Source organism: Pristis pectinata, chromosome 7, assembly GCF_009764475.1.
Source record: "Pristis pectinata isolate sPriPec2 chromosome 7, sPriPec2.1.pri, whole genome shotgun sequence".
NCBI classification, from domain to species: Eukaryota; Metazoa; Chordata; class Chondrichthyes; order Rhinopristiformes; family Pristidae; genus Pristis; species Pristis pectinata.
Genome location: NC_067411.1, coordinates 78,767,564 through 79,055,921, shown reverse-complemented (window position 1 = coordinate 79,055,921; position 288,358 = coordinate 78,767,564). Strand labels below are relative to the sequence as shown.

Below are 288,358 nucleotides of genomic sequence, written 5' to 3'. Positions count from 1 at the left end.
GTAGCAGCCAGCATAATCAAAGACCCCACCCACCCGGGACATTATCTCTTCTCTACTCTTCCATCGGGTAGAAGATACAGGAGCCTGAGGGCACGTACCACCAGACTTAAGGACAGCTTCTACCCCACAATGATAAGACTATTGAAGAGTTCCCTTATACAATGAGATGGACTATAACCTATGACCTCACGATCTACCTTGTTGTGGGCTTTAACCTTATTGCACTGCACTTTCTCTGTAGCTGTGACACTTTACTCTCTACTGTTATTGTCTTTACCTGTACTACATCAATGCACTCTGTACTAACCCAATATAACTGCACTGTGTAATGAATTGACCTGTAAGATCGGTTTGTAAGACAAGTTTTTCACTGTACCTCGGTACAAGTGACAATAATAAACCAATACCAATACCATTCTCACTACCTTTACTTCTGAGAGTCCAGCACTGATAGTGTGTGTGTTCCTGATGATCTCCCTCCAGCAGCTGTCTCCTATCTTCACACTCCCCTCACCCGACCTTTGTCCATCTGTTTTTTTTTCCTTTTTCCTCTCTCTCTGTCTTCCTCCATCAACCGTTCACCTGCTATTGTCATAAAACTCCACCCCCACTCATCTCCCCTACCTGGCACTACCTGTTTGTCATCTTACACCCCTCCTCAGTCCACCAATCACCTTGGAAGCCTTTCTCACCACTTCCCATCTCCTCTTTATACTGAGCATCTTTTCTCTCCACTTTCAGTCCTGGTGCAGGGTTTCGACCCGAAACGTTAACAATTCCTTTCCTCCCACAGATGCTGCCTGACCCGCTGTGTTCTTCCGGCAGATTGTTTGTTACCCTTGCCCCTTCCCTTTCCTATAACACTCCTCATCCACCATCGCACTCACACTCCAGTTTCCACTTCCTGAGCCCAGCCGCACAACCAGCCCCCACCCCCAGCACTGGTGCACAACCAGCCTGTCCCTGACCGCTCTTTGGCTGCACATCCAAGCCAGGTTTCTGTCCCCGAACTCCAGCCAAAAACCTACCCACAGAAGATGCTATCAAACATGATATCATTACATATCATCATGGAGCATCATTACTTCATCAGACTGAGGTTGTCATGTCAGATATTGGCAGCCTCTGAGAAGTCTTAAGTTACCAGCAGTTGTGAAAGTTTCAGCTCTCCCCAATGTTTCTATCTCCAGTTCTTCTCAAGGCACCATCAGGGTCACAATGAGCATTTCACACTTCAAATGGAAGTTCAAACTTCACACTTCAAAGAAATGGATTGTTACCGAGCTGGTAGATAAATTTACCGTATGACCACAAGAGCCAACCTGAATGTGTTCAAGGACAGATGTAATTATTTGCTCACAAATAACAATCCAGACACAACTACAATAATCAGGCATTTTCTTATTAACAGCAAGGGACATTTTTCCATCAATGCCCAGCTGGTAATGAACACCAAATAAGTGTTTGTATAGGTTTGCACTGATCCCCAGGAAGCTGTCATGATGCTTTCATGACACTGTTGTCTGATATTCTAGACTTTTCATTCCAGGAAGCAGATTTGAGGGCTGGCTTTAGAAACCATAGATTTATCCCTTCAAACTTAGCTCATGACACCTATAAGAAACCCCACCAATGAGAAGCAAGGGTGTTACAAAGACAACTGAAGGTGTCTCAGTCAGAAAGTTTGTTAAATATGTTTCAAGTGTCTGGGTAAGTGTGGAGGCATGTCTCAGTATTCTCTGACAAAGCCTCATCTTTACTTTCTTTCGCAGAGATACCCCAATGTGAATGAATTGTGCCTCCTGTGTTGACTGATCAGCCAGGACTCCCATCTGTGGCTTCTCCTCCTTTTCTTCCTCCCATAAAAATAAGATCCATAGATATTACCAATGCAAAATTGTGGCCTCTTTACAACGTGGAGCAGATTGTGGATAGATAATCCCACAGAAGAAGGCACAGAGGTGAAATATTAATGAAGAAGAATTAACATAAATAAACTCAGAAATAAACATTTGATGATAATATTTAGATTAACCTTGAAAAAGCACTGTATTTGACAAACATGATATATAATTATCTTCAACAAAGGTGACAAAGATAAAAACTGAGACACGTGATGTCCTCTTTTCATAAGGAACTCATTCCAGTATGGGTCAGGCACAAAGCTATGAAATTCAGCTGCTGCAAAACCAGGTTTAGATCTTACTAAATGGATCCTCAGTCAAGTAACAAATAATGGAAGTTTCTGAACTAAAGAATGAATGAAAGAATCACTGTCTTTTCTAACATTTTACAGCAGGAAGCAGCAAACATACATAGCCATTCTAATTAGTGAATATTTGCTGCCAGAAAGCAACCATATTTAAATTTTAATCAAGAGAATGCTGCAGCATAATGAGATGTATCAAAGGTCAAATGTGTTGTCTACTGCACTGTTAGTTGACTAGAAGAGCTGAGAGCCCATTTGCAGAATAATTGACTGTCACTTCATTGTACTATCTGTTATTATGTTGATATTAATTCCAGCTTTCCTACGACCTTATAAAACCACAGGTAATGATCGATGTCCCCGGTAATTTTGTGATTTATTGATTTCGGGACAATTGGACTATCTTTGCAGCCACCAATAAGCTTTGGTATAAAATTTGTTGAAAGCTACCACAATAGGCCATGTAATAAACATTAGTGTGAGAAAAGCCACCTGATTCTATTAGATCCACTTGTCCTGTCAATGACTTCTGTCCTGCACCGTGAATTGATCTTTGGGATCAAATCCTGGAATCTCTATGAGCCTGATTTCCAAGTGTACCCTCAGCTGACATTACTGGTAAGTGCAGAAGAACACAAGAAAATAGGAGCAGGAGGAAGCTACCTAACCCTCAAGCCGGTTGCCCCATTCAATATGACCTTGGCTGATCTACCCAAGGCTTCAACTCCTCCCCTGTGCCAGATTCCCATGGCCCGATCTTTCAAAACTTCATCTATCTCCACTTTAAATACTTCCAAGGAGCTAGACTCTACAGGTCTTTGCAGAAAATTCCAGAGATTCACTACCCATTGCGAGAAGGTTTTTCTATGTACCTTGGATTTAAATGTTCAGCCCTTTATCTTGAAACTATGTCCCCTTATTCAAGACTGTCCCCCTAGTAAAAACATATCAACATCTACCCTGTCATGCCCTTTTAGGATCTTATATGTTTCAATAATATCATCCCTCAAGGAAGTGAGGTAGATCATATTGTTGCTATGGTTTTTATGCTGAAATAAAGAGAAATTTCACTACCAAAAAGTAAGGGATGCATAATTTCCTTCCTTGTCCTCACCTGAAAAATACGTCAAGCAATCCTATTAAAAAACTCTGCAGCGTTTAAGGTTTTAAAGACCATGAAATAGATATTTTAGTTAAATAGAGCAAGTTTTCCCCACAGCCTGCTAAGCAAGAAAATTCTTTTCTTGAGAATAACAGCTTTGTAGATAACCAACATTATATTCAGTGACAAATAGGGCTGTATACTGGTGAATATTCCAACATATTTCCAGCTTTTTCAGTTATTTACCCAATTATTTCTCCAGAAATTCCCAGCACTAATTTTGGACTCTTGGACTCTGCTGAGAGTGTAATGGAAACAGCAAAAGTGCAATTAGACTCTGTACCACACATTTTTTTGGATAGGTGAGGACGCCTTGACATCTGAACTGGTGTCTGCTGTGTGCATGTATAGATTTAGTGCAAGTTGCCCTCTCCCCAAAGCCCTGAAAGTTCCTTCCTTTTGTATATGTGTCCACTTCCAAACAGAACACTATAATTGAATTTATTTTTGCTATTACCCTTAGCAGGTCATTTCAAATCCTGACGACTTTAAGCATAAAAAAAACTTCTGCACATATCACTTTTGATTTTTTTAGTCAATTACTTCCATTCTTTATCCCCTGGTTCTTCAAACTATTGGGAACAGTTCTCTCTACCTATTGTCTAAACACTTCGTGATTTTAAATACCTCTCACAACCTCCCCTGTTCCAAACTTTCAGTAGGAGATGTAAAAGCCTGAGAACAAGTAGCACCAGGCTCAAGGACAGCTTCTATCCCACTGTTATCAGACTCTTGAACAGACCTCTTGTACGATAAAGGTCAACTCTTGATCTCTCAATCTTTCATCATGGCCCTTGCACCTTAATTATCTAACTGCACTGCACTTTCTCTGTAATTGTAACATCATATCCTCCATCCTGTTATCGTTTTTCCTTTTGTACTACCTCTATGTACCTATGTATGGAATGATCCGTTTGGATGGCATGCAAACAAAGCTTTTCGTTGTATCTCAGTACATGTTGCAAAATTAAACCAATTACCAGTAACCAACCCTAGCATCTCCAGTCTATGCACATGTCCAAAGTCCCTCATCCCTGAAATCCTTTTAGTAACTGTACCTTTTCTGAAGCCTTTACATCTCACCTAAAGTCTGGGATCCACAGCTGGACACTTTACTCCTACAATGGCCACACCAATATTTTATACACGTTATATTGGCGCCAGAAGTGTGGCGACACTTGCGGGCTACCCCAGAACACTCTACGCAAAAGGTGCATTTTACTGTGTGTTTCAATGTACATGTGACTAATAAATACATCTTGTCTTATCATGATTTCCTCATTCTTGCACGTTGTGCCTTTGTTAATAAAAGTCCAGTATGCTAGATGCTTTTAACCACTTTCTCAACCTGTCCTTTCACATTGAATGACCTGTGCATTAGATCTGTTTGATCCTGTAACCTTATTAGAATTGCACTGCCCACTTTACATTACCTCTTCTCATTCTTTCTACCAAATGTAACACTTTACATTAGTCAATGATAAATTTCACCTGCCACTGAGCCACCCATTCTATCAGCCTGTCTATATCTCCTTGAAGTCAATTACTATCCACCACACAGTTCACCCTGCTTCCAAGTTTTGTGTCATCTGAAAATGTGGAAATTTTATTCTGTATCTTGAAGTCCAAATCATTCCGACTTATTAAGTCTCACTATACACTTCTAAACAACCACTCTTTTACTACCACTCTCCATTTCCAGTTATTTACCCAATTTTCTATCCATGCTATTAAAGAGCCTTTTATTCCATGGGCTTTAATGTTGATGACAGGCTTTTTAACTATAACTTCATCAAATTCCATACATACCACATCAACGACATTTTCCTCATTACTCTCTATGTTAGCTCATCAAAAATTCTATCAAATTAGTTAGATATGATTTAGCTTTAACAATTCCATGATGGGGTTTTCAATCCACGCTCATTCAAGTGACTGTTAAATCTGTCCCTGATTATTGTTTCTGGAACCTTCCTAACTACTAAGGTTAAACTGACTAGATAGGTACTGGGTTACTGAGTTTCTCCCTATACCCTCTCTTAAACAAGCATATAACATTTGCAATTTTCCAGACCTTACACACCACCTCTGAATCTATCAATCTTTGGAAAATAATGGCCAAGGTTTCTGCAATTATTTCCCTTGACAACCTAGGATGTATCCCATCTGGACTAGTGATTTATTCACTGTAAGCACAGCTAGTTATACTAGTACTTACTCTATCAATTTTTAGCTTATCCAGAATCTAAACCATATCTTCCTTTGCTGACACCCAGCAGCCTGTTTCTCTTTGGTGAAGAATGATGTAAAGGAGTCACTGAGTACCGCAGCCTTGCCTCTGCATTCGTGAGTAGATATTCCTACTTTTTCTGATCACCAACAAGCCGAACCCTCCCTCCCACCCCTACCATATCCCCTCTCATGACTTCCTCCCTAACCACAAGCCTACAGTATAGTTTGGATTCACTCTTTGCTGCCAATATTTTGTAAGCAGCCTGGTTCCCACATGTTTTGACAACTTGGCCTCTGTCAAGCGATCTTTTTTTCTGCTCTGTTTTATTCTCTTTCTCCTTGGTCATCCAGGGAGCTCTGACTTTAATTTCCCTATCCCTCTCCCCTCCTTCTTCAGTGGAATACTGTACATATAAACTGCTGCTGAAAAATCTCCAATTTATAGGTCTTTCATTTTTCAATTACTTTTACCTGCCAAGCTTTCATTCCAGGCCAGATCTGTCATTGTCCCATTGAATATGTCCTTTCTCCAATTGACTAGCTTTACCCTGGAGTGGTCTGTATTCTTTTCCATAACTATTCTAAACCATATGATATTACTATCACTGTTTTCTATATTTTCTGTTTATTTGAAAATTTAAAAAATACAGATAATAGAAATCTGAAAGTACAAAATGCTGGATAAACTCTCTGGTCATGCAGCACTTGTGTGGAAATGAAAACAGAATTAACATTTCAGGCTGAAGACCCTTCCTAAGAGCTTGTTTCACTTGGCCTGGCTCATTTCCCAGAAATGAGTCCAGTAATGCCTCTTTCTTTATTGAGCCAGATATATACTGATGAAGGATAAGATCAGATAAGACGAGATAAGACAAATATCTTTATTAGTCACATGCACATCGAAACACACAGTGAAATGCATCTTTTGCGTACAGTGTTCAGGGGGCAGCCTGCAAGTGTCGCCTCGCTTCCGGCGCCAACATAGCATGCTCATAACTTCCTAACCCGTACGTCTTTGGAATGTGGGAGGAAACCGGAGCACCCAGAGGAAACCCACACAGACATGGGGAGAATGTACAAACTCCTTACAGACAATGGCCAGAATTGAATCCAGGTCGCTGGCACTGTAATAGCATTATGCTAACCGCTACACTACTGTGCCTGCCAGAAGTGTTACCAGAAAACACTTCAGAACCTCCTTTGCCTCTTTCACCCTTATGTTATTGCAATGCCAATCTATATTTGGCTAGTTAGACACCAATATCAAAACTCTATGGTTTTTGTATATCTCTACAATTTGCCTGCAAATTTTCTCCTTTGTCCAGATATATCCTCTTTAATCAATAGTGCCAGTACCCCATCAATCAGCTTGCCCTACTGATTTGATGCCAGCATTGATATTTTGGAAATGACACCTACTCTTAAACACATGGCAAAAGAGCTGATGGGGAAATCCTCCTTAAAAGATTTTAAAGTGATCATCAACATCTTCCAGGTTGGACATTGATTGATCTTGTTTTGCTGTTGCTACAAATGTATAGATTCCCAGCACTTTCTAGAGCTGCTTCAAATAGCAGAAAGGCTTTCTCTTAACTTCAAGGCTCCTGTGCAAATCCCTGACTGGGAGAATGAACAGGAACATATGGTACAAGACAAGCTATGAGAAGAGAGAAGACAATGATGGTTCTCAGCATCATGACATATCATACCAAGAGAAAATAAGTGGATAGGGTTCAGACAATTTGAGTATGGGTCAACAAAGTAAACAGCTTCTTTTGATGCACAGTATCCTTGAACAAAGTATAAAGATGATCAGAATGGAAATTTGCTGCAAAGAAATCTCTAATATCTGTTATGCTTCATAAAAAATATGATAACAAGTATTTATGTACCTAACATTTTGTCTGGTGCTTTAGGGCAATTTAGAGTGTTTAACTCAAAGAAAAGTTACTTTCTAATTCATTCAGACAAATGTATACACTGAAGAGATCAGATAGCACCTTTTGTAAGCAGGACTGAGAGACCAACCTGCCAGCTTGTCACCTTGAGGTATATTAGAAGGATATTGAAGAGGGTCAAGGAGGACCCAACTACTCTGGTCCATGTTGAGACCAACAACATAGAAAGCAAAGGCAACAGGTTCCATTTGAAGAGTTGTAAGTCCTAGGAGCCAAATTAATGAAGAGCAGTTATTATTTCTGGATCGTTACCAAAAAATATATGCAAATGGGACAAATGGGAGTAGGGCGAAACAGATTAGAGAGGTGAACACATAGATGAAACAGTGGTATGAGAGAGAGAGAGAGAGAGAGAGAGAGAGAGAGAGTGAGAGTATTTTATGGGAGAGTGACACCAGTTCTATACACATAAAAACAGATAGTATCTGTACAATTAAAGAGGGCTCCAACAGAAAAGATAAACAAGTGGTTGCAGAGATGTTATTTAGTTAATTGAGAGATAATAGTGATGGTGCTGGAGAAAGTGGACCCAGAGAGGAAGGGCAGCATTTGTGATTCCGAAACACATGAAAAGGAAGACAAATAAAAATAATGCTCTCACAATTACAGACCAGGAAAATCTAAAATAATTAATTATCTCAAGGTGGCAAGCTGGCAGGTAGGTCTCTCAGTCTTGATTACTTAAGGATGCTATCTGATCTCCTCAGTATAAGGAGGAATAAAATAAATGTTTGTGCAGAACATTAGAGTAGAAGAACAGGCTAGAAATCTAGATAAAAGTAGTAAAAACAGAAAATGGTGGAAATACTCACCCAGTCAAACAACATCTGTGCAGAGAGAAGCAGAGTTCAACTTTTATGTTGTTGACCTTTCTTTAGAATTTTCTGTTTCTATTTCAGATTTCCAGCTTTCGCAATGTCTTTTTGCTTCTCAATTTCTGGCATCTGAGAGTTCTTTATACAAATGTATGGAATATAAGCAACAAATTGAATGAATTATGGGCTCACATTCAGCCTGAAGGATATGATGCAGCAGCCTTTATTGAGAAGTGATTGCTGAACATTGATTAATGGGAACAAAATATCTATGGCTATGTGGTCTGCATGAAATCTAGGTGAAATAGTTAAGGAAGCTGAGTAGACTTCATGATTAAAGATCAGCCATTCCAGTCAGATTTTAAGTATTCAGCTTTGTTTCCATTTCAGGTTTCATTTGCCTCCTCCTATTTCTATAACCTTTCGTCAAGCCTTCACCACCCCCTTGCAGTTAGAACCAGCACTACCTTGGTCATTCAGTCTTTCTTCATCTCCACTTCACTTCTCTTTTGTCCTCTCTGACACTCTCTCATTTCTCTGCAGCTTTAAACTTGTTTAATTTCTAACTTTACCCAGTTCTGATGAAAAGTCATCAACCTGAAATGTTAACTCTCTGTTTTTCTCTCCACAGTCACTATTCTGACCTACCGAGGACTTCCAGTATTTTCTATTTTTATTCTCCCTCATAACCATTGATTTCCCCCATAGCCCAGAAATCTACATTTCTCAATCTTGAACATACGTATTGATTCAGTGCCCATATATCCCCAGCATAAAGAATTCCAAAGAATTGTAATATGCTAGGGTGTTCCTCATTATCAGTTTTAAATGAGTATCTCCTGTATCCTGAGACCATGTCTCATAATTTGAGACTCCTAGTTTTAGGGAAATATCCTTTTAAAATCTACCTTATCAAGGCCCTTCATATTCCTACTTGTTTCTATAAAATCACTGCTCATTCTTCTCAACTCCAATGAGTAAACAGCTAATCTACTCAGTCTCTACTTACAAAGCAATCCCTTGATTCCAAGGATCAATCCAAGACAAATATATCCTCCCGTACAAGTCTGACTATCTATCCTACCTATGCATCTCATCATTTTAGGTACCTCTATGAGCTTGTCCCTCAGCCTCTGATGCTCTAGAGAAAACAATCCAAGTTTGTTTAGCCCTACAGCTAATACTATCTAATCCAGGCAACATCCCTGTAAACCTATTTTTCATTTTCCTCAAAGCCTCCTCATTCTTTCTGTAAGGCAGTGACCAGAACTGCACACAATACTGCAAATGTGGTCTAACCAAAGTTTTATACAGCTGCAACCTGACTTCCCTACTCATATACTCAACACCCCAACCAATGCAGAAAAGCCTACCTATATGTCTTCTTTACCACCCTAGCTACTTGCTTTGCCACTTTCAGGGAGCTATGGATTTATAGCCCAAGATCTCTGTGCATCAGTCATTTACAGCGTACTTTCCTCTTACATTCTACAATTCGTCTCCAATGGAACAACATCAGGGTTCATTCTTCTTCCTACCAAACTGGATAATCTCACACTTCTCTTCAGTATACTCCATAGGCCCCCAATTTATTCTTTTGTTTAACCAATCATTTCTTCACAATTTTTTTGCAAACTTGGATACAATACTTATATTCCATTCATCCAAGTCATTCCTGTAAACCATAAATACCTGATGCCCTCCCACTGATTCTTTACACACCACACAACTTACAGCTTGCCAATCTGAAAATGACCCAAGGTAGTGAGAGAAACAAAAAGTGACAAAACAGAGAGTGGGGTAAAATAGAGTATGAAAAAGAAATTTGCAGGGTTATCAAAACCAGAACAATATTCCAATATGTAGGAAAAAAGGGTATTCAAAGGTAACATGGGCCTCTTAAGAATGGTTAACCATCATAAGAAAATAACAGACATGATGAAACATAGAAACATAGAAAACCTACAGCACATACAGGTCCTTCGGCCCACAAAGTTGTGCCGAACATGTCCCTACCTTAGAAATTAGTAGGCTTACCCATAGCTCTCTATTTTTCAAAGATCCATGTACCTATCCAGAAGTCTCTTAAAAGATCCTATCGTATCCACCTCCACCACCATTGCCAGCAGCCCATTCCATGCACTCACCACTCTCTGAGTAAAAAACGTACCCCTGACATCTCCTCTGTACCTACTCCCCAGCACCTTTATGTCAGCAAAACCTTATGTCAGCATTTACATTGGAGGAAGAGGATAACATCCACAGAAAACCAACTAAATCAGAGGCAGGAACTTGCAAAGCTAATGTAAACAAAACAAGTGATAAAATATAATAGCTCTAAAGAGTAACACATCTCCAGGAATGAAGGTTCAATGCTAGGGTTTTAAAGGAATTTGGTGAAGACATATGAACATTGCGGGTTCCTCACTATAATCTTCCAAAACTTTCCTGTGTTTTCAGATTGAAAATTGTGCAAACCATTCTACCATTGAAGATGGTTACAAGAGGTAAACCAATCAGTCAATGGGATATTGTGGGAATTTACTGGAATCATAAAGGATACAATGACTGAATACTTTAATAATATTGCACAGTCTTACTGTCTTTAAGGTACTGTCCTTGTCACTAGCTGTAGAATGAGAATCTAAGGAGCAAGAACTGAAGTAGGAGTAATAATAGAAAATGCTTTGAGGGTCTCCAACCCGCAATGTTAAACCTATTCCTCTTTTGACAGATGTTGCCTGACTTGCTGTATACTTCCAGTATTTTCTTTTTTATATTTCAGATTTCTGGCATCAATATTCACATTGCACTTTCTCTTTAAGAGGAACAGGCTAGCTTTGATTGGTGCTAAGCTTTAATGATATTGGTCTGCTGCTGAAACATCCAGCCAAGAAAGAGTATAATTAGTGTTAGCTAAATACTACAGTCATTAACAGAATATTTGGGGCAGTGTTGGAAGAGGTAATTACTTTGGGAGGAAGTTCTCATGAAGTACAAACAGTATCATGGACCATTTTGAAAGGAATAACCTTTCTCAAAGCTTGGGCTGATAGTGGTGGAGGTCTGTTTATTTACGAAGGATGGCTTCCGATGTGTGAAATGTAAACCTTCCTGCTTGTATCTCTGAAGGACTGGTCACTTTAAGTATATGAGTTGGGTGGTTCTTTGGGCTATCATCTAATAGTTCCTGAAGATAAGTCACAGAGGAGAACAAGCTGGGTAATTATCCTTTATTCTAAAGGGACCAATTCATAAGGGAGGTGATTATCGTTTATTCATAAGGGAGTATAGTAACAGAGCCATTACAAATACAGGAGTGAAGAATTGTCAGCTCATACTCAGCAACCACATCCCAGTTCAGCAGAAGAGAACACCAAGGACTCAGAATATTGATAGTGAGTTGGCTTCAGCTAACTATGCAAACCATTATAATGACTTGAATCACAGAACAAAAATTTGAAATGCAAATCGATATGGCCCAAGCGGAAGCCTTACTTATTAGTAGACTGTTGTACAGCAGTACTTGGGTTAAGTCACGAGCCTTGGCTGTTGGTTTTGAGAGAAGTTCAAATTGTAATGTAGCAAGAGGGGAATTTAAGTTCAAGTAGTTGTCATTAAAAACCAAATCTGATCCACTAATGTCCTTAGGAGGGAAATCAACCATCCTTAACAGTTTGGCCTGGTAGTGACTTCAGACACACACAATGGTGTGGTTGGCTTCTTAACTGTTCAGTTAGTGGCCTAGGGGACAATCAAGAATGATAATAAATACTAGCAATATAAACATTCCTTTGTATGAATAAACAAAACACTTGTCTGCTGCTTCTTACAAAGCAAGATTGTTTGAATCTTCTCAGTGCTAGACTTGTAAAGTTAATGTTAATGGAGCAAGTTAACATCTCGTTATTGTTTGAGAACTGCCTTCCTCAAAAACCAAGCCTTTTTGAAGATTTTTAACCTGATGGCTGTGTTCAACCGAGATAAAATTCAAACAGGTATATTTCTAAATATTTTATGAGTACAACTAGTGACCCTTGAGAAAAATGAAATGTTGATATACCTTTCATGGAAAATAATTTAATCACGTTGCAGTAATAATTATCAGCAACAGCCTTTCTGTACTCTCATTTTTGGCCCAACGTTTCAAACTTATGAAACTTAATTCAGTTGTAACCAAGATGGAAGCAGAGGCTAGTGCTGATTCATATTATAAAAAGTTTTTATTTAAGTGACATTTTAGCATTTCAAGAATTACTTTCATTTCATTATTGTAGTTAATACAATACATAAGTACAGCCAAATGGATACGTGTATCACCATGGAAGCACATGACCTGAATAAGAAAATCCTTCTTTGGCATGTTTGAGCACAGGTGAAACTAACTGATCAGTAATGGTTAAAAAATACTGGGAATAAGCTATTTAACAAGTTGGGCATTAACATCAGCTACAAAGCAAAGAATCACCATTAATAAATGAAAAACTGTCATTTTAGATACAGATTTGTATACAAAGATATGGTATTGGATTAAAATGAATAATGTACCTTTCCCAAGTTTAAAATTGAAGACCAAAAATAATCTGTCAAAGAATATAATAGATATCATTTTAAGCATTAGTCAATTAATTGAAATAAGTTTGATAATTTTGACATGGAAGAGAAACTCTCTTTACATTATATTCTTTCTCATTTTCATTGTGTCATAAGAAAGAACTCCATTTAACAAAAAAAAAGAGACAAGGCAATCCATCTATCTTATGGGAGCTGGGCTAAAAAAATCTTTGGCATGATTGTATCAGTGCAGAAAACTGTCTTCTGTAAGAGGAAAAGATGATAGGAGCAGTCTGACACCAGTGAGTACGGTGTATGTACAATAACCTAGTCCTGTGCTTAGTTCTTTAACTTCTTTGCCTCTAACCAGCAAAAAACAATCAATAAATATCGTATTAACATGTAAAATTCTGGGCCTGGGTGTTATGATCCTACTATTGAATTGAAATTGTGTGTGATGCAAACTCTGAATAAATTTGAGTGTGTAATAATACTGTTATGGTTTTATTTAGATCACTAGTTACAGTGAATCTAGGAAAAAGATATCTGTGTAAATAGAATTAAAGTTACTTGTATCTTTTAACATGAGTTCAGGCAACTCACCAAATAATGCAAAGCTCACTTTTTTCCAGCGGAAACTCTATTATTAGTAGTAGTAGTAGTAGTTGTAGTAGTAGTAGTATTAGTTAAGGGCAAAAGTTAATGCATGTCACTTTGAATTACATCAGGCTAGATATTTTATTCTGGAATTTAAAAGATTCCTGAAGAATGAAAAACAGGCAATCAGAGGTGCCTGGAATGCCAAATGCATTCAACCTTCTGAAAAGAATTGTGGCCAAAGGAAAGAAAAATCCTGAAATTATAACCGCTGTGAAGTTATATCACAGCCATCACAATCAATTTAGATTCTGGAGACAAACTGGGCAGTGTGCCATACATACCACAGGTATATCTGCTCCATTAAAACTGCACAATTTGTCCTTTAGTTGTCTTTGAAATGAACTATCATGAAAAAGCTGGCCCACAAGCTTATGTTTTGCTGTCTCTGTGCATATTAATATTTCAGAGAACGAGACTAAGAGCTTTGTGCAGAGATGGCTTCCATCTGTTACTGGCACAGGAGAAAGAATTTTTTTTTCGGTGTCACTAACAATATAAATAAAATTATGCCCCTTAGTTTGTAAATAGAATTTGCAAGTGCAATACTGAGTACAACAATGATTTTGAATGCTCCATATCTGTAGGTCAATAATTTAGATAATGGCTTGAGTATTTTTGATATTTTCAGTGTAAGCATAATAGTGCTTCTGTATTAATATTGATGTTGTACATGTGGACATATTTGCATCTCAGGGTAATATAAATAATGGAATTACCCCCCCTAAGTATTAAAATTCCCCACAAAACATACTCATTTTTATACAGTAAATAGGACCTTTTATGCAAGTTAGGTAAAGATGTAGGCTTATCCATAGTATATTTCTCAGTTTGTAGAAATTAGGATAATGTGTAATCTAATTCAATTTCATGTTTTGGCTGAAAAATACAAATTAAAGTATTCAAGGTTCAGAAGACATAGCAAAACAAATTACATTTAACAACATTGTGACTTGTATATTGATTACTTCTAAATACCGAAAAATACATGTTTCAATCACTTTAATTTGGCCAAATATCGACAGAGATCATCTTGAAAGCTCTCAGATACATCAGGAAACATTCCAAATAAAGCAGGAATAGCTGATGATTTATTCAGAAACAAATATACAAATCACAGAATTATTACTTAGGTTCTTCCATTAATAATTCTTTATTAATATGTTGTTTTTATAGATAGTAAGACTTACTTTCATGTGACAATAAAAAACTGATTGCAGATATTTATTAATATTGATTTTTAAAAATTGTTTTAAAACATATGATAACCTTTGACTGCAAGACTATAAATGCAATGAATTACTAAACACAATCCTTTATAAATAGAAGAGTACTTAATTAATTAGCTAAATAATTAGGCAAAGAAAGAACTGAAAGGCATTCTGATGTATATATTGTTATCCAGTCTTTCACTGTATCAGTGGTTTAACTACCATAATTTGACAAAGTGCAATGGACCATGAATGGAACTGATATGAAATATTTCCTGGGATTATTTGATACGTCAATTTAAATTGAATAAAAGGGAAGACTTTGATGTAATCATGTAAATAAACCCTTGAAGTATAGAAGTTAAAGAAATTCTACAGCCGGATGGTTTAAGGGAAGTACTCCCAAGGTATTGGTAAGCAAAGATATTTTGTTTGACAAATAGGATTTCTCCAATATTAAATCATGCCATTAACTCAGTCAGAAGGAAGTGATATTCTGCAAAGTCACCTATTGTCTACAGCAGTGTCTAATATATAATATAGGTGCTTGCAGATGCTGTCACTGTTTATAATATATGCAGATGAAAATGGTAATATCTAATATTCATTATGGAGCAGAAGCATTTGTAAATTGTCTTATACTGTCAAAGAAGGTTCTTTCTTTTCTGTAAAATCTCTGGTGAAAGCCAGAGGAGTCTATCTTTTTCTAATAAGATGTCATCCTGGATATTTTGGTCAGGGCAATGTTATTTTGCAAGTTATTCTCTTCCATTTTCAAAAATATGTTGGTCAGTCTCTCAAGACTGCCTTTAGGAACACTTTCCTATTTCCATGCTTGCAATGAGATCATGGTATAAATAGTTTTTAAAGAGCATAAGAGATCAATCTTATTTTAAAGCAGATTGGACACACAGGAGACTGCAGATGCTGGAATCTGGAGCAAAAAAAAACAAATTGCTGGAGGAACTCGGTGGGTTGGGCACCATCTGTAGAGGCAAAGGGATAGTAAATGTTTCAGGGCAAGACCCTACATCAGAACTGAGGGTGGAGAAGGAATATAGAAGTGAGAGGGAGAGATAAGATAGGATTGTGTAGACAAGAAAGTTATTTCAGATGCTTATAGCTGCCAGTCAAAATACAGTGTACCCTAAATGTTTTCACATTAAGTATATTTCTAGGCCACTTTAGACAGAGTAACCTTCCTATGAATCAATATAGGCAGCATTAAAACTGAACATTTATAATTCAGTAGGCAAATTTATTTTAAAATATTATTTCTATTGCCATTCTTGAATCTTCAAACTTCAAGGTAGCATTTCTTTAGTTGGTTAAATTTTTTTTTACTTAAAAAATATTGTCCATAATGGTGAAATAGTCAATGACAGTTCTGTGCTGCCTAGCTAACTAAATATTTCAACATCTCCCTTGGCAGTCACTGAACAGTCACAGTTAGACATTCCCTGTGTCTAAGAGTCTAGACAGAACAGCACTGAACTGGCCTGCTGACCTACATCTAATGATGTTGTTGTGCAGTGCTGCTATATCACTCTTGTTATGAGAGACCACAGAATACATTAAGCTCTTCATTAGGCAAGGTTCCACACTAGAAGGAATCGAGTAATGTTGACTGCAAGTGATGCCAACAAGTCATCCGTAGATTAAATACAAACACGTTTTTGGCATTACACCAGAGGCTATATGCCAAGCCTTTAACATCTTGTAGGGTTAAACATGAATATGATTGTTATATACATTGTATCAAATGACCCCTTTTAATACAATAAAGAATCTAAGGAAACGATGACTTTACACAACCGGGCATGGTTTGGGAAAACTTTTCATCTAATGTATATTCCAAGAGATTTATTTTACAGAATTCAAAGAAGTAATGTATTGTTTGGCACACTAGTGGATTTTCCTGAAGTGAAAATGAAAAGAATTTAATATGTCCCTGTTGATATGTTTTAACAGGATAGGAAAGAGAAGGCATCTCTTGAGTGTCCTTAGGACCTCCTAAGTCCATCTTGTTTGTTATGGAAGAGCTTGCTTTTCTTTCAAGAATGCTGACACAGAATGTAATCTAACTGAAAAATGCACTGTTTTATTAAGGCAGTATTTTTAACTTATATTATCCTGTTGTGATCCGCAGCAATAATATGTCACCAAATTGGGAACGGTGTGTAATAGCTTCAAAAGGTTTTGCTTTTCCAACTGTGAGAAATGTGAATAAGAGAGTGGGACTAAACTTTATCAAGAAATGGTTGTGAGGCACATTAGTGAAGTCTTCACAGCCACAGAAATTAAACTTATAATTTCCACACCAAAAGGAGAAATTGACGCACTTATAAAAAATGATTAAAACATAATTACCATATTCCAAAGAAGTGAAACATTATTTGGCAACTAAAATTAGATATTCAAACATGCGGGGGGGCTTTGTTGTTAATGAATACTTTTCTCTTTGCTTTGGTAATTTGGTCTCCTTCAGTCTGTTTCTTTTTTCGTTGGAGGCGAAGAATTATCAGTGAAGATGAAGTAAAAATACATAGTCTAGAGTGTGGGAGAACAAGATTAAGTCCACCAGGGGTCCAAACACCCCAGACCATTACTACACAACCATCAAAAATGCCTACCGAGCTACCCAACCACCCACACCGCCCCCTGCTCACACTTTGGTAGATCAGACCACCAGGCTGTGCTCTTTCAACCTGCATACAAACAGAAGCTGAAATATGAGGATCCAGTACAGAAAGTCATACAGTGCTGGTCTGAGGAAATAGATGAGTTTCTATGCAACTGCTTTGAATCGGTAGACTGGTCCATGTTCAAAGACTCAGCTGCCATCCTAGATGAGTATGTCACCACCATTACGGACTTTATCAGTTAGTGTGTTGAGGACTGTGTACCCAAGAGGACAATCTGGGTGTTCCCAATCCAGAAACCATGGAATAAACCGGGAGTTCTACTCCCTACTGAAGTCCAGGACTGTGGCGTTAAAATCATGTGACTGTGACCCTTGCAAGAAATTGAGATACAACCTCCATAAAGTTATCAGGGTTGCCGAGAGACAATATCTGTCCAAAATTGAGTCCCAGTCCAGCCGTCAGTTGTGGCAGGGCTTACATCCTATAATGGGCTACTAAATGAAGTCGGGCAGCATCACCAACAACAGCACATCACTTCCCGATGAGTTTAACGCATTCTATGCACGTCTGGAACAGAAGAGAATTGGTATGTCACCATCTGCCCCAACAGCTTCTAATGCACCTGAACCCACAGTCACATTGTGGAAGTAAGATCAGTCTTCTGGAGAGTGATCCCATGGAAAGCATTTGGCCTGGATGGTGTTCCTGGCTGTGTCCTTAGATCCTGTGCAGATCAGCTGGCGGGAGAATATTTTTAACCTCTCCCTGCTTCAATCTGAGATTCCCACCTGCTTTAAGAAGACCACTATCATCCTGGTACCTAAGGAAAACAAGGTAGCGTTCCTTAATGACTACCGCCTGGTCGCTCTGACATCCACCATCATGAAGTGCTTTGAGAGGCTGGTCATGGCACGCATTAACTTCAGCCTCCCAGATAATCTCGACCCACTGCTATTCAGCTACCACTGAAACTGGTCTATGGCAGATGCCATCTCCCTGGCCCAACACTCACCTCTGGAGCATCTGTACAGTAAAGACACCTACATTAGACTATTGTTTATTGATTACAGCTCTGCCTCCAGTACTATAATTCCAAACAAACTTATCTCCAAGCTCCTAGACCTGGGACTCAACAGCTCCCTTTGCAACTGAATCCCTGACTTTCTGACCATCAGACTGCAATCAGTAAGGATAGGCGGCAACACGTCCAGAATGATTATTCTCAGCACTGGTGCTCCACAAAGCTGCATTCTCAGCCCCCTACTCTACTCCCTATACACTCACGACTGTGTGGCCAGATTCTGCTCCAACTCCATCTACAAGTTTGCAGATGATACCACCATAATGGGCCTTATCTCAAATAATGATGAGTCGGAATACAGGAAGGAGATAGAGAGCTTAGTGACATGGTGTCATGACAACAACCTTTTCCTCAATGTCAGCAGAACAAAAGAGCTGATCATTAACTTCAGGAAGGGGGGTGGTGCACATACTCCTGATTACATCAACGGTGCTGAGGTCAAGAGGGTTGAGAGCTTCAAGTTCCTAGGAATGAACATCACCAATAGCCTGTCCTGGTCCAACCATGTAGACACCACGGCCAAGAAAGCTCACCAGCACCTGTACTTCCTCAGGAGGTTAAAGAAATTTGGCATGTCCCCTTTGACCCTCACCAGTTTTTATCGATGCACCATAGAAAGCTTCCGATCTGGATGCATCATGACTTGGTACAGCAACTGCTCTGCCCGTGACCGCAAGAAAGTGCAGGGAGTTGTGGACACAGCTCAACACATCATGGAATCTAGCTTCCCCTCCGTGGACTCTGTCTACACTTCTTGCTGCCTCAGTAAAGCAGCCAGCATAAAGGACCCACCCAACCCGCACATTCTCGCTTCTCCCCTCTCCCATCGGGCAGAAGATACAAAAGCCTGAAAGCATGTTCAGGCTCAAGCAAAGCTTCTATCCCGCTGTTATAAGACTATTGAACCATTCCCTAGTACTATAAGATGGACTGTTGACTTCACAATCTACTTCGTTTTGATGTTGCTCCTTATTGTCTACCTGCACTGCAGTCTCTCTCTGTAGCTGTAACACTTCATTCTGCATTCTGTTATTGTTTTACCTCGTACTACTTCAATGCACTGTTCTAATGAATTGATCTGCATGAATGGTATGTAAGACAAGTTTTTCACTGTACCTTAGTACATGTGACAATATTAAACGAATTTACCAATTTACCAAGCTGTAAATACACACACAAACAGCAACAGCTGGTGGAGGAAGAACTGAAAAGGAACACTGGAATGGATGGTCTTGTTTCATTTGTATCAATTAGGCATATTCCTTTCAGGGGAACTGAATACATGATCTGATGAAGCGCAAATTTATCAGTAAAAGTCTAGATGTTGGTACAATGGATGACATACCAGTCTTTCATCTCTAGGATTTAGGCTCAAATCCATTTGAAATTGACTGGTAAAATGTGCTCCCTAATTAAAAGTCTATTTGAAGTGAGTTTGGGAATGTAGTGATCCAGTCCTAATTCAGCAAATCAGTGGTAATTTGCCAGCCTTAGTTGGGAAAGCAATAAAATGGTTCATCTAAGACGAAAGATCGCACTCTGATAACAACCTCGTAGATTGCCAGATTACTGAAACAAAGTTGAGAGTGTAAACGTTCATTTAACAGTATTGTTTTACATCTAAAAATGGTTGACAATGGATAACCAAATGTAAAAGCATTTTTAAATAATATTGCTATTGCACTCTGCTCACATGTCAAGAATACATAGTGCGAGTTTATACATCCCTGGAACATGATCTTCTATCTATTAAGATTAATGAACAAAAAACATGGTTTGGCAGCAAATGTTTCACAATGAATGACCTGGAATGCAAAGGGAGTGCTGAAAGAGTGTCCTAGACACTTTACAGAAAAAAATGGCAGTCATCCTGATGAACACAGAGCTCCTGCATCTGTAGCACATTCCTCAATAACACCTCTACTACTTAGTCTTTTAAGTATGTCTGCAGTGCAAAATGTTTATAATTTTCAACATTTTGGAGTAGGGTCCTTGGGCTTTTGGTATTTTGGGGCAAACGCTTCCAAATCTATGAAAAGGTGGTTAGGAAGATGAAGCATTATTTGTCGCTACATTTCCTTGCCAAAGACAAAGCCCACTGCTGGCATTTGAAAAGATTTTGAATGGATATGGTTATTAAATGTTTCTTAAGAAGTGGTGGCAGGAAATGTATTTTTCTCTGAGAAGAAGAATGTTATTCCTCCAGTGTTCATGATTTCTTCCATCAGGCTAATTAGACACTGTAGGTTTCAACAAAAACATTCACTCCCTGTTCTGCTGGCATCTTGTGGTACAATGCATACCACCTGCAGAATTCACTGCACAAAATCACCAAGGCTTCTTCCACAGCATGACTAAACCCTCCTGTCCTTGACATGTTCTACCTACCAGATCATGACAGTATCGTCCTGAGAACACCATCATCTCCCCTCCAAGCCTCAAGCTTGACAATATATCACCTTTCTTTCATTGTTGCTGGGTCTAAACTCCCAGAATGCTTGTCAGCAAGCACACAAACACTGGAGGTACCTCACAATGGACTGAAGTGATCCATCGGTAGCACCTTCAGTAGCTGAGCAGCACCTCACAAACTCTTTCTCATGGGACATTCAGGGTGGATGACAATGTGTGCTGAACCTTCTATAGATGCCCACATCTTTTGAATGAATTAACACCACCACCCGACCACCACCACCACCACCAGCCCCCCCCCCCCCCCCCCACCGTTGCGCTCAGTCCCTGAGCAAAACATCCACACAATTGACTTCAGTGGCATTTCTTTATCAAATAACAAATCTGAACAGGGCAGAAAAAATACTTCCTCTTCCCTGGTTGATTATTTCATTCCATGATAACTCACCTGAGAATAGAAAACACTACAGGGTAGATTTTCTTCTTTAGTGTCCAGATGTAAAATGTGTTCCAGCAGAATTGCTTATTTTCCATTTTGGTCCCTACTACCTCACTGAACTAATATTGCAGGACCCAAGAGAGGAAAACCTATCCCTAAATCTTTGGAGGAATACTGAGTATAAATCCTCGATGCAATTCCAGTTTAAACTTAGGTCACTGGGTTGAGAATTCATATTATCTGTTACTCCACCATTAAGTGTAGTATAAACTATTTTCCTCTTTATTAGTAAATATATGGTGTTAGAATTGTCACGATTCAAATTTGAAGAAGCACTTCATATGTTGCATGTTGTCATGATATTGAAAAATCTCAAAGCACATCCCATTATTAGATTCGGTCCCCGATATCTATTAAGACATATGCTGGGAGTAAAGGATTCAATAACACATGGGGAGCATGGACAAAAGACAAGCATACTTTTGACTTGACTCTGTAGAGGTAGGACTAGTAAGTTTGCAGGTGACATGAAGATCTATGGTGTTGTTGATAGTGAGAGCTACAGGATACCATTGATCAGTGGGTAAAATGGACAGAGTAATGGCCGATGGAACTTAATCCTGATAACTGTGAGGTGATGTACTATGGAAGGACTAATAAGGCTAGGATACAGACAATGCTAGGGCTGTAGAGAGTACTGAGCAAGAGTGAGACTTCAATGTGCAAGTCTAAGGATCCCTGACAGAGTTAGCCCCAGTAGATAAGGTAGTGAAGAAGACTTATGGGATACACGCCTTCATTAACAAGTGCATAAAAAATAAGAGCAGGGAGGCTATGGTATAAATGTATAAAATGTTGATTAGACCACAGCTGGAGTACTGTGTACAGTTCTGGTCACTACACTATGGGAAGGACATGATTACACTAGAGAGGGTATAGAGGGGATTCACCAGGAAGTTGCCTGGAATGAATCATTTCAGTTATGATGCTGGGCTTGTTATCCTTGGAGCAGAAGAGACTAAGGAGGAGCCTGTTAAAAGGGATGCAAAATTATGAGGGACATCTGTGGAGCAGATGGTAGGAAACTTTTCCTATAACAGAGGTACCTACAACTAAAGGGCATAGGTTTAAGATAAGGGATAAGAGGTTTAGAGAGGATCTGAGGAAAAACATTTTCACCCAGAGGATGCAATGCACACAAGCTGCTGGAGGAACTCTGGTGACAGGTTTAATGCAAGAAGCATTTCAATGATGTCAAAGAGAAGTTTGATGTATCTGTGTGCATTGTTTTACCTTTTCTACTCCCCACACCTACTAATTAACACTTGCACCCATCCTTTATCTACATACATCCCCACCTCACTACCATCTATCTTCTTAAATGTGGGTGAGTTGATGTGGACAAATAGTTGGATTTTTCCTTGGTTGCTCACTCTCCACCATTGATCGAGAACCGACAATGATGGGATGTCATGAGGCACAGTACTCCCTATAACCTGGAGACACAAGGCACTGCAGATGCTGGAATCTGGAGCAACAAACAATCTGCTGGAGGAACTCAGTGGGTCGAGCAGCATCTGTGGGAGGAAAGGAAATGTCGACATTTCGGGTCGAAACCCTGCATCAGGACAGCTTCCTATGATCTGCTCTGCTGAACACAGGAGCTGCGTGCCAAAGTCATCGATGTTAAGAAAAATCATTGAGAAACATCAAGCAATGCAGTGGCGGGCCTTCCTGGAACACAGACCAGGATGGCAGAGAGAATGGAAGAGTGAATTATGCCGGAACATGAAAAGATGATGATACTGGTTCAAGGCGACAGAGACTCCAATCCAAGTGGATTCACCTATTTGATGAGAGATCATCAACCTGAAGCATTAACCCTGATTCTCTCTCCACAGATGCTGTCCTGACCTGTTGAGAAGTTCCAATAATTTTTGCTTCCATTCCACCTCTCTCTCATTTGCCCTACTCACTTCCCCATACCCTCAGCCTGTTAAATTATTCTCCAGGATATAAATGGTTAAACAGAGAAATAAAACTCTCCTGGGAAAAGTACAGCTGTGGAAACTTAACAAGTAATAATGTGGATCAATGTTGCAGCAGGAACTGGGTACTAGCTTGTGAAAGACAATGTATACTGCTAAACTGCCTCGTAGAAGCATCAAAGGCAAAGCTCTTCATAGGGAATTACAACCCAGGCCTACATGATGAGGTAACAATGAAGACACAAAGTACAGATGGCACATTCTATAATCAGAGTAGCAGCAAATCAGGCTTCAGTGGCAGATCATACATTTAGAACAGTGGGCAATGAGGATAAAGATAAGGAAGAATGAACAATCAAAGCAGGGAACAAGTTGATCTATACAGTCAATTCATGAAGGTACATTCAGACCAAACTGTCAATCAGGTGAATGCTTATACACAGCAACTATCAGCTAAATTGGTAGTTTAAATGATTTGTGATAAAACAGTGAATGTTATATTAAAGCAGCTTAAGTGAATTAAAATATTGATAATAGTGATAGTATCTGTAGAAGGTATAGCACATAATACTTTAAAGGTAATCATCTGTCTTGTTATTAAACACAAAATTGAACTTAGGGACACAAGGGTATGGTAAAGTTCAGTTCATACAAACCTCAGTCAGTACTTCACATGCTGCTTCATGTCCTGGTGGCCATCTTCCCTTGCACGGGTGCAGGTACTGCCTTCTATGGCAGGGTCTTCACAGTTTCAAACCCAGAAGGTATCATCCAAGGCCATCTTACAGTCAGAGCAGGGAACTGAGCAGCTTGGCTCCATGCCTGTTGAAGCCACATGGATTGAGCAACATAACTGTTGTAGGAAAAGGAGTAAACCTTTGGAACTGCATAAGGATATGCACATAATTGTCTGATAAAGTTATTCTGAAGTTTCCATTCTTTAATGAAAGCACATCATTATTATTCATTTGCTTTATTTTCCTGTCTTTACCATTCTTGGTCATTTGGTAGAAAATCTGCTTTCAATGTGCTTAGCAATGAATGGCAATTATGAATCAAGGAACAGACAAGGACTAGTTGCTTTTGGCAGGAGAATCTTGTGTCAGCAGCATTGTGAGTGTGGGGATAACAATAAGAACGGCAGTAACATAGACTTATGGTATAGGTCTACTGGCATAGCCTAAGTAAGCCTTGCTTTAATTGACATCAGGATCCCAGCTAGCATTGTCCTATTCCCCTTCACAATATCAACATATTTACAACTTATTCAATCATATATTTTATGATTGTCTTTGTAGAAGTGTTGGGCTTCATTGTTTGGATTGTTGATTGGTGTCATCAGCTATTTTAAAATTAGCAACCTTTGAGACTTGATGGCCACTTCTTACCTGCTTGCAGATCTGAAAGCAGCAATGAGCTTGGACAAAAGCACTATGGCAACTCATCAGAAAACTGGCACGCATTTGTAGCAACATATCTTATGGTCAGACATCAACTGCACATTGATGGAGCAGAAGCCCATGGGGGTCAAAGAATATTCCTGTTTGAGCTGAGAATGCCTCATTTGTCAGGTATGTCCTGCGCATTATGGGCCAGAGCTGCAAACCCAAATTCATGCTCTGCCTGACTGCTGTCACCATAGAAGTTGACATAATTGCCACTTTTCACAGACAAGCTAACAGTCACCCCTCTTACTGAACATTTGCAGGAGACTAGGACATACTGCAAATGGAAGGAGCATTTTGCTGCCACCAATGTCTGTGGCCACTAGAAAGCAGATCTAAACTTTCCTTCTGTGCTTGGAAGAAAATCTCCAATTCTTCCAGCCCATACCTTACTCATTTTATCTGGCAGGGCACCCACTGTGGTTCACTGGGTAGGCAACCAAGTTAGAGATGTATCTGGATTCAATCTCATCATTTGAGGCCCAATATGCATAACTGAACAAATGACTACAAATTCTGAGGGATGGAGTGTCCATACCTTGATCTTACTTTAGTAGATTAAAATCAGAACTCACATTGCCCGGAACAGTAAAGTATGATTACCAAATTTTAATTATCCACTCGGTCAGTTCCTACCATTTGCATTGGGATAAAGTCTCGTCAAGATAGTCAGATAAGATCTTTAGTGGCATTTGTTGGGATAGGAACATTGGAGAGAATGCCCTCCTTCAAGTGTCCATTCTCAGGTTGGTGTGAAGGACACTATGATGCTATTTTGAAGAAGGGAGTAACTCTTACTAGTAATTTTATCCCTCAGTTTACTTTACAAAATCAGATTACCTGTGCACAAATAGACTGCCATGTTTTCTACGTTACAATGGTAACCACATTACACTGGTTATAAAGGCATTAAGTAAATGTAGGTATAGGGTGCCAAAATCAGATTTTTAATCCTTTTGAATCGAAAAGTAGAGTTAAGTTTTAATAAGTTGACTGAATGAGAATTTAAGTTATATATATAATCTTACTTTGTATTACTACAGTTACTACTTGTTCAATTTTAGTGTAGACTCCAACACCCAATCATAGCTGCGTTTTGAATACACCGAAGCTTGTTTTTAATGAATTCCTATATCAGACATTTTTTTAAAATCTAATCATGAAGTGATGAAAGAGATGTATTATGCATGCATGTGACTCTGTAGGTGTGTATTAACAACTTTTCAAACATTTAAATTCTATGCTGTTGAAACTCATTCTGATTACTGAAATGTAATGATTGGACTGCACAATAAATATTTCTTTTAATTATTATCAAATTTTGGCATTCCTTTTGATTTCTACAGGCTGCCAGAACTCTGCATTTACGCATGATGACCAATTATGCTCTACTATGATTGCCAAATGGTATTTCAAGTATGCAAAGCAAATAATATGATGAGTGGACAATACAGATAAGAACTAGCAAATTTGAATTATGCACACACATTACTCTTAAAAGTGACAGGTCTGTCTGACTTGAAGTAAGCCAGCTATGAGTTTCCCTGTTTTTATTTCAATTTGGCACAATTCTCAAAACATTTTACCACATAAATAGTTTTGAAAGCTTTTTTTTTGGTAGAATTCTATTTTAAGTCGTAAAATTACACTGATTCCAGTGATTCACAAGAAGTTTTGATGTGCCTAAAAGCAACCCCTTTTGAATAGCAATGATTGACAGCAAGCCTTGGGTATATGAATTTAATGATCTTTTCTATACATCTTCAGGATGGGGATATTGCTGGAAAAATCAGAATGTATTAACCATCCCTAGTTGTTGTAGATATAATTTAATACAATTGAGTGACTTACAGGGCCAATCCAGTGGGCAGTTAAGGGTCAACCATATTAATGTGTTGGACCAGGGCCATATAAACACTGATGAAGTAGGACAGTAGGTCTCCCTATCCCTGAGGGATTTTGTAAATGGCAATCCATCAGCTCAGGAGCACAGAATTATAGAATGATGCATCACAAAAGAAGTTATTCTTACAGGCTGTCCCCAGGTTACAAACACCCAACATATGGACATCCCTATATACAAACAAGCTCCCATAACATTATTAAATTAAATCATCTGGTGTAAATACATGTTTATTTCTATGAGTAGCAGAACTAGTTTCCTCTCTCTCTCCACTTTTAGTAATTGTTCTTTCTTATCAGTGTTTCGTGATTTTGATGCCATTCATTGCAATACTGTGGAGGGATGGTTACCATATAGAGTGACTTCTGTGTATTTTCCAACTTAAGTCAAGTTTATTGTTACATGCACAAGTATGGTGAGGTACAGGTACAATGAAAAACTTGCTTGCAGCAGCATCACAGGCACATAGATTCAGATTCAGACTTACAGACAAAATCAACTTATGGACGTCTGCTAAAACAGAACCTGTTTGTTACCCAAGAACGGTTTGTATTGTGCTTATGCTGGCTCTTTGGCAGGGCTACCCAACTTGTCTCACTTTGCTGCTCTCTTCCTGCAGTCTCACAGATCTTTTCCATTTTATTATTTATCTAATTCCCTTCTGAAAATAACTATTAGATTTGCTGTCACCACTGTTTTAGGCAGCACATTAGGGTTCAGAGAAAGTAACTTAGAAAATATGTCTCAGCTTGCTGCATTTGTTTATTTTGCCGATTACTTTAAATCTGTGCCCTCCAGTTACCAATTTATTTTCCTCTGGATGCAATTTCTGCTAACTTAGTCTTTCAAATCCATTCAAGATTTTGAATACTATCGGACGTGTACTATTGGTTGTAAGCAACAATTGTTGGTTTAAGGTGTTACTTCACTCAGAGGGTAGTCAATCTTTGGAATTCTCTGCCTCAGAGAGAGTTGGAGGCTCGTTCACTGAGTTCATTCACATCAGAGATCTAAGTATTTCTGGATATTTAGGGAATCATGGGACGCAGAGATGATGCAAAAAGTCAGGCTCCAGTCAATTCCATTCATTCCAGATGATTACAAAGGTGGCAAGGGATCAAAGGACATCTCAGCTGTCGTACTGGAGACCTGCATTCGAGAACTAGCTGCACCTCTAGCTAAGGTATTCCAGTACAGTTACAACACTGGCATTTCACGGACAATGTGGAAAATTTTCCAAGTATATCCCATTCACAATAGGCAGGACAAATCCAGTCCAACTAATTACCGCAACATCAATCTGCTCTCAGTCATTGACAAAATAATAGAAGTAATCATCCATAGTGCTATCAAGTGGCACCTACTCAACAATAACCTACTCACTGATGCACAGTTTAAATTTTGCCAGGATCACTCAGACCAGACTTTGACGCATTGTTCTTCCTAACAACCAAGGAGCTGAATTCTAGGGGGTGGAGGTGGCATCAAGGCACTGTGGTAAAATTGAAGTCAGCAGGCATCAAAGAAAAAAAACACTTCAATGGGTGAAGTCATACTTTGCACAAAGGATTTGGTTGTCAGAAGTTAATCCACATCAATGCAGGTGTTCCTCAGGGTAGTGTTTTAGGTCCAAACAACTTCAGTGGCTTCATCAATTATCTTCCTTCTAACATAAGGCCAGAAGTGGGGGTGCTCAATGAAGATTATGCAATGTTCAGTTCCATTCTCAACTCCTCAGTAAATAAAGCAGTCCATGCAGCAAGATTCAGGCTTGGGCTAATAAGTGGCAAGTAACATTTGTCCCACAGAAATGTCAAGCAATGACTATCTCCAACAAGGAAGAATCTAATTCAATATTATTACCAAAATTGAGTCCCCCACCAATAATACCCTTTAACAAAACCATTTCAGAGACTGGGTATCCTGAGGCAAATAACTTGCCTCCTGACACTTCAAGACCTTTCCACCATCTACAAGCACAAGCACAAATCTGAATGCAATGAATTACTCTTCATTTGCCTGAGTGAGTGCAGTGCCAGCAACTCTCAAGAGACTCAGCATCACCCTCGGGAAAGAAACCTGCTTTGATTGGCACCCCATCAACCATCCTGAATATTTATTCCCTCCACCACCGAAGTACAGTGGCTGCAGTGTGCTTAATCTAAAACATTCCCTTCAGTTACTTGACCAGACTGCACCAACAGCAACTCCCAAACTCACCAACAAAACCACAAAGAAGGACAAGGCGGGCAGCACCACAGGAGTACAACCACCTGCAAGTTCCTAAAAACACCCAGATTCTGTAATTGCATATAAACATAAAAGCATGGAGGAAGATGATAGAGTGGACCCAATACCACTCTTAATTCTTATGTTCTTATCTACTTCTTTAATGATTGGATCATGTGACTAATGACTTTCTGGGCTGCAACAATGTTTATAGAAAGTTCCAGAGAAATAGTATGTGAGTATCCCTTGAATAAAAAGGAACTGATGTTTTGAGCTCCTTATCTGTATATTTTTCTGCCCACTCTGCAAATGGATTCAGTTGGATCTTATGAATCCACAGAAAACACATATCCCAAATGCACCCTTATCAAATCTACAGAGACCACCTCTAGCTTCTCAGATATCCCCATATATCTGAAATCTCTCTTCCTTGGAATCGTTCTAGTAAATCTGTACTGTACCATTTCCAAGGCGTTGGCTTCCTGCCCAAAATGTGATGCCCAGAACTGACTACAACAGCAGAGGCCCAGCTACTATTTAGGATAGCGTCCTTGTTTTTAATTTTGCCATGATTAATAAAACTAATCATCCCATTACTTTTTTTAACAGCTGTTGTCCTGGTACCTTCTTGGTCCCTGCCCCTCCTTTAAAATGGTATCTTTTAGTTTATAATTCCTCTCCAATCAAAATATATCACTTCTTTTCCATGCATTAAATGTCATCTGCTATGTGTCTGGATGTTTCCCCACAAGTTTATTATCTTCTTCCTCATGTCTTAACACATTTCTAAGTTTTGGGTCATCTGGAAACAGTGAAATTTCACAGATTTTTTCAAATAAATTCATTTGGCTGTGGTGGAATTTGATCTCATGCCCAATTGGATTATTAATCCAGTCATTTGGATTACTTGTCCATTAATTTAAAAACTCTGTTCTTCTGATCTATTGCCACAAAATGACTTAGTCTCAGTTGATAAACTCAATTCATTTTGCATCACATAAATTTTCTGAAGTAGACAAAAACAGTTATAGTTGAAAATGTATTGCACAACCATGTCACATGAATTTAAGAGAAAAGTTTTTACAGAAGAACAACATTTGATTGGGGAAAGTGAAGTACAGTGGGAGAATATTGGTTCTGGAGCATAAACATTGACATGGATCTGTTGGGCTGAATGGCTTAATTTAGTTCTATCAGTTAGTAAATCCTGTTACAGAACAACATGAATTGTTAAGTGACAAAATGGTAGCGATGACTTTTTCTGATAGGATTGAGGTTGTGCTGGATATTGGACTTACAAGTTCCCATCATGCTTAGCACTCACCCTGATAACATTTTAATGGTATCTGTTATTGATGTCAATCTGTTTTACAACACTTTAAATTCCAAGCAGGAGATATTGAAACTGATTGTTCCTGCCTTCTTTGCATTGAAGGTCATTCATCACTCCCACCAAGACAGTGCTTCATTTGCAATGTTTTCTCTACAACATTGTAATTCACTCACAACTTCTGCAGGCTGCTGCTTCACATTCTGGAGGCACAGTTCTTGACCTCAAGGCATCCCCCAATCGTGCGTGATCATGTCTGTCACGACAGGTATCTGCTGGAACAGGCAATACTCAACTTTTGGGAGCTTGATGACTCTGCCCTTACACAAGGCAGATACTTTCTTTCTTCAGTTGCTTTGACTAGGAGTTCTACATCTCTCACTGAGGACCCTGGGAAATAATCCCTGTTGTCAGTCTCCTCTCCATGTTGCATTGTCAAACAGGTATCAGTAGGAGCCGTGAAAATCACAAAGAAAACTCTTGATGCCAGAAATCTGAAATAAAGACAGATAATGGTCAAAACTCTCTGCAGGTCTGGCAGCACCTGTGGAAAGAGAAATGGAGCTAACGTTTCAGGTCAAAGACCCTTCAGAACTGTGGAAAGATAGAAAGCAAGTCTGTTTTAAGTTGCAGAGAGGGTGGGGGGAGGGAGGTGGGAGATGGATAGCACAAAGGGAATACCTGTGTTAAGGTGAGACTAATGTTACTATGAAGATAAGTTGTAAAGGTCATCCTGTGAGGGAAGATCTTGCCTCACAAGCCTGATAGGGTTCTTTGAGGAGGTGACCAGCAAGATTGATGAGGGTAGTGTAGTAGATGTGGTCTACATGGATTTTAGTAAGGCATTTGACAAGGTTCCACATGGTAGGCTTATTCAGAAGGTCGGAGGGCAAGGGATCCAGGGAGGCTTGGCCATGTAGATTCAGAATTGGCTTTCCTGTAGAAAGCAGAAGGTTGTGGTGGAGGGAGTGCATTCAGATTGGAGGGCTGTGACTAGCGGTGTCCCACAAAGATCGGTTCTGGGACCTCTACTTCTTGTGATATTTATTAATGACTTAGATGAGGGGGTGGAAGGGTGGGTTAGCAAGTTTGCAGACGACACAAAGGTTGGTGGTGTTGTGGATAGTGTAGAGGGCTGTTGAAGCTTACAGAGGGATATTGATAGGATGCAGAGCTGGGCTGACAAGTGGCAGATGGAGTTCAATCCAGAGAAGTGTGAGGTGGTACACTTTGGAAGGACAAACTCCAAGGCAGAGTACAAGGTTAATGGCAGGATTCTGGGTAGTGTGGAGGAGCAGAGGGATCTGGGGGTTCATATCCACAGATCACTGAAAGTTGCCTCACAGGTGGATAGGGTAGTTAAGAAAGCTTATGGGATATTAGCTTTCATAAGTCGTGGGATCAGGTTTAAGAGCCGCGAAGTAATGATGCAGCTCTACAAAACTCTGGTTAGACCACACTTGGTGTACTGTGTCCAGTTCTGGTTGCTCATTATAGGAAGGATGTGGAAGCGTTGGAAAGGGTGCAGAGGAGATTTACCAGGATGCTGCCTGGATTGGAGAGTATGGATTATGAGGAGAGACGAAGGGAGGTAGGGCTTTACTCATTGGAGAGAAGGAGGATGAGAGGAGACATGACAGAGGTATACAAAATATTAAGAGGAATAGATAGAGTAGACAGCCAGCACCTCTTTCCCAGGGCACCAATGCTCAATACAAGAGGGCATGGCTTTAAGGTAATGGGTGGGAAGTTCAAGGGAGATTTCAGAGGGAGGTTTTTCACCCAGAGAGTGGTTGGTGCATGGAGTGCGCTGCCTGGGGTGGCGGTGGAGGCTGATATGTTGGTCAAGTTCAAGAGATTGTTAGATAAGCATATGAAGGAATTTAAAATAGGGGGATATGTGAGAGGAAGGGGTTAGTTAGTCTTAGGCGTGGTTTAAAGGTTGCACAACATAGTGGGCTGAAGGGCGTGTATTGTGCTGTATTGTTCTAGGTTCTATCGTTCTATCAATGGGATAATGGGAGCAGTTACAGAGAGAGAAAACTGCACATAAGTTATGAGGTGAGGACAGGTAGAAAGTGAAAATATGATAAAAAGAAGATGAAAGTCACCAAATGCAGGTCAGGAAATGCTAATGGGGAGGAAAAATGGAGTCAGTATCTCTCTGCAACTTAAAATGTTCTTCCACGGTTCTAAAGAAGGGACATCAACCTAAAACATTATCTATGTTTATAGAGTCATAGACTAATACATCATGGATTCAGGCCTTTCGGCCCAACCAGTCCATGCCGACCACACTGCCCACCCAGCTAGTCCTGCATTCAGCCCATATCCCTCTAAGCTATTCCCCTCCATGTACCTATCCAAGTGCTTCTTGAATGAGACTATTGTACCTGCGTCAACCACTTCCTCTGGCAGCTCATTCCATATTCTCACCACCCTCTGTGTGAAAAAGTTGCCCCTCAGGCCACTTTTAAACCTTTTCCCTCTCACCCTAACCCTATGCCCCCTAGATTTGGACTCCCCTACCGTGGGGAAAAGACTGTTACCATCCACATTATTTATGCCTCTCATAATGTTAAACACTTCTATAAGGTCGGCCCTCATTTCAAGGAATAAAAACCTAGCCTGGCCAACCTCTCACCATAACTCAGGGGCTCTAGTCCTGGCAACATCCTCGTAAATATTTTCTGCATTCTTTCCAGTTTAACCACGTCTTTCCTATAACAGGGTGACCAAAACTCTACACAGTATTCCAAGTGTGGCTTCACCAATGAATTATACAACTGTAACATAATGTTCCAACTCCTATATTCAATGCCCAAGTCTCTCTTTCCACAGATACTGCCCAAGCTGCTCAGTATTTTTAATTCCTTAAGGGCCGTAACCTGTGCTGTTTGGCTGCTGGACGAACAAACACCAGTGTCTGAAATTGGAATGGTGATCTAGGTTCATAGCTCCCTTTCCCAGTTAAGGCAATGCTTGGGATTTCAAACTCATCATTGTGATTCTTAAATATCATAATAGAAATGGTTCCTCCTTAATTGGAATATGTTAAACCTGCTGCCATATTTTAGCAATTTTTTTTTGTCTGTATTAATTATGTATGCCAATGTTCTTCTAATTGATATGAAATAGTGATATTTTTGAGGATTCAATCTCCCCAGGCAAATAATTAAGACTAAGTGACCAGGACACTTAAGGATGCTGTCTCTTACTGTCCTGATCAAGTTTGGTCTTTCATCAGTGCTTGCCAGAAGTTATACAATAGAATTCAATAAAACTGGCTGGATGTTGTTGTTCAGTGCTACGAGCCTAGATGAAGAGTAAAGCCATCAGGTTGCATTCTCTGCTGTGCCAAGGATTGACTGTTGCAGTCTTTCTCCTTGGTAAGATGGGTGGCAGGATGCAGAGACCAAGGGTAGAGGGTATTGGCAGACATTATCTTGCTTCTCTGGTGCAAAGAATAAGTTAAATAATATTAAAGATAACAAAGAAAATGCCCTGCTATTATACCCTCCTTTTAAAAAATACTACAAAGGAAGCACATCATCTTACACCAATGAACTGTATTGGCATTTCTTCCAAATTATAAATATGTTTGTATGTGAATGCTAACAGAGGTGTCATGTGATCGATATTATTCCTTCCGATCAAAATGGTGATTGATTTATGTATGATCAAGCTTTTAAAATATCACAACTGTTATTGGAAGGAATGAGTTGCATAATTATACTGAATAAACAATTAATCCTTTAAGGTCTGTAAAGTGCTTTCAGTTTCAAACAAATCAATATTTTACACTACAAATATTTATCTTTGGTCTCCAGTGTGAAATGGGCTTTGTATTCATGCTTGCCTTCCCATGTTGAGTTCTTCTGAGCTCAAAGAAACCAAATAATGTAAAATAATTTAAATAGGCAGCCCAACCTATAGCATTTCATTGATGGTGCAGACCAGAAACGAATTTCAACACCTGTAACTCTTCAAGGAGAAGAACATACGCAGTCTTTTACCTGTTGTGGCAGATTAAAACAAAAAAAAATAATAATCTTGTATTTCTTAAGTGAATAGTAGACTCAAAACCAAAACATAAAATTAAACTCTTTTCCCTTTCAACCTTTGTTCAAAGAAATAGACCATGACGGTATGGAAAAATATACTAAAGTATTTAAAAACGATATATAATTTTTAAAGAATGGGAATGAACAAGAAGCGGACTGCACTCTAACCTAAACCAGCGTCTCCTAGCTTAAGATGCAAGAAGCATTGGAATCCGCTCAAAGATTGATGCCCGTCATTCTGCATGATTCTTCCATGTGGTTCTGTTTAAACCCATGAGCATAGGAAGCAAAATGTAAAAAAATACTCTGACCCAAAAACCCATGGGCTAAGCATCCTGAATTATCTCCCACAATAAAGAAATATGAAAAATGTTGCTAAAATTGCATGAATACCCAGATGAGTTAGATTGCAAAGCTGCTGATGCTTTGAACTATGGCAGTCATTGTGAAGTTGCTGATCTTCCAATGGTGCTGAATGGAGAATTCTAATACCCCAGCCAAGATAAAAAGGATGAAATAACAGTAGATTTTCGAGTGAAGATGGTAGTGACTTGATGATGAATTTGTACAGTTTTGCTCTTCTGGATATAAGCTTGGTGAATAGCATCTGGTAAATTGTGCTCTATTGTTCCAAGACAGAAACCAATCAAATTACCTGCTTTGCCCTTGATGGAGTTAAACTTCTGCATTTTTGTGGCTTCAGTCATCCTTTCACAAATGACGGGATTTTAATCTACCTCCACCTTCAGCTTTGTAGTTTTTACAGAATCTTTGAGTAGTTTGGAAGTGAAGTGTGCGTCATGGAGTATCCAATCATATCTTGCTGTTGAAGCCATACCATCAATATGGATTTTCCAGTCAGGTGGTTGTGATATATGATTCTGATGGCTACGCTTTACCTTATCTGAAGTGATTGTTATTCGTCACTTATATGATGTAAATGTTACCATTTCCCAGCTCATGTTTTGGTTATTCACATTTACTGTCGGCTATATTAGGTTGCTTCATTATCAATGGAGTTGACATTATGGTACAGCCAGGTCCTAATCTCATAATGAAAGATCTTTTTCTTACTGGGCAGTACCTTAGGTTTAAGCATGACTTGCTTCCACTATGATTCTATGGGTTCTAAAGTAGCTGAAGAGGTCTATGTGGGATCTGTTAACTCTGCCTCAGGTGGGTAGGTGTGCCTGATGAGGCAGGTTGTAGGTCTGTTTGAGATATTTTGTGATCCTTCCACCATTTGAACTTGGGTGCTTTGGAGACTTGCACAACTGACAGAAAACATCTCAACGCACTATAGAAGTATGATCAACACAAGCTCTGTAAAGTCCTCCAAGGCGCTTAGTAGGGTAAGTGAGCCAATATCAACTTCTTTTCCCAAAGCAACATTGTCAGCATGAAGTCTCTGATCACACTTAATCAGCTCCATGGTGTGGTCTGCATGGTCTGCAGTATGCCTCACATCAGACTCCTGAAACAAGACTTCTACTCAGAGTTCCAGCACAGCAAGTGATTTCGAGGAGTAGAGAGAAAACACTTCAAAAATGTTCTCAAAACCTCTTTGAAAAATGTACAGGAATTATTGCCCCATAATAGATCAAAATGGAGAAGGAGAATCAAGGAAGACACTGAGAACTTCAATTGTTCGTAACAGAAGCTTGCAAAGGTCAAGTAACGGAGAATACATATATATGTGTTAGCACAGTGATGAGGTTACTAGAGAATCGATTCAGCTATCTTAAGACAAATCCCAAGTCAAATCCCAAGAACTGTGGAAATGACATCTGTGACTGTCAGGGAGACAACTGTCTAATACCCAGTTGTGGAGTCATGGTCCAGAGGGAGGTATATATCTGAGAACTGACACTTGCACTCTGCAAGATAGAGATCAGTTCACCAGACCATAACAGCACTATCTTTGTTGCCATGTTTAATGCTGACATAAGGTTTGGTTCTCATTGACTGGCATGCTGCAAGTTCAAAAGCTGATAGGTCAGAGTGCATGAGGGGACTCCCCTCTTCTATCCCCACCAACAACTCCACTTCTTATGGCATTTTCTCATGCAACCACTGGAGAGATGCGACCCCTGTCCTTTTGCTCTTCCTCATCTAGGGACACAAACTATTCTTTCGGGTAATGCAGAAATACACTTGCATTTCTTCCAATCTAGTATTCTGCATTCAGTGTTCACAATGTGGTCTCCTTTACACTGGAGAAACCAAATGCAGATTGAGTATATGTTTTGCAGAACACCTGCATTAAGTCCGCATGGATGACTCTGAGCTTCCAGTGCTGCCACTTTAATTCTCCATCCCATTCCAATTCTGATCCATCTGTCTCCTGCATTGTTATAACAAAGCCCAAGATAAGCTTGAGGAACAACACCACATCTTCCCTCTGGGCACTTTGCAACCTTCCAGATTCAATATTGAATAGAGTCATAGAGCAATACAGCACAGATACAGGCCCTTAGGCCCAACCAGTCCATGCCAACCACAGCGCCCATCCATATGGTCCCAATTTCTGCTTTTGGCCCATATCCCTACAAGCCTCTCCCCTCCATGTACCTATCCAAGTGCTTCTTAAATGGTGCTATTGTACCTGTCTCAACAACTTCAGTGAATGCTGCAATGTCAGGTCCTTCGCTTTCTCTCTCTGTATCAGAACTGACTAATTCCACTGCAAGTCATTCATCTCTCCTATTGGCTCAGTTTTTCTCTCTCCATTGGAACAGCCCTGTATTTTTCAACATTTTACAGGTCCTCCCCAGCTTAGGAACATCTGACTTATGTACAGCGCGTACATACGAATCACTGTTTGGGAGACTGGGGGGATGGATCTGTGGCTTCCGTGGGGCTGCAGGTTGGTGAATGGGTTGGTGAAGGTTTTTATTTAAATATATTGCCAGGCAGCTGCATTCCTGACTTGCAAACTATTCGGGCTACGAACGATTCTCAGGAACGGAACATTATCATAGCCTGGAGAGGACCTGGTCACTTCTTTTTTGTATTATCCCCCTGCAACTGCCCATTAACCCATTGAGCAGAAGGTATCTATGAATGAAAAACACTGTGATGCTGGAGGAACTCAGCAGGCCAGGCAGCATCCGTGGAGAAAAGCAGGCGGACTCCACAGATGCTGCCTAGCTTGCTGAGCCCTTCAACATCATAGTGTTTTTCATCTAGGTTCCAGCATCTGCAGTCTTTTGTTTCTCAGGTCTCTATGACTTATCCCTCCAGCAATCCTAACCTCACTCTGTCACAGCTATTCCCTTTGTCCTAGTCATCCCTTCACCAGCCTCCTCAGCAACTTGAAACTAACTTGTTTTTCTCTCTTTCCCAGTCCTGACAAAGGATCTTTGACCTGAAACAACTCTGTTTCTCCTTCCATGGATGCTGCTTTATCTGCTGAGTGGTTCCAGCATTTTCTGTTTTTATATAATGTCATGGTTCTTGCAAAGGAAAATATGCTAGATAACTGTGTAGGTTAATCTGATTCCCTGCTGAAATCTGAGTGGAAGGTTTGTCGTAATGTTAAGGAGATGGTGTAATTTTTTCACAATGTGTGTCAGTTGCATAATAAAACATCAAGTAGCTACAACAAAATTCCATTCCAATTGCATCCATACTGCTTTGTGACTCTACCAAAATGTTAAACGGCTAAAACTAAAGAGTCCGGACTGTTTAAACATCATGATCATCAGCAACAAAATAATTGTATGCACCTAAAATCTGTAACCTCAGATCCAGAATATACTTTTCCCTGAAGGTATTGGACAACAGGAGAGAGAGGTACATAAACATGGATTCCAGTGGGAGTTCAAACATCTTCAATAAATCTTTTGAGGGGCAATCCTACTTAAGCTCCTCCCAAATCCCCACTGTTATGTATTAAGTATCAGCCAAATTGTTTCACCACATGACATTAAAGAGTGGCTGAGTATATTGGACATAATTGAACATTTTCAGAGCCAACAATCCTGTGTTTATATATTAAACTTAGGAAAATGATTATAGCTGTCAGAGATCAATCATCGTAACTCCAGAATATTGCATGTTTATTAGTCATACAGTCACAGAGTCAGAGAGAGAGATACACCATGGAAGCAGGCCCTTCGGCCCATCAAGTTTGCAACTACTATCAACCACCCATTTTACAAAAATTCTACATTGATCCCATTTTTATTTTCCCATGTTACCTTCTATCCCCACCTCCATCCCACCCAAATTGTACAACTTACCTACATACCAGAGGAGATTTACAGTGCCCAATTAACCTACTGACCTGCACACTTCTGGCATGTGGGAGGAAACCTGAGCATCTGGAGGAAACCCGCATGGTCACAGGGAGAACATGCAAACGCCACACAGACAGTGCCTGAGGTCAGGATTGAACCCAGGTCTCTGGTCTGTGAGGCAACGGTTCTACTAGCTGCGCCACTGTGCTGTATGACTTTGGGATGTGGGAGGAAACTCGAGTATCCAGAGGAAACACATGCATTCCGAGGTAGAATGTGAAAACTCTACACAGACAGTACCCAATTTAAGGATTTAGAGCTGTGATGCAGCAGTAACTGCTGAGCCACTATGCCACCACCATTTGTTTTTATAGCTTTTTGACTTATTTTTGTCATATTTTAAAAAATAAAATGATTATTGACCAGCCTTTAGATGTTCCTAATACAGTTGCATGTTGGGGAAATGTACAATCTATTTTTACTTAATGTGCTTTCCAAGACTTTTTGGACTTTGTGTTTATGAAAATAAATTGTAGCTAAGGGAGTCTTTATGCTGATTGAATTGCTTGATGAGAATGATCAATTAGTTTCTGAGTAAATAGTTATCTTTGCATTTCATATTGCTTATTCATTTCCTGTTCATTATCTTAAGTTAAGATTTCTTTATTAGTCACATGTACATTGAAACACACAATGAAATGGGTCTTTGTGTAGAGTGTTCTGGAGGCAGCCTGCAAGTGTCGTCACGCTTCCGGTGCCAACATAGCATGCCCACAACTTCCTAACCTCTACGTCTTTGGAATGTGGGAAGAAACCGGAGCACCCGGAGGAAACCCACACAGACACGGGGAGAACGTACAGAATCCTTACAGACAGCGGCCGGAATTGAACCCGGGTCACTGGTGCTGTAGAGCATTACACTAAGCACTACCCTACCGTAAATCCTCAATTGACATTCAAGACCAAGCATCACTCTGTTGCTGGAGCGAAAAAAACTTGAATAAACTTAATGAAACACCACAGTCAAATTTACTCTCGCATCAGCAACAAAATGTTTTAATGTGTAAGAAATTGTGGAAGGTTGGCGCAATTACATCATTTCACAACTATTTTAAATACCAGTTATTTACTGTTTAACTGATTGAAAATACAATTTTGAAGAATTTTTAGCTGCAACGAATAGAAATTCTCCAACCATCAAAACAGTTAAGTGGGAATACATATGTTAAAGATTAAACTTAAAGATTTGTGTGGGGGGGGGGTTGGAAGCTACTAGAATTAGTAAAAGAATAATTACAAGTTCAATTTCAAAGGGATAGAATAAAAAAGGAAAAATGGGAAAAGAGAGTTCCATGATAAACCATATCTAGTTCTCTGGTTTTCTTTTGGAATCATGAGTTAAACAGATAAAGATGTGAATCCTAACATTTTAATGGACTGGTGATACGGACTATAAAATTCCAGCTGAAGATATCCTCAAATTACTGTGCAGGACTAAAGGTACACACTGGAAGAGGAAGAGGTGTACTCTCTAGTTGCTGAGATGCTAGCTCATGAAGGCTAATTTAAGTATGCATCCTGCACAGTTTGAATCTTATGTATGCAGCTTGGAGAAGGAGAGTTTCCAGAAATACCAGGTAGGGTACCCATTAAAGGGGAGCTTCTGCAACTTAAACAAAGAGAGGTCTGTAATTAAAAAAAGGTTTTACTGCTGTATGAACTTTCCTAAAGACTCAGCAAATAATTGTAAAACCTTTCCAGCCTTTCTAGCAGCTGTGGAGCGAGGGAAGAAATAATAAGCAAGGTCAAAAGGATGGTCAACTGAAAATGGAGGTGAATCAAATTCTGTGAGCAAATCGCAAAGGAGAACTGCTGCAAAAGGCCTGTGCAATGGCAAATTAATGGAACATAGCGGTGTATAAATTGACTGTGAGTAGGATTATCTTTCCACAAACACAAAAGCCCCAAACACTGGTCTTTTGAAGGCATTCACTAGGTCCTTCAAGTCTTGTTGAGATTTCTTTCAGTTCATTTTCTATTATACTTAACCCTTAAGTATTCTTTGCTGCATTGCAATAAGCAACTGATAGATCAACACAATCCAGCTTTGTTCTACTAACCTAAAAAGTCAGCTGAAATGAAAAAGTACTCATTTCTGAAGAAAACATTTAATAAGCACAAGTAGAAAGTGAAATTTCTACCTCTAGGCTACAATTGTCTTCACACACCAATGACTTCTGGAGAAGTCAACCAGAACTTCCCAGTATTTGAGGGTTTTCTTATTCATCCCAACTGAATTGAAGCATTGAATTAATTTTCCCCCATCACAACTATTGGTGCATCAAAGGAGGGTCCACGCTAAAAAGACAATGGCTGAAATTCAGTAGAATTGGAGTATGGAGCAGAAGCATTCATGCATGTAATTGGTTTTACTGATAGATTTTGTATTACAAAGAAAAATTGTCCCTCAGGATACAACACCATTTCCAAGATTACAAAATGCCTGCACAATGTACCCTTCTAATCATGTTACCTGAGCTAGCAATTCTGATCAATAACCTCCAGCCCCACAAGAGCTCAAAACACCAGAATAGTTATCCATCAGGTATCTTCATTCATGACTTTTGTTGGTAGCTTCTGCTTTTCTGCATAATCAGTCAGAGGAATGAATAACTATTAATGATATTTAAAATGTAATGATTGGGGAGAACTATTATTTTAGATGGATTTTGCTCTACCATTTAAAGAATTCTGGCATGTTTAGATTTCCATTTTCCATCTATATATCAACATTAATTGAGAAAACACTAATATCAAATACAAGCAAAATTAATTTCAGATCTCAGATGTGGCAGTGTAAATACAACAGTGTGGAATTTATGCTTGAAACAATGCAGAGGGCCGGCCTTATCAAAAGTCACAGGATCAGATCATCTCAACAATGTTGCTGGAAAGAGATGAGAGCAGAGCCCAGGAGCAAGAAAACCACCACCATATTTGTAGGTTACCATTTATCAAAGGGCTGAGTAGAGTTTTTGTAGAAGTCATGCAACATGGAGGTAAACGTGCTTTGCCTCAGTGTTCTTTAGTGAATGTAAGAATAATGAAGTTCTCCCTGCAGAGCTCCTGGGATACAATCTCCTGCTCTTTCAGCCTTCTTCATTGTTCTTGCTTACCCTCAGTCCTAAATTCAAACATCACTCCCAAATGAAGTAAAAACAATCTTTCGAAAAAAGTCCAATAATAGCAAAGTCTTGACAATAGCAAAGCTTTCAGAATTCCATTGGAGAACACAGCAGATAAGAAAAATTTTGCCCCACATATAAAACAGTGGTTTAACAGGTGAAGCCAGCAATTATTGTTGCTTTGTCAGTGGATTTGCAGAGCAAATGTGTCGTACCTGGGCAGCCCAATTGCACAGAAAGATACTAAAGCAAGCATGCATTCCTTTGTAAAATATTATTATAGCTGATTATAATCTTTCTATGGCATATACTGGACCCTGATCAAGGAGAATTGCCTAAAGCATCCAGGCTGAATTACACGTGCGTGCACATTGCCTCCACATTGGTTGCTTAGGTGTTTGTGTTATTCCTACAGCATGGGTGTGGTAATATTGAATTCCTAAAGTATTTAAAGTTTTAGATGCACTTCAGCTGCTATTTTTAAATTCAATTGTACTAAATATACTGGAGAACTTGTTATGTGTGTGTTCCTGAGGTATCCAGAAGTTGTTCAAACCGTCTCAGAACTCTAGAGTCAGCAATTGCATTATTTCAGGCTGAATTATAATTACTTAAGTTTTAAATATGCAATTTTCTCAAATTATGATGCAACTGCAGAATAGTTCTCCTGTCATTTGGCATTGTTTTGCTTGCTAAAAATGCATTTTTTCCATGTGCCGTGAGCATTTTGCAAAGGTATTTAAATCAATGCAATCACTCAAAAATAATTGTGGAAAATAATGGAGCAAATGGCAACATAAAAATTGCTTAATTACTTTAAATATTATTATCCCATAAAATGTCCTCATGTTACGTGACAAGGAAGAGTATGCTGTAAAATCTGTGAAAAACTATTTAAACATATATGAACCATAAAAAAGAAAATAATCCAACAAGACAGTGACAGCAGTTTTTGTTGTTAGCCAGGAGCAGTGGTCACCAGTTGGAGTAGGTTTTAACGATATGCAATGACATAAAATCATTTTACACCTCTTTTGATTTTTATTTTCATTGACTTCAATTCAGAAGAGATATGAAATAGGTGGCTGATTCACTATCACCAATTTAATGCTATCAGACAAAGCCAAAATCTACCCTGCTGTAACTGCTTGTTACAATTACTAAATAGCATTACTGTCAGTTGCTACCTTCTCTCATTTCCATGTGCCAGTGGTAGTGACTCAGACAGTTTACAGTTTGGTCTCTAAGAGGGAAAGGTGGTACTAATAATGATAGGGAGGTCCAATTTTTCATAATAGTGCTGCTAATACAAATCAAGCCAAAAGCAGTTTAAAGGACATTGTCTCAAACTGCACTGAATGCAGGGAACAGACCTTTTTATGCACACATGTTACTTTTGATTTGCTGAATCTCAACTGATTACGACGTCTGTTTCTCAGAGGCCGTGATTAATAATTAAAATCTTCAGCGTTGCAAATCTAACTGTCATAATGCAGTGACAGCACTACGTATATTAGTAGTGCAGCCGCTTCAATTTTAGCTAACCCATCATTTACATTTTAGGTCTTGAAAACATCACTTTAAGTTTTAATAAATGCAAAATATTCCAATGTTGTAAAGAGCAGAAAAGCAGGAGTCATTCTAAAACAATTTGCTAATTGTTTGCTGTCTATTGTATTAGAATTATGTATCCTCCAGAGCTATCTTTGCATATTATGATTTCTAACAGTACATAAATACTCTCCCTCTTAGCAGACCTTACCAGCTCTATTGGTATGGTTGAGCAGCTGTGTTAACAAGGATCTATAACTGTTTAAGTGGAATTGTGTTAATCAATTTATCCAATGGTTGATGGGAGAACAATTCTTGACAAATTTCCCAAAAGGACAAAAGAAAAGGCCAAACTATGACTGATTCTCACTTACTGGAACATTAACTAAAAAGGTGGAGAAAGAGCAAACTACTCTCTTTATGGTCTCCTCAGATCACCTTCCATAATCCTCTTCTCAAATCCCCCTCCAAGCTTACACCCTGCTTCTATATCTCATCCTACAATAGCCACTCCCACTTTGCCATACTTCTCTTGCTGAACCACACTTCCTATACTGTTCTGTAATCCTGCACTCATCTTCTGGATTGCTCTCTCCTCCCGTACACCCTACCTTTACTTCCATCCCTACCTCTAGATCCATAAAACTTTCAATGCAATGTTTTCATCATTAAATAGCAATAAATGCAATATCATTTATAGATTATGTATTAGAGTAAGCCAGATATCTTATGCAAATAAAATAGTATTGCATGTTATATCTTAACGTACAAATAGGTAGAGGATGAGTTTTATCCCTTAGGAAGTTTTCTTCAGCCTGCTGAGTGCATATGTCTGCAAACACAGCCCTCACAGAGATCAACCAAAAATCTGCCAACGATCAAAACACTAACACAAGGAAAACACCTACTGGCTTGTAGGAGAACAACAGTCAATTATATACATCCAATTACTACATAACAGATATATATAAGGTAAGATGTCATTATTAGTCACATGTACATCAAAACACACAGTGAAATACATCTTTTTGCATAGTGTTCTGGGGGCAGCCCGCAAGTGTCGTCACGCTTCCGGCACCAACATAACATGCCCACAACTTCCTAACCCGTACGTCTTTGGAATGTGGGTGGAAACCAGAGCACCCGGAGGAAACCCACGGAGACACGGGGAGAATGTACAAACTCCTTACAGACAGTAGCCGGATTTGAACCCAGGTCGCTGGCACTGTAAAGCGTTATGCTAACCACTACACTACCGTGTTACTGTCTTTCCCTCCCATCAAGCTAATTCAACACTTTTTAACACATTTTTTTCAAATATGCTCATCTCCCTGGTAGAGCACCTGATGCCACATGAGGCAGTACAGCATCTTCTGCTGTCCACTTTGCACAATTTACACCGAACTCATAGGCAAAGTGTCCAGACGACCCAATATCAGCACTTGGTCCTGTGTTCTTTCATCAGCAGTCATCACTGGCACCAGAAAATGACTGGGACCTACTGCATTTCCATGATGTTTCTGAGCTATGAAAACAAAGATCCAAAATCAAAGTCCAACTTTGACCTCATGGGTAAACAATAGAAGCTTTGGCTTTTATTTCACGGAACAAGGAATTAGGGATTTGTGATCTGTGTAAATGGTGAAGTGACATCATGCATGTACTGAAGTAACCACCATACTCCAAACATTGTGCCTAAACCTTCTTTATCCAACTGAAAGTACTTCTTAAATGCTGCTGGAACCAAACCCTATTGGCTTTTCAGAACCATCCTACATCTGATGGGACAATGCAGCACCTATACCATATGAAGAGGTGTCACAAAATAAAATTAACTATCTGTATGTTGAGAGGTGGATGAGCTCAGCAGCAGACTGCAGCAATTCTTTAGATTACACAAAATCCTCTTCTTAAGCTTTAATCCATCTGTTCTTCACATCCCTTTGTAGCAATTGGTGCAAAGCAACTAAGGGCGTTGCCAAATTTGGCAAGAATTTACTAAAATATTTCAACATTTCCAGATATGCCTTCAGCTCAGATACTTTAGTTGGGAGAAGAGCTTTGATAATGGCTTTTGTCTTCTCTTGAACTGGGTATAATCCTGTAGCATCTATGTGGCGTTCAAAGTATTGTATGTCATTCGCCAAGAAAGTACACTTGCTTCTATTTGAATATAGCCTTGTCTTTACCAGTCTGCTCAATACCTCTTCCTCATTCTCCAAGTGTTTGTCTGTCAAGGCTCCTTTAACCAGGATATCATCCAGGTATTCAGCAACACTGGGAATGTCCTGCAGAGACCTCTCGCTGGTTCTCTGTAAAACAGCAGGTATCGGAAGGATAGTCAATTGTATGTGAACAAACCCTTGTTTACATTGGCAGACACAAAATTAGACTGAACTTCTAATACTATCTAACACTAATACTTCTAATACATATATGAAGATTAAAAATCTGCAGATGCTGCAAATCGGTCATAAAAACTGAAAATGCTGAAACACTCAGCAGGTCAGGCAGTATCTGTGGAAAGAGAAACAGAATTACTGACTTAGTGAACTGCTTCAAATAGATCTTCTGTTCTAGGAACGGGATATTGGTCCAAGGACAAAATTTGATTAACAGTCAGATCCTGGTATACCCATCATACTTCAATGCCGGCACAATGGGTGCTGCTCATTTTGGCTACTTAACAGGTTTAATTATTTTCTCTCTGAGAAGGCTGTCAATTTCTGCCTCCAACTTTGGTTTCATTGCAGAAGGCACTGACCTTGGCTTGAAGAATTATAGTGGAGCTTTGAGATCAGTGTGAATGTTGGCTTGCATGTCCTCGGACATGCCCAGGCCATCTCCATAAACTCTTCAAGTCTCCTGGGCAACTCCTGCAATGTTTCAGCCTTATCTATCCTAACATGAAGAATGTTCCTCCAACACAGGGGCAGCCTGTCCCCAACTGGTCTGGAGCCTGCAACACCTGTTAGTCATAATGTTTTAATCAGTCTTTTGGTATTTCACTGTCACGTCAGCAATTCCAACTACTTCAATGCTTTTACCTGTACAAGTTTTCAGAGTTAACAAAACCTTCTTAAGTTCAAGTTCACTGTTTTCCAGTTCAGTCTGGTTCATCAGTGCAATGCTGCACCCAGTGTCAAACTCAAATATCACATCTCTGTCATTCACTTTCAAAACAACCATCAATGGTTCTGCTTTTGTTAAGTCAGCTTCGTTTTCATTAAACATTCTCTGTGTTAAAGTCTTCATTTGTTTCTTTTATATGGCAAGAATGGCAGAGACGACAGAATTTTTGAGAAGTGTTCTTTAATTTCTTACTTTTATTTTGTTTTTTCATCTTTATGTTTATTCCTGCAAGCTCCAGTGATGTGGTCTTTTAAATGTATTTCTGACACTTTTCCTGCCTGAACCAGCTTTTAGACAGCATATGTTTCCTTCCACAGCCCTTGTTTACCTTTTCAAATTCATATTCAGTCTGCCTCAGAAAAGTGCCTTACCACCTGTCCTGTGTACATGCTATTACATGGAATAGCCAATCCCGCCGGAGCGTGGCGACTCGTTGCAAGCTGTTCTCTACAGATCTACTCATTACCCTTACTATAATCTTTCTACACTTTTAAATTTAAATTCTATGTCACTAACTATCACTAATAATGTTCTTTTAACTCTTCTTACAGGGCTGGCGCACCTTATTGCACTGCAGTTTCTCTGAAGCTGTGACACTTTACTCTGTACTGTTATTATTTTTACCTGTACTACATCAATGCACTCTGTACTAATCCAATGTAACTGCACTGTGTAATGAATTGACCTGTACGATCAGTATGCAAGACAAGTTTTACACTGTACCTCGGTACAAGTGACAATAATAAACCAATACCAATATACTTGATAAATATTCAATAAACTCTCAAAGCTCAGATTCATTCTGACAACAACTGCTCTGAAACTGAGCATCACTGATTCTGCACATTAACCTGACCCTTAGTATATTTTAGACTGTGTTGCCATAACTATAGACTTGTGATGACCTCTTCAATTCAGTTACAAATTCAGCCACTGTATTATTAGAAACAAGAACAGAAAATGCTAGAAAAAAAAAATCAACAGATCTCTAATCTGAAATGTTAACTCTGCTTCCCTTTCCACAGACGCTGCCTGACCTGCTGATTATTTCCAGCATTTGATGGTTTCCAGATATTCAGCATCAGTATTTTTCTTTAAATTTTCATTCACTGTTTCATTAGGTTTTATTAACTGTGAATCCTGTGAGTTAACCCTTTGCAAGATCTCACTTCACTTTGGGCTAAAGGGATTCTTCAACAAATCCATCAATTCTTTAATCTTATTTTATTACTGGCTCTCTACTGGTTCAAATATATATGGGCTCTCACCAAACTACTCAGGATAAAGCTCTGTTTATCTTCAGCATTGATATCTATTAATATCTTTGTAGAAAAGGAACGTGACATTTTCTCACAATATTCCTCCCATATCTGGGTTGAGAGCCAGATGTTGCTCTTGAAACTATCTTTGTGACCATTTTCCTTGCCTTATTTATTTTATTAGAGCAGGTGATTGTTATTCTTTCCCTCTCTCCTCCTAGAATTTTTTTGAGAAATAGAGTTTCTCTTCAGTCCTGCAGACACAAGAGACTGCAGATGCTGGAATAAGGAGCAACAAGCAATCTGCTGCTCAACCCGCTGAGTTCCTCCAGTAGATTGTTGCTTCTCTTCAATCTTACCTGACTTCAAGGAAATTTTTCTTTGTCACCAGTATTTTACTTCTGAACATATAAAAAAGTGGGAGGCTAAGTTTCATCTTTTAGGGTGTTTATTTATTTTCTTCAAGCCCACTGAGGGCACATGTCTGCAAACAAAATCCTTATAGAGATCAACCAAAACAGCATCTGTTGAAGATCACAAGATCACAAGACAAAGGAGCAAAAGTAGGCCATTCTGCCCATTGAGTCTGCTCCATGAGCTAAACTAAACTATTCCTATCTAGCCCCAATTTCTGGCCTTTTCCCCATGATACCTTGACTAATTAGATACCTATCAATCTCCTCCCTAAACACCCCCAGTGATCGGGCCTCCACAGCTGTATGTGGCAAAGAATTCCATAAATCCACGACCCTTTGGCTAAAGAAATTTCTCCTCATTTCTGTTCTAAATGAGTACCCTCTAATTCTAAGACTGTGCCCTCTAGTCCTGGACTCACCCACCAAGGGAAACAGCTTAGCCACTTCTACTCTGTCCAGTCTTTTCAACATTCGAAATGTTTCTATGAAGTCCCCTCTCATTCTTTTATACTCCAGTGACTGCAGTCCAAGAGCCGACAAACGCTCATCGTATGTAAGCCCTTTCATTCTGGGAATCATCCTCGTAAATCTTCTCTGAACTCTCTCCAACATCAGTACATCCTTTCTAAGATAAGGGGCCCAAAACTGCACAATTCATTCCGGGAATCATCCTCGTAAATCTTCTCTGAACCCTCTCCAACATCAGTACATCCTTTCTAAGATAAGGGGCCCAAAACTGCACACAGTATTCCAAATTAGGTCTCACTAGTGCCCCATACAGCCTCATCAACACTTCCTTACTTTTATACGTTATACCTCTAGAAATGAATGCCAACATAGCATTCGCTTGTTTTACCGCCGATCCAACCTGGTGGTTAACCTTTAAGATATCCTGTACGAGGACTCCCAAGTCCCTTTTCACTTCTGTACTTTGAATTTTCTCCTCGTCTAGATAATAATCTGCCCGTTTATTTCTTCTACCAAAGTGTACAACCACACATTTCTCAACTTTGAATCTCATCTGCCATTTCTTTGCCTATGCTCCTAAACTATCTAAGCCTCTCTGCAACCTTCCTGTTTCTTCAATACTCCCTACTCCTCCACCTATCTTGGTGTCATCTGCAAACTTAGCCACAGAACCATTTACTCCATAATCTAAATCATCGATGTACAATGTAAAAAGAAGCGGCCCCAACACCGAACCTTGCGAAACACCACTGGTAACCAGCAGCCAACCAGAACAGGATTCCTTTATTCCCATCCTTTGCTTTCTGCCTATCAGTCAATGCTCCACCCATTATAATATCCTTCCTGTAATTCCATGAGCTCTCATCTTATTAATCAGGCTCTTGTGCGGCACCTTGTCGAAGGCCTTTTGAAAATCTAAATACACAACATCCACAGCCTCTCTCTTATCCACCCTACCTGAGATTTCCTCAAAAAACTCCAAAAGGTTGGTCAGGCAGGATCCTCCCTTCATGAAACCATGCTGGCTTGGACCTATCTTGTCTTGTACCTCTAGGTATTCCATAACCACATCCTTGAGGATCGATTCCAATAATTTTCCAACCACCTATGTCAGACTAATAGGTCTGTAATTTCCTTTATGCTGCCTCCCACCTTTCTTATACAGCAGATCTATATCTGCAAACTTCCAGTCCTCCGGAACTATGCCAGAGTCTATTGATACCTGGAAAATTATCACCAATGCCTCCACAATCTCTAAAGCCACCTCCTTCAGAACCCAAGGGTGCACTTCAAAAGAGTGACACAAAAAAAAGCTGCAAAAGCATTATGACCTGAGCTGGCTTAGAGAAGAATGACTATCAGCTATTCTATTATATATAGCACACAGATTATATACATAAGTATACTGCAAAACACTGATCAATTTATTGTTTTAATAGAATCTGAGACTGAAATCTTTAATCCCTTTTGACCAAAAATTGAATAGTCAAATTGCAGAATGTGTTCAGTGGCAGTTTAGAGCAGCATAAGGTTAAGAAGAGCTATTCCAGTGCTAATGTTTCTTGAGTTTTGCTTACGAACTGTTTCTTCGTGGTTGTGGCATAAACCATTGGAGGGAAGCCAGGGATATCTACATTATAAAACTGAAATGTATTATTTAACTTCTTTCATATGTTTCTTATTTAACATCATTTATTTTGATGATATATTGCCATTACATCAGGACTTGATAACCCAAATTAGCCACAGAATGCAGACAGAAAAAGAGATTGAAAATTAGATGCTGTTATGATATAATATTTTACATAGTCTACTCAAGCAGTTTCATCTCAGCAAGTTGCAAATGTGCATCAAATGCATCCAGGTCTCAAAATAATAGGAATCCAGCCTCAAAGAAATGATGTGCTATCATACAGGGACTGACTCCAAGAAACTTTGACCTTTTCGCAAAGTATATGGTAGTGAATGGACTCCTTATCAAACCTCCTGTACCATCCTTTACTCAGAAGCCTCCAGAGAAAATCTGAAAGCATCCCAAATCTTGCTATCCAATTAAACCTCAGTCTGAAGGATGACTTGCCCCTCCTTAAAGATCCTTAAAAGTTTGTCATAACGTCATAGAGTCGTAGAATCATACAGCATGGAAACAGGCCCTTCAGACCAACTCGTCCATGCCAACCAAGATGCCTTCCTGAGCTAGTCTCATTTGCATGCATTTGGCTCATATCCCTCTAAACCTTTCCTATCCATGAACCCATGCAAATGTCTTTAAAAACATTGTAATTATACCCACCTCTACTTCCCCTGGAAGCTCGTTCCATATATCAATCACCTTCTCAGGCCCTCTCATTTCTCCTTTAAATCTTTCTGCTCTCGCCTTAAACCTATGCCCTTTAGTTTTAGACTTCCCGACCTGTATATCCATAGCATAATCAGTACACAAAAGGAGCTGACGGGGAAAGGATTACTTAAAGATAAAAGACAACTCAACAGGGCTTTGCAACTTAACACTGTTTAACAAGTTTGACAAAATTGAGTGCATATTAATATTTATTAATAGCATCCATGTTTAATGCGATTAAATTGCATCAAACATTACAGTATTACTTCAATGGTAATGTAGCGGTTAGCATAACACTTTACAGCGCCACCAACCCGGGTTCGATTCCGGCTACTGTCTGTAAAGAGTTTGTACGTTCTCCCCGTGTCTGCGTGGGTTTCCTCCGGGTGCTCCGGTTTCCTCCCACATTCTAAAGACGTAGGGGTTAGGAAGTTGTGGGCATGCTATGTTGGCACTGGGAGCGTGGCAACACTTGTGGGCTGCCCCCAGAACACTCTACACAAAAGATGCATTTCACTGTGTGTTTCAATGTACATGTGACTAATAAAGACATCTTATCTATCTTATCTCATCTTATCTTATCAATGTTTGATGCAAGTTGATCACATAAAACACTGATACTGTTACTGAGTGTGAATATAACTGAACTTAATGATGTAGGATATTCCTCCATGCCCATTAGGAAAGCCTGGAATATCTCTATATTCTTCCTCAAATCTAAAAAATAATTTTGAGCCATCTGTTTTATTTCAGGCAATTATATTTCATAAGATTAGAACAACTTTAATTGATAGCTTTGTTGAGTGGCAACATGTGTTCTCACCAGCCTCCTATCTCTATGAACTGTTACTTGTCACTGCAATTAATCTTCAATGAACCTCAGTTTTCTTCCATGACCACAAGTATGTCAATGACCCAGACCCAAGCATGCACTCTTCCTACATCCAACATCAAGTTGCACTCAGTTTTCCTGTAGGTTTTAATAGAATGTTCCTAAATTATCCTGGAGTAAAATAACACTAACAACTGAGGGCTTATGAAAGTGTTGATCTCAAGCTACATCTTTATTCTTTAAGTATGAAAACTGCAATTTTAACTTACTTATCCATTATTAGGATCAGGAACCAGAAACCACACTTAAGAAAGCTTTTCAATTTTTTTTATGATTCATAATGATACCATTAAAATCAAAAACAGAATGCAGGTTTCACTAAAGATGAACAAAAGAATTTTAAGTGACTGATGCTTACAGATGCATTGAAAGCTATTAGATATCAACAGGCATGTTTGAGCGCCTCTGTTCCAAAGCAGTATATGTATGGTGGACTCAAAAACAATATCCCCCATATGACAGAACTTCAGTGCCAATGTTTAATGACCCAGACCCAAGCATGCACTCTTCCTACATCCAATATCAAGTTGCACTCAGTTTTCCTGTGGGTTTTAATAGAATGTTCCCAAATTATCCTGGAGTAAAATAACAATAACAACTGAGGGCTTAAGAAAATGTTTACCTTCTGAACAAATCTGGCAGACAACAAATACTATTACTGCTTTTCCCTTGCACTAGCTCGATGAACTGATGTGATGAAGTGATCTGTATGGATGGCATGCAAAGTTTTCATTGTACCGCGGTACGTGTAACAATAATAAATCAATTTACCCAGTTATTGTGCCAAAGTTTTATTTATATGCTGATGTTATTATATCCTATTAGACCTGCAATGGTGTTAACCAATCTAGTGTAAAGCTTCAGTCAGTTCAGGTTCATATTCCAATTTAGCTAAATGGCTGGAACTTTCTTTTTGAAAAAGAAATCCAGGCATTTAAATATATATTCTTAAAGCCGAAGATAAACATGATGATATGATAGAAATAAGAGTTATAATTTCCCATAATTAGACTTCTGAATTGAGAGCATGTCAGAGCTAACATTTTAAGTAAATTAGTGGGAATTGACTGCAATATTTATAATATTTTTAAATGAATCAATAGGATCTCCAGAATTAAAAAGCTTTTATTATTCAGACCTGATACAGAGAAATGAAATGAGCCTAACCAACTAAGAAAAGAAATTATTCTTGCATGTTGCCATGTTGCTTAGACGATTATTTCTTTCCTGCTGATTAAAAATCGAAGCTGTGAATTTAAACTGATTAGTGTTTAGAACACTATTTTTAAAATTCATGGACTTTTCTTATATAAGATGTTTCTCCATCCATGTAGGCTGCATTTTTCTTTTTACCTCTTTTAGGTTGACATGGATCTTAAGAATCTTTCTGGAGATGCTGTCGCCACTCACTGCTTTATTCCAGCCCAATTACAGACAAACATTTTTAACTGTGTTTCAAAAATATTTCATTGTACAGTTCTGTTACTTTATTTGATATAACCTTGTTCTTAAACATTGCAGTATCAGAGAAAAAAAGAAAACTGAGGAGATCCCGTTATATAACATAAGCAGACATTAAATCATTTCTTCAAATGTCTATTTGCCTGAACAAATTTACACACTTTTTTATTTACACACAAGGTAGAAGATTATGAATGAGAACTGTACACTGACCCAAGTATGATTTTAATGTCATAAAAGAGTTAGAGCTGTGAAATTACTGATGTACAAAAGTAGATGCTTTTTATTTTAGTAAGATACACTTGCAGTGGTTTCTATTATAACGTTCAATGCGATAAAATGCAGTGAAAACGCTTGCTATATTTTAACAGATAAGTAACTGAAATGGATTGGGCTGATTAACATCAACAGTGATAAGTAAATAATTGATCTGATTGATTCACAACAAATTATAAATCTGAAACTTTCAGCTCATAATTGTCTCTGAAGTTTCCCTATGTATAAATTACAAATGCTTTGATATCTTTAAAGTAATAAAGATAAATTACACAACATATTTAATTCTAAATTACACTGGAAACTTGAGAAGGACTTGTGGCAGAATTTAAGTATAATGTTTACTGTACATACAAGCACAGAAGATTTTTAATATGTTTTACAAAAGCTAAATAACAATGAAAGAATTGTGCAATATACATGAGTGGAAAATTTATTAGGACATGGACAAAGAGTTCTCAAGTTCTGGACTGTGATTACAGGGTGTACTTGCCACTAAAATGTGACCACCACTGTTAACAATGAGTTTTAAAAGCTCTTAGCATTCTGTATCCTGGGAAGGGATATTGAAGAATAAGAATAACTATGTGGTACAAATCAAGGTAAAAATAGACATCACCCTAATTATAATGCAGCTTTGGGAGCAGAACAATTTCCATGTTATATAAATGCCTGTTATAGTGAATATCCCATTGCATGTTACAAAAGATCTGAGGCAGAAATCTGTGAAAGTCTTAGACACTGGCATTGGAACAGCTGCAATAAGTCTCTGAGAGGTAATACATTTACTTCAGAAGGACAGATCTGTGCCATCAGTCCATCACAACTATAAGCAGATTCTCGACACAGGTGTCATACATTTGTTTACATGTATATTTTGTTTAGGTCATGTTATAGCACATTACTTTTCACAATGTGATGTGCCACTGAGAGCACAGTTATGGATTGTTCTGTCTTCCGCTCTGGTCAGGTATTAATTCAGCGCTGTTCTTCAGTCTAAGAGTGATTAATGAGTTGAGAGAATAAAATACTCCACCTGCTACAACAAGTACAAAAACTGAATTAATGAGAAATATGAAAATGAACTTTATCTCACAATCTAGAACGTTTATTTACCTCAGCTTGTAATGATGTTGTTAGCAGACAAGTATCCTGAATTATGAACATGCATAGAATTAATTGAATGATCCATGTGCCTGGCATAAGTTAGCATAGATAATTGCTGTGAACTATACGATATGTGAATATTCTCATCTTACTTAAAGGTCTGAATGGCATAGCCATGGAATGTCAAATTCTCCTAAGCATAAGTAGTACAAATTGTCATTAACACAATGATTTAAGATACATGCAAACTGACAAGTTTATCAGCCTCCTAATGCTTCAAGTATTTCTTTTGTTTTTCTCTAAACATCTCACTGGAATGTGTTGGTGAGATTATACATGTAAACATATTATAAAGTTGAACACATTACTAAACCTTCAAATTCTTTGGCTTTTTGCCATCAGTGGTTTTACAGGCCATGAGCAACCTGTTGCCAAATGCTTTATTCACATCTCACCTCAAAGGGTCATTTCTCTATACAATTTTACAGTTACAAAAGTGAGCAATAAATCTTTTCATTTTGAGCTGCTCACAGCAATGCCTCATTTTCTGCTCACAAGATAAGGATTGCAACTAATGTGAAGTAATGTAATTCAGGCAGACAAGCCATTAGCATGTATTCCATTTGGGCTTCAATTCCCTTGGGTCCAAGAGCCATCCAAAAGATTTTTCAACTGGGCACATCAAACACCTGAAAAAAGTGAAAGTTCTTTAGGTTGAAGTTGAAACTCAATGGTCCATGTGATCTCTCTAATTTTCTCACTCTTATGATTGACAGTGTGAATAATCAGCTATGTGCAGTAACAAGGAGCCAGTAACATTTCTAACTTTAATTAGCCAAGTAAATTGGAATGGGACTACCTGTAAGAAAACACTATAGGGACAAACATTAAAAGTGAATGAGCATTAAGCAGTTGGATTGCTGCTTCAGATCTGGTATGATATGTTTATGTCACATAGAAGGAAATAAATCAGATTATCATCCCCTAATAAAAGATTCACCAAAATCTACAACCAACAACATAGATCAGAAACAAACTCAATTAAAAGTCTGCATTTTACCATAACATTACCACAATTAATTAATACACAATGATCCAAATTCAATTCAAAATGGTGAGGATGCAGAAAGGAAGATGTGTCTGCAGAAAAGTATAGTTAGGAGGAATAAAAGTATAAAGTTCAGGAAAGCAAATCCACAGCAATGAAGAATTGAAGGATACAGTCATATACCAGATGGATTACAAGAATTCACTGGACTCTTTGAGGAAATTTATTCCCATTGCTAATGCACAGTGTCTCAACTGCCAGAAAATGAAAAGAGAGTGCATATGGGCACTTGTAAAACTAGAAGAGCCCTGAAGGAATTAACAAGTAATTAACAAGCCATTCTCAACACACTTGTGTTGCTTACTCTGATTTACCACCCTATCGCAGATGTTCTCTTTATTCGTCCTACCTCTTAGATTCTGCAACTTACAACATGCTTGTTTCCCAACTTTACATACTTCTAATGACAGGTCATCATATCTGAATTAAATTGAAGCATGAACTTTGCTTCTCTCTCCACAGATACTGTCTGAAAGAAGACTTGATTGAAGCATGTAAGATCCCGAAGGTTCTTGACAGGGAGGCTGTGGAGAGGATATATTCTGTTGTGGGAGAATTTAGAACTAGGGGTCACTGTTTTAAAAATAAGGGATCACCACTGAATACAGAACGGAGCTGATTTTTTTTTTCCCAGAGGGTTCTGTTCCTCAAAGAGTGGTGGAAGGAGAGATTTTAAATATTTTTAAGACAGGTACAAAAGGTCTTGCAAAGCAAGGGGATAAAAGATTACCAGGGAGAGGTGGAAGTGCAGAGTTGAGGTTACAGATGGTTTAGCTACAATACTGAATGGCAAAACTGGCTCTAGAGGCCAAATGGACTACTCCTGCTCCTAACCTGTATGTTCTCATTGTATGCTTCCATTAAACACTGTGATAATAAGACAAGTGTTTGCTCTTCAAAATTACTGTAGTTTAATGCATCATTGAATTGAAGATGTTAGTTTTAAAATCCACGGGTTTCATACCCTTCTGCAAGGAATCAGCTCAGTCTCAAATGTGACCTATTTACATGCAGAACCCTCACAATATGCAGCCCAGGGAGTTTAAGACCAGCAGAATCCCAACAGGCTGCCAGTGAAACTCTACAGTGAAACAGCACAATCCTTTTCAATTCAAAGAGGAACAAAGAGACTCTGCAGTTCAGTTACACAATTATTTGAAGTGTGGCAAAGAGGCATTTGATAAGTAATGAAAAGAAATGATGTAGTTTAAGAAAGATAATGAAACTAAAAATGATAATTCCACATCTACATAGTTAGTGTTATTGGAATGGAAATTGGCTTGCACTTATCCACAAGTATTCCATGCGCCAAAAGTAGCCTGCTCTCAATTGCAGTTGTCCAGCATGCTACAGATACCTGCAAAGAGCATTTCCAATGTGGTGGCATGATGGTGCAACAGTTACTGTTGTTGCCTCATAGTTCCAGGTACCTAGCCTCAATCCTGGCCTCAGGTTCAGTTTGTGTGGATGTTGCACATTAACCTTGTGACCATGTGAATTTTTGACAGGTGTTCCACTTTCCGTCAACATCCCAATGATGTGCTGATAAAATAATTGGCTTCTGTAAATTTAATGTGGATAAGTGGCAGAAGAACCAAAAGGAATTTGATGGGTTGATGTGTTGAGAGAAAATACGGTGCAGGGGAGAAGGGAAGGGGAATAAGCCGAATGGAATTGCTCTGCTGGGACCCAACATGGTCCCCATGGGCTGAGTGCTCTTCTTCTGTACCATAATGAGTAAATAATTATTACAGTCCTAACTTTGCAGGAGATGGCTGTTGGATGTTACTGGATCAACAGTGAAAGAAGGTTGGTCTAGAGAAGGTTGAGGTAGCAGTTGGAGGAAGTGAGTGAAGAGTGTGTGGTGGTTGGCAGTTCATTCAATCTTAGTTTCACTATGTTGGTTCTTGATGTGCCAATTTGGATTCGGCTTAGATCCTTTCAGGTAACTATTCTCTGCACTGTCTCTGCAGGAACCCAGTCAATCTACCCTGTATCGCATTGCTCCCAGTGCCAAAATCTTCACATCAGGCCAGACATATTTCCTTGGCAATGACCACAGATGTGGGGTTCACTGACTCTCTTGTGAGCAAACTCTTAGGTAACTTCAAGCATTAAACTGACCTGATGTGACTCTGTGGAGAGTGTTTTGTGGCCCCTCGCTGAGACTTCCTGTCTGCTTGGCTGATCACAACTCTCCAGATGTTTGGTCATGTTATTCCAACAAGGATATCCAAGCTGATGATGTTGATTGATTAAAGGCATCCTCTGAGGATTCAACAGCATTAGACTGATTTTGTTGATATGGATAGAGTTATCCAATACCAAGCTAGTATATTCAGCATTGGAATAGCTTAAGGCAAGAGGCCTTAAGTCGAGAAGAGTACTTTCATGTTTCTGCATTTGAGTAAGTATTTTCTGATGAAAAACTGTATCAATCGTTTTGAGGATTTTTGCTTCAGCCACTTGCAAATCAGTTTCTCTGAACCCAGCTAAGCAAGCTGTCCAAAATTGTGTGAAGTTAACGGGCCATTTTTATCCTTCCATTTTAATTTTGATATTTGGGAAAAATGTCTTAAACTATCTTATCCTTTTGCCAACACTAACAGATTAGAAAGATTTATAGGTTCTTGACCTTAGTCAGTTTATTGCTTCCAAGTTGGCAGCCCTACAGCTTTTTGGCAAGATAGTTCACAATTATAATTGAAATAAGAAAATCAAGAAAGTGTATCAACATATTCTGAGCACATCTATTATTATATAATATATGTCATCTTGCGAAATACTGCAGCAAACTAATTACTGATATTTGATAGAAGTTAATGGAATATTCTCAAATTGGAATGACAAAATCCCCGGCAATAGTCTGAAGAAAAATAGTTACATTTATATAGAGCTAATCACAGATTCTGGGCTTTTCTAAGTGCTTTTAGAGATGAATACAAAGCATTTTCTATTTTCATTTTTTAAATATGAAGTAGTAACTCTTTTAACAAAATTCATCATGAAGCGAAGATGCCAAATTCATTGCAGTAGCAAACATTTAGAACTCTGTTTTGTATAGATTTATACAATCTTACCAGATTTAATACAGAGTTTTAGAAAGATGTTTCACATGTTTAAAGGGCAGGTAAAATGTATTTACCAGTTTTGTGAGTTGGAAATTTATGAACCACTTGTACTGAAAGCTGATGGAAACTAGAGACGCAAGGGACTGCAGATGCTGGAATCAGGAGCAACAAACAATCTGCTGGAGGAATTCATTGGATCAAGCAGCAACTGTGTGGGGGAAGGAATTGTTGATGTTTCAGGTTGAAACCCTGCATCAAGACTGGGAGTAAAAGGGGAGATAGTCAGTATAAAGAGGAGAGGGAGAGTGACGATGAAGACTAGAACCCTTCAAGAAGAAGGTCCTATGAGCTTTAGTGAATTCTAGTGAGACCATACACCTCCTGTCACTTTAAAGAAGAATTCAACTAAACTTCCACTAAATTTCATAGGGTATTCTGGGAAAAGTAATCAATAGATGAATAAGACCACCAACTGTATCAATAACTGGCACCGGAAGCATGGCAACACTTGCGGGCTGCCCCCAGCACATTCTGAGTAACACAAAAGGATGCATTTTGCTGTGTATTTCGATGTACATGTGACTAATATATAAATATCTTGTCTTATCTTATCTTAACTGTTCTATTTTGACCTATGTAGTTTGAAGCAATATTTTTGAAATGTAGTTAATTTCATTATGAAGGCAGACTTTGAGGTTTCACAAACTATAGTGAGAAAAATGACCACACAATGCATTACTTCAGGGATAAATACTACTGATGACGTCAGAACTCACCATGGACTGGTACCATGAGATCTTTCAAGTCCACCTGAAAAGGCAGACAGTTACATCTCAGCTGAAGAACAGCACCTCCATTGGTGTACCAGCAAAATAAAATTGTAAAAATGTGTGCATCAGTATCTCATTGCACTCTTTTTTTCTTCTTGTGTGTTGTGTATATTGACTAAAGTGTTGCCAAAGGCCAACTGGCTCACTTTCAGTGTTAAACTGTTTCAATTTCCATGATTTCTCCTCACATTGACCTGGGTCATTGAAATTACTACAGTCATTTGTGAAACATGAAACTGCATGTTGCCACATGAGCAATAAATAGGCAGCTTGATTTATTGCTGAACAGTCCTTAAGGCTTACTCAGTGTAATATCCAACCTCCAACTCTGAAGTTACAGATTACTACAAATTTAATGACTAAATTTAAAAACCATGATCAATTTTTATTTTAAAATTTATTGACAATGAACCTGAAAGTTTCTGCACATTAAAGTGTACCTGGTTCAAAACATTTTTTGGCAAGTGAAACTCTAACAAACCAAACACTATTATAGTGAAAAATTGTTGTATTGCTATCAAATGCAAATGATTGCAGGTGCAACTTGAAAATATTGGCAATATTCTGCAAGCAAATTAACATGTGAAGACATTGCAGTGAAAACTATTCAATATTCAAACAATCTAGAGGAAGATAAGAACAAAATTGATTCCTTTCCTTCCTCTTTTGTAATTATAGCATGACCAATCTCAAAGGTATAAAATAGATTTGAAAGTAATTTGTCAAATGATTCTGACATTAACAGAAAGTGATTTCAAACTTATGCAAAACAATCTTAAAAATAATTGTTCTTGTTCTTAAATTTAAATTATGGACAAGCATGAGAAACTTGAATTTAAGTTGGAATCTTCAACCCACTCACTGTATATGTTTGGTAAATCTATAGCCAAAACTTTTATTCAGATAAGGCATGCATCTTTGATCTTATTCTCACTTTAATTTCATTCCCATTTTGATTCCAATTTGGTCTTCCCAACTGGTAGTATTATTCCTATTAATTTTAATCTCTTTGTTAGTCATGGGGTTTTATTTTATAGAACTACATGATCTTTAGAGGATGTGCCACTATCAGTTTTGTGTGACAAAAAAACAAGTCTTCTTATTAACTAAAAGAAAACTTCCGCTGAACAATTTAGAGAAATAAAAGGCAATAAAATTAAAGTCTGCTACTGATTCAGCACTCAGTTTAAATAAATAACATTCATACATTTGGCAAAAGCACATCGGTGATTTGAATTGTGCGGATGCAAAAATTATTGCAATGAACAAATAGTGACTACACTTCAAAATGTCTCAAAAACACTATGTAATGATCTCAGAAGGTGAAAGATGCTACGTAAATACAATTCTTTCTTTCTATGATATTGTATATATGTAGCACATTTGAAATAACTCAAGTGATTCATATTAGGAGTTTCTTTTGAAGGAAGTTGACCATTGTAACATGGGTAAATAACTGCACAAAACAACCTGTAAAACAGACAAACAACAACACCTTTTCTCAATTCTGATGAAAGATCATCATCATGAAATTTATATCTATTTCCCCCTCCACTGATGTTTCTAACCTGTTGAGTATTTCCAACATTTTCTGTTTCAATTGCTTTTATTTTTATCTCTTTCTTGGAACTAGGTAACAACAAATTTCCACATATCCACATGCCCAGAGGGACGGAAGATTCAACAATGTGATGCCTCCCAGAATTACTTCAGGCAGAACCAGGTGGGAATGGTACTTTTGCTCATGGTTGGGGTGGTGGGGGTGGGAGAGAGGATGGTGGGAGGAGGTGGCATTATGAAGCAATTGAATTTTTATAATATTCAACAGCTTTGGAAGTCAGTTCCACAATCTGCCAAGTTGGAATTTGAACACCTCAGCCTAGACATTATTTAATGATCATTATGCAGTATGCCAATGACCATTTTACTTATGAGTCTAGCACTGCAAACATTAGTGGGGGAGGTTGGTCCATCTTATATCAGGAAGGACCATTGTTGATCATTCCTGGAATAACCATGTTTTCACAGCATATGTCTGACTGACATCCCATTTGAGATTGTCTCCTACTTTTGAGGGTACCATCTTGCTACCTACCCCCAACCCACACCTGCTTTGATATCTACTCACCCTAATCACTCAATCCCTAGGTCCCCTATGGTTCCAATCACCTGACTGTCGAACTCTCTGATCCCCTAACCTTCAGTGCCTTGAAGCCCCAATATTTTCATGGTGAGACACAAGTCACTTCACCCCTGATCTTCTGGTTACGCTGTCTGCAACTCCAATCCAAAACTAGCAAAAATAGCAACAACAGTTCTTAATGTACATCTCATTAGACACACACAGGACTTATACTAGGTAAGTCTTAGTTGGACTTTCAGAGTGAAGCAAAATTACCTGGACATTACCGTTTTGCACTCCAGCCAAAGTGCATTTTCCATCATGAATCTCTGAAATAAGTTGAATTTCTAGGCCATGATCTTTTATCAGTTACCAGAACCTATAACCTACTGTATTTGTGCAGGTTAATGCATGACACATGGGACTGTTAGCAATAAAAAGCTCTGAAATTCTTGACCAAGCAATTAATATTGTATTGTATTGAATGTTTCATCACATAAGATGTATTTTAATCTCTTGCTGGATATATTTATAAAAGCAGTTGATCTTTTACAAATAAAGTACAATTTTCTAGTCCTTTTATAGAAAATCTTTCTGTTTTTCTTCATCACCTAGCCAGTTTCTAAGTTAAGGGGAGGTTTACAAGCTGTAGGTGGTTTTGAGATTTCTAAGTAAAAATTTATGAGCTGTACTTGAATCATGTGCATGTAAATTCATTCACTCCTCCAAATGGACTGAATCACAGAATCCTAAGAAGGTTATAGCATTAAAGGAGACCTTTCAGCCTCTTGAGTTCATGCTGTTGCAATGCCAAGCCAATCCTGCTGGTCCCCCCAGCTCTCCCAATAACTCTGATTTTTTTGTTCCTTCGGTGGATTTATCCAGTTCTCTCGTAAATGCCATAATTGATTCTGCCCCCACTGATTGCCTGGTAGTGTAGTCCAAATTCCAACTACTCACTGGGTGAGAAAGATTTCCGTCATGTCAAACACCATTTCCTTTAATCAGTCCCCTTTACTCTCTGTCCCCTGGTTCTCAACCCTGTGGTCAATGAGAACAGATTTTCTTTCTCTCTGCTCTGAGGGAGACCTAAGACTTCACCCTCTTGTTTGTTTTTACTGTCCACAAAGCTAAAATATTTGCAATATTATCACGAAATATGCTCCAAATAGTAAAAATAGGAGCCGGAAATATTGATAAAACTTTCAGAAAAGCCTAAACAGAGACACAACTTACTGCAGATGCTGGAATCTGGAGCAAAAAACAAGCTGCTGAAGGAACTCAGCAGGTCACGCAGCATCTGTGGGGGTAAGCAACTTGCTGATGTTTTGGTTGAGACCTTTTGCTAGGACTGAGAGTGGAGAGGGAAGACAGCCAGTATAGAGTGAAGAAGGGGAGGGGTGATACAGGAGCAGTAGGTGATAGGTGGACTGAGGAGGGCGAAGGATGATGGGCCAGGTGGTGGAGTGGGAAGGGTGGAGTTGGGGGAGAGAGGCAGGTGGGTGATAGGTGGAAGCAGACAAGGATAAAGAGAGCACTTCTGTTATACAGTCAACTAACTGCTACACTGAGGTTGTGCGTGTGAACAGGAAGAAGAAGTTGAGATTTTTTTATTCCTCCACCTGTACTGTATCCCATTGTAGATTTGTAATTCTGTTGAAACTATGTTCCCACTTAAAGCTTTACTTTACTGAAGTATAACAAATTATAACTATTGAAATCGTGTTTGATCTCCTAGAATGTAATTCAGAAATTTTAGCCTTGTGACATAAAAATTATATCCAACACTTGATGCGGATATCAGACAGGATAAGGGAAGAAAGCCAAAGCCTCATTGCTCAGGCAAGATGAGAAAGGGTAGTGAGAAACTTAGATTAAATCAAAGGCAAAAATGTATTATAATTCCTTACGTTAAGTGGTATTTTACCTTAAAAGCAAGGACATTCAGCCACCAAAGTATCTGGCCAATCATCAGCATATGTCAGTGGATGGACCACTAAGGCAAGAACACAGGAAAATAGGAGGAGTAGACCACTCAGCCCCTTGCTTTCCACTCCATTCAACATGACTATGGCTGATCTATGCTGGCCTCAGCTTCCCTTCTGTACTAGTTCCCATAGCCCCTAATCCCTTGATCTTTCAAATATTTATCTTTCTCTACCTTAAATACACCTGTTTTTGGTTGTTTTGTTATAATTGTGTTCTTTCTTGTGAAAATTGTGTATAATTTATGTTTATGTTTTTTTCTTGTGAATGCTACTTATGTGATGCTATGTGCCTGTGATGCTGCTGCAAGTGAACTTTTCATTGCACCTGTGTGTACATGTACTTATGCATATGACAATAAACTTGACTTTGACTTTAATCTGGCTTCTATCACCTTCATAGGCAAAGGATTCCAGAGATTCACTATCCTCTGTGAGAAGCAGTTTCTGCACACCTCAGTTTTAAAAGTTCAGCCCCCTATTTGTAGCAACGTCCCCTTGTTCATGACTCTCCCACAAGTGGAAACATTTCAGCTCCTACCTTGTCAAGCCCCCTTAGGAGCACGCCTCACTCATCAAACTCCAAGGAATACAGACTCAAACTGTGAACCTCTCTTAACAGGACAACTCTCTCATCCCACGAGTTAGTCTAGTGGATCTTCTTTGGAATGCCTCCATTGCTACAATATCTTTTATTAGGTAAGGGGACCAAAACTATGCACAGTACTCCAGGTGTAGCCTCACTAACAACCTGTACAACTGTTACAAAACCTTCCGATTCTTAGCTACCAAGCCCTTTGTTGTGAAGGCCACGTGCCGTTGTCTTCTCAATTATTTGCTGGGTCTGCCTGCTAATTTTTTATGATTTGTGCACTAAATCCCTCTGAACTTTATTCATTTGCAGTCCCTCTCCATTTAGATAATAATTCACTTTTTGATTCCTCTTACCAATATGTATGACCTCATATTTCCCAATATTGAACTGTATTTGCCAGGTTTTTGCCCAGTCATATCTATGTCCCATAGCAGAATCGTAATGTCCCTATTACAACATATCCTACCATCCATTTTCGTATCATTGGCAAACTTGGAAACCTTGCATTTTGTTCTTTCCTCCAGGTCATCAGCATAAAAAGTGAACAATTGAGGGCCAAAATCCAATCCCAGTCTGAAGAAGACCCATTTATTCCAACTCTGTTTTCAATGTGACAGCTAGTTTTCAATCCATGCTAACACACTTCCTCCAATACCTTTGGCTGTTAATTTATGCACCAGCCTCTTATGTGGTACCTTGTCAAATGCTTTTTGGGAATCTAAATACACTACATCAACAGGTTCCCTTCTATCAACTCTCCCTGTCACATCCTCAAAGATTTTAAACAAATTTGTCAAACATGATTTACTTCTCATAAAGCCATGTTGACTAGTTTGGGTTATATTCAGCTTTCCTAAATGATTAGTTATTTCTTCTTCTGTTATTGACTGCAGCATCTTGCCAACAATACATGTTAAATTAAATGGCTTATTGTTCCCCACCTTCCGTCTCCCTCTCTTTTGGAACAAGGGTGTCACATTGGCCGTTTTCCAATTTTCCTGTACCCTCCCGGAACTTAGCAAGTTCTGAAAATTTTCATCCAATAGGTTCATTATCTCTACAGCCACTTCCTTTAGATCCCTTGGGTGCAAGCTGTCAAGTCCCAGCAATTTGTCTTTAGCCCCATGAGTCTCTCTAATATTTGATCCATTGTGATTTGGCTTTTTACAAATTCCTCTATGTCCATCTGTTACCTTGGGGATATTTGCACTGTCCTCCTTGGTGAAGACTAATGCAAAGAAATAATTTAACCTATCTGCCATTTCTTTGTTTCCTGTTATTAATTCAACTGTCTCATTTCCAAGACATCCCATGCCAGCCTTAGCTGCCTTCTTCCTATTTACATATCCATAGAAACTCTTACTGCTTATTTAGATATCATACGCAAGTTTTCTCTCAAAACCAATCTTCACCCTCCTTATGAACTCTGAAGGCCTTTACTGCTGGATCCTAAAAAATGTCCTGTCCTCCAGCCTTTCATGAGCTATAGGCACTTTAACATTATCCTAGACATCCTTTGTTAACCACAGGAGCTGCAATGGGGAAGGATGCCTTTATCAGTCACACTGAAACAGACAATCAAATGATTGATCCCTAGGTCATTTATGAAACAGCACAGGATTCAAATCATAGCATAAATGAGCAGAGAGATAAAGGAAATGTACCTTTATGTCAGTTGCTAATCAAGGTTACTGTAATCACTACCTTAAGTAAAGACATTTCACCACAGAATAAGAAATTCTGATCTTCTGTCATTTATCAGAAAAGCCTGGTCAGAACTTCAGCACAACTGGAAGCTATTCAGATAATGGCCCATTGTAAACAGAGGGATACAGGAGTTGACACAAATTCTATGCTTCCTTGTTCTTTATTCTATGCTCCACACATAATACTTTTATCTAATACATTATATAACTGTTTTCTCCACCTGTTCTCTCACTTTTGATTATTAACACATATCTCCAGAACCCCCTACTCCTTGAGTAGCTGTCATCCTTTAGTTTATACTGACTCTCCTCACTCTTCCCACTATGATGTAACACTGAAATATCTGGATTAAATTTCATTTGTCACATGTCTGCCCATTTTACCAACCTCGCCAAGTTCCCACATAGTCTATAATTGCCTTCATGTTCTGTATCATCTGCCATTTTAGAAATCATGTCCTGTAAACTCAAGTCCATGTCATTAATATAAATAATAATGTACAGAGAAAACCAAAGGCCTTAGAATAAATCTCCAGGGAAACCAAATGCATGCATCTCTCCTGTTCAATAAACAATTACTCTATGCTTCTTGACAGGTCCCTTTTATTCCATAAGCTTCAATCTTGATAACAAGCTTACCAGGCAAAACATTATTAAATCCTTTTTGAAAGCTCATGTGCACCATATCAACAGCATTTCCCTTATCATCCCTCTCTGTTACTTCATCAAAAAACTCTGTCCAGTTACTCAATCATTATTTCCCCAATCAGTCCACACTTCCTAAATGACTGCTAATTTTGACCCAAATTATTATTTCTAAAATCTTCCTGCCACCAAAATTAGGCAAGCTGACCTGGCTTTATCCTAACAGGTTCTTTTGAACAACAGTGTAACATTTGCATTTCTCCATTTTACAGATAGTTGGAAAATTGTGACCAACACCTCCACAATTTCCATCCCAACTTTACTCTGTTACCGTTCATCCATTTGGACCAGGTAATATATCTCAAAGTGCATCTAGCCTTTCTAGTACTCTTTTTCTAACTCATCTAGTATCTCACCTACTTCTTCATTTAGTGAGGCTCAAGCTGCACCTTCTTCCTTGATCAAGACTGATGTACCCATTTAGTCCTGCACCCATGTCCTCTGCTTCCATGAGTAGAGCTCCTTTTTGGCATCTGATCAGCCCCCAACTCTCATCATAATACCTGTTTATTATTAAGAAGCACGTAAAAGATTTGTGAGCTGCCTTTTCTATTTGGCAATAGCCTTTTTCTCAAATACTCATTCTGTCCCTTTAATTTAACTTTTTACTTCCACTCTGAACTTTCTGTAATCAACTTGGTTCTCACTTGCATTTTCAATCTGACATTTGCCAAACACCCTTTTCTCTACTTCATTTTGCACTCTCTCTCTTTGATCATCCAGGGAGCCTTGGCTTTAATTGCCCTGCTTTTCTCCCATGTGGGAAGATACCAGGCTGCAAAAGAAACTCGAGAATGATTATTTGTCAAAGTGGTGAAACAGAATTGTGCGCAGTACTGTGCTTCTGCCCAATCCCAAATAAGAATGCTCCTATTCTTACATTCTTAACAAAAAATAATGAGGAAATCACTTTGCAGCTTTAAGATTTTGCTAGTATCGATTGCCATTGTGGTGCCATTAGATGGGGCTTTTGAAGTTCTCTGTCTGTAGAAATCACATCTGCTGCTGATGTTTCAAGGTGACACAGTACCCCCCTTTAGGGCTTTTTGTCAGTTCTTTCAGATTGCGTTTATTCGAAAGTAATTTTTGTGATGAAATTGGCTGTGTCACAGATGGCATATTTTTGTAACAGTCCCTTGTGAGTCTTGTTCTGCCACAGGGATCTCACTGACACCTTGGCAACGTCTTTGAAATTCCAGGTAAGGAGAAGAAAAAAAAAATCAATCCAAAAGTTTATTCATTCTTTTTAAATCTTAAACCCATTTCCATTCCACGAGTTTTCCACATTAATTTTTCTGATATCTTCACTGACATATTTATAATGCTTTTCAATCAATTTACAGAGAATTTAACTTCTGCTTATCTCAGGTTCTATGCAAATCTGGCCATTATCTAGGGATCAAGAGGGACTGATGTGTATCACAGTAAATCAGTGCAACATCATGAAATCTTTAAGAATCTATCTCACCTCTCACCTGAAAAAAAATGGCTCTACAAACACATCTCATCCTCATTATTTCAAGGTCCTCAAAGGCAAGCCTTTCATTTTGTAGTTAGGGAGTGGATGAAAATAAAAATGCCAAAAAAGTGCACTGAGCGAAATCAACAAAAAAGGAACTTTACTCAATAGAAGTTAAAAATCGAGTCTCAATTATATAAATGCAAGTCCAGTCCCATAGTAGCATTCATATGAAAACTCTCCGCAAATACTTTTATGCTAGTCTATATTTCCCAGGCTGACAAATAGATTTCTATACCTTGATATAAAAACAGAAAATGCTGGAAATATTCAGAAGGTCAGGCAGTGGCTGTGGAGAGAGGAGTTTGGGTCAATGACCCCTCATTAGTCATAGAATCATGGAGAGATACAGCCATTTATACTGATCCTACATTCATCCAATTTCTTATTCTCCTCACATTCTCATCAAACCCCCTCCCACCCCCAACACAGATTCTACCACATACTAAGGTGATTTATGTGGCTAATTAACCTACCAACCTGCATGTCTTTGGGATGTGGGAGAAAGCGGAACACCCACGGGAAACCCATGCTGTCACAGGGGGAACATGCAAACTCCATGCAGAGAGCATCCAAAGTCAAGACCGAACCCAAGGCTTTGATGTAGTGAGGCAGTGGCTCTATAAGTTCTACCACTGTGCTAAATGGGAAAAGAAGCTTTCTTTTTAGAATGTTCTGGTGAACCCTTCCACCTCCAACAATCAGCCCCCTTCTTACAGAACCTTCCTGTCTAACTGCAGGAGGTACAACATCCATCCTTTTACCTCCTTCTTTCTTGCTGTCCACAAACCAAATACTCCTTCCAGTCAAAGAAATGATTCGCTTGTACTTCTTCCAATCTAGGGTACTGCATTCGATGCTTATCATGTGGTCTCCTCTGCAATGAGGAAACAAAACACAGATTGGGTAACCACTTTTCAGACACCTCTGTGTAATCCACCAGGGCGACCCGAGATTCTGGTTGCCTGATACTTTAATTCTCCATTTCCGCTCCCACTGCCCCACTCCAATCTCCCTGTCTTTGGTCTCCTGCACTTTTTCAACAAACTCAAAGTAAGCCTGAGGAACACCACTGTATCCTCTGGCTAGACACTATACAGTCTCCTGGATTTGATAACCTGCCATTCTAATCTTCTGTTTCAAATCTTCAGCACTCAGAATTATTTTCTCTCTGTCCTCCTCTTGTTTATTAATGCCCTTCAAGGAGGGAAAATGGCCATTCTTATCCAATCATGTGCTGTTGCCTTCAAAAAGTGACCATGATCCTGTCCTTGTGGAGACAAAGTCCCATCTTCAGATTGAGACTCCTTCCATCATGTTGTATGGCACTACAACTGTATTAAATGGCATTGACTGAGAACAAGTTTGGCAACTCAAAACTGGCTACCCATGATACTCTGTGGATCATCAGCAGCAGCAGAAATGTATTCCACCACAACCTGTGACATCATGACCCAACGCATCTCTCATTCCACCATTACTATCAACTCTGATTCAATAAGAAGCACGGAATCCTACAATGACAGCAGCAACTAGATATACCTAACAATAAGGCATCAACCTGATGAAGCTTCAACACAGGACTACATGTCTGGTCCATGAGATCGGATCAAAGCTTTGTAATCCCATTTCATCTAGTCCTGACTGATGGTGGACAATTAAACAGCTAACAAGAGGAGGAGACATCTAGAAACCCTTCAATATTGGTGAGATCCAGCAGCTAAGCCTGAAGCATTCCAGTACAGTTATGTATTTACAAGACAATGTAGAAAGTTGTCTCTGTAAGTACTGTTCACAAAAAGTAGATCAAACCAAATCTGACTAACTACTGTTCAATCAGTCAACTCTCAATTATCAGCAAAGTGTCATCATTGACAGTGCTTTCAAACAGCACTTCCTCAACAATAACCCACTCACTGATGTCCAGTTTACCTTTCACCAGGATCTTATCACAACCTTAGTCTAAATGTGGACCAAACAACTCAATACGAGAGGTAAGCTGAAAACGACTGTCCTTGGCATCAAGGCAGAATTTGACTGAGTGTGGCATCAAGAAGCTCTGGTAAAATTGAAGTCAATAAGCTTCAAAGGGAAAACACTCTAATGGCTGGATTCATCCCTCACACAAAAATAAAAAGGTTGGAGTTCTTGGATGTTAGTCATCCCAGGACATCATACCTCCCTCTGCAACTGGTTACTCGATTTCCTCATCCGCAGACCTCAGTCAGTGAGGACTGGTAACAACATCTCCTCCTCGCTGATCATCAACACAGGTGCATCTCAAGGCTGTGTATTTAGCCCCCTGCTCGACTCTCTATACACACACATGACTGTGTTGCTAAGCATAGCTCCAATGCCATCTTCAAATTCGCTGACGACATCACTGTTGTTGGACAAATCTAAGGTGGTGATGAATCAGCTTCCCAGAATGAGATAGGACACCTGGTTGAGTGGTATCTCAACAACAAGCTCTCACTCAACATTAGCAAAACTGAAGAGTTCATTGTTGACTTCAGGAAGGGGAAGGGGAACGAACATGCACCAGTCTATTTTGGGGGATTGGCAGTGGAGAGAATCAGCAGCTTTAAATTCCTGGGTGTTAACATATAGAATGACCTGTCCTCGACCCAGCACGTGGATGCAATGATAAGGAAAGGGCACCAGTGTCTTTACTTTCTTAGGAGGTTGAGGAGGTTCGGCTTGTCACCGAACACTCTGATGAACTCCTACAGATGTACTGTTGAAAGTATCCTGACTGTTTGCATCATGGTCTGGGACAGCAATTCGAATGCACAAGAATGTAAGAAGCTGCAGAGAGTAATGGACTCTGTTCAGTACATCACAGGCATATCACTCCCCACTATCAGTAGTATCCACAGGAGGCACTGCCTCAAGAAGGCAACATCCATCATCAAAATTCCCCACCATCTGGGCCATGCCATCTTTTTGCAGCTACCATCAAGCAGGAGGTACAGAAGCCTGAAGTCCCACACCACCTGGCTCAACAGCTACTTCCTTTCAATCATTCGGTTCTTGAACCAACCAGCAAAACCCTAATTGCCACTACAGTTTAGCAACACTATGGCCACTCTGATCACTTTGCACCAAAATGGACTTTGATTTTTTTTTGTTCTTATTGTGTTTTTTTTGTAAAAATTGTGTATAATTTATTTTTAATGTTTTCCTTGTGAATGCTGCTTATATGGTGCTACTGTATGTGCCTGTGATGCTGCTGCAAGTAAGATTTTCATTGCACCTGTGCATACATGTACTTGTGCATTCTGACAATAAACTCGACTTTGACTTTGACTTTGACTTTGCAAAAGTTCCTCAGGGCAGTATCCTGGTTCCAATCACCTTCAGCCTCTTCATCAAAAACTTTCATTCCATCACAAGGTCAGAAGTGGCAATGTTCACTGTCGATTGTGCAATGTTCAAATCCATTCACTAACCTTCAGTAAATAAAGCATCCCATGTTTGTATGCAGGAAGAGCCAAACGAAGTTCAGGCAAGGGCTGTATCCTGTGGCAAGTGACTCACCTCCTAACATCGCAAAGACTTTAAACTATCTGCAAGGCACGAGTAAGGGGTATCATGGAACACTCTCCATTTGCCTGGATGAGTGAATATCCAAAATACTCAAGAAGATCAGCACCATCCTGGGAAAAGCAACCCACTTGGCTGGCATTTGTCAACCACCCTAAACATTCATTCCCTCCACCACCTGTACACTTTGGCTCCAGTGTGTACTATCTACAAAATGCAGTTACTCACTTAGTCTACTCCAAGAGTATCTCGTAAACCCGCAATCTTTACCACAAAGGATGAAAACAGCAGGCTCATGGGAACACCACCAAGTTCTTGTTCCCCTCAAAGCTGAAAACCAAGCTGACTCCATCATCAGTGGGTCTAAATCCTGAACTCACTACCAAAGAGCACTGTGTACCTTCAGGAAAAGGACTGCAGTGTTTCAAAAAGGTGGCTCACCACCACCTTCTCAAGAGCAATTTGGAAGGACAATATATATTGGTGCTGCCTGCGACACCCAGATCCTGAAAAATGAATTAAAAATCTATCCCTGGCAGAAATATTTCATTTATTTGGTGTACATAAGACCTCTAAAAACCTTGTCTGGCCAGAGGTCTTCACAGCTCTTCTGACAGTTTGGCGTGACATCTCCTCCACATGGAATGGCCACAATAATACCAATGCTTAAAGCATGGCATTAGCTGAATCTTCACATCCAAGTTTAGCAGGGCTGGCATTAAATCAGCATTGCTTTCCCCTGCATGCTCTGGAATGTACAAGCAATGGCAGCCAAGTTGCCAAACAACATGAGTGGTATTGGAAATCAGAATTTGGGATGATCAATAGAAATTGGAACAAAGTCAGTGTAGGTAGCATCAGGAAATTAATGCTACACTGCCTAATTTCACAGCCATTCTAATACAGCTATTCCACAGATGCTTTTTGACTGGCTGAGTTCTTCCAGCTTTTCTGTCTTTGTTTCAGATTCCAGCACCTGCAACTTTACTTGTTTTCTGACCTGCAATGTTAATGCACAGCAGGTCACACAGCGCATCTGTGAAGAATTTCCAACATTTTCTGTTTTTATTTCAGATTTCCAGCATCTGCATTGTTGAATTTTTTTTTGATAAATACAGTTGGTGCAAGAATTCTAAGCTGTTGTCATGGGAACCATCATGCAAATGCAAAGGAAAGCCTTTACTGCTTGTAGCACAGAATGAACAATCTTTTTGTTCAGTCCTTAGCTGCTGAGACCACCATTTCTATGCATGAAACTATCAACCCAGATGCATCACTGCCATTAGAAAATTAAATCACTGCTTCCATTATAATTTTCTTATAAGTTTGAATTTTGTAATTGGCTGAACTTTTAGTACCACTTGCAAATGCTAAATTCTCATGTGTCAAATTCCACTGATTAGTTGCTACTATTCTCGGGAATGGATGCAGTTAGTTAAAAATTGAAGCATTGAACACTCTTGGTTTTAGACTGGGTTGAAGAATTTAACACTGCGTGTGCACTATCCTGCTAGTCTTTGTTGTTTTACAGAAATGGCCAGAGAAGCTCCATTGATCTTTTATTATAAAAAGCATAGAATTCAGAGAATAAAACAATTATTTATCTTTTAATAAAATGAAGACATTGAGGACACTTAAACTGATCATGCAAGTGTTTATAGACTTACAGGCAAAATTGGAATATTTGAAGACAAGTCTGTAATTTAACCTACAATATCCATGGGTTAAATCACAGACCCTCTTTAAATATTCCAATTGTAAAGAGCTCTTCAATACTAACTACTTAAAAGTTGTCAGATATATTGCAAAGACCCTAAAAGACCCCGCTGTAAATGGGCAAATATCATACGGCATAGAATTCACCTGAAATGGGACTTCATTTCCCTTAAAAATCTAACAAGGATAAGTGAGGGTAGCTGGATTTTGGTAAGGGATGGTGGTGCTGGGAGATTTGACAAGTAGGGAAATATCACCTTCCTCAATCTGGGAGTTGATCTGAAAACCTGATTGGCTTACTGGCTGAAAGGGGGGGGATTGAAACAGGATTGCAGATTCTTGTGAACTAAATGGTGACTTACTATTGAACAGTGTTAGGAATATTTGTGCTATACTTATGATTTCAGAATATTCACGAAAGTACAACACTAATAAGATAGTTATCCCACTACCCTTTTCAGCTTCCTGCAGTGTTTATAGCATTGCTCTTCAAAAAATTTAAAGCTCTCTATAGAACATTACATGTCCAAACATATTTAATAAATTTTTTTCTCTTTGAGTTTACCTTTCATTCAATAGGAAATTATCCACAATTCCTTCAAAAATGTTCTGTTGCACTGGGGCAAATTTGTGTATGATCTATATTAACCATAGGTTTCTAATGCCAAAACAGTACTGCCATGGAATTGAGATATCAAATAATAAGCAAGTGGTGTCTTGATGGTTTATTTTGGAAAGATCATATGAACAGTTGGAAAGTTGGTTGGAAAAGTGTCAGACGGAGTTTAATCCTGACAACTGAGTGTCAATGCATTTTTGGAAGTCACATATGAGAGGAAAGTATACAGTAAATGGCAGGACCCTTAGGAGCATTGCTGTACAGAGGGATCTTTGGGTACAAGTCCATAGCTCCCTGAAAGTAACAACAACAAACGAATAGGGTTGTAAAGAAGGCATACGACATGCTTGCCTTTATTGGTCGGGGCAGTGACTATAAAAGTCAGAAAGTCACGTTAAAGCTATATAAAATTTTGGTTAGGCCACATTTGGATTATTGTGTGCAGTTCTGGTTGCCACACTGCAGGAAGGATGTGGAGGCTCTGGAGAGGGTGCAGAAGAGGTTCACCAGGATGTTGCCTGGACTGGAGTATATTAACGATAAAGAGAGGTTGGACAAGCTTTGATTGTTTTCTCTGGAGTGTTGGAGGCTGAGATGTGATTTGATAGAAATATATAAAATTATGACAGGCATAGATACGGTACATAGTCAGAGTCTTTTTTCAAGGGTAGAAATGTCAAATTCTGGAAGGCATAGGTTTAAGGCAAAAGAGAGAAAGTTTAGAAAAGATCTGTGAGGCATTTTTTTACTCTATAAAACACAAAGGGTGGTAAGTGCCTGGAACGTGGTGCCAAGGGAATGGTAGAAGCAGATAAAATAGCAATATTTAAGAGGCATTTAGACAGACACGTAAACAGGTGGCATTAGTTTAGATTGTCATCATGGTCGGCCAGACATGGTAGCTGAAGGGCTTGTTGCTGTGCTGTACTGTTCTCTGTTATATCAAGTATCAGAATGACAACTGATGTGCAAGGCCAAACATTGCCTATTAGCCATGTCACTTCTGGTTTGCTTCTATGTTCTTCCAATTAAAAAATGGTAAATTCTGTAAAGTCAAAATTAGTCTGCAAAAGACAGAAACAGAAAAATTACAGAATATAGTACAAGCTCACTCTCACAACAAATTTTGAACTGTAGTTTCCAAGGCTATTGCTATATCAATCTATAGTAGGAGAGCACATGGCTATCATGTGACAGTAGCAACACTGACCCCTCTGGTCAGAGGACAGCATTGATCCTCGGATCGGAAGTGACACCATTGTCAATCAAGGTGTGGCTCCACCCCACCCATCAGGTGTGGGCATGGGGATTGGACTTGGAGACCACCTTTGTTCCTGAACTTGTCTGACCATTGGCCTTGGCAGGCAGCTTTGTCCTTGACCTCCAAACCATTGGCCTGTCTAAATCACCTGGCCAGGCTCCACCCAGCCTCCCAGGACTATAAAGAGTGTTGCAATCCCCTGGCCTGCTCTCTTTCGACTGCCCCAGGAGTAGTGAGACAATGCTGCAGAGACCTCTGGTAAGAGTGTGCATCACCACATGGTTTGGGAGCATCTTAGTCAGATTCCAGGGAGTGTTAGGGCCAATGCTTGTTTGGGTTAAGGTACTCAGGCATTGTAGTGTTTATCCCTTGATAAGCTGTACCTTGTTTATTGTGTGTTTGTGTTTGTGTGTGTGAGTGTGTGTGTGTTTTCCATCCTTGTTGCGATTCCCCCCTCACGTTTGCAGTCTCCTGCATGTGTGTGTGAGTGTGCATCTGTTCCCATTCATTCTGTCTCCACGTTTGCCTTTGTGATTAAACTACTTTCAAAATCCAAAACCTGTGTCCAGAGTCCTCCATCTTTAAGATTCCAAAAGAACCTTTTCACACAACACAATCCCAACTTTTTCTGCCAAGCCTTGGCGTGACTCTTCCTTTTGTGTCAATGATGGATGTGTTAGTAGCACTTCTGTCTCGATATCAATCCACAGGAATAAGCACAAAATCCAAAAGTGACACATGGGTGTAGCACAGTGGGGAAATTGTCTTTGTGATGAAACTTTAATCCAAAGCCCAATCTCTCCTTTCAGATGGATGTCAAAAGATACTGTGGCAGTTTTGAAGAAGTCTGGAGAAGTTATCTCCAATATCCCTCAATGAACATCATTAAACTACAAATTCACTCATTAGCACTTTGCTAAACATTAATTTGCTGTCACATTTCTTAAACAACAATATCACCATACTTTAAACAAAATACTACACTAAAACACTTGGTTCATCTCAGGGTCATGAAAGGAGATATACAAATCTAATTCTTTTATTTTAATACTTCTCGTTATTTATTATACTGTTTATCATCTCAATATTAACCAATTCATCCTCAAAATCAATCACTTTATAAATACTGAACTAAAAAAAGATATTTATCATCTACTAATTCACTTTCTTCTCCTCAGAGTGCAGATCACATTTTTACTAAGACATTTGTAGAATATGTTGTTCTTCTCAATGTATTTTAAATTACCTCCTTTTGTTCTTGCTTTTAGAACATAGAACATAGAAAAACTACAGCACAATTCAGGGCCTTCGGCCCACGAAGCTGTGCCGAACATGTCCCTACCCTAGAAATTACTAGGCTTACCCATAGCCCTCTATTTTACTCAGCTCCATGTACCTATCTAACAGTCTCTTGAAAGACCCTATCGTATCTTCCTCCACCACCGTTTCCAGCGGCCAATTCTACACACTCACCACTCTCTGAGTAAAAAAACTTACCCCTGTCATCTCCTCTATATCTACTCCCCAGCACCTTAAACCTACGTCCTCTTGTGGCCACCAATTCAGCCCTGGGGAAAAGCCTCTGACTATCTACCCTATCAATACCTCTCATCATCTTATACACCTCTATCAGGTCCCCCCTCATCCTCCATCTCTCCAAGGAGAAAAGGCCGAGTTCCCTCAACCTGCTTTCATAAGGCATGCTCTGCATTCCAAGCAGCATCCTTGTAAATCTCCTCTGCACCCTTTCTATGGCTTCCACATCTTTCCTGTAGTGAGGCGACCAGAACTGAGTACAGTACTCCAAGTGAGGCCTTCTTTTCATTTTCTTCTCTTCTTTGTTAACTGTCCCATATTATCTCTTAATTTTATTGTCATTCTTGGCCTTTTCTTCAATTGAACTTGTTTCTCACTTCTTTATTTATCAACTGCATGTCTATACTTTGATTAGGGCTGCCAATCATCTTTGGGTCAGTTTTCTGATCGAACAGGATAAATAGTTCATCAATTTAACTTGGAGTAAGACCAAACTAAACTTCGTAAAATCCCTATTGCCCTTACAACGTATGTTTTTTTTCTATTAACAGGAGGAAAATGAGCATAGAATTACAGACTAATTGCCCCCACATCCTCTTCCCTACCCCAATCACTCCGTTCATCTTAACTCATGTAGCAGATTCAGTGATCATACTGAGAGCACTGTCTGTCCCACTTCAATCCCAACAGTGAGCAAAGGCCAAAATTCATTACTGGCTTTGAGGCAACTGAGCACATCTCCTGGCAAAGTCAAAAGATTCCAGATAGAAGCAACCTATACTATTCTGAGGACATACATGAATAATCCTGTCCCGAGCACCTCCAGGGAAATAACTTTGGCATGTATTTCTTTGGCTTCTTTTGGTTTTCCCCTTGGCTTTAGTGAATGGTCCATTCACAGTGCATTGAACAGTTCAAGTAGAATTAGGAACTGATACACCTTAATGAAGGCCAGGTTGCCAAGGATCCTGTCTGATTTAGGCAAAACTGAAGGCCATGAAGGAACTGGCCACTGAGTCCCCTGATTCCACTTTAAAGCTCTGGTACTTCATGGTTTGAGTGCAGCTGGAGCGTAAATCTAGACCTGGGATTGATAGATATTTCAAATGCTTACATAATAAATGAAGTTATTAAATGAACTGCAATAATCAATGCTGCAGGAAGTACAAATGAAATAACCCATACAACAAATGATTGTTGAATGGTAAATGGGAAAGAAATGTTCTTAATTAACAAATGTACAACAAGAAGTGCGATTTATGACATTTTAATTTTTGCCACATACAGGATGATTCCTCTGATTTTTCTAGTCATTGGCCTCGACTGAATTGTTCCATTCAGAGGAAATACAGGAATTCATATCCTGTTCAGAATTTGTTGTATTTGCAATGGATTCAATGTTTTCCTCTGGATGGGTAGTAGCCATGAACTCAGGATCTTCCGTGAGAGATGTAGAGGATATTGCCTGTTGCCTGAAAAGTTCTCCAACCTGAGATGCTACACCACCAACTAAACTGCAGAGACTTTCTTTCATATTTGTCTTTGTTGTTTGCATGGTGGTGTTCACTGTGTTGAAAGATGAAATAATAGTATCCTTTACATTGGTTACAAAAACGCTGATAACATCTCGATTTTCTGATGTATCAGAATGCACTGTGCCTTGCAAACCTCTTAACCTAGTTTCTAAGGTGTGCGGCCTGTCTACAATACCATACCATGCACTTTGAATAAAGTTTGTGCAGACAGTTTTCAGATCAGTAGGGGATGTCTGAGTTTCTCTTTCTAATTGAAATGGTGAGCATCTTATTGAGGAAACCAATGACTCTATCTCAGATGAGACTCCTGACTCTCTTTCAGTAAAAAATGAAGTCTCATTCTCTAATGAGAACAGTGTTCTGCTTTCAAAGGAGCGTGGAGTCTCATTTTGAAAAGAGAATGGAGCAGTGTTTTGGAAATAGAGTGGATTCTCACTTTGGAAGGAGACTGGAGATGCTCCATGCAGTGGGTTTGGTGTCTCTCTTGGGAAGAAGGGTGTGGTCTCACTTTGGAAAGAGAGTGGAGTTGTTCTTTGCAGTGGGGCTTGAGTCTCTGTTGGAAAGAAGCATTGAGTCTCACATTGGAAAGACAGTGGAATAGCTCCTTGCAGTGGGGTTTGATTATCTGTTGGGAAGGAGTGTGGAGTCTCACTTTGGAAAGAGAATGGAGTCGCTCTATGGAAAGGGAGTGGATTCTCACTTTGGGAAGATGGTAGAGCTCCTTGCAGTGGGGTTGGAGTCCTCCTTGGGAAGGAGAGTGGAGTCTCACTTTGTAAAGGGAGTGGAGCTACTGATTGCACTCGGGGTGGAGTTTCAGTTGTGCGGGGGGGTGGAATCTCACTTTGGAAAGAGAGTGGAGCTGTTCCTTGCACTGGGGTTGGAGTCTCTCTTGGGAAGGTGAGTGGACTCTCACTTTGGTAAGGGAATGGAGTAGCTCTTCGGAAACTAAGTGGATTCTCGCTTTGAAAGGAGAGTGGAGTTGATGCTTGAACTGTGCTTGGAGTCTCTCTTGTGAAGGAGGGTGGGGTCTCACGTTGGAAAGGGAGTGGAGTTGTTCTTTGCAGTGGGGCTTGCACCTCTGTTGGGAAGTAGGGTGGAGTCTCATTATGGAAAGTGAGTGGAATTGCTCTTTGAAGTGTGGGTGGTGTTTCTCTATGACATGACAGCTTATTCTCTTTCAGACATGAAAGTGGAGTCTTTCTTTCAGATGAGAGTGATGTCACTCTGTCACATGAAAGTGGAACCTCTCTTTTAAATTCCACAGGTGATTCTCTCTCAGATTGCAACAGTGGTGGACATGAACATTGTTTGCTGTCAGCAGCTTCGGTTGCTTTTTCTTCTTTCTCAGACTTTGAAATATTATGACTGTAAGATCTTGCATCCTGTGAGATGGAACAACGTGGCAGTGTGTTCTGTTCCTCTAACTCATCTGTGGCTTCCTTGGAGTCTTCCATGTAGGTGCCTGGAAACTATGTTGGTTGAACGTCACTTCAGGCTCATCTGCAAAAAGAAATATGTTTTAAAAATTACCAAACAAGCAATAAATAGTCCAGAATTTTAGGTTCCCAACAAGGAAGTCATACCCGAAGAGACTGAGTATAACATTTTGCTGCCAACTCTAAGCTGTGTTACCTAATTCTATGCCTCCCTGCTGACAGTAAGGGATCACAATTAGTTCTATTGGTAATTTGATTCATGTTCCCTGTAATTTTCTGACCACTACAATGAATGGATGAGAAATCATAAAGCAAGCAAGTGAAACTGCAGTACATGCTCCTTGCAATTAAAATTTCATGCTGGGAATGTGATTTCAGAAAATTACCCCTTGTATCTTAATAAACATGGTATCCCATCCATATAATCCGTTGAAGGGAAGTTATTCACAAACGCTTTCTACTTCTAAAAGGCTACCAGAAAATATCCATGAACTTTTCTATTGTTCTACACATTTTCACAATTCAATCTTGACCTGCAATCACTAGTGAAGACTTTTTCCCTGACTTTCCACAGGTATAATTAAAGATCATGTTAACTCAAAACAAAACAGTGGGTCTGGGTTGATTGGGAAATTAAAATGTTAAAATTCTGAGAAAGGGATCTAATCTGTTTTAAGTCTGCTGTTTCTAGTTTTAACAGATGCAGGACAAAGGACAGGTAACTAACCCAAAAATAATTCTAAAGATAAGTGGTAAAATGGAGAGGGTTCATCAGCAAGTTGCAAGTAAGCATTGTAACAGTTCTGCTGGAGGACACGGAAATTGTTATGAATGTTCCTAGCTAGCCTATAAAACAAAATTTTAAATATCCATGCTCACACCCGTCTCCGTGATCTTCAATGCAAAATGCTTCTCACAACCCCACCGTCACTGATTCCCAATTTCCTATACAATCTGAGCCTATCTACAATCCCTTACCTTTCTCTAATTTCTCGTTGCCTTTCAATGATCTCCAACTTTCCCAGCCACACTGCACCCACCCCTCCAGTGACCTCTACCCCCAGCAACCACAAATTTAACTGATCTCATGTTACAGCCTTTTCCGAGAGCTCACTGCTCATAGACACCTGAATGCTAACAGGCAGACTTGTGGGCATGAAATAATGTACGGCATTCATTTGGGCAAATCAGTGCATAAAATTACAGAAAGCCATGTGAGCCATCATGTCATACTTTATCGAAAAAGAGCTACCCAATCTAATCCCACCTTCCAGCACTTGATCTATAGCACTGCAGGTCACAGCTCTTCCGGGCATGTTTTAAACGTAATGGGGGTTTCTGCAATTATTACCTTTCTGGGCAATGAGCTCCACACTCCAATCTGGGTGAAGAAATGTTTCCTCATCTTCCATCTACTCCTTCCACCACTTTAAATGTATGCCACTCTTTTTTGAACACTCACCTAAGGTCACTAGGTCTTTCTTATTTACTCTAACTAGGTCTCTCATAATTATATATACCTCATCCGATTCTCCCCTCTGCCTCTCCTGTTCCAAAAAAATAAACATGGTTCATCCAATCTTTTCTCATAGTGACAATTTTCCAGCCCTGGTAACATCCTCATAAATCTTCTCCGCACCCTTTCCAGAGCAATCGTATATGGTAACCATGTATGGCCCAACATGCATTGTATGCAATTCTAGTATAGCCCCTCTGCTCCTTATATCCTATGCCTTGGCAGATAAATGAAAGCTGTATGTCTCACTATCCACCTACCTACTTGTCCTGCTACCTTTAAGGATCTGTGGACCTGCACTCCAAGTTCCCTCTGTTCTTTCACATTTCTCAATATCCTGCCATTTATTGCATTTCCCCTTGTCTTATTGTATCTCAAATACATTAGCTCCCACATCTCTGAATCAAATTTCTTTTGCCTCTTTTAGAGTCATAGAATCATACAATAGGGAGAAAAGGCCCTTTGGCCCACTGAGATCATGCTGGCCATCAAGCAACCAACAACACTAACCCAGCACTAATTTCTGAATGAGCACGAGGAGAATAAACTTCCATCAACTCCCTCAGATTCTACTACCTGTTACATGCTAGGAGCAGTTGACAGTGGTCAATTAATCCACCAACATCACCTCTTTAGAAAACCAGAGCATCCAAGGAAATCTGTGCAGTCACAGGGAGAACATGAAAACTCCACACAGACAGCACCGGAGGTCAGGATTGAATCTGGGTTGCTGGAGGTGTGAGGTAGCAGCTCTACTACCTGTGCCACTGTGCTGCTGTATTATCTATCTCTTCTTTGAATGCCTCCAGCCTCCACAACCCTCTTGTTATAAGATATTCCTATGTATTAAATTTCTGCCTCTATCTTTTTTGCTCAACAGACCATTCAATAATTAAGTTTCTACCAAGCATTTGTTTAGGAACTTCCATCTTACTGTCAAGTACCATGGAACAGTATCCCAATAAATCATTATCCTTTGTTCAGATACTATTTTACATTGTCCCCATATACTTACCCATTCATTTTTATCTCTTACCCTATTTTATCCCACTCTCCAGCCAATTACATTCAATATACTTTGTGGAACAATGATCTGGAAATTAGTTCATGTAACAGTCCAATAGAATTGAAAACATACATGGAATAAATATAATAACAACTATTTTCAGGTTAATTTGTGTCACTTGGGAAATTCAATTAAGTCCTGTTGTAAATCACCCTTGTGATTTGCATGTCAGACAAACATCAAATTGAGTCCTGAAGCAGGGTTTCGAACGTCGACCATCCCTTTGCCTCCACAGATGCCACTTGACCTGCTGAGTTCCTCTAGCAGTTAATTTTGTGCTCCAGATTTCAGCATCTGCAGTCTTTTGTGTCAAGCATCAAATTATGTTGTTCCCCAAAATTCTGGAGCATTGTGGGGAAAATTGAACCAAATTGGTTGCATTTGGTCCATGTCCCTCTAAATATTTGTTATCCATGGAATAGTCCAAATATCTTTTAAACATTGTAATTGTGCCTACCTCTACCACTTCCTCTGGCAGCTCTTTCCTTACACCCATCATCCTCTGTATGAAAGCCTTGCCCTTCAGATCCCTGGTTGAGCACTGGACCAGTACCCTACTAAGATAGGTCTGATGCTTATCTTTTATTCTTCAAGTTCCAACTCTCCCATCAACATCCTACCACCCACCCACCAGTTTCCACTCAGTTCAACCCAGGCCCTGAACTTCCCACTCACCATTCTCCCCTTACCTAATACTATGATCTCCTCAGGCCACCGACCCAGTAACCTCCCAAAGGCCCCTGAAGGAAGCATTGATCTTCAATTCCTCCCACCCCTATGCCACAAACTTACTGGATCTCTGTCCTTGTCCCAGGTCCTGATCAAGCCTGTGGCTGGTGGCCTTCATTTCAACCAAGTCCTGATTCATCCCCAACAGGTTGACCAATGTTTATACCCAATAATATCCATCATCCGTTCACAATAGTGGGATTGCAACTGAAACAATTGCTGGTCTGCCGCATGGGAAACGTATTATGCACCCTACAGTATATGACCACTAATAATTCTCGTCTTTTGCCCTTAATGATTATCAATTAATAATGTTTTAATAAAATTTATAGAGTTATACAGCATGAAAACAGGACTTTTGGCCCACCAAGTCCACATCAACAATCAAGGATCCATTTACACTAATCATGCATTAATCCCATTGTATTCTCCCCACATTCCCTCTCAATTTCCCTCCGGATTTCTTGTGAATGCTGCTTATATGATGCAATGTGCTTGAGATGCTGCTGCAAGTAAGTCTTTCATTGCATCTGTGCATACACGTACTTATGCATATGATAATAAACTCGAGTTTGACTTTTCCACTCAGCTACACACTGGGGCAATTTATAGCGGCCAAAATGCCCATCAAGCCACATGTCTTCCAAATGTGGGAGGAAACCAGAGCACCTAGAGGAAATCCAAGTGGCCACAGGAAGAATATGCAAACCCCATAGACAGCATTGGAGATTTGATTGAACCCAGGCCGCTGAAGGTGTGAGGTAGCAGCTTCACTAGCTGCACCAATTTGTAGCTAGTAAACCTTGACATATTTGTATCTTAAATGCAATGTCTTTGCAGAATTAGAGGGATCATTGAGACCGCATAGCAATGTCACTTATCTAACTGTGGGCCAGACAATGTCTGGATGAATTGAAAGTTGTCCTCTTTCCAATAGACATACTTTTCTTCTGCCAAAATCTTATCATCATGAAAGCACTTGCAGCACTGTAGCACCAGCTCCTTCTTAACATTAAGAAGCACTTAACATTTTCCCAGTTTCCATCTCTGTAGGCTTTTTAATCTGAAGAGTGCAAAGAATAGAGGTTTATTTTGCCATTTTTAGCAACCTGTTCCATTTTCCAAAATTATGGATTAGATGATTTATTACAATGTTCACATACTGACTCTGTTGTGGTGAAATATAAGATACATTCTACATTACAAAATATATTCATTTTATAACTCTGTATGTTTCTTTGACAATGCCAATTAGTGGGGTTAAGGTGAATTCATTGAAATGATGTAGACCCCATGGAGGAGACAGGAGAAAACAGTTTGAAAATGTAAGAATATAAGAATATTCAAATTAGGATCACAGTAAGCCATCTGGTCCTTCAAATCTGCTTTTACATTCATTGCTGCTGAGTGATCTTCTACCATAGATCCATTTTCCTACACTATTCCCATATACCTTCATTGCCTTTACATCAAGAAACCCAGAGCACAAGAGAAGTTGAAGGGCTCACCAGGACATAACAGGGATATTCAGGCCCCTTGTTCTTTTCAAAGAGGAAACCTTTCCTTCTTCTCCAGAATAGTTGATGTGGTCTACACAGACTTCAGCAAGGTTTTTGACGTGGGTCCAAAAGATAAGAGCCCGTGGCAATATGGCAAATTGGATCGGAAATTGCCATGGTGATAAAGAGGCAGAGGGTGATAGGCAAGGGCTGGTTTTGATCACAGGCATTGATCACACCGGTGATGAATAGTGTATCACAGGAATCAGTGCTGTTTGTTTTATATACTGTATATATATATGTAGGAGGTACTTATAGTAAGTTTGCAGATGACACAAAAGTGTTGATAGTGAGGAGAACAATATTGATGAATTGATAAGTAGGCAGAGAAATGACACAATCTAATCTTGAAAAAAATCTCTGATGATATGTTTTGGGAAGACTAAAAAGGCTACATACAAAATGATTGGTAGGATCCTAGGAAGTACTGAGAACTGAACAATCATGGTGAACATGTCCAAAAGATCCCTAAAGGCCAGAGGGATATAAATGCACTGGAGCAAGATTTAGCAATATATTGCCTGGGGTTGGGTATTTTAACCCCAAATGAGATTGGATTAGAATAGGCTGGATTTGTTTCCTTTGGAGCAGAGAAGGCTAAGTGGTGACCTGGTTGAGCTGAATGAAATTATGAGAGGTATAGAAAGGCTAGAGTCATCTATGATCAAAGGGAAGAGGTTTAAGGTAAGGGGGTGAAGATTTGGAGGGAAATTGAGGAAGAATTTTTCAACCAGAAAATAATTGAAATCTGGAATGAAATGGATTGAGCAATGATGGAGGCAGATTACACAATATATAAGAAATATCTAGTTAAGCATTTGAAGTACCAAGGCATAGAAGGCCACAGGCTGAGTTCTGGGAAATGGTATTAGGGTAGACAGATACTTGAAGGCTGCCATGGCTATGGTGGACCAAAGAGCCTACTTCTGTGCCATATGACTCTAAAAGAGAGAACAAATCTCTCTAATGCTTCCCATAGTCTCTGGAATTTGCTTTCCAGTCCTCCTAATCTCCTCCTGTCCTTGAAAGCTCCCTTGTTGACTCTTTATGTCCACGTCTCTCAATACATTTTTTGTATTAGATCTATATATTTGCTTTCTCAACTGCTTCCAACTGGCTCCCCACATCTATTTAACACTGAAATTCTGCACATTTAATTGTCACATCTCCCCATCATTGTAACAGCCATCATGCTAAAGATATGCCCGCTTTAACAACAATTCTACAAGAGGGAAACCCTCAGAGAATTCCTTGCCTCAGAAATGCTTTCACCTTATTCTTTCTCTAAGCATGCAGTTGAGTACTGTACTACCAGCTTCAGGATCATTCTGTTAATTTAGAAGGGTCAGGTACACGACGGTTCATTTGTTGGATACTTTAGCATCAAATACACTGACAACAGACTTATTGCTATGCCAGAAATTATATGTTTAGAGCTTCTCAACAGGGAGAACTTTAAAACAGTTAACTTTGAGAAATATCCTAAACCTGAGCTGTCAGTGCAAATGCAGCATTTCAACTGGAAATGTACAAAGATTCAAAAGAATTTAATATGAACAAATGTGGCCCATGGCGATACTTCTTATTATGCATATATGACTGAACATCTACTTTGCATTATGGTTTTGTCACTGGTATTTACAGAAATATTTAACTTAAAGAAGACCACTGTCAGAATTAACAACTGAGACCCATTCAGATATCAGCAGACCTGTTTATTTCATTGAGTTCATCAACAGATTCGGCCGAGAAATTCACTGATAGCATGTCCATTTTCAAGTGTTACGTAGGTGCCTGATCTTCTGATAGCATGCAACAAAATCTGTAGCAAATTGATATAAAGGCATCTGCACATTGTAACCTGTGTCAAGGTGAGGTTTCTTTGGCTGCAATGGACATGAAATTCATAAGTCGTCTACAGCACACAGCCACTTCCACATTGTGCAATTAGTTCTGCTGAGTTTGGACAAATTTCTAACCCAAAGAGCTTGCAGAAGTTTATATATAGTTTAGTGGGCAAAAAGATAGTAGAAGCTTTATTGTGTAGGGAGATGTGAGGATATTTATTTTGGTAGGTTTTTTTTAAATGTTATTTGTTGAAGGGATGTGGTCTTCACAGGCTGACCCAGCATTTAATTGGCCATCCCCAATTACCCTTGAGAAGATGGTGGTGAGCTATCTGCTTGAACGACTGCAGTTGAGGTGTGGGTATACCCACAACGCTGTTAGGGAAATAGTTCCAGGATTTTGACCCACAAACATTAAAGGAACAGTGATCTATTTCCAAGTCAGGATGGTGGAGGCCAACTTCCAGGTGGTGGTGTTCACATGTTTTTGCTGACCTTGTCCTTCTAGCTGGTAAAGGTCATGGATTTCTAAGGACTCTTAGTGAGTTGCAGCAGTACATCTTGTAGCTGGTACAAACTACTGCAACTGTGCATCAGTGGTGGAGTGATTGAATGGTTGTAGATGGGGTGCTTATCAAGTGGGCTGCTATGTCCTGTATGCAGTTGTCCTTCTTGAGTGTTGTTGAAGCTGCAGTCATCCAAGCAAGTGGAGACTATTCTATCACACTCCTGACTTGAGCCTTGTAAATGGTGGACAGACTTTGAGGAGTTAAGAGGTGAGTTATTGTCATTGCCTAGCATATGTGTTGAGCAAATGTTACTTGCCACCTTTCAACCCATGCCTTGATATTGTCCAGGTCTTGCTGCAATTTGATGTGGACTGCTTCATTATCTGAGGAGATGCAAATGGTGCTGAACATTGTACAATTATCAGGTAACATCCCTACTTCTGACCTTACGATTGAAGGAGGGTCATTGATGAAGCAGCTGAAGATGGTTGGGCCTATGACACTATCCTGAGGAACTCCTGCAGAAGTGTCCTGTGGCCGAGATGACTGACCTTTAAACAACATAACCATCTTCCTCTGTGCTAGGTATGATTTCAGCCAGCAAAGGCAAGTTACTCTCACTTCACCTCTGCATTGATACAGAAGAACTATTTCTTCTGGCAGGGGAATCTGAAGCAAGGCAGTTTATGTCAAGTTTAGTCCAAGCTACTTTGGAGAAAAACCAGGAAGCACTTGGTCACAAAAATAATGGAAATCTGGACCTCATTCCTTTAAAAGGCCAATGATGCCAAGTTAATTGAAACTTTCAGACTTAGATTTTAGTTAGACAAGATTATCAAAATATATGGAATAAGTGCAGGTCAATGGAGTTGAGAAAAAGATCAGTATATTCCAGAGGCCTGAAGGGCTTCATTCTCTATACTTTAACTTTTTTTCTCTCGTTGTATTAATTATATTCTTTGGCTGCAAAGGTATAAATTCCATTAGCCACATTTTCCAGCCCAGAAATATCACTGCACATGGAATGTGTTCCCCAATTTATTATGCTTAAACAAGGCCTGAAATTAGGAATTAAGCCCATTAATGTTATATGGATGGTCACCTCTTTCAGAGGGAGATCTCAACTAGCTTTAGATTGCACAATAACATACATTAGGGACCTAACACTAGTTTTACATAACCAATGAAGACACCTGAATTATGATGATTCAATATCAACATTTAACTGTACTTTAGGCATAGGACATTTCTCCCCTGAAAATGCCTCTTGTGCTATTTAATGGCTGTTTATCAGTTGCAAGAAGCTCCAGTATCTACCCAAAATGTCTGTCCTGATGAATGAAACTTTATCCGAGTTAATGATTATTTCAAGAATCAAATGACACATCAATGATTATTAGTTCATTGAAAAATTGTTGCTCTGCAGACTAATGTCCATTCATCAATGGGTTACTGTCAACTTAGGAGCTGAGTGGAACATCCAAGAGGGAAAGAATGGGGAGAAAAGCTGTCAGCTGTAAAAAGATTGGCAAAAACAGTAAAAACAAATCATTACCATCAGAAGCAATAAATGTGCAAGAGTTTTAAATTGGATCATATTACTGACAGGGTTTTTCAAAGTTTCATAGCAGAAATAATTAACCTAATATCTTGTTCTTACAGTATATAAAACTTTAAGTCTGCTGAGGGCTATTTGTTTTTATATCTCACTTGAAAATACACTAAAACGTTATACATTTGTATGAAAAGTAATAACTGGTTATTTAACTACAGCAGCTACAAAGACCTGCACATCTTGCTTTACCATTATACTTAAAACAAAGCTAGCATTTCAAATTCAGAGTTCAGTTTCAATGGATACAAGCAAGAAAGAAGCAAGGAAAAGGTTCCTATCATGGTGCTCTCTAACCTGCTCATGGTCATTAAGTCTTTTGGTTTGAGGGTTTGAGTTGGGCTTCAAGGTTCACGAGGGGTCTTATTGCTAACTACCTTGAAAGAAGGCTAAATTTTTGCTAATTATTCAGAAAATTGGATCAGTCAAGTTTTAAAGTTATCTAGTTTACAAAGCTTTCTTGATTAAAGATCATTAATTTAAATAACCATACTAATAAATATTATATGTATTAAATAGTTTCTTCAGGTCGTATACATATAATATGGAAAAAAAAGGGAAATGCTTTAGTATTATTTGACACAGATGAAGTTAACTTAGTCCTTCAATCAACTTTGCTTTCAGTTTTGTTAGTTTCTTTATCTCATTTTCTAGATCACTATTTTAAACGGCTCACTATTTTAATGGCTCCTCAATATGCAGAATTTTATGTCAAGTAATTTGCTGTCTATGAAAAGCTGGTTATTTACAAGGAGATGGGAAAGGTCTGGGGAAACTGCAGACAGCAAGGCTAAAGACCAAGAAGACCTGTTAGCTCAGCAGTGGGATCTTATTATCATTTATTTGATTGGTTTTCTGCCTGGCAGGTGTCTCCAGAAGAATGTCAGTGACAAAGGGTATTTTGAGACAGTCAGAAGATAGTGGAGGGAGGTCAGCAAGCAAGAAGAGGGAGGACACAAAATGGAGGGGAAAGAGGACAGCAATTAGGGTTGGGAGGAAAGAGAGCAGAGCTCACCCTGACCTACAAAGAATGCTGAGGAAGGTACTTATCTTATGAAGTTAGAAACTCACTTGTAACAGCAGTAAATTTTAAACCCGCCACACAACAGCACCTTGAGAGTTTGTTAATTCAATGTCCAGTGTCTCTACACAAGATCAATTGTAACCTTCATTACACGTGCATTGGGAACACTTCACCCATGTTTTAGCATTAACTCCCCATTTCAGTCCTGCCCTCAGAAAGCAGTTAATACCACTAACTGCAGAAGCTCCATTTTAATACATTATTACCCAACTTCAGAACATCCTGACTTTTCCTTAATTTTGAATCTGCCCATACTGAATGGACCAGTGACAATACTGCTCTATTGATTATTCTGATCCTCCTAGTTTCCACAATTCTTAAATATGAGGCTATCGCTAACTCTATTTCCCAAATTGTATGAATTCCCATCCACTCTTTAGCCCAATGCTCACTAACTTACACCGTCTCCTGCTCTGCTGCTGACTTGGCTTTAAAATTGCTATTCTTGTTTTCAAATATCTCCATGGCCTTACCCCTCCCTTTCTCTGGGATATCTTCCAGAACCAAATACTCTGAGACATTTGCACTGCACCACGAATGATCTTTTGAGAATCCTCAATTTTAATTGCTTCACCATTGACAGCTCTACCTTCAGTTTCTTGACCCTAAGCTCCAGTTCTTCTTCCCAAACTTTCTTCACATCTTTACATTCTTTAAGGTGCTCTTCCAACTCCACCAATCTGACAAATCTTTTGTTCATCCATCCTAATATCTGCCTGGTGTCATGCCTTGCTCAATAATGTTCCTGTGCAGTACCGTTGGTCAATTTACTGTTCAATATAAAAATCTATATAAAAGCAAATTGTTTTTGTTGTTACTGAGTGAAATCACTCTCAAGTCAAACATTTTTGTGTGTGGAGACAAAACTTTTTAAAGTGTCCTTTCTTTCTTTATATGATGTGAAGTATTCCCAATCAACAGATTAATGATGACTTTCAGTGGTAACACCCCTCTGCATCACCCTCAGTCATATAATTTGATTACTTAAATGTTTTGAGGGACAATGTTAATTTTCATCAATGACTTATTGAAAATATTTTCTCTTTTGATTTAGCCCACCAAATCTTTAAATGGCATCACTTGCAGAAGGTGCAAAAGGCCTTGCAAATTGCAGATCAGTTTTGGATAATCTTCATGTTCTGTTCCATCTGTTACTGAAGACGGATACATCAAAGAAAGAATGGCCTGTTGAAGAATTAACTGTTACATGAACTAGATCAGAATGGAAAAGATTTATATTAACTATCTGGTATGCCTCTGTCTGAGTTCTCCAACTATTTATTTCCTTTCTGTGAGAATCCCATTTAGGTTCTTGCAGACAATCATTTGGTGACAGACTGGCTGAATAGAAAAGGAAGCACCTGGTATTCACATATCCATTTTAGCTCTCCAAATCCTATCTTGGCTTCATTCCCATCAGATTTTTAGCTTTGTAGTACATAGTTGGGGAAACAGATACTCTTACCAGTGGAATGAATCTTGCTGAGAATGTCTTTCCATGTTTTTGAAAATTTACCATCTTTGGTGTTTTCTACTTCCAGATCTGGTTGTTTCAAGGCCTAGAAAATGCAACATAACATCAAAATTGCAGTAGTCATTTCACATTGTGCCAAGACCTCTGGTGCTTCTGAATCGCTTTACACATTTACTTTCACATAATTTTTCTTAACAAGTGACATGCTAACCCAGAATTTTCTGGCATAATCTTTTCACTATTCACTTTTGTTCATTTGCTTTGTATTTTCTTCTCCCAAAATGCTTCATCAGGACTTACTTGAGCAGTCAAGGCTTTATGTCCATTGCATCCATTTCAACCAAATATTAGTCTTTTGCATTTAATACTCATTCTTTTCAAACAAAATCTTGTTAGTAAGCAGTTGTCCTGGTAGATTTATTCTGACCATCCAGAATTTTCATGCTAAATATTAAGTTACCTTCATTCTACACCATTGCATTACTTTCTCTGTAAATTTAATCTCAGGTTTCTGGAAGGTTTTCTCCAACATTCCATCACTTTAACAATGTTCTGCTTAGATTTGGGGAATAATAGCTGGTTGATATGTGCCCCCTCCCCCTCCAAAATACTATTTATTCTTGTTTGCTTTTGGAGATCAGTTAATAAATTTAGTTACATCTTATTAGCCACTGAGAAATTTGACAGTACATCCCTTTCCAATAATGACTAGCTCAGCACCCTCACATGATTCCTAAGTTCACAATGAATCCTTCAATTATTCAATTATTTCATTCTGCTGATGGCATGTAGGCAGAGCATGAAGCATCTCACAATGTTAAATCTGGTTACTCACTGGGCAATCAAAATATCAGTTGCTATGAAATTGTGAAATAATATGCAGTATTCTTAGTTTTGATAACTATAAATGTCTCACTCATTTCTGATTATTTCATATTATTTACTATATGGCCCATGCAACAGCATTCCATCAAATCATTTCTCTCCTGATTTTTATATATCAGGAAAGTAAATGTTGAAAGCTGGAAAACTTCCAAAGATGTTAATGATAAATCAATATTAATCTGCAAAAATCCTCATTGTGCATTGTAGAATGAGTTTCTACTGCCCCGGGCTTGCTGATAGGATTTAAAATCTGAGTCTTCATGTGATATTTCTTTGATAAAACCCCAGCTGTTTGTTTTAGTTTCTGATCCTAACATGAATACACAAGTTTGGGACCTTATGATTCTTAGCTGTTTTAGCACTTCCAATCAAAACACTTTACCAACTCCAAATTCACAGTACACCTCTATTTCTACTTCAACTTACATTTTTAGGTAGATAAATAGTATGTGATCACATTACCTTTAATTTAAGGTCTCCATGAAGCCTTCAGCTGTACCCAATTTTATGATTATGTGCACAAATCTAGATGCTGGATGATGTATTGCTACCCAACACTGAGGTGCATGTGGTTGCTAAGGAAGATGATATCATAACAGTTAATTGTCTGTCACTGTGATGCTATGCGTAGATAAGTAGAAAGCAGAAATGAATTAAAATAAATATTTTGATTGACATCAGCATACTTGGGCATCACTCAGTTTCCTTCTGATTGTATGATTTCTTGGAGACACGATTAATTTACTTTCAGGGAAATCAAGTACATATATCAGTGCATATCAACATCAAAAGAATATTGTTTTTGTTTCAAATTAGGTAACGTAGATTGAATCAACTCTTAAGTAGAAAAATATTAAAGAAGCTATGGGGGAGAAGTTGGACCTCACTGCATCCTGAAATGTTGCCATAGAATGCCAGTGTGTTCATCTGAAATTCCTCTCTCTGCTATTTTATCAGAAGTCTCAATCCATGTTGCCCTGTACACATTTAAGTAAATTTTCTTACTACTAAAGAGAGAGGGGAAAGGACACAAATTGCCTGACACATTACAATGGCATTCATTCCTTATCTAAAGTATTTGGGGAGCACCACAGCTTTTCTGTGGAGATCTGAGACCCACTAGATGAAACTTTCACCTAGACCTCTACATGTGTGTAAAGGGCAGCATACAACCTACCCAAAGCAGATCTTCATCTCCATCATCAAAGTATATCTATTGATTGTTTGCCATGTGTGAATTTTTAAAGCAACAACAGTCAGTACTTAATGGAACAAAAGATAACGGAGTGCTTCACAGCAACATATTCAAACAAAAATTGGCATTGAACCAATAGAAAAGGTACCAAGAAAGGCAACAAAAGAAGTAATTGTAAGGCACCTCTTAGAGTTGGAGCAAGAAGAAGAAGTAAGATAACAGGGGAGAGAATTCTAAAGCTTAGAGCACTGGAAGCTGAAGGTCCACCTGCCAGTAAAACATTTAAATTCATGGATGCTTTAGAGGCCAGAACTAGAATTAGAATTAGTATTAGGGGGTTGTAGAGCTGGAGAGGATTGTAGAAGTGTGTGTGTGTGTGTGTGTGTGTTGGGGGTGGGGGGGGATGTAGTGGGAATCAAGATTATTAGGGGTCTGAAAGGTAATCTATCCATCTAACACAAATGGAATTTCCAAAGATATTTTTTTAAATCCATGAAAAGACATTGTTAGCTTCAAAATTGAAGGCAAATAATTACAAAATTCGCAGAGCAGTGGCAGAGAGATGAGGGATAGCGGCAGGTAGTCAGACTGGCAGAAGGTATCCTATGATCTAGACTAATGTTGGAACTGCAACTTTTTTAAATTATTTCTGGGATGTGGGCATCACATGTGATTATTCTTGGGAAGCAAGGGGCAAGATACCTTCTTAAGTGCCATGCAGCTATTAGAAAAGGGGTATCAAGATATTGATCCAGCAATAATACTTCTAAGTCAGGACGTTGTGATTCAGAAAAGGACTCAGCCTTTGTTTTTTAGGCTGTTGAGGTTATGAATTTGGGAAGCATCATCGAAGAAGTCTTGCTGAGGTGTTACAATGCATCTTGTACAAGGCATACACTACAGCAATGACACTCCTGTGATGGAAGGACTGAAAGTCAAAGATTGTACTACTTGCACAAGCCATTTTGCCAAGGATTCTGTCAAGGTTCTTGACTGTGACTAGAATTCCATATATCCAGGGAAATGGAAAACAATCCATCATGCAACTGATTTTCACTTAGTAGATGATTGAAAATTTTGCAAGGTAAGAGAAGAGTCACTGGCTATAGGATACCCAGCTTCTGACCTGCTCTTGTAGCTGTGGTATCTATGTGGCTGGTCCAGTTATGTTTCTGGTCAATATAATCTCCAGGTTGTTAATGGTAATAGACAGCAATGGCAATGCTATTAAATGTCAAAGATAGTTGGTTAGGGCTGTCTCTTTTTGGAGATGGTCATTGTTTGACACCTGCATGGAACAAGTATTACTTCCCTTTTATCAGCCAGCCTGAATGTTGTCCAGATCTTGCTGTACATGGACACAAACAAGGATAATCAAATTCCTAAATTCTATTCTAAATATAGAACGTTAAGGGATTACATTTTCAAGATAATGAAATTAATCTACAGAACTGCCTTGATGATATAGAGAAGTAATATTTTAATATTCTATCCTGAAGCATCAAGTTAACTAAATGTGAATTGAAGTGAATGGAATTGAATCCATTAAGATAAAACAAAGTGAAGCAAAGTATGAAAGTAAAGTCTCAAGTAATATCAATGAAGCGCAAAGGAGCAGACAATACACAAGATTAAGGAGAGGTGAAAGTAAATAACATGAAATAGACAGTGGCAATTGTGAAAGAGGTATTGAAAGTCTTCAAAGATAACTAATATATTGAACCAAATGTAATTTGCACATTATCCTGCAATTTTTTTACATGTATCTGCAAATGTTACATCAGACTTAAATCTTCATTCTCAGGTTATGACTATTGCTGGCATTTATTGCCCCTGAGGAAACTTAGCATAACCGATTGGCTTACATTTGGGACTAGAGGGAGATTTTCTTCCATAAAGGGCATTAATGAACCAGCTGGATTCTTACAAGAACAAATAGCTTCATTTGCTGATTTTAAAAAAAAGTCATATTCAAATTCTCAAACTGCCACTGTGGGATTTGAACTCACATTTGCTGGATTAACATAACCACCACACCAGGAGTTTACTTAAGAACTCTCAGAATAACCTGAGGATCTTGCTTTTGTAAGCTTGTATCTCTATGTCACTTTCACTAATTACAGATTTCTTATAATTTTCTACAATAATTATTGACTTACACACATTTTATTTCTTATTATGGGAAGATTTCAGCTATCAAAAAAGTTATAATTTATCTCCTGAATAAAAACTTTGTGCCCAATGTCTTTGACCACCCTCCTGATTACCAACTCCACCTACCACAAATTCAAAGCCCTAGGTACCAATCCCACCCTGGGACTGATAATCACAAATTCCCCTCCTGACCTCCACTAGCCAACCTCACACCAATTCTTCCTTCCACTGGATATGAACACTCTGCTTACTGATTGGTATCAACTGCTACTCTTCAAATCCCCTAAAATCTGCTCCACAATCCAGGCCTTTCTCATTCAAGAATCCCATCCTTCCTATCCCAGCAACAACCTTACTTAATTTCCAATGCATTCTCTGTAGTGGTGGAACATATAGGGGAGAGACCTTTCCTCATCCTATGTTGAATTAGTAGTGCACAAGGTTTTTTTTCATATTCATTGAAGGGATGTGGGCTTCGAAGGGTGTGCCAGAATTTAATTGTCCATCCCTAGTTACCCTTGAGAAGGTGGTGGCGATCTGCCTTCTTCAACCATTGCAATTCTTGAGGTGTGGGTTTACCCACAATGCTGTTAAAGAAAGAGTTTCAGGACTTTGACCCAAAGACGGTGAAGGAACAGTGATATATTTCCAAGTCAGGATGGTGTGTGACTTGGAGGGCAACTTCCACGTGGTGGTGTTGCCATGATTTTGCTGCCCTCGTCCTTCCAGCTGTTAGAAGTCGTTTTGGAAGGTGTTATCTAAGGAGGAAAGTACCCTATGAGGAAGAGTCTCATGTACAACTTAATTTTTCACCACCAGATCTGTGAACAAACTATTTGTCATCTGTTGTAGTCCAACTGACTTGATGTATTCACACATGCTAAGCTCAAAGACCTTTCCAAGAATTGACAACATTAACCTTTCTAAGTAATATTTCTCTCTGGGTACCTGTTCATCAACCAGTATTTATAAATTTTCCCCACTTTATTGAAATACCTTATAATTTGGATATTCCAAGTATAGTCTGCCCTCAGTTGATAGCAGTCAGTAGGAACAAGGTCAAATGCAAAGATCCACACTGAAATTCCATTGCAAAATTTCTATAGATTTTGAAATGGCTCCTGCAGATAGGACAGTGGCAAATGTAACCCCATTATTTAAAAAAAGAGCGAGATGAAAAGTGGATAATTGCAGACAAGTTAGGTATTAGGGAAATGTTATAATCTATCATAAAGCATGTGATAACAAGACATTTTGAAAATATCAAAGGAATGGACAGTGTTGACATGGATTTATGAAAGGGGAATTGATTTTGACAAACCTATTGAAGTTTTTCACTCATAGAATAGATAATGGATAACCAGTGGATGTAGTGTATTTGGATTTTCAGAGGGTCTTTGATAAAGTCTGACTTAAGAACCCAGTGTGCAAACTTCAAGCATATAGGATTGGGGGTGATATACTGGCATGAACTGAATATTGGATGACAGACTGGAAATAGAGTTTAGAAATAAAGATATATCAATGATTTGGATGAAAGAACTGTATGTAATATTTCTAAGTTTGTTAACAACAAAAGACTGGGGGTGGAGGGTGTGGTTGTGAGTTGTGACAAACATTCAAAGCAGCTTCAAGGCAATTTGGACAAGTGGGCAAATACATGACAGATTTAGTATAGTGTGGATAAATATGTAGTCATTCACTAATACCTAAGAAATGATATACTTGCCAAAGAGAGAGTGCAACAGGACCGATTTCTGGGATGACTGTTCTGTCATATGAGGAGGGACCAAGTCAACTAAGCTGTATTCACTAGAGTTTAGATAAATAAGAGGAGATCTCATTGAAATGTGCAAAATTTTGACAAGGCTAGACAGGCTGGTTGTAAGAATGATGCTTTCTCTGGCTGAGGGGTATAATACTGGAGGTCACAGACTCATGATACAGGGTTAGATATTTAAAACTGAGGTGAGGAATTTCTACTTTCAGAAGATGGTGAAACTTTTGAATTCAGGCAAACTTATTGAATATAATTAAAAAGGAGATAGATAGATTTCTAGACACAAAAAGTATGAAGAGGAATGGAGAGTGAGCAGGAATATGATATTGAGAAAGAGGATCAATCTTATTTGGATTGAACGGCAGAGCAGGCTCAAATGACCTCCTCTTGCTCATATTGTTCTATGCTTTTTATGTTTCTATTCTAACCAAGGGATAGAAGTCAGAAGTTCTTTCTCTTGGATGAAACAGTAAGTTTGATTTCTACCTGTTCAAGTGAAAATAAAGACTTTTGCTGTGCAGTCCAGCATCGCCAAACTGGATTGCCTCGTAGTTTAGCCTAATGTTTTTGTAGCCTTACTGTGAACACTGGCTACTCTTCGGCCCACAAGATAACTGTGATATTATTCAAGTAATCTACCCTGAGAGCACAAAATGCAATTACTTCATTTCTTTTCCTAGCAGACCTCTGCTTAACCTTTAACCTCCTGACACAGAATCAAGATTGAAACCTTGTTTTGGGATGAAGGAAGTTAAAATACTCTCCCAGAAAAAGGACTGCTATCACTTTAAATGTACATTTTGAGGTTCATTTTCACGCAGTCAAATATGAATTTTGAGGTTCATTTCCATAAAATCTCTGACTGCTGATGGCACCTGCGTGTTTGAAAGCAGCTCATTGGTCAGGGACTTCTCAAACTCAGCTACTTTGAAGGTAAACCCATCCTTTTGGCAGATCCCGGGAAAGGGAAGAGGTGAATGGCAGGGAAGTGAGCACCATGGTAACACCTGCAGTGCTGTTGTGGAGCCAGGTGGAGATTCCACTCTCTTCTATTTTTGTGGACCCCTTGGCATTTTCTTGTGGACTCTGGTAAGCTGCTGACCTCTAGTTGGGAACCCTTGCCTTTGGGGACTGCAAGTTAGACTGCAACACATGTACACAATACATATGTGTTCCTAAAACAGGCATAGGCTCTTCATTAGCATATCTAGGAGACTGAAGAAAGTGCCCCTGACACTCGGCAGATGGCAACTTTGACTCTGACTACCAGCAATCCTTGGGAGAGATCAGATGTGGTATATAGCCACCTGAAATTCTTCCCCCAAGCATTCAATTAGTGCACTCGCTGGACACATCACTTGTCAATTTCTTCCTCATTCCCTTTCAAGTGTTTCCACAATTAACTATGACGACAATAGGAGGTTAAATAAGGTGAGACAGTGTAGGGCTGTACTGAGCTAATGTACCAAAGCTGAAGCAGCCAATTCAAAAAGGTTTCTGAAATGTAACTAACATGTCTTGTCTGTGCATGGTAAAAATAAAAGAAAACAGAATCCTTGATGTTTTTGAAATCAGGAAATCTTTAGCACAAATATAGTCATAAGCTGGAGAATAGAAAGCTGATTCCATTTCAATCAGCCGTGGCGGGACATATTTTAAAGATGGGTAGCCTTCCAATAAGCTAGAGAAACTATATCTAATCATTACTTCTATATTCACATTCATTATTGCAAGAAAAGCAAAATCCAACATCCAGAATTAAGTACCAAAATTTGAAGATGGCCCTTTATTAAGTAATATATACTACAATGCATCATGTCATGTTCAAAGGTTTTAAATCTTAAATTCATATTGCTTAGTATCAAGAGGAATGAAGAGCCACAACGCACAAATTAAAAGCCCACTGAAGTCACCAAGTGATTTTGCCAAATGAGTGAATACAGAATCAACAACTGGAGTTCAAAATGAAACCAAAGTGCTTTCATCGGTCTCAGTAATATTTCCAACAGTCTCATCTCACCAAAAGCATCTGCACTGTTGGCATTGGATCAGTTGGTTGCTGTGGAGTTATACAGTTAAAGAGTTAAGCAGCTTTCTAGCAACAGAAATAAATATGAAAGGATGTTATGGAAATACCAATTGGATTTAACGTGAGAGTACATTTTACAATCATTTGAAGCACCAGCGTGTGTTGCCCCAATTACTGCAATTCTCTAAACAACACATGACAAAATCCAGCAAGAAAAGAGCAATGAGATTTCAGTCTTCCTGCACAAACTGAATGCACAAACTTTGCTGCCACTCCCAAGAGGAAAAGGACAAGAGCTTGGGATAGAGGGAGGTGGGAGGAGTGCAGGGAGGGTGGGTATGTTAGGGGTGCATGTGTGCTGGATATAAATAAATAAACAAGTTATCTGGTTCCGTGCAATCACAACTCTGGCTACGAACAAACAAAAGATACAAGGAGCTTAAGAGTTAGTTAAACATGTATTGATTCATTATTATTTCAGTTTGTTCAGTTTATATCTAAAATTGAAAAGATACAAGTTAAATGCATTGTGAGTCAAAGCATAAATTTACACTTTCTCAGATCAAAGATAGATACTTCTAAGCAAGAAGAGCCCAAGGCATGTTAAATGATCCTGAGCATCTGTTTCCCATTGAGAGAAGCAATGGGTTTAATAATTTTGCAGCAACAAATTTACTTCTCAGGAATTCACTGGCTAGAAATTATTTTCAAATCCTTCAAAGTAGCCTGAGATCTCTGTAAACCCAAAACAGAGAAGTAGTGGAGGGGCAAGGGGCTTTTGATGAATATAAACTTATGGAATGTCAAACAGCAATCATTTCTTTCCTCTGTAGAAAGTTCTTGTTTCCAAAGACTTATTATTAGATATGGTGACTAATCCAAGTTTCTAGTCCTAAATCTCTTCTTAAAAAAGTCATTCCTTTTGTAGTGTATTTACTATCGCTATATGGAAATCCCAAAGTGCTCCACACCCAGTGAAAAACTTTTAAAGTGTGGTTGCAGTTGCAAATGGGAAACCTAGCAGACTTTGCACTCTGCAACTGCCCCATACTTGACCAAGTAATCCACTTTAGTAATGTTAGCCAGGTGTTTAAGGATAACTCCCTGTCTTTCTTCAAAACAGTCCCATGCGATCTTTATATCCACCCAAGACAACAGACAGATCCTTGGTTAAGAGTCTCAATTATAAACTGTGCACCTCTTTCAGTACTTCACTGGACTGTCAGCCTGGATCTTCATTCTCCAGTCTGAATTTCACCAGAACTTTCTGATTCAGAAACAAAATATATAGCAAAGGAGCCACGAATGACACTTGGTGAAATCATAGTAAGGCATTATCTCCTGAAATTCTCAAATGCAGAATCATGTCTTTCCCTTAAAATTGGGGAGAAAATCTTTAGTAAACACTGTAAATTCATCTCATTGTTCAACACTGGCCGGAAAACATTCACAAATATGTTCAGGGTTAACATTTAAGGTTGGTGAATATTCATCTGTCTGCAATAGCCATCCCAAGCTCCTGGTTGCATGCTATTTCCACTCTCCTTCCCATTCCCACTTCTTCACTGTCAGGGTGAGGCCCAATATAAACTGGAAGAACAGCACCTCATATTCCACCTGAGTAGTCTATAACCCAACAGTATGAACATTGAATTTTCCAATTTCAGATAACCCTTACCTCCTGTGCTCCCCTCTCCCTCTCCTTTTGATTCTTCAGTGCTCCCATTTTTGCTCACTGTCCCATACTCCATTGTCCCCATCACCCATTTTTGCCCCCCTCCCCTTCCTAGTTCTCTTTACCTACCACCCACACATTTCACCCATCACATCCCCCTCCCCATCTGGTTCCATGTGCCCTTCAGCTCTTCCCTAGTGGCTCCCATTATCACCTTCCTTACTTATCAGATTCCAGCACTTGTAACCTTTGAGTCCCTGCTAATCACCCTCCAGCCTCTATCTCACCTTCACCGTCTCCTCTCCCCACCTGGCTCCTACTGCCTTTTTTCCCTTGTCTGCTTCCACCCATCACCCACCAGCCTCTGTTCCCCAGCTTCACCCCTCCCCCTTCCTCACCTAGCTCCTTCTGCCCACCATCCCTCACCCCTCCTCAGTCCACCTATCACCTACCAACCCGTGTCTCACCCCTCCCCTTCTCCTCTTTACCTTCCTTCTCCATTCTCAGTCCCGATGCAGGGTGTCAACCAAAAACATCAACAATGCCTTTTCCCCTGCAGATGCTGCTCAACCTGCTGAGTTTCTCCAGCAGTTTGTTTTTTGTTGGTGAACTTTCATGGTGGTACATCATCAGTCTGGATTGTTCTCTGTTTATTTCTCTCCACAATGTTGCCTTGCCTGATTTCCAGCACTTTCTGTTTTTATTTCAGATTTCCAGCATCCACACTACATTCCTTCTGGTTTACAAATATTCTGCCTGGAAATTAAAATTAATTTGTTGGAATAGTATTGACTATGCAAAATCAAGGAGAGTTTAAGTGGCATTTCTCTTTCCATATGTAACCTTTTTCTTCCAAGATCATGACATCCAAGGAGATGATGGACCTTGTTGTCAGGGTCTTCCTTTATGATGAAAATATTTTTAATTGCTGGAAATATGTCTGAAAAAAATCAGTTTTGTCAAAGGAATTACCGGAGACAACAGCGAATGCTGGAAGTCTGAATTTAAAACAGGAAATGCTGGACATACACAGTACAGCACAGGATTATCTGAATCTTAAAAGAGGAAGGACAAAGTTGGCTTGATACAGTTCATCAGAACTGAAAAGGAAGAAGACAGTTTTATTAAACAGCAGATCAAAACAAGGACCGGAGAACAACAGGCAAAGACCAAGCATCTTGAAATAAGATAAGATATCTTTATTAGTCACATGTACATCAAAACACACAGTGAAATGCATCTTTTGCGTAGAGTGTTCTGGGGCAGCCCAAAAGTGTTGCCATGCTTCCAGTGCCAACATAGCATGCCCACAACTTCCTAACCCGTACGTCTTTGGAATATGGGAGGAAACCAGAGCACCCGGAGGAAACCCACGCAGACACGGGGAGAACGTACAAACTCCTTACAGACACTGGCCAGAATCGAACCTGGGTCGCTGGTGCTGTTACATGTTACGCTAACCACTACACGACTACAAATAAAGGATTTAGGTTCCTCCAAAACAAAAAAATCTTCTTTTCAATACTGAAAGACATAAAAGGTGGTGAATGAACTGATATGGAAAGGAACAAAGGGCAAATAAGACAGTTTCAAAGTTCAAGTGAATGGCATAAAAGGGTAAAGAGAGGAATAAACAACAAATAGAAACTGATTTGTTCAGGCCAGAAGTCTTTGGAGTTTCTGCAAGAAAGTCAGGTACTACCCATTTCAGACTGGTGGAGAAGACACATTCAGTTAAGAATGAGAGGAGTTTTTGAATAGATGGATTAAACTAGCATACGTTCAGAAAATTTTACTTAGATTTATGATCATATTAGAATTATATCTTCCCAATATGGAGAAGTGGACATTGCAAGCATTGAATAATGTGCAAGAAATTGAAGGAAGTTCATGTAATTTTCTGCTTCATATGAAATTACAGACATGCTGGGTAGAAGTGGATTGAATGAATTTCTATGTGTCTTCTCCACATCATGGAATAAAATATCTTAAGAAGAGTGGTCAATACTAGGTAAAATAGAAGAATCATGAGAAAACAGTCTTCCTAAAGGTCAATGGTATTTCTTTATCGTATTCTGGATTGCAGTAAAAATAAAGCTTTAGGAGATGAAGATTCAGGTGAGCTGAAAGGAGTAGACTAAAAGAATTCAATTGCTGTGAAAGGTGGAGGAAAACTTGAGAATGCAAGTTATCACAAACAAATAAAAACCTCTGTAAGGGAAAGAGACCATTGAGAATTTTGGTGCAGACAGTTGAATGAAAGGAGAATATAACAGGATAGATTTTTCACTTCGCAAAATTCAGTGGCACAGAGCAAGCAAGCAAGTGTAACAAAACCAAAGTGTTCTTTCAATAGACTTTGATGCTGCTCTCTGGTAGTCTTGCCTGAATTGGTAGGAGCTTCCTTGCAATATATTAAAACACAGAAGATCTGATCTGATTTTGGCAGTATGACATCATAGGATCAGGAAATATGTGATATAAATATGAACTGTTTCATCTTTTTAAAAGGAACTGTGTTTAGTTTAGGCTGTATTTTAAGGTTTTTCTGAATTTTTGGAATTGTAATTGCTCACTCATTCAGGACGTTTTAACATTGTACTTAGTCTTAAAGTCTTTACCCTGATTTTGTTTTAACAAACTGCTACATGAATTTGGGTAAGGTCATATATTTAGGGTAAGGGGGAAAGGATTTAGAGGCGACATGAGGAGGACCTTCTTTACCCAGAGGGTAGTAAGTATCTGGAATGCGCTGCCTGTGCAGGTGGTTGAAGCTGGGTTGCTGAGAGCATTTAGGAAATGTCTAAATGAGCACTTGAATTGCTTAGGCATAGAATGCCATGGACCAAGTGCTGGGAGATGGAATTAACACGGAAGGGTGCCTACTGGTCAGCGTGAATGACTTGGGCTAAATGGCCTGATTCTATGCTGTACGATTCTATAACTCTACAACTATGAATTTCTGGATTTTGGAATTATATGTACTGCTTTTCTCTGTATATTTAAAGGAGAAAGCTGAAGATTAGAGGAGATATTCCAGGCAAGTTCAATTGGACCAAAAGATGACAACTAAAGGGATCTTCAAACCCGAAAATAAATGGAACATGCCCTCTTAGTTTCTCAAGCAAAAGAAGGAACAATAATCCAGGCAATTCTGGTGAACCTCTTCTACACCTCTTCTGCATGTCTCCTGTCCCACCAGGGGCCCAAACACCCTTAACCATTTCTAAACAACCGTCAAAGACACATACCAAGCCACCCCCATGCCCACACTTTGGTAAATCAGACCACCAGCCTGTGCTCCTTCTGTCTGCGTACAAACAGAAACTGAATTGTTTCTTCTATGTCATTTTATATTATGTAACATTGGTCGGTACTTGTATGTTGCAATATTCCGCTTTGTGAAATATGATTTGACGGAGTTACCAATTCACACACTTTTGCTTATTAAATGCATTAAGGCTGAAACTCATATTGGGAGCTAGTCCAAAATAACCCTTAGAGAATGAGCAGCCCATTTTATCTTTGGCCTTTTGAGCAGTGTAGGTATTTTTCTTCTGAGCAAAGAAGATTAAGGGGTGATCTAATAGAAGTCTTTGAAGTAATGAAGGGTTTTGATAGAATGGATACAGAGATACTATTTCCACTAGTGGGGAAAAGCATAATGAGAGGCTGTCAATGTAAGATAGGCATCAAGAAATCCAGAAGGAATTTCTTTAGCCAGAGAGGGTAGGAATGTGGAACTCTCTACAAAATAAAGTAATTGAAACGAATTGTGGAGATATACTCAAAGAGAGACTAGACATGAATACAGGGGAAAAGAGAATGGGATTGCTGAGGAATATTGAAGAATGCTTGAGTGGAACGTAAATGCTGCATGGACTAAATAGCCTGTTTCTGTGCCATACGTCCCAGGTAATCCAATTTCCTTTTCGATTTCTTGCCATCTACCACAATACAAATGTTGTCATTATTTTCATGTATAATTATAACCCTTTAACATTTGTGTTTATATCTTTTTGTCCCTTTTTTAACTAATCAGTAAAAGTTATGACATAATCATTATAAGCAAAGGATACAATGGTTAAGTTTTAGAATGATGCTTTTGGAGTTTAACATATACAAAAGTTTGTTGATATTACTATTCATGTGTCTTCTCCATGGGCACGTTACTATTTCAGTTCTAGAAACATGACAATGAGCCACATGTGTTCATTCTATCTGATTAAGATTCTATTAAACGTCAGTAGCCTATATATTAGTATCAAGAATTTGCAACAAATTCAATCAAATGTATACTTACGAGTAATTGCCTAACTGTAATAATCGAATTTCTCTCAATTTCCCCTGAATGACGAATTTGCTTTATATTTAGCGTTTTGAATTCGGTTTTGTAACTGTTTTCATTAGAAACATCACAACTATGCAGTTCTATGAAGTAAAATATAATAATTGTATGAATCATGCCATTGTGCATGCCAACATCGCCTGGACTTTGCTCAGAAGCCACTTATACTATTAATGATAAAATTATTCACAGCAGTTGTCCTCTTTAGAATTATGGAAAGAGCAGACAGTTTATATTATTTCCAAGCCTAGCACAACTTTTGTAAATGTTTATGCTCTAAAGTTGTCTGTTAGCTGTGGTAAAGGTTTCAAACTCCATGCACCATTCACCCATTCATGTCGATAGAGACTGCTCTTTACTAATCGAAAGGTGCCACTTTATACAACACATTTGACTGATCAATGGACACCAGGGCCCACATATCCGTGGGCTCTAGATCTCTCTCCACAAATTTTTCAGAAATGGGCACTTAAGGAACTACTGGAGCAGCCTATTGTGCTCATTCTTTCCACAGACTAAGTACAATTTACCATGCCATGCTTGTTTGTGTCCACTTTCTGTGGGTAAGTTTTGTCCTCTTGATTTGCAAAAACAATTAAGCAAATCGTCAATATTTTACTTTGGTCTCATCTCTCTATTAATTAATAGTTTCCACTGACTCTCAAATCTCCTTATCCCATAGCCTTAGCTGTGAGGGCAATGTACCCTATGGACCACGTTATTATTTTATACTATATTAATCTATGGCAACATATCACTGCAAATCACAGATGTTTTACAGTTTGGCTCTCATTTTAAATTAGCTATTTATCTGACAATATTTCATGACCAGGCTACAATAATAAAAGTAGACCAATTATTAAAGGCAATTAAAGATGAATCCTTCTTCCTTAAAGCTATATGAGAAATCTTTTGATAGAATATTATGAACTTACATGAATTAAAGGCAGACAAAGAACAGTTGGTTCGATCGTCCCATCCTGTGCAATAACATGGCAATTAAACATTATGTATAATAATAATAATTTCTGATGTCCTGATGAAGTGATAAGACGGTAAATAAATCCAATTTACTGATAGTCTGAATGCTGATTTTTCATCCAGATTCTAAACATTGACCCATGAACTTCTAAAAGAAACAGACCTTCCACTTCTTTATATTTTGATTTTTTCTGATATTCTCAATTTTTTTCTGTTAAATCTATTTCTTGTTCATTGTATTTTTCTTTAAAACATGTACCTAGAGATTATTTCAGAAAAGAAAAGCAACTGAAAGCAAATGAGCACTTTAAAAAATCTTCAGCCGGAGGGAATAAAATTTGGGAAAAATAGTATCACAGTGCTTTGACAATATAAGATATCAGAGGAGATCTGGATGAAATAGGTCATTGAAGCGCAAGCTAACAGTCATTGATCAGGAGAGGAAAAGGAATAGAGGAGGAGCAGATTACCTGAAATTGGAGAATTCAGTGTTCATGCCACTGGGTTGCAGACTACCCAGGTGGAATATGGGTGCTGTTACTCCAAATCTACCCAAGTCCTCCTACACATACCCAAGCACCATTCCCTATCCCCCTATCACCCAGTTTCTTTCCCCACCCCCACCTATACCATCTGCCCATCACCCACACACTCCCCCCACTGGGTTCCTTTCCGAACTTGTTCCTATCTGCCCACTGGACCTCCCTTATTTACTTCTATGCTCCAACTTTCTTTCCTGTCAGATTCCATCATCTGCAGCCCTTTGTTGGCCCCACCTATTCCCCCCCCCCCAACCCCAGCCGCTGTCTCTATTTCCACCCTTCTGTCTGCCACCTGACTCCATCTGCCAATCACCCCTCCTCACCTGGATCTACCTGACCCTTGCCAGCTCTTTCTGCAGCCCCCCCCCACCTCGTTATACTGCTAACTCCCCACCCATACTCTTCCAGTCTAGATGAAGGGTCTTGACCTAAACATTCTCTGTTCATTTCCCTCTACAGCTGCTGCCTGAACTGCTGAGTTCCTCCAGCAGTTTGTTTTTTTGCTCCAGATTCCAGCATCTGCAGTATGTTGTCTCTCCTTATCGGTAATACTCTCTAATCCAGGCAACGTTCCTGTAAGCCTCTTCTACACCTCTTCTGCATATCTCCTGTCCCATCAGGGGCCCAAACACCCTTAACCATTGCCACACGACCATCAAAGACACATACCGAGCCACCCCATGCCCACACTTTGGTAAATCAGACCACCAGCCTGTGCTCTTTCTGTCTGCGTACAAACAGAAACTGAAATGTGAGGATCCAGTACAGAAAGTCATGCAGTGCTGGTCTTGAGGTGATGAGCTTCCACATGACTGCTTTGAGTCAATAGGCTGGTCCATGTTTAAAGACTCAGCAGCCAGCCTAGATGAGTGTGTCACCACCGTCACAGGACTGTGTACAAAAGATGATGATCTGGGTGTTCCCAAATGGGAAACCATGGATGAAATGGGAGATCCACTCCCTACTGAAGACTAGGACTATGGTGTTCAAATCAGGTGATCCTGACCTATCCAAGAACTCAAGATACGACCTGCATAAGGCTATCAGGAATGCTGAGAGACAATACCAGTCCAAAATTGAGTCCCAAACCAGTCACCAGATGTGGCAGGGCTTACATGCTATGACAGGTTACTAAACAAAGTCGAGCATCATCACTGACAACAGGTCATTCCTTCCTGATGAGCTTAACACATTCTATGCATGTTTTGAACAGAAGGGGATTGGAATGTCACCACCTGCCCTGACAGTCTCCAATGCACCTGTACCCATGGTCACCATTGCAGACGTAAGATCAGTCTTCCGGAGAGTGAATCTGCGCAAACCATCTGGCCCGGATAGTGTCCCTGGCCATATCCTGTGCAGATCAGCTGGCAGGGGTATTTGCAGGCATTTTTAACCTTTCCCTGATTCAATTTCAGGTTCCCACCTGCTTTAAGAAGACCACTATCATCCTGGTACCTAAGAAAAACAAGGTAACATACCTTAATGACTACTGCCCAGTGGCTCTGACATCCACCATCATGAAGTGCTTTGAGAAGCTGGTTATGGCACTCATTAACTTCAACCTCCCAGACAACCTCAACCCACTGCAATTCACTACCGCCGGAACAGGTCTAAGGCGAACGCCATCTCCCTGTCCCTACACTCAGCTCTGGAGAATCTGGACTGTAAAGACACCTATGTTAGACTATTGGTTATTGACTACAACTACACCTTCAATACTATAATTCCAAGCAAGCTCATCTCCAAAATCCTAGACCTGGAACTGAACGCCTTGTTTTGCAACTGGATCCTTGACTTCCTGACCAACAGACTGCAATCAGTAAGGATGGGCAGCAACACCTCTGCCACAATTATTCTCAACATAAGGCTACGTCCTCAGCACCCTTCTTTAGTCCCTATGCAGTCATGATTGAGTGGCTAGGTTCTGCTCTAATTCCATCTACAAGTTTGCCTATGATACCACCATAGTGAGCCATATCTCAAATAACGGTGAGTCGGAGTACAGGAAAGAGATAGAGAGTCTAGTGACATGGTGTCATGACAACAACCTTTCCCTCAATATCAGCAAAACAAAAGAGCTGGTCATGATGCTGGAGGAACTCAGCAGGTCAGGCAGCATCTGTGGAGAAAAACAGGTGGTCAACATTTCGGGACCCATCTTCAGGAATGAATATAGGAAAAGGGGAAGCCCAATATATAGGAGGGAAAAAAGGGGAGGCAGGGTGGGCACAAAGTGGTGATAGGAAGATGCAGGTAAGAGATAGCGATAGGCGGGTGTGGGGGAGGAGGGGAGAGCAGATCCACCGGGGGATGGGTCAAAGGTAAGGAGAGAAAGGAAAAAATACGGGTGTAGAAAAAAGAGAGATAGGCTGGAAAGGGAAGAAGAGAAGAAGAAATAGGTTTATGGGGAAGGGGGTGGCGATTACTGAAAGTGGGAGAATTCAATGTTCATGCCGAGAGGCTGCAAGGTTCCAAGATGGAAATTGAGGTGCTGTTCCTCTCCAGTTTGCGCTTGGAATTCTCCTGGCAGTGGAGGATGCCGAGGACTGACATATCAGTGATAGTTTGGGAGGGGGAGTTGAAGTGATTGGCAATGGGAAGATGCAGATCATGGTTATGGGCAGAGCACAGGTGTTCTGCAAAACCATCACCTAATCTGCATTTGGTCTCACCAGTGTAGAGGAGGCCACACTTGGAGCACTGGTCATTGACTTCAGGAAGGGAGGCGGTGCACATGCTGCAGTTTACATCAACAATGCTGAGGTCGAGAGGGTTGACAGCTTCAAGTTCCTAAGAGTGAACATCACCAAAAGCCTGTCCTGGTCCAACCACGTAGATAGTGCAGCCAAGAAAGCTCATCAGTGCCTCCACTTCCTCAGGAGGCCAAAGAAATTTGGCATGTCCCCTTTGACCCTCACCAATTTTTATCAATGCACTATAGAAAGCACCCTATCCAGATGCATCATGGCTTGGTTTGGCAACTGCTCTGCCCGTGACCACAAGAAACTGCAGAGAGTCGTGGACACAGCTCAGCATATCACGGAAACCAGCCTCCCCTCCATGGACTCTGTCTACACTTCCAACTGTCTTGGTAAAGGAGCCAGCATAATCAAAGTCCCCACCTACCCAGACATTCTCTCTTGTCCCCCCTCACATCAGGCAGAAGATACAAAAGCCTGAAAGCACGTACCACCAGGCTCAAGGACAGCTTCTATCCACTGTTATAAGACAATTGAACAGTCCCCAGTACAATAAGATGGACTCTTTACCTTACAATTTACCTCATTATGACCTTGCACCTTATTGTCTATCTGCACTGCACTTTCTCTGTAACTGTAACACTTTATTCTGCATTCAGTCATTATTTTACCTTGTACTACCTCAATGCACTGTTGTAGTGAATCGATATGTATGAACGGTATGTAAGACAAGTTTTTCACTGTACCTCGGTACATGTGACAATAATAAACTAATTTTCCAATTTACCCTCTCCAAAGCCTCCACATCCTTCCTGTAATGTGGCGACCAGAACTGAACACAATACTCCAAATGTAGCCTAACCAAAGTTTTCTAAGCTGCAACATGACTTCCCGATTTTTATACTCAACATCCCAAGTGATGAAAGCAAATATGCTGTATGCCTTCTTTACCTCCCTATTTACTTGTATTACTGCTTTCAGGGAGCAATCGACTTGCACCCCAAGATCCCTCTGTACGTCAATGCTCCTAAGGGTCCTGCTACTTACTATACAATTTCCTCTTACATTTGAATTCCCAAGGTGCACTACCTCACACTTGTCTGGATTAATCTCATCTGCCATTTCTCTGCCCATGTTTTCAAGTGCCCTATATCCTGCTGAAGCAACAAACAACCTGCTGCAGGAACTTGGTGGGTCAAGCAGCATCTGTGGGAGGAAAGAAATTGCCGACGTTTCAAATTGAAACCCTGCATCAGGACTGCAGCAGATTGTTTGTTGCTCCAGATTCCAACATCTGCAGTCTCTTGTGTCTGCATATCCTGCTGAATCCTTTGACAACCTTCCTCACTATCCACAAATCCACCAATGTTTATGTCATCAGCAAATTTACTAATTAGCCCAACTACATTTCTTCCAAATCATTTATATATGCCACAAACACAAAGGTCCCAGCACTGATCCTTGAGAAACAACCCTGATCATAGACCTCCAGTCAGAATAAGGCCTCTCCATGACTACCCTCTGTATTCTGTGGCCAAGCCAATTTTGAATCCAATCTACCAAGTCTCCACAGATCACATGTGCCTTAATCTTCTGGATCAGCCTATCATGAGTGACCTTGTCTAAAGCTTTATTAAAATCCATGCATACAACATCCACTGCCCTACGCTCATTAAACATCTTCATCCCCTCTTCAAAAAAACTCAATCAAGTTTGTAAGGTATGATCTCCCCCACACTAGGCCATGCTGACTCTCCCTAATGTCTATGCTTTTCCAAATGTGAGTAGATCCTATCCTTAAGAATCTTCTGCAATAGTTTCTCTCCCACTGATGTAAGGCTCACCAAACTATAATTTCCTGGTTTGTCTCTATTGACCAACATAAGCAGGGGGAAAACATAAGCTATTCTCCAATCCTCTGGGACCTCTCCTGTGCCTAAAGAGGATACAAAGATCTCTGTCAAGGCCCCCCTGAATAACCTGGCTGGGAACCCATCAGGCCCAAGGGATGTATCCACCTTAATGCTCTTCAAGAGACACAACACCTCTTCCTTTTTGATGTCAACATGCCCTAGAATATCAGCATATCCTTCTCTAATCTCACTATCCTTTATGTCCAGAATACCAATGCAAAATACTCACTTAGTACCTCACCCATTTCTTCTATCTCCAGGTATAAATTCCCATAAATTAGCAACAGCATCCTTTCTACAGAGACCGTGGAGTAATGCTTTACTGCTGCAGTGGCAGGAAATGAAAGGAGGCATGCCAGGGTGCTCAGGACTCAGCGACAGCGGCCGTTCTGCACTTGCTATAATATCACTATGCATGCCAACTGGCACACTTGTGTCGCTGTGATCAAGAACAACTCTGGGTCAGCTGATAGCCATCTTTGTAGTCTTGCTACACGCCGGAAGGAGGTGGTAGCCAAGCTTTAGCATGGGGACGGCATTGCTAACAACAGCCTGGGGACTAGGGGTTGTGGGGGTGGGGGTGGGTGGGTGTGGATTGGTGAAGCAGGAGGATAACAGTACAGAGGAGCACAGAAAGCTTTTGATAGCAGAAGTTAACAAGGTTCTTTCAGTTTAATGGCATTTGTGATGAAAGGAAACCATTGAGAAATGTTTTAATCCACAGCTGTTGACTGTGTTTCTTCTTTTTACTTTGAACCTGAAATGTTAACATTGTTTTGAGACTAATGCAAGTTTTCAATGTTTATGCCCTCAGCTTCCATAACTTGCTTTTGAAATAGTGTGACCAGCCTCTTATAGGAAAAAGCCCCATCAACTGAACACCTTAATCATGGTCTGGGATGCACAGGCATATTAAAGTTGGACTTCTAAGAAATCTGCAATAGCGCCACATTGTTACTGATATCTGGCTTTAATAAGTTACCTTTCCCAGAACTTGATAGCCTTTAAATGTGTATGCCATGCCAAATCTCCTGAGATACATTTATATTCCATACACTTAAATACATCATGGAAATCTAGCTGGGCTTATGTTGATGGTTTTAGTCTTTAATGTAACTTTTATATTTGGTTGAAGTTTGCTTAGACAAGAAACCTAAATTTCAACAGTTACTCCCTAAAAATGCAGCCAATTTTTAAATGTAAATGGTTTCTGATATTACTTTAGATCCTTAAAAGTTGATGCACAGGTTAAAATGTTCCGAACGTCCCAATCCATGATGTGCTTCTGCAAATTGGTTACTTCTTCTCTGATGTTTTCATTTGTCTGATTAAACTTTTTATTCTGAAAATGGCTTATATTCTTTAAGACTATGTTGAAGCAAAATTGTTGTTTTATCCTTACAGAAGATTAATGTTTAAAGTATAGTAAAATATTAAGCTAGAAAAGTTTAACACGACAATTAGCTCTGCTTTTCCAATTATATACAGCCTTTGATGAAAGGTCTGCAAGTTGCTTTTATCACATTTTTTCTTACTCATCCTTTTTGCCCCCTGTGCCAGTGATATGAATTTTGTCATTTATGCTGAGCTAATTTTTCACAATTAACAGAAGTTGCCCAATGTGCTTCATCCAGGAGTTTCCATTCTCTTTTCTATTTCTTTTATGTATAAAGAAAACCTGTCAGGTATCAGATGGTGTGCGTGATGAAGCTGAAAAGGCAAATTTTGGAGGCTGTAGCTTTCGATTGGCATTAGTAACACAAGTGAGACTGAGTCACATGTCCTCCTACACATGTGAATGAAACCAGCATGGCATGGGTCTTACTGGAGGGAAAGACTACCTAACTCCACAAGGAGTTTGACAGGATTTCTGAAGTTTGGTCGAGTGACACATATTGCAACCATTAATCTTGGGTGGAAAACAAAGCATTCCAAGTGTGATCTCACCAATGTTCTATGCAAGACTTACTCACACTTGCAATATAGAACTATGTATCATTTGCCATTCTGATTGCTGTTGTAACTGCTCAATAACTTTCATCTTTACAAATCAACACACCAGATCCCACCATATCTATACACCAATGCTTAGTAGTTACTTACATTTGAAAAACAGTTGGCATTTCTATTCTTCCTAACAAAGTGAGTATTTCACATTTTACCATGCAATGCTCTATTGCCTCCTTGGTGTGCACTCACTTAATATCCGTATAAATTTGCAGAGCTCAATTCAGAGCTCATTTTTCCACCTAGCTTTGTATCTTCTACCAAGCTGAAAAGTAACTGGCAATTAGTCTTTGTCCTTAAATGTTTTTTTTCTGAAGTGCAGCTATCAACTTGTACAATCGGCTTACTTCTCTTCTGGTCAGAATGGGAATATTTTTGTCTAATAACATTGCAGATTCAATATTCATTACTGAATTATATATCCTGTTACATTGATTTTGTATGATATTTTTTCTAGTACACCTCTGTAAAGATATTATTGGTTACATAAGATAGTCTGGAAGTAACTCTTGGAGTTATTTTCCCTCCCTCTCAGTCGTAAGATGCAACCACATTCCCCAAATTCACCTTGCCTCTTGAAAAAAAAAGCAAGACAAAGACGTTCAACAACTCAGTCATGTGCTTTATTGTTGGCAGAAATTTGAATATTGCTGCACTCCTGCCTCGGTCGAATGGAAAAAAATTAATTTAGTAATTAGAAATATCACAAAGCACTAAAAAATATGATTGGAATATGATCAAGAACAACCCCAAAATAGGCTGTATCTGTGATGTATATTTCCCCTTCTCTGACCTCGGTACCAGCTCCAAAGGATCCCTGGCACATACAGCAACTGTAAACAGATCAATCAACCAGAATGAGAAATTCTCACTGAGGGCTAACCTGGAAACTGAGAGAAAATTGTTTCATTGATGTTTGTAACATCTTGTTAAGTGCAAAATAAAGATGCAGCCAACATAGAAACTGAAATGTAATATGAAAAAGCCTTCTGACAAGAAAAACATAACATTATGAGATATTTATCTGAGGGAATTGAATTTCACATAAATAAAATCCAATTTTTCGGCCCAGCAAATTTGAAATGTAGTAAAAATGGCTTGTTTGGTAAGTTTTTTAAAAAACTTATGTCTCAAACAACAAAGCATAGAATTTCAGGTTATTTTTTCAGTGATACTAGTTTACAAATATCTGCATTTTTTATTAAATTGGAACGCAAAATCAGCCTGCCTGTTGAATCAGCCCTGAATCACTGGGAGCAAGATGTACTAAAAACTTCAGAACTTGCCACTGCAGAAGTTCTAAAGTTGTGGTTATTTCCATGGTGCAGTTCAGCCAATTACTTTTACAGTCTCTTAAAATTTGAGTAACTATTTTTATATTTTATAATAGATACTTTTCCTCAGATGGTCCTAAGCTTTTGAGGTTCTTCAAAAGGGCCAAGGAGCGATTATGATTTGGGTCGATATTTTTTCCTCCAAATTCCAGATAAACGAATGCACCTGCTATTTCTTCTTGCATAATTTCTGACATAAAATTCAGTGACACATGTGTCATCTGACACATCATACTTTATTCTCTTTAATTGAGATGTATAACTTTCAACATTTTTATTTTCATTTTTTGGTTTCAAGGAGGATACCAGAGCAGCCCAAAGACATGCAGTTTAGTAGGTGAAATGACTGCTGTAAATGATCCCATATGAAGTTTGCTAGTGACAGATTAAGTGGGGAATTGATGAGCATGTGGGAAAGAGAATGGGTTGCAGAGAAGTAAATGGTGGAATGGGGTTGAGGGGATTGCTCTAAATGCCAGCAAAGACTCAATGGGCTGGATGGCCTCCTTCTATGTCATAAGGAAAGATGACAATAAAGAGCTGTATGTCAATTTGAATATTTGATATAAATTAGTTCTATTTAATAATAGGAGAACTCTTGGAAGCTAAATTTATCTCGCTGTAAAATAGTATGCACATTACATTAGATGGGAAACACGCCCACAGGTTGGTTGCCTAATTTCTGAATCTCACTTGAACACAGGTAGGTCAAAATTAAAAATCTTCCCTGACATCACATAGGTGCAGCTCACTTTGTTCTTCTTCTTTCATAAATATGCCACAGATTGTGATATTTGTACTAACTTATATTTAAATTGCTGGTAACGTCCTCCCTAGAGAGGAAATAAAAGATCATTGCTTGGTTTAAAAGTGTTAGCATGAATATCCTGATGTCTTATGATTCCTGTAGTAAAGAAATTTTACTTTAGAAATTTCAATGTGGAATCAATGAGTGTTCATATGGTTTATTAATGGATGACTATTATCACTTTGTTGATATATTGTGTCAGTGATGATTGGTTGTTATTTGTGCTATCAGATTGGTGATAATTTCCAATTTGTTCTTGCATTCACTTTAGCATGTGTCAGCTGTAGCTCAGTGTATATTACTTCTGCCTCTCCTTCAGAAAGTTGTGAATTTAAGTCTCACTGTAGAAGTTTGAGGAAAAAATCTGGACTGAAAGTCCTGAGCTGCAGTGAGGTAAAAGAGCACTGCCAGGGTACTGTCTTGGTTAAAGCATTAGATCTGTCTTCCCCTTTAGAGAGATGTCCAACATCAACCATTCCAAGAATTACAGGGGAGCTCTGCCCAGTATCTTAGACAGTACTTATTTTTCAGGTAATATCACAAAACAAATTATCTGTGTTTATTTTACAACTGCATTTTTTTTCTTCAACAGTGACAATACTATGAAAGTTTTTTATTGGCTACAAAGCATTTTTTGGAAATACTGAGTTCATGAATGACATTACTGAATGAATTTTTAATTTTCCTTTTCATTCTACGAATTGATTTTCTTAATATTGTTGTGAGAAGTTGCACCCTTGTTGTACTAACTACAAGACCGAGATCAGTAGGGATAAGGGAATTAAGGGATATGGGGATAATGCTGGAAAATGGAAGATCCTGGACTCAGTGCTATATGTAGTGAATCAGCAGGAGGTCAGAGGCACCGGCATCTGACCTTCAGCGCATCTCTGATTCTGTGCTGCAATGCACTGTCACTGAAGTCAAAGGTAAACTGATCCTTAAAGAGCACCAAGCAACACTTCACAGTGAAACAATTGGCAAACATTTTGAACCAAAATATAATTATGCAATGTTATCTGGTTGAAAGTGCACAGTACTCTGAGCTCCTTTAATGTCATTGAATGCTGAAAATCCCATATTGTAATGTGAAGGCTTTTGGACTTTCCCTGGGTATCTCATGTTAACCCTTTCTTTCAAGGGGTTTACAGACCAGGGTTCTAATTCATAAATATGCTTTATTAACATGGTTCCAATTTCTCAATGCAAACCCAATAGTTCAACAGTTTGACTGAAATTTACAACCACCCACAGATGTATTGTTTGGATCAAGGTAACTAATTTTGTTCTTCTTCTCCTCCACCTTCCAAAATAGCAGCTGTCATCCTTTTCCTTATCACTTAGTTCACATCATATGATTACCAAATTTGGGAAAAAGGTCTTCACTGGTGTTGCTGCTGAGGAAAAGGGTCCGGCAGTCCAATTTATAAACATGCTTTCTCCTATATCTGGTTGTCATTTGTTGATACAATTCAACTGACCCAGGTCCTCTTTTCAGATACCATAGAAAGTTAATAATCTCACTTGCATACTTGACCAAACTTATTTTATGGTGCCCAGAAGAATCTATTTTCAGAGACTCCCTCCATCAGCTATTATCTTGTTCCACTCCCTGCACAACATCCTATTTCATGCAGCCCATATTCATATCGCTGGTTTGATCTTATGTATGTCCTTGCATACATTGCATTGTATGTAGCTAACAAATGCCATGTGAAATATAACTGGGATACCTACCAAAAGATCACTGGCGTCTCCGAGGAATAATAGAATAGAAAAGAAAGAGTTGGCTAATCCTTTATCCTACAAGGCTGAAACAACTATTTCATAATACTCACAATTAAACGGAAGTAGGGGTAGGCCATCCAACCCTTCGAGGCTGCTCCCCCATTCATTAAAATCATGACTGACCTTTAAGTGCCAATTTCCAGCACTATCTGCATATCCCTTAATTCCCTTATTCCTTATTGATCTCTGTTTTGTAGTCAGTAGCATGACAATGGCACAGATATCCTGAACTGACAGGTTAGATGCACTTTCCATCAAGTCCTTTAAATGTTGACAACCATGGCTCTGGTATGTAGTGCAGCCCTTTTCTAATGGAGTCACTGACATTAATGAAGAAAATAAGTGACATAAGTGACATGACTTTTGTTTTCTTTACTTAATCTTAATGTTTTTTAATTAATTTGCATCACTTCAGTGTGCCTTTGATATATATATATAATGTGTGTGTGTTTTTTTTACTTAGTTGAGTTCATTTGAACTTTTTTTAAATGAATCTGTTCAAAGGCCTTTGACGCAGTGGACTGTCAAAAAGTGACAGGGTAGTCCAGGAGCAGGGCAGCAGGATCTGTTACTGAGGCCTAGCCACCATTTGTTTTCCCGTCAGCTTTGTGGGACAACTCCAGCAACAAGGCCTCCAGGGCAATTGGATCTACAGGGCTGCAACAAGTAATGGCAATAGTGCAGGGATTTGAGTACATGAAATAGGCTAGATAGAGTACAATTCTAACCTTTGCTCTTGGGCCCAGGCTGACAGATCCAAGCACTACAGTGTACACAGACAATTCTTTAAGATGCAAATTTAAGCTTACAAAGAATATGGCCTGATGACTGAAACTAATAACAAGCTAATTGAATGAAGAAAAAATGTGCTGATAAAATCTTTAATAATGGATAAACAGTTCAAATTGCATTAAAATCCAAATCTGGCAAGGTTGGATACCATTACTCATTTTAATTTGATTCAGGCATAATCCCTTATGAGTTCATGTTTACACACATTTTCAAATATCAACATCATAGGCATGATCACATTTCAAGGATAACACTTGGTAATGATTTTGCCAGGCCAAATAAACTTATATTAAAAGTTTTATTTGCCAAATTGGAATTTCACAATGAGATTCAACAGGAATCATCATTACTTCCACTAATCTAGCAGTTCAAATAAACAAAATGAATCAGTCTTATTAAACAAAAAGTACAATATCCAAGTATCAGTTAAGTACCCAGTTAAATGTTATTAATCTATCAAAAATATTGCAGCCACACACTGCAATATATTGGTCAACATTTTAGATCATTTTCTGTACTTTAAATTACAAAATGATAGCTGGAAGAACATGTGTCATTTTGCTCTTCTGTAAATGATCATTCCCTCAAAAGAATTAGTTTGATATAATATAGTCATAGAATATCTAAAAGGATATTTGCATATTTTACCCAGGTCCCCACATGCCACCAAGATATGTCTTCTATTTGATATTTAGATTTAATTTAGATTTAATTTATTTAGGTTTCCTTCCAATTTTAGAGCCCTTCTTCTTTTGTGTCCATTAACCAAACTCAAATTTCTTTCTCAGGATGAATACTTTTTAATGCTTACATCAAGGCAACATCTTATACCATGCAGGGAGAAATATATTTAATAATATTTCATTTTTGTATCAAATGGACCTTTAAGATTTTGCTTTATCTTCAGATCGATTTCCTTTAGACATTTTCAAATGTAAAATCAAATGTTTCGTGCTTTCATCACTCCTATCCATTTCACTGCTCCATTTGACAAGTTCTTTTTTAGGATGGTTATTTTGTTTCATTGTTACAGTAAGCTTCTTCACTCTCGATAAATTGGATCACAGGTAATGTGCCGCAGGAAAATAGTGACTTGAAATGCTTCACATCTTTGCGTGAAGGATTAGTTCACGGTAAGGAAACACAATTGTTTATAAAGTTCAACATGCACTACATATCTTTTCCTCCAGTGTGACATTTACGATGTAAATATTAAGTTCAGAGTGAATCATGAATAGCTTAATCTAGATCCAGAAAACAATTGTCAACGGCATTTTATAGCAATAGTAATTTAAATATTTGAAAATGTTGTAAATTACCTTTTGAAATAGTCGGATTACTTATATCTGTAACATAGATATATTCCTTTTGATAGTGCTTACAAGTTATGATAATATAACTATTTTGTAACAAAGGATTGAACTAAACTATGTGCCATAATGCACAGCATGAATTAGATGAAATAATTATTCAGCACATTCAAATTGCCATCAAAGATAGTGTCAATTTAATCAGGAAATAATCAAAGAAAATGACAAAGCATTTTAATGGAAATGCTTTTTCCAATGACTTAATTTTTTAATAAATGATGGCATCTTATGGAATTGTAAGTGAAAGTAACTCAGAAATTTAATCCACCTTCATACTTTTTACATGAAAATTGTACACAAAAGCAATTATATTAAGAGGAGATCACTGGTAATCACATCCGGGTAAAACTATGGCCAACAGGAAATCAGTCGGCTCACTTCCTCAGTGTGTCTGATGTGCTCCTACCATCATTTGCAGACCTAAAGATGACACTGGACACACAGGGCGTCTTTCCTCCATTGCCAGTAAAATTTGGAACTTCTGGGGCAACCTATGACCGATTACTCACATCAAAATTAGGTGTGCATCATACAGGATTTGACATGGGACAGCACGTAAAAAGTGGAGACACAAGAGACTGCAGGTCCCAGAGTCCGGAGCAACAAACAATCTGTTGGACGAACTCAATGGGTCAAACAGCATTTGTGGAGGGAAAGAAATTGTCAATGTTTTGGGACGCTGCATCAGGACTCAACTCAACCCTGCAAGTAAATGGTCTTCACTATGATGTCAATGCTTTGCACACAGAATCTACCAGCCTCAGTTTGGAATGACTATCACTATGGAAAATAATTTAGTAAGGTCTCTTCACCGCTGACATCTGTTATGGCATTTGCACTGAACTACATGCTGTGATCACCAGCCTCCGATCACCCTGTACCTTGCAGTGTCTTGGGGCTACTCACAGCACAGGAGTCAATTGGACCAATCGAAACAGACAGCAAAGTTATCTAAGCATAGTTAATTAAAACACAATTAATCGTGCCCAGAAACACAGGAGATCACCATGTCCCCCTTCCCCACATTTTCCCTCAACTCACAATTTTCTCAGATCTTTAAGCTCTGATTTGCTTTCCGGAGGACAATGCAGCATTGATGAGATAATAATAAGTTTCTCATGCAGTCCTCACTGGATACTGCATTTGCTCATTTTCCCAATGATTCTGTGTACAATAGCCATAAAGGAGCTTTGAATGTATTTTTGCCCAATTTCACAAATTTTGATGGGTATTTGAGTTGGCATTAGTGTTAAAATTCAATTTCTAGCCATAGATGCTTTCATGCAACATACTACCACCCAGATCAGATAAGAATAAACAAGAACATGCAAAGTACTTAAAATAACACCAGGCTGGAAAGAAATTAAACCAAAGGCTAAAAAACTTACTTTAATCCGTTTATATTTCTTCCCAACTGTTTCCAATAAATAGACTAAAGAGTTCATCAAAATGATCTTGGCTTCAATAAATTTTCCTTCAAAAATCCATTGGAATTTATTGGTACTTTAAGTATATAAATGTGAAAAGGATTTAAATTATTTATCTGCATATCAGAGCCCTTTTCTTGAAGTACTGATTGCATCCAATGAAGGCTGGCTTAGGATAATATTATCAGTAGGTCGAGCAAGTATGTCAGCAATGCTTTACCTTGTAATCCTTACTAGCCTCCTTCATTTCTGCTTAACTCCCCTTCTCTTCACTACTGCTTCTCTATGGTGGCAGGTAAAGGACAGCCACCCCCAAAACAAAACCTAACATTGTTAGAAATAAAAAGTTAACTGAACTTCCTGTGTAGCTGAAGCCAATGAGAGAAGTGAGCAGATGACCTAAAACACATCCAAGGGAAAAATATTCAAAACAGACAGCAAAGTTATCTAAGCATAGTTAATTAAAACACACGGTAGCATAGTGGTTAGCACGACGCTATTGCAGCACCAGCAATCAGAGTTCAATTCCCGTCGCTGTCTGTAAGGAGTTTGTACATTCTCCCGTGTCTGCATGGGTTTCCTCTGGGTGCACTGGTTTCCTCCCACATTGCAAAGACGTACGGGTAGGTTAATTTGAGTTTAAAATGGGCGGTGCGGACTCATTGGGCCGAAAGGTCCTGTTACCACACTGTAAATAAAATTTCTTTAAAAATTTAATTTAAAAAAATTTTTAAAATTTTAAATAAATAGATAAAGTACATGTAATCACAACATAAAATCATATAACTAGAGCATAAAATCATTGCCTACTGGTTGGCATGGACAAGTTGAGCCAAATGGTCTGTTTCAAAGCTATATAATTCTGTGATTCTATGAATTTCTGACCCCTATTAGTACCATCTATGGGTGTAACAGGTATTACCGCTATTACAGATTTTAATAGCTGTGATCCTCACATAATTTTTTTCTATGAAACATGTGCGTAACAAATTTCATTTATAAAAGATATAAATCTTCATTCATTCGATAATAGCCTGAATGTTGTTAGTTGATGCTGAGGGTTTCTGAAATGAATCATTGGCTACTATCCTTTAGCATGCCTCAGATTTCTACGCATGCACAGTGGATGACAGGAATCTAAGGTGACTAGAGATCAGATACTTACACATTGGACTGTCTGCTCCAGCAATGGAGCACTGACATGATGAAGAGAGGGTCTACGGGCATTTCCCATCTAGCCTTCATTTTTATGCCAAGAAGAACTGGCACATGGAGATATTGGAAAGATTTGAAGGGGAGAAGACAGTACTTGAGGAGAGACTTCATCAACATAATGAGCTAACATGAAGAAGGGAGATTATGTAGTCAATAGTTTGATAGAAAAGGATTGGAAGATAATCCACAGCCCAAGAACCCAAAGATCCACCCTGTTGAAATTCAAGAATGAAGAAGTGCTTTTCAAGGATAGAGTCAGTCAGTGTTCATTGGAAGGAACGCTTTAAACAACTCCACAACTAAGACTCTGTTCTTGTTGCAGGTGTACATTATTCCATTCCACAGCACACAATTCACCAGAATCTTAATGCTATTGTAGCCTAGGAAAAGGTTGAAAAAGCCATCGAACAGCTGAAGCACTATAAGGAAACAGCCCTGCTGAATTATTAAGACATCGCAGACAATTACTTCCGGTATGAATCCATGATGTTGTTTCCTTTATCAGTGCAAGCCAAGGAATCTCAGAGGTGTTCTAAACATCTGCAAGAAAGGAAACATAGTGTAGCGGTTAGTGCGACGCTATTACAGCACCAGCGATCGGGGTTTGATTCCCGTTGCTGTCTGTAAGGAGTTTGTACGTTCTCCTGTGTCTGCGTGGGTCTCCTCTGGGTGCTCCAGTTTCCACCCACATTGCAAAGATGTACGGGTAGGTTAATTTGGGTTTAAAATGGGCGGCGCAGACTTGTTGGGCCAGAAGGGCCTGTTACCACGCTGTAAATAAAATTTTTTTTAAAATTTAAGATTTAAAAAAACTTAATTTAATGTGTTAATTGTGGTCATTACAAACTGCCCCCTGCCCTCTCTCTGCCACAGCGAAAGTCGTTCTCTTCAACCACGTCCTCCCAGTGGCAAATTACCCATCCTGGGATCACAGTGCAGACTCCATCCAATGAGAGGCACAATGGATATGTTCTTTGCTGTGTGATAAATCCAACAAAAATATCAGGAGCATCATGAACAATTGTACATGGCCCAATCCAATCTCACAAGATTTTTCAGTTCAGTAAATTGATAAGGATTTTGGAGAAGCCTTCTCAAATTCAGCTGACCTTAGAAATTCGTTACTATGCCTGCACTTGCTTCATGATGAAATGCAAGCCATGATCATAACCAATGTATTCACCACAGACCCAATCCCACAGCAGATTGGAGTTAGGACTGGGTCAAACTTATTTCATTTAGGAACTTTATACCTAACAGCAAGATGAGTATTGCATTACATCCTTCTGGACTGGATTTGAACTTGGGTCCGGCAAGCTTGACCCACCACTCTATTTAGTTGCCAGTACATTAATTTAAAAAATAAGGCAGCCAAGGGTAAAATGAAATTCTGGGGATATATTAATCAAATCTCCCAAAATGAACAGTATTAATGTTGTCTTATTAAAAAATGTTTTCATTGTATTCTGGATGTTTTGTCTGATGATAATGATCAGAATGTTTAATAGTGAGTATTACAGCATTAAGGTACAAATCATATCACCTGCTACATGAGGAATCTGTGCAAGTAGTACAAGTCATAATTCTATAATGGCATGTAAATGCAGTCCAGTTATACTCTGAGATTCGAGATGCCTTAGTAAACAACCTGCAAAATTACAATACCTTAAAATTATTGATAAATAAGTAATCAAAAAGGTAAAGCTTTCAAGAATTGCTATTTGAGTGGACATATAGAGCAAGAGCAATAATCATGCAGTTGCTTTTATCCCAAAGATCTTATGCAATCATTTGGAACCATTTATAACAGGATATGAAAAAGAATAAAATAACTTGTTCAGCTTCCACCTATCATCATTATTTGATATGAACTGTCACTGGACCAAGATTCAGTACCACTGTGTGGTGATCATTTGAAGAATAGCACAACTGAGTATATTATTTAAGACCGAGGCTTTAAAACTTGCATGGTCACAATTTATAAGATGTAATTGTATTAATTGAAAATCAACATATGCTCACATGTGTAACTTAAAATGCTTACAGTACCTCAGACCACTGCCAATGTATACCCACAATGACAACACCAAACCATTTTTTTCTGCAGCTCATTTAAGGCTAGTTATTGTAAAAGCAGATTGTTCTTGCATTCAATTCTGAAATACCTATATTGGAACATCACAATGTGCAGTTAAAACTAATATTTAGGTTTTGTTGAGTGCTGCATCCAAATGCACATTTCCAGTGAAGTTACAACTTATTTGATTTCAACATGGCAGAAATTTTAGTTCTTTTCAGATTCCCTGTCAGTGCCAATGAGAACAATGCTATGCTTCCGTTCTATATTCTGTGAAGATTTACTGTACCATACCAGATAAGTTTGACAAAAGGAAGAAATAATGGATGTCCATTACTATTGTAATAATGGAAATGCGATGGCTAATTTCTGCATGGCAAGATTCCACAAATGGCAATGGCATAATGACTGATAGCTGGTTTTTGGGGGATGATGTTTGAGGGATAACTATAGGTGTCTACATGAGAGATCTACTCTCTGTAGAGACTGCAAGTTCAAGAGATTTAGTGAGATTCTGCTTAATTTGACAAATTAACTGCAGGTAATCACAAAATCTTTGATCTAACTCTTGAAATCAGGGATGAAATCTTGGATAATTTGCAAAATGTGAACAGTAAGTTATAAGGAAAATGAAGCATTTAAGTCATATATTTAACTTCTTTAATGCCAGCAATGCACAAAATTGTTATACCCAACTTTATTCATTTGAGGAGAATGTTTCAGATCATTTTTCAAAGACTTGTGTCTGGAACTGCAGCCATTTGGTCGTAGGTGGACTGAAGAAGAAACTAAGACTCAGAAGGAGGAAATTGGACCCGCTGTGTCTGCTTGTCAATGCAAACAAAAAAGGCAAATTTCACTACTCTGTCTATTACAACAAAGGGCATTGGTAAGATATCCAACGATATTGTAGATGTGGCTTCTCTTACGGGCAAATTAAATAACTATTAGGTCCTTTGAATATATTAGTTATTTGCTTACAACATCTTTTAAGATACATTCTGGAAAAAGAGGTATTGAATGGAGAATGACCTACTCAGGCCTTCTTCACTTGGTAGAGTTAGGAGTGCTTCTTTTAATTCTAAAGCAATGTCACTCGTCAATTCTAATCTGTGCAAACTTCTCTCCTTTTCTCTTCACTCCCAGTACTTGACCAAAGCTGTTCAAGCCAAAATTAGAGAAAAACTCCAGAAAACAGCTTGATGAAGGTGGGCCTCAAGTCCTGGAATTCTGACAAATGCTTGGACTCCAACCATTCCACCTACAAAAGTGGGTCAAACCAACCTACAGCCACTTGCAATTTGTTTCAATCTTTATATTTTTAACAGTTAAATTCATTTGAACTTTGTCATACATGAAAGCACTTATCAGCCTAACTTTTCGAGTTTTGAAAGAGACATTAAAGCTAGTTAGCTTTGGTAAGTAGTGGAACAATAAAGGAACCGTTACATAAGAAAATTATTTATACTTTGGTTTCTACTGCAATTTTTAAACTCTAATGAGGTGGTACCTAGGTGTGGAAAGTAATTTGAGGTAAATGATCTTTTTGCTAATTTTGCTTATTCACTTTATTAATGACCACTTAAGAATTTTCTTTTGGCAGTCACAATCTATTGTGTTCTGTTCTCCAGTCTCCAATAACCAGAGGATTTGTAAATGGTTGGAATAATAACCTAAAAACAATGCCCAGTTCCTATCCGTGGTTCCTTTGGCAAGCTATCTGGATAAATGCAAACATTTATGTGGAGTTAAGAGGGTTAGGGGTTGGGCCTCACCCACAAAAGCACAAAATATCCAGAGGTTAAAAAGAAGGTAAAAGACAGTCAAAAATAAATGAGTTACTGCTCACATTCCAATTTCACCACTTTAATTCTTGCATTTCCCATGAATTGGCCCAAGGCATTATGATATGACTTGTGAAGTTGCATAGAAATAAACTGGAGATTGAAAGCTAAAAGTATTGGTTTGGGAACAATTGGTGGTTCAGTTATAAACAGTGCTCAAAATCATGCTAGTTTTTTTCTTCTTAAATTTTCTCTTATTTGGAAATCACTGAATAGAAAACTTGTTATGTGACAGCATAATCAGGAAACATTTTAGATTATAACTTTTTTAAAAGTTGCATCAAAGGTATTCCTTGATATATTTAGGAAGGCAGTCTAACCTGTTCCTATTAATACAGCTGAAAGTATTTATGTCATAAAAAAATAAACATCCACCACTTTTGATTATCCAATTTGAAAAAACTTAAAGTAACTTTTAGGAAACTAGATGGGATCATTTGCAAGTTAAATCAGTGTGTGCTTTTAAGATTAATATTTATAAGCTTTAAAAATTGTCCCTGTATCTAAAGGAAAAGTTAAATAGCAGGCACCTCCTTGAAAATCCACAAATAGGTGCCATTGATGAAAAATTGCAATGGTGTTACTTTTGATTTGAAACCTGGGCTGTTTCATGGGTAAGGCAGAATTATAATAGAATGATTTTTTACACTAGTGCAAAAGCCCATAAAAACTAGGTTTGACCTGACTGTAATTCATGCTTAAAATATTGCAAACATTTGCAGTTGTTTGTCTCTGTTAAATAAATGCAATTGTCTTTACCTGCAATGGACAATTCAATACAAATTAAGAATTGAAAGAATCCGATAGATATTTTAAATGCCATCAGTGCGGGTTTTGTTCTTTATTAATGACCCCTCCCCAGCAATTAGATAAGATGTCTGAACAATGTGCACTCTTGGACCATGTTTTATGCTGTGGGGTAAAAAACAGTTTATCTCACTGCCCATATCGCTATTCTATGGACTGAGAAAAATAAAACAGAAATGAGTATTTTTTGTAATACTTTTAGATATATGGATAAATCCCCAAAACACAATCACATTTCTTTACATTCTACATTTATGGAATCTAAAATCAGTAACATATATTCATATTTATTTTCAATGTAATACTGGTTGACTTTATTGTAAGTTTCAATATGATGACATGTGTAGAGAAACATTAAGATTGTGATATAATTTGATGAAATGTTAAACCAAATCTATACCTGTATTCTCAGTTGGACATAAAATATCGCATTGCTCCATTTTGAAGAAAATTAAGCAAGTTCTGCAAATATTTTCCTTACCCAATGCTGGTTAGGTGGATTATATGATCATTATCACTTTGCTGTTTGTGGGACCTTGTCTGCAGATAGTTTGCTGTATCTCACAATAAAACAGTAACCATATCTCAAAAGTGCTTCATTAGCTGAAAGCAATTTTCGATGCTCTAAGCTTGTAAGTTATAAGTGCAAGTTCTTCCTTTTTAATTTGAACGTTTCTCCTACGTGCCAGCTAAATGATTTCCTTGTACTATAAACGTTAAGGTTGGGGAAATAGCCTTATATTTAATGTATTCAAATTAGAGTATTCACGTTTTACATGTGAAAATTTATAACCATATATTAATAAAAGAGACTAATCAATAGAGTTGAATAATTATTAACAACCATGGTTGTAAAATAGTTTAATTTTCACATTGCATTTTTCCTGATGTGATTAGATTGCCGTGTCTGAATTGTTGCAAATTTGGATCCATGCCAGTTTTAAAAGCTCCACACTCTGCACATAAGTTAATTCCGATCCTTTTTTTTATTTCACAGTCTTCCAGTTGTTTAATATTCTATCTCGTCCCCCCCCCCCCCACCAATAGGAAGAATTAAGTTTAATTTCTAGCGTTTGTTTTCATGTTTTAGTGCATTTCTTGCATTATCATGTTGCGAGGACGCAGGTGCATCAAAAACACCTGGCATTCCAACTATTTAAGTCAAGTCCAAAGACAGCTTCACTTCTCGCGCCAAGAACTGCAAAGCCATGAAATTATTTTCCTGCCTTACAAACTGAAATGTTAAGTAAACTTATAATTTGAAAGGACACATCATTTCCTGGACTCGCGTAGCCTCAGTTGGAGGCACTTGATCGTTTACTTTGTAAATCTGGTAAAAGGACTGAGAACTGTCTTTACCAATTATAATAAAACGCTCTTAAAATCTATTTGTGTGCGAGTGTCTGTGTAAAATAAATAACACAGTAAGAAGACACTAAATATAGAGAAGGGTGATCATGAAATATCATCTGATATTTTACTATTGTGAGGACTAGCTTGGTAAAATAATTCTCTTACAAGTGAAGGTTATTTTACATTCTGTGTTATTTATTTACTGTATTTTCCCTGTGTGCTCTTGACAATGATTGGTCGCTGTTGGTCAGTGGGAGGAGCTGGAAGTGACAGAATAATCTGGCTGCTATAAAAAGCTCCCCCACTCTCTCCCGGTGAAATTCACATACGGATGAACGGTGCGGATGTCATGTGAAAGGCCACATGCTCCATTCAGATTCGGAGCGCTAACGGAACAGTAATAACAGACCGAGGGGGGAGAATGAGCAATGGTGGAAGAGCAAGCTACTGACAGCCTTTTTATCGCCTTCTAGCCGCCGCTTCTCTTCTCGCGGAGCGTTTGGTTTTGATATAAATTCATGATCGTTTTGCATTTGAAGTCGCCACCATGCGAGGTAAGAGATCGTCTGGGAGTTACTGGACAAATACTATGATAGGTGGAGCGGGGAGGACGACCACGCGTGCAATATATCCCGAGTGTAAACCCGCGTGAATCTAGATTTAAAGGGTGTCTGCATGGATGGTGGCTTCAAACTTTTATTTCCTGGCTTCCCTGTGTAGGGCTCCGCGCTCTAAATAATGCTGTGCGTTTTATGTAACATCAAACTTTGATCGCTGATAATGTGCTCCATTGCATCTGAGATCTGACGAGTCCAGGAGGCGGGAGCTGGGCAAGCTGTCACATCAGTTTTGTTTACTACAGTAGGCTACTTTTGAACGAATCTGTGGCAGGGCTTCCAGAGATGGTTGCAGTGCTTGGCATTCTTCACCCATTACAGTGCAGCACTGGCTGTATTCCCTTTTACTCCGAGCAGAGAACTTCTTGTAATTTCAGTTTTGAGGTTTGGTTTAAATAATTGTGAGATGATGAGAAAAAATATATACTTTTTTTAAAAATCAAGATGTCTTATGCCAGCAAAATTCGGCGTTTGGGGTCCAAATGTGAATAGCATAGGATCAGAATTGTGTAGAATTGAAGTGGGAGATGGCACATATAAAGCACGGGATATATCGCTTGGTTGGCAGATGTCGGTGTGTTTTGTTTTATTTTGGTCGGACAGTTGGTGAACTTTTTTTATAAATATATCCAATTTCCTCGCTGTTTCCATTCTGAATTGTGTCACCGCACGTTTCAACATGCGGTCAGTGTGAAGGATGCTCTGGGGCCCTGTGTTAGTGCTGGGACTCTGGACAGAGTCAATCAGTCGGTGTCATGTGTTCCACTGACCTACTTCTATCCGTCAAGATGTTGTTATGTTCCCCCATCATCACCACCCCGCCAATGAACAAAAAAAAGCAACCCGACCTTTTCACACATCATACACACACTGTACTCCAGTTTGCTCCCGGCTCAGTCTTGCGTGTACCGTCATGTGGATCGGATCAGAGGCTTTTTCGCCACAGTGTATTAGCACTGTCTAAACTAACAAGGGCGTCGTGTTTACAGAGAAAGGAATAAACAGTACAAGAGCACTTTACCATGCTGGTCCTGTGGTCTTACCAAGAGTGAGAGGTACAAGTATCTCTAGTGTTCAATGTTAGAATAAAGTGCATCGGAGCATACTTGTTTGGAAAGAAGGGGAATATTTAGCCACTATCTCACAGGAGCTTGTGGTCAACTGTTTTATATGAGGGCCTATAATACGAATCTCCACCTATTTGTAATCTCTAGTGTTTTTTTTAAACAAAAGTAAAAATAACAACTTCTGATCTCTTTGGCAAGATCGGTTGCCACCCACCTTAGTTTGCCGTCCTTTCACTTTCCTTACAAAGTTTATTTTATCGTATTCTTACAGACTGTTAATTTGTTAAAACATCGCAAAAAATGACTTATTTCCATTCTAAAATGCGTAAGGTTTTGCTCATTAATTGATTTTCTGAAGTTGTTATGCTGCGCATTTTTCATGTCATTATTACACGATACGCTGGAGCGGTCACAACCATTCACTCCATCTTTTAATAAATTTATATTAGAATACAAGTCAAAAATAGATTTCTTTATGATCACTAACTATAGATTTTGCAGAGGGAAAACACAGCTGATTCCAGTTTAGTGAACTTTGTTTTCAATAACTTAGTAGCAAATTCAGCAAACCAAGAAAAGTAGTCCATGTATGTCTTTTGCCAAACATTTATTTCTACTTTTACGAAAATTAGTTATTTAAGTTTATTTAATAAATGAACCTAAAGAGAAAGCCATTGTTTGGAAATTTGCTTTCCTTTGTGAATACAAAACTACAATAGATTAAAGTTGTGCAATGATGTTTTTAAAAGTATTTTTAAGATGACTCAAAAGTGAATTTGATCCACAATTGTGTGGACCACTCAATGATTGTTCTGTTCCCTAATGTTTGTGTCAATGGGGGGGGGGGGAGAGAAGAAGAGGGGAGGGGCGGAGAGAATTGAACAGAGCAGATTATATCCCTGCTTAACCAAAAGAGCAAGTAGGAATCTAATTTGATCCCTTTTAACAGCATTTGGCAGTATTGTTCACTTTTGCTGAACTGTTCCAATAATTAGCAGAAAATGTGGAATAGAAGCCAAACATGCTTTGTCACGTTTAACCAAATGCAGTAAAGAAATGGAAATAACAAGAAATTAATTGAATGGCAGTGGCATGTGCATGAGTAGGGGGATTGGGGGGGGGGGTGTGGGTGGAGGGTAGAAAGATATGGGATACTTGATGGGATATGACCAGTAAAATCAAGATTACAGAATGTGAAGTGATGATCAGTCAATTTGATTACATCCATTTTCACTACTTGGTTCTCAGCTCATGTTAGTAATGCTATTTGGGGTTTTTATTCTTTGTAACTGTGTGCCCTATTATAATATGAAAGACTGCATTATCATGGTGGTAGGTTATTGAGGCAAAAGTGGAAGCATCGTTATGGGAAGGCTTTTTTTTAAAAAAAAACTTGAATTGGTGAAGAAGGTTGTGATCCAACTGATTTACTGGACGTGGGAAGTCTACAATAAGAATTGAAGTTGGAGGAAAGGTCAACATCCGCCACAAAAAAGAAATTTCAGATCCCAATTATAATCTGTTGAAAGAAGGTCCTGAACCCAATAATAGAGAACTGAGAGAAGACAGTTTTGGTAATGAAAAGAAAAGGGACCACACTTCCAATATATAGAAAATGAAGGAAAGGTATTCACATCACTAATGGAAAGTCAGAAAAGAATGACCTCAAAAAGAGGCAAAATTGAGAAGGCAATAACCCCAATGATAAGGCTGCAGAAGATGGGTTATGAGTTCACTAATAGACTTGCAGGATAGAGCTCAATAGAAGGTATTATGGGTAATCTACTGTCATTTTTTCCTGCATTTGAGCAGTAGCAGGACATTATGCAGGAGGAACATTCGATAATTGCTGTGAGAAAGTAATCATTAACAAAGCAGAGTACTTTTCATTATCAGTCCATTTTTCCAGTTAAATGAATGCTATGAACTATTCTATTGCTTTCAAGTAAGCATGTTAAATAAGAAACTCAATGTAATGGAAGGAAAATTTGGACCAAAAATGTGCAATCAAGAGAGAAACCAGTGAGAGCAAGATGTCATAAAACAAGTGTGAAAAAGTTGCACATACAGTTTTTTTGTCAGGGCTATTCGCATGTTAATATATTTAGAAATGATTGAGAAAATTGTTTCAAGACCAGCAATGTTTGCTTATTAAACCCAGACTAGCATGCCTGGCAGAAAACAATATGACGCTGAATGTGTGTTGTGTGGCATAAATCTGAGAAACTATGTGGAATTGTATATTTTCTTCCCAAACTTCTGTGACTAATGATAATTCACTGCAGCTAAGGTAATTGCAACATGCGGGCTACATTTCAGTGCAAAAAAATTGGATCCTGGGTGGAAAAGAAGCAAATAAAGCACAAATATTAAAATAGTGGATAAAGCAAATGGGTTTGACATGTAAACGGAACATCAGCTTCATGAAGCGAAATAATGGACAGCATTACTCAGCCCGTCTCCTGCAGATTTTTCCATTTTACACATTTTGTCTCTCCTCCATGGCCTTGTACCACACTGAACAATATTCTTCAGCTGCCATGCATCCATCCTGTGTTAATTACTGTTGATTCCCTGCTCCTGCTTCAACATCAGAGACAATTACTTGGTTATTTTGCACTGTTCTTTAGAATTCCATCCTTAAATAACTTCACCATGTTTCTTGAACTACCTTCAAAGGTTACCTAAAATCACTTTTCTATGATTATCGTTCCTGCTAAATTATTGCTTTAACTTCCTGTTCATTACTCATCTTTCATCTCTGAAGTATCTCCTATTTTATGAGGAGCAATTGCACTGTGTTCTGTGTCTTTTTTTGTTTTTACCCTTTCTAGAGCATCCTATGGCCTTTTATGAATTAGTCATTAGGGAAGCCTGAAGGTGCTGCTAATTTCCACTTGTATAAAAGTCACCAAATTAAAAGTATATTTGTATGTAAAATATAGCAGAATGTATACCTTATTTCCCACTCCCTCATTCTCCCTATAATTAAATGGCATCTGCACTAGTTAAATCCAGATTAATGAAGGGATTTTTTTTACATTTTAATCACATGGCAGCTTCATGAAGTTTTATCGAGGCCCTCACCCTTTAACAGTTTATGGGGTGGTTGAAGTCAAGCCTGTTTTCCTCTGTTACATTTAGAATCTTTTAATGTGCTCTTCTGCCCTGATATAAAAGTCAAAGATGTTAACAGCAATCCTTCAAAGGTGAAGAAGTTTATGCTTGAACTAAAGCTATATTCATTATCAAATAAATCAAGTACAATATGGAGGTCTGACCATATCAGTAGGTATTTGAGTTTGTTTCATACAGATATAAATGAATCATCAAATAGCTCCTGTGTGTATTGCCCATCTTGTGTTTTACTGGCTGGCTTACCTGTAACATAGACTCTGCTAAATGAAAATAGTACAAATTGGTATTTATCTGTGTAGAGTGGAACATGAACAGCCTAATAGATAAAACTGATATCACTGTTTTCCAGTAGAGGATTGGGAAAATGATCTCACCTGAATCTCTCAAGCACTGTTGTACTCCCTCTGTTAAGTGATTAGAGAATGTACATTGTTCTTGAATTCTAACCAATACCCTTGCACCATATGATTAAAAATGTTATTTAAGGTGCTTGAAAGAATAGTCTCTGAGAACATAATTGCTATCCACTTTTTGGTCTAATTGACTAGGAGAAGGAACAGTTAACAATCTGGGGCTGATATTTAAGAGTTGGCTTGTTCCAGTTGGCTCAGAAAATATTTGGAAGTTGAAAATTTGTTTTAAATGAGATTACAGAATATGTTCTGTAGATATATTGCATGAAAAATCAGTTTCAATGTTGTGAGCTGTAACAAAACTGTTGAAATGAACAATTAACCAGCAAATGTGAAGAGGAACTCAATTGTTTCAGGCTTCCGAGACATTCAGTTTGACTATCCTTTATGCAAAATCTATCTAACATGTATGTTTTCCAAAGTTTTCACGGAATACTAATGCAATACAAGTACTATCTGCTTATGGACACCATTAATGAAAGAGGCACTGAGTCTATATGCTTGTCAAGCAATTTGCAAAATGAACATTTACTGGCATAATGACAACTAATAGCATACTGCAGAACCTTCCTTCTCTTGCAATTACAGTTAGCTTTAACCAGCAGTCTGGAAGAACCTCCTTCCAGTTTTCAATGTCCACAACAAGTGCTTGATTACCAGAAGAAAATGATCATTCTTTAACCAAATCCTGAATTGCCATAGCTGAAAAGTTGCAAAGTTCAGTGGTGTAGCTCATTGAAGCACCAATGTGTAGCGCCACAGAGTGGACCAATGTGAATTTGCACCGCTGATCAATTGTCCCTCAGAGTCCTCTATCTTGCGTGAGGCTGACACTTGCGTGAGGCAGGGTCAATATGCCCTTGCAGAGAAAAAGAATTAAAGGGAATGCCCTTGCTGAATTGCTGTTGCATCTGTCAATGTAACTGCAAAGGTAAAGACCTGGGGAGGGTCATCTGCTTGGCCTCTTATGGTACTGCCCAGAGATTATTGAAGGAGTTCTGTAGGATGACAAATGTGATTTATATCACCACTAAAAATAGAATTCTTCATTTTCAATATATCCACTTAGCAAGGGTCAGAAAACCCAAACAATGCTTAAAGGATAATTTGCCTAATGGGAAAATGCATATTCTTTCCAGTCTTTGCCAATAGCCAACTAATCTATCATGTGAGTAGTCTAGTGTTAACACTGTAAATATTGACATCCCTTTAAGGGCACAACTTCATAAATTATTTGTGCACTGGTCAGAATGTGAGATAATCTCTACAGCGTAGTCTGCTCTAGGGATATTCCCTGTTTCTGTACTGAATTGGTGATGTCTGCATGGCAGTGAGTTTCAGAAAGACCGCAGGCAATTCAATTAAGTATTGATTGTCTTGGAACTTAATTGTCTTCTTTATAAATATTCATTATGGTCTCTGGAGCACATATATTTTAATCCATTGTTACCCTAGTTAACAGAAATTGTAAAATACTTGCTATGTTACGTATATTTGGTAGACAGGTAAAATAACAGTGAATGTTAGCTGCAATTTAATGCAGACACCATTTTAGAAATGGTTGCAAAAATGCCCCCACACAAAAAAAAATTAAAGCCTTGAGACTATTTAACTACATAAAATAGAATGAGAAATACAATATAAAATTTCTTCCCTGATTTTTATTTCTTTTTAAACTGTCCATTTTTTGCTTGTCCTCTGGACATATGCCAATGTCTGACTTTCACACCATAGGCTGAACCTGCTGAAGGAAATCCACAGTTCCAGCTTGGCTGCTAAAGGGGTACACCAGCACAGTGCTGCTTGTTCTTGCCTCTCCTTCATGAAAAGTATCTTGTCTTGACCTCCATACTTTGCCTGATTTAAAAACTATGATTTGGCATTTGTTGTACTGTTGAAAACAGTTCCACATTTCATTTCCTATTTAATTTTGGTTTTTGGAGCCAACTTCATTCACCTTTTTTTAAAAAATATTGAACTTGTAAAGCATTTTGTACAAACTGGTTACTTCTAAGTGTAATGTTGGTGATAATTTTTTGCATTGTTCTATGTTCATTAAATTAAGATGATCATGATGTCGGTGAAATTTAACATTTTTTCACATTGTTCATTGAAACCATATGAATCTTCCATCATTAACCCTGCCCATGGTACTGAATTTGTCAGAATAGCAGTATGACATTTCCATTTCACATACTATTTGTGATTGGTGTTTCCAAACCAAGGAGGAGTTGAAGGAAAGTTTTGTGCTGTTGACTTTTGTCCGATAAAGCGTGTATTCCCCATGTTGACCTCACCTTGAATCTCTCCGTGAAGGAATGGATCTACATAAAGATTCCATGAGTGGGACTGATTTAACCTGGTGTATCACATATAGTTGTGAAATTCAAGTCTAAGAGATATAAGGTGGGTGTTGGTAATATCCTAATGATGTACAAACCTGTGATTTTGGAAAAGCAAAAAATCAGTGCAACTACAGTCACATTTTCAGCTCAAAAGGTATCCCCAGAAGTCAAAGATTTATCTGCTGGACATTGTTATGAGTCATTTGGGAGAAAAATAGATCACTTTAAAAGATTGCACTTTCTTCATCCTGTTTATTAGTTATAACAACACTGGAGATGCAATAAAAGATTCTGCCCTGGAGAATGTTCAACATGTGGGTATGTGTGTTCAATTAGCAGTGGAAGGGAATTCATAGCAGTTTTAATTGAGGCTTGGGAAGCAATATTCTGTTGCACGGATCCTGCAATCCATTGCATACAACAGGGTGGTGAATCCAGAGCCTCACGTATGCACTCGTGTATAAAGTGTGTGGTAGGCCAAAGCTTTACAAGGTACCAATTTTGCTTTCCTGATCTTTTGCCTTAAAGCTAACTGTCATTGGAATAACTGGTGAACCTCCCTGATAACATTTGGCCAACTCACTACTGTAAAAACACATTGAACTGCTTTTGAATGTTACTATTTAAAAACAGTTTGATAGGATTTAAATGCATAAAAAAGTGTAAAAGCTTCTTGATTTTAATGTCATGTTTTAAGTAAATAAAAAGAAAAAAAAATCAAAGCACTTACCTTCAATTAATTTGTAAATTCAAGTTGGTGAACCCATTCTAGTGGTACCATTCCATAAATGCCACCTGTGTCTGGCATAAGGATGGAGGGTGTGCAGATACAAAGTGTATCTGGCTCCTCGACTCAGTACAACTCTGTTACTGGCCCACTGTAATAGCAGGGTGGGAGGTCAGTGGGACTTCCAGTACACTCCTGACCTTGGCATTGCAAAACCCAGGCACAGAAATCAAAAACATGCTGGCCTTTGCAATGTTGTTAACCAGCCTTTGGCTATGGTGCTACTGGTTGCAGTTCAGTACAATCCAGGCCCTTGTGTCCTCAAGCAAAGGAACTCAGCAAGGTTAGTGGTGGTGGAGGGTCCCCAGAAAACAGTTGCCTTCAAGAAGACCAACCTGTGAACCATGCTGGAAGAATGAAGTAATCTTCATTGCTGGTCTCCCTGGCACTAGCTCGGCTTGTGGCAGTCCAGGAGCAGCCCCTTCATTCCTCAGTTAAAGCCTGCTTCTGCAGTCGAGGCCCGGGATATTTGGAAACCACATCTTCTCATTGGAAGATCCTGAGCGCATAGGTGAAATTAACTTGAACTGGTACAGTTGTATTGATAACGTTGACAATTTAAACCATTTGTGCTGATTGTGTCAGCCACTATCTTATCTGTGCAGGGTACCAGCCCAAATTGGTTTACTTGTATCTCTGCAAGAGTGTGATATCAACATGTGTTGATACCAAATGGTGTCTCTCAATGCTTCCACTGGTCTTTCTGTGATGTGTCGGAAGAACAGAGGACTGAACTACACACAATTCCTGATTGCATTTAAATATTTTGTTCAGATTAATTTCCTTTGAATAACGATTTAAAAACTTAGCACTACTCAATAGAATTTCTAGGTCTATTTGGCTACTTAGGGTGGTTGTGGCAGGAGGCCATGTTACAGGACCAATGGGAATATCTCAATTAAAGTTGTCAACCCTGAGTTATTGAAGCTCAGTCAGTTTATTTAATATAACAGTAGTGTCAGTGTGTCCCACTAGTATGTAGATTACAATTATTATGCTGTGAAGGATTATTGCACATATAACGCTGTTTACACAGTGCCTACTTCTTTGCTCTTTAAGAAGTATTCTGTCCATGTTATTCTGCCCTGAGAGCTAATAACATAAAGGTCACTGGATTAGTAGGTGAATAAGTGGCCATTCAAACATTATTACCTCCACAGTTGGTTATTGTTGTGAATGCAGCTATTTCAGTGCCAGTACAAATACTGCCAAACCCCACATGTAATGGCCTCCGCTACTGTTCTCCTGCTATATTAGTTCTCAGCTACAATTCTGTTAATCCATCAAGTTTTCTTCTTTAAATAAGACAAACAATATATGCAACATCCAATTGTAGCATGCTGATATTACATTCCATGACAATGTTTTAAATTAATTTTACATTGTAACAACAAATTGTAAAAAGCCAGTGCACTTTTTGCCCACAGTCACCGAAATGGCTGATAATTTCATTGACTATCTCTTGTATAATCCTCCAACTTGTATAGCAGTGGAAAAATGTACTCAAGTCAAGTTATTAAAAGGATTACATTTCAAAAGTATACCTGAGTATCTCAAGACAAAGATTACTCCCATTGCAGCTAATGAGAATAGAGAAAACAAGAGCTAAAGAGTTTTAAAAAAACTTTTTATATAAAAAAGGGCTTTACAAGTGAAATCTAGCAGTACTTACATTTTTTTTGTCCTGTCAGTTTGCATCGCACTGTGGCACTTGTTTGCCTGCATCTCTCTGGCTTATTTTGGGTGAGGAGTTTATTGCTTCTAATGAGGGACTGTACATTTTGACAGTGAACTGAGTGTTTGCTACTACAACTGCATTGCTCATCACCATGTTGGGTATAAATAAACCTCAGAATGTTGCAGTATGCTGGCTCTATAATACAGTTGTGCCTGACATTTAATTTTCAGTAGGAGTCCAAATATTAAGTTAATGAGTTACTTTGCATTTACACTCTGAGGAAAACTGAGACTAGATACATGCAATAGTGCATCAGAAATTTGGCCACATACAGCTCATTTCCCAACTGACTGCATGGATAATGTCTTTGAGATGTTACTAACTGAGACAAGGGACTGCACTGCAATCACTTATGGTTATGAAATGATGATCATTATGAGCTCAAATTTTTGCAAACTCTAAAACTTTTCGCTATGTGTCACCTGGGTTCTGTTAGAATAATTCTTTGGGCTAGAAAGGAATGGGCACAATCCCCAGAACAGAACAGTTTTCATTTAATAGTAAAGCTCTATCTGAAATATAAACAGAATATACCGTAAACACTCAGTAAATCTGGCTGCATCTGTGGAGAGAAATTGTTAGCTTTTTAAGGCAATGATCGTTCATTAGGTCTGAAAGTTGTGGTGAAACAAGTTTAAGGATGCATAGGACTGTGGGAGGAGAGGAAAGAAACCCTGTGATAAGATGGAAGGCAGGAGAATTTAAATGACAAAGGTGATGAGAAGGCAAAAAGTGGTGGCAATGGAACTGATGAGGAAGCAAGAATTATATAAATAACATCCAACCAAGAAGCTTGGTAGATAAATTACATTTTATTTTTCCTGATAAAAGAAATTGAGGATGGATAATTAGCCTCAGATTTAATTTTTATTAAAGCATTGATCCCCATACGAACTTTTATCTGATTGACATGTTGGATGGAGTAACAGACACTGAACTGCAAAATATCATTTGAAATGAATAACTTTTTTGGTTTGCCATGTCAAAAAATTTATTGAGTTTAAAAAAAATCAAACTTCTGAAACATTAGTTAAAGTCTGCACTGGGACTGCGGTGCAACTGTCTCCTGGCTCCAGTGATCCGCATGCTGAGTTTGCACATTCTCCTTCATGTAGGTTGCCCTGGGTGCACTGGTTTCCTTCCCCACACCCCCCCCCCCCCCAATATTGCAAAGATGTGGTAGATTTTGGGTTACTTGACTATTGTAAATTATCCTGAGTAGAAGTGGCTGGTGGGATGTTAATGGACAAGGAGAGAAAATAGGATGCAGGGAAAATAAAGGGGGGGGGGGGTGTAAACTGGAATAGCAGAATCGTTAAATGAAATTGTTGAACTCGTTGAAGCTAATGTGCCTAGCCTCCAAGTGTTGAACTTTGTCAGAGTGTGGGAAGTCAAGAACTAAGGCCCAGAGTGAAAATGAGACCAGGAAATGAACAGAGGCAGCTACAAATTTGGAGTCACACTTATAGGTGAGAAGTTTTCCTACAAAGCAGTGTTTCCTATTGCTGAACTGCCAGTGGTTTTCCTTGTAAAAGATGGTAAAATATAATTCATTGGGAATATGTCTGGATATGATGATCAAACAATAGTTCCAACTAATACCATTTGGGGGAGGGGGGAGAATGTGGTAGATCCGGGTCAGTTATAACATTTAAGAGAAGTTTGGATAGGTATATGGAAGGGAGGGTTCTGCAGGGATATGGCCCAGGTGCAGGTAGATGGGACAAGGCAGAAGATCAGGTTGACATGGACTAGATGGGCCGAAGGGCCCATTTCTGTGCTGTAGTACTCTATAACTCTATGTGTAAGGTTGGTGGTGTAAAATGGCAGTGTTTTGCCAAACAGTAACAAAAATCCACACTGCATATCAAACTTACTCATTGCATTTGCCATTAGTGAGTGTTACTTCTGTACATTTATTTTAATATTGGGGAATTTTGTACATTCTCCAGTTGCCAATTTTCATTTAACTAAGGAATAAAGTTGTGTAGTTTATTCAGTACAGAATTTATAAAAATCATTTAAAGCTATATGTGTAAGCTATGCAGGTAGCTATTTAATATCAATAATATAATTTTGCTACAGAACATAAAATCTTCCTTTTGCAGGCAGACTTTAACTAATGTTTCAGAAGTTTGTTTTTTTAACTCAATAAATTTTTTGACATGGCAAACCGAAAAAGTTATTCATTTCAAATGATATTTTGCAGTTCAGTGTCTGTTACTCCATCCAACATGTCAATCAGATAAAAGTTTGTATGAGGATCAATGCTTTAATAAAAATTAAATCTGAGACTAATTATCCATCCTCAATTTCTTTTATCAGGAAAAATAAAATGTAATTTATCTACCAAGCTTCTTGGTTGGATGTTATTTATATAATTCTTGCTTTAACATCTTTCACTAATAGTGTACCTGTCACAGCTTAATACAGAGGAAGCCAGTGTTTTTAGGGTGAAAGACACAGTTGGTCTTTATTTTATTCAGCTCAGTTTTGTTTCTTTACATTGTTTCTCCCATATCCTTACCTTGCACTTCAAAATTTGTTAACATGCACAATGCAAAGGGCAACAATGTCAAGAGTTCACTACAACACACACTTACCATTATATTTCCTGACCTAACTAAATTACTAGAAGGTGAAAACAGTCTGCTAATGGGTTCAGTCATCCAGAACATCAATTAGAGAGCCAGTTTGTATATTTAAGGGATCATCTCTATCTGTTACAGTATTAATAGCACAGCAAGAGCAAACAAATGCAAAGAGGCTCAAGAGAAGAAGCTCAAATATTTATCCAAAGAAAGAAAATCTGCATTTATATAGTGCTTTTCAAGTTCACCTGATGACTTCGTGCTTTGCAAGCAATGAATAATGTTTAAGTGCTATGTAAGCACAGCAACTAAATTATACACAGCAAATACCCACTAATGAGAAGATTGGCCAAATATTGATGTAGGGTTTGCTAGGAGTTTACAGTTGGACAGGATATTAGAAGACTCCATTCATTTCCAGTTCCTTTGAAGCACATTTGACCTGAAATGGTAATTGTTTCCTTTTTCACCAATGTTGCTTGACCTGCTGAATGTTTCCAGCATTTTCTGTTTTATTATGTTAGACTCTGCTCTCCTTCAAATAATTTTTTCTAACTGCCTTAATTGACAGATGGGCCATAGTTTGATCTTCCAAAATTCAGTAATCTAATCCTCCCTCAGTACTGCACTAAAGTGATCACCTATGCACTGTGGGTGTGCCCTGTCTGGTGCTTGAACATGTTCTGACCTTGCTGTAATGACTTCTTATAGATAATGCATTGAGTGTTCCAGTGGCATCACATTTTGTAATGAGCCACCCAGGGCAGCCATATTGCATAGCATATTTGCTTTCACCATTTCAGTATAAGTTGGTCTCTTGAGCTAAGCACAGCTACTTGCTAATGACAGCAGAGATGTGGCTAAGGAGGCTCAGGTGAAGCAGGAAAGTGCTGATGAAGCTGCATCATACAGTTATAATATTTACCTAGCACTGCCAAAGGCAACCAAAGTCAGTATGCTATTCATTTCTATGCATTGGGCCACATCTGGTCCTGCATAGATATACCTGGAAGCTTACAGGTGAATTATTTAGCAGGCCTAACAATTTATTCACCTTCCTCACTGACTAACAGCAATAAGAAATAGCATTCAGTCTAGAAAACAGCCAATTTTCCCAGAATCCGTAGAATTATCGGTTTGTCCCCTTGTTGCCTATCAAGTTCCTGTGCATGACACAATGATCCAGAAGGAATTTTATTTTTCCATATGCATAGACCATACAACTACTTTTTCAGAAAAAAATGTTGGGAAATGTCTTTATCCCCAGAGTTCAAGTGATGCCTTCACTGTAAGATAATTGTCTTCTGCCTGTTTTATTGGAAAATAAATTAGGAATGGTATGAGGAAGTAGGGTGACCTGAACTACCATTGCAGTACTGAACCATGCTGCTTTTGTACACGAGTGTAACAAAACTCGTGCTGCAAGCAGAATTAATATCAAATGTAACTTTTGTATCTCATAGCAGCACATGTCTGGATCAATCAGTCAGCCTTGTGCTACAAACCATCTCCCCACACCCACAGGGTTTGTTGAATAATTGTCATTGATGGCAAACTCCCTGACTTAATTCTGGAAAGAGCTTCCCCGCACAATTCAGTGTTCAACATGAACAAGGTCATAACAAAGTAAGAGCAAATATGGCATTTTTGTCCTGTTTCTACACCAATGCTACCTTGAATTAAGGGCTACCATTTTAAATGGCCATTAATACCTATCATTTGATGCAAAGATGCTTTTTAAATAGTTGAGGTAGAAATTCATTCTGGGTCAATAATGTTTGCATGTCTTAAAATCAATGCAACCCCAAATTTAGATGTGGAATGAATATTTGGACCATGTGACCAAGGACAAATTTCAACACCAGATTTTTTTTTGCTGCCATTTCATTGTAAGGGACAGAGATTGTTTCCCATGACAGGATTTCATGTGATAAGAAAATAAACTTTTGATGCAAGCCATTGATTTATGCTCTGCACCACATCCAATGGTCTGGCTTTAAAAAGGAGAAATGTTTCTCCATTGATTGTTATGCCAAATGCTACAGGAGAGACATGCAGGCAAACCTAGCTGTGGAAATGTCAAGGTCATGTTCACCCTCAATGTAATGTCTTTGCCTCTTTCGAACATGAACTAATCTACTGTTTACAAGATATGACTTGAAGACCAACAGTCCATCAGCACCAGCTCTTCTATCATTTTCTCACTACCTATCAACAACAGCATTACAATTTGCAGATTCTCATGGTTTCTCAAAGCATAAGTGTCATTGATGGCATCTGTGAAGCCACCAATCGTTCTCCGGTTCTGACAAAGGGTCCTCGACCTGAAATGTTAATCCTTATTTCTCTTTCCATAGATGCTCCCTGATCTGCTGAATATTTGCAATGTTTTCTGTTTTTTATTTTAGCCATCAGTAGATCTGATCTTTTTCTGGTACCTCTACTTAGGATTAAGGTTAGGGTTTAGGAAGCTCATAAAGTGTATTCCACAGGATGGTTGTAGTTGTACCACTCATTGTAAACATCAAGCTTATCTCTTTTGTTGAATTTAAATGCAGAAACTCTTTACCCAGCAATGTGATTGAAGCATGTTCAGATTCACCACCATCTTCTCAGGGCAGATGGTGATGACAATAAAGGCTGGCACTGTAAGGAACACCTATATCATAAGTGAGAAAAGGCTGGTAACATAAGGATCGCTCATATCCTCTAGCGCTGCTCATAGACACACCTTAACCAGAGACGTTGAGAATGACGTTTTTGCTTACTATGTCTATGCTCGAATATGCAAAAATGACCACAAGATTACATTAAATTGTTGGAAGAGTAATAAATTCTGGTGAAACAAATACTTGTTTTCCTAAATTACACAGGGAGTATCAAACATTGGCTTCCTTCCTGTGTCCTATATTTATTTGACATCACCCTGGTGCAGTGGCAATGCTGTTAACTCTGAGCCTGGATGTTATAGTTCAGGCTGTAATCTAGGAGAGGAGAGTGGAGGAGTGTTCAGGGACTTCAGGGAGGGTATGATTTTAATTTTGGAATGAACAGAATGCAGCGGTAGATCAGCCTATTTTTTTTTTCCAGCCTCTGTTTGACTTGACTGGAAAGAAAATCTGGAATGAGTATTTACAGGCAGCCAATCTGAAATCAATAGTTTTCTATTTATACCTTTTGCTGTGAGTCATTCCTCCCCTCAGCCCCATAGCATTAAGATGGATCATGAATTCATGTAAAATTTGCCTGCTACTTTCCTGTAACCTTGGTGGAAGAAACAAATTAAACATGAAAAGCAGCGTCAATACTAACACATTGGCCCAGGATGAGACACTGCTGCAGTTTCTCCCTTGGTTAACTTATCCCAAGACCCCATCTGTCTATTCAGGAAGGTGCTTAAGATCATAAGGCACTATTTGGAAAAAGAGCAAGAAATATCTCCAATGTCTTGGCCAACACTTATCCCTGAACCTAAATAAATTGTCTTGTTTATCTTTGAATGTGGGATTTTGCTATGTCAGGATTGGGCACCATGTTTGCAACAGTATGGATTTCAAAAGTAAAAGTTAAGGACCACTTTGAGACATCCTGGTGCATTAAAGGCAATGGGGGGGAGAAAAAAAACAATCTTTCCTTCTAGGAAGGTTTGTACAAAAATGACAATCCTCTTCACTAGCACTAACTCAAAAACACCATAAGTTAGCTTGATGGTGCATGGTGCCTGAAATCCTCCTTTGCATGGTGTTGGTATCTGGCTTCAAACGCTTAATGTCTGCAACATCCTTAGATAATTACACAAGTTTTAAAGTTAGATATTAAAATTCCAATCAGAAGATTCTGTCCAGGATTTTTAAAAAAACATAAAATCGGTGAATTTCTGGCCAAAATATCTGGATTTTCTACCCAAGAAACATCTGGAAATTTCTATCTTATCATTGGCTAGCATTCTGACTTGACATTCTAGGGCTCCATTTCACTGCCATTCTGCCGTGTTTTGCTTTCTATCTGGTATGCTGGTTTTGCTTGCCTTGTAATTGTCTTTACAGCAGTTTTTTGAATTTCTCCTAATTTTAACAGTTTCACTCATTAGTTGTCCCCACATGACTGCATCCCTCGCCTTTCAGTCTGATTCAGTTTGTTTTTCTCTGATCTAAGGCTATGGTTATTTTTCTCTCTGCAAAGAAACAAAATCCAGCCACGATCTCAGCTCCTGCTCTTGGCACCTCAACTTAATACAAATGAAAACTAAAATGAGATAACCTATTCCCTACAGAATAGATCTGATCCAGCAATACAAGATTACGCACAGGACTAACTCCCCACTAATCTTCTTTCCATCATTCCAATTATCAGTATCTGTGGTGACATAGTGAGCAGAAGCGATAACTCCATCTCTATTAAACAAGCCACAAAAACAAGACAGCCTTTCTTCTCAATTCTGTTTTCAAAATGTGCAAAACTTAACAAAAAAAACAATCCATCAGCCTTCTGTTTGCAATAATATATACCTACAGAAGAACAAGACACAATTACACATTTTTATAAACTAATTTAATGTAAATGACAACAACTCTGGAGAAGACAGCCACCTGAAACAGATTTAAGAAAAAGACTGTTGAAAAGTGTGGATAGAAAGGAACAGATTTCATTGTTTTTTTTTCCCTTTATAATATTTTTGTTATTCTTTGCTTTCTGTTATGCTTCTTATTCTTGCATTCTTTGTTTCATCTGAATACTGCATAATGTGTGTGTGGTTATTTTGTACCTGATCCATTCCAAATTGTCAATAAAATGTTTAAACCAACAAGTTGAATAATTATATTAGTGTTTCATTGTGTGGCTGACTGACTAGGATCTGTGTTGATATCTGAACATAGGAACTCCAAACAATGTTTTCCTTGACTCCATGAGTCCCTCAGAAGCACGATCTGTTTATCATTGTGTTCTACAGCCAGAAAGAAGGGGGAGGGGCATGAATTATCGTAAGACTGTTTCTGATGTAAAGGAATATGCTCATTTAATTATAGAAAGAATTGGCAAAAAAGCAGCCATTTATCCTCTTGTGCCTGCACCAGTCCTTTGGTAGGGATATCCAATTATTTTCACAGTACACTTCTTTTCCCATAGTGCTGATTTTTTTTTTTCCCTTCACATATTATTCAGCTCCCTTTTGAAAGTTATTATTTTATTTGTTTCCATTCTGCTTTTAGGCAGTGCATTCTGGATTGCAACAACCTGTGATATATTTTTTAAAAATGCTCTTGTTGCATCTGGTGCTTTTACAAATCACCCTCATCTGTGGCTCTGGTGATTGACCCTATTGCCACTGGAAAGTTTCTCCTTATTGATTTTGAACCCTTCCATCAAATATCCTCATGAGCAACTTCAGCTTCTTGGGTCTCTCCATATAACTACCATTTTCATCTCCTTTCTGAAGCCTTCAAAAAAAAACAGAATTGAACAGAATGCTGCAAGTGAGATTTAATCAGTATTTTAAAGTGACTGTTAAGATAGGAATCTCTGGACATTTTATTTCCACAGAAACAATCTAGATTTTATCCATTCTAGAATGTGTTTAGATTGAAGCAAATGAGTTAAACAGATGTGTATTGGTTTTCAAGTGCCACTGCTGAAACTTGAAATCTTAGGGACAAAGGATATGTCATTCTATCAGCAATTTATTGTTGCTTTTACAACAATCCAATTCATTGGAAGTCAGTAGGGACCATAGAGAAGAGGCCCAGTTATCAGAAAGGCAGGCTGAATATTGGGAATAGACCTGCATAGGAAGTCCAGCAGTAAAGACCTGCAGGAAGGATAAAAGAAGAGGAGCTGCAACAGAGCACTCCCTCTTTGTTTTAAAAGTACAAGAGGTGGCAATATGAGAGGCCCAGTGTTGCTGCAAATGGTGCAAGGCTCCAGTGGTTTTATTCAGATCTCCATTGTGCCTGGATGGAGTTTGCATGTTCTGTGTGACAGAATAGGTTTACCCAGGATACTCTGGTTTCCCCCAAAAGGAGTACTGGCTGGTAGCTTAATTGGTTACTGTAAATTACCCCTGTTATTGGTGGGTGGTAGGAAAATCAAGGGGAAGTTGATAGGCATAGGAGAGAGAATGGGTTAGAGGAAAATGAGTGATGGAATTGGATTGGTGGGATTACTCAGAGCTGACAAAACTCAATGGGCCAAATGCCCTCTTCTATGTCATAAGGAAATATATAATACACAATTTAAATATATGAAGGGAAATTCTGCCCTGGACCTTATAACATGGTAGAGAAAAGATGAATATTGAGTTTTAAGACAGACACACATATCTAAGGGTGAATGGTGTCATTCATACTTTGTTATAATTATTACCAAAAGACAAATTGTACCACTGGATTAAGTGGTTTTGATCATGCATATTGCTCATCTTAGTGTGAAGTGAAAATGCTTATGATTTAAATAAATCATAAACTCAACCGGTCCAAAAACACCAACACTGCAAATGCTAGAAATCTGAAGTAGCAGCATAAAATGTTTGAAATACTCAGCAGGTCAGACATCTATGGAGAGAGAAATAGAGTTAAAATTTCAGGTCAATGACTTTTCATCACAACTCCTGACTATTTCCAGCACCTTGTCTGATTTCACCTCCCAGTGTCAATGCAGTCTGGCTTTTGGAGAGACAGAAGAAGTAACTTGCTGAGTTTTAGGAATTGGTGGTGGAGATTATCAATAGATGATGATTATTTACTCCAAAGTTAACGTGTTGTATTTTTCAGTTTTGTAACCATCAAATCTATACTATTACTAACTTTAAATGTCATAAAAGATCGAAGTTACAAAATTTTGGAAGCATCATAGAATGTTTAATATGAAAGCAGTGATTCTTTATGGATTGAAACTAGTTAAACTGAGAAGCAAGTCATTCATTTTACCAATTGAAGTTATTTGGAAACAACAGCACAACTCTAAGCATTAAAGCTGTCTGGAAAGCCACTGTAATTTCTTTCAATATATATTTTAAATCCCTCAATTTTAAGACTTTCTGAAGTCAATCCAAAAGAGACTTTCAATTGCATCTACATCCAGTCATTGCTTTAGCCACATTGTTTCAATGCACAGTTTCAAATATTTTCACAGTAAAATATAGTAACCTTCCTGTGCTTTTCAATTCACTTCACATCTGCCATTTCCAGAAGGAAAAGATGAACTACAGTTGCTTTTCTGCTCTTACTAAATGAATTCCAGAGTGACCCAATGTGCAACTTCACTCCCTTTACTATCTTGCACTCCCCTCAACCCCCAAAACCCCCTACTACAATAGAACTAGCTGGGATCAAGAGCACACTGGATGCAACTTCCAATGTTTTTCCACTTTTAAAGTAGTGAATCAAGGTTTCCACTGAAATATACACCCATTGCATCTTTAACTGAAGGCACCACTATTTGTACTTCATATAATTCTGCATAGCTGAGTGATCAGGGTTTTGAATTCAATTAACTTAGCACACCTAGTTACCAGTTCTAGCTGCAATAAATCTACTATTAGAACATGCATTTATTCAACAGAATTTGCTGGTACTGTAATTACTGCTGAAATTATCTCTCCCTACCCTGATTTTAATTTCACTCCTCTTTCCTATATGCACTACCTTCTCAGCCCAGACAATATGCAGTTTTCTGCTCCTAACACTGGGCCATGATATCAGCTGCAGCAACTTCCTCCCAGAAATTTCTCCAGCTGAAATGCACAGCTGAAACTGGAAGCTTATAATAAAACCAGAAAATGTTGAAAATACTCACTAGGTCTGTCAGCACCTGTAGAGGAAGCCAGTCCATTAGCATCTCTCCATAGATGTTGCCTGGCCTGCTGAGTAATTAGCATCTTCTGATATTATTTCAGATTTGCAGCATTTGAAACTGAGCTTGCTGTGTTAGAGCCATGGCTGCATAGAAGACTGCTATTGAAGCCTCAAAGAAAATTTGGAGAGACTGAAAATGTGCCAATGATGGTGTATTTTTTTTAAAATGGTAAGATGGTAACTGCATAGATGCAGATACATGACCTAGTTTTTCATGGTGAAATATGTTTGAACACCATTGGACTGTGCCATTCAGTCAAACTAGCAGCCTCTTAATGAGAGTGCTTCTCCTATGTATCTATTTAAGGAAACTGTACAATGCACAAGGAATTAATCAATGTCTGAGCAACCTGCACCTTCAAACAAATGCCTTTTACCTACTGCATATTGTGGAGTGAGATTTTTTAATAATACTTTAAAGCCTAATTTTGCAAATTTAGTAAAAATAAAAAAAAATTGCTTTATGTATTGCCATTGAGTGCAAGGACAAAAGTCACATTGGCTATTCTCTATGTGGATAACTGGGCTGCTGGGAGCTTGGGACAGAGGTGAGGGGCTTTCAAAGCAAGATGGATGAATATGAGACCAGCATCAGTACCAGCACAGCAGGAAAAACAAAATGAGAGGATAACCATACATTAATAACAAAAAATAGTTTTAATCCAAATTTTGCAAGGTCATAAGAACTTTTGAAATTTTAAGCAATAAAACCATGTAGGGTAATAATTTTTTCCTACACATTTCATAAAATGAATTGTGCTGAAAATACTACTTCTGAGAGTTTCATAGGAATTACTCTTGGTTAGCTAGCTGCCTGGTTGAAATTTATTGGCCTTTTGCATTCAGACTTTTATTTAATATCTTTTGAAGTCTTATGATATTTTAAAGCACTTTTCATGGTATGAAAAGCTGTGGCTACATTAATGTAGCCAAGTGTAGTTAGGATTTTGTACATAGCAAAATCAAACAAAGTAAAAACTAAAGTGAAAAGTTCCTATGGTTTTATAATCAAAGGTTATGGGGAGAGGCGGGAAGGTGGACTTGAGTAATTTTGGATCAGTCATGATCTTATTGAATGGCAGAGCAAGCTTGTCGCTGGTGGTGATATTTGAGAGAAGTATGTTAGCCAGGATACCATGAAAATTATTTGCTTAGAAGCGAGAAGTCTATCTCATTGGCCTGCTAGTGCAGAAAATGAGGGAATATACTTTTAATGTGGTGTAGAAAAGACTGCAATGCTTCCTGATGAAATGACAGAAGCAGCAGTTTTGGCATGTCAGTTGCTGCAACATGCTCTAGATCATCCTGTTACATCACGGAGGTGCTGCTGGAAGAAGTAAGATCCAGGAAGGAGTACCTGTGAGGCAAGAGACCCTTCAGAGAGTCCCAGATGTCTGGTGACAGTTTGTGCAATATTCTCCAAAAGTTCAGTACAATGCAGAATGAAATTTAATGACTCTGAATGTTGACAAAATAAGTCAAGACTCTGATGCAAGTATACAACCACCATCCTGTATGCAAGTTACTAGCTCCCCTGTGTTTCTTTCTGTATATAGGTGTCAGGGAAACCAAAAGCAACCTCTTCAAACAATGCAGCACAATATTTAAAGACTGTCTCTCAACCCTTTGAATCTGACAAAAGGGACTTGATTGTCTTCAAGTCTTCACAGGATGTCTTCATCAGGATTTAAGTGGAAAAACTCCATGACAATGATGTGTCATTGATTTTTATCCCTCAATTCTTTTTTAATTTATTTCCAACATGTGAGAATTGCTGACAAGATCAGTACTTATTGGCTCTCCTGCTTGCCCTGAACGAAGTGTCATACTTTGAGTATTTACATTCATCAACTGTTTCTTCACAGCCACAGCTAAACAGAAAAAGTCAGCTATTCTCAAGATCAGGCTTTAATGTAACAGTTGCTGCCACTTTGAACTCTGCCCTGACCTTTTGTTTGCATAACCACCAGCATCAGAATCATCTTTCCTTGTGGAATTAGGCATTTCAAAATGTTACCACAGGTTGGGTCATCAAGCATCAGTTAAAGATGAGGGCCATAGAGTGGAATTAATAGAGAAAAGTAGGTTGGGGGTGGTGAGGCAGACAGTTGATCTTGTCACTGAGAAATCCAGGGGCTTAGATCTTGGTGGCTTTACCTTCAGAGGTTCCAGTTGCTGGGCTGTGGAGAGTTCTTTCATTCATATGATGAGAGATAATAGATGAAGGGGTGTTCACAACCCTTAAATGCTGTACAGTGTAGGCAGATTCTCATGACCAGCATAACATCCTAGAGACCGTGACTTCCCAGGAGACTTCTGACCAGATTATTAAGATGCCAAAAAAAAAGCTGTGGCTGCTAGATTGTTAGCTACCATAGCTTTAGTAAAAGCCTTGAACATCATGAACACTACACTTGCATAGGACTTCTGGAACTTCATTGGATCTACAAGAACACCTGCACCTGTACTACTGCTAAGCTGTAAAGAGCGAAGAGAGCTATTCAGAGCAGTAATAAATCTGCTTCCAATGGCTTCAGACAAGTCCAGCCACGATACAGCAGGAACCGAGCTGTCAGTCTGGTTCCTCTGGGACGGCAGCTGCTCAAGTCTCTAATGCGCTAGACATTTTTCAGTCATATCAAAGTTGGGGAGCACCTTGAAGGGATAATAGATTAGGCACGATACTCTGACCACCAAAGCATTGTAGAAAATCAGAACTGAATTTGTTTGCAGAGTGTTGTTTAAGGCAGAGGTGGTTCATTCATAAATCTGTAAATTCATTTGGCGTTTTCATCTTTTTTGGAATTGGATAAAGGCAGGGAAGGAGCACATTTGTTTAATGATCTTCATGAAACATTGAGTGTTAGCAGGAGAGAGAGAACTGGTAGGTATGAAAGGACTATTTGGTGTGTTAATCTTTGAATTTTGCAAGCACTGAGCTGTCATTTATACTGTGTGCTGTGGCTAATGGCTGTTTACTTTCCTGTTCTACTTCCAATAGGTCTTAAAAGGGGATTAATGAGTTTTTCACAGTGAATTTGAGATGCTGGCCTTAATAACTTCTTATCAACTTATTTGATGTGTTAAAAGATGTGGTAATCGAGATGGAAGTCCAGACCAGTTAAATGAGACCTCTGTTTATCTTCTCAACACAAGGATGAAACCTTTGCCAATGTAGCGTTCTTTCAGCACTGCATTGGAGTTTAAGTATGGATCATGCCTGGAATGCTATGATGAATCTTGCATTAATAACCTTTCATATCAGATGCAAAACTGATAGTGAGCAATAGCACTTGTAATAAAGTCAAATAATTACTCCTGTTCCATTTTCTTTTTTAGCTTTCACTCTCTGTCAAGTAGGAAGGTGGCTTGCTCCCTGATTTGTGTAATACCATTCTTCACCTATTCCTGGAATATATGACAAAAGTGACCAAGAGTAACTTGATGATGATTCTTAAAAATATATTCTTCTTTATGTGGAAGTCTTGTCAGTGCATATTCTTTTGTCTTCCAGCAAGTCTGTGGTTGCCACAATAAAATGCTCATCACTGATTGCCCACACAAGTGTATCAGAAGGGGTGGATGCTGGAGGCTGTGCCAGTAATTTCTGTTTACATCAATTCCACTTGAGACAACCCTCTGTCCCATTAGAAGCTGGATAAGGTTCTCAGAAGGGTATCCCTTGTGCTGATTGTTCAGAATCAATATTTGCATTAATGCTTTCAATAATCCAGTCTGAATGTCCTAACTTGAGCCTCTATTTCAAATGATGTCCTTGCCAGATAGGGATCACAGAGCTCACCACTACAGGCACTTACTGTGATATTTGAAATCCCAGCTAATACTAAATTATTTCAATGTTGAGTACATGGCCTGCTGTCAGTTGGTATGGTATAAGAAGTCATGCTCTCAAATCTCTATCTTTTTTCGAAAAAGGTGGCAATTAAATTTGGGAAATAGGCCAATGGGAGGCTTGAGACCTCCCACTGGCCTATCTCCAAAACTAAATACTGCTGCGATGCAGTTGGTTATGGTAGTTTTCAGCCCTGAAATGTAATTGGGTAGTTCATGCTTTTTTTATGCACTACAGGATTGAATTGTGGATTAAAATCAATGAGTAAATGTGACTGAGACTTCGAATCTCACACTTCCATGAGCATGTTATACCTATGCATAAAATACAGGGGCACACATCAGTGTTGAAAATTGACCTGTGACATGCTGTTACTGCAGCTGATTTATTGGACCATAGATAAACTATGAAGAAACTCTTCAGGCTGCCAACAGGTCCCAAAGGGAGGAAGCAGGACCACTCAAAGGGATTTTAGCTACAACATTATTGAGGAGCCTGTTACAGAAGAGGTCAATGTGGTCATCTTGGATGTGATAATGGACTGGATTTCTGATCAGGTGAGACCTTCTATGTTCCTCTGATGGAGGGGAGGTTGGACAGGGGACTAAAGGGGTGTTTCTAAGTTCTCCAAGTATCTTCCAGTCTGTTCACTTTGTCATACAGCCTCAGGGTCCAGTTGAGTGTGGCCACATTTACAGCTCTTGCTGTGACAAGGCATAGCCAAGGTAATTCACATTGTGTACATTACTCCCAAAATTAAATGCATGATGTGTGGATGTGAAAATCGATCCCCAGCATCAGCAGAACACCTTGGCACAAGTCCCTTGCACAGCACGACTTTAGCTCTTAAATGGCCTTCATCTCTTCCCTGGACTTGCTGGTGCCAGGTTCTTGCTTTAGAAAGTTCCTTCGACATGGAAAAATTGTCTTCTGTTTCATAAAGACTTGAGGGAAAATTGAAGGTCAGCAAAAGAGGGAAATTTCGAATTCAAGAAGCATCCTAATGGAAGAAAGGGTGAAGAGGAGAGGTTTGGGGCAGCGGACTGAAGGTAGAATTACCATTATTGAAACTGAGAGTAAGACGATAGAAAAGTCTACACACCAGAGGGGGCAAGCTTAAGGATATTGCAGAAATAAGAAAAGACAAGATAGATTTAAAAATGAGGAGAATTTTAAATCGGAGGCTTTGGAGAACCAAAAATGTATGTAAGGAAAGGGACAACAAGGATGCAGGACTTGGTCCAAGAAAGGATATAGTCCGGTGTTAACAAAAAATAATTTTGGATCTGTGCCCTCATCTTCCTGTGGATGAATATGCATTTTCCATGTGCAGTTATAAAATATACAGTTTCCACAAATGTTCATTTTGTTATGCAACTAATGTTCAGAAAAATATCTAATTTATTGTTTTTTTTAAGAAGTCAATCCAATTCATAAATGAATATGGCAAGATGTGTAAAGCAACTACTTACTTTTAACTCTATTACTTTTATTAACAAGCATGAACCCTTCGTACATTTGAAATCAGCTACTAACTAACTAACATCAACGAGTCCACGAGGAAGCAGCAGGTGCTTATGTCAGCTCCAGACTTTTTCAGCGGCTTGTCATTTTTGATTATGCTGAGCACCAGAACTGCTGTGCATGACTTCTACAAGTTCAGTAGAATAGAGACTTTGAGATGCTCTGCTTACCAATAATAATTAAGCAATTAAATTGTAATCTTGTGTGGTTTCATATAAATCCGAAAAAGAATACCAGTTAAAAGTTAAGTTCCTCTGAAAATCTTAAAGTGATGTCTAAACTGTGTGTTTCAGGTGATTGTATTTTTGAGACTTTTCCTAGAATTTCCAGTTTTTGGCTGCACACAAACCACCAAGAGGTCAAAAAGTCACATTAAATGGTTTAAATTCCCTGCACATACAGCATCTTAGAACAAAATACCAGGCAGTGTTAATTGTGTTACTTTGTTCTGCTATAACAGAACTGTCAGGAAAATGACCCTCTACTTTCTTGAAGCGGAAAAATGAAAGAGAATTACAGTATTTTTAAAAACATTGTCAGACATGGACATTTACCAGAACAATTTTTCATTATGCTATTATGGAATTTTACAACACTGGGAATGCTTGAAACACAGCATTCCTGGGAATTCCAGGAGGATGCTTCATTAATGGGGCTGGATTCCTGACCTTTACACAAGAGAAGCTAGAGAGATTAACATTTGAATTTGTTCTAACCAATTTAACATAAACTGATAATATCAAGAATGGGAATTGTAAATGTGTGAAATAATATTCAGAATCAGGAATTAACCAGGGAGCTAATATTAAAAAGCTCAAGAATACAGAAATTCCACAATTTGTAATTAGATTATGAATATTCCTGAAGGAAATTTTTGATTAAAATCTCATTTAAACCTAGTTTTCAAATCAGCCACAAATAAAGCCAGTTGAGAATAATTGACAACTCTATATAGAATCATAGAATTGTTACAGCATAGAAGTAGGCCATTAGACCCATCCAGTCCATGCCAGAGACTAAGTGTAGTAGCATAATGTATTTGACTTCTGAACATTTAAATCTGATCTTTCTTTCCCATGCATCTTGACCAGCTGTAACAGTCCTAAGAGGAATGTGTTTAGGCAGACTCTGGAGAACATCATTTGCTTCCCAAAGCTGCCATTTTTTTTCTCTACTAGCTGGCAGTCTTTATCAAGGTCTTAAAGGTGGGAAATAGATTGGAAACTTTCACGGGGAAATGACTCAATCATCTGGGAATAAATTGAAATCAGGGGTTTGAGAGGAAAATCATATCCAAGAAATTCAATGAGTGAGTGTTTGCAGATGAGAGCTTTGGAGTGGTCATTATACATTTAGACCTTCAGAGAGTCTCTTATAGAAAGTCTCTTATAGACTTATGAAAGCATAAGTCTTTAATAAGAAATTGTAAATTAGATTATTAAGTGGGATACACCAAGTGAATGTAGGTCTAGTTTTTTTTATCTGCATGAAATCCCAGAAAAATAAATGGGGAAAATAACAATGATGTGCAGCAATCTGCAAGATGTAAGCTGTATTGTTGTTGGCAGCCTAATTAAAGTAGTAATAGTGAGCTACAGACTTCATAAAAATTCAAGTCATTGGGAGTTTGCTTTTGGATGCCCAAAGAGGTGATATGTACCCAAAGATGTTTCAAGAGTCCAAAAACATACAAAAAAAAGATGCAGAATATAAAATGTTCAGTTGAACATTTGTGAGGTCTGCAAGGTTTGTTGAACTGACAGGGCCCCTGGCTCACATGAATATGTAGCAGTTCTTTGACATGGAGTCAGAGGACGGAGACATGTTTGCATACGGCAATCATAACTCATGAAGAATAGTGGCAGATAATGGACAAGATGATCGGTGCTTCCTGGAAGAAGTTCAATGACAAGACCAAGACAAACAAAGCAAAGTAAGCCAATCAGAGCTTTGAAAGTCAACTGCAAGTAGGATATCAACCACTTTCATCAAACTCCCTTGCTCTCCATTAAGACATTAAATTGATGACCATCAATGCCCAGATTATAGGGGTGGGGTGTGGAGGTTCATAGTCATACATCACAGAAACAGGCCCTTTGCCCAATTGGTCCATGCCGACCAAGATTCCCATCTACACTAGTCCCATTTGCTCATGTTTGGCCCATATCCCTCTAAACCTTTCCTTTCATTGTACCTGTTCAAGGGTCTTTTAAACATTGTTAATGTACCCACCTCAACCACTTTGGCTGCTTGTTCCACATACCAACCATCCCCTGGGTGAGAAAGTTGCCCTTTGGGTTCCTATTAAACCTATCCCTCTAGTTCTTGATTCCCCAACCCTGACAAAAAAAGACTCTGCACATTCACCCTATCTATGCCCCTCATGATCTTGTACACCTCTATAAGATCACCCCTCTTTTTCCTGCACTCCAATAAAAGTCCCAACCTGCTCAACCTCACTCCATAACAACATCCTCGTAAATCTTGAGGGACTGGTTCACTTTACGTCTTTAACCTACTCCTGTAAGTTTTCCTTCACTTAAATCTTGTGTTTACTGCAAGTATCCCAAGAAATCTAACTGATTTGTGTTTGACCACCATCAGCCTCCTGGGCTTGAACCCTGCTGCTGACTTCAGTCCACAAACCCAGATCCCATCCGGAGTTAAATTTTAGCCTCTTGTTCCTCTTTTTTTTTATCCCACTGTATATTTCAGTAATATTTCAGTATCCAAAAAAAAGTGAAACCCAATTTTTACTAACTCTCAAAATAACTGCTCTTTGGCAACCCATCTTAACTTTCCTTGTATTCTTTTGCAGATATGGCCAAAAAGGGCAAAGGAAGAGAGAATCAGACATTTCTCTGCTCACTGACAAGCATCAAATGCAGAATCCCAAGGAAACTAGGGTGTCATTCAGTGACAAGTGCTCTTGGCAATATAGAGAACATGTACGAGCTGAAGCAGTTTGGAGTCATTCATGAGGAGGCAGATTACCATTCAACTTAAGACTGAGGGTGTAAACTTTATGGGACCTGCTTTTAAAGTTTGAACATTTTCAGGCATCACATAGGTTAGTGCATTGATAATTACAGTAATGGATTACCTGCAAATGCAGGAGAATTGCAGATAACGTCACAGTATCACAATGGTATATGGTACATCAAGGCTGTAGAAATTCCCAGGGCAAGCTAACGCCAGTTTGCATCCTTCCCTGGATGCTGCCGCTAAAGCCCCAGTTGCGAGATTGTCCCTCACAAGCACCAAGCAGTTTGTCAGGGACTCTCTCAAGGTCTTCTCATGGATTTCATTGTTATCCTTAAGCTGGTTTCCTACATTCGAGAAGCCAACACTTTCAGCAATGGTAGTGTTGCAGGAATGGGCACTCTAAATGCTGCTTTAATTAAGCGTGACGTTCATGCACTCCCGCTCCCACTGTCTCCAGTACTGAACATTTTATCTGTAGAAGAATGAAGCTGTGAGCAGTGCAAGAGCTGTATCAGGTCAGTGAGAGAACCTCCTATCCTAAGAGTCATAGTGCTGTGCAATAAACTCACATTCTCATGTCCATTAACTCCTGGGAGAAGCAGCAGATTAAGTTTACGAGTTTTCATACCACATGCCAGCATCGATGGGAAGCAGAGAAACAGTAGGCAGGTATACACAGTATGAGTTATAAATTAAATTAATAAAATGCTATAAAAACATTGCACATGCAAACATTGCTCTTGGCAAGATTTCAAAGAGGCTTTGACAAGAGAGCACAAGTGTTAGCTTTGTGAATTAATACTTGGGGAAGGTTCTGTGGATGAGGACCTCCCTGTGGTGAGAAGGGAGAAATTGTGGAGTGGTATACTGATGCATGTGCCAGATATGTGGTCAAGTATGGATCTCCATGCCAGTAGGGCATGAACAGCACTTATTCTCCTACCTAGGGTACAGCTGGCAGTGAATCTTCAGTTTATCCCGCAGAAATGCTTGCTTTCTTTCTGAGTCTTCATTTTCCGCATCCTACTCAAAGCACTTCAGCACACTCCTAGAATTTCCCTAGGATGTATCTGACAAGCTGATCCAGGTGTCTTGTGATCCCCTTCAGCATGCTTGTAACATGGTTAATGACAATTTCTGTGAGTGAATTTCTTTAAGAGTGCACAGCTTAGCCCTTTGCAAAGCACCCTCGTGCTCTCACCATGGCCACAGACACTGCTTCATGTACAAGGATCCACCTGAAATCTTGCCTTTCTGGGTTGAAAGTTACGTTAGCAAACTCTGGGGAGATTTTTACCATTAGTGATGGGATATCATGTTATGCTGTACCAAACATTGGTTAGGTAGCACTTGGAGCATTGTGTGCCGTTCTGGTCACCACACTACAGGAAAGAAGTGATTAAGCTGGAGAGGGTGCAGTAAATATTCAAAAGGATGTCAAGCAAAAATAAATTGCTGGAGGAACTCAACGAGTCAAGCAGCATCTGTGGAGGTAAAGGGATGCTCGATGCTTCAGGCCAAGACCTTGCATCAGATGCTGCTCCTGATAGGGTTTTGATCCAAAATGTCAACTAACTCTTTATCTCTGCAGATGCTGCCAGAACTGCTGAGTTTATCCGGCAGTTTGTTTCTTGCTCCAGATTCCAACATCTGCAGGCTTTTGTGTCTCCATTTCACAAGGACGTTTCTTGGATGGGAGTGTTTGAGTTATAAGGAAAGATTGGATAAGGAGATTGTGAAGGAGGCTGAGATATGACGTAACAGGTATAAAATTATGAGAGGCATAGATAGGGTAAATGGCCAGCATGTTTCCCATTGTAGGTGTGGCTAAAACTAAAGGGCAAAAGTTTAAGGTGAGATCAAGGAGGCCTAAAAGGGATTTGAGGTGTAAATTTTTCAGTGGTTAGTATCTGGAATGAGCTGCCAGAGGAGGTGGTGGAGGTGAGAACCGTAACAACACTCAAAAGGCATCTGGACAGCTACTTGAATGAGCAAGGCAGCGAGGGAGATAGAAAAGATTGCAGATGCTGTAATCTGGAGCAAAAAATCCTTGAAGGAACTCAGCAGGTCAGGCAGCATTTATGGAGGGAAAGGAATGGTTGACATTTTGCATTGAGACTATCCATCAGGACTGTGTAGATAGCCAGTATAAAGGGGAGAGGGGGATGGGTAAGACAGGCTGGCTGGTGATGGGTGGGGCAAGGAATGATGGGCAGATTGAACCAGCTTGTTGGGGGGAGGAAAGAGGCTGGAGGTGATGTGGAAACAGACCAGGAGAAAAGGCAGAAGGAGCCAGGTAGGGGAGGAGGTAGAGACAGAAGCTGGAAGATGGTGTGGAGGCAGAAGAGGTGCAAATATTGATTTCTGATAAGTAAGGTAGAACCAGATAAGTGAGAGCTGATGGGCAGCTGAAACAAGATGGGGGAGTGGGACTACCCATGCAGAATATAAGGTGTTGTTCTTCAAGTTTGCACTTGACCTTGCCCTGACAGTGTACGAGGCTGAGGATGACAGGTTGGTGTGGAAAGGGGAGTAGAAATGGCATACAAATGAGCTCGAAGACCAATGCAGACAGAGTGCAGGTGCTCTGTGAACCAGTTGCCTCGTCTATGCTTGGTCTCACCAATGTAGAGGAGGCCACATCGGAAGCACCGACAGTATAGAGGGATATGAAATTAATGCATGCAAGTGGAATTGGTATCAACAGGCATGATGATCAGCATAAGCATGGTAGATTGAAGGGTTTGTTTCTATTATGTACAACTCTGACTCTGTGATCCTGTAAGTGCACTGTGGCAACACTGAGGGAATCAGATGCTCACTAGAATGATGCAGTGTTGATGGTCTCAGATAAGCTGCATACCTAAAGACTGATGTTCATTCACATTCACCTATGCATGGGTGATTGCATAGGTGAATGTGTTATGAGTTTGCAATGTCCATGATTTGGGGAACGAAATGCTGCTCGGAAACTGCAGCACTCTATCATGTTGCTGCTACTGAAACCTGTATCATTTGTTAGCAATGCTTCCATGGCTTGCTTTTGTATATATGTACAGCTGTTTACCACATTTGCAATGGCATCCTTGAATGACTCCATGGAAAGGAATTAAAATAGTTGCAGCCTTTGCATGTGTGTTTGTTGAAGATCTGCAGATCATCACTGCAAATCTCTAAACAAATCCTTTGGAAAATGATGTCTCCGCAGAAAACTTGCACTTTTTATACATGATGACGTGAATTGTCTAATTTTCCCAACCAGCCCTTTTCTCTTGTCTTCACAGTAGAAAACATGGATGAGACTTGCAATATGATTAAGACTTTGCCTTGTCTGAAAAGGGTAGACCTTAAGCTATTGGCAGATAAGACAGTTTGCAGGGTAACTAACCAAATCTAAAGATTAAAATTAACAAATAAAAGTAACACCATAATGTGTTTTGCAGTGTTATTGATTTATGACTTGCATTTTGAAAGCAGTGCTTCACAAACTTATACATGTTTTTCATTGTGGCTTGTTTGTGACTGAGCGCAAATGAGGTGGAAATGATGGGAAAGGGACATTCAGCAGAGCCTTTGCACACTTTTGCTGGGTGTTAGAAATGACAGAGGCAATTAGCCTGGTGCAAAGGCAAGTGAGAATTGTATGTATAATGGATTTGTGCTTCTTTTACTGTCCCTGTCTGATTACTGACCAAAATTGGCAAAATGCTGTAGAAAATCTTGGATGGTGGCTGCAGCTGGGTGACTTTGTCAAGCAGGGTCCCTGTGCTGCTCAAAATATTAATGAGGTTGTACTTGCAATATACCAAAGTCTGTTTGCAATGTCACAAAATTGGAAAGAGAACACGACTTCTGTGAAGTCTGATTCCTGTAAAATCTCAAGGAATAACTAAGGAACATCAAAAAGCTTTACATATTGAAGTGTATGTTGCATAATATTATTAGATGTCATTTTCATTCCAAAATAAATCAATAAATAGAAGGCAATTGGAAGAGGATCTGAATTTGATAACGAGCCAAACATTGGAAGTGTAAATCTGCTTGACAGCAATTGGCAAGGCAAATTGGATGTTTAACTGATCCCTAGCCTTTAAATCAAAGTGGTAACACTAACACCTTAAAAGTTTTGATGTAGCCACACTTGAAGTATTGTTTCCAGTTCTAAACTGACAGGATATGGGGATGCTATCAAAAGCGCACAAAAGACGAGGGATGGTATTAGATCTTAATCAAATCGGAGGCAAGGCTAAGGAAACGCAATAGTTCTGCACTAAAAGATGACTGAGAAGACAAAACATAATCCACATCTTTGAAACAGTATGGATAATTGGTTAAATGTTCCTAAATGAATAGGGACAGAAGGTCTGGGAATGTGCTGACATCCTGCGTCAACCCTGTCATCAGCTGCTTATCCCAATAATTTGTGTAAACCTCAAATATTTCAGGAGGATTTTTTTAAATAAATGCAAATTAAGCAAACAGAATAAAACAAAATGCAGAAAATATTTGGCAGGTCTAGCAGCATCTACATGGGGAGGAGCAAAGTTAACTGAACTGAAAAGAACTTTTTTTTTCTCCATGGATGCAACCTGACCTGAGTATTTCTGCATTTTCTGCCATATTTTAGTTTTCCAGCATCTGCAGTATTTTGATTTTGGATTAAATAACTGGAAGTTGGTACAAATAGTCAGGAACCAAGTAAAACACAGAAATTTGCTACTTACTGCCCTTCTTTATTTTATTGATATTATGAAGTGATCAAGCTATCATTTATGTATGTTCAGCTGCTGTGCTTAAGACAAGCAAATTTTCTTTGTAACATATATTGGGCAATAAAAAAAATGTAGTTGTCACAAATATTGTAGGTTTCAATAAGTAGAAATGCTGAAAAACTTAAGAAAATCAATGCAAAATACAAGTTAAGCTTTAAATTTAAGCTGTCGCTGAAGTCACTGCAGGAATTTTGCGCTACCCTGCCTTTACATAGGAGCAATGCTGTATTAATAAGCTAAGCAGGTTTTTGAGACATCTGTTGAAAACTGGTCAAATAATCAAGGAAATATTCAATAGCCAACAAAACCATTGCTGCACAGGAAATTGCAAGAAAATTCTGGCTCTAAATTGCAATGGGATGGGTGGTATTTTGAAGATCTTACCTAATGTCTTCAGGTAAAAAGTGGAAATGTTGCTCTTAAATTGGTGTTTTTTGCCTTTCTGTGGGTATTGTGGGTATTCATTTTATCAAACTATTCTCATTCCTGTGGTGGTTGAGGCACATTTTGGGTGCAAAAAGGGAATGTGTTCCAGTTTTCAGTGGTATTGTCCTATTTTACTGATCATAGAATTTCTTTTACGACCCAAAACCAATCTTGCCTCATAAAAGTAGCAGCTGACAGTTGCCAGTTTGTAATTGTCAAGAGTGTTTGGACACTAAACCACAGCTTCTAACACAACATGTACTTGTGAAGTGACACTTACAAGAAATACACTTTGTTGCTCTTATAGTTTGTGGATTTGGGATGTATGGAATATTATGCACAGAATAGTGAGGTTTAGAATAGGTATGGCTGAAATTTCTCCTTATTTAGCTATAAAATGCATTCAACCGTAACAGAACTTGGACTCAATCCATCTCCCTTACAGCTGTTAGAATATGCAGGCATATTATGTATTATGGAACATTCATTAAAAATTCCTACCCAGAATTATTGGTTTCTGAAAATCATTTAGTTGAAATGAAAACAGAACAGGATTGTGAATCACTTAAAAACATTGTGCTGTTTTATGAAATTAATAATTGCATGCAGATTATTTTGATACACAATGCTCAGGTATTCTCAACAGATTAAACATTTCAATTGTTTAAAAATCCCCAGTGTTCTACATTTATGGAACAGTTTCATCAACATTCAGAAGGCCATTTTTAGTTTCTTCTTAAGGAAGGGCTAAATTTATTGTAAGACTAAAATATTTTGATGTAGGACAACAAAATGCTTTGTCTTAAACATGTTGGATATCGCATGCCAACCTGATGTACAAGTTTATGATAGACATTTACTTGTTTTTCCAGCTATGTTATGACTTGCTTATGAATTTGAGGAAATCTTGGCCCTATGTCAAAAGCATCTTTCATAGAAAAATCCTTAAGCTGTTCTTCTTAGCTCCCTAAGTCAGTGTTGATAAATGGCATAACATTTGACCCCAAACAACAAACTACCCAAACAAAAAGATGTGCTTATACAGCCTGGAGTGATATCAAAGCAGCATTTTTAATATTTTTTACTTTTCCATCCACTTCCCTTCAAGTCTGTCTAACTTTGGTGCACACAATCCCTGAATTAATGGGAAATAATGATATGTGATGTTCCAAATTTGCTATAAAATTAGGAAACTATAATTCAGTCCATGAAACCTTGTAGGATTGTTGATACATCTGCTTAAATCCAAGGCATCTTTCTTTCTAATTCAGGAATTATTCAGTCAGGGGAAATAAGTTAGAGCTCAGGTTTTGACGTCAGCAGATTGCACTCCAGTGTATGGTGGTACTCCATTTATCTGGATCCTGGAATGGGAAAACTAGAGAAAGCCAGCCCTGTCCTTAGCAGCAAATCCCTCTGCACTGGCATGGCCTTGTGCATGTATATCCTATCAGGTGGTGAGAGGGCCAGATTAAGCCTGCCCATGAAATTGCTGAAACAACATAGACTGGCAGCTAAGTCACATCCCCTGGTTTAGCTAGCTGTCAAAGGTTAAAAAATGAAATTAACTTTGTATGTTTCTGACATTGATTAATTTTGAATGTATTTCAAAGTAAATAAAACCATTAAGAGAACAAAAATCTAAAACACTTAAACATTTATAAATTCTTATAAACCTTGTAGAGGTTTATAACATCATGAGGGGCATAAATAAGTTGGATGGTCACAATCTTTTTACCAGGGTACGGAGTCTAAAACTAGAGGCCAAAGGTTTAAGGTGAGAGGGGAAAGATTTAAAGGGGACCTGAGGGGCAAGTTTTTCATAGGGTGGTAGGTATCTGGAATGAGCTGCCAGAGGGCATGGTGGAGGTGGGTACAATTACAATGTTTAAGAGACATTTAGACAGGTATATGGATAGGAAAAGTTAGAGGGATGTGGGTCAAATTCAGGCACATGGGACTAACTCAGGTAAGCACCTTGGTCGGCATTACAGGTTAGGCCAAAGGGCCTGTTTTCTTGCTGTATAACTGACTATTTTAAAACCTCCAAATAAACTCAAACAATTAAAGATCTAAAAATACTGATACTTTCATCAAGTTGTTCAACTGGATTCCATGCAGAGCCCAGAGGTGGGACATAGTTGTGAAAATCACTCCAGGCAGCTGTCAGGAAGTTCAGGATTTTCTCACTTGCTCACACATCTGCTGAAATCCTAAATTTCCTGGTTCTTATGTAGTGAAGTTCTGGCAGATGCACGCAGTACACTGACATTTTCCCATAAGATCAAGTTCAATATAAATGACATTTAAGCATTTGCAGTAGGTCCATACCAAAAGTATTGCTGGATGTTAACAATGTAATGTGTATGCGTGAGTAATTTTAACATTATATAACTGGTAATATTGGATTGACCATTTGTTATGTACCTAGCTCAATTTGTTCTAAATGAAATTTTGAATCGGTGCACATTGAGCAAATGGTCTGATACAACACGTTATACAATATTTTGTGAAGTTAAAATTGCCTCCATACCCTTTGACATTTTCTTACCAAAACACTGGTCAGAAACTCTTGAGGCAATGCTATCTGAATAAAACATTTAGACAACTGGTGTTTTGAGAACAGAAGGAACGAGACCAAAACCTTCTCCTGTTGCAGCATCTTATTCCCAAGCTGTAACTGAATAAAATTGGGTTCTATGGTCCAGGGCAGAAGTTAAGGTGTTAAAGCTGCTGGTCAGTAACGTAGAACTGAGAGGCCCTTTTTACTTTGCTAGCTGAAGAGTGCAGCACCATTAATCTCTGGCTCTTACATAACCCTGAAATCGGATATGCTGGATTGTTTACTCTGGCCTGTGTCAGTTCCAGTCATTCTTTTGGCAGGCTTTAGTTTGCATAGCACATGACTGGGAAAATCTCCTGTTTCGCATTCCGTGGGCATGCAGGGGACCTTTGTACAGTATCCACCATGGCCCAAGATTTTGACGTTGTGCAATGAAGAAGCAATTTTGTAGTTCTGGTTGCCAAACTTCTTTATATAAAACTAGTTGAGCTTTCTACGTGTCACGTTAAGAATTATGGAAGTATAAAGATACTGTGATTTAGAGGCTCCAGTTTACTTGACAATAAGCCTCGGCATTAACTCCAAAAGTGCCTGAATATCATGAGGTGGGCAGCAGGACATCTAGTGCCACCAATTTACTTATCCCACACCATCAAGCCTTCTCCATTCCCCAAGCTCTCCTGTCCCTAATCACCAGCATCCACACTCTTCTCACAACAAGAGGCCTGGAAGATTTATATAATGCAACTGAGTTTGGCAATTGGAACTGCAAAATTGCTCCATGGCACAATGCCAAAACCTTGAGCCATGTGGACACTATACAAAGATCCCTTGCTTGCCCATGGAATGTGAAACAGGAGATTTTCCCATTCAAACTAAAGCCTGGATCTTGCGGAAGTTGACAGATTACGGTGTGCCAGAGAGATATTGAGTTGTGAAGTGCCTGAAACCCAAAGGAAACGTGCATGATGCTGTGCTGAAGGAATGGGTGTTTGAGGGCAAACCCCTCTGAGAAGGAGAAAGGAACCCCAGAATAGGTGTTGTCCAAAGTTTCCTGAGGAGGCATGGAGGAGCACACTTTTTTATCATTAAAACATTAGCTGGGCAACATCCAACCTTCTACCAGGTTTTATTGGAAGGCCCAGCAGTGAGCACTTTTCTATCGCTGGCAATTAAAATTGCATCCATATTTAAATGCCTTGTATAGACTTGACTTTTGTATATGTAAATCCCTCTGCCTGTGGTGGCTACTCACAATGCTGCCAAAAGTCTTCTCGTTAAGATGACGGCCTTAACCAGGGAAGAGTGAGATGCTCCCATCTACCATTTAAACCACCAGCTGCTTGGCCTATTCCCATTGAACTGGCAGGGTTAAAATATATTGATACTTAAATCAAAAATATAAGGTTTATTGAAGCATCGCATCCTTCTTGCAATGGCCAAAATTGCTATGTACAGTTCCATGGTGTGTATGTTTATATATAACATACACTGTAGGGAGTGTTCCTTTATACGGAAATTACAATGGCCCCCTAAGCCATTTAAGGTGGTGGCTTATGGAACGGAAATTGAGGACATCTGAAGCACATTAACTCACACATTAAAGAAAGTCTTTATTAAAAGGATTAGCAATCCATTCAAGATTGGTCATCCCAACAACACACACAACCTTGATATTTGAAATCACAAGCACTGAAATGCTTTAAAAGCTCAGATTTGGCAAAATCACTTGAATGACTTTGTGTGGTCTAACAGTTCATATGTTTAAGAGCAGATTGAAATCCTTTTGGCTAAAGAACCAAAAAGTGGGCTCCAAAGGCTGGGTCTTTCAATGCTATGTGAAACAAAAAAGATAGTGATTGCTTACTGGTGCTAATGTTAGAGGTTATTCTGATTTATATCTAATGTTTACTTTGCTTTCTTTATTAGCAATCACCTGGGAGGATGGCACAGTAACAGCTCTTTTTTTTAAAAGCACAGTAACTATATAACATTGAACAAGAATGCCTTGAAAGAATCCTGGACCATAGCTTTCTGTTGTACACTGTTCCAAAGCTTTAGTTTTGAGATACACTGCATGTGTGGCACAAGTAATGGCACTCTCATCTGCAAGTTAGAGGTTGTAGAGTCCTTCCACTTAGAGTGTGCTCTGTGGAAAGTGGTGGCTATATTTCCAACATTATGACAGTGACTTTTCACTCTAAAGTATTTAATTGGCAGTGCTGTGCTCTTGAATTGTCCTGAGGCAGTAAAGTGCATGTTCAAGTTTTTTTTTCCCCCCAACAGTAAAAATCTTCAAAGATAACTTCAGATGCTCCTTCTTTAACAGTGTTTCACAAGACATTGATATTAACCATGAAAATTCAGTGGGCTCTGAACAGATCAAACAGAACAAGGTTCCTCCCCAGTCTATTCCTTTGCCAATCTGGTTGAGCAGAAATTGCAGACTGGGCTCTGGTTACACCAGGGCTCCCTTTCTGCTCTTGTAACCTGAGGCCCCCTTAGTGAGAGCTGTCATGGCTCTCTTGCCAGGTTGTGCCTGCCAGGAACAGCAGCTAAAGCCAGATGAGTCCAGTGAGGCATGTTCTCCAAATTTTCCTTGGCTCTTTGTGAACCTGGAGGAGCAGCAGTGTTCTTATGAGCCCAATAATATAACATACATTGACTCCTTTCCCTGGACTTTTTCTCCCCATCGCTATTGCTTTGTAAGTTCTCAACACATTAATTTCTGTAGAAGCAGTATTAGGAATTAAGCATAAATGTAATAACAAAATGGGAAATTAGTACAAAAAGTTGAATTATCAGATAATTCGAGTGAAATGACTTTGGCTGAGGAAGAGCAAACTGAATTAATGGATAAGAATTTACTTCTAGCATTCTTCTTAACTTTTTAAAAAAAAAAGGCTCAACCTCACAGCCACACATGCAGGCCTGATATCACAGTTACAGATGAGGCTCAATTGGTGTCTGCGACTGGAAACTGCATGAAGTACCTAATGGTGCCTTTTCATGGCTGACCTCTGAAAATATTAGCATATATTTGTCTTAATCCCAAGAGGCCATCCACACTAACATCTGAACATTGAATACCAGGGCTCAAGCAAACATTTGCTGTGTCCAGCCTTTCAACACCTTAAAAATGGATAAAACATCACAGACAATGTACGACAGTGTTCAGCAAGGAGCAGCCATTTTTCTTGTTGTGGGTTTTCTGGGATGTCAGCAGTTCAGAATGTAAAAGTTCAAGTTTATTGTCATAGGCACACATACAAGGGTATAAATGCCATGAAAATTAGCTTCTTGCAACAGTAGCACAGTACATTACAAATATTCAACCTCAGAGGTGACATTAATGGATAGTAGTGGTCTGCTGCCTCTTGTGTGCTACACCCATTCACTTCTACCTCCAGCCCTCACTCCATACTCATGCCTCATACTCTACACTATTCAATAACCAAAAGACATGAATCTTTAAATTCAATACTCACCAGCTCATGTAATAAAAGCGTACAAAATCCACTTTCTAATGTTACTGGTTAAAAAGTTAAATATCCCTAGGTTTTTTTGAGAAACTAGGACATTTCTCAAAGCTCCCAAAAATGGAAATTTGAACTCTACTGTGGTTTAACCAAACCAGCCAGAGCCAGCAATGTCTGTTTCCTAGATCTAATTTAATGCTCAGCAAATTAATCTTTAATTTCCCATTAGATTTTCATGGGAACTTGTTGAGAGTGAATGGACCTTATTACACAAATCCCAGCAAAATAGAACATTCAGTGCTGTAGGGTTTGTAGCTAGCTTCCACAATATTAGATTATGACTATAAACAAATAAACTTGCAGGAAATATTTACAATGTTATAAGATGGATAAGGTTACAGGCTCTACCAAAGAACATGACCGGCAACAATTAAGGATATATTGCTGAATTAACTTTGTGTACAGTAACGCACAAATCTGTTTGTGCTGTACAACATTGGTTCTGGGTCCATTGATGTCTGGAATTTAAAAATTTTAATCCTGATATATAAATCTCTCCAAGCCCTAATCTCTGCTTCCTTCAATTTATAAATCTCCAAAAACTCTGTATTCACTTAATTCTAACCTCTTTTAAATTGCTATGTTTCTTCAGCCCATCTCTTACACTATTTAAGTTCTAACCTCTGAAGTTCCCTCGCAAAACATTTTCACCTCTTCTTTTAAGATGATTGATCAAGTGTAACCTAACATCTTATTATGTGATTAGCAGTTCATTTTTGTTTTGTCTGATTTATGCTTCTATCAAGTGTGTTGGGATATTTTACTGTTGAATAGATCCAAGTTGAAGAGGTTGATCATTTGCTTCAAAAATAAATAAAGATATATTTTCACAGCACAATCTTTTGTAACAAACCAGAAGTCTAACATCCAGATTCATTAGAGGAGGGAACCCTGCCAGATGGGCTTGCTCTCATCCATCTCTTTACTGATCTTCAGGAGTCAGGTACATTTGTAAATGTATGACTGGCACCCAGCAGTGGCTCCATTGCCTGGAGGTTACCAACAGTGGGTGGTGGGAGGAAGGAAAGTGGCGAAGGCATTGGCTTCCTCGAGGCGTGGGCAAAGCTGCATGATGGAATGCAAAAGTAAATCATGTTTTTCTTTCCCGTATTTTAAATGTTCACGTTGCACTCTGCTGTTCATTGCACAAGGCATTGTAGCCTTTCAAGTTTTAACCCCAACGCATTGCCTTCGGAAGGGTGGATGCCAGGGCTTCAATAATATAAGAGTATTCAATATGAGCCATCATGTTTATCCACATTTATCACTCTCACTTTTCCAGTATGGCCTCAAAAATAGATGGCAAATCACCAGGAAATCTAGGTTTGATTGCTGCAGTGAATTAGAATGGTGGTGATGCTTAGATCTTTTTTGTATAAGTTACATATACATCAGAGGTTGAGGGGTGACCTGATAGAAGGGTATAAAATTGTGAAAATGATAGATAAGGTAGATAGTCAGAGTCCTTTTTGCAGGGTGTAAATGTCAAATACTAAATGACATAGCTTTAATGGGGGAAAGATTAAAGGAGATCTGCGAGGCAAGTTTTTTTACACAGAGTGGTAGGTGCCTGGAACGTGCTGCCAAGGGAGGTGGTGAAAATGGATATGCTATCAACAGTTAAGAGACATTTAGACAGGCGCATGAACATGCAGGGAATGGAGGGATGTTGACCATGTGCAGGCAGATGGGATTAGTTTGGATTGGCATCATGGTTGGCACTGACATTATGGGCTGGTGCTGTACTGTCTACACTTCTCACTGCCTCGGTAAAACAGCCAACGTAATCAAAGGCTCCACCCACCTTGGATGTTCTCCCCCCCCCCCCCCCCCCCATTGAGCATAAGATACAAAAGCCTGAAAGCACGTAACACCAGGCTTGAGGACAGCTTCTGTCCCACTGTTATAAGACTATTGAATGGTCCCCTAGTACAATAAGATGGAGAGATGGAGTCTTGACGTCACAATCTACCTCGTTATGGCTTTGCACCTTATTATCTACCTGCAATGCACTTTCTCTAACTGTAACACTTTATTCAGCATTCTGTTATTGTTTTACCTTGTACTACCTCAATGCACTGTTGTAATGAATTGGTCTGTATGGATGGCATGCAAAACAAAGTTTTTCACTGTACCTCAGTACATGTGACAATAATAAACTAATTTACCAATGTGCCAATTTGCTGTTCTATATACATTGCAGAAATTGTAGCTCCATAGCCATAGTCATTCCTAATCATTGGCACAAGTGGGCTGAAAATAGTGAACTACAATCTGATGAAGGGTCTCAACCTGAAACATCAATTGTTCATTTCCCTCCATAGTTGCTGCCTGACCTGCTGAGTTCCACCGGCATTTTGTGTTACACCCTCAGTGAAGGACAATGGTGAAATACTTAGGTTTTTACAACAATCGACAGTGACGTGCAGAGGGTAAAAATGACAGGGTAAGCCCTGCCTTGCTCATCAACACTTGACCCTGCTCCCCTCTCAATGCACTCATCTATATGCCTGCTGTGGATGGAGTGGCATTAATCCCTCCCCCCAACCAACCAAGCCACTAATCAACCCCCCCTACATAACCCCAGGTATCAGTGGCGCCAGTGTTACCCCAAGCACTCTGCTCTGGCAGCCAATGGATAAGATGGGCAGTACCAGACTGTGTTCATTGGATGATGTGGACTTTGTACCACCCAAATGGAGCCAAAACTGCAGCAAATCCTCCCTGGAGGTTAAAAGAAAGAAAGGGGGAAATTGGTCAGAGGTTTAATTTAGAGTGGGGAAGAAGACAGGAATAAGATTTTAGGTCATCCGTGGAGACCCTAAAATTCACAGGCCTGTCCTTTCATTCCATTTGTACGTCAGACTCTGCTTTCTCCCAGTTTTCTTTCCCTGCAGATACATAGATGTGAATTGAACTGCCATCTCTAGCATGTACATTGTGTGATCTAATTGCAAATGAAAGAACGGGGAAAGGCAGCAGCAGCTTGGGCTTACTTTACCTGTCTGTAACTGAGACATCGTGAAAGAGGCACACATCAGAACTGAAAGCAACTCAATGGGTGAGAAAACCCAGGGAGTCTTGCTGCTTTTCCATTGTTTTTTATGGTATAAAATCAAAGTTAAGTGATTTTGGCTGCTTCTACCAAACATTGTTTGTATTTTGTAAAAGTATATTGTACAAATATAAACCATTAAATAATCAAGTACAATTTAAAGTTTTTATTCTCTAATTTCCTGACTACATGCAACTGCAATCTGGTAAATTCATGGTCACTCTTAGTGGTACTGCCTATTCTTCCATGTTTATTTAGCTTATCCAGCTGCTGTCATGGTATTCAAATTCATGTGTCCTGATCGTTAGTCCAGTCCAATCACTGTAACCCTTAAATTAGGATATGCAAAGCATTTAAATTTATCAAAGATAGAAAGTGGGAGGTCAATCTGGAGTTCATTGAAGTGGACAACTTTGGAGGTGACAATGGCACGGATGAAAATTTCAAGTTGACCCAAGGTAGTGCTGAAGTCAGGCAGTGTTACGTAGACAGAAGTAAGCAGTCTTAGTGATGGTTGCTGGAAGCTCCACTCCCACATTGCCACACTGGAGAGTCACTTTAGATCATCTGATCCGATCCTGGATAGTGGTTTGGGACGTTTGGGACAATTCAGGCCTGTAATATTTTGATTCATTGCAATGCAGGACTTTGGGTTTTCAGTTAAAAGAGAAAATAAGAATTGGTCGGCATGGATGACTTGGGTCAAACGGCCTGCTTCCATGCTGTACAATTCTATGACTCTAATAGGGTTCAGACATCATAACATCTGATACAAAAGCTGTGCTTTCACCAACTCAAACTGAAAATGTACATCAGTATAAAGACATTCAATTCATATCTCTGTTTAAAAATTCAATCTTAGTCCACATAGCTTTTAATTTGAGTGTTTCAATTGTACAGTAATTTTAATCAGGAATGATTTACTAATGCATTTGCTTTTAACTGGTTGGTTCAGGTTATGTTTGACATGATACTAGATTATATATTCAGCTAAAGATTGTCTTATTTCATTTTATTTTTTTGAAGTTCAGATCATTTTAGTGCTCAAGTAATGTTTCTCTGGTTTTGCGAGATTTTTAACACCTTCCTTTAATTGAATTGGCAAATCTAAAAAATGTATATTTTGAGGTAAACCTTTTTTAATTTGATTATTTTGCATTAAAAAGTAAAGATTGATCTGCAATAGTAAAAACTGAATATATAATAAATAAATTACTTTAAGCCTGACTGCTTTGACTGGCTGTCGTCTTGCTCTTGTACTATGGGATGCAACCAAAAAAAAACTTATGTTGTTGAATATAGAAGCTCTGTCATTGTCAATTGGCTATAAGATCCAATTGCTACTTAATCTCCAAATTGCTTTGTACAACCTGCAAAGCACATTTTTGGGGATAGAGAAAGGAAATGCAAACAATGGAAATATACAATAGGCAGTTAACATCTAAAAAGAGGTAAATATAAAGCAAGAAACTACAGATGCTGGAAATCTGAAATAAAAGCAGAAAATGCTGGAAATAATCAACAAATCATTCAGCATCTATGGAGAAAGAGAGAGTTAATATTTCAGACCAATGTCTCAGCAGAGTGGGAAGTCAGATATGGTAGCACCTGACGTCCAGCTCATCTCTGACTTCCACCTTTCAATGCACAGCATTCCCTATAGAACTGCTGGTCAGAGGTAAGTATGACCTGGCCCAAAAACATGTAAGAATGTATGAATAAAGTTCATACAATTTTAGCAAATATCACTTCCCCAGCGCTCAGAAGAAGTTTATGTTGAATGAATTACACTAAGCAGTCCCTGCTGTATGGAAACCGGCATTGATGAGGATTAAGATGTAATCATGTCTTGCAGAGGTGACCATGTGTGTTACAGGAGATCCGCTAACAACAATGGGACAGATGGGGATGAGGTTTTATGCGAGCAATTCCATGGACCTGATCACAGTGGAGAGTTTATGTAAAAAAACGTTGTTGCCACCCAAGTCAGGAGATCAGGAGAGCTTGAAAAGGCATAATGCACCATGGTCGCAGTCATACAGAATGTTAAAATGACATTGACTAGACTGATCTCAGGCAGATTGAATGGATTACAAGTGAGACTGGTTGGATAGTGACAGCACATTCCAGGAAATGATATTGTACATATAAATTAAAACTATTTAGAACACCAAAATGTCAGTTTTAATCATTCCTATCATTGTGAAAATTGCAAGTGAATTGTAAATCTCTGCAAAGGATTGCTTTATATGCATTGAATTGTATGCTACCTGATATTAATTTAATTCTGATTGTTTAGGTAGTTGAATATTTTGTCAGTGTTAATGCATTTCTCTAAAGCTGGTTAGCAGTTGCACAAACAAAACCCAAATCCATTTGCGCAGTTAGAGTGCAAAAGAACAAACACTCAATGAATGGTTTTAGTCACTTAGTAAAGAAACGATGGCAACAGTTGCAATGAGGTAATCAATATCAAACCGGGATTGTGAGGTTAAAATTGTCAGGTCAGGTCTCTGCTGCAGGCTGTCATGCTTTTCACAGCTTCACCAAGATCAATTTTAAGACAGAACAAAAACTTTTTAATGTAGCTAATTTTAAGTTGCAATTTCAACTAAATTTATAAGCATGCTTTCCTTCATAGTATGAGCAATTTTTGTTCCTCTTAGTACTACATAAAAAAGAATTCTTTATCCAGAAGAAAACAATATTGAAAGGAAGCTGTTCAGCATTGATATAGGTGATGCTGCCACCTTGTGCCTGTTATTGGTGTATGCAGAACACCAAGAAGGTCCTCAAATCGTGGGTGAGCACAAGAGAGACTTCCTGATCCATTGTCCATCACTATTTAGACCATTCACCATTTTCAGTCCATTTCCATTCAAACCATTTTTGACCCCTTGCCCCATCTCCATTTGCACCATTCTTTACTTGCAATCCTGTCTGCATTCAGCTTGTCTCCCTCATCCCTTCTCTCTTGAATTGCTCTGAATTCAGCTAACATGTACCTTTCACAGTGGTGGAACATCTATTGAAGCAAGTGGGCAAAGGTATAAATGACAAGAGAGACAGTGAATTATTTGCAAATTCTGATGGATTGTGGCAGGATCTGATTATAATAGTAAATAACTGCTGAATATTGGAAAGAAATAACATATCTGAAAATAGTTTTCCTGATCAGCTAATCAACAATTTATTTTTTTATAAACTGTTCTTGTTCTGGAAGGAAGAATCAGAAGGAACATATACTATTCAATGTGGCAATGATCCATTTCAATCCAATCTAAGTAGTTGCTTATTTCCTTTAAGAATTTGTTCAGTGGTATGCAGTAATGAGCTTTTCGAGGAATATTAAATATCTCTTGACCAAAGGCAGTACTTAATTAGACATGATGTGTTGGGGTTGGTCTTAAGGACAGTGTAAAAATAGCACAGTTGGTATGTCAACTGCTTGATTACAGTTATTTTTAAGGTACCTTGCATTTTAAAATATTTACAATATTATATTAGATTGTGAACTAGGAAGGCAAGAAATGTGAGCTAATGTTGTTTGCATGTGTTTTGTAATAATGAGAGGCGTAAATGTTTTATGCTGTGCTTGATGTCTTTGGGAAACTATATACACAGTGTAACATTGGGTATGGAAAGCTCTCTTGTCTGATTTCCGGAATGCATGTCAATCTAAGACTGGGTGCAGAATGTGATGGAATTCTGTTTTCACTTCCATTATCATCAAATCCAGGCTGTACAGAAGTCTTTAATTCTATCTGTTCATTGACTTATAGTAAGGGTGGGCACAATACCATATTGTCATTATGCAGCAAAAGATTAATTACTTTTTTGTCTACTTAACAAATACAATTCACTTCAGAATCTTGTTACTCTGTCACAATAAGTCAAAATGCTACCTTATTCCTCCCTTTTTCCCAACCCAGCAGTCAATAAGCAAATGGCTCCACAATATTACTTGAAGCTTCTCATTGCATTGTAGCATTCTGTGGTACTGCTCCCAGGACCAACAAAGCTGTAATTATTTGAAGGTGTTCTCTTCATTCAGCCAGTCAAGTTTAAGACAACTTGAAGATTGTTATCACAAAGCTATTTCCACATCTTACACCTCAATGCCTCTGGACCTTTCCACTGTCCTTCAATCTGTCCTCCAGTGTATCAATTTATTTTGTATTTCAGGGGAGTTGTATTGTAGCCAGTGCATGAAGCAGTGCTATGCCATTTACAGATCACAAGACTCACTTCACTTTCATTGATGGGGTTCAGACTGTGCGTAGGCTTGATTCTAAATAATTGATCAAATCCAGGAGCAAAAGTTAACCAGGCTTTGTGTTGTCTTCTTCATATATTTTTGTAAAGAGTATCATTGGAGAATTTAATTTTGATTGATTTGTCATTGCTGTAATGGCTTTTTATAATACATATTTTACATTCAGATGACCTCTTTCATGGTGTATATGTGCCCTTTTGATGATGTAAGTTCCATTTCTGTTTTATTTTTGTATGGGTATGGGAGAGGAGTCTTTCAAATGCAAGTAAATGCCCAGATTTTCAAATGGATTTGTGTAGACTTTAAGGATCCAATCAGAGCTTCTTGTAGTTATGCCACTGCCCCAGAACAAAACCAAATAGTCATTGATGTGGCTTTCAAGGGTATAGTCAATGCATGTGGAAAGGTGTTAAACAAACAGACTTACAGCATTTCAAGTGCATTGCTTTCTTTAATTGGAGTGGAGAGTAACCAGTCCCTGAGAGCTATAAAATTATCATGAGGTCTTGTGCAGCACTCATGCATTCATCAACATCATATTCGAATGATAGAAGTCTCTTGCTTCTGTTGTCCTTCTTCTGAAACTTTATCTTCATCCTTTCCATCCTTCCAAAAGACACAGGCAGCATTACTACAAGGATAGAATTTCCTGCATTGGCCATAATGGAATACCTTGGTACAATGCCAAGGGAAAAAACAAACCATACAGATTGTATGTCCATAGACTAGTCTGTCTGATTTTTTTTTACCCATTAATTTAAGTGAGTGGACAATTTCTTCAACTCCATCAGTATGTGTTCTTCCTTGATCAGTTTTCTTCTATACATTGTGCTTAAATGATTCAAGATCCTCACGAATATGGGTGGGAAAGTTTGCACCAGTCTTTCATTATATTGGATATGTTCTGTGTCTAGGTCCTACACCTTCTGAAACATCTCCACATCTGGGAATGCTGCAGATCAAATGTAATAATTATTCTCAGCAGGTCAGGCAGCACCTATGGAGGGAAATGGACATTTGACATTTTGAGTCAAGACCCTTCATCTGGGCTGGGACAACTGTCCATTTCCCTCCATAGATGCTGCCTGACCTGCTGAATTCCTCCAGCACCTTTGTGTGTTGCTCCAGATTTCTAATATCTGCAGTCTCTGGTGTGTCTCAATAATTATTCTCACTGGGCCTAGCTTCAGACAACAAAGGACATTTATTGATATTGACCACTGTTCAGCAGCAAATAGTACAGATCCCTCTTGGCCAGGGATAGTTCATAAAGGTTGTTTATTAGAAGATTTGCAAATGCTTAACACCATTCAAATTTCAAAAACCTCAGTAAACCTCAATATTAATATCACACAGATGACATATTAACAGAAAATGGAGTATTTCAGTATTATACAGCTTAATGAGTTTATTTGCCGTCTTTGTATTCTGTACAGAGTCCACCATATTCCTGAAGAAAGGGCTAAATATCAAATGTAGATTCATATTTAACAGAACAGGATTTGTTGTTCATTGAAAAGAAGTAGCCATTACTTGAACAACTGTCAGTCTCTGAACATATAAGACATGGGAAGAAGTTGTTAAGCATTTAAACATTTAAGCATTCTGGTTTGATATCTTGATGTCCACAGTGATAGACAACAACTTGCAATAACCTACTTATGTCGAAGCAAGCCTTCACAGCAAACGTGAGGCCTTAATCATTGTTAGCTAAAGGGTATGTGCTCACTTTGGAAATTGATTTGTTATGATTTAATCATGTAACTTATTATTCATATTATATTAAACACATCAAAACAAAATAACTGTTTTGCCACAACACCTGCTTCTAAATAGTCATTTTAATATACATGTAATGGAGATGAATTAGTAATGAATTAGAAACTTGAAAGATATACCAATTCTTCATTTATTTTCCTCCCTTGCTGGATGAGCCTGGGAATGACATTGGGGATTTTGTTGAGCCCAAGTGTACTGGAATCAATCTAAGTATCCAACAGCAAATGATCCACTTCTTGAACAAACTATAGCATACAGAAATGCAACAACACAAATGTAGGCAACAGCACCTCATTATCTTACTTTCCTTGCAGGATTACATACAGAAATCCTATCAAATGGCTAGGTATGCCGCTCCCTGGAAATACTTTGCTAGATTATGCTGGGGACATCTGTTAAAAAATTAAACCATGGGGTTTTGCTTCTGCATATTAGAGGCTTTTTTTATTCTTCATTTTCTTCAACAAGATACCTATACTCTTCCAGAGTTTGAATCTAGTGGAGGAGCCTCAAAAGATTTTTTTAAATTTGTAACCATGGTTCCAAGGAGCCATCCATTCATTACATTCTCTTCTTCAAATAACCTTGGCAACATACAGAAATTGAGTTGAAGCTTGGAAATTAGTAGTCACCTGGAAGATTCATGCTTTGTGTTGACACAGTCTGTGTGCTGGAGAAATAATTTCCTTTCCTATTGATGTAGGACATTGAACTGCCCATGGTATCAACAATCACTGTTCCAAGCACTTGGCAACCCACCAATGCTATAAAATAGTTGTTGGCTAGAAACCAGTAGCCATGGTGATTTTGGAAATTTCTACATCTGAAGAGTGCTAGCTGATTCTTTAAGAAAGACCCTCTATTTAGATTGTGTATCACCATATCTCAAACATTCTGCAAAACCTGTATTTGTATCATATATTTTCATATATCAGAAATATCCCAAAGCTTTTTGCATCAGACAAGTTATTGGTCACCTCTCCAAGCAAAAATAGAAAACATTTTTCACATAAAATGAAAAGGTGCTTTTGTTGGAGGAATGTTGGCAAGAACATTTTCTTCTTCAAATAGGGATCTTTATTGAACATTTAAAGGCCCCAAAATTGCTTGGCATCTAGTAAGATATGTTAAACCCACAGTGTACAACAGGACAATGGACATTCAATTAAGAGTTCACTGAAGCAAAATTCTAAGGTACAGAGGGTCCAAGGCATCATGCACTACTGATCACACTGTGCATACTTTGTGTAGTAAAAGGTGTTTCCTTCTAGCTTTGCACTTCTGCAAACTGTGCAAGATGAAGTACTTTGAATGTGGGTCTGGTTTGTGGATTGCAGGTGTTTGTTTGTGGAGAGAGAAGTACAGGATAGCCCTGGCAAGCTATCAGTTAGAATGGATTAGGATTGCTGTGGTCTTGTCTTGTTATGCAGAAGGGGCATAATCAGCTGCTGGGAGTAGTGTAAGGTTACAGGGAGAAGGGTCATGACCATCATGGTTGTCTTTGGGAGGGTTGAGAGGAACATGAGCTCCAAGGAGTAAAACTTTAACTTGGATGTACTGCCCTAAGCACTGGTCTCTCAAGCCTGTTATTGGATATGATGGGTTCCCTTTTCACTAATACTAAAAGTGAAACCCTCTTGTGAGCTTTGAAGGATTGCTTCTGAGTGAATTTGTTAGCGACCATCCCTTGAACAAAAATCAGAGAAGTGATGTCAAGGATTGTACAGCATGGACAATGTCTGGATTACTCTGTACTCTGGATGGGAAACTGCTGATTTTGTGAAGCACAGGATAAGTAGTGGTTCTCCATGTGTGAAATTATGTCACAGAGCATACTTAAACATCGTGCTACATGATAAAATTTCTGGCCAGGATCTCAGTTTGACATATAATCCAGACGACACCACTCTTGACAATATAACACTTACTCATTTTTAAAACCAATCTACTGCTATAAGTTATAACTCAGGATGGGACTCAGTGCAGAGTGGAGCTGCAGTGGGGGATCCAGAGAAGTAAACCAAAGTAGGTGGTGAACTGAGAAGCCCTGTAGAGTACATGGGCTAGAAGATAATAGCCTCTTAGAATTATTAGCTTATGTACCTCAGACTCTTGCCCAAAACCTGCTGGGATGACTTCATTGCTGGTGAGTGGGTATTAAAGTGGTGAGAATTTGACTATTGATACTAATGCATGAAAATGGTCTCTAGTAAGGTAAATTATCAGTAAGCCCATGATGAGTATTCATTTGGGTGACCTGGACTCAATGTAACCTTGTTTTGGCAGGTTAGACCCCTGTGCACCACAAGGCAGCATTAGACTTATTTACTTTTAATAAGTACTCACCTGGTTATTGATCCCTGCTTTGACCATCTCTTCTCAGATCTGTGTTGAGTGACTGCTGTATTTCCCTGCCTATCTACATTTACAACAAGCAAGAAATTGAATTACTACCAGCTGGACAGAAATCCAGATTAGGAATTTAATAAATAACAGAAGAACAGAATTCCTTAATCTGTGGTGAAGTATTTACCTGAAATTTGGAGAATTCAATAAGCCTAATGTAAAATTTGTCACTTTTTCTTTCTACCCCCTTCTCCCATGACCTGAGCTTGCACACTTATGACCATGTCAGGTGTCAATCTGTCAAATATCTAATAAGGCACAACTTCTAGTGATTCACCAGGTCATCCTCCTCGATTGCAATGCCTCATAGCTGAGAAATATAACTTTTAGTATATCAACTACTGTACAAGCCATCAACTACTGTAATTGCAGCTTCCCATTTGATCAAATACTGAGTTTAATATTCCTCCCTGCCCTTCTGCTCTGAGCAAACAGAGCTTCACACCTTTTCCCTCTCCTGTTGGACATCTCTATTACTGTTTGACTCAATTTTAATATATTGCAAAGCCCCAGTTTTGAATTTTATTCCAAGTGATTAAACACAATTTCAGCAATTAACATGTAGTAAAACTTACAATGGATTTCAGATGGGAAAACATATTTACCATGGGGTTACATTTCAGGTGGGAAAATATAAACTTAGAGATTCCCCCATGTTCCTTTGTTGAATCAAACTATCGGCATATTGACATGAAATATCATTTGCAAATAAACATGCACATCAGATACCTGGTGAGTTCCAATATAAAATTGCTTTGTTAGTTTAGGTAATTGAAGTACTTTTTGAAATTTGTTTTTAAACTCAACAGCATCTGACAATCAGCGCTTCCAAAAACTCTGGATACCAACCCAGACATATTGAGCCTGTGAGTATATTGTGAATGTTGTAGACTTGTGGATATTCAAAGAAGAAGAAAGTATCTAGTTAAACTTTCACAAATCTCTCTTTCGCTCTCTCTCACTCTGTCCTTTTGTTCTATCTCGCTTCTCACAATTTGTACATTTGGTGATCCTTGGTTCTCTCATACTAAGTTGTGGTATTAAACTTACGGTCAGTTTTTGGATGTAAGGGCTACAAACTGCCTCTGTTGTATGCTGCGAGGCCTGTCTATGCAGCTACAGTTAGATATAGTTACCATGCTCATTCTTGATTGTCCTTGTTATGACATGTCACTTTCTATTTAATGAAAGTCAACAAAAATGCAGGTAATCAAAAATAAAACTGGAAATATTCAACAGAAAATGAAAATGTTTTCCCATCATCTCTTCCTGCTCTACATTTCATAACTCTGAGATTCTTTTGTTTATGTTCTTTAGCGGTTAGCATAATGCTATTACAGCACCAGTGACCCGGGTTCAATTCCGGCCACTGTCTGTAAGGAGTTTGTACATTCTCCCTGTGTCTGTGTGGGTTTTCTCCAGGTGCTCTGGTTTCCTCCCACATTCCAAAGACATACAGGTTTGGAAGTTGTGGGCATGCTATGTTGGCGCCAGAAGTGTGGCAACACTTGAGGGCTGGCCCCAGAACATTCTATGCAAAGATGCATTTCACTGTTTGCTTTGATGTACATGTGACTAATAAAGAAATCTTATCTTCTCACTTTCTACCTGCTCCCATTCACTCATTGACTTGATAACCTTGTTTACATGGTCACCCCAGAATTACCCTATCAGAGACATCCAGCCTCACTCACCCTCCCTGCAGCTTAATAGGCTTTTCTTTCCTTCCCTGTTCTGATGAAGGGTCTTCAATCAAGAATATCATAGAGCCATTGGCTCAAAGCTGAATTGGGGTACAAATGGTAGTCCAATACGACAGAGAGCCAATTCCAAGGGTGGCCAATATTTCACATTTTCATTGTCCAACTTTCCACTTCAAAAGTTGTTGCAAAGTTTATTGCAGATACAACAAAGAGTTTGAAATAAGTGTGAATGAAGATTACTTGATGAAGATGAAGTAACACGATCGTTCACATTCCTTTTTTTATTTGGTTTTCTTACACTGTATTTCATTCAACAAACATGCAATGCACTTGTGAGTAGTGAAAATACTATGGGTCCTGGTAATGAGCTGTGTATGCTCAGGCCACTGTAATCACTCATTCCTGCCGTGTTGTTTTATTCAATGAATGCCTAACCTGGCAGGAAGCGTCAGTTCTCCAGTGATAGTTTTTATTTCCTTTCCCTACTTTCAGGCATTCTTTCGACCGCTCATTCATAGAGTGAACAGGTGGTCTGCCTCAAAGCTTTTGTCTCGAGTTGTGGATATATAATAGCAACAAGGACAGCCAATCTGTTTTTCAAGGCTTTTTCTTCCCCCCTTCAACTATTTGCCCAAATAGATGGGCTTACACCTGGGAGTAGCTGGGAGAAACCTGCAAGTTATCACTAAATTGTCTGTAGGTTGATATATTACCCTGTACTGAAAGGGTTCGAACAGCATCATCTCTGTGGCAAAACCAGGCCATCTGTGATACCACAGCATATTGGTGGAATAGTTTCTTATTGCAAGTGTTTCAGAACCACATGTATGACTAAACATATGTGCATCAAAACTGGCCTTAAAGCTAATCTACAGTGCTGTCATGTGCTGCAGTTGATGGAAAAGTGCAGACAGGAGTTTACTTAAAAAGCTGAGTCTATAATAAAAATGTTTGTGCCTAATTGTTATGTAAATACGCAGTTATTGACATGTGATCATTTTGGAGAGCTGGAGACCTCTGAACGAAAACCCATCCAATTAATTTACTTCAAGTGCCTACTGACTAGCAGGTACCATTCATTTAATACGAGCACTACAGAGAACAAGATCCTTAAAAGCCTTTTGAAACAGAAGTAAGAAGCCAGGCAAAGTGAAAGCTCCATCCCAATACTGTGTGCATAATTTTCATCCATTTGGCAGAACAGAAACATGAGACCAAAATACAAAACTTTCACAAATACAGTTATTGAGTGTTGGGAACTGAGTTAAAAATTTAATCTATATGTGATATGCTACTTTCCAGTCTTATGCAATGTTGTGTTAACTACCAGTGACCTCGGCTCCCTCCTGTCTTGGAAAATGAAAGACCATACCTTTTAATGGTATGAAATTCAACACAGAAATCATGACCCTGAACATGTGAGCTTCTTTCTCCACCATCAGCAGTACAGCAGAGTGGGACTCGGCCACCAGCAGTCAGTGCTCTGGAAATCCATCTTGAAGCCTGTGATTGGGCAGATAATCACTGGCAAAGTTCTGCAAATGTTAGAATTGGCCTCAGGAAAATGCCATGGTGGAGCTTGGGGCCACCAAAGAGTTTAATAAAAAATATGCTTAATTTTTCTTAAGACCAATAAAGGCCAGTCATTTAAATATAATTGATCCCAGTGCAGTTGATTCTTTTGCACTGGACTTTACAAAGGCTATATGACCAGGTTGGCAAGCAGCTGTTCCACATGACCTAGAGATATTGTATTGGAGGAATGGCCAGGCACATGAAATAACTTAAAGGAGGATGGGAGAAAGACATCGTTCCTTTGATTAAAAAAAAATCAAGCTAAATAACGAACGTGTCTGAAACCAGGCAGATATGTTTTCCACCTTAAAATTCATGAATGAATCGTCTTTCTTAGACAATACTTTTAGGCAATTTGGATATTTTTACATTCTTGCACAACAGTTGAATTGCTGGGAATAAATTTCCATACACAGCATTGCACTGCTATTTTGCCAGTGAAAACAAATATATTTTCTTGGTAGTCTGGAGAAGTGCTTATATGGGAATCAAGGATTTGTTTATGGACAGGTGGAAAAGTAAGTTACAGGGACATAAGTAGAGGATTGGGATTGATGTGATTGTTCTAAGGGGCAACATAGACTCAATGGGGCCAAATAGCCTCTTGTGTTATAAGGCAATATTGCAAAAAATATAATTGGAATATCTTCCAGATCAACTCTTTTCTATTACTAGTCTCCTTGCCAATCCAGTCTTCTTGAACATCAAATTTTGCGAAAAGCGCAAGGGCTACATATTTTTTTATTCACAATCTCTATCATACTGCAGAGTCCACCTAACCTACGTACACAGTACAAATTCTGCGTCTAAGACCATGGTATTATCTTGATGATAAAATGTATAAATTCTTGTGACATTGTTGTGATCTTCCACTGCTGTTGGGGTCAATTTTACTGGGGAAGCAGGTGACAGGTTCTGTCAACTAGAAGCTATGTTGATGTGATATTCCTCCTGAAAGAGGACTGGAAAGAACAAATATTGAATTCTGACTGTTTGTGACAACTTTCGGTTTATTTGGTGTCAGCACAGATTCTTTTCACCACTATGTTGTTACAGAGTATGTAAATGTAGAGAGTGAAATAGCTTCCTGTTGAGATGATTGAGGTAATATTCCCCAAAGCTCTCCAAGCAACATTTGGTTCATCAACTCCACCATGTAACCTAGAAAAACCTCAAATTGAATGAATTTATTTTGCTGTTACCTTGGTGTTATGTCAAAATTCAATAATTTTTCAGCTCCCTCGTAAAGGCAACAATGAGTTAGAATTAAAATCAAAATGCTGGGAATACTCAACAAGTCGGGCAGCACCTCTGGAGAACAAAAACAGACTTACCATCTCAGGTCATCAACCTGTCATCAGAAAGTTCCAAGTCCTGACAAAGATCATCAATTTGAAATTTTAACTCTGTTTCACTATGAGTAAATGCTGTCTGATCTGCTAAGTCTTTGCAGTGATTTCAATTTTTATTTTTACATCTATATCTGCAGTTGTTTTGTTCTTTTTAAAATAGTAAGCTGGATGAACTATATATTTCCTCAATATCTGCCTGCAGCATGCCATATTTGTTGGATACAATACTCATCTTTCATATCCTAGAGAGAGAGAGATACACATGCTGTAATTTGAAAGAAGGAGTTCAATACAGTAGAAGACGGGATAATGGATTGCCTCAGCAAGATTGCCATAAGACTGTACAGCCAATGTATTCTATGGAATTATACTATCTGGTTGGTTTTATGACATAAATTAATGTGATGTATATATACTGCTTTAAGGTTGGTGGAGTCGCTAACCCTGTTCCTAGGATGAAGACCTCATCGAAGTGAGTGAGGCTGGTGAAATGAAGGAGGTGGTTGAAATTCTGCTACAAGTCTGATCTTGTCGCAAGCTGTAAGAGTGGAATCTATGTGTGTGTGTGGGCAGAAAGGCAGAAATAGATTTTTCCAACAAAAGCTCCCTTGACTCTTTGAGCTCAGAAGCCCCTTGCTTCTATCTGATGGGTCTTAGGAACTACTGCACATTGTGCCTCTCAGTCTAAATGACATAAAATCTACTTCCAGTGTAAAAACTGGAAACCAAGAGCCGCATTGCATCCAGGCCTCACTGAAATATATGTGAATGAGGTCAATGAAGACTGACTAGACAACTTGAAATGCCGTGAGAGAATTAGGGAAAACAGCTGAAAGGTGGAAAACAGCCACCTTGTAACAAGGTATCATCCCAATAGGACTGCACAATTAGTACAATAAGAATTGCTTGGAATTGCAGCCCCACAGTCCCATATTGGACTGATAAATCCCACCAACACTCACCCAATAGGTTGTTTAGTGCTAGAGAAACAATACTTTGGCAAAGTATGTCTAACTCACCAGCAGTACAAAGTTTTGCAGAATTACCCCTCTGTAATTTGTGTTTTAATTGTTTTTTTTAAAGTTGGAAGGTATAACATAGACTGATGGCATATTAAGAATGACCAGCATGGGAACTGGAAGATAAATGCTTTTGGAAATTGGACTAATGGAAGTATATCTTTTATTCCTCTCGAGTACAGGAAAATATGTTTTAATGCATATTGACACGCAAAATGTTGTAAGTGACTTAATCTATCAAATAATTTGTTTGCAGAATAGTAATTTGGTACCATTATATTACAAGTAGAACATGGTAACAGTGACCTAAAGGCACAGTTCTACATCAGTTCCTCGTTTGACATTCACAAGTGGAAGACTTCTTTAACCATCCATTCTCAGAATGTGGGTGTTCCTACAAAATCAGCACTCACTGGTGATGGAATACCTTGTGTTTCATAAAATTGTATGGTTTGTTAGGCCATTATAGCAGGATCCTCTTCTGGCAATGTTGCTAATTATAAATGGTACCATTGAGAAAGTCAGTTTAATGTTACCCTACCAGAAATGCATCAAATCAAACCATGCTGAAATCCTATGCCACTTTTTTGTTCGAAATTTATAATTAAACAGACTCCCGGTAAATTTTTAGGTAGAGTTCTATCATTCTTTACTCGATCCATATAACAGCTATTAAAGGGGATGGTAATTGTAGTGGTTAGATGTGCTAAAATAACTCCACACGTGACCATCCTCAGGGAATGTTAGCGTGCAATTGATAGCAGAAAAAATATCTTCCGCTGAACATTTTACAATAACAATGAACTGTATCTTATATTAATAACACTTAAACATATCTGGTTGCACTAAAATATGACATCTCATTGTGTGGAAGATAAAATCAAATTGTACGAGAAGCTCTTTATTTTATAATTCACTCAGATCGCGGATGTGTTCCTGGGCTGTACTGGGTGCTTCCCATTCCATTCTACCCCACACTATAGTCCCGTTGTTCTACAGTTCTGATAGCTGATAGGGATACGGTGAGAAGCTATTGAACTTTTAACAGGCTAGTTATTTAACACTTGTCAATAGAAGGGGAAGAAGTTTGATATAGTGCAAGCAAAGTGCACAGTTTCATGGGCTGTTTTACCTAGGACAATGATTTCATTGTATTTCTGTCTTTTTCAACATATCATAGAAACTCAATAATTAATGCAATTGAGTGCTAGTACATGCTTTGAGAGTATTTTTGACATGAGAGACTAAGTGCAATCTCAACTTCCTGAGACTGATTAAAGAGCAGGACTTGGGAATTAACACATTTCACCTTACACAACTCAATGCTGGCAAAATAAAACAGTTAACACCATATTTTACACAAGCTCTTCGTATTTGCAACATTAGTTGATGGAAACTAAATACTATTTCTTCCATGTCAGAAGAAAAGCTGGAGACAGTGAGGAGAAAGAAAAATATGGCAGTCTGCCACATTATAAACTGAGTTGTAAACTGATTTAACTTTCTCCTCTTGTTGAATTGCCCTTTGTATATTGTGATTTCATATCTACCTATGCATATACTAAAAGAGAATTGATCATAACATTTCAATACTAAGATTCAATCTTTCATTTTTAAAAAAATATCTTAAGAATTCCAGGCTAACTACTTTTAAAATGGTTCCATTCTGGTGTGTGTTCAATTGACCTGAATGGGAATGAGAATCTCAGATGGCTCTGTTTTAACCATGATGATTGATGTGTATTTTATGGTGTTGATTGCTGCCAGACCTGTAGCCAAAGGCATCTAGTGCAGCTTTTGGTTGAGTTTATAAATACCTGACTCAGTACATAGTGCTAAAAATATAACCATGCAAACAGGCTGAATTGCAATTTGCATCTGGGCCATCTTGTAATTTCTACAGTTGTTTCAATGCTAATTTTATTTTCATCATTTAGCATGTTGTGACCTTTCCCTTTGATTCAAGATCCTCTAATTCATTATTTCAATTATAGATGAGGTAGCCATGTCTCTATTTTCAATTCTGTAAATTAATTTCTGCAATTCGAGATCCCTTTACCTCTCACGCAAATTTGTTATCTGCACTCATTCCAATGGCTTCTCTCCAATTGCAGATCTAAGTATATTTAGTTCATGTCCTGTACCAATACTTGTTACATTGTGATGGGGATAAATATGGAAATTACAAGAATATTACAAAAGAATATTAAAGTTTATACAGTTTATTATATTGGTCCTAAATTTATTGGCAGGGACCTATCTCGAACAGTTGCTGTCTGCTGCTTTTTTCAACTCACTCCTTCTCGATACAGGGAGCTTCCTTGCTGCTGTGAATCATTTCATAGTCCAGCATTGAGGCCCTGAATGTTAGCAGGATCTCAAGCAAGTACCCGGAAGCTCCTCCAACAGCTTTGCCCATTGTCAAATCCCTATTCCAAGCTTTGCCTGCTGTCAAAGTTGTTAGGATTTTAATAACTTCCAGATAACTTTAAATAAGAAACAAAAAAAAAATGAGAATTTAAACAATTTAAAGTGAATATGTTGAAAAAAAATTGACTAACCACTTAAAATCATATTTAAATAATTAAAAACAAGAAATAAATCACAAGTAATTTCAAAATAAGAACTTACCTTCTCCGTGCCTGGCTTCCCTTTAGCCCTGCGATCCCCATTAAAATCAACAGGCTCATGGATTCATTGGCAAGCCTAACCTAGTACAGAATCCGAGAACTGATTTCCTCATGCAAAAGCCGGGAAATTCAGCATGATCCAGTTCCTCTGCTGGAGTTCCCAAGAAATCCAGCGGGATCACATTGAAAGAGGTAGTGTCCATTGTCAGTCAGGTTAAGTTCAGGACTTCAGAATTTCACTATGGAAGCGTGTAAATCTAAATCTTATCAATTTATACTACACACTGTCCTGGCTTTTATTGGTAAATCTGGCACTTACCGATAAAATCCAGGACAGTGTGTAGTAGAAATTGTTAATACACACTTAAATGATCAGAATGTGCATTACTTGATACATACAGTTCAAAACATCATTAGAAATACATTAATTTCTGGATAAGCACAATGTAACTTATGCAATTAATTATTATTTTACAAATCCCATACTTCTGCAACAAAGTGCTTATTTTTGGGAATTAAGATGACAACAGTATCACGAGTTTGCAATCCAAAATACTCCAAAGGAGTAAGTCATTTGTGGAGGGCTGCTTGATGATAATCTCAGAGAGCATTCTGTTGAGAATGTAATTCTTCAATTGACTTACATAACAAAAAGCCTTTAAGCCACATGCGTCACAGTATTTTGTAAATATTCCAGCCTTTAACCAACAGACGGAGGATTTGATCAATGTGGTACATTGGGACAAAGATGAAGCCATGGCTGTTTAACTAAATGTAATGCTTGGAAGTGGGCTAACCAAAGATATCTACTTTGTGTGCAGTACATTTACCAGCCTGTTATGTTGACTGTGATTTGTAAGATGCTGGCAGGTGTTGTATCTGATTATATCGCATCATGTGGGCTGCCATGAGCTTGAGTCACCCTGCTCTAGTAATCACTACAAGATATAAAACATGTTCCATTCCCATTAGGTGCTTCAGCTGATCTCTTTTTTTTTCCACACACAGGCTGACACCAGGGCTCCCAATACTGACAGTTTCCTATTTACAGCATACAAACTGATGTAAAAACATATGTAGTTGCTTAGCTGGCAGCAGACATCGAGATTTTTTTAAGGTATTTTGCAGTCTGTTGTACATGTGCCAGTGCTCCTATTTCTGCTGGAATTAATAACTTTACAGAAAAACTATACAGCCAAGTAGGGTCTGGGACAAGAAATCATTGAATCATCTGGATTTCCAACTATTTTTCAATCCAGTTCCATAATGGACATGCCATAATCAAAAAAAAAGGAACAACATGGTGAGTTACATACACGATTCAAAATCTCCAAAGAGATACTGGAGTTTAGATTGGATTTAAAAGATAGCAGCACAGATATTCCAAATATTTGGAACTTGACCAGCTACAGAATGCACCATAAAGTAATGCTTCAGATACTTAGAAAGATGAAGTGCTCCTTCAGTACTTAAGGTCTTTGGAATTGCTGAATTTATTGCTGATTCCATCATCTCACCATCCAGCAAGTCACCAATACGGAGCGCCCAACTATAGAAGGCAATAAGCAATGACGAGGAAATAACAAAGTGAACATGAGGTTGAAGTCCCAGTCACTGCACCACATTGGTAATGTCATATGTCAAGCTTATACTGAAAAGATTATTACCTTGTACCTGTCTCCCCAGTGCTGCACCATTACCAGCTATGAGAAACTCACATTGAAAACTTGGGATATGGGTATCTTGTCCATCACAGCAAGGAAAGTTGAAGGGATATTAAATAGAGTAGTCCAAAATTAGTGAGTGGATTTCTACAGCTGGGACAGGGAAGACTGTTCAGAAATTATCATAGTTGAAAGCAGAGATACTACAATCATCTCAAATTGAAAAATAAATTGTAAGCTCTTGAGTCACAGTAACCTTAGGGAAGAAAATAAAATTAGCAACAGAACAAATGTAAAAAGATTCCAAGAGGACATTTGGCCCAAATGATGGGTGAAGTTTGCCCTATTTAGATTTATATTTTTGGAATATGGTATCACTTCCAGTCATCATGAGGTCTGTCAACTTCTCTTTAAAGATGCTATTGATGCAAGTTGTGTTTTCTTGAGCAAAATTTCCCTGCAGTGAGGATTATTGAAGCAGGGAGGTCTGGCAATTTGTGGAGCACTTTTTTTTATATAGCACCACATGTATGGAAAGAACCTTATCCCAGAATACAATGATTATTTTTGGGCCAAACCATGCTCCTCTGAAAATTCATCCAGATTCTTTCCATTACAAAGCATTATATCCATTCAGGACATGCAAGAAATTAGATCGCTCCCTGTGCATTGCTGGGAGAAATTAATTCATGTGGTTCCTAGGTGCACCTGCCAGTTTTCCCTACTCAGTCCAACCAAATTTTAATGATGCTGCTTGTCTGAACTACTGTGTTATAGTGGAGGTCTCCCTGAACAAACTCTGGCCTAAAGACCCTCTGCCCCACCCCGCACAAGCTCATAAACATTTGAACATTCCCACCCTCATCTTCACCCAGGCCCCAAGCACCAATCACCTGCCCAAGTGGCAAACATTTTGACTACTTGCCACTCTGACACCGATCAGAGGTCCCTGACTCACCATTCACGTCCCTTCTCCTCACGACCTCTTGTCACAGCTTACCAATTAACCATTCACTGGCATTTGGCTTTGCCCTGACCCCACTTCCAATTTATAACAGCACCTCCCTCCCCATTTCTTCCCATCCCATGAAACCCCACAGCTCCAGTCTGGGCCCCAGACTTATCTGTTTTCCCTGCAGTCTTTCACTGGTGTAGTGCACAAGGGAATAGTGTTACCCTTATGTGAGGCCAATTCACCAGTGCTCAATGCCTTGTGCCTCAGGCCTACAGCAAACTGATCAGCAAAATAAGCATTGTCATTGAACAGGTGTTGGTATCACAACACAAGACTCTCAATTCCCCAGTCTTTCCATAATTGATCTACTTGATCTTTGAAAACCTTCAGTGAGCTAACCTCCATAACCCTGTTGGATAGATAATTCCAGACATCCACCATGCTCTGCAACAAGAAATTCCCACAAAACTTAGTTTTAAATAACCACCCCCTTCTTTATCTTTATTAGTCACATGTATATCGAAACACACAGCGAAATACATCCTTTTTTTTGAGTAGAGTGTTGCCACGCTTCCAGCGCCAACATAGTATGTCCACAGCTCCTAACCCATACATCTTTGGAATGTGGGAGGAAACCAGAGGAAACCCATGCAGACACAGGGAGAACATACAAACTCCTTACAGCCAGAATTGAACCCAGGTTGCTGGCGTTGTAAAGTGTTATGTTAACCGCTACACTGTCCATTCGTTGAAGGCTATTCCAATATTTCAATCAATACCAAGCTAACATAAGGTGAGTATAACAGTCAGGAAGTCATGTTGCAGCTATGTAAAACTTTGCTTAGGCTGCACTTGGAGCATTGTGTGCAACTCTGATCACCCCATTACAGGAAGGACATGGAGGTTTTGGAAAAGGTACAGAAGAGGTTTACCAGGATGCTGCCTGGATTTGGTGGCATGAGCTATAAGGAGAGGTTGGACAAACTTGGGTTGTTTGCTCTGGTGCGTCAGAGGCTGCAGGGAGATCTGATAGAAGTTTACAAAATTATGAGAGGCATTCATGGGGCATCCAGTCAGAGCAAAGGTTCCACCGTGGGGCCATCTGCCTTATTCTGGGCAATCTTGCCTTCAAACGGTGTAATAAAAAGATGACAAATTCATAATTATCCAGTTGAAGTTCAGCTTGCATGTAATAGTGGATTCTTTGTGTATGATGTAGCTACCTTGAATTAATAGGTTTTAAGTAAAGGGATGAAACATTGTAAGGAAAAGAGCACTTACAGGAAGTGATTACTGTTGTGAAGGGCAAGCTGCTGCCTAAGATGCTGCTGTCTAATGTGCATACTATAATGCGTTCAAAGTCCACCTGATCCATTCCTACACTCCAAGTTAACTGTTTCCATGCTGTTTACAATTTAAAGTATCTTGTTAAGAAAACATATGAGAAATCTCCGTTCCAGGCATCTAAACTCTCCTTATAAATCAGTTCAAATATTTTTACCTCTACATTTTTTCCAGTGCTGAATGACTGTTGTGCCCTAATAACTAAAACTGGCCATAGTAATCTAAGTGACCTGGGTGCTACACAGTCTAATCATGACTTTATCTGACCCTATGGACCTCTCAATAACTGGAAAGTCTGTGGATTTCCAAGGTACAGGTTTAAGTTGACATTTTAATTGCCTTTACATCTCCCTCAGGATATACAAAGGTAACAGTACCCTCTGGTTGTTGACCTCTATCAGTCTTCTGAAGACATAATCTTAGAGGTCTAATAAGTAGCTGCAGCCCAAACAGAACCGCAGCTGCATTTAACTTCTCTCCTGACACTGGGCCTTGCCAGGAGGCACACTTGTGCTGCACTACAACTCAATCCGTGTTAGTGGGTCAAGATGGAAAATAACATCACCCCTGGGCTTGGATGGCAGCTAACTTGAAGTTCATCGTTTCTATTCAGTGATGAGGTTGAGCCCATGGTAGGAAAATTGGCACTTCTATTATTTAAAAAAAAGCAAATCAATAGATCACCCCAAGATTGACAAAGCCCTTTAAGCCAAGTGGGATTTCAGTTTTGCTTAGAGGTAACAATAAGAATGAGTATTATTCTGTTGACTGCATTTTATGACAACTCTTTGCACATTTAAGCAGACATATTGTGCACCCAATGTCATTTCTGGCAGAAGATCCTAGTAGTGGTGATAGAATTCACATCCTTTGTCTCACGTTAACTTGCTGGCATTGAGCAGAGATACAAGAATTGATCTTGCTGTCATTAATTACTAGAGGTTTCAGTCCATGAGCTACATTTTTGAAAGATATATTGGTGAACTTGGGGGAGGGAGGTGTGGGACTAACTGAATAATTCCTTCATTGTTCATCCTTTTAAATATTATACATAGGAGAATCTTGATTTTTTTTATATATCTATATAATCCCAATGGATTAGCTCCCAAATGCAAGTAACCTCCACTAAGTGGCTAAGTATTAGGGGAAATAGAAAGATTTCCCCATAGGCTACCAATCCATTAGAAGCAGCTGCTATAAAATACCTGGGTTAATAGGAAAATCTGAAATATGTCCCAAGTGGCTACCTGTAATAACAACATAAGAAAAGTCAAGGACAAAATAAGGCCATTCAGCCCCTTAAAGCTCTCCATCTACTATCTAGGACTCCCATTTTAGGTTTCAGCTGGAATAGTACGATATCTAATGGCAGCTATCAAAATTTGTCCAAATACACTTTTGATTACTGAATGAATGTAAAGAGTTAGCCTGAAAACTGTGGGTAGGAAGATATCCTGAATCTAGGTCGAATAATCTCTGGTTTGGTATAAATTCTTTTCCTTCTGAGATTGGAATACTCAAGGGCCCAAAGGAATTAATAATTGCCTGCAGTAAGGTTATCGCAGTCAGCTGAGAATTTCAGAGTAAAACAAGCAATTATTAAAATGTATTTTGAAAAGATTTTTTGAATAAAGCTAGTCCTGAAGAAAGGTCTGAATTATAGCAACTCATTATAATCAAACTGGCCAAAGACTTGTGATGGTCATCCAATCTGAAAAGTATCATTAACATTACAACAAAGTCATTGCATTGCTTGAGGCAGTGCTAGTGGGAAGAAAAAAATTAAACCCCTGTAACCTGAACAATAAAAGAATGTGTCTGCTGTGTCATATAATACACAACCTTCCTCCAAAATGGATAAATAATGAATAATAGAGGGCTGGGCAGCAGTGATACACACTGACCTGATACAAATGGAAAATTTTTGAAGCCTTTAAAAGGCAGCATAAAACAAGAAGTAAACTATAGAAGCCAACAGCATAAAGGAAAGTTAAATGCTCTGACAGAAATCAAAGGCACTTTTTGGTGTAGAGATAGTGACCCAAATGGACAGAGCCAAACCAGAAACCTTAAGATTTTGGTACGTTTTAGTAGATCATTATTTAGCCAGCCAATTAATTGGAATTTGTTTTCTCCATTTTAAGTTCCGATTAAACAATAGTTCATAAAATTGTTGACACTGTTTCAAGAAAATGGATTAAATCCACACGTACTGTTTCTCTGGTAATGTAAGCAAATATTACACCTTTCTGAAACTCATTCAATTTACTAACATCAAATCTCTTTAGTGTATTTATAGCAGTACATGGGCTGTACTGATTAAACACAGCATAGTCTGTGTTTTGTTGGAATTTTTTGTTTGTATTAACCTGAAATGCCCCAGGTAGTGTCAAGATCATCCTGGACTGAATTTTTCTCTTTTTTTTTCCTGACCAGTCTGACAGTGTGTGCATATCATGGGATTGCAAAGCAGTTGCCTGAACTAGATTCCACAGCTGCATTATTACTGTACTTTCAATTGACAGTGGGGAAAATTGCTCAAATCAAAAGAAAACAGAGGTTGTATATAAGGCCAGTATCCCTTTTGAAATATTTTTATATAACCAGACATTTTTGCAATTGCTATTACTTTAAAGAAAACATGGACTTGCATTACTCATGCTCTTTGGCATCTTGAAGCACCTTACTGCCAATTAAATACTTCTTGAATTGTAGGTACTGTTCTTGCTGTTGATATGTGGAGAGATGCAGAAGCCAGTTTGTGCACAACAATAGTTTCAACAGACAGCAAAGCAATAAATGACAGGATGTTGTCTGAGGTGTAAATGTTAGCCAGGATACCAGAAATCCTGAAGTCCAGATGAAGACGGTAGTGTGTAGGCAGGCAAGGTATTGTAGTGGTTAGAGTAACGCTATTACAGTGCCAGCGACCTGGGTTCAATTCCGGCCACTGTCTGTAATGAGCTTGTACGTTCTCCCCGTGTCTGCGTGGGTTTCCTCCTGGTGCTCCAGTTTCCTCCCACATTCCAAAGACGTACGGGTTAGGAAGTCGTGGGCATGCTATGTTGGCGCTGGAAGCGTGGTGACACTTGTGGGTTGCCCCCAGAACACTCTACACAGAAGGATGCATTTCACTGTGTGTTTCAATGTACGTGTGACTAATGAAGATATCTTAATCTTATCTTAAGAGTCTCAGCCTGAAACGTCAACAGTCCATTTCCCTCCACTGATGCTGACGGGCCTGCTGAGTTCCTCCAGAGATTTGTGGTTTGCTTCAGATTCCAGCATCTGCAGTTTTTTTGTATCTTTTAAATGCAGAACAGGCAAATGAAGGCTTTGCTTTAATGGTGTAGAAATCTGGTCACACAAGCTATTATGCCATACATAATAGTCTCAATGCAGGGAGGAAATCACACGTCATAATGGCTAGAGCACTCTGGAGTTATCCAGGTTGTTCATTTGAAGCCAGGATTAGGCTGGGGTGGCTAGAGAGTTGAATGATGTTTAGGAGCTCAGTAGTTTATCTGAGCGAGACACCTAGTGGAAATGAAACCCTATCCCAGAGCTTTTGACCCGAATACAGAGACTGGTATTGCCTCCAACAGTAACTGATTACAAAGCTGCAATAGAATTGGACTGAGTACAGATTATCTTGCAAGCACTTCAGTCCAGGTATAATGAGTTAAAGAGAGCAAAATAAAAATACGAAGGAAAAAGAGCAGAGGTGATTTTTAATCATCATCCAATGGCTTGGCATTTCAGATTGTTACCTGACACAAAGATAAAACCTCTTTTGAAATGAGTAGTGTAAATCAGATGAGTCACGCTTAAAGAGAGCACATGTCATAGCATTGGCACACAAACCTTTGTCATGACCTCATTTACTAATTCATGCTTCATGTTTTTCAAGGAGCATAGGACTGCTGTACTTGCAGCATGAGGCCTTTAAATTTCTTTCTGCTGCAAATCTCACTGTGAGAGATATTCCTTAATTAGATATTGGAGTGAAATCACCTCATCAAGTAGGGTTCACCTTTGAAGGATATTTTCTGTTGCTGAGCCAAGCTCAAGTGCTTTTTGGAACAATACACTAATGTATCAAATTCATTATATTAAAGAGAAGTTCTGTTCTTAAAATGTCCTCCTTGTTTTATTGTTAACCACGGTATACGGTTTCTGATTGGGTGGAGTTTTACCCTCTGAGACTTGGGGTCACTGGGCAGGAGATCTAAAGTTTTCTTCAGCAGGTTTGCTAGAGGGTCGTTGTCTCAACTATAAGCAGGCACATTGGTGAAGCACACAACTCACTTTCAGCTCCAGTACAATTTAGACAGGTATTTCATGAAGTCTGGAGTGCATATGCACAAGAGGAGAAGAAAATTGACAGCAGATTGCTCTAAGATTCACTAATGCACATTGACATGCTGGGGGCTGTAGGAGGTTATAGAGAGATATTACCTTGTGCTGGGAGGAAGAAACCTGCCAGCACTGCCAAGCATGAGCAGCTGCAGAAGGGAACAGGAAAAGCATGGTGCTCCACTCCTGATTCAGTGCCACAAACTAGGCATCAATAATCTCATCATTTTCCATTACTCTCACTCGTAGGTCACTTCTTTCCCTTGAAGAGAGCAGCAAACACTAGAAGAAGAATGCAGGTGATACCTTCTGGCAGGCTGAGGACAGAGCATTGGAATTTGAATGATTGGCTATTGAAAAAGGGAAGATTGGGATTTCACCAAATTCTGGTGACAGAATTCATTATCACCATACACACTGCAGGCATCAGTCACGTATGTAGAACTGACATCAGCTATAAATGAGAAATTGTCATATACTTAAAGATAATCTAAAATAACCTTAGCATGCTCTACCATTGTTAACAAAGCCCTTGATCAGATCTCGTTCATTTCCCATGCATCTGCTCTCAACCTCCTCTCCTCTGGGGTAGAACTAGGATAGAGTTCCCCTGGTCCTCACCTTCCACCCCACCAGACTCTGCATTCAACAGATCATTCTCCATAATTTCTGCCACTTTCAAAAAAAATTCCACCACTGGACAGATCCTCCGCTCTCCTCCGCTTTCAGCATTTCACAGGGACCATTCCCTTCGTGACTCTATGGTTAACTCTACCATTCCCACCAACCACCCCCCTTCCGTGCAACTGCAGGTGATGCAATACTTGACCTTTCACCTCCTCCTTTCCCACCATCCAGGGACCCAAACAGTCTTTCCAGGTAAAGCAACAATTCCCTTGCGCTTCTTCCAATATAATGTACTGCATTCAGTGTTCACAATGTGGTCTCCTCTACTTTGCAGAAACCAAATGCAGATTGGGTGATCACTTTGTGGAAGACCTGCATTCAGTCTGCAGGAGTGACCCTGAGCTTCTGGTTGTCTGTAACTTTAATTCAGGATCAGAATCAGGTTTATTATCACTGACTTATATGTCATGAAACTTGTTGTTTTGTGGCAACAGTACAGTGAAAGATGTAAAACTTACTCTAAGTTACAGAAATAAATAAAAAGTGCAAAAGAGGAATGAGGTAGTGTTCATAAGTTCATGGATCATTCAGAAATCTGATGGCGGAGGGGAAGAAGCTGTTCCTAAAACATTAAGTGTGAGTCTTTATGCTCCTGTACCTCCTCCCTGATGGTAGTAACGCGAAGAGGGCATGTCCTGGATGGTGAGGGTCCTTAATGATGGATACCGCATCTTGAGGCGCCGCCTCTTGAAGATGTCATCGATGGCGGGGAGGGTTGTACCTGTGATGGAGCTGGCTGAGTCTACACCCTCTGCAGCCTCTTCCTCATCTGACTCCCACTCTGGCCTATCAGTCTGTGGCCTCCTGTGCTGTCACAGTGAGGCCCAACACAAGGTTAAGGAACAACACCTCATCTTCTGTCGGGGTTCATTGCAGCCTTCTAGGCTTAACATTGAATTCTACAGCCTCATTGAACATAGTACAGTACAGCACAGGTACAGGCCCTTCAGCCCTCAATGTTATGCTGAACTAATTAAGCTAATGACACCCTTCTGTCTACAATGTCTATATCCCTCCATTCTCTGCACATTCATGTGCCTATCTAAGAGCCTTTCAAATGCCTCTATCATATCTGGCTCCAACACCATCCCTAGCAGTGCATTCCAGGAATCCATCACACTCTGTGTTAAAAAAAAACCCGCTTATCTCCTTTGAACTTACCCCCTCTCACCATAAGTGCATGCCCTCTAGTATTAGGTATTTTGACCCTGGGAAAAAGATACCGGCTGTCTATCTATGCCTCTCATAACTTTATGAACTTCTATCAGGTCTCCCCTCAGCCTCTGCCACTCCAGAGAAAACAACCCAAGTTTGTCCAACCTCTCTTTATAGCATGTGCCCTTAATCCAGGCAGCCTCCGGTAAACCTCTTTTGCCCCCTCTCCAAAGCTTCCACATCCTTCGTATAATGGGGCAACCAAAATTGAATGCAATACTCCACACGCAGCCTAACCAGAGTTTTATAAAGCTGCAACATAACTTCCTGACTCTTGAACTCAATCCCTCTACTAATAAAGGCAAGCATGCCATTTGCATTCTTTACCACCCTATTGACTTGTGTGGCCACGTTCAGGGAGCTATGGACTTGGACCCAAGACCCTCTGCACATCAACACTGTTAAGGGTCCTGCCATTAACTGTGTACTGTCCCTTTATATTTGATCCCTCAAAGTGCAATACCTCAGACTTACCTGGATTGAACTTCATCTGCCATTTCTCCGCCTATATCTGCAACTGATCTATATCCTGTCGTATCCTTTGGCAACACAAGACCAACTGTACTTGAATGGAGTGGAAGCCTTTTTGATTTAAGAATACTGCTGGGCGCTTGGAGCTGCTTTGGTGGTCATGTGTGTGCAGTCTGTCAGACCCTGCACCTAAAGAAACCAACTGGATCAGCAAACAGGAGTACCCAGTCCTTCTGTCTCTTTTCCTTTACCATCTCTTGTATCATGGATCTGTTTCCCTCCCTCCATTTGTATTTTTCTCTCTCTCCTCCGTTTCACTTTCCAACTGTCTCTTCGCAACTTAACAGTTATTCTGCCATGAACTGAAAGAGTTGTAGATATTGTCTTGGGATGGCATACATCAATCATCATCTTAAAATACAAATGTTTTTGAGTATTAATTTCATAATTAGAGGTTGTGCTAACTGGACTTTGGTATGATTGTGAAAAGCAAAGGGTGAAAAATAAGAAGAAAATAAGGTCCCTGTTGAGAATGCTGCTGAGCCTGACTGTGCATTAATACCAGTATGGGTGGATCTCAGCAATTAAATTCGTCTCTTTGGAGGTGATAACAGTCAGTTATCACTTTTATCTTGTACGCTAATTGACAGCACAAGCATTTATCTCCAGCCTCTCAGTCAGTGCTTAATTCAGCTCTGCTTGCTTCTGCAGTGATTTACCTGGAACATATCAAATCACTTGAATAATTCCAATGGAAAAATCCCTTCTTCACAGAAAGTAATAATTAGGTGGCCAGCACTGCTGTTATATTGTTCCATTCTCCTGAAAAAAATACACCATCGTCCTACAATTATTGACTGATCTCTGATGAGATTTCCTTCAGTGTTGAACTACTTTCTCATTGTGCGATATATTTCTTAATTAGAGACTGGAGTGAAGATAAGAGTGGATTGAAAGGCTCTAGAAACACATGAACAGCTAAGCAGCTGCGTTGCATTCTGTGGTAAGACAATATCTTGTTGAGCTGTGGATGAGCATTTTAGTTTGAAAAGCACTTGCTAAGTTTCAGAGCTAAGGAGAGATGAAAGGATACAGGCAGACTGCTACTTACAACAAGCTCTCCATTCTTTAACCTTCATCCTGTCCATGCTGATTTAACATTCTCAAATTGATTGTCAAAACTTTCAAGGTTCACTACTACTTATAAATCTGTGCAAATGCCAAGCTGAGCAATTAAGGTAGGCTCAGAGTATATCTACCTCCAGTGGCCTGTATGTGCAATTTCTCCTCACCCTTATCCATCTGCCCAAAGTCACCATAAATGTGGCCAGTGTGATTTTAAACTGACTTGATATTGTAATCTGTCAAATTTCCTTACTACCCCTTCCCTCATTCCCACATGAAATGGTATTCCTAGGGGTCTGTTTGGAAATAGAGTATAAATAGGTTTGATCGAAGTTTGATTCAATCCACAAGGTTTCCCACACCTCATCCTCCCTTGTGGCAAAGAACAGGTGGTCCAGGATATTGGGAGTCTGCTAAATACAGCAAAGTAAGATTTGTAATGTACAAAGATGATATATCTTGCTTGTTAAATAGTTCATATAATTTTATTTCCATTTTGGTTTTTTGATCTTTAGAGGATGTTAACATTGAGTCCTGAAGCTATAATTGCAGGGTAGAAGGGATTAGAGTTAAAAATAATGTCTTAAAGAGAAATCTCCAATGAAATGCCTCCAAGAATAATGCTATCTTTCAGCTGTGCTTGCTCTTCCCTGAGGAGCAGAAGGGAATGGTTGCGTTGGAGTAGCATAAGGACTCACATAGGAACTATGTTTTATATTGTTAGACTCTTATATTCAACTGTCTGAGAACAATTGCTAGGGGAGATTTAGATTTTAAAAAATATGCTTCATGATTTATGTAGGAGATGGGATTAAGATCAAAACATTTTCAAGAAATATCATAGCTGTGGACATGGAAGTATAAATTCCACTGATATTTGTGCATCAACATTTTTCCAATCTAGTGCTGGAGATCTCTGCAACACTTAACAAACACCAGTGCACCTTTGCATCAGATTAGTGATTGACAAACTATGAATGAGGGCTGACCAATTTTTTTAGCTATCCGTGGACTGGTCCTGTCAATGTGACAGCACTGTTTTGTTTTTCAGAATGGCCAGTTTCCCATGGGTGCTAGGGGCACTGGAGTCAATCTGTGGTATTGTTGGTGTGCAGAAGATACAGCTGCTTGCGTTACTGAAAAGGGATAGCATTTTCTAAACCTGTAATTAGTTTGTGACTGTGGGGATAAGATTTTGCTTGTCAACATGAAATTTCTTGTCAGTTGACACAATGCATTTTTAAAGAGGCAGTCATCTGTGCCAGAATATTTTGCAAATTAAAGGCAGGTCCCTGAATGGCTTCTGGTAGGTAAAGGCTTACCCTCTTAAACCCAGCTAATGATACCTTGCGGTAATGCTGTGGAGAGTGCCCTGAAGCCCACTTAATCATCAGAATTCAAATAACATTTACATTTGGGATGGGCTGGATGAGTCTATTCAAGATACTGTAACATGAGTATTTAGATTAATCATCTACTACAGTATTCACTGTGCACTGGAGAGAATTCAACTGCAGGGAGAAAAGGAGCCATGACAAGAATAAGAGGAAAAATGCCAATAACAATGAGTGGAAAATTGAAAGACATGAAAACAAAAGAATTAGGAGCATTTGACTTAATAAAGAGTAGGCCATCTGACACTTTGAATTTCACCATTCATCAAAATCATAGCTGACCTTCTATCTCAGTTCCATTTTCCTGCACTTTCACGTATTCCTCCATTCCCTTAATATTCAGAAATGTATCTGCTGTAGCAGCCCGTACACATGGGACTCGAACCGCCATCGGCGGCCGCGCATTGTGAACGAACCGCGAGGCGGGCCTTCCGGCCGGAACCTTATGTCACGTCCGCCCCACGTGGGCCCGGAGAGGCTCTCAGGTACTTTGGTGCGCGCGTGTTTTGTCTGAGTGAGTAAAGTGTGTTTTGAATTTAACCTCCTCATCTCCGAGTTTTTCTTCGGAAACGCGCCGCATCCGGCTATATTTGGTGACCCCAACGCTTCCAGACGGCATCTGGAACCCGCGACATGCATTCCAACGACTCGCAAAATGCAGTCTCGCTCAAGCTCCTGACTTTCTGGGCCGCTCAGCTCCACGTTTGGTTCGAGCAGGCTGAGGCCCAGTTCAGTCTCAGAGACATTACAGCCAATGCCACGCGGTACTACTACATGGTCAGCGTGCTCAACCAGGACACAGTAGTCCAGATTATCGACTTCCTGCACCAGCCACCAACAGAGGACAGGTACGCTAAGATCAAGGCGCTCCTAATCCATACTTTTGGACAGTCCCGCTGTGAGCGAGCCGCGCGGCTCCTGCACATGGACGGCCTGGGAGACCGCAAGCCATCCAAGCTGATGAACGATATGCTGGCGTTCATGGACGGCCATAAGCCATGCCTTCTACTCGAACAGTTGTTCCTTGAGCAACTGCCAGAGGACATTCGCCTCCTCCTCGCGGCTGAAGATTTTGGCGACCCACGCAGGCTTGCAGCCAGGGTGGACAGTCTGTGGCAGAGTAAACACCGGGGAGCGGCCTCCATCTGCCAAACCACGACCACACAGTCCAAGGCCAAGACCCCACAACCGAAACCGCTGAGACCCAAGGGGGACAAGGATGAGGGTTCAGACCACTGGTGCTTTTATCACCAGAGATGGGGTTTGAATGCGCGCCGCTGATGCCCACCATGTGCCTTCCCGGGAAACGCCGGGGCCGGCCGTCGTTAGTGGCTTCGACGGCTGGCCATCGCGACAGCCTCCTATTCCTCTGGGACCGACACTCTGGGCGACATTTCCTGGTAGACACCAGGGCCGAAATCAGCGTTCTTTCCCCCTCCAACATGGACACCCATAACGCTGCCTCAGGTCCCGATCTCACCGCTGCAAACGGCACCACTATCCTAATGTATGGCTCGCAAACCATCCCGCTGCATTTCGGGCCCAGCTTTTTCACTTGGACCTTCACGGTGGCAGTGGTATCACGGCCGTTACTGGGGGCGGATTTCCTACAAGCCAACCGTCTTCTGGTTGACCTGAAGGGCCGGCGTTTGGTCCACGCTGAGACGTTCCAGACCTTCCAGCTTGGGGAAACCCAGCTACCAGCTCTCCACCTGGACTCCGTCACACTCTCGGGTGATGAGTTCACCAGGGTGCTGGCAGATTTCCCCTCCATCACCCCACAGTTCTCCACAACCGATCCCAAGCACGGCATGCAGCACCACATTCCCACCCAAGGACCACCGCTGCACGCCCGAGCCCATAGGCTCCCACCCGACAAGCTCCACCTCGCCAAGGAGTTGTTCCAGAAGATGGAGGAGATGGGGATTATCCGTCGCTCGGACAGCCCGTGGGCATCCCCGCTGCACATGTGCCCAAGTCCGCAGGAGGTTAGAGGCCCTGCGGGGACTACAGAAGGCTCAATGATGCCACGACCGCCGACCGATACCCGGTGCCTCACATCCAGGATTTCACGGCGAACCTACACAGGGTGACCATCTTTTTGAAAATCGACCTGGTCCAGGTGTACCATCAGATCCCCGTGCACCCCGATGATGTGCCCAAGACAGCCCTCATCACCCCCTTTGGGTTGTTCGAATTCCTGAGGATGCCTTTCAGCCTCAATGCCACCCAGACTTTCCAGAGGCTCATGGACTCGGGGGGGCGAGGCCTGGATTTCCTCTTCATCTATTTAGACGATATCCTGGTGGCCAGCAAGTCACACCAAGAGCACATGGCACATTTGCGCCAACTCTGCCAATGCCTGAGCGACCACAGACTGGCAATCAACCTGGCGAAGTGCCAGTTCGGGCGGACGGAGATTGACTTCTTGGGCCACAGAGTCAATTGGCATGGCGCTGCCCCTCTCCTGGACAAGGTCCAGGCCATCCGCCAGTTTCCCAAACCCAGCACGGTCAAGGGCCTGCAGGACTTCATGGGAATGGTAAACTTCTACCATCGTTTCGTGCTGACGGCAGCACGCATCATGAGGCCTTTGTTCGGTCTAATGGCTGGCAAGGCCAAAGAGGTGGCATGGGACGCAGAGTCCATAGAGGCTTTCAAGCGGGCCAAAGAGGCATTGGCGAAGGTGACTCTCCTGGTACACCCAAGAGTCGATGTATCCACAGCGCTCACAGTCGACGCTTCCGACACGGCGGTTGGCAGAGTCCTGGAGCAGCTCGTCGCGGGCCAGTGGCGACCACTCGCCCTTTTCAGCCGACACCTGCGACTGCTGGAGGTTAAGTACAACGCTTTCGACAGGGAGTTGTTAGCGGTCTACTTGGCTAACCGGCATTTCCTCGAAGGAGGGGATTTCACCGTGTATAAAGACCACAAGACCCTCACCTTCGCCCTTGCAAAGGTATCAGACCCATGTTCGGCTCGGCAGCAGAAGCACCTCTCCTTTATTTCGGAGTTCACCACAGACATCCGCCACATCGCAGGGAAGAACAACATGGTCGCCGACACGCTGTCCCGACCCCACATTCACTCGGCGACCATCTCGTCCCCAGGGATCGACTACACAGCGCTGGCGGAGGCGCAACAGGCGGACACCGAGATCCCGGCTTACCGCACCGCCGTTTCGGGACTCCAGTTGGAGGACGTCCCTGTCAGTCCGACAGCAGCTCAGCTCCTGTGCGACACGTCTACCGGCAAACCCCGGCCCGTGGTACCAGCAGCATGGAGGCGCCGGGTGTTCGACACACTACATGGCCTGGCCCGCCTTTCCATCCGGGCGTCCTTCAAATTGGTAGCGGACAAATTCGTCTGGCACGGTTTGCGCAAGCAGGTCAGGCACTGGGCCAGGACCTGCATACACTGCCAGACCGCCAAAGTCCAGCGGCATGTGAAGGCTCCCCTCCAGCAGTTCCAGCCGACGCTCGGGAGGTTTCGGCACATCCACGTGGACATCGTCGGCCCCCTGCCTGTTTTCCGGGGTGCCAGGTATGTCTTTACCATGGTCGACAGGTTCACCAGATGGCCGGACACCGTGCAGCTAGCAGACACGTCCACCAAATCCTGCGCCAGGACGCTCATCGCAAACTGGATCACCAGGTTTGGACTCCCAGCAGACATCACCTCTGACAGAGGAGCACAGTTCACGTCAGGTTTGTGGACAGCACTGGTGCAGCTCCTGGGCACCCGGCTACATCACACCAGGGCGTACCATCCCCGGTCCAACGGTTTGGTCAAGTAGTTCCACAGGAACCTTAAGTTGGCCCTGATGGCGCACTTCAGGGGCCCCAACTGGACAGATGAGCTCCCCTGGGTCTTACTGGGCATCCGCACGGCCTCCAACGAGGACCTGGGCACCTCCTCGGCGGAGTTGGTCTATGGCACTCCCCTAACGGTCCCGGGTGAGTTCGTGCCAGAGGCCCGAGGTCCAGCAGGGATGCCGGCAGAGGTGCTGATGAGGCTGCGGGACAAGGCAGGGACCCTGGCACCGGTTCCGACCTCCAGGCAAGACACTACACCGTCCTTTATCCCTAAGGACCTCCGGGATTGCGAGTACGTTTTCATTCGCAGGGGTATGCACAAGTCACCCCTACAGCGGCTGTACGAAGGACCCTTCAAGGTGATCCAGTGCAACGGGTCTACGTGTGTCATGGAGGTGGGTGGCCATGAGGAGACTTTTACAGTGGACCGCCTCAGACCAGCACATTTGGACATTGAGCAACCGGTGAGGGTACCCGCACTGCACCGGCGAGGCAGGCCACCCAAGCAGGATGCACAGACTGGGGGCCCCACGGCCCCGATGGACGTTTCTGGGGGTGGGGGAGGGGTGTAGCAGCCCGTACACACAGGACTCGAACCGCCATCGGCGGCCGCGGGTGGACGCACAGGAGCGCGTCGTGAACAAACCATGGGGCGGGCCTTCCGGCGGGAACCTTACGTCACGTCCACCCCACGTGGGCCTGGAGAGGGTCTCGGGTACTTTGGCGCACGTGCGTGTTGTCTGAGTGAGTAAAGTGTGTTTTGAATTCAACCTCCTCGTCTTTGAGTTTTTCTTCGGAAACGTGCCACGTCCGGCTGCACTGCCCGTTTTAAAAGAGCTGAATGAGTCTCCACAATCCTCCATGGAGGAGAATTCCAAAGACTCACCACCTTCTGAAGAAATGTGTCTTCATCTCAGTCATAAATATCCTATCCCTTCATTCCGAGACTTTCGTATCTGGTTCTAAAGGAGACATCCTCACTCCATCAACCCTGTCCAGCCCCGGAAGAATTTTGTAAGTTTCAATGAAATCACCTCTCATTCTTCTAAAATGGCAAATATATCCTTTTATAAGTAAGGAGACCAAAACTGTATGCAATACTCCAGGTGTGGTCTCCAAGGCCCTACATAATTGTGGTGAGATACCTGTACTGTTGCACTCAAATCCTTTCAGAATAAAGGCCAACATACACTTTGTTTTCCAAACTGCCTGCTACATCTGCATAATCCCTTGAATCATTTCCCAATACCTCATTATTTTAAAAAAATGATCAGTCTTTCTGTTTATTGCATCAAAGTGGATGATTATTTTTTTTCCACGTTATATTCCAACTACCATGCTCTTGCCCACTCATATAAGTCATCTATAATCCCCCTGAATCCTCTACATCCTCCTCCCTACTTACAATCCCACTTTGTTTTGTATCATCAGAAATATAACATTTGGAAATATAACATTTGGTCCAAATTGCTGATCTATACCATGAATAACTCAGGCCCAACCATTGATCCCTCTGGTATCCCACTAATCGCAGAGAAAGATCCATATATTTCCCCTCTTGCTTTCCGCATGTTAAGCAATTCTCAATCCATGCCAATATATTACCTCCAATTCCATGTACTCTGGCCTTGCTGACCATTCTCCTGTGTGAGGCCTAATCCAAAAAGTTTTCTACTGGTTCCCCTTCTATCTATGCCACTTGTTACATCCTGAAAGGATCTCAATAGATTGTCAAACATGATTTCCCTTCTGTGAATCCATGAAGATTTTTACTAAAACCTATTATTTTTAAATATTCTGTCTTTATATTATTCATTGTATGTTCCCCATTATAAATTTTCCTGTCTCTGACTGTACAGGTCCCACATTTGTCTGGTTAATTTTTTTTTGTTCTACACACCTATGAAAGTTCTACATTCATTTTTTTTATGTTTCTCACCATTTCATTCTTATTTCACCTTCCCTTTCTATATTCATTTCTTGGCCCTCCTTTGCTGAGTTGTAAAATGCTCCCAGTCCTTAGGCCTATTTCTCCATAAGCCTCTTTCTTTGATGTAATAATGGCTTTAATTTCTTCTAACAGCCATGGACAGAGCATTTTCCTATTGGATTTTTAATCCTTAAATGAATGAATCTGTTTACAAATTTTGCATTATTTCTAGATGGTTATTCTAATGCATGGTGTCAGAGATGCAATGATAAGGGACACAATCCTTTCAAAATTAAAACAAATCCTACACATTCATGATCTACACAAACCCCAATTATCTTTGATTGGCAGTTCTGTACCCAGCCCTCTGCCCATCCCAACTCCACACCTCAACCCCACCCCCCACCCCCCAAATCTTGGGCATTGTGGTCTTCTGCTGCAAAGGAACATAAGAACATGAAATTAGGAGCAAGAGAAGGCAATTTTGCCCTTTGAGCCTGCTCCACCATTAATCAAGGTCACGGCTGATCTATCTCAGCTCGATTTTTCTGTCCTATCCCCATTTCCCTTGATTCCTTCAATTTCCAAAAATCTATTCACTATTGTAAATAAATTCATTGACTGAGCCACTGCAGCCCTACAGGGTAGAGAAACCTGAAGATTCACCACCTTTGAGTGATGAAATGCCTCCTCATTTCAGTCCTCAATAACTGACCCCTTTCTTCAGAGAGTGGGACTCCTGGTTCTATACTCCCCAGAGAAAACATCCTCCCTACACACGGCCTGTTGAGAGCAATAAGAATATTGACAGTTTCAATGAGACTTCTCAGTCTTATAAACCCCAGAGAATGCTGTCCTGTTCTATTCAGCATGCAAACTAAACTTAAATTAGGAGTGAATAGTCCATCGATGTAGTTGTTCTGCAATATTGAACTAAAACTAAGGTGGCACTGAAGAAATTAATTGAGCCGTAATACCTTGTTGCTGGTGAGATCTGAAGAGTGCAGCATCATTAAGATTATGGCATTTCTTTTGGAAAAATTACATTGAAAGAAACATTACATTGTTAAAGTTTTAATGTAGAAGAGGCATTAGGAGGTTGTAACAATGGCCTTGGGATCAATGGAGAAAGTGCCAAAGTAAAATTCGGTGTTGTGGCATACATATGGAAGCTTTCAGGTGATATTATTGAGAAGCATGAATTATATAGGTGGAAGTGACCATAGTACAATGGTGGGACTGAGCATCAGAAAACAAAGAAGGCAATCATATAGAAACTTGAGATGCTGCAATGTCTTCAGTACAGCAGCCATGTGCTAACCTCTGAGAGATCTGTAGAGGAGAGATTAAAGGGTCAGTGATGTCAAAGGCAGCAGAAATTTAAGGGAGGATGAGGAGAAACCACCAGCCACAGCTGTGATCATTCGTGACTGACCTGTGCATTCACAATGGTCTGGGGAGAATGAAAGACAGATGGGACCATCTTGAGCAAGGAACAATGGGAAAAAATGCAAATGCAATTGTAAGGCAAGAAAAATATAATTAGAGACAGGATGGTCATTGGAGAAGTGGAAGGATTTGAAAGTGATTTCCGTTTTGTAAATATTGAAAATGGCATTCATCAGTCTACAATCTATGAAGGTGACGTGGTACCTAGCTGCCTGTGCTACGCCAGTTTGGTGAGGAGGGCTAACTATTGTAAATGAGATATAGCAAACTTAGTAGCCTAAAAAATAGGTAAATTTGGCTTCTCCTGTGGCCATCTGGGTGTACATAATCTGTTCCTTGTTCATTTATGGATTAGTGGGTATACACTCATTTTCTGTATCACCTGACTGTTTATCCTGGACTGTGAATCTGGACCTGAGGCTCCAAAGGTACAATAAGAACATAGAACACAGACCAGTACAGCACAGTACAGGTCCTCCGGCCCATGATGTTGTACTGACCTAAATGAATCTTATCCCCAATCTATCCCCCTCTCTACTTCACCTCTCTCTTTTTCTTTCGTCCATGTGCCTATCTAACAGTCTCTTAAATGACCCTATCGTATCGGCCCCTACCACCACCCCTTGCAGCACATTCCAGGCATTCACCATCCTCTGTGTAAAAAAAAACCTCCCTCTGACATCTCCCCTAAACTTTCCTCCGTGCACCTTAAATACGTGACCTCTAGTATTGGCCATTGCCGCCCTGGGGAAAAGATACTGGTTGTCCACTCTATCTGTGCCTCTCATAATCTTATATACCTTTATCAAGTCTCCTCTCGTCTTCCATCACTCCAAAGAGAAAAGCCCCAACTCGATCAACCTCTCATCATAAGATATTCTCTCCAACCCAGGTAGCATCCTTGTAAATCTCCTCTGCACCCTCTCCAAAGCTTCCACATCCCACAATGCGGTGACCAAAACTGAACACAATATTCCAAGTGTGGTCTAACCAGAGTTTTAGAGAGCTGCAACATTACCTCGCGGCTCTTGAACTCAATCCCCCAGCTAGTGAAGGCCTTATCCACTTGTGAGGCAACTTTGAGGGATATGTACTTGGACCCCAAGATCTCTCTGTTCCTCCACACTGCTAAGAATCCTGCCATTAACCAGTTTGTTCTTCCAAAGTGTATCACTTCACACTTCTCTGGACTGAACTCCATTTGCCACCTCTCTGCCCAGCTCTGCATCCTGTCTAAATCCTGTTGCAACTTACAACAACCTTCTTCACTACCTTCTACACCACCAACCTTCGTGTTATCTGCAAACTTGTGCCAGAGATCTGGCTGCTGTGGCCCTCCACCGGTGATTCATCCCCCCTAACAACATTCAAAACGATATACTTGTTATCAAGGGAAACGGTTACCAGGGTATCCTGTACCAACTCCCTATCCCTTTTCCCTCCCCTAAAGGACAACCAACTACCTACATCCCGGACCCTAGATGTAACTGCCTCCTGGTAACTCCAATCTATCATCGCCTCAGCTTCCGGAATGATCCGGAGTTCATCCAGCTGCAGCTCCAGCTCCCTAACGCAGTCTGTAAGGAGCTGGAGATGAACACATTTCCTGCAGGTGAAGTCATCAGGGACACTGGAGGTCTCCCTGATTCCCCACATCCTATAGGAGGAGCATACTTCTGCCCTGACTGCCATTCCCACTGTTCTTTATAAAGAAAATTACAGATAACAGCAAAAGAAAGAGAACCTACCAGAAGCCTCCGCTCACCTACTCCGTCTCTTCATGCTGAAACCTCTTCAACCAAAGCCTCAGCTCCCCACTCTTAGCACTGTCCACTCACACAATGGCAGCTCCGCTTGCCCCTAACTTCTTTTTACTGGTTAATTAGCTGATCAACAGGCCTATCGACTCACCACAGCAAAAAGAACAACAATAACGGGCCTACCTTTTCCAGCTGCTTCCTGCTCTCATTCTCGCTCTTGCTCTAATTCTCGTGGTACTTACCACGGCAACGAGACTTTCCGCTCCCAAACACGTACCACACACCACAGCAACAAGAACAACAACAACGGGCCTACCAAGAAAGACTTCTTGTAAGAGGAACCAACCCTCAAAAAGAATTACATTGACTATTTAAAATGTGATGGAATAAATGTCTTGAACAATATTGAAGGCGGTAAAGAAAATGTTACAACTTTTTGTTCTTTATTTTGGGATGTGGGCATCAATGGTAATACCAGTATTTATTGACTTATTAGGCTTACTCAGAGAATGGACTTCGAGCACAGACTGCAGATTTGAACGAACTAGATGGGTGTTTAACAACAATCCAGTAGCAGTGGTCATCATTACTGATACTTGCTGGCTTTTTTTTAATCCAAAGTATTAATTTGAATTCTACAGCTGCCATGGTGGGATTTGGACTCAAATCTCTGGATTATTAATTTATAACCCCAGTAATTAACTACTGTGCCAGCATCATACCCTGTACTTTGTGGAATAAAATGGCTCATGAACATCTTAAAAACTGAGTGAAGAATGGAATGTAACCAGTCAATATTTTAATAAAAACAGAAAATGCTGGAAATGCTCAACACATCAGACAGTATGTGTGGAAAGAGAAACCAAGTTAACATTTCAGGTCTATCATCAGAACTGGGAAAGAGAGAAAAAAAAGATTCAAATTGCAGAGAAAGTGGGGTGGATTGGATAAAGGGAATATTTGTGACAGAGGTCAGGGTTGCTGTGAGGGTGAATTCTTAATGGAGCAGTTAAAGGGTGACAAAGAAGTGTGATGCGTTGCAAATAGCAGGTCAGGATGTTCTATTGGAGAGGGGGATAAAGCAGAGCCAATATCATGGATGATACCTTACAGCAAAAAATAGCCAGTTCTGATACAGACAGAGAAAGCAAGTTACTTGAATTTGTAGAATTCAATATTGACTCTGGAAGGCTGTAACATGCCTGGATGGAAGATGAAATGTTGTTCCTCAAGTTTGCATTGAGTCTTGTTAAAACAATGGAGGAGGCCACTGGTAGATGAGAATGAGCCTGGGAGGGAGAATTAAAGTGGCTGGCAACAGGAGATTTCTGTAATGTTGCCAGGCATCTGGCAAAGTTGTCACCCAATCTGTAGAGGAGATCAAGTATTGAGTTCAAGAGCTGCAAGGTAACATTGCAGCTCTATAAGACTCTGGTTAGACCACACTTGGAGTATTGTGTTCAGTTCTGGTCACCTCATTATAGGAAGGATGTGGAAGCTTTAGAGAGGGTGCAGAAGAGATTTACCAGGATGCTGCCTGGATTGGAGAGCATGTCTTATGAGGATAGGTTGAGTGAGCTAGGGCTTTTCTCTTTGGAGTGGAGGAGGATTAGAGGTGTACAAGATGATAAGAGGCATAGATGGAGTGGACAGTCAGAGACTTTTTCCCAGGGAGAAAATGGCTAACACGAGGGGGCATAATTTTAAGGTGATTGGATGAAAGTATGTGGGGGGGGGGGATGTCAGGGGTAAGCTTTTTACACAGAGAGTGGTGGGTGCGTGGAATGCACTGCCGGCAGAGGTTGTGGGGGCAGAAACATTGGGGACATTTAAGAAACTCTTAGATTGGCACATGAATGATAGAGAAGTGGGGAGCTGTGCGGGAGGGAAGGGTTAGATAGATCTGAGAGCAGGATAAAATGTCAGCACATCATCGTGGGCAGAAGGGTCTGTACTGTGCTGTAGTGTTCTATACTCCATCACTTTGTGAACACTGAATGCAGTACACTAAAGTTATGGAAGTGCAAATGAATCGCTGCTTCACCTGGAAAGACTGGGTGGGAAGGGAAGAGGCGAGAGGATAAATGTTGCATCTGCTGCAATTGTATGACAAGTGCTGTAGCGTGGGGACTGGTTGCATCTGCTGTTGCACTTTCCCATTCATCCACAGTAGATGAACATGAATAGGGTTGGAATGGCCTTGATAGATATTGAGGCTGAATTTCTCTTAAAGTATGCTTGGGAACCTTGGATTAAATAGGAGCTAACTTGATCCCCATAGCCCCATTTCTTATTACACTCTGAAAATTTGAGCGGGAGCGCAACATTGCACATATTTCCTGCTAGTTGTACTCTGGTAACATTGGAGAGAGGGGAAGACTGTGGATCAACGGAACATTGCTGGCTGCTTTGTCAGAGAATGCTATTTTTTAAAAGGCTTGATTCAGTGATTGCATGGTCAAGAATTATCTTACACTTTTGGACCTGCAGGTTCACTTACTCTGCAGTTGATGCCTGAAGATTTCCTCCCATACATAAAATGCAGATGCTTGCTCATTCAACAAATATGCACTTCATTTCTGGCAAAGAGCAGCTGCAAGTGATGTGAAGATCTCGTGGCTAGTGAAGAAATGTGGGTTCGCTTGCACAATGCTTTCATATGTTTTGATTCTTAATGATGTTCAGGATATGGGGAGGATGAGGAAGAGGATATGCATTTGATTCTGTGCTAGACCAGTGGTGAATGAGTATCTGACTTCCTTCTAGGTCTAAAAATAAACCTCATCTTCAAAAACAATCAGAATGTACGATCTTCTCCCAAGGGTCTGCTTTGAAGTACTGATTAAGCATCTGAATATTGTTACTCGAAAAACTGCATAATAGATGACTGCAGAAATGGAGTACTGCAAGATAACACACAGAAAATAAAAGTGAACATATCGAATGGAAATGTTTCAAACAGATTTCATGAACAGTTTGGGTGTCATATATGTGATGTACAGCAAATTCAGTGGAACCAAAAATACAGCAGAAAAGTTTTTTCTTCTTGTTGATATGCATCACCATCAATTGTAGTAAATACATCCAAACCAGTAGCAGGGAAGATCAAAGGCTAGTCCTTGTTTCCTTCATTAAAGATATTGTTAAATCACCCAAACTCCATGCCCTTTGACAAAAATTGGTACTGAATTTCTCCACAATAATGTTCTGCTTCCTGTGCAGTTCAGCAGATGTATCCATAAAGATAGTGTTAATATAAATGTGTTCAAAGTGCATTGTTTTCCCACTTCTTGAGTAGTTGTCTGAAGTCAACAAAAAGAAATAAAAACCATTTGATGTGCGAACAGCATCCCATCTGTTTGGCAAAATGATAAAAGAAAGCAACTTCCAGCACCATCCATGCTAGCTCCTGCTTAAAATTTCCTGAACCTGCTCAAAAGGAGCTCGGGAAATGTAAATCAACTAGCAAAAGCAACTTCAAAACACAATATGCTCCAGGGCTGTTTCTTTGTTTTCGTCTGTTTGACTGTCATTTAATGCAAGTCTGTCAATTACCCTTTCAGTCATTTTCCATTTCACTTTAGGAACTGATCCATGTGGACCCCTGTTAGTCAAACTCTGCGGTAATGTCAGCGAGGCTGGAGCATCTCAGTGAAATTCTGAAGACTATTTTTGTGCAATGTCACTTTGTTCCATATTTGCATTTCTATCCATTCCCTCTTTGGCCAGTTTCAGAGCGGTTTCCCAGTTTCTGCTTCAGGTTATTGAATCTTTGTAACTGCAGATTTCTTTTCTGTTTTGCTGATTGTTTATTTCTGTATACTTCAGCTTTTTTGTTAAGGCCTTTTAACTTTGTTTACAAACTCCTCATTTCTCATGCCTTTTTGCTGTCTACAATTGCACAACTCTATTGTTATGGTCTTTTTACACTAGGGCCAATGGTCTTTTTACAGTAGGGCAAAGGGGTACCTATGCCCTGTTATTAATATACGAGAACCAGATTGAGCTATCTGAACAAAGAGTGCTGCAGCAGATATAGCTGTGCTGTGGTTTGAACATTGTTGTAAAAGTAAGTTCTTCAACATCAAACTTTTACAAATATTGATTACATTTCTGTGGATCACTGCTCCCTCCCCTCACTCCAACTGCTGCTGAGCCCACTTTCAATGCATTCCTTCAACCACCTGGATCCCATGTCCTGAAATCCCCTCCTTACACCATTGCTTCTCCTTATCACCTCTCCTCCTTTATGACCTTCCTTAACACCTACGTCTCTGACCAACCTTTCAGTAGTGCTGCCCAATCTGCCTTTAATATTGGACAGTGAAAGACGCATTCTGGATTGTAAGGGTCATATGATCCATTTACAAGGGTGACCAGTGACATTATACCTGCGAGATCATCTAACACAAAAAAAATCTGCAAATGATGTAAACAGGAAGTTTGAGCATGGGATGGAAATCATACTGCATGGGTCATCACAATGTTGATTTATGAGCAATCAGCATAAAGTATTACTGAACAAAATCTAATGGAATTGAACAACATGGATCTTTATGAACCAAGTATCACAATCACATTGAGTATTAATAATTCCCATTGGAAGTAATTTTCTCCAAGGTAATCCAGGATTCAGCCCAGAATATAAATTGGATATGTTTGGAGTATTAACCCATGGCAATTTAAAGGGTGTTGGCACTCAGTAGCACACTGAAGTGCAAATCAGAATAAGACATTCAGCAGGTTTAACCATTATAATTCTAAGCAAAAGGAGTGTGCAACGTTATGCTTCTGGCTGGCAGCATGTCAGAATCCATGAAGAAGGGCATCAGTACCCTCATCTACAAGAGGAAGGGGGAGAGGGAGGACATCAGAAATTGGAGACCCATTTCACTGTTGAATGTAGATTATAAGATCCTGTCTAAGGCCATAGCCAACAGGGTCAAGTCTGCTCTGGGAAAGGTGATCCACCCAGACAAAACCTGTACTATACCAGGTAGGAAGATCTTTGACAGCCTTGCGCTGCTCAGGGATACCATCGCCTATGTGCAGGACAGAGGGGTGGATGCCTGCCTGGTCATCTTGGACCAGGAGAAGGCCTTCAATAGGATATCACACACGTACATGTTGGACATGCTCTCCAAAATGGGCTTTGGGGAGGGAATCAGGAATTGGATCCAACTGCTGCACACAGATATCTGTAATGCAGTCCAAATCAATGGGTGGGAAATGGACAGCTTCCCCATCAAGTCTGGAGTCAGGCAGAGTTGCCCACTTTCCCTTGTCTTGCTTGTGTGCTACATAGAACCCTTTGCCGACTCCATCAGGAAGGACGAGAGCATAAGGGGGTGACGTCATCCAGCAGCGGGGGCACCCAGGTGAAAACCTCCCTGTACATGGACGACGTTGCCGTCTTCTGCTCGGACGCAAGGTCAGTTCACAGATTGATCAGTATCTGCAACCAGTTTGTGTTGGCATCAGGGGCCAGAGTTAACCGTGCGAAGAGTGAGGTCATGCTCTTTGGCAACTGGCCTGACTGATCCAACATCCCCATCACGTCAGGTCTGACCACCTGAAAGTGCTGGTGATCTGGTTCGGAGGGGCTAAGGCATGTAACAAGAATTGGCTGGAGTGGATTGGGAAGGAGAAGCAGAAATTGGGTCTGTGGGAACGGCGTTCCCTCTCAATAACTGGGAGGAATTTGGTCATCAGGTGTGAGGTGCTCTCAGGGCTGCTATACTTGGCGCAGGTGTGGCCTGTTCCTCGCTCCTCCAGCTTGGAAATCACCTGTGCCATCTTCCGGTTCATCTGGGGATCTAAGATGGAGCGGGTCCGATGGGTCACCATGAACAAGTCCCTGGACAACGGGGGCAAAAATGTCCCCAACGTCACCCTCATCCTGATGACTACCTTTGTCTGTGGCTGCATCAGGCTGTGCGTGGAACCAAAGTATTTGGGCACCAAGTGTCACTACATGCCAAGGTTCTACCTGTCCCTGGTGTTGCAAAGGATAGGCCTGGCCCCATGGCCACACAACGCCCCAGTCAGCTGGACGTTGCCGCATTACCTGTCCTTCATGGAAAAGTTCTTCCAGACCAACATCCTTGACCACAAGTCCATCAGGTAGTGGTCAGCATGGAATATCCTGCAGACACTGCAGGAGAAGAACTCTATGGATACTGTGGGGTGGTTCCCTGAGCAGACTGTCCAGACCATCTGGCAGAATGCCTCATTGCCAGAACTCACCAACAAGCACCAAGATCTCACTTGGCTGGCAGTGAGTGTGGCCTTCCCAGTCAGTTCCTTCCTGCATGGTTGGAACATCACTCCCAACATGCGCTACCCCCAGGATGGCTGCACTGGAGACAAGACAGTCGCCCACCTCTTTGCGGGCTGTGGGTTTGCGAGGAGGGTGTGGAGAAAGATGCAAGGGTCATTGTCACGGTTCATCCCCAGCATCTGCGTAACAGAAGATTTTCTGATCTACGGGCTGTTCCCGGGGACGCACACAGAGATGGACATCAACTGCTGCTGGAAGGTCATCAACTCAATGAAAGACGCCCTTTGGTCTGCCTGAAATTTGTTGGTCTCCCAGCACTGCAAGATGTCCGTCGGGGAATGCTGCCGACTGACACATTCCAGGCTGCAGGAGTACGTGCTGAGGGAGGCACTGAAGCTGGGTGCAGCCAATGCAAGGCTCTATGGGGAAGGACCACAGTTTAGTATCCTTCTGCCACTGGAGATGGAGGGGTGGGGTCAGACGAGGAAGCCCCTTAAATATTGTAAATATTGGACTGGGGTATCACCCCAGGGAGCCACACGAGTGGAATCGCTGCTATGGGTTTCAACAATAAGGTAACACTACTGACTGAATTGTACATGAATGTAAAGGGTTTGCACTGTTTATTCTTGTATATATTTTGTTTTTTATGATGAATAAAGCTTATTTTGTAATAAAAAAAAGGAGGGAGTGAGCAATAACTATGTATGAGTGAGGACAATTCTGTTTTGTCTGCATGTCCTTAAAATGTCCTGAGTTGAATTTCTCAGGTTTTCATGGCCCTTCTTTGGAAATTACAGTCTGAAGCACCCCAGAGTAATTCAGTCCCTGTCCTTGATATTCCTGATTGACAATTCTGCACTGTCTACTGGGTTGTTTTCATATCTAATACACTTGTAAGGGTTACTGGCTACTCACCTTGTGTGTGAACTGCCACTCTAAAGCAACCTGTCAGCAAACCTTTAAAAGTAATAAGCTGAAAAGTTTCCTCTTGAGGTGAGCAATGTATTGTTGAATAACAGGTAAAACAATGGAAGATTATGAAGTGCACTGATTGATATGGTACAGCAAATCTTGATGCTATGTTGATGAATTCTGGGTCTAATACTGCAGTATTAAATCTACCTGGTTTTTCTGCTACCATAATCCCCTCAGAAATGTGTTGGAAGCACAAGCTTATGTGCTTAAAGTCCAGGAGTACATGGCCAGGAAAGGAAAAATACTGTTAGGAAGGACAGAGTAATGTGACTATTCTCCTCTCACCTCCTGGAAGGGGTTAAAATCAAAGGGAAAATGTATCCAAAAATAATATTTTGCCTAAAGCAACATTGTTAATGTTTCAAATAGCTGTAACATTATGATATGTCAAAGGACATAATTGGAAACGCAACAAAAATAAAAGAGGTGGACTCATTGCAATTTTTTAGAAATTATGGTACATTATTCTCCAGCAAAGCACTTGTGTATAAATGTTTGTGCCTGTTTTTGAACTGAAGTGTCAGTGTCACTGGTAATTTACATGTGGCTTTCAGTTCTACCCAAGAGCACATGGCAAGTCCCAATTAAGCCCATTTACATAATTTATAATGAGGGCCAATGGATCAGAGTCATGACAAAGCAGACATCGTGAATTCATACTCATGTTCATCCAGCCATGAACAAGAGCTTTAATTGTGTTTTAAACAGTTATTTGAAAACTACTGACCGATCTTTGATGAACTGAGGAGTTGCATTTTCCAATATGACTAATGATATTTAATTTATTTGACTTCATCTCTTAAAAAAACAGGAGACTCTGTATTGATCATATCAAAAGATTACCACCATCAGCAGTAGTAATGTAGAAGTTATATTTGCAGGTATTTCTATAACTGCCTAGATTGCAACCTGTCATCACTGCACTCAAATCTGGGTGTGTGCAACCTGCTGCCATTGGCAGCCCCTGACGTTTCCATGTTTCCATAAATCCCTAATTAGATGTTCCAGTTATTCTTAGGACACATCAAATTCTATGTAGCCATCAACATTTTCATATTCCGCAAAATAATAGTCAAAGTAGATGAATTTGATATCCATTTGCTAATTAAATGAGAATTAACATCCTTTTGGAGAATTCCTTTAGGAATCAGGTTTTCCAGGACCAGAGATTTACCTTCAGAACTATTGTATTTGAGGAAACATTTGTTCAAAGCTGCTCCCACTCCAGCACCTTACCATTAGCAGAAGTGCTACAGAACACTGTTTATACACCTGGATTAAATTTTCCTTCACATTTCAACAGAGGTACATGAAGCAGGGGAAATTTCCTCCACTGACTGTCAGGAACAACGCCAGCAGCACCCACTGTATAAGCTAATGCAGTACAAGTTTAACACAGAAAATGCAGTAGGTCATTCATCTCCTCAAGCTTTGATCTGCATTCACTTGGTCTGATCTGTCCCTCAATTCCATTTACCTACCTTAGCTCTATATCCCTAGAAATTCTTACCCAGTAATTCCTTCTCAAGTTAGATTTTTCTCCTGCACCTTTAGCACAAGAGCTGTGGAACAACTAGGATCTATGTGAATGGTGGGACCAACAATGGATCTCCTTAACTGAAGAGAATTAAGAATTAATAAAGAAATTGGAATATTCGTGAATTAGAGTCATATCAGATATGGAAATAGAAAGAAGAGCAGGATTAAAAGAAGGATCTCGACGTTGGTGGTAGGGAAAGTGCCATAATCTAATATTAAGGAAATAATGAAAGGGAACTTGGAAAATAATAGCAGAATCAAAATAGATTTATGAAAGGGAAATCCTGTTTAACCAATCTATTGGAACTTTTTGAGGTTGTAACAAGCAGAGTAGGTAAGGGCAAACCAGTTGATGAGGTGTATTTGGACTTTCAGAAGGTCTTTAAGATGCCACACAAGAAATTATTAAACAGAATTGGCGATAATGTACTGGTATAGATTAAGGATGGAATAATAGACAGGAAATAGGAAGCAGGAATAAATGGGGTAGTTTTGGGGTGGGAGGCTGCGACCAGTGCGAGGCCACAGCGATTGGTTCTGGTGCCTCAGTTATTCATAATTTATATCAATGATTTGAATGAAGGATGACTGATGATGTGCTCTTTGAGGAGAATGCAGGAAGGTTTCAGACCACATGAATGACAAGGACATGACAGGTGGAATATAATGTGGAAAAATGTGAGGTCTTCCACTTCGGTAGATAAATTGAAAGGTACATGGATATCCCTGTACATGAATGCCTGAAGCTACCATGCAAGTTCAGGAAGAATTAGGAAAGCAAACAGTTTATTAGCCTCATAGCAAGAAGAATTAAGTACAAGAAGAGAGATGTCTTGCTCCAATTATGTATATAGAGCTCTGGTGAGACCACATCTGGAATAGTGTGTATATCTGCTCCCCTTACTTAAGAAGTTTATACTTGTGATTATGAGAGTGCAGCAAAGGTTCATTCCCAGCTTGATTCCAAGTTGTAGATTTATTGTGTGAGGAATGATTAAATTGACTGGGACTGTGGGGATCTGAGGGGTACATTTTTTTATTCCGAGAATGGTTGATATTGGGAACGAACTGCCAGAGAAGGTAGTGGAATCAGATACAATTACTACACTTAAGAGGTATTTAGACAGGCACTTAGCCAAGGCATAGAAGGAAACAGTCTTATTGTGGGCAATTGGAATGAGTGTAGATGAGCAAAAAAGTTCAACCTGGATGTATTGCGCCGAAGGACCCATTTCTGTGCTGTACAACTCTCCTTGACTCTACACTCTTGAGAGTTTAGAAGAACGAGAAGTGGTCTCAAGTCCTTAAGTGCTTGACAAGGTAGATGCAGTTGATGTTTCCCCTGGCTGGGGTGCCCACAGGTTGGCCATACAGGACAAGGTTAAGAAGAAATTTTGTTACCCATGGGCAGTGAATCGTTGGAAGTTTCTATGTGAGAGGCAGTAGAAACTCAGTTGTTGAGTAAATTCAAGAAAGAAATCAATATTTTTTTAACTGTTAAGGAAATCAAATCATATAATGTTAGTGCAGGAAAGTCACTGAATGCTAGACCAAGCACAAGGCACAGAAGGACCTGCTCCTGCTTGTATTCTTGCACCTTATAATATAGGAGAATTTAAAAAAATACAGTTTAAAATCACTATCGTCAAAGAACAACTTTATACCCAGAAACAACGGAACTTCAAAGTTTCAAAGTTTAAATGCTTGGAGTAGTGAGAGATTTATTAGCAGGCTGTAACAGTTATCACCTTGTTCCAGAAGTATTTCCACATTTAATGGACAATTAATGTGCAAATTCAGCAAGTAATTGGGAGGCCAAAGATATGGTAATGAGTTTAGTAAATTAACTAACAGGTTCTGGAGTTTCACGACCTCTAACCCATCTCATAATCTACTGTAATTAAGGACCAATTTGCAGATTGATAGCAGTCTGTGTTATTTTCCCAGCAAAACTTGACCCACCACTTCTTTCAATATTGACACATGTTTGCACCTGTACCCTAATTACTCAGGTGTTTCACAAAGCATACTGTGTTTTGACTCTATATGTTTGGCCGATGAGTTTGCTTGCAACTGCCTAGTTTCAGACTTCACTGGTTGCTAAAAGCTTCCCACTGCATTCATCGGACAAATGTACCAGCAGGGAGATGTCTGTAAAAATTAAGTTTACAGAAATGTTTTCTCAGAACCTATCTTGTCTGCAGATGGAGACAGGAACGGAAATGAAAGCAGCAGTGATAGCAAAAATCTTTAGACACCCCCACCTTATTAATATGGGAATGGTACAGTCCATCTCTTTAATAATTCTTCCTTTTTTAATGCTATTATGGTATTGCGCTGGTTGTCAAGAGGATCATTTTTGTCTGTCAAGAAGAAGGGACTGGTATTTTGTGCTATTGTTCTTACTGATAGCAAGTGTCAGACACATCAGAAGATGAAAACTGAAGTTATAAGTAAGTAGAGGACTTTGCATCAAAGATTTATGTAGAATTTATGTTACGTTAATACATTACATCAGGTGTTTAGAAGTATAACTAAAAGGATTATTTTCTAAATAGACCTGGGTATGGATCGAATCATATTATTTGTACAATTTTATTCTACTTGTTTTTTCATCAGTTGTTAATATTGCTTATAAATCCAAAAGATAAGAAATGATCACATTCATTCAATTCCCATCCCCATGTTATAACATATCCCTGAGACCTTTGGCTAACTTATTTCAACAAAATGTAATTTGAGGAAGCAGTATTTGCAGTCTTCCTTAAATATTGAATAAGTGTAACCAGAGATTTCACAGCAAACATTGCATATTAAACTGCATTTTGACGCGGGCCTGTAGTGAGCAAAGGTATTTAGGATTAGATTTTAATCTGTTTAAAAGAAGTGTGCTGTGTCAGCAGAAGCAGATTGGGTTTCCTTTTAATCTGTGGCCATTTCTTTTTATTAAATTTGTGACAAACCGAGATTAAAAAAGATGTTTAAAAAGTGATTTAGTTTTAGTTAATGCTATCTAAATCTAATCCAATCACACTGTTTCAATCTAGACTTTTAATGGTACATATTTTGCAGTGGACTGTCTTCATGAAAAAGTATATGGCAAACTTTTTGTTTTATTTCAGATATTTGATGTACAGATAAAAATCACTTTAAAATATAGCATCCCCCAAATAACATTTATTTGTTGCAATTTATACCTGTTTCTACTCTCCTTTCTTTCAACAAACAAGAATGCTTCTTTTTTTGTGAAATCTATGCCTCTGGGGAAAAAAATGAATTTATGCCTTCTGCATCCAATGCACAGATAGATATAAATACTTAAAACAACAAATGAACCAGGATTTTAAAATATGATTCTTTAATTTCACTAAACAATTCTTTAACCTTGTGTGACCTTTTGGAAAGGCTTGTGAAAGCAATTTGCATATTACAGCAGTCCTCTAGAATGTAATAGGTGACTGGAATACTAAACACCTTTTTCTTTATACACCAACAAATTTATAATTGCAAGCAATAAATGGTCCTAGTTATCTGCAGTCCAAAGAGATGATGTCAGGACAAACCTAATTAGCCTACCCATATCTAGTTTGGTAATAATTTCACTTCGTTTTGTTGTTAGCATTTTCACCTTGCCCTATTGATGATGTGATTTTATGAGATATTGATTGTGTTATATTGACTATAAGCAAATGCCAATAAAATTGTTGAAGCCTCAACTAGAAAATAGACACAATGGTCTGGTTCTGTGCTATGGAGGTAGGCAGTTCCCAGACTAAACCCCTGGTTTGTTCTAAGTTATTTGATCTTAGCTTTCTTGGCTATGGAAAGGAGACGAAGTTGTTGAGGTTTCTTTCCCTGCTCACCCCTTCAAATACCGTATGTCCTTTTTGTCTTGCCTACTCATTGTGCATTTACAACTTCCCCATCCCCCTACCCTGCCCTCAACTCCACCCCACCCCCCATCCCCCCAAGCCCTTATGAAACAACTTGCAATGTTTTTCTATATTAAAGGGGACTCAATAAATGCAAACCTATTCTTTAATTTGTCTGTAAAGGTGAACAACATGAGATTTGTCAGAAGCATTTGTAATCAAGACCAGAGGTTGAAAGTCAATTGATAACAAAATTATAGACAGGTTATTGATCACTGACAGATTTTCAAGTCTAGTGCAACATTTCATTTTTGGACAAGAGAAGGGAGAAATAATTTTCACATTGTAATATAAAAAAGATTATTCATTACATTGACAGGAACAAGAACCAAATTGTAAGCTATTGTTAAATTTAATTTGACCTGTATTATTTTCTTTTTGTTTCAAACTATATTTCTCTTGATATTTGTCATGCTTCTTATTGTTGTTTGTGAATTCTTTTGCTACTGCGTTTTGACCTGTGTAACAGCAGTTATCTTTAAGAGAGCTGGGAATAAATTGAGGCGGAGGAAACATCCAGCAAGGCAATTTGGGTAGAATTTAGAAATAAGAAAGGGGTGATCACTTTGGGATTATACAATGGGCCCCCCAGTAGTCAATGGGAATTAGAGAAGCGAAGCAAATATGTAAGGAAATCAGAGATAGGTGTAGGAATAATAGGGTTGAGATAAAAGATGATTTTTAACTTCCCTAATATTGACTGGGACTGCCATAGTGCTAAGTGAGTAGATGGGGCAGAATTTGTTAAGTGTGTCCAGGTAAGTTTTCTGTCACAATATGTAGATAGCCCTACTGGAGAAGGGGCTACACTCGACCTCCTCTTAGGAAATGAAGCTGGGCAAGTGGCTGAAGTGTTAGTGAAGGAATATTTTGTGATCAGTTACCATAATTCTATTAGTTTTAAGATTGTTATGGAAAAAGATAGAACTGGCCCACAAGTTAAAATCCTAAATTGGGGCAAGGCTCATTTCGATGGCATTAGACAAGAACTCACAAAGGTTGATTGGGAAAGGCTGTTTGCAGGTAAAGGGATGTCTAGCAAGTTGGAGGCTTTTAAAAGTGGGATAGGAAGAGTTCAGAGCCAGCATATACTTGTTGAAGGGAAGGGCAAGGCTGGCAAGATTAGGGAACATTGGTTGACAAGGGGTATTATAGTTCTGGTCAGGAAAAAGGAGGAGGCATATGTCAAGTAAAGACAGCTGGGATCAAGCAAATCCCTTGAGGACTATAAGGGATGTAAATGTACATTTAAGAAGGAAATTTGGATGACAGAAAGGGGAAGGAGAATCCTAAACAATTCTATAAGGTAAAGGAGAGTCCTATATGAGTCTATATGTACATTAAGAGCAAAAGGGTAACTAAGGAGAGAGTAGGTCCCCTTAAAGATCATGTGGTAATTAATGCGTGGAGCCATGGGAAATGGACGAGGTCTTAAAATAATGCTTTTCATCTGTACTTAACTGTGCAAAAGAACATGGAAGCTAGGTAAGAGAACAGTGATATCCTGAAGTATATGAAGGAGGAGGTGTCGGCAGTCCTGAAGCATGCAAGGGAGATGTATCCCCAAGTCCTGACCAGGTGTAAACTAAGATGTTGTGGGAAGCAAAGGGGGGCAGATTTCTTGGGCCCTGGCAGAGATTGTTGTACCTTCGTTAGCCAAGGGTGATATAGTGGAAGACTAGAGGACAGCTAATGCTGTGCTTTTATTTTAGGAGGGCTGCAAGGACAAGCCAGAGAGGTATACACCAATGAGCCTTACATCAGTGGTGGAAAGTTAATGGAAGGGATTCTAAGGGACAGGATTCATTTGCATTTGGAAAGGCAAGGACTGATTTGGTGATAGTCAGCATGGCTTTGTTGATGGGAGATCATATCTCACAAATTTGATTGAGTTTTTTGAGAAGGTGACCAAGAGGATTGATGAGGGCAGGGTGATAGATGCTGTTTCTGTGAACTTTAACAAGGCCTCTGTTAAGGTACCAAGTGGTAGACTGGTCCTAAAGGTTAGAATACATGAGATAACAAATTGAATACAAAATTAGGTTTGTGGTAGAAGGCAGAGGGTGGTAGTAGAGAGTTGCTTTTCAAATTGGAGACGACTAATCAGTGGTGTGCTGCAGGGATTGGTGCTGGGTCCCATATTGTTCTTCATATATATTAATAATCTAGAAGAGATTGGAAGTGGCATGATTAGTAGGTTTGCAGTTGTCACCAAAATTGGTGGTATAGTGGACAGTGAAGAAGGTTGTCTCAGGTTACAGCAGGATCTAGATCAAATGGGAAAGTGGGCAAAGCAATGGCAGATGAAATTTCACTCAGACAAGTGTGGTGATGCATTTTGGGACATTAAAGCAGGCCAGGACATGCACAGTGAATGGCAGGGGTCCTAGGTAATGTTATCGAACAGCAAGGCCTTGGGATACAGTATATCATTCCCTGAAGTGGCGTCACAGGTAGACAGAGTGGCAAAGGTGGCATATGGTATGCTTGCTTTCATCGGCCAAAGCGTTGAGTATAAGAGTTGGGACATCCATGTTACAGCTATACAAGTTGTCGGTTAGCCCACAGTTGGATTATTGTGTAAAGTTCTGATCACCGTGCTGGAGGAAGGATGCAATTAAGCTAGGGAGGGTGCAGAAAAGATTCACAGGGATGTTGCCAGACTGGAGGACTCTGGAATTATAAGGAGAGATTGGACAGACTGGGACTGTTTTCCCTGGAGCTGAGGAGGCTGAGGAGTGACCTTAGAGATGTTAATAAAATTATGAGGGCATAGGTAGGCTAGATGTTCATTAGTTTTTTTTCCCAGGGTAGGGGAAGTCCAAGCTGGAGGGCATAGGTTTGTAATGTGAGATGGGAAAGATTTAAAGGGGATCTGAGAGGCGGTTTTCCCGCAGAGGGTGGTGGGTATACGGAATGAACTGCCAGAGGAAGCCGTAGAGGCAGGTACAATTACAATGTTTAAAGACTTTTGGGCAGGTACATGGGGTAGCAAAGATTTAGAGGATATATGGCCCAAATGTAGGCAATGGGATTTGCACAGATAGGCATCAACGGTAGTGCAGTGGTTAGCGTAACGCTATTACAGTGCCAGTGACCCGGGTTCAATTCCCACCACTGTCCGTAAGGAGTTTGTACGTTCTCCCCGTGTCTGTGTGGGTTTCCTCCGGGTGCTCCAGTTTCCCTCCCACATTCTAAAGACATACGGGTTAGAGTTGTGGGCATGCTATATTGGTGCTGGAAGAGTGGCGACACTTGGGGGCTGCCCCTAGCACATTCTCAGTAATGCAAAAAGATGCATTTCACTGGTTTTCAATGTACATGTGACTAATAAATAATATCTTATCTTGGTCAGCATGGAGGAGCTGGGCCAAAGGGCCTATTTCCATGCTGTACAACTCCATGAATCTATGAAAATATAACTTAAATCCACGTGAAACATTTTACTCCAATTATTTATGAGTCAGGAAGTGTTAACCAAAAAGCAACTACAGAAGCATATGCCATTCTCATTTAAAAGTCAATCGATAATTTTGTTGTTAGAGCTAATGTGAAGTTTATTAGATGAAAAATTATTATATATGTGGATGATTCACAAAGATTGATTGCTTTCTGAAAATGTAGGGTAATAAACGTAGAATAATGGGCTTACTGGGGTGCTACTGACACAGGTGAACAAAACTTTTCACATGAACTGAACATACTGCAAGGATCTCCTCATCAGTTCAGTCTCTGCTGCTTCCTTAAACAAGTCTTAAATTTCTGGCAAACAATTCCTCTGTTGAAAATAGAAGTGTTATTAATCCATATGAATTCACATTTCTGAATTTCCAGTCATGGAGTGTAGCCTTGAGGACAGGAAATTACCCGCTGTAACCAATTGTATAAGGGGACTTCAATGGTTTGCTATTATGTGACTAGGATTCAGGAGGATAAAATTAAATCCCTTTCTGGTTTTACACTTGTCCACATCGCTTATTTTGATAAAGATGAGGTGTTGTCCAATGACACAACCTTTCTGTATTTCTCCCTACTATTATCTATGCAGCATTGCTAATTCATATTTACACTTTCCTATAGCTCAAATTGAAGTGATACCTTGCAAGATCTGTGGTGATAAGTCCTCAGGGATCCACTATGGAGTCATCACTTGCGAAGGTTGTAAGGTAAGGTGAACATTTTTTTTTTAAAGCATGTTTAATAACAAACTGACGTGCTAATCCATGTCTCAGCACCATTTCAGAGAACAATAATAATGTGCCTTTCTGCTTAGAGCTAAATGTAAAGTTTTTTCATATAATAAACCACATTTAGTTCTAACACGAAATATAAAGCACCTACTTAGGCAGCAAAGAGTGGTGCTCTGGCTGTCTAACATTGCATTGATGAGAAGCTGATAGGGAAATTTCCTCTGGGCTGCAAAAGAAATGGCATTACACTGCTGTATCTGGAAAAGGGAAATAACACCTTGAGAGGCAGCTATGGGCACCCACTGGGCGTTAGGAACAGGTGACCTGTTTTGGGGAGTTAATTTGCATTTTGGCTTAAACAGAGAGCTACAACATGGTTCTGTACTAGTCAGTACAGATTCTCAGCCAACCATGCAGAAATAAAAGTCAAGTCATCTGTTGGTGTCAATGCTTGGAATTTACATTAAAAACTAAGTGAGGTGACTTCCACATCAACTTAATCTCAAGTAATAACACATTTACCTGAAAGTTATGTAATATGAAGTGGGTATAAAATGATACTACCATAAACTACCAATGGGCTAATCTTTAATCAATCTCTAGTGATCTCTGAACAACATCTGCAATAATACAATACAGCAAAGACATAGAAAGTACACTATACCAGAAGTAAATTATTTCCAAAGCTCTCTTAAACCATGTTTTAAACGTTAACTCTCTCAGTGTTATAAAGTGTTCATAAATTGCCATATTTTTCCAAATAATTTATCAGTTGAACATTTGGGACTGAAAAAAAGCAGATGAAATGACTGCCATAGTGCTTGCAGACTTAGAATTACACTGATACTGTGGGGATAGCTACGTGATCCATTCACCCAAAAGAGGTTTGCACTCAGAGCTCAATTCTGGCTGAGGCCTGCAAAGTTGTACACCCAGTTATTTAACCAGTGCTGCCTTCAAGCAATCTCCTGACTGGCCTCATGGATTTTCAGAATTACCCCATATGTAAGATGCACTGAATGCAGAAGAAGGAAAATATTTCTGTCTATCTGTGTGGTAACATATGGAATGGTAAACTCTTATGTTTAGCTTTTCCCCTGATTTACATGAAGTAAATCACATGATTATATAACAAATTTAATTGTGCAACACCACCATGAAATTGTTTAATACATCAGACTGAAATTTAAATACATATATGGGTAATCAATGTTACAACTGAGACTTTGCCTGAATGATTTGGGCCATATTCAGATAAATAACCAAAACTGGTAACTTGAGCTAAGGAATATAGCATGGTACTCAGCCCTTCTCATGGAATATTGTCTAGTACAATGGACACCATCACATGTGGTTAATTGGGAATTCAAACATGCCTGATTACATTGCTGATTAGTAAATAAAAACTAAGCAAAAATATTGTTGTTGCACGTGATCACTATATTTGTTTTGTATTTTGCATGTACTGTACATGTACATTATTCTTTTCGTATGCTTGTGAGTAAAATTGCAAGACAAAAAAAGGAAAAGTGAGCAAAAGTTTTTTTATTGTTTGATTCCCTGGTCATTTAATGGTGCAAAGGAAATATTAACATGCAGAGTAGCCAGAACGTGTGAGTGTAGGCAAGTTATCCTGCTCTAAAATTAGTGCATGTAACTAAAATGATGTTATTATAGCCATGCAAGTTGCAAAGTCTATTGGGCACATCAGTCCAAACTCTAACTCAGTGACTTAGTCATCCACTTCTGTTTTCTCCTGTATAAGTACCTGAATCCACCAACTAATGATATCCTTACAAGAAGGATAAGAAACCAAAGCAGAATCATTAGTTGTCAAATGATCACAGCAGCAAGAAACATTATGGAATCACTCCAGAGGCACGGGCATTATGCACTGTTTTATTTCTAAGAGGGCTTCAATGTAAGTTCAGAGTTTATGAAGGAAAATCAATAGTCCAGATTAATAAATAGAAAGAATTTTTCCTGCAAACCTCACACTGTTCTATTAGGCACAATTGGTTGAACTTTAACATGTTCCTTGTTTGATATACTGATCAAATTGTAATTGTTGTCCCACACCTTTAACAAGCAGTTTGATCCTTTTCATTTCAATTCACTTCTACTTTAATTCCTTTGCAGCTCACTCAGTCTCATCTCATTGACTCATTTGCTACCTTTGTAAGGGTACCGATGTCACCAATGAATTTAGAGAAAGAAAGCTCTTTAATCTCTGTGAAAGTGCTGACATTTCTCTGTATGTTCATGTTTAAATGGAATAGCTGATGGATACTGGCAGTCAGATGCCCATTTCAAAGCCAGATTTTAGCTTTAGTCTCGATACGCTTGATGCTATTTTTATTTATTCTTTTTGCAACCCGTGCCCCAACCAGACATAACACAGCTGTAACTCCATAGCTCATGTATTATGCAGTCTGATCATAACTTGTGAAAGATGGTATTATCCTATCCTTTATATCTTTTGCACGATGTCGACAAACCAAGACTTGTTTTGTGTTGTGTTCACACCTAAGCAATGCAGCTGGCAAGTGCCATGATAATTGAGTCTACCGCTTTCATATGTAAAACTTTGGTTATCGGCAGTCAGTTTTATTTCACTGAGAAAACAACAGGCACATCAGTTATGATTCTGACAGTTCAGTAGAAAGGATAAAAACCGGCATAACTTGGGTATTTTACTGGGATAATGAAGAAACAATTTTTGAAAATCAATGGGAAGAGAATCATTATTTTAATCAGGTCAGCTTTGTATTTTCTTTTACCTTCAGTTTGCACTTTATTTGCAACTGTAAGTAAGCAACTCAATGCTATAATTGATCCACAATCCATAATGATAGAGACTGATAGATTTTTAATCAGTAAGGAAATCAAAGGATATGGGTTAGTGCCACTAAAGTAAAAGATTATCTCATTGAATGGCAATGCAGGTATGTGGGGCCAAATGGCCTGTTTCTGCTTTCTCTTGTGTTCTGTGTATGTATTAACTGCTCATTCAATTTCTTTCATCCTGATTTTAACCTATGCAAAAAGTAGGAAGAAAACAGGTCTAAATCAGGTATCTGTTCTAAATCTCATCCATATAAGTCTCCATTACAATCAAGGAAGATGAGAATTGTGTAGGCTATAAAAATATTCCCAACTTGAATTTGTCCTTCTTCCCATTGGGTGGGTTAGGTTAAAATGGAAGCTTTGAATGTGAGCTCAAACAATGACATTTGGTGAATTGAAAACTATTGCCTTCCCAGTAAACTTGATTTTGTTTTTATCTGGCATTTTTAAATGCCCTAACTTTCCAAAGAATAAAGTCAGCAATTTGATTTAAATCAGCTACTTCAGCAGAAAGCACAAATCAAAACTGGGAAATGGTTAGATTGAAAAGATTGAAGCCAAACCACGAGGTAAATTTATCGCCTCATTTCATAAGAAGTGATGCCGGGGGCAGGAAAGGGGAGACTGCATGCTGTGTGCAGATTACACCTACACCACTTTTCACATGGTTTAGGTAGATGGCAGTGTTGGAGCTGAAATGGACAATATACTAGACACATGATGTGCCTGGAGCAAATGAATGTCTCAGGGGAGCATGCCAGCTCTGGGTTAGCATGATAAATAGGTTGCCCAGAATGACTCTAGTCAAGGGCAAATGAAAAAATCCTATCTTGGTGTGAGAGGGTACAAGGTAATAAAACAGTGAGAGGAGCAACTTTTCTCTTCCTAGCCTTATTTATAAAAAAAAGTGAAAGTTTATGTTTTGGTGTTCTGTATTGATGTTGTATGTGATGCATGGTTCTCTCCTTGCCCAGCTGAGCCCTAGAACGACCATTGGTGTCATCCATTTGATACAAAATCACAAATTCCATTTTATTTTCTTCTGTCACCTAGCAGCACAGTAGTGCAGCTTGTAGAGCTGCTTCCTCACAACTCTAGTGACCTGGGGTTTGATCCTGACCTCCTGTGCTTTTCTGTGGAGTTTTCCTGTTCTCCCTGTGATTGTGTAGGTTTCTCCCTGTACTCCAATTTCCTCCCATATCCCAGGGATATACAGGTTGCTAGGTTAGTTGGCACTGTAAGTTGCCCCTATTTTGTAGGTGAGTAGGAATCTGGAGGGAGTTAAGGAAGAATAGGTTATAGAAAAAGTTAGTGGTGGAATAGGATTGCTCTGTGAGCAAATGTGGATTCGATGAGCAGAAATGACCTCATTATATGTCATAATGAAGTTGACATTTGGGAAAATAACTTTTGCATGGATTTCAGTGGGAAAGGAGTGGTAAGTTGTAACGTTTTCCAAATACTGTTTATCCATTTTCACTGACAAGGAGACCTCAACATTTTTCCTATGATTGTGCAAATCAGTATAAAATCTGATTTAAAAACATGTGTTTGTTATTAATGCTCATTCATTGAACTATTTACTTTAGCTCAGAGTAAACAGTTCCAAAATTGGTTCCACAATCAACTGACTGGAACATTCATACTGTGAAATTAGTCTTCATGTTAAAAAAAAAATTCATAAAAGGTAACACAAGGTAACCTACAATTCTCTTTTTGTCTTAGGGATTCTTTAGGAGGAGTCAGCAAAACAATGCCTCTTACTCCTGTCCACGACAGAGAAACTGTTTAATTGATCGGACTAATAGGAATCGATGTCAGCATTGTCGACTGCAGAAGTGTCTTGCCCTTGGAATGTCTCGTGATGGTAAGAACAAGAGAAACTAAGATCCTGTTTTACTTGGGTATAGATTATGAAACATTGCCCTAGGGATTGTCACATCTTCCTGGAAGATATAACCAGAGTGACACCAGTCTCAATCCATCTGGGACAGGAACTAATTAACAATGTAATGAATGGAAAGTAATGTTGGATCAACAAGAAATCATATTTGTGGCTAATTTTTAAAGTTATATTTATTGCAATATACAAAGGAGTGAGTCAACTGTTTCAGGTCATATTTTCCATCACTCAGCCTTTGAGTCCTCACTAATAGTCATAAAATTCAAAATTTTGAAAAAAATGGCAAAGTGGGAAGGTGGAGAAATCAATTGCACAACCATCAAAAATGTGTCTAGGGATCAATACTAATTGAAACTTGCTCATTGGTTACAATGTAGGCAACTCACAAAATTATTAAGAAGATTTTTAGCATCAAGCCAGAACTAACCACAGTCTTCATTCTGAGGACACCTCAGTAGAGGCCCGTGGTCATTGTTGGCTAATACCAGTTAAATCTAGCCTGTACTTTTAAAAAAGATGTATCGGAGCCAGTAGTAGGGCTGACTCTTGCTTTACAATTGACCCTGACATAGAAACAGTGACGAACAGGAAAACAAAGGAGAAATCTGCAATTAATCTGCAAGGTTTTCAGTCACTGCACTGGAGTTCATGCTGAAGGAGCTGGTAAGCAAGAGAGACATGACTGTACCTTCAGATGCAGCACCCACCTCAGACTCTGCTCCATCCATAACATTCCCATCACACACCTACTAATAATCACTTTCAATGAGCACTCATACTTAGCAGTTGTGTATTTACCACAACCTCAGATATTTACCATTGATGCAAGCTTCATGCCCATTATCTCACAACCTGCATTCACTGCAGCTGTTGAAACAAGACTCGAGCGTAGTACATCACACTCATTTATGTATTTCCCTCACTTTTGCAATAAAAGGCAATGCATAAATGGAAGGAACAGGACTTTAAGAGAGAGATAGATATACCTGTGTTTTGAACCTCCATGGAGCAAGAGCCTTTCCATGGTTCCAGCCAGGGTCAGGATAAAACCATTGAAGGCAATGGAATCCATTTCACACCAAATCTCCTTCTCAACTCTACTCTACTCTGTTACTGCAGACAGCATAAGCGTGTGCCCCTTACTCTCCAACTATCCAACACTAAAACCCTCAGCATCCCTTCTCCCCACCTTATCCTTTGCCTTTTTTATTTCAGATACCCCAAAAAATGCAAACTGGCAAGGAAGTGAAGGAAAATCAAGAAGATATTAATGATGAAGACATTATTACCCAAATTCACAGTCCCATTCAGCAGCATGAGCTTTAACATTGCTGATAATTTAGAGAAATTATCCTTAGGGACAAGTACTCAGGAATTGGAGTTTAACCAAATTTGGTGCACTAAGTACATGCTAAATAGTGATGATGCCAAATCAGAAGTCAGAGAAAGGATTTCAGGTTGAGACATCTTTCTTTTAAGAAATTGCTACCATGGTTTATTCTCTTTAAGAGATGTCAAAATCTGATCTTTGCATAATGTTGACCAATGGATTTGCCTTGAAGAAGAGGTTGAACAGGGAAGTGATGGGGCGGGAAACAGCGTGACAGATTGAGAGGGTAAGAGGGAAAACGTGGGGGGAGGTGTGGAGGGAAGGTTTTTTAAAGGCTTGTGGACAATCTGAGCTATGGAGGCAAATGTAGTGATTGAGACGAGGATGAGTGAGGGGCCACAAATGGATTGGGCATGAGAATAGGCTGGGATCACACCCCATGCCACAGCTGGTGGATATTTTTAATAGAGTAAAGATCAGAGAAGAATTTGTTAAATATAAAAAAGCAATATCCCTTTGATGTCCTTGAATCAAGTAGGAATTGTTATTGTGCCAAATTGTGAGTAAATTATGAAGATCAAAAGTCATAATCTTCGACATTTCTCTTGAAAATTAACTAAAACAGGTCGTATACCTTTGACACCATCACATGCAGAAAATAGGAAGGCAAATGAATCTTTTTTGAGAGTGGATTGTGACAATACATTCCCAGTCTAATTTCCTAACACAAAAGGACTTCAAGGGAAAAAAAAAGCAAGTTTTGCTTCTGTTGCTCAGGTTGCAAATGGGATCAACTTCTGGACAAGGATCTACACCTGGTGACTTCACCAAGCATGAGTGGACTGTGGCTGGGACATAGAGGAAGAATGGCATGGATGCCCAATTTCCAGAAGTCAAGGTCACACCTGAGTTCTGTTGACCATGGGCCAGGGTACAGAGGAAGGCTGATGTGTGTGCAGACCAGAATGTTTGATGCACTGAGAAAGCCTGCCAGAAACCTATGTACAAAGTTATGGAGCACAGAGGAGTCTGAAAATAATTTGGCATAGGGCTTTGTTCAGAGTTTAGAGCTCAACCATTTCTGCCCAGAAGTGATGGGTAACTCCATCTGCACATTTGTGGACCCAACAACAGTGCAGCATCTGTGGCCATTAGCAGCTATATTACAGCCAGTAAATTATGGAAAGGACTGCTGGCAAGCAAGGGCAGACTTCTCCATCATGGCTTTGCATTACAGTGTCCAGAGGGGCTTACAGCATACCATATCAATCTGTCCAAAAGGTTACTTGGATTGCTGAAGCACCTGAGAACGTGACAATAGTTTCATGGAATATGAACCTGCTGTCCTTTCTCAGACTGTCAAAGTTTGTGTTGCCACCTGCTCCAGCAATGATTTTGCTGTCAACTATTTATCATGGACTGCTGCTGTCCATGCCAAAATAGCACAGACTGCAACCAGGTTTCTAGGCCCAGAGCTGCTTGGTCATCCGACATCATGGGATTCCTCTGAAAGTCAGAGGTTTTCCACTAACAAAGATGCAGAAATTCAGGTAACATTGTGCAGGACCATTAGCACAAGGATTTAAAGAATGCACATGTGTGACCAGTTGACGTTTGCATGTAATGCAGAATGATTTCACTTGGTATGTTTCGAAATGTTTATTTTACGGTGCTTTTATTTTTGCATTGTGGACAAGCGGATGATGTGATGAGTAATATTTGAGGGAAGGAAAGGTGTATGAGCTGTTGACAACTGGAGAACCTGAGTTGCAGTTATCAGCGTTCCACTGAAGTGACTTCTTAACGGACATTCCCACACTGAGAAGAGCTGTCTAGGTTGCCTTTTCTTTCCTACCAACTTCCTTTTCCTGTTAGTTCCCTTCACCACCTCCTTCTCCTCATGCTAATGTTCCTCAGCTGTTTGCTCTGTAGCTGGTGGCTAGAGCTGTCCCTTTGTGATGATGAGATTATACAGGGTACAGCCGACCACTGTGAATCTTGTCATTCACTCTGCCATATGTGGCAGTGCTCCTCCACAGTGATTTGGTGAATTGTTTCAGCACACCAATGACTGTCACATTTCAAGTGTGCTTACGCATGTATGCTTGGGTAGTGAAGCAAAGCCATGAGGTATGTTGTCACCATCAACGGCTTGTCACCCAGTAGACACCATTTGGTTTGCTCTTAAGGCACAAATACAGCTGGCATAATGGTCTGGGGCCGAATACAGGTCTCATGACTACAGCCAAGATACTGAGCATTGATCTGCATCATTCACTGCATTTGGTGATTTGGGAAGTGGAATCCCTTGCTGTTCCAGTATAAGTACAACTTGACAAAAGCTGACCATTGTTTGACGTGCATCTAATTTGTGGCATCTGGCAATTGTTGTGAAGCTGTGGACTCTATCTGCCTGCTGGACTTTGACAAGAGAAAATGAAATGTGGTTAGCTCTCTTTGAGAGCCTCAGTGATCTCTATCATGCGACATGGATATCAAACTATCTCTACCTAGAAGTAGTGAAAGCACAAGTTCATTGTTGCAGTCATGTTGACAGCCATTGGCAAAGCAATCCTTGCCCTTGCAGCAGGTAGCAGATTTCAGTGAAGATGCCTTTGCAGAGCCACACTCTGCTTGTTCCAGAGCTTTAAGTAGGAGAATTACTTCATGAACAGCCTGGACAAGTCCAGCCTCCAGCTGAAAGCCCATCTCCCCTTCCTCCTCCTCTTTCTTCCAGCACCTCCTCCTGCACTGGTTGTCCTCTTCTCATAATTCAGATCACGCTTTATTTCAAAGGAACACCTCGCAATGTGTCCACGTATGTGAATAATTGGTTTGTTCAGGAACCTTGAAGTCAGGAAGCATTCCTCTCATCTGCCACACCACAGAATGAAGACTTTTACATCTTGAAAAAAATCTGTAAAACTTCTCATGGATTGGGAAAAGCAACCCAAACAAACTCTTCCCCTTAGCTGAGGTATCTATAACCAGAGAGCACAGGTTTAAGGGGTAGGAGATTTGAGGAAACTATAATTGCTTGCAGCTTTTTTGCAGTAATTCAAATTTGATGTCAATAAAGTAAAAACTGAACATTCTGGAAGTAATCAGCAAGTTAAGCAGCATGTGCAGAAAGAGAAACAGTTAATCTGATCTTTCATCAGAACTAGAAAAAATAAGTTACAGAGAAAGAGGGAATGGGTGGATAGAGTGAAAAGAATGTCTGTGGAAGCGTAGAGACCCAGAGAGACTGAATGACACGAGTTGGTGCTGGTGCTGGCTGAGTGAGGGTGGTAAAGTTATGTCTGGGGCAGGTTGTAAATAGGAAGAGAAAAATTAAATTTGAAGAACTGGAGGAGGAGAGAGAAAAAATACAAATGTAAAACATAAGACTGGCACGGCTGATTAACTGAATATGTTTAATTGATGTTGAATCCTGTTATGTGTCAAGGCAGAAGGTGACATACTGTTCCTTGAGCTACATTGCACTTTGTTGGAACAGTGTAAGAGGCCAAAGACTGAAAGGTTAGATTAGGAGTGGGATGAAGAGTTGAAATGACAGATGACTGGCAATTCAAGGTCACCACTGCAGTCTGAATAGAAGTGTTCTGCAAAGCAGTCTCCTGATCTGCATTTGGTTTCCTCAGCATAGCAGAGACCAAATTGTAAGCTGTGAATGCAGTATTCTAAAGTGGAAGAAATGCAAGCTAATCACCATTTCAACTATCCTATAAATGTCAACTATCCTTTTTAATTATCTCTCCTCTTTCAACATTTTGCAGGGACTATTTCTTCTGTGACACTCTGATCCATTTCCTCCAATATCTAGTTTCCTACTCACAGCATCCTGTGCAATCAAAGAAGGTGGGACCCTTTCCCTTTTACCCTGTCCCTTCCCATCATCAAACAAACTAAACATCCTTTCCAGGTGAAGAAGCAATTCACATGCATTTCTTCCAATGGTGTACTGCATTCAGTGCTCTCAAAGTGCATTAAGAGGAACTTAATCTCTATCACCAGAGAAAGAGGGTCAATGGGGCTGATGGGCTGCAACTCCCTGGACAAGATAGACTGCAGTCTTGGGCCTTAAAGAATTTACTGCAGAGATGATAGATGTGTGAAAATTGCCAGAGATTGGAAAACTGCAAAAATAACACAACTGTTCTTGAAAGGGCAAGATAGAAAGCAGCAAAACTGTAGGTCGAACAACTGTCTTTGGGAAAATGCTGGAATCCAGTATGATGGCAGTAAAGCAGAACATTTTAAAAATTCATAAGCAGTGTCAGCCTGGTTTATGAAAGGGAAATCATGTTTGACTAATTTGCAGGATTTCTTTGAAAATGTAACCAACTGAGTGGATAAATGGGAACCTGTAGTCGGTATTTGGATTTCCAGAAGTCATTCTCCAAGATGTAACGCAAAAGGTTACCACAGGAGATAAAAGCGCACATGGTTGGGGAGGAGAGTGGATAACTATCAGAAAAAGTCGAGATAAAGGTGATTGTTGGATTGGCAGTCAGTAATCAGTGGAGTGACACAGGGATCAGCACTAGGGCCTCAACTCTTTTACTAAATGAGTTGGATGAAGGGACCAAGCGCACTGGAGCCAAATTGTTGATGGTGCAAATATAGATGGGTTAGCAAATTGTGAGGAGAACACAAAGGCCCTGAAAAGGGATATAAATAGGTTAAGTGAATGGACATGAATTTGTCAAATGGAGTGCAATGTGGAAAAATGAGAGGTTATTCACTTTGGAAGGAAGAATGATATAGCAAATTATTATTTGAATGGAGTGTCTATAATATGTTGCAATACAAGGAGTTTTTAAAGGGATCCCATTTTATGAAACACAAAGGGCTGGTATGCAGGTACAGCAATTAATTAGGAAGGCTGATGAAATGCTGGGTTATTGCAAGGGGTATTAGAGTATAAAAGTGGGGATGCTTTGATGCAGATTTATAGTGGGCATTGGTGAAACCACATGTGGAGTATTGTGTACAGTTTTTGTCTCCATATTTAAGGATGTACTTGCATTGGAGATGACGTAGGGAAGGTTCCTTAGGGTGTTTCCTAAGATGCAGGTGTTGGACATATGAAGAAAGGTTGATGTCAATACTGATTGGAGACTAGAAGAGGTGATCTTATTGAAACATGAGATTCTGAGAGGGATTGACAAGGTGGATGCTGGGAGGATATTTCCCCTAATTGGAAAGAGGGGAGCAGTATCTAGAGCTGGGGGGGGGAATAGTTTCAGAATTCATTAACACAGAGATGAGGACGAGTTTCTTCCCTCAGAGGGTTTTGATTTTTGCAATGCTCTACCCCACAGATTTATGCATATGGAGTCATTGAATTTATATCCAAGGCAGAGACTGAAAGATATTTGAACTTCAAGACAGTCAAGAGGTTTGGTGAGAGCATGGGAAAGTGGTGTTAAGGCCAAAATTGGATCACCCACAATTTTACTGAATAGTAGAGCAGGCTCAAAGGGCTGATTGGCCTAGTTCTTTCCCAGTTTCTGATGTTCTATAATCTCCCTCAGTTTGGCACCATCACCATGGTCTCCATCCTCACAGATATTCCCTCCACTTCTCCCTGCACCTTCCATCTTTCTTTGAAACTGAAAACTGGTTTTAATTTCTAACCTCGCTCAGCTCTAATGAAATGTCCTTGACTTGAAACCTTAAACGGTTGTTAACTGAACAGATGCCACTTGAACTGCCTGAGTATTGTACCGTTTTCTGTTTTTTTTTATTTCCAGTTTTCAGCATCTGCAGTATTTTACTTTTGGTTTGCTGAACATGTCTGGGATGAACTTTGCTGGATGTTTTTAAGCCAGAAATAATTGCTTTAACTGAACCAATAGACAACTACTGGCACTAGATATGGTCTTAGGCACTAGTATAGAAAAGTTGTGAGAGATGTTGACTTTTTTTTCACCTTCTGGAAAGCCTTCTTGTAACATGGCCAAACAATGTATGTCCATGGATCTGTTTAGCTGTGGTATCCGTTATTCAAAGGGATCCTCTGTGCTCAAAGTTGTTTAACCTTCTTTAACATCTGGCACCTAACATTCTACTCTGACTCCTGTGGTTCACTCAGAATGTCCACAGTCAAGTATCAGGACTGCTAGCTTCTAGTTAATGAATCAACCTTACATTATCATATAGTGCCTACAAAGCTGTAACTCCAGTTGCTAGAATGCAAAACTTGCTCCACGTGCAGTACTTGAGGTGAATAGAGACATTTTAAGGGAAAGCAGATAAGCATATGTGACTAAAAGGAATAGCTGACGGCATGAAATGTAATAGCATGGGAGACTTCTGTAAAGCATGAACACCCACATGAACCAGTCCTCTGTACTGGAAATTCTTTGTTGTACTAAGTTCAGAGTGGTGCAGCAGTTAAATAATCAGACTCAAAATCCAGAGACCCAGAGTTCAATTCCTACCATGGCAGGTCTGAAATTTAAATTCAGTTAATAAAATGGCATTTTGGAAACAATAATTGTATGTAATGATAACTACAAAACAACTAGATTGTTAAAATAAACCACCTGCTTTACTACTGTACTGCAGAGTGGAAATCTGCCATTCTTATGACAATATGACTCTCGGCCCAGCAGTGTCAATGACTTTTAAGTGCCCTCTGAAGTGGCCTAGAAATCAATCGAGTTCAAGAGTAATTAGGAATGCAATAAATGGTCACCTTTCCAGTAATGTCCACATCTTTAAAAATGAACATACTAAATGGGGTCACATTACCCATTGTTAAGGGTTAAAAGCCAATGATTTGGTATTTTGTTTACAGTTCCCATGAGAATATGATACTTGGAAGTAGAGTAGAGTCTTCCAGTTTCAATGTATTTAAGGAAACCTTCTTTTCCTCTCACAGCTGTAAAATTTGGGAGAATGTCCAAGAAGCAGCGTGACAGTTTGTACGCTGAGGTCCAGAAGCACCAACAGAGGCTGCAAGAGCAGCGGCAGCAGCAGAGCGGTGAGGCAGAAGCTCTTGCCCGTGTCTACACCAACAGCATCAGCAATGGCTTGACAGACCTGAACAACGAAATTGGTGGCACTTACGCAAATGGACATGTAATCGATCTGCCAAAAGTACAATCTGAGGGAGCTAATGGATATTACAGTGTAGATTCTGCTCAACCATCACCGGATCAGTCCGGAATAGACATGGCTGGAATCAAGCAATAAAACAAGAGCCTATTTATGAACTCACACCTGTACCAAACTTGTTTACGTATAGCTCTTTTACAAATGGTCAACTGGCTCCTGGAGTAACAATGACTGAAATAGGTAGGTATGGAAAGGAATAACATATGCCTTACTTTTTTAAAAAAAGTCCCAGTTGTTGGCAAAAATATTACTTTTATTCTTGATCACTACCGGGAATGACTGTGATGCTGTAAAAATTGTGAGACAACTGTTGTTATGAAGCTCACTACTGAATTTCAGTTAGTGATTGATTGAGGATATGATTTGGGAAAGTTACACTTAAGATGCATGAGCAGAAACTTTTGTTTGACAGTCTCGAAGAACAGGTGGTAGTCAAGTATGTACCTGTGTTTTATTTGGTTATCTTCAATGTCTGTACCCAAATTTCTTTAAGATGCTGACTAGCACAGAAACTGAGGGGTTGATTGTTTTCTTTTGGTCGTGATTAATTGTCTTGGTGGACACCACAGAGGAAAACCAAGGAAAGAAGATTGCATTCCCAATAATAGTGCTCTTGAGGAAAAATCCATTGGATAGAAAACCCAGCCCTTTCTGTTTTAGTGCAAAATCCTCCTCACCTGATTTTTGCCATGGTGCATCATCCAGAAATTAGTGACATCAAAATATAAAGTCAGAAACTCTGCCCCATAACCTCACTTGTTTGCATATTTCTGTGTATATCACTTGAAAACATCAGTTGATAGAATTTTTTAATGATTTTCTTCGACAGAACTTGGCACCCAGTCATTGAAAGGCCATGTTCTCTTTTGCCTTCAGTTGATCGATCCAAGATAGCACACTGTTAAAATAATGTTCTGCTTCTATCTTTCTCAGTTTGTCACTTTCTCTCTCATTGATGCAAAGGATTATTAGGGAAGATTAAATGGAAAAACATGGTAGCCTTGTGGCAATCCTCCTAGTTCAGCAGCATTCATGTTGAGGGCCCAAATGTTTGAATAGCAAATTGTGAACTATGGTAAATCAGATTATTTTGAACAAGAACTGGAAAATGACTATTCCTACCTACCCCATTCCTGTAATATGTGATTAACTAAGTGTCCTCATTATCTGCTTGAATGCAATTAAGTTGGTAACAAATGTGATTAAAGCCAATGTTCCCAGATCTTGGAAAGCAGATAAAAGGACAAATTCAGAACTGCAGTAAAACACCCAACTGCAGTAATTTTGGCCACATAAGAGATCACAATTCCAGCAATGGTGGACTTTTCAATTCTGGTTTTCCTTGATAGAAAAATGTTTTCATTCCGTACTGTATTATATATGGAGGTGGTCTTTGAGACAGTGGAGCTGGTATGCTCTATCTATAGTAACAGCTAGGGGAAACCAGTAGCCTCAGAATAAGTGTTTAGACTTTATTTCAAACAAAACAACTGACATAGTATTTCATATTTATGACATCATTACAGTGCATGCATGTGTATGACGTATCTACATTCAAATATACCCCATTTCTTTCCCTACACAACAATCACTGTTTCTTTCTGTTAACTGACTTTCTCAACTGTGTTTGAGTCTCTGGTGTTCTATTTACTTCTTGATCTGACAAATGTGTGGCATCCTGAGTTACTCACTTTTGACCTGTGACTCTTCATTAGTGGCTGATTCTATAAGCATTTCTGGATTGTATTTGTCATCACATACAATATTTATCCAGTGTGTTCCAGTATGTCTCTCACTGCAACCATTGTGGATCCTTCTGACGTTTCCTCCATTGAATAAGATAGTGTCTAATACTACAAATTTACTAATGCAGACTTTAGACTATCTAACCTCTGCTTGATGTATTCATTCATTGTTCTTACCATTCCCATAATATCTAAACTGCATTAATTTGCCTCTTAATGTCTTATTGGGATGCAACTCGTGACTTTGCTTTTGCTTCAGCTGCTCTCTCTCCATCTTCTTCTCCAAGTTAAGCTGCAATAAGTCCAAGCACATCTGAAATCTGTGATGTATCAACAAATGTGTTGGGGAGAATCCTGTGATAGAATATAATGTCACGTAATACTTTAGTAAGATGTTAACAAAATGATGACTCATGGCTAAACTTAAGCAATCTTGGAAAGCTGGTCTCTCCAAGGCTTCCTTAAAAATGTACAGACTCTTTGGCTGCATATTTAGAAGCCAAGCAGTATGGAAGAATTAATGAAAACCTGAAACCATTGCACGTTTTGAAGGATTCAGAGGTATTACCTGAATAAAGCCCATTATCTAACACTAACTCTTCAGGGTCTCCACCTTAGCTCCTCAATCATACATTCTGTCACTATGCATGATCCCACATGTCAATAGCATCATAGTGTCATACAGCACAGAAACAGGCCCTTTGGCCCACCATGTACATCCCGCCCCTGACCCTCTCTACACTAACCCCATTTACCCACGTCGATTTGTGCTTCACCCTGCCATGTCCGCATCCCTTTCACATTTCCCAGGCCACTTCCAGTCACGAAGCTCTCCCCACTTCACCCTGCGGCCAATCACTGTTGCACATTCCTTGCTTAGTTGCCCCTTTGCGCGGTCCTTGAGCTACACCCCGTCTTCTCCCTCTCAAGTTTACTTGAGCTCCAGCTTGCTGTCTCCCTTTCAGGTCCGCCTGAGCCACAACCTGACTTCTCCCTTTCACGTCCCGCTTGGGCTCCACCCTACTGGGTCCGCTCCCAGTTTTACCATTTCCACTACGGAACATCCTCTGACCTGGCTCATCACCCTGCACTTCATCACCTTCTACGGTCCACTTCGGGTCACCTGCTCTTCTCGCTTCACCCTGTAGACGATCCCTGTGTGCACATTACCTTGCTTGGTTGGCGCTTTGCATCCTGCTCCTACATGGTCCAGTAGGCCAACACCCTTGAGCTCCACCCTGGCTTCCCTCTTTCAGGTCCGCTTGAGCCACACCCTGTCGGGTCAGCTCCCACTTTGCCATTTCCACGATGGATCATCCTGCTGTCTTTGGTCTTCCCTCCGCTGCCTGCTACCTCTAGGCCCCCGAAGTTCGTTCTGTTTCCTCAGGACTGTTCCTGCTTCACCGTACCTGGTGTGCTGGCTCATCACCTGGTGCCCCTTTCCACGGACCAGCTTCGCTGTGCGGCCGATTCCTCACTTAGTTGCCCCTTTGCTCTGTCCATCCCTAATCCAGGTTCACCCTACGCCGTCCGCTAGGCCAACACCTTTCAGGTTCCTCATTCAGAATGAATGTTGATAAGTACCCAAAAATTTCATAGAGTCACACAGCACAGAAAACAGGCCCCTCAGCTGACTGTGTCCCACACTGAGCAACAAGCACTCATTTACATTAATCCCATTTTATTCTCTCCACATTCTCATCAGCTCCTCCCGCAGTTCCCCACTCCCGTCCTCTCCACCATCACCACCCTCACCAGATTCTATCACTCACTTATACACCAGGGTTAATTTCTAGTGGCCAATTAACTTGCCGACCTGCAGGTATATGAGATGTGGGAGGAAATCCATGCATCAGAGGGAGAACATGAAATCCCCACACAGGCAGCATCGGAAGTCAGGATTGAACCTGGGTCACTGGAGCTGTGAGGCAGCAGCTCTACTAGCTGTACCACCATGCTGCCCACTAATTGTTGTTTCTGACGAAAATCGGCATGGGCACTCCCAAATAGTGATGTCGTTCACTTTCACGTCTTTGGTAGTTTTATTCTGCACTGCTAACAGATTGTATATCTTGACACTAAATCTTCAAGACCTTTGTCAATATATAGCCAATATGTGAAGCTTTTGGCAATATTCTTCATGCTTGCAATTTTGTTATGTTCTGAATACAATTGTTCAGGATTCATTTCTCAAGACATTAGGGAGAATATTCAGTGTCTCCAGATACCCTTGATCAGTTGACAATTTGAATTTCCTATTGTAAAACAATTTTTATATCCACATGTAGACATTTATTTGAACTGGTTCAGCCTCTGAGTGAATGCTGTTAATAGACTTGCTTCAGAAATGTATCTTTCCACACTGGCTACTAATTTTTGCAGCAATGACTGGCAAACCATCATCCAATAATTAAGGTCATAGAATCGTACAGCATAGAACCAGCCCCTTTGGCCCAGCATGTCAATACCAACCCTTTTTTGCCCATCTACACTAATCCCATATGCCCATGTTAGGTCCATATTCTTTTATGCCTTGCCTGTCCCAAGTGCCTGTCTAAATAAATTGCAATATAAAACCATGTTCTCACTGCCTACATCAGAACATTTTTGTATTACTCTGGATGAACTTTCTTCTTAAGAAGTAAATGCAACTGTGGTGTTGATCTTTGGTCTACTTACCTAGTTCTTACATAGTAATATTTGTTATTCTTTATAAATTCTAATTTTTGGCCACTATAACACACAATGCACTATATTTGCATGAGTACCTTTGGTATCTACCTGAGTAGTCTGGAGAATAATTACTTTCTGCCAGTTAGATGACTGAATTTCTGCTGTAGGTATCTCTATCCATGATAGAACAACTAGCTGCATCAATATTCATTTCTACAGACTAGCCATGTATTTGTACTTTTATCTTGAAATCATGTTGCTTCCTGCCATTTCCATTGGTAGTGTAAATAATTTCCAAGTCTAATTCTCTGCTCTGTTTGAATCAGTGTTGATGATTCTCTCTGTATTTTACTGTCGAACAAATGTTCTCACTCTGAAAGAGTCACCTTAATAGCAACCAGTTAGTTCAGGGTTTGAATTACATGTTGTTGCTACATGTCCCTGCTTCTGACATTTATACTGTTTCCCATTTTACTGGAGCAATAGCAGTGAAGGACTGCTCTTGCGTCTGTAGCAAGAATTTGTGCCACTTGCATTTACATGGTGCTGACCTCATTTCTGGCATGGAGCTTTTTCTACTGCCTTCTGACTATAAGCTACCATCATAATTGTATCCAGTGATGGATGAAATTCCTTGGCATCTTTCACTGCTATATCCACTGAGGTTGCAATTTTGCAAGCCAGTTCAAACATAAGAATTGGACGAATAACAATTTGGACTGAATTTGTTTGTCATCTAAGCCACTCACAAATCGATCCCACAGCACCCAGTTTAAGAATTCACCAAAGCGGCAACATCTGGACCAATCTTTCAATGTAACTATGCAGTTGTTGAATATTTCTCATATTCTTTGATTCCCCATGCCAAATTTTTAATACTTTGCTATTTCGAATGTCAATAGATTAATATAGTTCACTAGCTTCTGTTCTGCATCTGTGGATGGAATATCTTTGGCTTTCTACGGGGCTATCAAATTAGTACGTGTGTGATATGTGTCAGGACCAAGCTCCAACAATAAAAGAGCCCACTTATGCTTTCTTTTAGTGGTGTTCAGTACCAACACATTTTGTCAAATGTGCTACAAGGATTCATGTTTGACAACACATTCCTAGGCTGTATATGCAGACTGTCTACACTTGGACTATCGTTTTGTCCTGTTTCCCACTTAAACAGTGATGCTGCTGCATTGAGCTCTCTTCCCTTGTGTGTTTAATTCTCATGTTATCAGCTTTTCTCTCCATCCTACAGACTATGTTGATTTTCTTTTTTTTTAATTCCTAGTGCCTGTGCAGGACACCAGCTCACTGTACCCAGGAAAATTTCAGTGTCCAACACAGATTCTCTTGCCTAAATGCTGAGTTTTGAGGCACTGTGGTCAATGCTAATTAGTGCTTCTAAGAGTTTCTTAAAACCGCTACTTTCTTTTTCCAGAGCCTACACAGATCAATTGCTATAATTATCCTTGTCGTCGGTTGCTTTGTATTTAAAGGTGTCCTGTGAGCAAATCATGTTGTGCTGATAAGTACCACCAATAAATAGTCTCTCAAAAGACACCAGAAGCTTCAGAAACAAGTGAATGCAAGCTAACAATGCCTACCACATATACTCATATCATGCATGACAACATCAATATGTCACATGAACATTTACAGATAAGTATACTGCAGAAGGTCACCTGAGGTTTGGAGCATAGCTACTTAATATGATTAAACCAAAAGAACCAGACTTACTGTGACCAGGCGATTATTGCCCTCAGTCAATGCCTAAAAACAAATTGGTCATTTTCCCACTGCTGTTTGCTTGAGCCAGCTGTGCATAAAAGGGCTGCTCTGTTTCCTAGATTACAAAAGTAACCACACACTACAAAAATACTTTGTTAGTTGTAACGCTTTAGGACAGCCTGTAGTCATGAAAGATGTGAAATAAATGCAAGGCATTCTCTCTTGCTACGCACCAACTTTACAACCATCTTTATAAGTGACTACAGTGTGATGAAGAGTATCTCAGTCCAGGTTCAGTGCACCTGCCTGAAAGAGAGTGTTAGGCTCCAGGGAAACTAATAAAGGTAATAATTTGTCAATCTCAGTCCCTTGTGTTAGTTTTCAAGACTGTCACTCGGGTGCAATGTGGCATAAAGATGAGCATTAAAATATAAGAGGGTGAAGTTCAGTAAATCCAAAATCAAGTCTGATTGAAAACTCAGAAATGGATTTTGTATTGGATTTGAAGTTTGTATTAATAACATCTAATTTCATTTGAATTGGTTGTAATTTCAGAGCTCAAAATTTGTGAGATGAGTTGGTAGAATTGGAAAAGAAGTATTGGGTTTTGAAGGGGGAGCTCTGTCTTGGATCTGACTGGCCTATTTTCTGATCAAGCAATTCATGGTGTTATTCCCTATTTCAAACAAGAAACATGGTCATAAAATGCTGGAAGCACTATGGAGACAGCAATAAAATCAATGCTTTGAGTCAATGGCCACTCATTACGACTGAAAAAGTGGAAAAAAACAAGCATGTTTTAAGTTACAGAGAGGAGGAGAAGTGGAGGGAACACAGGGAATGTCTGTGATAGTGTGTGGACAGAGGCTGTCCAGGTGATAATACTTTCAGTGCTGGAAGAGGGAGAGAAGAGGAACAAAAGAAGATGCTTGAAGTGTGGGATGGAGAACACAGCAGTTGCTGGAAGTAGGTGACTGATGCCTTGTTTTCCCAGGCAACCTAATTATTGCAATGTTCTCACCAATGAAGCCACATAAAATGAGCAATCCCTGGGTTTGTTGCCCTTGGATTCAGGGTATCACTGACTTCCTGCATGTGTATATCAAGCATCAGTGGACCACAGGGGAGTGTTCACCAGCAGAAGGGGTTTCCGTTCCTTCAATGATCAGGCAGAGCGTAACCACAAAATCAACTAAAGATTCCAAGGCAGCTGCCGTGATGCTTTTGCGCTTCAGGGGTTCACTGTTCCTGATTGCTACAGACCGGCTGGTATGTTGCTCAGAGATAAAACATGCAAACCCAGTTGGTGACATTTATAAGGAACCCAACCAGTAGCAGTACAACCAGAATCATCTGTCAGAAAAGAATCAGCTTCATACTAAAGGTGTACTCTATGTGGCTTGAGAGATCTGCAGGCAGCCTTCAATGTGCATTAGCCAGGTCTCCACAATGTGGTGGTCTGTTGCACTCTGCATAACATTGCACAGTACCGAGGGTTGGAGGTACAAGTTGGAAGCACAAAGCCTCTTCAGGATAGGAGGAGGAAGAGAAGGAGGAGGAAAATAAGGAAGATCGGGACTGCATAAGGCAACTGCTATATATTGCTGCTCAAGATGCTCCATGATCAATCACACTATTCCTGCAAATAAATACGCATACCTTACCACTCACTTGCCATTACTCAGCGTCTTCCCATACAAGTTAAAAGCACACCTCCAGTAACTAACCAAAATTGACCCAGACCAGAACTCAAAAAATTACTGATTATGTCATCTTCTAGAAATGGAACTTGATACTCTTATAATACTGTGAAGCTGCCTTACACAGCTACAAGCCTTTACTCTTCCTCGAGCTGTATTGTTCAGCCTCTGTAGCTGTACCACAGTAGAGGCAGTTTGCTGGTGGTTGCATCGCCACCTGGTATGGAGGCTCCAATGTGCAGGATCGAAAGAGGCTGCAGAGGGTTGTAGATTCAGCCAGCTCCATCAGGAGCACAACCCTCCCTATCATCAAGGACATCTTCAAGAGGCGGTGCCTCAAGAAGGTGGCATCCATCATTAAGGACCCTCACCACCCGGGGACATGCCCTCTTCACATTACTACCATCGGGGAGAAGGTACAGGAGCCTGAAGACCCACACTCAATGTTTCAGGAACAGCTTCTTCCCCACCACCATCAGGTTTCTGAATGGTCCATGAACCTATGAACACTACCTCATTATTCCTCTTTTGCACTATTTATTTTGTGACTTATAGTCATTTTTATGTCTTTACATTATACTGTGGCCGCAAAACAACAAATTTCACGACATGTCAGCGAAAATAAACCTGATTCTGATTCTGATTCTGAGATTCCAAGTGCTGCCAGCTGAGATGCTCATTAGTTGGGTTTTGGAGCCTGTGAAGCAGTTGTCATGGGCTGTTCCACCTGCACCTGTGCAGGGCAGACCTCAGCATTGGGACAGTGGAGTGATATAAGGTTAGGATATTACATATATCATTCAAGCTAACATTCCCTGTGTACACAGCCTCAATGAGGGATGGCATGTATTTAAATGAGTGACACATTTGATGCTCTTTTCATGTGGCCAGTCTTGTAATTTACACTTCTATTCTTCAAATATGTCTTGTTCATCAACAGCCCTTGAAAGTAACGTCTGTATCCAGCTTGGCCGGGCAAGCACAGCCTGAGCCCTCTGATGTGGGTTTTAAACTACTTCCCTGTCTCCACCATTTTCTCTTGTCAATTGGTATTTGTGAGTCACCGAATGAAAACTTAACCACCTTTATTACTAGAACCAGCAAAGTGTAAACTTCTGAACTAGTGCACGGTAGGCATGAGTTCTATGAGAATGCACACTTTGAATGACTTCCTCCTCTGAGGTAGCATCATCATTGCCTGCAGGATGGGTAAAGATCGAGAGGAGAAATATAGGAATTAGACATTCTAAAGACATACAGGTAGGTTAATTTGGGGTTTAAAATGGGCGGCGCGGACTCGTTGGGCCAAAAAGGCCTGTTACTACGCTGTAACTAAAATTTAACTTAATTTATAGAACTGTCAAGTTTAGATTTAGGATTATATTATATTGTTTACTCTTTGCTGATTTCAATGAGTATTCCATGCAAACTAGCTGAAAGAAGTAGAATTCTGGCACCAACGGGCTGTGAGGCCTTCATTTGCTCATCTCTATTCGTCATGCATCCTCTCATGTTAGTTATGTCCAGGGCCACCTCTGCGTTGCAAGATGACTGAAACTCACCTTTGGTTCTCTGTCTATATGTTTTGTGTTGGTCCATGCCTTCTTATGAAATGAGAGAATGAACCCGCCTCTGCTTTCCAGTAACAGCTTGTGTTGAATAGATAGAGAAAGAATATTCATTAATAGTGACTCTGATATTGCCTGAAGATGAGATTGAACGCCAGCGGTTGTTGGACAGGTGTCATAGATGCCTCAGAGGTAATTTGGTGACAGGAAAGAGATGAAAGCCAAATTGAAGAGGCTGAAGTAATCATCCCCTGAGGGGGCAGGAGTTGGATAAATGATGCCCACTTTCTTGATCTGATGAGGTCAACAAACTGCTTGCAGTACTGAATGCAGTAGAAGTTAACAATATTGCTGCTGTTCACTTCTGGACACCTCCAGGTATGTTGTCTTTGTGTCACCAATCGGCTTTTTTCTGCTAACACCAGGAAATATGATCTATTAATATATTCCCAGCCTGGAAATATGTCTTGGAGTAGCATTTACACATCAGTTCTTTCTGCCTTCTCTGTGGTGTGTGGCGAACAGCAGAATATTTCAACTGTCATGCTTGCAAGGTGCCTTTAAATAGTGGAGCTGAAAGTTTGTCATGTCACATGTACTCAATCTGATAGGTCAAATAATCTGAAAATGTGTGAATGCCGTGCCTGTGATAAGGTGCTGCAGGAAGTTTTAGGCCTGTCAGCTGCTGGTGGGATCCTCTCACCCAACTTCCATCCCTGTTCCCAATGTATCCAGAAGATAAAAGTTCAGCTCTGTGCATAGAAGAATTTAATAAACTGGATAATAGAGATAAGAAAGCAGCTGCTACTTTCTTTTCATCCTGTTACGATATTTTAAGCTTTGTCTCAGCCCTTCCTAATAACAAAATAAAGCATCATGGAAAAATACTGGGATCAAATGTTTGATCTACTCTAGAGTGATCTGTATTCAGGAATTTCATCTCTTTCTTCAGAAATATTAACTTTCTATTGAATACCTTCCCCAGAAAGGTAATTATTTTTCATTTTTGTAAATGAGCTGTTTTATCATTGCAAACACTCAGGCATTCTGCATTGAAGAAAGTGAAAATGGGCCAACAGTAGTCCAGGAAATTGTTGTCAGCACAAAACATTACTCATGTGAAAATTATGTCATGGGGCTCAGTAATCTTCTTGGTTCGGGGATTCACTTGCTTCCAGCCTGCTCTTGGCCTGATATATATTTCAATGGTTGGTGAGGCTGTTTGACATCCAAACCCACTCATTATTACTGCTTAAGAAGGAAAGCAGTTAAGTATTTTTCTTCTTAAACTGCACATGTCTTGTCTTAGTCTCACTCATGTGGGACTGACTTTAGAAGCAGGCCTTTGTGTTTGGAATCAGCAATGTTGAAGAGATGGATTTGAGTTCTTCCCATGGAGGAGGTCACGCAGGAGCAGGAGAAGGTTCTCAAGGCTGCCAGATGACTAGAGATGGTTGCACCAATATGCTTGAAACCTGCGGGCTCACACACAACTACCTGGTAATGACTGACACTCACTGCCTCCAGAACTTCAAGCTTACCAGGATTGTAACTTACTGAACTGTGCATTTACTTTAGGGAGACCTACAACAAATCACATGTACAGTGGTGGCATTAGTAATAGCAGCCACATTAAATATTCCTACAGTGTCTTCCAACCCAGTGATATCCACCAATCTCTGCCACAAATATATTAAACAGACAACTGTCTTTGATGGAAGTGTATTCTCCTTCACCACTGAACAGCAGTAAGCAGTTTATCTACTTTCACAATGGCCGAGGCCATTGTGAAAGTAGAAAAGCTGCTTATTGCTATCTGGCTATGGGAAAAGGTGCAAGTGTGCAGTGTGTCAATATGTGGCAGGTTGCAAGATAATTATTGAGCATGATGGCCAAGGTACTGTGTGTGATGGAACAGGCTTTGCGCACTTTATATTTACAAAGCCTTTTCTTTGGTCATTGCAAAGTGAAGAGGCATCTATATTGTTTGCAGGCTGTAGTAGACGGAGGCCAGTGGAGAGCAGGTGTTAAATCACCATTTGAGATGAAAATCTGTATATCAAGGCCTAGTTCAAAGCTTCAGGAAAGGTGGCTACAATCAGATGCTGGGAGTGGTGGTCAAAGTGGTGGTCTGGATCGAAAGGGGATGAAGATCAAGTTATGATGCACAGGTCTGAAGATATCTTAAAGAGACCCCATCTGAGCACCACTTCCACAGCCTCAGACCTGGTCAGGGAGGCTCCCTTTTAATTTTTCTTCTTCTCTTCTTCCCTTTCCTAGCCTCTTTTTTCCTCTTTCTCTCTCCTTACCTTTGACCCATCCCCCGGTGGATCTGCTCTCCCCTCCTCTCCTGCACCTGTTTATCACTACCTCTTACCTGCATCTACCTATCACCACCCTGTGTCCACCCTGCCTCCCCTCTTTTGAACACCTATCACTGCTCTGCCCTTCCCTCCTATATATTGGGCTTCCCCTTTTTGTATCTTCAGTCCTGAAGAAGGGTCCTAACCTGAAACGTTGACCTCCTGCTTTTCTCCACGGATGCTGCCTGGTCTGCTGAGTTCCTCCAGCATCATCGTGTTTTTCATCTAGATTCCAGCATCTGCAGTCCTTTGTTTCTCCCTTGTAATCTCACTGAAGTAGGCCTTGCATTCATTGTGCAGGACTGCTGCTGCATGAGTGGCCTATGCCATTTGCGGATCTCACAAATGCAACTGCATCATGTGGACATGTTGCCCAAACATTTGTTGGGTGCCTGTGCATGTCCAGGTACTCTGTGCATGCATGGAGGACCCAGAAGTTATTGGACATCATTTGGGAACCATCCAATAAGCACTGATCTGTTTACTGCCAAAATGCTATGGTGTAAGATGCATGAACTTGCTCACCGAAGAATTTCTAGGCCAATAAATTCTCTCTAATTTTCTGCAGGCAGATGGGTTAGCTTGGATTAGCATTATTGTCATCAAAGGCATGGTGAGTCGAAGGTCCTGTTTCTGTTCTGTACTGTTCTATGTTCTACGTTGAGACAGCAAATGGCATTTGAAGATATATCTCTGACATCTGGACATATTAGGAGTCCCTACAGTGCAGCCCTGCTTGCCTCCAGAGGCTTACAATGAGAGGCTTGACCACATGGAGGAGTAGAAACCTGAAGTGGACCAGGGCAAGAAAACCAATCAAACATTGACAAAGTAGATCTTATTATACAGATACCAGTGCTGTCAACATCAAAGATACATTTAAATATATACCAGAACAGTGCTTTTAATGAATCGTTCCCTGGGGATAATAAGCAACACTTCCCTTTCCACTTCTTTGGCTGCTTTCATTGCATGTCACTTTCTGCGGTAGTCCGAAGCTCTAAGCATCAGTGCTGGGATCTTCGATGTTTGTCATAAATGACCTGGATGAGAATGTAGGTGGTCTGATTAGTAAGCTTGCGGTTGACACAAAAATTGGTGGAGTCATGGATAGCAAAGAAGGTTGTCTAAGGATACAGAGGAACATGGATCAGCTGAAAAGTAGGGTGGAGCGGTGGCAGATGCAACTTAATCCAGGCAAGTGTGAGGTAATGCACTTTGGGATGTCAATTGCTGGCAGGACATATACAGTAAATGTGAGGGCCGTCAGGAGTGTTGACTTACAGAGAAACCTGGGGTGCAAATTCATAGTTCCCTGAAAATGGCAACATGGGTGGATAGGATTGTGAAGCAGACATTTAATGTCCTTGCCTTCATAGGCCAAGGCTTTGAGTACAAGAGTCAGGACATCCTATTGAAGCTGTACAAAATGTTGGTTAGACCACACTTGGAGTAATGTTTGCCACACTGAGAAGGGTGTGGTGGCTTTAGAAAGTGTGCAGAAGAGATTCACTGGAATGTTGACTGGAATGGAATGAGAGATTGGATAAATTGGGTTTGTTCTCAATGGAGCATAGGAGGCTGTGGGTCACCTTATGGAGGTCTATAAAATTATGAGGGGCATAGATAGGGTCGATAGTCAATGGCTTTTTTCCCAGGGCAGGGGAGGCTAGAACTAGAGGGCACAAGATTTAGGGTGAAAGGGGAGGAATTTAAAGGAGATCTACATTTTTCACACAGTGGTTATGTGGAATAAGCTGCCAGAGGAGGTGGTAGAGACAGAGACAATTCTGTTTTAAGGCATTTGGACATATACTTGGATGTGAAAGGAGCAAAGGGATACAAGCCTAATGTGGGCAAATGGGATTAGCGTAGATAGGCATCAAGTTTGGCCAAAAGGGCTCATTTCTGTGCTGTACAGCTCTAGATTCTATGACTCTACAACATCACACACAAACTCGATGACGCTACAATAAGTTTGATGAGTTCATTATCCTATTTGTGTCATAAGGGTACATCTTTGCTTTTGTTAAATATTTTGTCCCAGGTGCAGATAGTTGGTGGTGTGATGTTGAAAGTGGTGACAGACGTCAGCCCACCTTCTGTGACAGTAATGAAATATGCATCATATACACTATCTGCCACACTTTGAACATTTCGGTGTGACAAGAGTTTCAGTTTCAAATTTGCTGCTGGGATTTCTCCCATGCATAAATTTAGCCATTCTTGGCGAGTATTCATGGGGCTTCTTGTCTCTTGGCAGTTCTGCACAAGATATGCTTGTAAAATTCCTCAGCATTTGGCAGCTGTAAATGGGTTGCAACTTGCAGAAACACTTCTCCATGAGCATGTTTAGGATGAAGAAACTTATTCTTTCTTAAGGTCAATCAACTTTCTGTTTGGTTTCTGAGCCTCCTGGGTCATACAAGCCACCTCACCCTTATTTCTTGCCATCTGTCATGCTTGCTGTGACCGGTCACTTTTGAGAAAGCTAAGCTCATTTCTCAGACCTCTTCAGTTCAGGACCTTCAAAGCTCAATCATCACATTCATCAGTTTGCACTCAAGAAGCTTCCATTCCTGTGCATGAGGCAATTTTAATTCTCATCCTAATTCTTGACATGCATTTGACATGTAGGGGAATCTCCCCTACAGTACTGCCATACACCCAGTGGTTTAAATGGCTGTACAAGCCTTATGAACCCAGTTGCAGATGCTCAATATAATTTGTGCATGGGAAAAGAACAGCAATATTGACAGTTATGAGGCAGACAAGCACCAGCAGGAAATTATTGGTAACTAACTATGAGGAACTGATTGCTTAAGTTATTGCAAATTCCACATTACTGTTTCAAAATGGTTGATAAAATAATAATCTTGTTACTAACAATTGAAGCAATGGAATAAATGAGGGTGAATGGAGGGAGAGGGCCAGCAAAAATATTTGCCTCCTCTTGACTTGCAGTTTCTTGGTGACATTGAAGCTAACCAAAATGTGACTGTCTCTTTCTATCTTACACCTAATGAAAAAGCCATGGAAAATAGGTCATGGTCTTTGAAAACAAGGAATCTTCAACACATAGGAAATGCTCAGCCCATAACTTCAAAGTAAAGGAAGAAGACCCATGATGCCAGACATCAGTCCCCTTTTATTACATTAAAACTCATGTGGTTTCCCCTTGATGGGAATAATGGACAAGTGCTGGCACTTTGAACAGGGTCAGGCGTCATCCTTCTATACAGATTGGATGTGGTGCCCTTATGAAAGATACCAAGTTGGGGTAAGTTGTTAGAATACCTTCCCCTTGTCCACTGAACCTAGTGCTAGATCTTTAAAGCCAATTGTTCAGAGCCTAACTGTACTGGTGCAGGTGACAGTTTTATGAGATATCCTCACCTGATTATAATTAGTTATACAGCCAGAACAGCAGTCCTACATAACGGCAACGTATGGGTACCCTTCGGTTTGGCTATGGGTATGTTGGCCTGGAGTCACACTGGAGATTATCCAATCTCCTCTGCAGTAGAGTCACACTGGGAAGCTCCTACTGGATACTTTATGCCTCCAGGGTCTTGGCTGGTTTCTGTTCTACCTCGGTGAAGGGGCATTCTTATATACTTTTCAACCATTGTTTGGTAATCCAATCAATGAATCATTGCCCCCTATCAGATATGTTTGTTCCATTCATAAAATGTGTGGGTCAGCAAATCGTTATTGTGGACTTCAGTTTAAAGTGACTTCACACATTCAGTTTCGTGAGTTGCAAAAACATAAAAGCAGATGGTTTATCTCCCCACACGGCTGAATCTGTTGTGGGAGTTCACCAATCATCTCATTGTTCTAAGTAACATATTTAAAATCCATTGTTCAATTCTATGCTGACTCTTTCACAAATGACAGTAAGCATATAAATTGTTAACTGCTTTCCTGCTGTCATGACAATTTAGTTTCTTATATTGTTGGATACTTCTTGTTATGACATTAGTTTACATTGAACATAAACTAAGGTCAAATTGATCCAACATTCTAATTACATTTTATTTACATCCATACAAGCTACATAACACTTCATTTTCTATCAACAACCCTTTTAGATTTGCAGATGTGAAAATATATGGGCACCAATGTCATTGAGCTGGGAATCTGAAGGTTTCCAACAGCATGTTTAGGGCCTGAAGCCATCTACATGGCTACATTTGGAAAGCATGTAGAAACGGCCACAATCAGAGACATAAAATATGCTTCAGGGCTATAGGCCCTGCCCTGTCAATGGGTAGAGGGTACATGAAAGATGAAAAAAAAGCCTGATTCTACAAATAGTTGCGGCTTGAGGTCAGATCTGGCTGCCTTCTGGCTGATGAGCTCAAACAAAGGATGGGGGGAAGAGAAATCAGCCACAAGGAATGAGCTTCCGAACATTCCAGGACACAGGCTAGTTACCATTCAAGCTACAGGTTTATTGAATATTTCACTGCTGCTTTGAAGGAATAAATAAATGTCCACAAAAGTGTGGTAGTGATTTTGAAATTATTGAAAGTGGATATTATTGTTGACGAATTGAAATATATTTTCAAAGCACATTCAATTTGATGCATTTCCTGGCATTTGAATATCAAGAGCTAGCAGAGCAGAGTCAGAAAGCCAAGGCCAAAAGCATGAGTATCCACCAAATCTAAGAAATCAAGCAGATGAGATCTCATTTGAAGATGCAAGAGACTGCAGATGCTGGAATCTGGAGGAATAAACAAGCTGCTCGAGGAACTCAGCAGATCAGACAGCATCTGTGGAGGCAAAATGATCATTGACATTTCAGATCGAGATCCTGCATCAGAACTCATTTGAAGACCAGTCCTACTATCAACAGAGCACTAAAGTGGCAATTGAGATTGTGCCCAGGTCCAGGAATGAGTTGTGAAGTAGAAACTTTCTCACTTGGAGATGAAATATTACAAACACTTCTACTTTGAGTCAGAAAGTTTCCAGCAATATTAAATAGTTTATTACATATCATCATACTTGACATAATGACTAAGTAAACAAATCTGTCATTCAGAAATCATTAGTTCAGCTTTCCTTTGAGTATTATGTGATCAGCAGTGTGAGGAAGTTTCTGTTACAATTTGGGGTTTTACTGACTGTTTCTCCTTGCATTCTATGCCTGAATCTACTCCCCTATGTGAGCTCTTGACTGATAGAAAATAAAATGTAATCTTCTACTTTTTCTTAAGTAGTTCCTTGAGATCGAGGATAACTTGATTCCACCTTTTTTTTGTGGGTCCTGAGGTGGATGATGAGGCCAATGTGGATAATCCACCTGATAATCTCCTCCCATGACAGAGAATAGAATGTCTACCTCAGGAGTCTGGTGTCAGGCATGCAAAGAACATGGCTTGTCAATGTAATCGACAGAGAGTAACCTGGGCCTCAATGCTGAGGATGTTGGCCTAGGAGAGGACACTGGCATTTGTTCACTTATCCTCACTGTGAATTTAGTGGATTTTGGAAACAGCATGTGTAGTATTCTTTTAGTGTCTTGAGATGATTGCTATAGCAATGCAGGTCTTGGATGCATATGGGAGGCAGTGATCACTGCTGCTCAGTGGACAATGAGTTTTGTCACTGGGGACGCTATCACTAAAGTACTCCTCAACTGCCTCCTCCCAGTGGCTGCAGAGCTGCTTCCTGAAACACATTGTGGATTCTATTCATCTAGAGGCACAGTGGACACGAACATCACCGCATGACAACTCTAAGAAAGATTCAGAGAGCAGCACCAGTCACTATACATGGTATCTTTGGATGTCCCTAAATCCTTTGTAACTTGATCCCTTGGGAGGGATTGTGGAATAGCATCCTCAAATTCATCTCCATGCAAACTACTATACTAACCAAAGGATCTGCAACAGAACTAATCTCAGTGAAGACAGCTGTCAAACGAAGCTGCATCATTGCCCCAACATTTTTCTCAATCTTTCTTGCCACCAAATTGCAATAACTTTCCTGTGGGAGTGGACCTTATTTTCAGAACTAATGGGAAACTCTGTAGCCTACAGTGACTGTACACCAAAACCAAGGGCTCCCAAATCTTTGTAGTCAAGCTCCAAAACATGATCAGTTTGTTTGCTAAAACATACAAGAGTATGGGCCTTACATTCAGCATTGACAAGACTGAGGTCCTCCACTAACCTACCCCCAATGTACCACATTGTCCTCTGACAATAAAGGTTCATGACAAGACCTTAGATATTGTGGACAGCAAAGGCAGACGTCAATGATCACTGCATTCAAAGTACCAGCAGAGCCTTTGGTTGAATGAGGAAATGGGTATTTGGAGATCAAAGCTCAGTCCTGGCACAAAACTTAATGTCTAACACCTAATATTATGTGAATAACATCCTAAAGCATTCACAGTGGATAAAATATTAACAATTATTCTTCAAAATCCTGCATGCCTATTAGCTTGATGTCACATTCCTTATATTGATTACAGAAATAGAAGAAACAGTTTACCAGGCTACATTTTAAACTATAAATATAGAATAAAAGTAAGATAGAAGTTAAAAATGTAGCTAAATAATTATTTACAAAACATTGCTGACACCTCCCCAATAAAACAAAAGAATTTAACTTTTGTAATACTCACCCTGAACCATTTCCCATGGCAAACAGAACTCAGGAGTGGAATTACTTAGCCAATCCCCAGTCCATGCACTGATAAACTTAACAGAGATGAGAAATAAGGACAAGACTGGAAAGGTAGTGTGCCACCCACCATAGTCAAGTAACTGGAAGCTTGCAGTCAAATCAGGTTAATAAATGTAGTATTTAACATACTTTCCAGCTGGGATTTGGATGAAAGTTAAACCTGGGTCAAAGGAGGGGGAAATGAGGATCTACCAAAGCATAAGGCAGTCCATGAACTTAATGTAATGCTTTCCTGAGCGTGAGTTGTGGGAGAATCAGCCATTTATTCATATCACCAAGCAAAAACAACTGTATGTTAAGCGATTTCTGCCGGCTTTAGAATCAAAAATTTAATTCCACAGGAATGATGCCTTTGAAGGAATTGATGCTTTACACATCAGACTACAATGAATATACAATGCAGCCAATGAGAAAAAAAGCCAATTGTAATCTATATTGACCAGCAATATCTCAAAGAGATGTTAACACATATTTCTTATTATTCAAAGGATGACAGAATCCTTGTTCAATACAATTGCTTTTGATTTATTAGTTGAACAGTTCTACCAGTTGATCTGTTTTCAGCTGCCTTCATTCACCCCCATCAATTGATCTGATTGGGTCTGGCAGTCTCCAAGCAACCATGGAAATTTGCATCACTTAGAGAGATCATTGAGGGCATCATATCCATTCTACTGCTTAGCAATATACAACTAATGCTGCTATTCAGTTGTCTCTCCAATCATTTGTTTCAAATATTTACGCACACTTCTGTTAAAAGTTGCTGTTATGAAAACCTTCATGCTCTAACAACTCACCATTTAAAGAAATTTCTTCTAAATTTCTCTATGTAATTTTAATTTGACAGCCAAAAGGAAATAGATGTTTCTATTTGCACTCTCAAAGTGTCCTGGTGTATATGTTGACCTCTGTTTTTGCCCATGTCTGTTACTCTCCTTTCTCATGTACGCACATTATTTACAGACATAACTTTTTCAAGGGTTTTCTGCATCACTTTAATCTCTTCCAAGGATCTTGTTTCATTGGTGTATTGACCTCTCGACTTGAGGAAGCTGTCATTTCTTGATTCAGTTCGATAGAATTGTGCCTCATTTCATCCACAATCTGCATTGAATCAGCTATGGGAATTCATTCATAATCACATAATTCTTTAATATTCTTGCATATGTCTTTCTGGTATTAAGTGATTCGTATTCATACTTCTAGTTTTATCTCCTATCTTCTCAAGATATCGCATTGAATTTCAAACTTCAGTGTTCACACCAATATCCTACTTCCAAATGTCAGGTTTGCTAGGTAATGCTAACTATCATGTTGTTTGAAATCTTTCACTACATGACTTGTGAAATAATTTAATTTCTCTCTCAACCACTTCACTCTCCTTGACTTTTGGCAGAACTAAGCTCAATCATATTCTGAGTTTTCTATGCATTACTTTATCTATTGCGGAAGGTGGCATCAATCTGTTGTTTAGCAGAAGGTTTGCTAATCAATTTATCTTTGGTAAACTTAAGTACCCTCATAATATTTGTTTCTTCAGTGCTTCATTGACAATTCTAACTGATCTTACTGCCATACCATTTTATATTTGGATGATAATGGTGAAATGAAAGTCTGCTTACAGCAATTTGCTTCATAAAGCATTCAAATAGAATTGAAAGAAACTGAAGACTTGTCTGAGACTAGTTTTTCTGGTAAGTCACAATATGAGAAAGTGGATCCCGATCCTTTAAAGTACATTTTGTTGTGGTACAGGATAGAACATGTTTCACTTCAATCCACATTGAGTGATAACCTATTTGATAACTAAGCAGTTATCAAACCCCTTTTTCACAATAATCAATACATTCTCTTTGGAAAGGGTCTCATTGGCCATTTCCAATTTCATAAGTTGTCTTTGTTGGCTTGGCTCTGCAATCATGACAGATAGAACATTTATTTACTGGCTCTTCAAAATCCTGACCAACATACAAAACTTCTACCAATTGCCTTCATGATCATAGAATCATAGAAACGTACGTCACTGAAACAAGCCCTTACGGTCCACTTCATCCATGCTGACCATGATGCCTATCTTCGACATTAATCGCATTTGCCTGCTTTTGGCCCATATCGCTCAATGCTTTTCCTATCCGAGTACCTCTCCAAATGCCTTTTAAGTGTGGTCATAGTATCTGCCTCCACTACCTCCTGTGGCAGCTAGTTCCAAATATTCACCACCCTCTGTGTGAAAAACTCACCCCTCAGATCTCCTTTAAGTTTCTCCCCTCTCTACTTAAACTTATGCCCTCTACTTCTAGACTCCTCTGCCCCAGGAAAAAGCTTCTGACAATCTGCCCTATCTGTTCCGCTCATAATTTTGTGAACCTCTGTAAGGTCATCTCTCAACCTCTTATGTTCCAGTGAGTATAAACCCAGCCTATCTAAACTCTCATTGTAACTACAGCCCTCTAATCCAGGAAATATCCTGGTGAATCTCTGCTGCACTCTCTCTGTTGCTACCACATCGTTCCTATGGTGTGACAACTAGAACTGTACACGATCTTCTAAGTGTGGTCCAAACAATATTTTTTTACAGCAGCAACATGATATCCCAATTCTTATATTCAATGCCTCGACCTATGAAGGCTAGCATACCAAATGTCTAATTCACTATCCTAACCACCTGTGTTGCCACTTTCAGGGAGATATGGACTTGCACCACAAGGTCTCTCTGTAGGTCAACACTCCTAAGTTCCCTACCATTTACTCTCATGTCCTAACAAAAGTTGATTTCCCAAAGTGCATTACCTCACACTTGTCTGGATTAAATTCCATCTGTCATGGCTTTCTAGCTGATCTATGTCCTGCTGTATCTTTAAATAACCATCTTTGTTTTTCATAACTCTACCAGTCATTTGCAAACCTACTAAGGTCCCAGCACCCATGCCTGTGGTACATCACTTGTTACAAATTTCCAGCCAGAAAACATCCTCCCATCCTCCACCACCCTCTGTGTCCTATAACCCAGCCAATCTTGGATCCATTTCACCAACACATCTCAGATACCTTGTGCCTTAACCTTCTGGGCCAGCCAACCCTGTGGGACATTGTCAAAAGCCTTACTAAAGTCCATATCGATAACACCCACTAGCCTGCCTTCATCAACATCCTTGGTTACCTCCTCAAAAAACTCAATCAGATTTGTGAGACATGACCTCTGCTGCACTTAACCTCCTGCATTGACTCCTCCTAATTAGTCCCTGCCTTTCCAAAGGAATATAAAGCCTGTCTTCTCCAAGAACTTCCCCACCGCTGATGTAAGGCTCACAGGCCTGTAGCTTCCGGATTCATCCTTACTGCCCTTTTTGAACAAGGAGACAACACGAACTATCCTCCAGACATCTGGTACCTGACCCATGGCAAATAAAAATCTCCTCACTTACTTCTCTTAGCATCCTGGGATAGATCTCTTCAGCCCTGGGGATTTATTTACCCTAACATGCTCCAATATTTCTAGCACTTCTTCCATCCTGATGCAGATATGCTCCAGAATATCAGCAGACCCCTCCCTTAACTCTCCAGCCTCCCCATCCTTCTGCTTGGTGAATACCAATGAGAAATATTTATTTAGGATCTTGTTCACATTCCCTGGCTCCATGCATAGATTGCCCTCTGGATATGGACATTGTGACCTGCATTTCAACTGTAGATATTCTTGAATAATTTCCCAATAGCACCTCCAAGCATGTTTCTGAATCATCTACAAAGAACACCTCATTAATGTCCAGGCTTAATTTTCTGATCCAATCTTTGCCCATTACTGTTGGTTAATTAGCATAATCAAACATAACCATTGGCGGTTCATTTGGTCTACTGACTTTGATATTTTCACCTGTAGATATTTCAAATTCACTGTACTCTTCATTATTGGTGCTTGGCTGAACTTAATTGGATATGCATCCCTGCCCAGAACTGGGCAATCATCTTCATTTTTGAGGTTCTTAAAAGATGCACTAATCATTTAGGTGTACTTTTGCTTTAAAGTTGTTCTGTTTTCCAATATGACCACTGGTGTTGTAAGTGCTGTTCAGGCCCAATTCTCTATTGAGTTCAATTGTATATGTCGATTCCCTCTCTGGCTTTTCACTGTGAAAACTTACCCCATGAGAGGAAATCAGGAAGAAGTTATTTTGATGTGCATGCTAAAGATATTTGCCTATTTTGACAGTAAAAACATGTTGCCAACTTATATTGATTTCTATGCACTGGATAGCTTCTGTTATGTCTACAGCAGCAGTCTGTGCCATATGCTTCAGATTCTACTTTGGAGCTTTAACCTTCACTATTGCTCTGATTGTAAATTGCTTTTGTGTTTGTATCTTGTGTTAGATGAAATTCTCAAAAACCTCCATGCTTTCTCCACGGACATAACAATTATGTATGCAAGATGAAATGTGAAATTCTGTGTGTTCAATTATTCCATTGAATTTGTTCATCAATTAAAACGCAAACGTCATGCTGCATATAGTCTAAGAAGGTAACAAGCTGCAATGCCAAATATTTACCAACTGACAATACTGACAATCTCACCTGACTTCTGATTCGTAGTTCTTATTTGTAACTCTTCACAATTTCTAGTGGCTTCAGATTGGTGTGATCTGGTAACTTTTATACTACGTCACTGAACAAAACATTGTTTGCTTACCTTGGATTTGGAATATTTGCTAGATTACTGTACGTTTTGGAACCCATTTAAGACAGAAAAGTTATCTTGTGTTTCTGAATAACATAATTTTGTGCAAAAATATTCACTCCATCACTGTCAATATCTACTATGTTGTTTGCTGTTAAAAAAAACATTCACAAGCCTTCCACATAAAAACCGAAAGGCTCGAGTACCCGATTGTTTGCACCTAGGCATACAATGCAACCATCTTGAGTCTGAATAACCATGTCCTGTTCCCACTCTTACAGTTTCTGCTTGAGAAGTATTACACATCAAGTTGCTGTTTCTCCCAAGCTTTTAATCCAGAAACCAATGTTCCTTGCAGTGCTATTGACTTAGTTTAATTTCAGCACATTGTTGAAATTTAAACAAGTGATCTTGGCTTTCAGACACAGCAAACTGTTCACTGGCATTTATCAAACCAATTCAAAGACTTCTCTTTTCTACTCTACATTCCTTTATAAATAAATTTACCATTAAGTCAGAATGTTCAGCAAGTATTGCTATTTTATTGGAGGTAGCACTTACCAAACAGTGAGTTAGGTTTTCCCCTGTATATATGACATAGCTAGATAATATTGATTTATGTGTAGATATAAAATAAATTGATTAAACTACTTAAATATTTTAGGAAGAGATGTGCAAGGGCAGATAATGTTTTGCAACTGTAATATGTGGGAGTTGATTGGGATTCCTGGTGACCAGATTTGCAGAAAACAGACTACAACTTGAGGAACTTTGGCTCAGAAGTTAATGAACTAGAGTCCAAAATTCGGAGACTGCAATGTATCAGAGAGGGGAAAGGTTACCTGAATACTTTGTTCTTGGAGGCAGTCACGCAGTTTAGATTAAGATCTGTAGAAACTGATCAGTCAAAAGGTCAGGAGGGGTGTGGCTATAAGCAAAGCAGGTACAGGGATCCAGAAAGTAGCATTCCAGGAGTCTCAACCTTTGTACTTGCCCAACAGGTATGAGGTTCTTGCAGATTGTGCAGCTAAGACTGTAGCGTGGATGGGCAAACTGACCACGAATCAGTGTGGTACAGGGGGCCATTCAAGTTGGAGGGCTGAATGAGACATAACAGAAGCTGTAGGGGTAATGGAGGCAGTTCATTTACAAGAAAGGTTGTGATCTCTGCAGCCATGAGCATCAAATCCTGACCTGCCATTGCCATGATTAAGCATAACATCTCAGTGCAAGACAGCATCAGAGTGGTAAGGGAAAGATCCAATTGTCATGATCCATGGGAAACAAATGACATACACAGGAAATTCTGCTGAAGGAATATGAGTTACTCAGTTCCAAATTAAAAAGCTGAACCTAAAAGTAATAATATCCTTACTAAGATACATTGAGATGTTACATAAAAGTAATAATATCCTTACTAAGATACATTGAGATACATCCTTACTAAGATGAATATGTGGCTCAAAGTTTGGTGCAGGAAAAATGGATTTTAGTTCATGGGGCACTGACACCAGTACTGGGGAATAAGCCACTATTCCATGTGGGCTGAGCTTCAGCTGAATTGAGCTGGACCAGTGTCTCAGCTGATCAAATTACTGGAGCAGTAGATAAGGCTTTTCACTGAGTAGTTGGGGTTGGTGGGTTCTGATGATGGAAATTTTAAAAAATTGTAAAGACAATCATCAGTGCAGAGGAGCAAAAACGGGTAGTGGATAAGCAGAGACTGTGAAAAGTAACAGTGCATACATAGCCTCTAATGAGGAGCACTGCAGAGAAAATGTTAAAAAAAAAACAAAATTTAAGCACTTTATTGGAATGCACCACAGCATTCATAGCAAGGTAGGAGAAATTAATGCCACAATTAGAAATGGGTATGATCTAGTAGCTATTACAGAAACCTGGTTACAAATGACCAGGGCCTGTGAATTAAATATTCTAAGAACATTTATTTTTTAGAAGATGTGGTCAAAATAGAAAAGAAGGTCAGGTAGGCTTGATATTGAAGGCAGTAGGAGGAACAATCTTAGCTCAGAAAATCAAATGGTAGAGTCAGTTTGGGTGGAGCTAAGCAACATCAAGGGGCAGGAAAAACCTAGTGGGAGTTGTATCAATACACACAAAATGCTGGAGGAACTGAGTTGTATGTGGGGCCCACCAAACAATGTAGGACAATATATAAATCTGGAACTTAGAGGCACAATAATCATGGGACCTTTAATTTATTTATAGACTGGACAAACTAAATATGCAGTAATAATATGGAAGATGAATTGCTAGTTCTGTGTGATGAGGAACCAATGAGAGAGCAGCCTATTTTAGATACAGCTTTGTGTATTGGAAAGGTTCCATTGATGAGCAGGTAGTTAAGGGGCCTCAAAACTCCAGTGACACAGGTTCAGCTGTCTTCCTGGAACTTTTACATACTCGCTGTCACTGTGTGGGTTCTTGCTGTGTGCTCTGGTTTCCTTCCATGTTTCCTTTGAAGATGTACCTGGCAGGTTACCATGAAGTTTATCCCTTAGTATAGAATTAAAGATGATGGGGATCTGAGAAGAATAAGTTGCAGGCCTGCAAGGAAATAAGTTTGCTCTGTTGAGAGTCAACATGGAGCTGATGGACTCAATAGACTCCTTTGTGTCACAATAGTAAGTGAAATCTGAATAAAGCAAACAATGAAGGCATGAGGTGGTTATGGTAGAAACCACATTAAAAGTATGATGGCAAGATAAACAACAGGTAACATTTAGAAGAATTAGCACAGCAAACATGAGTCCAGCCACAGCTAGCGAAGAGAAGTGTAAGATAGTATGAGCTTAAAAGAAAAGGTGTATAATTCTGCCATAAAATTCAATACCTGAGGACTGGGAACATTTCAGAATTCAGCTCGGGAGATCCAAGACATTGATGAGGAAAAGAAAAGTAGAAACTGAGCAAAGGAAACATAAACTAAGAAACAAGTAGCGAGAAACATTAAAACAGACTGCAGATACGAGAAAAGAAAAAGTTAGCAGAAGATATGGCTGGTCTCTGCTAGCTTTAGAGAGAAAAAACTATATTGGGAAATAAGAGAAATATAAAGATATCTGTGTCACAGAAACTGAAAAGGCTGGAAGCACTTCATAGCTCAAGCAGCATCCAAAGGGAGAGAAGCAGAGACATTTCAGGTCAGTAACCCTCCATCAAAACTGGGAATGTGAATACCCAAGCATGTTTTAACTTGTAGAGGTGGGTGTGGGGGGGGCGGTGGTGGGGGGGGGGGGGGATCTTGGAGAGAACAGAGTGAATGTGATAGGGTGGGCCAAAGTTGTTAAAGTAACTGGCAGTAAGAGATTGAAACTGAAAGACATGGTGACATCTATGGAGAGGAAAAAATGCAGAGGACATGGTTAGTGCAGGATTCTTAGCAGTGTGGAGGAACAGAGAAATCTTGGGGTCCAAGTACATAGATCCCTCAAAGTTACTGTGCAAATTGAAAGGGTGATTAAGAAGACGTATGGTGTGTTGGCCTTCATTAGCCAAAGGACTGAGTTCAAGAGTCGAGAGATTATGTTGCAGCTCTATGAGACTCTGGTTAGACCACACTTGGAATATTGTGTTCAGTTCTGTTTGCCACATTATAGGAAGGATGTGGAAGCTTTGGAGAGGGAGCAGAGGAAATTTACCAGGATGCTGCCTGGATTGGAGAGCATGTCTTATGAGGATAGGTTGAGTGAGCCAGGGCTTTTCTCTTTGGAGCGAAGGAGGATGAGAGGAGACTTGATCGAGGTATGTAGGATTATGAGAGGCATAGACAGAATGGACAGCCAGCATCTTTTCCCCAGGACAGTAATGGCCAATACTAGAGGTCACCCATTTAAGGTGCATGGAAGAAAGTTCAGGGGGGATGTCAGAGGCAGGTTTTTTAGACAGCGAGTGGTGGGTGCCTGGAATGCGCTGCCAGGGGTGGTGGTAGGGGCTGATACGACAGGGTCATTTAAGAGACTATTAGACAGGCACATGGGTGAAAGAAAAATAGAGGGTTATGGGAGGTGAAGTAGAGAGGGGGATAGATTGAATGTGGATAAGGTTAATAAAGGTCGGGACAACATTGTGGGCCAAAGGGCCCGAACTGTGCTGTACTGTTCTATGTTCTATGTACCTGAAATTGTTGAATTCAATATTCAGGACATTGGATTTGCCAAGTTGTTAAAAGCACCATGTGAATAAAAGTTGTTCGTTGTTGTTGTTGTTGTGCCAGTATGAATAGCTGGAGTCTGTGATCTGAAGGTTCTCAAGCAATGATAGGTGAAATGATAGGTGGAATAGTTCGTTAACTCTGAGCCAAAGTTTCTCGAGTTGTAGTCTGTTTCTGCAGATCTGGTCACCAGGAATCCCAATTAACTCCCACATATTACAGTTGCAAAACATTATCTGCCCTTGCATACCTCTTCTAAAATATTTAATTAGTTTAATCAATTTATTTTACATCTACGCATAAATCAATTTACACAAAATCATAAATCAAGTAGGTGAAACTTAAAATAAAGGATGCTTTAATTTTGGGCAGTCAGCAGCTGTGGTTTTTGGCCACTTACTTGGGCTTCTTAAAACTGCCCACAACCTCTGGTGGAACAGCTGCCCAGTTTTGTTCAGTCTGATCCTCTACTGGAGCCCGGCCTCCTTTCCAGCCAACTCAACAGATGCCGTGCCCAAATGCCACATGATGCCGGTCTCCAGATTCCCTTCACTGTCAATCAGAGTATACTGAACACTGGGCGAGTAACTCTTCAGTCTAACTAAACACTCTGAATCATGAAGAGGGTGGCACTTCTGACACATTACCAGAGCAGATACTGGTTACAGCTAATGTTGACAACTGAGATGCCATTTGAGGATAAGATACCTGTTTTAAATTTGTGTGACATTTAACTACACTGGTGTAAGGGTTAGCCAAATGCAAATATTTCCAGGAATATCAGAATCAATCCAGACAAGAATATGATAGCTTATGACCTGTTGCTTATTACAGTGATTCTTGTTCACGGGTACCTGAGATACAATACAGCAACACCTATAGAGAGCAGCCTCCGTGATTCACAAGAAAACCCTTAAACAAAGGATGTCAGGTTATATATAGACTTTGGTAGTTAATCAGGCAGCTGTGACATTGGAAGGCAATGATATATCTAGAGTGCTGTGGGGAAGGGATTTTTGCAAGAGCTGTTCAGTGTTTCAGCCCATGTTACATAATAGATAATCCTACAGCTGGCTCAGATTTATCTCTAGCTAAATCTCATCTGCTAAATGGAATCTTATAGTTACCTAAGATTAGGATGACAGGTGTCTGTAGTTCATCACATTGATTCATTTGGGAGTATTGAACAAGGTATTACTGGTTCATCCTGCACAGGTTAACCACACTTCCTTGTAATCAACTGTTGACTCACACTGAAACAGCTGTGGTTGCATCAAAATATTTTGGGTGAGTGTCAACTTCCCTCAGTAACAGGGAAACTACTACCCACCATTCAATGGCACTCACATTTGGTGTGTAAGACATCAAAAACAAGTCAAATCCACTCCCAAGAAATCCTGACTACATATATTCTGAGAATAACAGCTATCTTGGAGGAATTTAAAGGATATAATGTTATCTTTAGTCAAACAAAGATTAAAAAATAATCAAACCTCTGTAAGGTTTCTGATATCATATGATGATTGCATTTTTATCACTCCTGTACATCCATTGTTCTCTCTGTTCAAAGGTTGTGGTATTTTGATTCACGAAAATAGTTTAATTTTGTGTTTTCTGTTTCCTGCGCAATATAGTGTGCCTTCACAGACATTATCTTCTTCACTGGCATGCAATAAAACCCCAAGCGCAGTTGGACCGGCATGGATGGGATGCCAAAGGTTTTGAAATTGTCAAATCCAACCCCAGCCTGCCCAGCTCTGGCTTACACCAGGAAAGATAGTGGTGTGTGCCATTGATTTGGTCTCGGTAGATGAAGTGGTCAATTTAAGGATGAGGCTGTGTAACTCCATTTTTATTTGTTAACGTTTGGATGCTACATATTTGACTTCACATATCCCCTGTATCCAATGGTCTCTCCCAATGGAGAAAAGGCCTTTGTGCACACTTTCATGAGTGAGGCTAATTCCATTCAGCATAGCATCTCATGATAGAAAATTGCCCCTGCAGCATTTGCACAAAACTGATGTGAACCTCCTCATTTGCTAGCTTGCCACACATTTTCTGTGTCTGTGGGAGATCAGACTAAGCTCTGATATTTCCCAAAGTCAAACCGCCTGCCAACAGAAAGTGAGGGATGCTAATTGTCCTTATGTTTGTATTTATGTTTCTGGGTAGAATTTCCTCATATTCTATCTCACACTTTTTTTATCGATGTCTGGGCCCCCTGCTGAGTTCTAAAATGCTCCCTCTCCTCGAGCCTACTCAACTAGTTTAAACTTTGATCGCTAAACAAGGTCAGAGACAGAGAATGCACAATAATGAATCATGAAAGTTGTGCAATGTCCTTGTTTTCATAATCCATCAGCTGTCTGCACACTTGTGACTGGAGTCATATTTATTTACACGCTGAAGCTTCTGGATAGCCAGTTAAGGTGAAACTTCAAACAGAGATGGGTCCAGAATTTTAACAGAGAGAGTGAGAGAGAATACAACAGGAAGATTAGGAATTAAACAATGTGTAAGCAGAAAGAGCATGAGAATATAAAAAATAATGGGTGGGGAGGAAAGAACAAAATGACAGTCTGTGATTGACTGGAAGGTAGAAGCGATCAATATGTAAAAAAGGTGATGCTAATCCAAGGCAAAAGGGGTTGGTGAGACAATAACAAAAAGTGTTGGCAGAAGAGGTGAAAATGGTTACAACAGAACTACTACCACCACCTGATAGCTAAGATATTTTCTACAGCTTGATGGCTTCAAAGTGTGGATATGTGTTGGTGGCTTCAATGCTCTTAAGCAGTGAATAGCTGCTTAAATATTTCCCGTAGGAGTAAGAGAAATGTACTTTTATGGTGGCAACTGTTTGTGGCAAACCTGGAAATTCCTTTATTTAGTCCTATTGTGATCCCCACAATATTGAGTCACCTACAAAATAAGATAGGCGTAATGCTTTTTAAGTAAGTAAATACCAGTACTGGTTTGGTCTGTGTGTTCATCAATGTGAATAGGCTTGTGAAGGCAAGCCTTGGCTCAAAGTCAAAGTTGACTTTATTGTCATATGCACAAGTACATGTATGCACAGGTGCAATGAAAATATATGCATCACAGACATATAGCATCAGATAAGCAGCATTCACAGAAAAACATAAATTAAACATAAATTATACACATTTTTTATGAGGAATTACACCTAGAACAAAAAAAAGACGAAGTCCATTACAGTGCAAAGTGATCGAAGTGGTCATAGTGGTGCTATACTGGGGCAGTGATTAGTGTTGTGCAGGTTGGTTCAAGAACCCAATGGCTGAAGGGAAGTAGCTGTTCTTGAACCCGGTGGTGTGGGACTTCAGGCTTCTGTACCTCCTGTCCAATGGTAGCTATGAGAAGATGGCATGGCCCAGCTTGTGGGGATCTTTGAAGATAGACATTACCTTCGTGAGGCAACGCCTCATGTAAATACTACCAATGGTGGGGAGAGATGTGCCTGTGATGTATTGGGCTGAAGCCACTACTCTCTACAGCTTCTTACATTCCTGCACATTCGAATTGCCATACCAGGCCATGATGCAACCAGTCAGGATACTGTTCATTGCTGCACTCATGGCCCGGGGTAATGAGAGACTGATTTCTTGACTGGAGAGTCCAGAAATGTGATTGTGGTTAAAGGATAAAGGATTGATAATTCTGGACTGAGATCAAGATGAATTTCCTCAGAAGAAGGTTGTGGCTTTGGAATTCTCTCTCCTGGTTAATGAACTCAGTTAATGAATCGTGGATGAAGACTAACAGATTTTTGCAGACTGGAGGAATCATGGGAATCTGTGGACGATAGAGTGGACAGCATAGTATTGAATGGTAGAGAAAGCTCAAGGGGCTGAGTGGCCCATGTGGCCTATTGCTGTTCCTGTATCATATTTTCCCATGTTCCCATTTCTCAGGTAATCAGATGGTTATTGAATGCCAGTGTCTGGGATTTGCACAATAGAAAGTACACATTTGAATAAAGTAGATTAGAATCTGCAGTTTGTATCCTGGAATTCTTGCTTTGGTTATTCCCAGAATTAAATAGTACTAACAATGAGCTGTTTAACATTTCCATCTTTGTTTTGACTTTTTACATTTTAATTACATACAACCTTGGTGAATTGTGAGCTCATGCTCTGCATCACCGAGGGTGGTTCCAGATCCTTTAATTATTTTTTCTTTATCTTTCATTGAAATTAACACAATGGTTTATTTGTACCTGTTGGCAACTTTTATTTAATAGAGCAATTCCTTTTGCATGTGTAGGGATAATAATAATTGTTAATTAATTGTTATAAATTCAATTTACATAACTTAAGTATAATAATATTGATGACATCCTTAGTGATCCTTGGACTCTTTGAAAGTTCTCCACACAGAAGTAGAGGAGGCAAAGTAAGATTTTCCGTTTCCTTTCTTGTAGTGTATATCATATCCCCTAATGTACCAAAGTGCTTCTCAGCAAAATAATTGCTTTCAAGTCGTAGTCCTCATCATAAGCAGGATATTACTATCTTGCACTGTGGAGTATGGAGTCAAGCAAGAGAATTCTGAGGCCAAAGATCAGATTAACCACAATCTCAATGAATGACACAGCAGGCTCTAGGGGCTAAATGGGCTATTTCTACTCCTACTTTACATCCATATAAAATCTAGCACCAATATGTACACAGATAGGTCTACAAGATCAAGATGTTAAATGACAGATCAATCTATGATTGGTAATGTTGATTGAGGACACCAGGGTGTACAATTTTGATGATGCCCTATCTGTTTCTTGAATGCTAAACGGACATTTAAGCCTTTGCAAGAGACATATATTTCATTTATCAGTATTGGCAAAGAAAAAAATGATTCAATGTTGGTGTGCATGCAAATATGCTGCCTAATATCCCAGCTTGAGAACCTCTGTGTAGAATTGAGTTGCTCAGAGCACAACTGGAACTGGCTACACTCATAAACAAGAGGTCTCCATGTGACCAATCTACTAATCCTTAAAGGCTTTAGTAGATCACAAAAAGTGTATGGGGAAACCAATGCTTTCAGGTTTCTGAACTAGAAGCACCTTATTCCAGCTCAGAGTACCCAGCCTTATCAATAACAAAACATGTGCTTTAGAAAAGGAGAGTGTTCTTACAGAAACAGGAGGTTTGATACCTTTTTATTCATTTACAGGGCGTTGTTGGCATGACTGGTGTTTGAATAGCTTGAGTATCATATAGTTAAATTGGCTAGATCTTAGCAAAAAGAGCAACAATCAACAGATCAGTTGAGAACAGGGTGAGGGCCGGAAACCTGCACTTAACATGAACTGTTCTTAAAGAAAGGTTCTTCTATGGAAGTGAACAGAATAGCATTTCCTTTCAATTGACTATAAATGTGGCAGATGCACGCCACAGACTGTTGGTGTAACATGAACAATACACAGATGTTACCATTTCATCTTGGCAATTTGGCCACAACATTTTACTATAAAATTAGCACAGAGAAATGGAATAACATCAGCAGTCAGACTGTGAAAATCGGGGCTACTCCCCACCACCTCAGCCACCCAGTTAATATTTTCACAGTATTTGGAGGTGAGTATGTAACATGGCAACTCAGGAACGTATAGATATGTATCATCAACATGCAGTTCTCTCTGTTTATACCTGAGCAAGATCAAGTACAAGGGATATCCCCATGTGCTTAGTGAACATGTGGCTCAGAACTCACGAAAGACGAAGTTAAAATTTAACAGTCTCCATATTATTTTGCTTTGTTAGCAGTTCCTATGCATGCATGCATGCATTTTCTTGTGAAGTGAAGTGAAAACTATAAAAATGAAGTTAGTTAAGTGCAATAGTTTCATTGATCTGATGATTAAGTTATTAATTGCACTTACAGCATCATTACAGCATAGCCCATCTATGTAACTGCACAAAAGCAACTGTTTTCTTCTCTGTCACAACATCACCACAGAAGACTTGCTGCCATTATATCTTTTTTACATGCTAAGCTTAAAGAACTTCCTTTTAAAACACTTAGATTGAAATTTAAAGTTAGTCATTTTTTAAAGTATAAAAGTTGGTAAGTATGCAACAATCAAAGTAGAGATGCATTTTTAAACACAGCCTGAAACTGCACAAGGAATATGTAAACTATTTCCACATTCCCACACCAACAGAGGGACAGAGCCAATGCAGACTGATCTCACAGAAAGAAGTGATGGGTATATCACAATGCTGTGGACCCTGGTTTTCCACCTTACATCGATCAGGCATTGCAGGCTAACATTTTCTAAACAGCATTTCTTGTCGGTACCGTTTTACACTTAGTGTATCCAAAAGGGAGTCAGTCCTCATAATGCCAACTACTTCTGAAGTATTAGGAGATCTTACAAACAATGGCCTTGTCATCTTTAAAAAGATTTTGCAGTTTGAAGCAAATTATTCAAATGACAGAGGGCAAACATGATTAATGGAAAAGTTAGAATGAAGAAGTTGTGCAGAACCTCCTTATTGAAAGTAAAGAATACACAAAATAAACAATAAAGGTAAGCAATTGAAATGAATAATATAAAGGTAACCCATCTAGATTTGTTATGGGAGAGAGTAAAGATTGTGAGATACGGTGTCATGGTAAATGGATTGAGACAAGATTAGTCAAACAGGACCAAAGTTCAAGACCCTAATATCTTTGCTGCTTCTTTAGATGCTTATGTGTTCATCTTCCAGGACCTAAATGGAGCACGTTTGCAGAGGCTGGCATCTTCTGCATACCTCTTTCACTGTAGTATTCCTTAATCTTTAAAATATTAAAAAGCAAATACTATCAATTGCCACCTCAAGATTTTAGTTTATCTTCATGGTGGTGGAATTTATTTGTATGTGTATATCAATTAATTTATCTCTTGATTTTATATACTGTAATCCCTCAGATCGTATCGCACAGAATATTATAAAGTCCCACTTGGAAACATGTCAGTATACGGTGGAGGAACTTCAGCAGTTGGCATGGCAGACGCACACATATGAAGAAATTAAAGTTTACCAAAACAAGGTAACCATAGTTTTCAGAGAATGTTTACTTTTCTGTTCAAATAAAAAAACATTCAAATGGAGGGTGAGAAGGACACAACAGCTGTATTAGCAAGAGAGCAGCAAATTATAATGATAGTGGTAATGATGTGTTGAAAAAATAACATAGGGCTGGAATTCTGATGTCTCTGCATGCTGGGAGAAGGAAGGGGTTCTGGTAGCTTGCAGAAAATCTGGAAGTACAGTATGTCTATTAGTGATGTTGTAACTCACCCACTGCATTAGCGTATAATTTCCAGGTTTTTTGACCAAGTTTCATGGTTGGGAGTGATGATAACTCTCATGAGTCAATTTCAGCTCCAGAATTTAAAATGGACATTCCAAAATGGCAAGAGAAACAAAGGACTGCAGATCTATGGAACCTACAGAATTCCAAAATCGCAAGTTGCAAGTGAGAGGAAGAAACTACCGGTGGCATGGTGTTGACAGCGACAAAAGTAGCTGCCCCTTTCCCCATTTGTGATGTTGGGGGCTCAGAGGCCAACTAGGGAAATACCCTTCTTTACCAGTGGGAAGAAACAGCCTGCTGGTAGAACAAAGAAGCCAGGGTTGCAGGTAGTCACACAGTTTAGCAGTTGGAACTAAGGACTGCTCATGGATTCAGTGCTGGAAGAAGTTTAATAATCTAAGAAGAGCAAGTATGCTGATACAGTCACCTACTTATTGATGTCTCTTCCTCCTTGCTCTGCCTTCATTAGCACTTCATTCCATGCACCAACTTCCTCTTACCTATGCTGCATATGCACTGATCCTGCTTCACATCCCCATCAGTCCAACCGCTACTTGCACCCACACTCTCCTTCATTCATGCCATGTCTCTGGCTTGTAGGTCTCAGCAAATGCCAGCCATATGCCATTTGTCTTGTTGGTCTCTCCCTTCCCTCCTCGCAGGAGAAGGGAGCACATAATAGATGGATGGGGAAGAGAACTAGAAATGGCCCTCCACACATCTTGCAGAGGCCAAAGTAGTAGGGATAAATGGAGTCTTTCCATGTTTGGCTGTCAGAGATCAGAATATGGGGACTTCATAACTACCTGGCCACAGAATTATGTATCAGTCCTTCACAGGGCAAACACCATGCACTTGCATTGATGGCATCAGCAATATGGGAAACAAGTTCATAAATATAATGATTACTTAAGACGTCATTACATTAACAGTTGCACTTTCCGCCCTTAATCTCATTCTGGGCCTTCAAGCAAATAGGATTTAGTGCAAGAAGATAATGACTCCTCAGAAGAGATAATTCACTCATTCAGACCATGCACCAGTTCAGATAATCTCAATTTGATGAAATCAGCAAAATAAGTAATTGTGACTCATACACCGCAAGGAGGTAGAATAGCTGGTGGAGACTGAAGTTGGAGGCCACAGGACTCTGCTTAGCTGGAGGGGGCAGAGCTTGGAGTCCCTTGTCACCTTGGAGCGTCATGTTTGGAGCAGCAAAAAAGGACATGTAATGTCCTGGCTGGTATCCCTGTGCACTCTTCCTGAAACAGTAGAGGAGCCCAGTACAGGCACGAATGGCAAGTTACAGGGAAAATGGACTCCCACAGGATGAAAGCTTCACGGTAGCTGACCAGGAATCATCGGCGCATCTGCAGTAAGACCCAGGGATGAAGTGGAAACCCTCACAGTTTCGGAACACTCCTTGTTATTCTGGGGTGAATTATACATGAGCATGGTCAATTGTACCCTGTTTCAATGGGAAGACAGCACTGCAAACTCCAGTACTTTCTCATTATCCCCGGTGCCATTGCAGCAAATTTGTAAGAATTATCAAATTTGCAAGCTAGGTGTCAGCCTCCAGCCGTGCCCATTTGTGTATGGCTGCTTGTGGGGACCTGCAAATGACCCCAGCAGAGACCCAGAAGAATGTGTACAGGATGATAAGAGGCATAGATCGAGTGGACAGTCAGAGACTTTTTCTCAATGCGACAATGGCTAACATGAGGGGACATAATTTTAAGGTGATTGGAGGAAGGTAAAAGGGGGAATGTCAGAGGTAAGTTTTTTACACAGAGAGTGGTGGGTGCATGGAATGCACTGCCTGCAGAGGTTGTAGGGGCAGATACATTAGGGACATTTAAGAGACTCTTAAATAGTCACATGAATGATAGAAAAATAGGGGGCTATGTGGAAGGGAAGGGTTAAATAGATCTTAGAGCAGGATATAATGTTGGCACAACATTGTGGGCTGAAGGACCTGTACTGTGCTGTAGTGTTCTATGTTTAATAAATGGTGAAGAAGCTGAAGGTGGTGGTGACTTTGACGTCCGCTGGTGAAGCATGGCCATCAGGTTCTGTTGGCAGCAGCAAGTTCCAAATGTCTGCCACCACCAAACATAACACACTAAACCTTCTAAAACACTGTTTCTCTGACATGTTGAGGAAGCTTATCGTCTGCCTGCAGACTCTGTTGGATGTGACCTTATGCAAGCTGCACCTCTCCGCTGTTCTGTTCACTCTTCTGGGGTTTGGGCTGTTTCTGTACCTGTAGTTCTTTTTATATTGGGATTAGTGCTCTTGTTGATCCTGGCTTCTTTTGCTTTACACCTCTGGTCCATTTGTGTTAAATACGAAGTGTATTATGACACTCAACATTCCCAGTAATGAATGTTGCTAACACAAAGAGCACCATGAGACCTTGGTTTGCAACCCACGATGTTGACCCAGATTTTCATATTGTGAAGTCAAGTGAAACTACTGGTTTTCAGCATCATTTTTCAATGAAATTGACAGAAACTTTGGGAATTTTGTGTATGAACTTTTTAACACGGAAGTCCCAAAGTCAATACTATAATGCATCTCTACAGGCTCTGTAATTTCTAACCTTCTCTAATGTAATCAATGTAAGTCACTGGAACTGATATGCTGCTTACAAATTGGTCCTGCTACAAAATACCCTGAAAACGATATAGTTGGTTGCATGATGTCTGTGAATTTGTAATGACATACTAAGTGATAATTACTGGGCCTGATATTTAAATTTTATGTACAAGTGTGGTAATTACCTTCCACAAATATTTGAAAGCAAGAAATTTTAATTTGATTTTATTTCAAGAAATGATTTAGCCTTCTACAATATTCACACAGGTGTGTTCCATTCCTTACCTGGAGTTAGGAATTGTGCTTTCTCTTCCTTGTTGTCTGTGAATCTTTAATGTGATTGGCTGCCCATCCCACTTGTTGGCACCAGAACTGATGAGCACCAGGACTCCCACTGAACTTACAATGGACAGTAGCAAAAGCAGGAAATGGGGAAGTCCTCACTGCAGAGATCACATGACCTCTGAGAGTAGCTTTCTTCAAGATCATTAATGATCATTGTTGCTTCATCACTGATGCAAATATGAGACGTTTCTGCCTATTGACGAAAAATAATGATTTTTGGTCACCTGTAGTTTACCGAGGTATGATCACTGCCAGTAATCCCTTACAGATCCTGAAATCACTCCTGTTGTGCCTAACTATGATAGGATCATGGTGATTTTGTGCAATTTGCCAGGTTTATTTGAAATATTTCATCTGAACATCCGTGGTAAAGGTTTATGACCTATAGTATAAAACTGCAATATTATTAAAAGGAACTAAATAGAAGATGAACTGGCATCTAAGACATATGCAACCCATTCTACGTGTAAAAAGCTTGGATTATGCCATTATAATTAAAATACTTGATGAGAAATGATTTCATATGTCATTTGCTCCAAAGCTATAAACAAGATTCAAATTTGAACCAAAAAAAGTATAGGAACTACATAAAAGTTGTGTTAAAATATATGCAGATAAAGAAAACCTAGGTTAATACATTACAAGAACAAACAAGGGGAAATAAAAATAAAAAGTAGTGGAAATACTCAGCAGGTCCTCTATGGAGAGAAAAATACAGTGACACTTCGGATCACTGAACATATATCAGAACCACCAGAAAGTGAACATGTTTAAATTGCAGAAATGCTCGGTGAAAGGGGTGGAGAAAACAATGGGAATGGCTGTGATAGGACAGAGACCAAGAGAAACCAAATGAAGCAAATGGTAGTGGTGCCAAATGTGGGAGGGCTGGGAAATATTGTTAATCACTGATGTTCCGTCACAGATACTTCCTTTGTTCTCTCCCCCCTTTCTCTTTCTCTGCAACTTAATAGGTGTTTGATTTATAACTGTTCCTGGTTCTGATGAAGGATTATCAATGTTTCTCTCTCCACAGATGCTGCCTAACTAGGTGAATATCTCCAGAATTTTCTGTTTTCCAGCATCTGCATTTTTTTTTGCTTTTTGAAAACAAGGGACGAGTATAATCTGAAAGTTAAAACTCACTTCTGGTCATTCCTGTCACAAAGAAGTAATTGATGTAATAGTCTGCAAAAAAATTAAGCAACAAAGGTAAAATATTAATTTTGGTCAGGCAATAAGAAGGTTTTATTTAAAGAAAAGGCAAGAAAACGTAGAAGAAACTGAAAAAGAAAATGTCACAGAAAATAGATAAATAAATATATAGAAACCTATGGTTAAAAGTTGCTATTGATAGAATTCAAGCCACAATTCTGCTGCCCATTCTCTCTAATACATCTTCCTAGGCCTCTTAGCAAAACCAAGGCAGGGTTCAGGAACAGTACCACATCTCTTTCTTTTGTATTTTGCTCAAAGTGCCTTTGCTCTATTTGGCAAATGTTTCTGACACATGCAAAATATTCTGTGCAATTTTGTTTCTCTTCTCCCATTACTGTATCTTTTTTTTCTCTTTCAAAAGGTGAGGGAAGTCATATGGCAGCAGTGTGCAATTCAGGTCACGCATGCAATTCAGTACGTAGTCGAGTTTGCCAAACGCATTACAGGGTTTATGGACTTGTGTCAGAATGATCAAATTCTCCTTCTTAAATCAGGTATGGGTTACAAATATACTTAAATGATGCATAACATTCTGTTGTTTATGGCTAAATATCAATGTAGGTGGTACTTAAAGGGCAATGCCAGCAAAGTAGGAATTGCTGCAACTGTTTTGCATATGTACATGCAGAGCCAATCGTAATGATGGAGTCAGTGACTTTATCATTTCTTGCACTTTCAAAATGTTATCTTTTATTTGATTTTGATAAAAGTTAAGATGGAAGTGCTGAACTGAATGGTACCCAATTATTGTGGTGTAAATCTATTGGCTGGTTTGGCATGAAAAAAGATTGGCTCTTTCACCCAATCCTTTGATTGGAAGCTGTATCAGAAAGACTCAGTAACACTACCTGATTTTTTTAGTGAACAAGTACCTAAGCCCTAAGCAAGGACCCTAAGCCACACAGTCTTGAAAAGGTTTAAAGTTTAACTTCTCCAACTGTGCTGAATCAGCTCATAGCCAAAGTGTCAGCAGCAAAAGCATTGCCAGTTAACTTCAGTTAAAATCTGAAATGCACAACCTGAAAAAGTGATGGAAGCAGATTTAATAGTAACTTTAAAAGAATATTAGATATGAGATTAAAAGGGAAAGAAAATGTAGTACAATGGAGAAAGCACAGGGAAATCCAACTAACAGGAGGGTGCAGAGGCATGAAGGAGAAATTGGCCTTATGTGCTGTGTGTTCTCTGAACTGATCTAGAGAGAACATCTGACTATAGAAACCTTTCTTTACCTACTGATGGGATGCTCCATCTCATCTGTGATGCTTGCCTCACTTGAACAGCATTCTCAGCATGAATAGTTGGATGTGGTATCTTAAGGCAAGGAGCTATATCCCTATAAGATATACTTGCCTAGAAACAGATCATGTAGTAACATGATTTTATACATTATACAATTAAATTGCAATGAAGAATAAAACCTGAAGGAAAATCATGGGCATGGAGTTGCACAAATTCTAAAATTTGCCTTTTGGATCCTCCATGTGTCTGATGGGCAGATGCAGAGAGGAGACTCGGGCATTCGTAGTCCAGTGTGTCCAGTGACTTCCGTGGTTCACTGAGATAGAAGCAGGTTTCATAGCCCTTTAAGAAGTGTTGAAGCAGCCTCGTAACGGGGACTTGCTCAGGTGAGTCCCAGCCTGCGGATGCAACACTGTAAACCAACCACAGATAGGTTTCCTTAAGTAATGCGCTTACCCAGCTCTCCTCACCTCCCCACCCCACTCACCTGACTGCACTCTTCCAACTAACAATCTCCCTTTAGCTCCCAACCCCATACAATCACTGATCCACCAACATCACCCTGACCATCGCCCTTCCAATTCCTGATCCAACAACCCCACCCTTATCATCCATTCCCAAAATCCCTGATTCACCTAATTTCCTTTGCGTACACCACAATGGCAAAGCCGGTTAAGAAAACACTTTCCCACCCATCCTGCCTGTTTAGTACCACATGAAGCCTGGAGTTCCATGCACCACTGAACTTTCCTTCTTCAGGCCCTTCAACAAGCTATTTGCTGGCCTGCTGCATACAAACTGCTTAACTCTGCTAAGTATGTAGAAATTCAATGGCTAGGTAATTACCTACAAAAAGTGTAAAGGGGGGGGGGGTAATAAAGTGGAAGGAAATTAAAAGTCCAGCTCACCCCCATTCCAAAGCAATTGGAATATTAAACAATCAGTAAAAAGATATAAGTGAACTGAAGATATTTAAATTTTGGTCCTTGTGTTCAATATTAATGGGACATTTCATAAGATCAAACTTTCATAATATGCTGCTATTTGTTCAATAGGAACAAAACAAAACTCCATGTGGCCCTTGACGCATTAAGTTACTAGCACACAGTTCATCTCTACATGTGAATTATGCATTCAATGCACCAGAAAGGAGGGAATCGTAACAAAAAATACCAGATGGAGAAAGAAACATTTGATAACCTTTCATTTGAATAGCTTTAACTTTTCAGGACAGTGACCTCCCATCAGAGTGTAGGAATTTGACAAGTTTTAGAATGACTTATATTCTTCCACTTATGAACCTAACTTTGAAACTTGCTCGTACAATGAGAAATCGTCACTCATTGCTTCATCTCTCTTCCAGAGTTTGAAATGTAAGCCTTATTTAAATTTTCAATTATTCATTTTTTTCTCAATTCTTTTCAATGCAACAATTCCAATTAGAAAGATTTCCAATACTTAAGCAGCTGAGTTTTCATTTTAGGAAAATGATCAAAAGTTAGCAGTTTGTTGGGAATACTACATTACTCTGGCTTCATCAATAATTTAGGTTATTTGTGTTCTAAACATTTGTTTTACTATCATATCATCATTCAATCTAATAACTGGGCTACCTCTGTATTTTAGGGTGCTTGGAGGTGGTGTTGGTCAGAATGTGCCGTGCCTTTAACCCACTCAACAACACAGTGCTTTTTGAGGGAAAATATGGAGGCATGCAAATATTCAAAGCTCTCGGTAAGACAAGGCTTTTCAATTCATCATGATTTGAAATCTTTCCAATTACAGATTGAATTAACTCAGCTCACCTGCTTTGGGATATGGTTCAGGGCACTCACATCAAGGAGAGAGTTGCAATTGAGGAGGCTCTCTGAAGTGTTCCTTCCAGCAGCCTTTGACTGCCCCCCTGTCCTTGATAATCTTAGCTCATTCATGGCTCTCATTGGAATGGGGATTTGGGTGTTTGGGCTGTAGATGATCGTGACATCACTGATGAACCCACATATCCTACAGTTCTCAGTGAGTTACTGAGGATCCTGCACTCTTTCTACCACTCCATTCTGAGTTCAGTCATGAGAAGAAACTTCTAGGAGGATAGAGAAAATGATTCTTGGATTGTCTTAAGGTTTCCATGAAATAAACGCAATACCCCCCACTGACTCTTGGGAATCCTTGGTCCATGACTGCTCAAAGTGGAGAAGGAGAATTTGAGGTGGTATTGAGAATCTCCAGTCCATGCATCAGAAGTACACAGAAGCCCTTCATAAGCAGCAGAAGGACCACACCAGCTCACAAACTACCCACCCTCTTCACCCTATCAGGTCCCTCTTGCCCCATGTGTGGAAACCTGTGGGTGTCCCATTGGCCTCACCAGTTCCATTAGAACCCACAAAACTGGAGTGGAAGCAAGTCATCCTGGATCCTGAGGAATTCCCTGAGAAGAAGGAAATGTCGTCACTGCAAAAAAATTCAATCTGGTTCATTGTTCATGTTCATTAAAGGAGATATTAAATAAGTGAAGAATGGAGAAATTTAAGGGTACAGGTGAATAGGAAGAATTGGGGACAGAGGGTGAAGTTCCGTAAGGATTCTCAGGGTTTCTACAGGGCTTTTATCAAGATTACATGGAAGAGCAAGAATTCATACCTGTGGACCCTAAAACAGAATTGCAGGTAGAGAAAAAACATCGATAATTTTAATTAATGCAACAAATCAGTTTCGGTTCTTCATTTTCCTCCTAAATCCCTGTTTCCTTGTTCTATTTATGCCTCTGAGAAACAGGCCAGGTTGCTTTTCTACATTAGTGGCACTTTGTATACAGTCACTGTCTTGTAAATTGTAGATCATTACCCTCTTCAAAAGTAAAATTAAGTTTGCACTCCAGTGAACTATATGTGATCAAAATCCTTTCATCAAGTCCTGGAAGTTCATCTATGCCAAATGATATAGCACCTTAGAGTAAGCACGTATGACGCTCACAAAAACTAGGAGCTGCTAGCATGTTATTTCCACACTCTTCAACTCACTATCTGCAATGTACAGAGTGCTCCTGACAGGGTGATATTTAACTGCATGTCCACTACTGTGTCGGGTTGCGTTAGGATGATGAAGCAAAGCTGTATTTTCAGATTAAACTAAGGACACTATGACAATGCAGTGTTCTACTTGTGATGCACTATGATGTTCTGGACCCAGAGCCTCCACCCTGATCCACCTTGTCTACCATCAACATGAACCACACTACAACCAGAAGATGGCGCAATGGTTTCTTCTACATAAAGTGACTTACTTTTGACAGTTCTACCTCCCTGTACCACCCACTGGTATCCGGACTGTCACTCTGACATAAACAAATTAACAACAGGAGATGAGTAAATCTGACTTGTTAGAATAAGGGAGTCTCTGTTGACATGGTCTGTGAAATCTCCTCTACTGCAGTGGTTCTGTGGCTCTGGTCAAAGTAATTCCACATTCTGATCCAGAATGTTATCTGTTTTTCCACAGTAAAAACACACACGCACACACACACTGCCCCTTTGAGGGCTCTGAAAACTGCCTTTAAGTTACCCCGGATTTTTCAACCTCATGCTCAATCTTCAATTTTTCCAATCATTCTTCATGTCAGCTCCTCAAATAATTTAAATTTTCCCTGACCACAGCTCTTCAGGGTGATGGAGCACTTCTACCTTCTGATGTGATATAATAGAAACATCACCCCATTATGTTCTGAGGTCTCAACTTGCCATTTTGCTGTCCAGTAATTCAATGCGGAAATAAAACTGCTATTTTCATATGAACATCAATGGAAACAAAATGTCAATCATACACATTTTGAACAGAATTTTATGTCAACATTCTTTGAGCAGTTGATCTTATGATTGGTATTTATTTCCCATACAGGATGTGATGATCTAGTGAGTGCTGTCTTTGACTTTGCTAAGAGTTTATGCTCCCTTCAGCTGACTGAGGAAGAAATAGCTCTTTTCTCAGCTGCCGTTCTGATATCACCAGGTAACTATGTTTACTTATCATATACAAGTAAGACTGAAACTATTTTTCAGACCAGAACTTCTGATGCAGTGGTCTAGTTCATTCGTTCTTTGCATGGATCTCACTTTAAGGAAAATTAGTTTTGTGACCATACTTCTGTATTCTCCCAACATTCTTCAGATCGACCATGGTTGATGGAACCTAGGAAGGTTCAAAAGCTACAGGAAAAGGTTTATTTTGCACTACAGCATGTGATTCAGAAAAATCACCTGGATGATGACACATTAGCAAAGGTAATTGTTGAGCTGACTCATTGATCAAGTGGGAGGACAGGACCCAGATATGATCTGTTGGGAGTACAAATGGAATAGATTTGGCTTAACAGAAAATTTCTCAATATTATCAACTGTCTGCAGGATATGCAGCCCTGTCTTTGCTACTGAAAACCAGATAGTTATTTTGTGCATTCTAGAGAGATTAGTCTACCAGTGTGTCATTGTGGTATATTAAGGATCAAGGATATGAAATTCATCCTGTCAATAATGTCAGGGATGAAATTCGGTTAGGTATATAAAAGGACATTTAATTGATAGTTATGTTATATTATTGTCTTAAAAAAGTTAACAAGATTATTTCAGCCCCTTGGATGTTTTAATCATTTGGTGTCACTAATAACTATGAAGCATCATGTTACTGTAGGAAGTTAACAATTAAATTCAGTATCAGACAGTCACGTTATTAGAATTTTGAACTGGGTTTAACGTTCATTTTCATGTGATATTTTATTATGGGAAAATAGTGCATGCGTTCTTATCCATGGCTCCCCAGAAAGGGCAGTGAGATCTAGCAGAGGGAGTAGGAACTTCCAAACACGTTTTGAGAGAAAATCAATGTACGACCAATCCACTGAATAATTCCATTGCACATCGAGTAAGGTTCTAGTTGGATTTGTGGAAATATGTGGTGGAATCTAATTGCTACTATTACCCTCACGAGTTCTGCTGATAAAAAGGTGTCAGATACTGATTTAATGCAGTTTGATTTGAACAAGGACATGGAGCTTGGTTAGGTTTGATGGCAGCAAGAAAAATATTGCAATTTGAGCCTATCCAATACTGAATTAATTTTCTTATCTCTCTCTTATCTGAACTTTAGTGGTAATTTGCCATATGGATCTCATCTTTTCCTCTGGGAACCTCAATTTTGAAAATGTCTGGCCATATTTATTCAGATTTGCTGCTGGTTTATGCTGACAAAATGGATGAGGGAGTGATTGTTTGTGGTGGAGTTTAAGGTTGTGTTCTTTTTTTTCGATTCTTCTTTCAGCTGATCTCCAGATTACCAACATTAACTGCACTTTGCAACCTGCACACTGAGAAGCTCCAAGCATTTAAGCTGTTGCACCCAGAGACAACAAACAGCCTGTTCCCTCCTCTCTACAAGGAGCTCTTTAACCCAGACTCTTCAGCCATCCCCAAGTGACGGTGGTGGCTGACATGTGCTACTACGCTTGGAACAAAGCTCTCTTCAGACAAAGGCACATAATGTGTACATTCGAGACTTCTAAATGGAAAAAAAAATCACTACTGCAACACTAGGAATGTCCTGCACTTAAATAGATTCTTTTTCACCGCTACCGATTAAAGAATGTAAATACTGCACCTGACCTGGAGCTTTGTGGAACCGGTCAGAAAATGTACAAAAGTTAAGTCATTCTTCTTTTATCTGTTTTGGGGGTCAGTTTTAACAATCAGATGTTGGTTAATGCTGTTTTATAACTAGAACCGTGATTTCACAGTATTATTCCTTCTATTTGTGGCTTGGACATAATTTAAGAAATTTGGCCTACTAGGCTTAACTGTTTCCATGTGTATTTTCTTTTTATCATTTTTTTTGTTGGGTCTTGTAATTTAATTTTTGATGTTTTTGAGGATTTGACATTTCCAATATGTGTATGAAAATATATGTTGGGAAAAGATGCAGGAGAGAAAAGGATATAAACAAAAGCCTTGTCTGGTTTGTTGAGAAATTGAGTGTGGATTCTGGTATATTATATGTAAAGAGGGTTTTAGGGATTTGTTGCCTGTAAATGTAAATTCTAGATAAAAGAAGCACTAGTTTTCCACATTAAACTATATTTTTATGTAGAAAGTTGCACAGAATGACAAAAAACACAAAACAAAAAAGATAGTATTTGGCCTTTTAGCCACAGTGACACCCACCAAAACATTGTGATGGAAGCTTTAATGGTCTTTTTAAATGATAGTTTGTGTCCCAGTGTATTTCAAATAGGAACTAGTAGTAAAGTAATGCTGATCTTCAAGGAAAGGCTTTTAGGATGTATTTTTATCATTCCATGGCAAATTGTCAGTCAGTGAGCGCTGTCAGTGTTATAAGATCATTCATAATTTGGTCATATAGTTCTCTCTCACTCATTGTTTTGCATGCAAAGGTCTGCTTTTGTCAACAGCACTGTTCTATTTTAAAACACGGTGGAGGCTATATTTGACATTCCCTGAAAATGGGCATCAGAATGGCAATGCATGAACAGTAGAACACAGGCAGAGTGCCAACAACATGCTGCCTGCTAATTAACATAACTGCAGCATCCAGCCAGCAATGTTGTGTGGGGGAAAAGCTTCAGCTGGGGCCAATATTGTGAGTTGCTATCTTCAGTTATAGAAGAGATGCACTACAGCTGGAAACCGTTCTGACCAGGAAATGTTGAAGAAAGACATAACAATGGAGATATTGGGCCCTAAGTTTTCCACATGTCTTGGTAGAAACAGTGGTAAGGAGGAAAGATGCATGAAATTTGCAAGATCCTAGAGACCCTCTGTACAAAGTTAAAATAGAGTTGGAGTGTGTGACCCATGGAGGTCACTGACAACTTGGATACTGCACGTTTATTGGCCTCACTTGCTGGTCAAGGTCAGTATCCTGTCAAGTGAACCACTACCCTCTAACACTGCTAATTCAACACATTCTTATGACTCTCCCATCAACAACCTCTGGGATTCATACATAAAATTCACACATTCCTTCAAACATTTAGCACACTGTCAGATCTCACAGCTGGCACACAGTCCCAGCTATTCGTCCATGAAAACCACCCTCACAAACACAAGTATAGCAATAATCAACACACTTTTCTGTCTCCCAGGACAAGGTGGCATGCAAGTAAGCATGCAGGAATTAAAGTAGAGGGACAAGTGTGTGCTTCCTAATCCCTTGCAGGAGACAGTACTGAACTTCATTGGGATGTCTGATGCTGGACCAGTGACAACATCAGGGCAAAAATAATGAAAGAGCATTCTCATTTCTCATGCTTCTTCTCACATCCCACCTCTCCCTAATTTGAATTACAATCAACAAATTATTGCCAACCCACCCACAACCTTCCCCTCATCCCACACTCACCTACATTACCTCACAGCACCATAGTTTTAATTGTTTTCCCATCTCCTTTCAGATATTCAGGTAGTGCAGCCCGGCAGTGGATGAGGAGCAAGAAGGGGCATCGTGGGGAAGATCCATTGTCATTTGATTTCATACTTGAAGTCACCAAAATAAATCCTGGCTCTGTGGGCAATGTAGAGGAAAGGACATCGGCAGGGTCTGCATGCTATGAGACAGTG

General features: G+C 39.6%; 1 protein-coding gene across 1 annotated transcript; it reads left to right on the top strand.

Annotated features, from left to right (window-relative positions):
- Nucleotides 1–128,802: 128,802 nt before the first annotated feature.
- LOC127572388 (nuclear receptor ROR-beta-like) lies at nt 128,803–286,273 on the top strand. The gene is given in 11 exon segments (XM_052019578.1): nt 128,803–128,929; nt 227,353–227,438; nt 232,035–232,176; nt 240,435–240,743; nt 240,746–240,850; nt 274,939–275,060; nt 279,853–279,985; nt 282,360–282,467; nt 284,631–284,741; nt 284,901–285,013; nt 286,047–286,273. Coding segments are annotated over 11 exon segments (1,392 nt in total). The 5' UTR covers nt 128,803–128,922; the 3' UTR covers nt 286,203–286,273.
- Nucleotides 286,274–288,358: the final 2,085 nt, after the last annotated feature.